This window comes from Hordeum vulgare, chromosome 6H (genome assembly GCF_904849725.1).
Source record: "Hordeum vulgare subsp. vulgare chromosome 6H, MorexV3_pseudomolecules_assembly, whole genome shotgun sequence".
Taxonomy (NCBI): Eukaryota; Viridiplantae; Streptophyta; class Magnoliopsida; order Poales; family Poaceae; genus Hordeum; species Hordeum vulgare.
Window position 1 is genome coordinate 359,679,589 of NC_058523.1, and position 288,358 is coordinate 359,967,946.

Here is a 288,358-nt window from a genome sequence, read left to right on the forward strand (position 1 = left end):
GCAACCGCCCTGTGCTCGTCCATCCCGACAACAGAGACTCTAAAAGATTTGTCGTGTGTAGTACCTGCTGAACATGCATGACACCACGTACACCTGTCGGTCAAACATGACTTGACATCTCATGCCTTTATCTTCTAGCGTTGCTCCAAATTGAAAAGGGAAACACTTACCTACAGACATCTGATGCAAAAGCATTCATCAGACCAATTATATGTCGTCTATTCCTATTTTGATCCCATGCTGAGGGGCTCGAGCCATGCACCAGAAGCCCACAAACCACCCGGTCTTTTGGTCCACACCTGTAATCTCGCCCATAATTAATCATCCCAAATCAGCTCTTTCCATCTCCCCTACCCGTCCGTGCTCAGGGCAGAGCTTGCCATGCATGTAGCCTCCCATGCTCTCTCCCACAACACAAGTTCCTGAACTGCCCATCTTCAGCATCTGCTCTACCTGCCAAGTGCGTCATGCCATCTAGCGGCAGCGTGGGGGTCTGGTAGGTACTATTTTTTACCGGCGAGGTTGTAACTTTTCCCACCATCGTGCTTAACTCCACCGGGATCGGCATGTCCGTCACCTATTGTTTTGGTCTCTGACCCACCTTGCCGAAGCACCGTCTCGGTTGGGGAATGAGGCCGACACGAGTGTAGTGCCACATGATTCCCCTGTTGGGGAACGTTGCATGGGAAACAAAAAATTTCCTACACACACAAAGACCTATCATGGTGATGTCCATCAATGAGAGGAGATTTGGATCTACGTACCCTTGTAGATCGCATAGCAGGAAGCATTAAGAAACGTGGTTGATGTAGTGGAATGTCTTCACGTCACTCGAACCGCCCCACGAACCGTCCCGCGATCCGTCCCACGAACCATCCCGTGATCCGTCTCATGATTCGTTCCGATCTAGTGCCGAACGGACGGCACCTCCGCGTTCAGCACACGTACAACTCGATGACGATCTCCACCTTCTTGATCCAGCAAGAGGGGACGGGGAGGTAGAAGATTTTTCCGGCAGCGTGACAGCGCTCCAGTGGTGGTGAAGATCTAATCTTGCAGGGCTCCGCCAGAGCTCCGCAGAAATATGATCTAGAGGAGGAACTGTGGTGTCTAGATCCGAGTTGCACGTGGAAAAAAGTTGTCTCAAATCAGCCCTAAATCACCACTATATATAGGAGGGAGGGAGGGGAGGAGGCAGCCTCAAAACCTCAAGGTTTGGCCGAAATTGGAGGTGGAGGAGTCATACTCCAATCCTACTTGGAGTAGGATTCCACCTTCCCACTTGGAAACTCTTTCCACCTTGTGTTTTTTCCTTCTCAAACCTTATGGGCCTTAGTGGGAACTTATTCCATCCCACTAGGGGCTGGTTTATATCTTCCCATAGCTCATGAGACCCCTTGGGGCGTGACACCCCTCCCGATGGTCCCCGACACCCCTCCCGCCACTCCCGGTACACTACCGATGAGCCCGAAAATTTTCTAATGACCAAAACAGGACTTCCTATATATTAATATTTACCTCCGGACCATTCCGGAGCTCCTCGTGACGTCCTAGATCTTATCCGGGACTCCGAACAATTTTCGGTTACCAACACCTATAACTCAACTATACCGAAACATCATCAAACCATAAGTGTGCAGACCCTGCGGGTTCGAGAACTATGTAGACATGCCCCGAGGTACTCCTCGGTCAATATCCAATAGCGGGACCTGGATGCCCATATTGGATCCTACATATTCTCCGAAGATCTTATCGGTTGAACCTTAGTGTCAAGGATTCATATAATCCCGTATGTCATTCCCTTTGTCCTTCGGTATGTTACTTGCCCGAGATTTGATCGTCGGTATCCACATACCTATTTCAATCTCGTTACCAACAAGTCTCTTTACTCGTTCTGTAATACAAGATGCCGTTACTTATACTTAGTCACATTGCTTGCAAGGCTTGTGTGTGATGTTGTATTATCGAGTGGGCCCCGAGATACCTCTCCGTCACATGGAGTGACAGATCCCAGTCTTGATCCATACTAACTCAACGGACACCTTCGGAGATACCTATAGAACACCTTTATAGTCACCCATTTTCGTTGTGACGTTTGATGCACACAAGGTATTCCTGTGGTGCTAGTGAGTTATATGATCTCATGGTCATAGGAACAAGTAATTGACACGCAGAAAACAATAGCAATAAAATGACACGATCAATATGCTACATATATAATTTGGGTCTTGTCCATCACATGATTCTCCTAATGATGTGATCCCGTTATCAAGTGACCACACTTGCCTATGGCCAGGAAACCTTGACCATCTTTGATCAACGAACTAGTCAACTATAGGCTCACTAGGGTCAGTGTGTTGTCTCTGTATCCACACATGTATTTGAGTTTCCAATCAATACAATTCTAGCATGGATAATAAACGATTATTATGAACAACAAAATATAATAATAAGTAATTTATTATTGCCTCTAGGGCATATTTCCAACAGTCTCCCACTTGCACTAGAGTCAATAATCTAGTTCACATCACCATGTGATTTTAACGAATCCAACACCCATATAGTTCTGGGGTCTGATAATGTCTTGGTCGTGAGAGAGGTTTTAGTCAACGGTTCTGAATCTTTCAGATCCGTGTGTGCTTTACAAATCTTTATGTCATCTTATAGATGCTACTACTACGTGCTATTCAGAAATACTCCAAATATTTACTCTACTATACGAATCCGTTTTACTACTCATAGTTATTCGGATTAGTGTCAAAGCTTGCATCAACGTAACCCTTTACAACAAACTCTTTAACCACCTCCATAATCGATAAAAATTCCTTAGTTCATTAGTTACTAATGATAACTTTGACCGTTGTTTAGTGATTCAATCCTGGATCACTCTCCGTACCTCTTAACAGACTTGTGGCAAGGCACACATCAGGTGCGGTACACAGCATGGCATACTGTGGAGTCTATGGCTAAGGCATAGGGGACGACCTTCGTCCTTTCTCTTTCTTCTGCCATGGTCGAGCTTTTGAGTCTTACTCAAATTCACACCTTACAACATAGCCAAGAACTCCTTCTTTGCTGATCTATTTTGAACTCCTTCAAAAACTTGTCAAGGCATGCATTTAATTTGAAAGTTCTGTTTAGCATTTTGATCTATCTCCATAGATCTTGATGCTCAATGTTCAAGTAGCTCTATCCAGATCTTCCTTTGAAAAACCCCTTTCAAACAACCTTTATGCTTTACAAAAATTCTACATTACTTCCGATCAACAATATGTCAACCACATATACTTATCAGAAATTCTATAGTGCTCCCACTCACATCTTTGGAAATACAAGTTTCTCATAAACCTTGCACAAACCCAAAAGATTTGATCATCTCATCAAAGCGTATATTCCAACTCCGAGATGCTTGCACCAGTCCCTAAAGGATCGCTGGTGCTTGTATACTTGTTAATATCTTTAGGATCTACAAAACCTTCTGATTGTATCACATACAATCTTTCCTCAAGGAAACCGTTGAGGAAACAATGTTTTGACTTCCTATGTGCAATATTTCACAAACAATGCAGCAACTACTAACATAATTCCAACAGACTTTTAGCATCGCTACAAGTGAGAAAGTCACATCATAGTCAACTCTTTGATCTTGTCGAAAATGTCTTTGCGACAAGTCGAGCTTTTCTTAATAGTGACTTATCACCATCATCGTCTGTCTTCCTTTTAAAGATCCATCTTTACTTAATAGTCTTACTACCATCAAGTAGTTCTTCCAAAGTCTACACTTTGTTTTATACATGGATCCTCTCTCGGATTTTATGGCCTCCAGCCATTTGTCGGAATCCGGGCCCACCAATTCTTCTCCATAACTCATAGGTTCATTGTTGTTCAACAACATGACCTCCAAGACAGGGTTACCGTACCACTCTGTAGTAGTACGCGACCTTTGTCGACCTACGAGGTTTGTAGTAACTTGATCGGAAGCTCTAATGATCACCATCATCAGCTTCCACTTCAATTGGTGTAGGCTCCACAGGAACATCTTCCTGTGCCCTGCTAGACACTGGTTGAAGTGACGGTTCACTAACCTCATCAAGTTCCACCACCCTCCCACTCAATTCTTTCAAGAGAAACCTTTCCTTGAGAAAGGACCTGTTTCTAGAAACAAACACTTTGCTTTCGGATCTGAGATAGGAGATGTATCCAATTGTTTTGGAGATCCTATGAAGATGCATTTATCCGCTTTGGGTTCGAGCTTCTCAGAATGAAACTTTTTCACATAAGCGCCGCTTCCCCAAACTTTCAAGAAACGACAGCTCAGGTTTCTCCAAACCATTGTCTATATTGTGTCATCTCAACGGAAATACGTGGTGCCCTATCTAAAGTGAATGCGGTTGTCTCTAATGCATAACCCATAAACGATAGTGGCAATTTGATAAGAGACATCATAGTATGCAACATATCAAAATAGGGCGTGACTATGACGTTCGAACACACCATCACACTATGGTGTTCTAGGTGGCATGTATTGCCAAACAATTTCCACATTGTCTTAACTGTGTACCAAAAATCGCAACTCTGATATTCATCTCTATCATCATATCGTAGACAATTTATCCTCTTGTCACGACGATCTTCACTCTCAAATAGCTTTGAACATTTCAATATTTCAGACTTGTGATTCATCAAGTAAATACTCATGTATCTACTCAAATCGTCAGTGAAGTAAGAACATAACGATATCCACTGCGTGCCTCAGCACTCATTGGACTGCACACATCAAAAATGTATTACTCCCAACAAGTTACTCTCTTCTTTCATGTGGCATGATTTGCATGTATCAAGTGATTCAAAATCAAGTGAGTCCAAACGATCCATCTCTATGGAGCTTCTTCATGCGTTTATACCAACATGACTCAAGTGGCAGTGCCACAAGTAAGTGGTACTATCATTATTACTTTGTATATTTTGGCACCAATATTATGAACATGTGTAGCACTACGATCGAGATTCAATAAACCATTGAAGGGTAATTATTCAAGCAAATAGAACAACTATTATTCTCTTTGAATGAATAATCGTATTGCAATAAACACGATCCTATCATGTTCATGCTCAACGCAAGCACCAAATAACAATTATTTAGGTTTTACCACCAATCCCGATGATAGAGGGAGCATGCGATGTTTGATCACATCAACCTTGGAAACACTTCCAACACTTATCGTCACCTCGCCTTTAGCTAGTCTCCGTTTATACCGTAGCTATCATTTCGAGATACTAATCACTTAGCAACCGAACCGTATCCAATACCCTCGTGCTACTAGGAGTACTAGTAAAGTACACATCAATATCATGTATATCAAATATACTTCTGTCGACTTTGTCAGCCTTCTTATCTACCAAGCATCTAGGGTAGCTCCGCCTCAGTGACCGTTCCCCTCATAACAGAAGCACTTAGTCTCGCGTTTGGGTTCAATCCTGGGTTTCTTCATTAGAGCAGCAACTGGTTTTCCGTTTCATGAAGTATCCCTTCTAGCCCTTGCCTTTCTTGAAACTAGTGGTTTTACTAACCATCAACAATTGATGCTCCTTCTTGATTTCTACTCTTGCAATGTCAAACATTGCGAATCGCTCAAGGATCATCATATCTATCCTTGATATGTTTATAGTTCATCACGAAGCTCTAGCAGCTTGGTGGCAGTGACTTTGAAGAACCATCACTATCTCATCTGGAAGATTAACTCCCACTTGATACTAGCGATTGTTGTACTCAGACAATCTGAGAACATGCTCAATAATTTGAGTTTTTCTCCTCTACTTTTTAGACAAAGAATCTTGTCGGAGGTCTCACACCTCTCAACAAGGGCACGAGCATGAAATCTCAATTTCATCTCCTAGAACATCTCTTATGTTCCCCGACGTTTCAAAACGTCTTCGGCGCCTTGCTTCTAAGCCATTAAGTATCACGCACTGAACTATCACGTAGTCATCAAAACGTGTATGTCAGATGTTCGCAACATCCATAGACGACGCTCGAGGTGCAGCACACCGAGTGGTGCATTAAGGACATAAGCCTTCTGCGCAGCAATGAGGACAATCCTTGGTTTTATGGACTTAGTCCGTAAAGTTGCTACTATCAACTTTCAACTAAATTTTCTCTAGGATCATATAAAAACAGTAGAGCTATAGCGCAAGCTACATCATAATTCGCAAAGACCTTTTGACTATGTTCGTGATAATTAGAGTTTAACTAATCAAATTACTTAATAAACTCCCACTCAAAAAGTTCATCTCTCTAGTCATTTGAGTGGTACATGATCCAAATCCACTAACTCAAGTCCGATCATCACGTGAGTTGAGAATAGTTTCAGTGGTAAGCATCTCTATGCTAATTATATCAACTATACGATTCATGCTCGACTTTTCGGTCTCTTGTGTTCCGAGGCCATGTCTGCACATGCTAGGCTCGTCAAGTTTAACCCGAGTGTTCCGCGTGTGCAACTGTTTTGCACCCGTTGTATGTGAACATTGAGTCTATCACACCCGATCATCACGTGGTGTCTCGAAATGAAGAACTGTCGCAACGGTGCACAGTCGGGGAGAACACAATTTCGTCTTAAAAATTTAGTGAGAGATCACCTCATAATGCTACCGTCGTTCTAAGCAAAATAAGGTGCATAAAAGGATTAACATCACATGCAATTCATAACTGACATGATATGGTCATCATCTTGTGCTTCTTGATCTCCATCACCAAAGCACTGGCACGATCTTCTTGTCACTGGCGCCACACCATGATCTCCATCATCATTATCTCCATCAACGTGTCGCCATCGAGGTTGTCGTGCTACTTACGCTATTACTACTAAAGCTACGTCCTAGCACTATAGTAAACACATCTGCAAACACAAACATTAGTTTAAAGACAACCCTATGGCTCATGCCGGTTGCTGTACCATCAACGTGCAAGTCGATATTAACTATTACAACATGATCATCTCATACATCCAATATATCACATCACGTCATTGGCCATATCATATCACAAGAATACCCAGCAAAAACAAGTTAGACGTCCTCTAATTTGTTCTTCCATGTTTTACGTGGCTGCTATGGGTATTTAGTATGATTGCATCTTACTTACGCAAAAACCACAACGGAGATGTGCAAATTGCTATTTAACCTCTCCAAGGACCGCCTCAGTCGAAACCAATTCAACTAAAGTTGAAGAAACCGACACCCGCCAGTCATCTTTATGCAACGAGGTTGCTGTTGGAAATATGCCCTAGAGGCAATAATAAAATGGTTATTATCATATTTCCTTGTTCATGATAATCGTCTATTATTCATGCTATAATTGTATTAACAGGAAACAGTAATACATATGTGAATAAATAGATCACAATGTGTCCCTAGCAAGCCTCTAGTTGGCTAGCTCGTTAATCAATAGATGATCATGGTTTCCTGATCATGGACATTAGATGTCATTGATGACGGGATCACATCATTGGGAGAATGATGTCATGGACAAGACCCAATCCTAAGCATAGCACTAGATCGTATTGTTCGTATGCTAAAGCTTTTCTAATGTCAAGTGTCTTTTCCTTCGACCGTGAGATTGTGCAACTCCCGGATACCGTAGGAGTGCTTTGGGTGTATCAAACGTCACAACGTAACTGGGTGACTATAAAGGTGCACTACGGGTATCTCCGAAAGTGTCTGTTGGGTTGGCACGAATCGAGATCGGGATTTGTCACTCAGTGTGACGGAGAGGTATCTCTAGGCCCACTCGGTAGAACATCATCATAATGAGCTCAGTGTGACTAAGGAGTTAGTCACGGGATGATTTTCTACGGAACGAGTAAAGAGACTTACCGGTTACGAGATTGAACAAGGTATAGATATACCGACGATCGAATCTCGAGCAAGTTCTATACCGACAGACAAAGGGAATTGTATACGGGATTGATTGAATCCTTGACATCGTGGTTCATCCGATGAGATCATCTTGGAACATGTGGGAGCCACCATGGGTATCCAGATCCCGCTGATGGTTATTGGCCGGAGAGTGTCTCAGTCATGTCTGCATGCCTCCCGAACCCGTAGGGTCTACACACTTAAGGTTTGATGACGCTAGGGTTATAGGGAATTGTGATACGAGGTTACCGAGGATGTTCGGAGTCCTGGATGAGGTCCCGGACGTCACGAGGAGCTCCGAAATGGTTCAGAGGTAAAGATTGATATATAGGATGGATGGATTTGGACGCCGGAAATGTTTCGGGCACCACCGGCAGAGTGCCGGGGACGACCGGAAGGGTTCCGGAGTCCCACCGGGAGGGGCCACAAGCCCCGGAAGGCTACATGGGCCAAGTGCGGGAGGGAACCAGCCCCTAGGTGGGCTGGTGCGCCCCCCACACAAATCCCAGGTGCGCCATATAGGGAGGGAGGGGAAACCCTAGGCACTGGTGGGCCTAAGGCCCACCTAGGGGTGCGCCACTCCCTCTCCTCCATGGCCGCCGCCCCCCCTCTCCCATCTAGGGTTGCCGCCCCCCTCAAGGGGGAACCCTAAAGGGGGCGCCACCCCTCCCTTCCCCCTATATATAGTGGGGTTTTTTGGCCTTTGGAGATACGATTTTCCATCTCTCTCTCGGTGCAGCCCTGCTCTTCTTCTTCCTCCTCACCCATGGTGCTTGGCGAAGCCCTGCCGGGAGACCTCGTCTCTCCATTGACAACACGCTGTCGTCCTGCCGGAGATCTTCCCCAACCTCTCCCTCCTCCTTGCTGGATCAAGGTGCGGGAGACGTCACCGGGCTGCACGTCTGTTGAACGCGGAGGTGTCGTGGTTCGGCACTAGATCAGAATCACACCGTGATCTGAATCGCTGCGAGTACGACTCCATCAACCGCGTTCTAGCAACGCGTCCGCTCAGAGATCTTCAAAGGTATGAAGATGCACTCTCCCCTCTCTCGTTGCTGGTCTCTCCATAGGAAGATCTGAATATGGCGTAGGAAATATTTGAATTTATGCTACGCTACCCAACAGTAGCATCCGAGCTAGGTTTTCTATGCGTAGATTCTATGCACGAGTAGAACATAAAAGGTTGTGGGCGCTGATTTTTCAATTGCTTGCCTCTACTAGTCTTATTCTTTTACGGCGGTATTATGGGATGAAGCGGCCCGGACCGACCTTACACGTACGCTTACGTGAGACAGGTTCCACCGGCAAACATGCACACCGTGCATAAAGGTGGCTATCGGGTGTCTGTCTCTTCCACTCTAGTCGGATTGGATTTGATGAAAAGGGTCCTTACGAAGGGTAAATAGCTTTGACATATCATCGTTGTGGCTGTCACATAGGTAAGAAGGCGTTCTCGCTAGAAACCCAAATCAGCAACGTAAAACTTGCAACAACATTTAGAGGACGTCTAACTTTTTTTTGCAGGGTTTGACATGTGATGTGATATGGCCTAAGTTGTGATGTTACATGTGTGATGTATGAGATAATCATGTTATTGTAATAGGATTCACGACTTGCATGTCGATGAGTATGAAAACCGGCAGGAGCCATAGGAGTTGTCTTAATTTATTGTATGAGATGCAATGCCATGTGTTTACTACTTTTACTTCATTGTTAACGGTTAGCTATAGTAGTAGTAGTAGTAGTTGGCGTGAAGACTTCACGGAGACACGATGATGGAGATCATGGTGTCACGCCGGTGACAATGATGATCATGCGATTCCCGAAGATGGAGATCGAAAGAGCAAAGATGATAATGGCCATATCATGTCACTATATGATTGCATGTGATGTTTATCATGTTTTTCATCTTATTGCTTAGAACGACGGTAGCATAATAAGATGATACCTCTTAAAATTTTTGAGAACGTATTCCCCTAAGTGTGCACCGTTGCGAAGGATCGTTGTCTCGAAGCACCACGTGATGATCGGGTGTGATAGATTCTAACGTTTGCATACAACGGGTGTAAGCCAAATTTACACACGCGAAACACTTAGGTTGACTCGACGAGCTTAGCATGTAAATACATGACCTCGAATACAAGAGACCGAAAGGTCAAACATGAGTCGTATGGTTGAATACGATCAACATGAAGTTGCTCACCATGACGACTAGTCCGTCTCACGTGATTATCGGACATGGGTTAGTCGACATGGATCATGTATCACTTAGATGAGTGGAGGGATGTCGATTTAAGTGGGAGTTCATACTTAATTTGATTAAATGAACTTAATTGTCATGAACTTAGTCTAAAAGTTGTCTTTATAAATATTGTAGATGGCCAACGTCAACCTCAATTTCCACGCATTCCTAGAGAAAAACAAGCTGAAAGATGATGGTAGCAACTATGCGGACTGGGTCCGCAACTTGAAGCTCATCCTCGAAGCAACTAAAAAGGCTTATGTCCTTGATGCCCCGCTAGGTGACCCTCTTGCTCCCGCAGCAGCCCAGGACATTTTGAACGTCTCGCAAACGCGAAGTGATGACTACTCTTTGGTTAGGTGTGGCATGTTATACAGTTTGGAAACGGGGCTCCAAAGGCGTTTTGAGAAACACGGTGCATATGAGATGTTCCAAGAGCTGAAACTAGTTTTTCAAGCTCATGCCCATGTCGAGAGATATGAAGTCTCCGACAAGTTCTTTAGCTGTAAGATGGAGGAGAACAGTTCTGTCAGTGAGCATATACTCAAAATGTCTGGGTTACACGGTCGTCTGACTTCACTTGGAGTCGAACTTCCGGATGACGCTATAATTGACAGAATCCTCCATTCTCTCCCACCAAGATACAAGGGTTTTGTGCTGAACTACAACATGCAAGGGATGGAAAAAACCATTCCCGAGTTGTACTCGATGCTGAAATCTGCAGAAGTAGAAATCAAGAAAGAGCATCAAGTGTTGATGGTCAATAGGACCACCAGTTTTAAGAAGGGCAAGGGTAAGAAGAACTTCAGGAAAGACGGCAAAGCCGTTGCCGCACCCGGTAAACCAGATACCGGTAAGAAGAAAAAGAATGGACCCAAGCCTGAGACTGAGTGCTTCTATTGCATGGGAAAAGGTCACTGGAAGCGGAACTGCCCCAAGTACTTAGCGGACAAGAAGGCCGACAACGTTAAAGGTATATATGATATACATGTTATTGATGTGTACCTTACCAGCGCTTGTAGTAGCTCCTGAGTATTTGATACATGTGATGTTGCTCACATTTGCAACTCAAAGCAGGAATTGCGGAATAAGCTGAGACTGGCAAGGACGAGGTGACGATGCGCGTCGGGAATGGCTCCAAGGTCGATGTGATCGCCGTTGGCACACTGCCTCTACATCTACCGCGGGATTAGTTTTAAACCTTAATAATTGATATTTAATACTAGCTTTGAGCATGAATATTGTATCAGGGTCTTGCTTAATGCGAGACGGCTACTCATTTAAGTCACAGAATAATGTTTGTTCTATTTATATGAGTGATATGTTTTATGGTCATGCTCCGCTGGTGAATGGTTTATTCTTGATGAATCTCGATCGTGATGTTACACACATTCATAGTGTGAGTACCAAAAGATGTAAAGTTTGTAATGATAGTCCCACATACTTGTGGCAATGCCGCCTTGGTCATATCGGTGTTAAGCGCATGCAGAAGCTCCATACTGATGGACTATTAGAGTCTCTTGACTTTGAATCATTTGACACATGCGAACCGTGCCTCATGGGCAAGATGACTAAGACACCATTCTCAGGAATGATGGAGAGAGCGACCGACTTATTGGAAATAATACATACTGATGTGTGTGGTCCAATGAACGTTGAAGCTCGCAGTGGCTACCGTTATGTTCTCACTCTCATCGATGTTTGAGTAGGTATGGGTATATCTACTTGATGAAGCACAAATCTAAGACGTTTGAAAATTTCAAGGAATTTCAGAGTGAGTTTGAGAATCAACGTGACAGAAAAATTAAGTGTCTACAATCTGATCGTGGAGGAGAATATTTGAGTCACGAGTTTGGCACACACCTAAGGAAGTGCGGAATTGTTTCACAACTGACGCCACCTGGCACACCGCAACGCAACAGAGTGTCTGAACATCGTAATCGCACTTTATTAGATATGGTACGATCTATGATGTCTCTTACCGACTTACCGCTATCATTTTGGGGATAGACATTAGAAAATGCAGCATTCACTTTAAATAGGGCACCATCTAAATCCGTTGAGACGACACCGTATGAACTATGGTTTGGCAAGAAACCTAAGCTGTCGTTTCTAAAAGTTTGGGGCTGCGATGCTTATGTGAAGAAACTTCAACCAGAAAAGCTTGAACCCAAAGCGGAGAAATGTGTATTCAAAGGATACCCTAAGGAAACTATTGGGTATACCTTCTATCTTAGATCCGATGGTAAAACCTTTGTTGCCAAGAACGGATCCTTTCTAGAGAAAGAGTTTCTCTCGAAAGAAGTAAGTGGGAGGAAAGTAGAACTTGAAGAGGTAATTAAACTCCCTCCCGAACCGGAGAGTAGCGCAGCGCGGGAAATTGTTCCTGTGGCGCCTACGCCAACTGAAGAGGAAGTTAATGATGATGATCATGAAGCTTCAGATCAAGTTGCTACTGAACCGCGAAGGTCCACAAGGGTACGCTCCGCTCCGGAGTGGTTCGACAACCCTGTAATGGAAATCATGTTGTTAGACAATGGTGAACCTTCGAACTATGAAGAAGCAATGGCGGGCTCGGATTCCAACAAATGGCTTGAGGCTATGAAATCCGAGATAGGATCCATGTATCAGAACAAAGTATGGGCTTTGGTGGACTTGCCCGATGATCGGCGAGCCATAGAAAATAAATGGATCTTCAAGAAGAAGACTGATGCAAACGGTAATGTGACCGTTTACAAAGCTCGACTTGTCGCAAAGGGTTTTCGACAAATTCAAGGAGTTGACTACGACGAGACTTTCTCTCCCGTAGCGAAGCTAAAGTCAGTCCGAATCATGTTAGCAATTGTCGCTTTTCATGATTAAGAAATTTGGCAAATGGACGTCAAAACAACATTCCTTAACGGGTATCTTAAGGAAGAGTTGTATATGATGCAACCAGAAGGTTTTGTCGATCCTAAGAGTGCTAACAAGGTATGCAAGCTCTAGCACTCCATCTATGGGCTGGTGCAAGCATCTCGGAGTTGGAACATTCGTTTTACTGAGGTGATTAAAGCATTTGGGTTCATACAGGTTTATGGAGAAGCCTGTCTGTACAAGAAAGTGAGTGGGAGCTCTGTAGGTTTACTCATACTATATGTGGATGACATATTATTGATGGGGAATAATATAGAGCTGTTGGAGAGCATAAAGACCTATTTGAACAAGAATTTTTTAATGAAGGACCTTGGAGAAGCTGCATACATATTAGGCATCAAGATCTATAGAGATAGATTGAGACGCCTCATAGGTCTTTGCAAAGTACATACCTTGACAAGATATTGAAGAAGTTCAATATGGAAAACTCAAAGAAGGGGTTCTTGCCAGTTTTGCAAGGTATGAGATTGAGTAAGACTCAGTCACCGATCACGGCAGCAGATAGAGAGAAGATGAGTACTGTCCCCTACGCTTCAGCTGTAGGCTCTCTAATGTATGCCATGCTGTGTACCAGACCTGATATAAACCTTGCCATAAGTTTGGTAAGGAGGTACCAAAGTGATCCCGGTATGGAACACTGGACAGCGGTCAAGAATATCCTTAAGTCCCTGAAGAGGACTAAGGAGATGTTTCTCGTTTATGGAGGTGACGAAGAGCTCATCGTAAACGGTTACGTCGATGCTAGCTTCGACACAGATCCGGATGACTCTAAGTCACAGACCGGATACATGTATGTTTTGAATGGCGGGGCAGTGAGCTGGTGCAGCAGCAAGCAATAAGTCGTGGCAGCATCTACATGTGAAGCGGAGTACATAGCTGCTTCAGAAGCGGGTCATGAAGGGATTTGGATGAAGGATCTCATCACCGACCTTGGAGTGGTCCCAAGCGCGTCGGGTCCGGTGACACTCTTCTGTGACAACACTGGGCCATTTCCATAGCCAAGGAGCCCAGGTTTCACCGGAAGACCAAGCACATCAAACGCCGCTACAACTCCATTCAGGACCATGTCCAGAGTGCAGTAATAGATATTTGTAAAGGACACACAGATCTGAATATTGCAGACCCGTTGACTAAACCTCTTCCTCAACCAAAACATGATCAACACCACAATGCTATGGGTGTTCGATACATCACAATGTAACTAGATTATTGACTCTAGTGCAAGTGGGAGACTGTTGGAAATAAGCCCAAGAGGCAATAATAAAATGGTTATTATCATATTTCCTTGTTCATGATAATCGTCTATTGTTCATGCTATAATTGTATTAACAGGAAACAGTAATACATGTGTGAATAAGTAGATCACAATGTGTCCCTAGCAAGCCTCTAGTTGGCTAGCTCGTTGATCAATAGATGATCATGGTTTCCTGATCATGGACATTAGATGTCATTGCGGATGGGATCACATCATTGGGAGAATGATGTGATGGACAAGACCCAATCCTAAGCATAGCACTAGATCGTATTGTTCGTATGCTAAAGCTTTTCTAATGTCAAGTGTCTTTTCCTTCGACCGTGAGATTGTGCAACTCCCAGATACCGTAGGAGTGCTTTGGGTGTATCAAACGTCACAATGTAACTAGATGACCATAAAGGTGCACTACGGGTATCTCTGAAAGTGTGTGTTGGGTTGGCACGAATCGAGATCGGGATTTGTCACTCCATGTGACGGAGTGGTATCTCTGGGCCCACTTGGTAGAACATCATCATAATGAGCTCAGTGTGACTAAGGAGTTAGTCACGGGATGATGAGCTACGAAACGAGTAAAGAGACTTACCGGTTACGAGATTCAACAAGGTATAGGTATACCGACGATCGAATCTCGGGCAAGTTCTATACCGACAGACAAAGGGAATTGTATACGGGATTGATTGAATCCTTGACATCGTGGTTCATCTCATGAGATCATCGTGGAACATGTGGGAGCCACCATGGGTATCTAGATCCCGCTGATGGTTATTGGCCGGAGAGTGTCTCGGTCATGTCTGCATGCCTCTCGAACCCGTAGGGTCTACACACTTAAGGTTCGATGATGCTAGGGTTATAGGGAATTGTTATACGAGGTTACCGAAGGATGTTCGGAGTCCCAGATGAGATCCTGGACGTCACGAGGAGCTCCGGAATGGTCCGGAGGTAAAGATTGATATATAGGATGGATGGGTTTGGACGCCGGAAATGTTTTAGGCACCACGGGCAAAGTGCCGGGACCACCGGAAGGGTTGCGGAGGCCCAGCGGGAGGGGCCATGTAACACCCCAAAAATTGGGTTATCGATTTTTGTGCTGTTATTCCTTCCTAGCTTTTCTCTCCTGGATTTTTCCTTTGGAATTTGGCAAATGACCAGGTGAACCTAGTCCATCCTCAACCTCTACGTGCCTTTCCCATGTCCTTGTGCCAGTTTGTTCTCTGAACCTCTTGGAAACGCTAGCTCCGAAATATTGGAACTAGGAATCCTGTCTTTGTGTTTCTAAAGGAACCATCATTTCCCTTGCTCTGTTGATCCTTCAAGTCTTCCCAGAGATCATCATTCCCTCATAGACCCCAGATGTGCAGAAATATTGCAAAGTCATATGCAATATTTCCCCTTTGGAATTAATTCCTGCTTCTGCTTGTGTGAGGAATTAAAGCCAAGAAAATAGTTATCGATCTACAATGCTCATTAAATCTTGCAGAGATGTTCTTTGTGATTCTATGGAGCTCTCATAAAATATTGGCCATCATAGAATAAAGGAAAATTGCATTTTACTATTTTATGCCAATATAGCATTTTGGGGCCTTTCCAAAGGAACTACCATTTTGGTAGCTAGGAAAAATACCAAATAATTGGTGGAGCTTCTCATATCCATATAATCATCATTTCCATCAAAATATCAAGTTCCCCAATTCAAAAATTGAGCACAATATCCCTTTGCAAATTCTGTCCAGATCTTCTGTTTGTAAAGGAAGTGCTTGATTCCTTGTTCCCCTTGAGTTGCAATTTTGTATAGTTGTTTATCTTGTTAAGTCATCTTTGCCCACCAAAATTTAGACCATTTCATCATTCCATTCTTCCCCAGCAAATTACTTAAGTTTCTGTCCAGAATGAAGCATTGTGAAGGAAGTACCATTTATATGTGTGCAAATGGTATGAATCCTTGGCAGCATCTTCATATGTCTAATTCATGAGTCTCCTCCAAATTTCAGCCATTTGCATCTAGCCATTTAACCCCAGCAACAACTTCTTCATTTCTGGTCAGTATGCCAAGTTACATAGGAAGTGCCCCATAGACTGGTTGGATTGAGCTGCATTTTGGCCAGCATAGTGACCTTAGTGAGTGGTCAGCCTCAGCCAAGTATGATGCCAAGAGGTGCACTGTGGAGGTGGCACCACATCACAAGCACCTTGCTGTTGCAAACTATTTGGTTGTGGTCTGGTCATCCCATTACTCCTCATGGTTATCCAAAGGCACCGTGAAGCTCAGTGTTCCTTGGTGAACACCCTAGACATGGCGTGACACCTCAAAGGATCTCCAGCTGGTTCCAAGCCGTCCAAGGATGTCTAGGAGGTTCCCCAAGTCCTCTTGTGCACTCTGGAACCCTCTCTCCCTTGTCCTATTGCCTCTGGAGGTGCCTGCCATTGGAGCTTCGCCATAGATCTTGGAGCTCTTCCCGACGTCGCTAAGACTCTCTCCCCGAGCCATTTAAGGCATCCCCGAGCCCCTCTCTGAGTCCCTCGAGCCCAGCAGGACCCCCTTGCCCCTTTTCCCCTAGTCTCCTCGCCCCCCAAGCCTCAAGCTCCTCGGCCGCCATGGCCGCAGCACGGCCGCCGCCGCCGCGCCTCGCTCCGACGGCCCCCAGTGGCTAGGCCCCTCCCTAGGGCGCAGTGGGGCACGGGCCCCCTGCCCGAGTCGCCGGTTCCACCTCCCGCGCAGAAGAGCAGCAGCAGCAACGCCAGCAGCAGCCGGCCGAGCTCGCCCCTGGCTCCTGTCGGGGTGGAGAGAGGAAGAAGAAGGACCGGGGTAGGAGAGAGAGAGAGAGGAGAGGAAAGATGGGGGAGGGCCCTGCCCGCAATGAGAGAGAGGAGAGAGAGAGGAGGAGTGGATAAGGTGGGCCAGCGCTGTCATTGAGAGTCCCCCTGGGCCCGCGCGCATAACTCGAGACGTAAATGGCAGAATACGCTTTCGGTTTACCAAAAGCGTATTCCCCGAAAGGCGCTTTCTGTTTCAGCTCAGCGGGCCGAACCGCTTAGGTTGTGAACGTTCACTCGCTAAGGACTGAAATGAACAGATTCTGTTTGTTTCGCCGCTTAACGAATGAACGGCCATAACTTTGCGACCGTAACTCCGATTAAGGTAAAACCAGTGCTCACGTCTTCGTCTCGTCGAGCCCGTCTTGATAATATCATTTTCATAATGCGTTTGCATAGTAGAAATGACCATTTTGCCCTTGCCTTTGTTCGAGCCTTCCGAGAGGGAAGCCCTCCCCGACAAATATTTCCGGTGTGTTATTGCGCTTCTCCTCGGAGTATTCGTCGACCCCCAGGCAAGCCAACCTCTTACTATGAGATCCGGACTTGCGTGATGACGTTGCTTGCACTTTGTGTGTTTATCTGTAACACCTGTTAGCCTGCATTTGCATATACCTAATAACAGTCTCTAGTAATGCTATTCATCGAACATACGCCCGAAGATGTTGCTCTTGCATATTTAATTTATAATGCTTATATCCTAGTACATAAGGAGGTACTGTGTGTGAGACTGACGAACCCTTACTCACATTTCTTTCAATACTGGCACCATGCCCGAGTCCGTGCTGTTTCTGGCCGTCCGGGGTGGATGCCAATTTTAAATTTCTTTTGTCAGTAGTTGTCCCGTGTTCTGTGCTGCTTTTCGGCCATCGGGGGCAACTGTTGAATTTCTTTCCATAGCAGTGACCCTATGCTCTGAGTTGTGCTTCGTCCGACTTAGGGAACTGCTACTTTCTTCTTATCAACACCGTCTCATGCTCTGAGCTGCTTCCCAACCGTCGTGAGCCGAGGTTGAGTTATTCCGGTAACGCCCCAGATCTGTGTTGTAAAGACCGTCCTGGTGGCTACCGATTTATTTGCTGATTTTATGCGAGGGTTCCGAAGGCCCCACTTACAGCTAGAATCAGTAAAGTAATAGTGTGCTAATTATATTATACTATTGAGATTACTGTCTATGATTACTTTGTGTTTTATCTGACAGTTTATGAATATAGCTTAAAAGTAGTGGCTTGATCTAATTATCGGATTGTGGTGACATCGGAGTGTCAGCTATGACAGATATATTCAGGATAAGATACCTAGCTGGTTGATCAGAGTCACCTGTCCGGGCATTATCGTGGAACCACATTCTGCCGGTATGGGACGGCCGTGACTTGAGGTGATCGCGTGATCGCTCTCACCGGTACCTCTAAAGAGGGAGGGTTATGCACGCGCGCTGACCCTGATCAGGTAGGCAGTGATAACCATGTGAGCCCAGTTAAGTTGAGTTGGGTACCCGTCCCCGTTTGGGACAGTTTAGTTTGGCCACGACGGTGGCAGGTGTCATGAGGACACAGGGCCACCCAGGGCAGGACTCTAGAGAGGGAGTGGTTGCCGGAGGTACGATGAGGGCTCACGGTTCAGGAAAGTCTCGTTGGAGAAATGTTGGTCCGCCCGAATGGGATCACGAGGTTAGTGCTCCAGAGTGTGGGTAAAGTGTGCAACCTCTGCAAACTGTCAAATCTATTCGAATAGCTGTGTCCACGGTAATGGACAGCCCGACCAGACCTCAGTAGATGGTCAACCGTATCTATGATAGTAATGATGGAAGAACTTGTCTCATATGAACATCAGAGGATGTTGATAACATGATGTATTAGCCAAGTGAAGGCTATTTGATGAGTGGTCAGATGACCGAGGGATGTGATCCATTCAGGTTGGATCACGAGTATGTCGAGGGTTGTGGTACAACCCAGAAGAGAGTAAGTTGATATTCGGTAACAGTAAACTAGTTAAGCACTTGTTGTGACCTTTGTCATGCTAGTGAGGTAGATTACATGTTTAGTCCATGACATGCTATGCTTGATTTATATTTTTCCTGTTGATTCCATGCCATGCTTAGAATAGCTATTATATAATCATAGTGTTTGCTTTGTTATCTGCTTGTTTGGACGCCATGTACTTGGTTGTCTTGCGAGTACATTCAAAGTACTCACCTGGCCTTGCACGTGGCCAGTTGCAGGAGAAGACTCGTCGTGCTAGATCGTAACCAAGCGAGTCCTGCTAGTTATGGAGCCCATCCAGGGACGTCGATGCCGCTGTTTCAAGACCTCTGTTGCCATTTAGCTAGCCTTGGAGTCATGTAGTATCGTTGTAAGCAACATATTGTAATACTCCATTATATTAATAAAGCCATATTTGCCTAGAATTCCTGTATCATGCTCTTGACGTGCGTTCGGTCTTATCCTGGGGACAGACGTGTGTCGGCCCTCTATCGGGGTGCCACAAGACTTGGTATCAGAGCTAGGATGGCTATAGGTTACCCTAGCACCCAGACCACCTCAGAATCGACCAGTGGTGAGTCCGATAGATTTTAACCGTCTCTGGCATCTGACATGGCCACTATTGACCAATAGATGGCGCAGTCGGAATGGATGTATCCGTACCCACTTGCCCACCCACCCAGCCACTCTAGATTGGACCGTATCCCTACCCAGTTGTCGCCCGTGCCATTGTATCTTCCACCCGGCACGAGAAGGATCTACACCATGTTGGTGTGATCCAGTCCGACTGCCTATTTAAACCCTTCCCACTTTTGAGCCGTAGCTCTCCCCACCCAGTAAGCCAGAGCCTTGCAAGAGAACCCAGACCAGCACCCCCAAACCAGCAGCCATGGCCAGTTCCTCCAAGACACCCACTTTCCACAGTCGAACCCTAGCTAAAGGTTATGCTGGCTTCCCGCCCATCCTATCTAGTACGCTCCCCCGAGCCTTTGGCCTTAGTAAGCCCCCAGTGTATTTGGTGTTCCAGTCAGAACCCGTCCCCCATCTTTGCCTGTTTTATGCAAAGGTGCATATCAACCTAGGGCCAACGGCAGATGGAAAACCCACGAATATTCGTGGCCATCTCATGCCCACTCTTGAGTTGGTTGTCCAGATAGCCGTTGCGGAAGCTATCACCCGTCTTCGGCTTCAGTTTCCGCAATTGGAGGAGATGCAGGAGCTCCGCTATTGTCCCCCTGCATCGGACACATGCTGCAATTCCTCTGGCACAGTCAAAGATGCAGACCCAGCAATAGCTTGGCTGATCCAGTTTGCTGCTGCCCAACGATTATTGCTCTTCGACATTCTCAAGGAGCTCAAGGCCGTGGATCAGGACGCCATGTGGGTTGTTGCAGAAGCATACCGTGCTGCCCGTCAAGTGGAGCCCCAGTCAACCCAGTCCCTATTGCCAGGATCAGTGCCACCTTCGCAACTCGTACTGCCCTCACAACCTGTGGACCCATATCAACCCGGAGACAGCCATCGTAACTCCATTCTGGGAGCTATCAGGCGACTTCGTCGTTGGGATGTGTTCCGTCAATCCCCCTTTGCAGCTCCAGCAGTTGAGTCCCAGCCCATAGCAGTGCCTGAAGACCTAGACAAGAGTTGGCTCAGCCTTCGTCCCCCAGGAGAGCCCCAGCAGGAGTAAGCCCATGTGTGGCTTCGCTAGTGAACGAAGCCAGGGGATGTCGCGCGTAGGTGTGCTGCAAGGACTGTTTCTGTGTCCGCACATAGGACTAGGACACTGTTGTTTGGAGTACGTTGTAGGTAGCTGCCCAGTAGGGCAATGGGTTGTTGTACTGTTCGCATTGCTTGTACCTGTGTGCTGTTGTAATATTATGTGTGCTTGTTTGCCCTGTGTGGTTGGAATGATTTGTCACCCTGTTAAGCAGAAATGTTTAACAGAGCTGACATTGGACTTCTTCACAAGATGGTGATCGGTAGAGCACCTACACCTAATAAACTTGGACTCGCCCAGAGTCCCTAATAAAATGCGAGTTGGTGCAGGTGTATGTATGCCAGGAGTACATACACCCATTAGCATTAAAACACCTTAGTGTGATCGGCTTTTTGTGATTCTTTCTTTGCCTGCATTTTGCCATCATGTGTATTCTGTATCTTTTTCTATATTAGTCTAAGTAGATTGCCTGCGCATCGTGTGAGAAGCGTTGCAATCTCCGAGAGATTCTGAGAGATTTTATTGCATCATAGACCGTTACAACCTTTCCAGACCTAGACCTAGACCGTAGTTCTACCGCTAGTACCCACTAGTTGTGGATGCTGTTCAGCCAGGAGCTACCAGCAGCATGGTGTCCACACTGATAGAGCTCCGCTGACTGCACCCGCTCCCCAGACCCAGCAGCGCCTCTGTCATCATCTCGTGCGGTTTTGACAGGTCGTCCTTGCCGCCCCGCCAGCGTTTATTTTCGCCTGCTTGAGACGACGTAGTTGTCCCTCAGCTATCGCTTTAGCCACAGCATCGCGACGATCACCAAGGATCATCGTGCACAGTAGCACCGAGCCGCCGACCAGCGCCGCCAGTAGACCAGCCAGGAGGATTGTGAGCAGCTCCGACCCCACGCTCGCCATTAGCGCCTCACCTCGTGCTCCAGCAATCAGGAAGAGTAGGAGAAGGGAAGAGGATGAAGCAGTGAGCCGGATGCGAAGTATAAGATAGAGAGACTAAGGCTGCTTTTATAGCCCCGGTCCGGCATACGGTGAGCGAGGTCCAGGAGGCCGCGCGCTGCTCGATCACCGGCGTCCAGGAGGGAATCCAAGAGCAGTGCTGACCGGCGTTGGCCCGCGATGGGAGTGCTCTCTGTGTCGGCCTCGTGCGCGCCGTGCACTACCGGCGTAGGGTGCTTTAGGAGCTAGGAGTGTGCAGTGCTTAGCCGCACTCCGAGCGGCGCAGGAGCGAGAGAGAGTGAGAGACGTTGGCCGGAGATAGAAGAAGGAGAAGGCTGCCAGTGGACCCTGGACCCACTCGTCAGCGAGAGGAGGCCACCGTTCATCAGAGTACCCCAAGCATTTTCGGAAAAAGAAAATTTTGCTTTTTCTAGAAATGATAAGGCTACCCAGTGACCGCCAAGTATAGAGTAGACCCCGCGATAGTTGTGTATCGCTCTGGGTGTACCAGCTTTGGTACTCTTAGCCCGGTTGTTTTCAGCCACAGGGTTAAGACAGATCCCCGAAGAGATCTAGGAGGCGTAGTAGTAATAATTGTAGTGCTAAGCTAACCCTGGGAATCTCGAGGACGAGATACTTCTAAGGGGGGAAGGTTTGTAACAGCCCAAAAATCGGGTTATCGATTTTTGTGTTGTTATTCCTTCCTAGCTTTTCTCTCCCGGATATTTCCTCTGGAATTTGGCAAATGACCAGGTGAACCTAGTCTATCCTCAACCTCTCCGTGCCTTTCCCATGTCCTTGTGCCAATTTGTTCTCCGAACCTCTTGGAAACCCTAGCTCCGAAATATTGGAACTAGGAATCCTATCTTTGTGTTTTCAAAGGAGCCATCATTTCCCTTGCTCTGTTGATCCTTCAAGTCTTCCCAGAGATCACCATTCTCTCATAGACCCCAGATGTGCAAAAATATTGCAAAGTCATATGCAATATTTCCCCTTTGGAATTAATTCCTGCTTCTGCTTGTCTCAGGAATTAAATCCAAGAAAATAGTTATCCATCTCCAATGCTCATGAAATCTTGCAGAGATGTTCTTTGTGATCCTATGGAACTCTCATAAAATGTTGGCCATCATAGAATAAAGGAAAATTGCATTTTCCTATTTTATGCCAATACAACATTTTGGGGCCTTTCCAAAGGAACTACCATTTTGGTATCTAGGAAAAATCCCAAATAATTTGTAGAGCTTCTCATATCCATATAATCATCATTTCGATCAAAAGATCAAGTTCCCCAATTCAACATATGAGCACAATATCCCTTTGCAAATTCTGTCGAGATCTTCTGTTTGCAAAGGAAGTGCTTGATTCCTTGTTCCCCTTGAGTTGCAATTTCGCATAGTTGTTTATCTTTTTAAATCAGCTTCGCCCACCAAAATTTAGCCCATTTCATCATTCCATTCTTCCCCAGCAAATTACTTAAGTTTCTGTCCATAATGAAGCATTGTGAAGGAAGTACCATTTATATGTGTGCAAATGGTATGAATCCTTGCCAGCATCTTCATATGTCTAATTCATGAGTCTCCTCCAAATTTCAGTCATTTGCATCTAGCCATTTAACCCCAGCATCAACTTCTTCATTTCTGGTCAGTATGCCAAGTTACAAAGGAAGTGCCCCATAGACTGGTTGGATTGGGCTGCATTTTGGCCAGCATAGTGATCTTAGTGAGTGGTCAGCCTCAACCAAGTATGATGCCAAGAGGTGCACTGTGGAGGTGACACCACAGCACAAGCACCTTGATGTTGCAAACTATTTGGTTGTGGTCTCGTCATCTCATTACTCCCCATGGTTATCCAAAGGCACGGTGAAGCTCAGTGTTCTTTGGTGAACACCCTAGACATGGCATGACACCTCAAAGGACATGTCAAGGCCATGGACACGTGGTGACCATGGGCAGAGAATGCTAAAACCGTGCTCTGTGTGTTTGAGGCGATGGGAGCTTGTCTCCAGCTGGTTCGAGGTCGTCCAAGGATATCTAGGAGGTCCCCAAGTCATCTTGTGCACTCTCGAACCCTCTCCCCCTTGTCCTATTGCTTCTGGAGGTGCCTGCCATTGGAGCTTTGCCATAGATCTTGGAGCTCTTCCCGACGTCACTAGAACTCTCTCCCCGAGCCATTTAAGGCATCCCCGAGCCCCTCTCTGAGTCCCTCGAGCCCCAGCAGGACCCCCTCACCCCTTTTCCCCTAGTCTCCTCGCCCCCGAGCCTCAAGCTCCTCGGCCGCCATGGCCGCAGCACGGCCGCCGCCGCCGCGCCTCACTCCGACCGCCCCCTAGTGGCTAGGCTCCTCCCTAGGGCGCGGTGGGGCACGGGGCCCCTGCCCCAGTCGCCGGTTCCACCTCCCGCACAGAAGAGCAGCAGCAGCAACGCCGACAGCGGCCGGCCGAGCTCGCCCCTGGCTCCTGTCGCGATGGAGAGAGGAAGAAGAAGGACTGGGGTAGGGGAGAGAGAGAGAGGAGAGGAAAGATGGGGGCGGGCCCCGCCCGCAGTGAGAGAGAGGAGAGAGAGAGGGGGAGTGGATAAGGTGGGCCAGTGCTGTCATTGAGAGCCCATGGGCCCGTGCGCATAAGTGGAGACGTAAACGGCAGAATACGCTTTCGTATTACCGAAAGCGTATTTCCCCAAAAGGCGCTTTCTGTTTCAGCTCAGCCGGCCGAACCGCTTAGGTTGTGAACGTTCACTCGCTAAGGACTGAAATGAACAGATTCTGTTTGTTTCACCGCTTAACGAATGAACGGCCATAACTTTGCGACCGTAACTCCGATTAAGATAAAACCAGCGCTCACGTCTTCGTCTCGTCGAGCCCGTCTTGATAGTATCATTTTCATAATGCGTTTGCACAGTAGAAATGACCATTTTGCCCTTGCCTTTGTGCGAGCCTTGTGAGAGGGAAGCCCTCCCCGACAAAGATTTCCGGTGTGTTATTGCGCTTCTCCTCGGAGTATTCGTCGACCCCCAGGCAAGCCAACCTCTTAAAATGAGCTCCGGACTCGCGTGATGACGTTGCTTGCACTCTGTGTGTTTATCTGTAACACCTGTTAGCCTGCATTTGCATATACCTAATAACAATCTCTAGTAATGCTATTCATCGAACATACGCCCGCAGATGTTGCTCTTGCATATTTAATTTGTAATGCTTATATCCTAGTACATAAGAAGGTGTTGTGTGTGACGCTGACGAGCCCTTACTCGCATTTCTTTCAATACTGGCACCATGCCTGAGTCCGTGTTGTTTCGGGCCGTCCGGGGTGGATGCCAATTTTATATTTCTTTTGTCAGAAGTTGTCCCGTGTTCTGTGCTGCTTTTCGTCCGTCGCGGGCAACTGTTGAATTTTTTTCCGTAGCAGTGACCCTATGCTTTGAGGCGTGATTCGGCCATCTTAGGGAACTGCTACATTCTTCTTATCAACACCGTCTCATGCTCTGAGCTGCTTCCCAACCGTCGTGAGCCGAGGTTGAGTTATTCCGGTAACGCCCCAGATCTGTGTTGTAAAGACCGTCCTGGTGGCTACCGATTTATTTGCTGATTTTATGCGAGGGTTCCGAAGGCCCCACTTACAGCTAGAATCAGTAAAGTAATAGTTTGCTAATTATATTATACTATTGAGATTACTGTCTATGATTACTTTGTGTTTTATCTGACAGTTTATGAATATAGCTTAAAAGTAGTGGCTTGATCTAATTATCGGATTGTGGTGACATCGGAGTGTCACCTATGACAGATATATTCAGGATAAGATACCTAGCTGGTTGATCAGAGTCACCTGTCCGGGCATTATCGTGCAACCACATTCTGCCGGTATGGGACGGCCGTGACTTGAGGTGATCGCGTGATCGCTCTCACCGGTACCTCTAAAGAGGGAGGGTTATGCACGCGCGCTGACCCTGATCAGGTAGGTAGTGATAACTGTGTGAGCCCAGTTAAGTTGAGTTGGGTACCCGTCCCCGTTTGGGACAATTTAGTTTGGCCACGACGGTGGTAGGTGTCATGAGGACACAGGGCCACCCAGGGCAGGACTCCAGAGAAGGAGTGGTTGTTGGAGGTACGATGAGGGGTCACGGTTCAGGAAAGTCTCGTTGGAGAAATGCTGGTCCACCCGAATGGGATCACGAGGTCAGTGCTCCAGAGTGTGGGTAAAGTGTGCAACCTCTGCAGAGTGTCAAATCTATTCGAATATCCGTGTCCACGGTAATGGACAGCTCGACCACACCTCAGTAGATGATCAACCGTATCTATGATAGTAATGATGGAAGAACTCGTCTCATATGAACATCAGAGGATGTTGATCACATGATGTATTAGCTAAGTGAAGGCTATTTGATGAGTGGTCAGATGACCGAGGGATGTGATCCATTCAGGTTGGATCACGAGTATGTCGAGGGTTGTGGTACAACCCAGAAGAGAGTAAGTTGATATTCGGTAAGAGTAAACTAGTTAAGCACTTGTTGTGACCTTTGTCATGCTAGTGAGGTCGATTACATGTTTAGTCCATGACATGCTATGCTTGATTTATATTTTTCCTGTTGATTCCATGCCATGCTTAGAATAGCTATTATATAATCACAATGCTTGCTTTATTATCTGCTTGTTTGGATGCCATGTACTTGGTTGTCTTGCGAGTACATTCAAAGTACTCACCTTGCCTTGCACGTGGCCAGTTGCAGGAGAACACTCGTCGTGGTAGATCGTAACCAAGCCAGTCCTGCGAGTTATGGAGCCCAGCCAGGGACATCGATGCCGCTGTTTCAAGACCTCTGCTTCCATTTAGCTAGCCTTGGAGTCATGTAATAACGTTGTAAGCAACATTATTGTAATACTCCATTATATTAATAAAGCCATATTTGCCTAGAATTCTTGTATCATGCTCTTGACGCGTTTCCGGTCTTATCCTGGGGACGGACGTGTGTCGGCCCTCTATCGGGGATCCACAGGATACAAGCCCCGGAAGGCTACATGGGCCAAGTGCGGGAGGGAACCAACCCCTAGGTGGGCTGGTGCGCCCCCCACACTCAGCCGAGGCGCACCAGATAGGGAGGGAGGGGAAACCCTAGGCACTGGTGGGCCTAAGGCCCACCTAGGGGTGCACCACCCCCTCTCCTCCCTGGCCGTCGGCCCCCTCTCCCATCTAGGGTTGTCGCCCCCATCAAGGGGAAACCATAAAGGGGGCGCCAGCCCTCCCTTCCCCCTATATATAGTGGGTTTTTTGGCCTTTGGAGATACAGTTTTCCATCTCTCTCTCGGTGCAGCCCTACTCGTCTTCTTTCTCATCTCCCACGGTGCTTGGCAAAGCCCTGCCGGGAGACCTCGTCTCGCCATCGACACCACGCCATCGTGCTGCCGGAGATCTTCCCCAACTTCTCCCTCCTCCTTGCTGGATCAAGGTGCGGGATACGTCACCGGGGTGCACGTGTGTTGAACGCGGAGGTGCCGTGGTTCGGCACTAGATCGGAATCACACCGTGATCAGAATCGCCGCGAGTACGACTCCATCAATCACGTTCTAGTAACGCTTTCGCTCAGCGATATTCAAAGGTATGAAGATGCAATCTCCCCTCTCTCGTTGCTAGTCTCTCCATAGGAAGATCTGAATATGGCATAGGAAAATTTTGAATTTATGCTATGCTACCCAACAGTTCCATGTCAATCGATGAAACCAGTCTTTCGTAAGCGTACGAATAATGTCGGTCGAGGCCGCTTCAATCCAACAATACCATCGAATCGAGAAAAGACTAAGGAGGGAAGCAAATCGAACATCATCGTCCACAAAACCCTTTGTGTTCTACTCGAGATAACATCTACGCATGAAACTAGCTCATGATGCCACTGTTGGGGAACGTTGCATGGGAAACAACAAATTTCCTACGCACACGAAGACCTATCATGGTGATGTCCATCTACGAGAGGAGATTTGGATCTACGTACCCTTGTAGATCGCACAGCGGGAAGCGTTAAGAAACGCAGTTGATGTAGTGGAACGTCTTCACGTCACTCGAACTGCCCCACGAACCGCCGCACGAACCGTCCCGTGATCCGTACCATGATCCGTACCGCGATCCGTTCCATGAACCGTCTTACGATCCATCTCATGATCATTTTCGATCTAGTGCCGAACGGACGGCACCTCCGCGTTCAGCACACGTACAGCTCGATGACGATCTCCACCTTCTTGATCCAGCAAGAGGGGGCGGAGAGGTAGAAGATTTTTCCGGCAGCGTGACGGCGCTCCAGTGGTGGTGACGATCTAATCCTGCAGGGCTCCGCCCGAGCTCCGCAGAAATATGATCTAGAGGAGGAACTGTGGTGTCTAGATCTGAGTTGCACGTGGCAAGAATTTGTCTCAAATCAGCCCTAAATCACCATTATATATAGGAGGGAGGGAGGGGAGGAGGCAGCCTCAAAACCTCAAGGTTTGGCCGAAATGGGAGGTGGAGGAGTCCTACTCCAATCCTACTTGGAGTAGGATTCCACCTTCCCACTTGGAAACTCTTTCCACCTTGTGTTTTTTCCTTCTCAAACCTTATGGGCCTTAGGGGGAACTTATTCCAGCCCACTAGGGGCTGGTTTATCTCTTCCCATAGCCCATGAGACCCCTTGGGGCGTGACACCCCTCTCGATGGTCCCCGGCAGCCCTCCCGGCACTCCCGGTACACTACCGATGAGCCCGAAACTTTTCCGATGACCAAAACAGGACTTCCTATATATTAATCTTTACCTCCAGACCATTCCGGAGCTCCTCGTGACGTCCTGGATCTCATTCGAGACTCCGAACAACTTTTTGTTACCAAGACCTATAACTCAACTATACCGAAACATCATCGAACCTTAAGTGTGCAGACCCTGCGGGTTCAAGAACTATGTAGACATGCCCCGAGGTACTCCTCGGTCAATATCCAATAGCGGGACCTGGATGCCCATATTGGATCCTACATATTCTCCGAAGATCTTATCGGTTGAACCTTAGTGTCAAGGATTCATATAATCCCGTATGTCATTCCCTTTGTCCTTCGGTATGTTACTTGCCCGAGATTTGATCGTCGGTATCCGCATACCTATTTCAATCTCATTACCAGCAAGTCGCTTTACTCGTTCCGTAATACAAGATCCCGTGGCTTAACTTAGTCACATTGCTTGCAAGGCTTGTGTGTGATGTTGTATTACCGAGTGGGCCCCGAGATACCTCTCCGTCACACGGAGTGACAAATCCCAGCCTTGATCCATACTAACTCAACGGACACCTTCGGAGATACCTGTAGAACACCTTTATAGTCACCCAGTTACGTTGTGACGTTTGATGCACACAAGGTATTTCCTCTGGTGCCAGTGAGTTATATGATCTCATGGTCATAGGAACAAATACTTGACACGCAGAAAACAATAGCAATAAAATGACACGATCAATATGCTACGTATATAATTTGGGTCATGTCCATCACATGATTCTCCTAATGATGTGATCCCGTTATCAAGTGACAACACTTGCCTATAGCCAGGAAACCTTGACCATCTTTGATAAACGAACTAGTCAACTAGAGGCTCACTAGGTACAGTGTGTTGTCTATGTAACAACACATGTATTTGAGTTTCCAATCAATGCAATTCTAGCATGGATATAAACGATTATTATGAACAAGGAAGTATAATAATAACTAATTTATTATTGCCTCTAGGGCATATTTCCAACATCCCCACCCCATCCTTGTTTGATTTAGGGTTTGGATCATCTCCTTTTGACGCCTTTTAGTTTCTATATTACTAGTTGATTCCTTGCATATTTTTTTCTGAGATTTGTGTTATATCTCCTCTATGTTATAACTTTAATTTTTTTAATCACTAAAACACTAGTCCAATTTCTTTAAAATTTGTATGTACATCCCTTAAATATGCCTCCCTAGGTGGCGTTTTTAGCTTGTTCCTTTTTTATTTTTTCAAGGTTCCAAGTAAGAGTAGTTATGAACTTATGATTCAAGTTTACTCTTTGTATGCTTCTTACCATAATGCACCCACATATAGATATTTTTGCTTCTTTTGTGATAGAAGATTGTTTTCACTCGGCAAAAGAAAATTGGTAATGTTTTTTTGCTTCAACCATTGTAAGTGTGTGCTACTTCTATTGTATAGACAATTTCTTTAGTCATCATCAGTGTATGATTCAATCACTACTAGTTTCTCGTTCAACCATTGCTAGTATTGTTTGTGTTTGTACATTTTATCATACAACTATTTTGCTTCTTCTAGTGACTTTTTGTATGAGTCACTGACTTGTGTGCTCCCTTCTTTCTCACAGAATGATTCAGTTATACAAATTCCCAATGATATGTAATGAGTTGAGTGCAAGAACAACAAGGCACTATTCTAAGTAGTCGGTTATACGTACAACTCATGGCACATGGATCTTGTCATGATCAGACTGTCCAACGCCTGTCATTATGTCGACTACGCCGAAATAAAAATAGTGTTGTAATAGTATTTTAATATTGTTGCAAAATACTCCCTTCGTTCCTAAATATAAGGTGTATTATTTTTTTAAAAGTCAAACTTCTCTAACTTTGACCAAGTTTATTGATAAAAATATCAATGTTTAGAATACCAAATCATTATCACTAGATTCACCATGAAATATATTTCTATATTTTGTATTTTTAGTATTGTAAATGTTTATATATTTTTCTATAAAGTTGGTCAATAGATATCCTTTGACTTTTTGAAAAACTAATACACCTTATATTAAGGAACGAAGCGAGTAGATTTGTTATTCTTTATTCAAAATGGATTAATATGTTTAATGCTTCATCATTCATGTTTTGCTTCCACATGTTTCTTTGCGAGGCAAAAAATTCATTGTACGAAAAGATCATTTCGTTTGCACCAAATATTATTATTTGGATGGAAGCAATTTTATAGTCGATGGAAGCAAGAGATTGCCACTTATGAAACAAGTGATTTTTTTTATTATGATGAAGACAAACCATAATTTGGTTGGATGCAATTCTAGTCAATGAAAAAATTGATAACAATGTTTTTGACGCAAAATATGTTGTTACTTCGAGTTAGTTTTATATGAAAGCAAATATTAAAAATGAAGCGGGAAGCAAATATTAGTGTAGAGGATACAAAATATCATGCATCATGCTTGCTCCTAAGTAAAAATATGTCATGCTACTAGGATCGGGAATGATTCTATTGACATAGGACAAACACGTGAGCACGGAAGACACGGTGCGAGGGTCCACTAGTAGAAAAAGGGCCTTTTGTCCCGATTCGTAAGGGCCTTTTGTCCCGGTTTTGGAACCGGGACTAAAAGGTCGTTACTAATGCCCTCGGCCTTTAGTCCCGGTTCTTACACCAACCGGGACAGATGGTCCTCCATGTGGCCACTGCGGCTAGGCTAGGAAGGGGGGCCTTTAGTCTCGGTTGGTGACACCAACCAGGACCAAAAGGCATCCACGCGTTAGCACCTGGCTGAAGCTGAGGTTTTTTTTGGAAGGGGCTGGTTTAGGGGTTAATTTAGGTTGTTATATACACCAACCAAGGAGCATCTATGAGCAAGCACAAAAAGAAATAATTTTATCTTTCTTCCATGAGCATGCACAAAATTTCATCACGCACACCACTATCATACTTAAAAGTGCAGTAGCAGTTCAACACTATCGTACTTAAAAGGTTTACACTATAAAGATTAAAGCTCTATCAGGTTCTGAAGATCTTCACTCCTGCTTCTTCACCTTCTCCTTCATCATCCTGATGCGCTTAGAGCGGCGAAGCCCCAGGCCAGGCTGTGGGATGTACTCCTCTACCACAATTGGCATGGCCCTATCGCCCAGCTGTGGGATCACCATCGCGAGGCCATCGTCACTGCTACTTTTGCTGTAGCCAGAGTCGCTGCTAGTTTTGCTGTAGCCAGAGTCGCTGCTGCCGTAGACATAGCACCTGTCACAGTACTCGCTGCTCCTGCTCCCATTGCCTTGCCAAATGCAATTTTTTTTAAAAAAGGGTGTGAGACATAGCCTAATGGAGAGGAAGAAGAGGCAGAGCGTACTGACATCGTCGTTGTCCTGGTAGCGCCTTCCACACATAGTCGTGTCGAACACCTTCACGGCGAACGTGGCGTTGTCATCGCACCTGAAGAAAAGGAAGTACCCGTGCCGCAGGTCGTAGGCACGGACGAACTGCTTCCAGCCACGATCTAGGTACATACTCCCATCGGTGTCGAACACCACCTCCACGTCCCACAGCTTGCGAAGCCCGTTGCCGGCCTGCCTCAGCTTCATGTTCTGTGGCCGATGGCCGTCCAACATCTTCACAAAATTGTCCGACACCACCCGCCTGCTGGAGGATTTCTCAAGTACAATCGTGAAGAACTACATCTCTGAAAAGCAGCACAAGAGACCAATTACTACCCTTTACAACATTGTCAGTACTCGCTGCTACTGCTCCCATTGCCTTGCCAAATGCAAAAAAGTGTTTTTTTAAAATGGGTGTGAGACATAGCCTAATGGAGAGGAAGAAGAGACAGAGCATACTGGCATCATTGTCGTCCTGGTAGCGCCTCCGACACATAGTCGTGTCAAACACCTTCACGGCGTTCGTGGCGTTGCAGTCATACCTGAAGACAAGGAAGTACCCGTGCCGCAGGTCGTAGGCACGGACGAACTGCTTCCAGCCACGATCTAGGTACATGCTTCCATCCATGTCGAACACCACCTCCACGTCCCACAGCTTGCGAAGCCCGTTGCCGGCCCGCCTCAGCTTCATGTTCTGTGGCCGATGGCCGTCCAACATCTTCACAAAATTGTCCGGCACCACCTGCGTGCTGGAGGATTTCTCAAGTATAATCGTGAAGAACTCCATCTCTGAAAAGCAGCTGAAGAGACCAATTACTACCCTTTATAACATTGTCATACAACATTTACAACAACATGATCATCAGTATTAGGTAGGACTTTTCTGCATAGTGCTCTCCAATTTTAGCATTAAAAGTAGGAGTACTTTTCAAATTTGAGCATTCAATAAGCAAAACCAAATCGTAAAATAAAGTAGTATTCAAATTAGCATGCATTCAATTATAAGCAAAACTACATCATCTCTTGTCATACATATAGCATCACTAATACAACTAGAACTGTAGCGCCCGACGGGTATCGTCGCACGCGGTGGACACCCAAAGAAATTGAACCATCACAGGATCATAGCTCCAGTGAGATCCCTGAAGAACCTGCCAGGTATTGTCGAATCTGCCCTCCAACGCAACCATGTAGCGACAGAAGTGCTCGTCCTCCTCGCTGACATGGTGATGTACCACCTCCGCGGTGTCCAGAAGCCTCGGCACCATCACTCGCCCACGAGACCGCCACCAAACAAGGATCGGGTCAACAACGGGCTGGCTCCTCACCAACCTACGCCCCCCGGAAGGTAGCACCTCCCAATACCAGCCGGGCGGAGCCCAGTCCCGGACAGGTCCACTCTGATCAAGCAGGTGTCCTTCGCCGAGTCGACGACGAGGATACGGGATAGGCATCGTAAAATGAACTAAAAAAATAAACTCGTTCTATCAATTTTCTTGCTAAACATAAACTACTTCTTATATCAGCGTGCTTCTAAAAATAAATAACAAATTACCACATCACCACATCATAGTATTTAGAAAGAGTGCGTGTTGAATATATGAGACAATTATGGTCCTATAGGCCATGGATTTTTCATGCTCTTTGCAAGTCAAGGATAAGACAATGATCTTGCTTATAGAAACAATAAAGTATAGGTATTGGTGAAGCTTCTAAAAACTGGACCATGGTCCTATAGGCCATGGATTTTTCATGCTCTTTGCAAGTCACTACATTCAGATGGACATCCGCATATTTAAGCATGGATTCAGTTTGCTTCTGAATGTGCACAAATGGTATTAATACCTACACAAAGCTGCATGTTACTAATGAGCGACACATTGCTTTTTCTTAATAAAACTGTTGTTTGTTGAATAAATAGCACATTATCTTGAAATTCTTCCACAAAATTGTATTGTGATGCATAAGTACAACAATATTTAGATTTATGTTATGTGGTTGTACTTGTAATAAATGGCTTGATAAATAAAGTATTTAAACCCAATTCTAATTATCTATATATTTTTTAGGTAAACCGTTTGAAACTATTAAAAGATATCTACCCTTCACTATGTTTATCCGTATCACAAGCATCTTTCTGCTCATATCCGTAGGAGGTGCTTTTCTTACTAGCAAGCTGAATGTAGAACACTTTTAATTCAGTACTTGTTTCTTTAATTGTGTTATTTTCCTCCAGGTCTCTTTTTTGTAGTAAGTAGGTTGGAAAATATCAAGTGCTATCATCCTTGGGATCCTTCTCATGTTTCAAAAATTCTGTAATATATATATGTATGTTTACAAGGAGTGTTATGGGTAAACAATCAACATGAGCTATGTGAAAACAATCAACATGTGAGTTAGATTCTCTTTAGTACTGGCCACCATTCCGCTGCGGAGAGGTGGATCAACACTCATGGTACTATTTTTGTTAATTGGAACATCATTTTTTTATTTGTACCGACAAACGAGTGCATATGCATTTTTCTAATTACTTATTTATTTTCTTTTATGATAATTCTTTTTGCTATTAAAGTTTGTAACAAAATTCTAATTACTTATTTATTTTCTTTTATGATAATTCTTTTTGCTATTAAAGTTTGTAACAAAATTCTAATTACTTATTTATTTTCTTTTATGATAATTCTTTTAGTCCGGACTTCTTGTTTTATTAAAGTTTATTTTATTTTATTTGGTTTCTACTTACATCATTAATTTTCATCCATTTCTGACTTAATATGTTATTTTTCATGCATTTACTGATTATTTTGAGCTATAAGACCCAGAAATTGAAAAGCATTTCAAATGAACTCTGAAAAGATTGGAATTTGGCATGGTATCATCATTTCATCCACATAGCATATGCAAGAAAGTTGGGAGGGTTACGGCAAAAACTAGATGCACTTCGTGTACAAAACTGACAATCTCTTTCGAAGTATCAGGATTTCATACGGAAACTTGTCTGTTACAACAGACATTTCAAATGAACTACGAAAAGGTTGAAAGTTGGCATGGTATCATCATAATAGTTGTGGAGAAAGTCTTCACTTTTTCTTCGCTTGTGTCCTTTCCTTATTGCGCCGTAACCATGGATAATCTTCATCATTTATCAGGATGCTTGGGTCAGCCTTGACTTTGAAGGGAGGAATTTCATGAAACTTTTCATAATCTTCGGACATGTCTGTCTTGCCCTCCACTCCCAAGATGTCCCTTTTTCCTGCAAGAACTATGTGGCGCTTTGGCTCATTGTATGATGTATTCGGTTCCTTATCTTTTCTTTTTCTCGGTTTGGTAGACATGTCCTTCACATGGATAACCTGTGCCACATCATTGGCTAGGACGAACGGTTCGTCAGTGTACCCAAGATTGTTCAGATCCACTGTTGTCATTCCGTACCGTGGGTCTACCTGTACCCCGCCTCCTGACAGATTGATCAATTTGCACTTAAACAAAGGGACCTTAAAATCATGTCCGTATTCCAGTTCCAATATGTCCACTATGTAACCATAATATGTGTCTATTCTCCTCTCGGTTGCTGCATCAAAGCGGACACCACTGTTTTGGTTGGTGCTCTTTTGATCTTGGGCGATCGTGTAAAATGTATTCCCATTTATCTCGTATCCTTTGTAAGTCAATACATTTGAAGATGGTCCCCTGGACAACGAGTATAGCTCAGCACAAACAGTGTTCTCGCCTCTGAGACGTGTTTCCAACCAACTGCTGAAAGTCCTGATGTGTTCACTTGTAATCGAGTCGTCGCACCGCTCCGGGTGTTTGGAGCGCAGTCTGTTCTTGTGTTCATCGACATACGTGGTCACCAAGGTAGAGTTCATTAGTACTGTGTAGTGTGCTTGAGACCAAGAATATCCGTCCCTGCATATTATTGAGTCCCCTCCAAGCGTGCCTTTTCCAGTCAGTCTCCCCTCATACCGCGATTCAGGAAGACCTATCTTCTTAAGGCCAGGAATGAAGTCAACACAAAACCCAATGACATCCTCTGTTTGATGGCCCATGGAGATGCTTCCTTCTGGCCTAGCGCGGTTACGGACATATTTCTTTAGGACTCCGATGAACCTCTCAACGGGGTACATATTGTGTAGAAATACGGGGCCCAGAATGACAATCTCGTCAACTAGATGAACTAGGACGTGCGTCATGATATTGAAGAAGGATGGTGGGAACACCAGCTCGAAACTGACAAGACATTGCACCACATCACTCCTTAGCCTTGGTATGATTTCTGGATCGATCACCTTCTGAGAGATTGCATTGAGGAATGCATATAGCTTCACAATAGCTAATCGGACGTTTTCCGGTAGAAGCCCCCTCAATGCAACCGGAAGCAGTTGCGTCATAATCACGTGGCAGTCATGAGACTTTAGGTTCTAGAAATTTTTCTCTCCCATATTTATAATTCCCTTTATATTCGACGAGAAGCCAGTTGGGACCTTCATACTAAGCAGGCATTCAAAGAATATTTCCTTCTCTTCTTTGGTAAGAGCGTAGCTGGCAGGACCTTCATACTGCTTTGGAGGCATGCCGTCTTTTTCAGGCAAACGTTGCAGGTCCTCCCATGCCTCAGCTGTATCTTTTGTCTTCCCATACACGCCCAAGAAGCCTAGCAGGTTCACGCAAAGGTTCTTCGGGACGTGCATCATGTTGATCGAAGAGCGGACTTCTAGGTCTTTCTAGTAGGGTAGGTCCTAAAATATAGATTTCTTCTTCCACATGGGTGCGTGTCCCACAACGTCACTCGGAATAGATAGTCCATCGGGACCCTTTCCAAAGATTACTTTTAAATCATTGACCATAGCAAGTACGTGATCACCGTTACGCATGGCGGGCTTCTTCCGGTGATATGACTCGCCTTTGAAATGCTTGCCTTTCTTTCGACATTGATGGTTGGTCGGAAGAAATCGACGATGGCCCAGGTACACATTTTTCCTGCATTTGTCCAGGTATATACTTTCGGTGTCATCTAAACAGTGCGTGCATGCGTGGTATCCCTTATTTGTTTGTCCTGGAAGGTTACTGAGAGCGGGCCAATCGTTGATGGTGACAAACAACAACGCGTGCTGGTCCAATTCCTCCTATATGTACTCATCCCACACACGTACACCGTTTCCATTCCACAGCTGTAAAAGTTCTTCAACTAATGGCCTTAGGTACACATCAATGTCGTTGCCGGGTTGCTTAGGGCCTTGGATGAGAACTAGCATCATAATGAACTTCCGCTTCATGCACACCCAAGGAGGAAGGTTATACATACATAGAGTCACGGGCCAGGTGATGTGATTGCTTCAGGATTAATGACATCCGCGCTTAAACCAAACCATATGTTCCTTGGGTCACGTGCAAACTCAGCCCAGTACTCTCTCTTGATTTTCTCCACCGCGACCCATCACCGGGTGCTCTCAACTTCCCGTGTTTCTTACGGTCCTCAATGTGCCATCGCATCAACTTGGCATGCTCTTTGTTTCTGAATAGTCATTTCAACTGTGGTATTATAGGAGCATACCAAATCACCTTCGCAGGAACCCTCTTCCCGCGGGGCTCGCCGTCAACATCACCAGGGTCATCTTGTATGATCTTATACCGCAATGCACCATATACCGAGCATGCGTTCATATCCTTGTACGCACCGCGATAGAGGATGCAGTCATTAGGGCATGAATGTATCTTCCGCACCTCCAATCCTAGAGGGCATACGACCTTCTTTGCTACGTACGTACTGTCGGGCAATTTGTTATCCTTTGTAAGCTTCTTCTTTAATATTTTTAGTAGCTTCTCAAATCCTTTGTCAGGCACAGCATTCTCTGCCTTCCACTGTAGAAATTCGAGTACGGTACCCAGCTTTGTGTTGCCATCTTCGCAATTGGGGTACAACCCTTTTTTGTGATCGTGTGACATGCGATCGAACTTAAGCTTCTCCTTTTGACTTTCGCATTGCGTCTTTGCATCAACAATGTGGCACCCCGATTCACAGAACAGGTTTACCAGTGTTTCCAACCCAGAGATCACGTCTTCTGGAAACACTCAACAACTTGATACAGAAACAAGCTGACTTTAATAATAGCGTCACATACATAGCTTACAATACTGGCGAGGCCAAAGGCACCCTCGGTGCTGCAACAATATCTACATTATTTATGGAACATCATCCTCGGCCTCGAAACTACTAAGTACTTCTACGGCGTAGCGGAATGTAGTGGCAACTCCGCACACAAGGACACTGCTGTGGACACTTCCTAGAACGAACCATCGGGACCTCCGTCCGCGGCTTCTCCTGCATCTGGCATGATACGCCAGGTGAGTACTTTGAATGTACTCGCAAGCTCACAATAACCAAGTAACGCAGCAAACAAAGCATAACAACTATGGCCATGTATCAAATGAACCAAAGATCAACTTACTTGGGACCGGGCTGTCACATGGCACCCAGTTTACTTACATTCATCCACATGAAGAGTTCTTCCATCACTACTAATATCAACAGAGTTGACCCACTATTGAGGTCTGTTCCGGCTGTCCATTACCGTGGACTCGACTATTTGAATAGATTTGACACTCTCCAGGGGTTGCACACTTTACCACACTCTGGAGCACTGACCTCGTGATCCCATTCAGGTGGACCAGCATTACTCCACTAGACTTTCCTGAACAGTGAATCCCTCATCGTACCTCCGGCAACCACTCCCTCTCTGGAGTCCTACCCTGGGTAGCCCTCTGTCCTCATGACACCTGCCACCGTCGTGGCCAAACTAAACGTGTCCCAATCGGGGACGGGCCCTATCATCTCAACTGGGCTCACAGGGTTATCACCGGCTACCTGATCAGTGTAGCACGCATGCATAACCCTCCCTCTTTGGAGATACCGGTGAGAGCGATCACGCGATCAACTCAAGTCACTGTCGTCCCATACCGGCAGAATGACTCTGATCAACGATCTAGGTGTTATCAACTTAAGAATCATGGTAGTACACATTTATCATCATTAACTTAATAAGAAAATTTTAATTGTCAAAGGCATAATCATCATCATTATCGTCATCATCATGAAAGTATATGCCATGCTATGCAATACTACACCACATGAATATAATGGCTTGCCTTGGTCAGTGGGGTTGTTCAAATACTCCTGGTCTCCAAAGTTTCCCTCTGATAATATATTTGAAATAGCAAAAGAAAAAGAAAAGTCATTCAATACCTTTTTATTAACCAGAAATTCTACGAGTGTGGGAAAAATACCAAAATTTACCAGGTTGTAAAGAATTTCAATACAAACCTAATGCAAAAAGAATCAAGTGATTTGGACTTGTAGATGAAAAGATATAAATAGTCAAAGTTTCTGTTAAAAATTGAAATAATAAAAAGAAAGAAAACCTAGGGGAGGGCCACGTCGAAGACGTAAAGTGGAGGGGCGCCTCCACTTAACGCTTCGGCCGCAGGCCACAGCCCCTTGCAGGTGGGGCCTACCCGATTTAAACAGGAGGGAGAGGAGGAAGACAGAGGCGAGGCGGCCGGCCGACGATGGTCGCCGGTGATAGAGACGGCAGCGATGCCAGGGAATGAGCGGGATGGAACAAGCAGTCCACGACGATCACGCACGTACCAGCAGCTCGGCTAGAGGTAGACAAACGGCGTCGTCCCCTTCTTCTCCGGCGGCTGCTACATCGGGAGATCGTCGGAGACGGCGTTCGAGGGGGAAATGAGCTCGGGCGAGAGGTCGAGGAGCACGAGAAGGACTCACTCAACCTGCCGGAGGAATCAATTTGGCTCTGGGGCTGGGGAGAAGGCTGTCGACGGTGACGTGGCGGCGGCAGAACTCTGGCGATGCTCTGAGGCCAGAGGGCCTCCGGGCCTTGGCTCACTCTTCGGGAGCTCGATCTGGATGAGCAGGAGGGGGATGGAGAGCTCGGAGAGGTCGGGCTCCTCCTTAAATAGGCCGACAACGAGCTCGGCCATGCTCCACTCAGCTGGTCAAATAAATCGTCGATACATGGGAGCGGGTACTTATTTTTGATCGTGACCTCATTAAGCTGGCGGTAGTCTATACACATCCACAAGCTTCCATCCTTTTTCTTGACGAACGGTACTGGTGATCCCCAGGGTGAGATACTTGGTCGGATGTATCCTTTCTGTAGTAACTCATCCAACTGCTTCTTTAATTCGGCCAACTCGGGCCCTGGCATACGATAGTACTTCTTGTAGATCGGGGTCGTGCCGGGAACCAACTCAATAGCGAATTCCAGTTCCCGATCGGGTGGCATTCCGGGTAATTCTTCTCGGAATACGTCCGGGAACTCACATACTACTGGAATTAAATCCATGTCGGTGGCTTCGGCATGATATGCTATCCCCTTCCTTGACTTCATATTGCTGACCACGAATTGGACAGTTCGTCCGACTGGATTGACCAGCGTGACGGTGCGGTTGGCACAGTTAATGCACACTCGATGGGGTGTCAGCTAGCTCATCCCTAGTATCACATCCAGTCTTGGAGACTCAATCGCAATGAGCTCAGCTGGGAATGAGGGTCCTTGAATCTGTATCTCCAGATCTCGATATACGAGATTTGTTCTGAGCCGTGAATTAGGGGATTGTATCACCATGGTCTTATCCAACAGCGAAGGGGAAAATTTGTGCAAGGCGGCAAAATTCCTCGAATAAAAGAGTGGGAAGCCCCCGAATCGAATAAACTACTGCAGGTATGTTATTAACAGGAAACATACCGATCACAACGTCCGGGGCTTCGCACGCTTCCTCGGCCGAGATGTGGAAGACACACCCTTGAGTGTACTTGGGGTTGGGGCGGCTTCCAATAGTGTTGACTTGTGGCTTGACGTCAGAGGATGTCTTTCCAATGTTAGTGGGGCACTGTTTTGCATAGTGCCTGCTCTGGCCGTAGGTGAAACAGGTGTTGTTGCGGCGGCAATCCTCTAAGACGGGTTGTTTGCCGAATGCCTTGCTCTGGCTCCCTGTCTTGTCGATGTTGTTGTTGGGGTTCCATGCGGGCTTGTATGCCGTGGTGTTGGGCTGCCAGGTACGCGGCTTCTGCACAACCTGCTCCTTGTAGTCCCTTTTTGGTTCGAACTTCCTCTTGCGATCCTCATACCTGTCTTAAGTTCTCGTTCGGCTATAAACGCCTTGTTCACAAGCGTCTGGAAATCTGGGAAGTCCAACATGCACAGCTGACAGCGGAGGGTATGATTGAGACCACCTAGGAAGCGGTCAATCTTCCTCTCCTCAGTGGCCACATCATGAGTGGAGTATCGTGCCAAATTGTTGAATTTGTTTAGGTACTCGGCCATAGTCAGGCCTACTTGAGTAAGAGCCATAAATTCTCTCTTCTTTACTTTCATTATGCCTGTAGGAATGTGGTACTTGCGAAATACTTCCTTGAATCTTTCCCAGGTGATTTCTTCTCCCCAGGGCCATGCTGCCTTCGCATTGTCCCACCAGATAGCTGCCGGCCCTTCAAGATAGTGGGTAAAAACCGGGACCTTATCTGCCTCATCACAACGGGCTATTTCCAGTTTCTTCTCCATAGTTCTGAGCCAGTCATCAGCCTCAATTGGATCTCCTGCTTGGTCAAAATTGGGAGGTTTGGTACACTGGAAGTCGGCCAATTTGGACCGTGCACCGTGGTTGTTATTCTGGCCTACCATGGCCTGCATACTTCTTAGAATTTCCATGACCTCCTGGTTTCTCTTCTCTTCAAACATTCTCATCATCTGTTCGGGGGTGGGTGCCTGAGGTGGGGGAGGTGGAAGATCCTCGGGAGGCTATCCTACTTGCCTGGCGGACCGACGGATGGGGGCTCCATCGTTGCCATGGCTACAGCTTCCCTTCATCCTAAATTATTGTTCCCATTGCAAAATACCGAATCGATGAGCAACATCCATAGGTAAAAGCAGGGTTGTAAAACTCCAAAGGAAATGTTTACACGATAAAGCGAACAAGCAACAACATAATTATACAATAAGATCCAACATTATTCATGACAAGCTAGTAGTGGTAATATCATGACTGGACTGCTCTTACGGCAGTTGTAATATGGGATGATGCATGCTCGGCAACTCCAACCTCGACTCTAGTGATGCGGATGGCACGGGCACTGGAAGATCGAAGACTCCTCATCGTCAGATCTTGAGTCAGAGTCGGAACTGATGATGTTGACCTCATCCTGCAGACCAAAGGAAACGCGGCGACGCTGACGGGACAGCCCTCCTTCCGAGGAAGGGGGAGCATGACGCTTCAGCATCGGAGCAGCAGGGGGGCAAGGAGTGAGGCCCACTCAACACGAGTCTCACGGCGGCTGCGAGACGAGGTGTCTGGCGGCACAAAGGAGCTAACTGGAATATCATGGCTGAGATTAGGTGGAACTGGTGGTGCATATGGGGGTGGAGCAGAAGACTGGGGTGGATGTGGCGCGGAAGTGGCAAGGACTAATGCATCCTGGAGACGGGACAACTCCTCAGCCAGGGCTACAATCGTGCGATACCTGGCGTTCACAAAGCGAGACAGCACAACAGTCGCACGGTCGCATGCCGGGTCTACGGGAGCAAATATGACTCGGCCTGTCGTAGGCGACAGGGTGGGTTAGTGGAAGAAACCTGGATGAGTCTGCATCTCGACCTCGTGGAAGCGCAAGTCAATGAGAGCCTCCACTGCAGCAAACTGGATTGCCAGCTCTGGATTAGAAGCCCTTCCGCCCTTGGTGGAGCGGGAGTAACTGCCAATCTCCGAGCTCGCAACCAGGAAAGCCTCTGCGTGGTACTCGAACACGGACTCCGCTAGCTGCTCCCGGAACACCTGCTACTCTGGTTCTTCTCCATGAGGGTACAACAGAAGCCAGACATTTCGGAGTAGTCCTCGAAATGTGTACGGTGCAGGCTCATACTGGAAATGGAACGGTACCGGTGCCATCTACACTCACAAGATCGAAGGTTAGCTAAACCATGAATCATGATGCATGCCATGCAACAATCAAGTGCAACAATCAATATGTAACAAGCAAATGCTTACTTAAGACTCTATACTACTCGTTGAACTAGCGCGGCTAACTACGGTGACCTACAGTCAGCGTGGCTCTGATACCAAGCGTTGTGGCACCCCGATTCACAGAACCGGTTTACCAGTGTTTCCAACCCCGAGATCATGTCTTCTAGAAACACTCAACAAGTTGATACAGAAACAAGCCGACTTTATTAATAGCGTCACATACACAGCTTACAATACTGGCGAGCCAAAGGCACCCTCGGTGCTGCAACAATATCTACATTATTTATGGAACATCATCCTGGGCCTCAAAACTACTAAGTACTTCTACGGCGTAGCGGAATGTAGCGGCAACTCCACACACAGGGACACTGTTGCGGACACTTCCTAGAACGAACCATCGGGACCTCCGTCCGCGACTTCTCCTGCATCTGGCATGATACGCCAGGTGAGTACTTTGAATGTACTCGCAAGCTCACAATAACCAAGTAACGCAGCAAATAAAGCACAACAACCATGGCCATGTATCAAATGAACCAAAGATCAACTTACTCGGGACCGGGCTGTCACATGACACCCAGTTTACTTACATTCATCCACATGAAGAGTTCTTCCATCACTACTAATATCAACAGACTTCACCCACTACTGAGGTCTGTTCCGGATGTCAATTACCGTGGACTTGGCTATTTGAATAGATTTGACACTCTATAGAGGTTGCACACTTTACCCACACTCTGGAGCACTGACCTCGTGATCCCATTCGGGTGGACCAGCGTTACTCCACTAGACTTTCCTGAACCGTGAACCCCTCATCGTACCTCCGGCAACCACTCCCTCTCTAGAGTCCTGCCCTGGGTGGCCCTGTGTCCTCATGGCACCTGGCACCGTCGTGGGGCCCTATCATCTCAACTGGGCTCACAAGGTTATCACCGCCTACCTGATCAGAGTAGCACGCGTGCATAACCCTCCCTCTTTGGAGGTACCAGTAAGAGCGATCACGCGATCAGCTCAAGTCACGACCGTCCCATACCAGGAGAATGTGGTTGCACGATAATGCCCGGACAGGTGACTCTGATCAACCAGCTAGGTGTTATCAACTTAAGAATCATGCTAGTAGACATTTCTCATCATTAACTTAATAAGCAAATTTTAATTGTCAAAGGAATAATCATCATCATTATCATCATCATCATGAAAGTATATGCCTTGCTATGCAATACTACACCACATGGATATAATGGCTTACCTTGGTCAGTGGAGTTGTTCAAATACTCCTGGTCTCCAAAGTTTCCCTCTCAAAATATATTTGAAATAGCAAAAGAAAAAGAAAAGTCATTCAATACCTTTTTATTAACCAGAAATTCTATGAGTGTGCGAAAAATACCAAAATTTACCAGGTTGTAAAGAATTTCAATACAAACCTAATGAAAAAGAATCAAGTGATTTGGACTTGTAGATAAAAATATATAAATTGTCAAAGTTTCTGTTAAAAACTGAAATAATAAAAAGAAAAGAAAACCTGGGGAAGGGCCACGTCGAAGACGTAAAGTGGAGGGGCGCCTCCACTTAACGCTTCGGTCGCAGGCCACAGCCCCCTGCAGGTGGGGCCTGCCCGATTTAAACAGGAGGGAGAGGAGGGAGACAGAGGCGAGGCGGCCGGCCGGCGATGGTCGCCGGTGATAAGAGACGGTGGCGACGCTAGGGAATGAGCGGGATGGAACGGGCAGTCCACGGCGATCACGCACGTACCAGCAACTCGACTAGAGGTAGACAAACGGCGTCGTCCCCTTATTCTCCGGCGGAGGCTACATCGGGAGATCATCGGAGACGGCGTTCCAGGGGGAAATGAGCTCGGGCGAGAGGTCGAGGAGCATGAGAAGAACTCACTCAACCTGTCGTAGGAATCAATTTGGCTCTAGGGCTGGGGAGAAGGCTGTCGACGATGAGGTGGCGGCGGCAGAACTCTGGCGATGCTCTGAGGCCAGAGGGCCTCCGGGCCTTGGCTCACTCTTCGGGAGCTCGATCTGGATGAGCAGGAGGGGGATGGAGAGCTTAAGAGGTCGGGCCCCTCCTTAAATAGGCCGGCAACGAGCTCGGCCGATTTCTCTCGAAGCGGCGAGGATAAGCTCGGGCACGGTCATCGGGGAGCTGAGCTGGCCGTCGCGGAGTGCACGGAGGTGATTGAGGAGGGCAGGGACGCGATGGGATGGGTCCTGGCCATAAATGGCTTGCGGACGGGAACAGCGGCCGGAGGCGATAACTCGGCCCTGTGCCGGAGCTTGGCCGGGAGCGACGGCGGTGCTCTCCGGTGGCCCAACACCTTCGAGGGTGCCACGCGTCTGCCAGGGGGCTCATCGGTGCTCAGGACAAGGAGGGGGCAGGGTGTGACCACTCGGGACGGCTCGGCTGTCACTGGAGCTGCACAGAGCGCGCTCTCTGGCAAGTCAGTGCCATGGTCACCATGGTTGTGGCCGCCCTGGTGCCACAGAAGCCTGGCCACCTTGTCTCTAGCATCGACAGACCCTTGATTAGTCACTCCCCATGGGTGGCTTGATCACTCAACATCACTATTGACTTGGAGCATCAAAAATAGTTTCTGCCACCAAGGTTTGGGTGGTTCTGGAGCTCAAATGGATAAGGATTGGAGCCAGAGATGTTGTCTGGTGGATTCAGCATAGAAAAGACTCTAAATTGGCAAAGTTTGGCAAGGTTTGAAGATCAAATGAATATAGTTCCTTTGTAAATCATCTTTCTGGTCCAGAATACAAATGAGCTCATAGCACTCACTTGAAAGCTTTGCTACCACTGAGACTTGGTAGGAAAATTTCATTTGGCAATGCACACATGCTCAAAATTTTGCAGCTCCAATGTGCACTCCTAGCTAGCATTTCCTTCACAAGAGTTCACTGTTAACAGAACTTAGCAGAGTGGTTTTTCTCAAAATTTCTATTGGACCATGGGATGTTTTTACATATTGGAACTATATATGATCTCTAGTAACTACAGGAATTTATTTGGAATTTTCCAGGATAGGAATCAAGGGGTTGCTTCACAAAGGGGAAGTTCTGGTCAGAAAGGAAATGATTATTCTGGCCAAAATTCTCCATTGGGCAAAGGAATATTTTTGCATATTTTGAAATCATATGGCAATGAGAAGATGCAGTAAAATTTTTGGGACTTAAAGCTCATCCAAGCTAGGGGTTGCTTCACAACCCATAGTGTTGCCATAATTCCCAAAATAGGAAAATGAATTATTTAGAAAAATAAAATATTGCAAATAAATCTCAGAAACATTCTGGCAAGGTGAAAAGGTTTTGGAGTTGTTGGTGGCAAGAAATCAAGTGCTGAGAATCCCTCTTAGTTGAAGTGGTTTGAAAACCCATCAACTTGCCACTGGAACTCCAAAATATTTTGAAAAGAAAAAGTTTGAAAAAATCAGGGTATTACAGACAATGACCCGGCGGAGATCATCATCATCGGGCACATCGTCTGGTTCCTCTTGATCTTCAGTAGCTTCCCCCGTTGCAGCATCATCGGGCACATCGTCTGGTTCCTCTTGATGTTCAGCAGCTCCCCCTGTTGCAGCATCACGGTATTCAGGGGGCACATAGGTGTCATCGTCCTCTTCTTCTTCGCCGTCTTCCATCATAACCCATATTTCTCCGTGCCTCGTCCAAACATTATAGTATGGCATGAAACCTTTGTAAAGCAGGTGGGTGTGAAGGATTTTCCGGTCAGAGTTAGACTTGTATTCCCACATTTAGGGCATGGACAACACATAAAACCATTCTCCTTGTTTGCCTCAGCCACTTCGAGAAAATTATGCACGCCCTTAATGTACTCGGAGGTGTGTGTGTCACAATACATCCATTGTCGGTTCATCTGCGTGCATTATATATATTTATGTGTGTCAAAGGTAAGAAAATCAGACAAGTATCTATCTAAAGTAAGAAAACCAGACAAGTCTCTATCTAAAGTAAGAAAATCAGAAAGAAGATAAGAACAAGAGGCTCACCACGGTGGTGCCGGCGACGAGATCGACGCGGGCGATCAACCGCGGTGAAAACGGGGACGGGACGTTACGGACCGCTAAATCTAGACAAATCTCACGAATAATGGAGCTCCGAGGTCGAGCTTCAAGAGGAGAAAGCTTAACTAGTGTGGCTCGGGCATTTCATCGAACACCTCATGTGCATAGGATGTGAGCTAGAGCACCCAAATGCCCTCCCCTCGCCGGCCAGAAAAAACAGAGTGCTCTGCCGCGGCGATGGGTATATATAGGCAAATTATTTGTCCCGGTTCGTGGCATAAACCGGGACTAACGCCCCCCTTCTATACCGGTTCAAGGCACGAACCGGTACCAATGAATGTGGGCCAGGAGCGCGGCTCATTGGTCCCGGTTCGTGCCTAGAACCGGGACAAATGGGTCCAGACGAACCGGGACCAATGCCCACGAGGCCCAGCCGCCCCCCTGGGCTCATGAACCGGGACTAATGCCCCCATGGGTCCTGGTTCGTGAAGAACCGGGACTAATGGGCTGGCCAGGCCCGAACCAAAGCCCTGTTTTCTACTAGTTTACCAGCGTCACGTAATTAGGGAAGACAAGTAACTACCCAACGCCCAGCCTCCTTTCTACTAGATTGCACGGTCAACGTGGTTTTAATCCTACGGCCATGTACTAGTTTGATAGGAAGCAACCTAGTAGTCTGGTTGTTAGTGCTTTGCAAATTCCAATAGAAAGACGTTGTGGCTGGGAAACGAATCCACAACCAACGACAGATCCACTCGCACTGCTAGCCATTGCGATTGGCTGGTACTATTGCACGACGTGCAGCGTGATACTAAAAGAAATAACAGCAACAGTAAAATTTAAAACATTTTTCACAAAGAATTGAAGCGAGTGAGCGTAAGAGGGGTCGGACACAAAATCACCAATGAGTGAACCAGGACACTAGGCATTGTAATTACAACGATTTCTCATCTAATATGACTGCACAGTTTATATAAACTATAAGCCACGTAAGATTCTTTTTTTTAATTCAAACATGATTTCCTTTTAGAAAAAAGAAATATTTTTTGAAACTCAACTTTGTCGAAATTGCTTGAAAAATTTATAAGAACTCAAACATTTTGTGAAAACGCGAACATTATTTGGGAATCTCAAACATTTTTTTAAGGAACAGAATTGAAGATGAGAACATTTTCTGAAAGTACAAACAATATTTTGGATGCGAATATTTATTCTTCAAAAATCAGGAACAAAATTGAAAAAGGTGAACATTTTTGAAATTCTGAACATTTTTTTCAAAGCATAAATATTTTCTGAAATCCCTGAACAATTTTCGAATTTGCAAAATAATTTGAAAACATGAATGTTTTTTGAAAAACGAGAGCCTTTTTCAAAATTATGTGCAGATGGTTTAGAATGCAAACATTTCACCAAATTCACTGAACATTTTTTGAATTGACGAACAAATCTTTAAAACAACAACATTTTTTAATTTGTGCACAAAATTTGAAAATATGAACATACATTGAATTTATGAACAAATTTTAAAAAGAGGAACGTTTTTGACACTCTTGAACATTTTTTTGAATTTGTGAACAAAATTTAGGAATGCGTTGTTTTGGAAATTTTGAAATTCTAACCTTTTCGTTTTTTGAATATATTTTGAAAAGAAGCGAACAAATTCTGAAATTCTAAACTTCCATGGAAATTTGAACAAAAATTGAATACAGGAACATTTTACGGGGAAATGAACAAATTTGAAAACTACAAGCATTTTTTTCATTCGTGAATATTTGTTCAAAAAATATGATCAAACTTGAAAAAAAACAGAAAAAAAGAAAATGGAAAAATGAAAGAAAAATAAAAAAAGAAACATAAAAAGAAAGATGGACATGAAAAGAAACAGAAAATGGTAAAAAGGGTAAAAACATTTCAGAAACCTTCTAGAAAGTTCCAAAAGCCGGAAAAAATGACCCTGAAATATCCAGAAGGTCTCCAAATCCGGAAACAGGAAAGTTTGCGTACTAGGCTGGCCCACTTGGCTCGATCTTGAGCGTTGCATGTGCGTTGCGACTCTTTGAAGTAAAAAGTAAAGAACGAGAGAGATGAATGAAAGATGATTCATTAGTCTTTATTGATGATAGCAATGGGGTATTTATACCCGGGCGGAAGTACACATGTTGCTTGGGAGTCAAGTAAACTTGAAGTTACTTAAGGGCCAAGTTATTACATAGTTTTCTTGAGAGTCAAGGAAGTGCATGGTTGCTTGAGGACTAAGTAACCTATCTAAGAATTAACTTAATCTATTCTTAACACTCCCCCTTGTACAACGCCTCTTCTTGAGTATATGCATCATCTTGATAAATTCTTTGAATATTCTTGAAAGTCTCCTCCAAAAACCCTGTGGGAAAAATATGAGAAGAATTGTGCTGATATGTTGCTAAAACTCCCTTAAACCCAGTGGGAAAAATAATAAGGAAAAAATGATGCAACATATAATGATTATTGTCTCTTGATAACTCATAGGAGAAAAACCTTTGAAGAAGGAGGAAACTCATTGGTGAGTTTAGAGAACAATTAATATGTCTTGAGTACTTCCTTTAAAAACCCGAGTAGGGAAAATATAAAGTATGACATATGATCATTGATAAGACATTGCCTCATTAAAAACCATTATGAGAAACTACGGGAGAAAACTCATAAGAGAAAAGAGTGCATCTGACATGCCATTGAAAACTCCTTTAAAACCCAGTGGGAAAAATATAAGGAGTAAATGATATGGCATACACAAACATTTGCGTTTGTATTGTCTCGTTAAAAATCTTTTACGAGAAACCATTAGGGAAAAACTCATCAAGGGGAAAAGAGTACAATATATGCAATCTGATGATTGTTAATAGGTTATAGTTTGGGAGATTACTCCCCCTGAACTTTGCACATATGGAGGATGTCTCGTACCAATTTCATTGATATGAACATAAGATTGTGTATAATCTGTTGGATTTTCACATGATTTTGTTTGCAAATTATTTTCTCACTTTTCTATAACCCATGAGGATAAGTAGTTTCCGAGCAATGTGATTTATGGTATTGCTCTTCATATAACCTGTAGGTATTGAGTAACACAAGTGGAAGTATCTTGATAAATCAAGTTACGTGATTCTGATGAATCTCAACCACATGATTTTGTGTGTGGTTAATCATTCTGCCAAGCCATGCATATTTTGCAATGCTTTTAGATAAAGCAATTATGTCAGCATGATAAGTGGGAATAACCATTAAAGTCCATTTAGATGACTTCCATACGGAGGCTATTCCAACAAATTCAGTCATTGATATGGCGTCATTGGGATCAAATAAAGAGCCAATATCATCATATCACATCATGGTCATATCTTGTATTTCCTGATGGAATTGTCCAATATTTATTGTGAGCTTAAGATATAAGATGATATTCCATATATCAAGCATGTAACTTTTGTTGGGGGTTGCACTCTGAACAAACATAGCAAATATGGTGTCAGGCCTGACATACTTTGCAATCATATGAGTGCTTTGACATTAGTGAGATATAGAACTTCAGGTCTTTATATCACTTTATTATGAACCCTAGGTATGTACCTTATCAAAGGTAGTATGACCATACATGTCTTATGTTGTTATGATATATCCACACTGAACTTCTCGTATATGTTTTGGATATATGTAGACTGATATGTATTCTTGAGAGAATGCTCAAGTAGTAAGCTTAAGCTAAATTTGGTTGAATCCAAAATTTCCGTGTTGAAATGATTTTGTGTATGCTTATGTCTTGCACAAACATTGATGATGAAATCATCGATATACACTGAGGTGATGTAAGGGAATCAAATTTTGGGATTCCTTTATTAACACATGAACAATAATCATCCTTTGAGTAAGCCTCTGAAGAAGGAACTCGTCTAGTCGGTAGTACCATATGATTCACGACTATTTCTAGTCATAGAGTGACTTAGGAAGTTTTACACAATACATGTTGCGATTTGTTCTTTCGATTCAAAAATGAAGCCCTTCAGAGACTTTAATATAGATTTCCGAAATGAGTGACTCATATGAGTATGTAGTCACTGCATCCATTAACTGCATGGATTATATTATTTGTACTGCCAACGGTATTTATTATCGAAACATAGTTACACTCATACCAAGAAGGTATGTTACATCGTAATGGATGTTGGGTCTCCGCGTGAACCCGTTTGCTACAAGCCTTGCTTTTTCACCACCTCATTGACTTTGTCTATGAATGAGAAGTTTTTAGTATTCCATATGAAAGATAATTATGAGGAGTAGGTATTATTGTGGTAAATACCACTCTTTGATTGGTGAGTGCTATTCTTCATTACTTGCTTCCTTTTACGTGAACCAATATGAGTACAAGAGGCACTCTACCATGGATTTTGGTTCAGGGCCCAAAAGGTTTTAGCAATCTTTAGAAGAAATATATGTCGACAAATGTAGACTTATGTTATATGATTCTAGAGGAATCGATGAAATTTGTGGAAATGTACTTATTCCTTTTAACTCCTTGTGATTTCCTACAACGATGGAGTCAAGGTGTTTCGATGTCCCTACACCAAAACATTTGTGCACATTTATGTCGGGATTTGGATGATGACCATCCAGTGAGGTGTCTTTCAACTTGATGTTGAATTACATTTACTGGTTAAGGATTTGATTTCCTCTGTTTCCGCGGAATTATGCGAGATTATATCTCGTGTGGTCATATTTCTCCCCCCATTGCTCTCATTTGGGGACAAGAGTGGTTTATCACGTACCTCCACTCTTTCTGACACTTTACTACAGGAATATAAAATTGAGTGACACCTTTGTCATCAGTAAATGTATGTGGCAGATTTGCAATGAGTTGCAAATATGTGATTCTAAACTTCTTGTTCAGATTCTTTAAGTACGTGGATATAAGGACTGAATGTCAATAACATGTCTAATTTATTTCTCTGCATTCTTTATGGTACTAATCTCCCCCTAATGCTGGAAATGTCCTTATTGCTGATGCAATCAGCATACGGGCTGTGAATAATTTTGATTGACGGATAAATTGTTATTCCTCACATAGTTCCCTAAATTTCTGTGAGAGCCCATTGATGTATGCTGGAGTGGTGATATCGGTATGTAACCGAATTATCGCAGATAGGAAATACTTTGTTGATTTCCACGTAATTACTACAAGGGGAAAGTAGTATGCTATGTAGTTGGTATGATTTAGATCATACTTACGGTGTGTAATGTTGTATTTGTCTAGCATGAGGCTAGTAAATTACGATTCTATAAGTTTGGTCATATTATTAATTTCACTATCTTTGATAAGATATTGAAGTAAACCATTATGTGTATGTACATAAAGTATTAGGTATAACCAGACATTGCTTGTGAAATGAGTTCAACGAAGTTGTCCATTCGAATGGATTTATCCCTTGTTTAGGATAACTAGCTTGCTCTTAATTTGAGAATATGAGCAATTAATTTAGTTATATCATTCATGATTTGTGTGACAAGAGACACACTGGAAATCATTTTATAAATGTTTCCATGAGTACCATGAAGTATCTATATAATACCACACAATGGTTGAGTAATGCACATATCTTCTGAATGTGTTAAAGGAAGAATGAGTTGGCTCATCTAGAATTGTAAGGTGAGAGTTCCTTAAATTTATTTCCCCTATGTCACATGTGGTGCACATAAAATTTGATGATTTGGGAAATTTTGCAACTTGTTAAGTTGTGACCAATAGAATTGTCAATAATTTTCTAATCATCCCCAAACTAGGATGGCTCAGGCTATTAAGCTTAATATTTAATTTATTAATACTTAGAAAATCATTGCGTACGCAACAATATTGAGTATGAATTGATTCATACATTCAAAATTTATCAAATATAATGTCCAATAAATATGATATTGGACATTACACTACATGTAGTAGCACAAGTATAGGCTAATGTTATTTTGGGAATAATTAGGATATTCCATGAGGTCACCCATATTACTGAAAAATTAATCATGCAAACTTATCATAGGCATAAAGGAATTGATCATTCTTTTATTACACTATATTTTTGGTTCTCCTTCTGATGAAGATTTCCTCGTTGTATGTTTGCAAATTTTCAACTATCGCAATGAACTTATTTGCCTTCTTAATAAATTTATGGTGTGGTTTGACCATATGTTTGACGGTTTGGTAATCATATGTATTATATTTATGTAACCACACATTTGACAAACTTGAGAGTTGTCTTTGTGATCATTCGAAAATGATCAATTACCAATTAAAAGGTAATTATGTCATTGGTTGTCTTTAGCCTCCACTTTACTTTGAATTCCTCATGGTTCTATTTTGTAACCATTGACTTGCATAGTATTCTCAATGCTAGAAAATATTTGAAGCACCCGTTGGCTGAATATGATAATTTTAAGAAATAACATGTTTCTTTACCATGAGAATGGTAATACCATCATAAGAGGATGTAAAGTGTATTATGGGCTTTTCAATCCGATTCAAATACGAAAAATATCTGATCATAAAATCTCAACTTAAAGTTGATTTTATAACTACCAAATTGTAAGTTGCAATAGACTTGAGGCCTTGAAAAAAATATTGGGTTATCATTCCAAATGTGCTCATGGCAGCATGTTTCTCTTAAGAGAAATATTCAAGGTGAATATATATTCATCCATTATGTACTTAGTTTGAGAACTAAGTGAATTTGTAGACACATGAAATACATATGAATATACTTAGTTATTAAGAGGATAGCCATGACACATATTCCGAAGGTGAAGTTATAGTGTCCACAAATGCCACATGTGGATATAATGACTGATGTAGTGAATCATCTTACGATAAATACTCCCACCTAACATGAATTTAAAGCATTCGGAAATGACAGCCATGTGTTACATGAAAATGCTATTGCATTCATTTTAATTTACTTCTATGAGTAAGAAATATATATTGATAAAATAATTTGTTTGAGAACAACCATGGCCAAGGTGATCATTGGTGAACCTAGGTGTATCCTTCAATATAACACATGCGATTAAATTATTGCTAATGTTTTGGACTACATTCTTAAGGAAGTGTGTGACTTTAGATTCTCTGTCGAAACGTATAGACTTGCATGCTTAACACTGGTTAGTCACTATGAAACTATAACCATGATGTCATGTGGAAGTTGCGAAATGTTGAGACACTTAATCATTGCCATAAATTATGGGATCCATCTTGATGGATGGCTGACACTATAATTAGAAATAGTGATGTAGGCTCCACTGTCATCTATTTTTTCAATGTAATAGAAGATAATCATACGTATATGCAAATATTTCTATAGTTTCCTATTACATATTCAAGCAAAGTGTGCAAGAACAATATTTACTATGAGAGTAAAATATATTAGTTAACAACAACAATAAATGCTTCACAGGAGCAAATTCTAGTACCGTTGATGCCTTATAGCCATATGTGTAGACCTTAATTTATATAGGATAACACTTTGAAGATAATCACCAATATGGTGTAGATCTCACAGTAATAGAAAACATAGTCTGACTTCTCTCAGTAGATGTTCATAATTCTATTACCTTATGTAATGCTAAATGTATGAAATCACTTTGAAGGTAATCATCTGTCAAAGTGACATGATGTAGACCTTGCAGTAATACTGGATAGTCTGCGAAATTTGCAGTAGATGCCAATATTATCTTATGATATCTTTAGGTAGTCACATCTAATATTTGGAAGAGCACATTGAAGGTAGTCATCTTATCAAAATGACAAGACGTAGACCTTATAGTGGTGATGGATAATCTGTAAAATTGTGCAGTAGATGCCATCAATACCTTGTGATTCACAAATAATTTTTGGGCAAGTCATATTAAGAATGATACTTATAATTCTTATTTGAATTACATCAAAATTTGCAAAGAAAATTAATTTCATTTTTGCAAATGTAATTGTTGTCATGAATCGCATGTAATGCGAGTGGTAGAGACACATGAGATGTCTCAAATTCCAAAGAATGTACGAAAAATATACTTTTACAACACTATTACTGCGGTAATACATATACGTGTAAAAGTTAATTTACATACTTACGTAAATATATGAAGACATGAGGTCTTGAAAATATAATTTTGCACATGGCAAAATGGTGTGTAATTATTTTATATGTGATTTAGGATGAACAGAGGTTCTCCCACATATATTTTCTGAAGCCAAGATCTAAAATACAAATAATAACCAGAGGGTTATAAATGTTAAAATAGTATAAGTCTCGAGCTGTGTGATAATTTACAGGGACTTATATACGTAGTGAAGATAAAGTTTCAGGACTTAATCAAACAATAGCCAAGAGGATAAGAATCCCCAATTTCTGCTCATATGCGGCTAGGGATTCACCCAGTCGTCGCTGCCAATTACATAACGACAGCACACCGCTTATGGCAAGCAAGACGCCGACGGCCTTCGCGACCTCGCCTGGAGGTATCGCCGGCCAGAGGGTGTCGCTCAGCCGGTGCAGGAGGGGAACCGCGTCATCATTGGTCGTTCCGTGGGAGCCGCCCATGGGGCGTGGAAGCGCATCCGTGTCGAGGCCGAAGGCCATGGCTGTTTGGACCGTCATCACCATTTGAACAAGCGCGCAGTTCCGTGTCCGAAGGAATTTAGATATATGAACGACGAATTGAAGAAATACCATGTGGGTAATTTCGTTTCTTGGTTTATTTTCAATCCATTGATCGCGGATATCAATTCCCATGTTCCTTCTTTCTTTTCGTTCGTCCTTTTCTCTGCCGATGTCTCGCTGATGGAAGGATGTTGTTGCACCTTTTATCGATTTGGGATGTGCGCTGCTTCATGAGGACGTCGTCCTTGGCCGAGCACCGCTGTTGAGGAGCATCACCGCGCCATGTACTGGGAGGTTGATTCCATCTTCATGTCTCGGTCCAATTCGATGAAGAGATTTGTGAAGGATATTCATGAAAACTCAATCATTAGAGTGCTGATCTTAATCAAAAGAAGACAATAAATGAGCGTTTGTTCGATTTTCCTTTATGACGCATGCATGCAGATGCATGGACGTCTTTGCTGTGGACGTCCTAACGGAGTGCATGAGCGATCAATTTTGAAGGTATGTGTACACGCAATCACGCCAAAAGAAGCCGCTCTGAGTCCAAGATCCGTTGCGTGGCTCGGCGCCCCTTTGCGCGAGCAGCGGGTCACACCAAGCAGCCACGTCGTGCGTCATCCAAGTTCATCGTCGCTGATGCATGTACGTCCGCGTCAAGGGGTGGAGCACTAAGACCGGTAAGAAGCAATGGATCAATTTGTATCCATCCATAATGACAACGATGCGCTAGATCCTATAGGCAAGCAATGCTGATGTTCCGCTGTCTTGGATGACCTTTTGGTCTCAACGTAGAGCGAAGTGCTGATAACGTGTTTGAAGTAAAAAGTAAAGAACGAGAGAGATGAATGAAAGATGATTCATTAGTCTTTATTGATGATAGCAATGGGGTATTTATACCCGGGCGGAAGTACACATGTTGCTTGGGAGTCAAGTAAACTTGAAGTTACTTAAGGGCCAAGTTATTACATAGTTTTCTTAAGAGTTAAGGAAGTGCATGGTTGCTTGAGGACTAAGTAACCTATCTAAGAATTAACTTAATCTATTCTTAACAACGACGTCTGTTTGCCGCAACGAAAAACGGGCTGTTCGATCCGAGAATCCGGCACACAGTTCTTCAAAACAACAAACGATTTTTTTTCTGTAAATATTAATGATGGATTAAGAGTGCAGATGCCCTTTAGTAATAGATATAGATATTACTATCATGTAAACCTACAAGTTTAGGGCTGATTATTTTTTATGTATCAGTCACTTTTTTGTTTACGAGTGAGATTTTAATCTAACGACATGTTTCTTCAACATATATTCATGAAATCAGATTACGTTCAAGTCATTTTTTTTCCAGTAAAACATGAATGCCAACCCCTTCTGCCAGCGTCCGCCACGAGCCATTGCTAATTAAAATGTTTGAGCAAGGGTTTCGGCACGTAAACCGAATTTTATGCAAATTAGAGTATTGCATGAAAATATGAAATTACAATACTGTACACATTTTTGTAACATAGTACAATTGAAGATGCTCATATACACACAGAAACAGTCGCCCTTATAAATGCACGCACACATACCTTATTCCTACAAACTCGTCCATGATACAGAGTCAACACAACATCTTGAGAATGATCAACTCATGATAGATATCTCGTAGTTGATGGAAATATCTTTTTTTACTAAACAAACATCGCCGAAAAATGTGAAATAAATTTTAAAAATGGATGCACTGTTGGAAATATGAGCAATTTACCATAGGATTTTATTAACAGAAAAGGTAGATAAAACATGACTATCATAATAGAGATGAAACAAGTCATGTAATATAAAGACGAGACAACAAATGGAATATGCACATATGAAGTTGGAGAGAACATATGTAGAACAGAGGCTAGAACCAGAAATGGTAGAGCAAGAATCTCAGGTAAGATATTAAACAGAGAGAACACGAATACATACGGAACAACAGCGGAATCACTAGTCTTGGGGTCGGTGTTCTCACGAGCCATGTCGTCGAAGAGGTTGTCGACGTCGGGGAAGAAGTTGTTGTCAGGGAAGTAGTCGTCGGAATCCATGGCGTCCGTGATGAAGAAGTCACTAGTCGCGCGGAGCGCTCCCCAAAAACCTTATCACCCTTCTCACATACAGGACTCAAAGAGATGGAGTTTTGGAGGCCTACTGTCCCAACCTGCGGTGCACGCCGCAAGCCGGGATGAGGAAGACAGCAACAACACATAGATTGGAACCGGTGACGAGAGGAAGAAGAACTTCTGATGCGTATCTTTGGAGAGGAGCGACCTCCCTTTTATAGGCACAAGAGAAGGAGTCGAGAGGCCAGCGAAGGGAGCTGAAGGGAACGAGGGAGACAAGACAAACATGCAGCAGTCGAAGGGTGCAGCGTTTGAAAGTATCGGCTCGGCTCATTTCCACAACCCGCGGCGCGTCGTGACGAGGCGAGGCGGACGACAGAGGAGGAGGAGCGCGCGTGTATGTCTCTCTTGTTCTCATGCTCATACATGTATGGAAACATCCTCCCTTATAAAGAGGTCCAACTCCCACCAAACTAGCAATGTGGGACTAAACTTTGGTTCCACCTATTGCCTTGCACGAATGGGCTGCGTGGGCCTCTAGGATTTATTAGGAATTGTTAAAATTGTTATTGGGCCGACCCAAAATAGAGAAAATTCCAGCAATCCCTCACCAGATCCGAGAGGCACATAAAATTTGCCTTTTGTTTCAAAACACTGTTTTATATACCGATACTGTAGTGGAGACTGTTAAGTTGAACTTCGACCTAGAACTCGATGCTACACTAGTAAGCAACTTGAACAGTGGACTAGGCCTTGAAATGCAAGTTTTCTGCGAATCTAGCTTCACACAAAGCCTTGACCAATACTTGGCTACCGTGGGTCTTCCCCGGGGGTGGAGCTTATGCGTCATACTCTGAGACCTTTCATCAGTTTACTAGAGAGCACCCTACTCTCATAGATTGCGACGTTAACAATCAAACTCATATAGGTGTGTTCTTCACAAGATGTTGTGCAGGACAACATATCTGCTTCAATAAGCTAGAACATATTAAGATGTATATCAACCTTCCATGAAGTTTAGGAAAGTATTGCATCTTCATGGAATGGTATTATCAGTGGTCAGGATACTTTCCTCTTAGTTGACCAACAACTTGTCTTCCACATCTAATTTACGGGATCTCCGATCACATGAAATAGGTTACCACTGTGAACAACTCATATTTTGGGTCTCATACCCACCTCCTTCAATGCATTATCTATCACATTACGTGATAGACCCTTAGTGAAAGGATTTGCTAGATTTTTAGATGTTTGGATATAATCCAATGCAATAACTCTAGAGTTTCTCATTTTTCTGACAGATTTTAACCTTCTCCGAACGTGTCTTGATGTCTTCATGTTATCCTTTGAACTGCTCACTTTCGTGATCACAGTTTGATTGTCGCAGTTCATAAGGATACCGGGTACAGGTTTGTCAACAACCGGCAAGTCATTCAAGAGCCGGTGAAGCCAATCTGCTTCGACCGTAGCTATATCTAGTGTTGTGAGTTCTGCTTCCATTATTGACCTCGTTAAGATGGTCAACTTGCAAGACTTCCAAGAAACAACGCCACCTCCATGAGTGAATACATATCCGATTGTGGCCTTTATCTGATCAGAATCAGAGATCCAGTTTGAGTCACTATACCCTTGAAGTACCTTTTGGTGTCGAGTGTAGTGAATTCCATAATTTGCAGTGCCTTTCAAATAACGCAAAACTCTCTCTAGAGCTTTCCAATGCACATCTCCTAGTTTTGAGACAAACCGACTCAGTTTGCTAACAGCAAAAGAGATGTCAGGTCTTGTAGCACTGGCTAAGTACAGAAGCGAGCCAATATCTGAGAATATTTCAATTGAGCTCTAGCAATTCTTCAATTCTTTCGGAGCAGCACGATGGCATCATATGGTGTTGGAGAGGGCTTGCAATCACTATAGCCAAAGCGACTCAAGATCTTTTCCACATAGTGAGATTGAAGCAATGTAATCCCACCATCATCGTCTCTCAACAACTTGATGTTCAGAATGACATCAGCCAGTCCTAAATCCTTCATCTCAAAATAGTGAGATAAGGTATCCTTGACCTCCTTAATAACATTCAGATTTGTTCCAAAAATCAGTATGTCATCAACATAAAAGCAAAGGATAAGTCTCTCCCCCACCATGGCGATAGTACACACATTTATCAGCTTCGTTTACAACAAAGACTGCAGCTGCCAAAGTTCTTTAAAACTTCTCATGCCACTGCTTGGATTCTTGCTTAAGTCCATACGAAGACTTCAGCAACTTGCACACTTTTCCTTCCTGACCATCTACTACGAACCCATCTGGTTGTTCCATGTTAATTTCCTCATCCAGATCTCCATTTAGGAAAGTAGTCTTAACATCCATTTTATGAACGAGTAGACCATGTGAGGCGGCTAGTGAAAGTAGTACTCGAATAGTAGTCAGTCAAGCCACATATCAGTAAGTATGAAAGAAATCTTCACCTTTCTTTTTGGGCATAACCCTTAGCCATGACTCGTGCCTTGTACTTCTCGATAGTACAATCAGGCCTAAGCTTCTTCTTGAACACCCATTTGCATCCTATATGTTTGCACCCATAAGGACGATCCGTGATCTCCCAAGTTTCATTTGCCAAGATGTAATCCATCTCACTACGGACCACTTCCTTCCAGTAGTCAGCATCTTCATATGCATAGGCCACTGAAATTGAACTGGGAGTGTCATCTATGAGATACACAAGAAAATCATCACCAAATGACTTTGCAGTCCTCTGTCTCTTGCTCCTGGTAGGAACTTCATTATTATCTTCCACTGAATTTTCAAAGTATTCCATCGAAATGGTAGGTTAAGTAATTGTAACTAATTCATGGTTCGATGAACTAGGCATCTCCTGATTAGATGAGGTAGCCATATCCTTCATGGGAAAGATATCTTCGAAAAAAGTCGCATCATTCGACTCCATGATTGTATCGACATGCATGTCAGATTCCTCAGATTTTACAACCAAGAATCTATAGCCAATGCTATGAAAAGCATATCCCAGAAAAACACAATCCACAATTTTTGGTCCCAGCTTGCGCTTCTTCGGAATTGGCATATTGACTTTCGCCAAACAACCCGAGGTTCGTAGATAAGAGAGTTTTAACCTTTTATTCTCCCATCCCTTGAATGGAGTTATTTCTTTGTTCTTTGTGGGAACTCGGTTTAGGACATGGCATGCAGTCAATATCACCCCCACCATGCCTTGGAGAGACCCGATGTGTCTAACATGGTGTTAACCAAATCAGTTAGAGTATGGTTCTTTCTTTTGGCTACCCCATTTGACTCAGGTGAATAGGGAGGCTTCCTCTCATGGATTATATCATGTTCTACACAGAAGGAATCAAATTCATTTGAGAAATACTCCCCACCATGATCGGACCTAAGCGTCTTGATCTTTCGATCAAGTTGATTTTCCGCTTCAGCTTTATAGATCTTGAAATAGTTTAAAGCATCATCCTTAGATTTGAGAAGATACACATGGCAGTATCTAGTGGAGTCATCAATTAACCTCATGAAATATGTTTTTCCATCTTTTGTCAAAATACCATTCATTTCACATAGATCTGAATTTATGAGCTCTACTGCTGCAAGATTTCTCGTTCCCGCAGTCGTGTGAGACTTACGAGGTTGCTTAGCTTGCACACAAACTTGACACTTAGATCCCTTGATAGTGGTAAAACAAGGGATTAAGCTCAATTTGGCTAGTCACGACATGCAACCAAAATTAACGTGACAGAGCTGCGAATGCCACACATTTGATTCACTATTGTTGCAAACATGATTAACAACTTTATTGCAAACATCTGACAAGGATAAACGGAACAGGCCTCCTGACTCATAGCCTTTACCAACAAAGTTTCATACTTGGATATCACAAATTTATTCGACTCAAAGACAAGCTTGTAGCCATCTCTACACAGAAGAGATCCGCTAACAAGATTTCTATTGACGGAGGGGACATAATGCATGTTCTTCAGCCGCACGATCTTCCCCGAAGTAAACTTCAGATCTACCGTGCCAACACCACGAACAGAAGCACTTGAACCATTGCCCATCAGCACGGTGGAAGTCTCCGCAGTCTGATAATACAAAACATGGAAATTTCACCGCATACATGCAATTTAGCACCCGTCCTGAAACAATAGTGGGAAATATACCATACCCAACATCCTTCATGTCAGTGTCACCGATGACAACATCAGCGGTATTGCCGCTTTTTCCAAGATGACGCTTGTCATAATGATTAGGGCAACTGGGAGCCCAATGGTGAGGATCTCCTCACACATGACAAACAACTTTCTTCTTGTCATTCTTCTTCTTGAAGTTGGTGTGCTCTACAACCTTGTTCTTCCCATCAAACTTTGCTTTACCATCAAACTTGCCCTTGTTCTTGAACTTGTGGGGCTGGAAGTTTTTCTTCTGTGCCAGATTGGCCCTAGATCCTCCCTCAATACCTCGAGCACGTGTGTCTTTTCCTCTCGCATTTTCTTCCACATCAAGAGTACCAATGAGATCCGAAACGGAAAACTCCTGCGTCTTATGCTTCAGTAAGGTAGCAAAGTTCTCCATGAAGGAGGAACTTAGTGATGATGCCTCCGGCAACAAACTTGTCCGGTAGCATACAATTGAAGTCCTCAAGTTCTCTAGCAAATGACTGTATCTCATGAGCTTGCTCAACCACAAAGCGCTCTTCAATCATCCTATAGTCATAGAATTTCTCCACGATGTACATCTCAGTGCCAGCATCCGAGACCCCAAGATTGGCCTCGAGTGCATCCCACATATATTTTCCATTATCAATTGACGCATAAGCATCAACTATGTTCTCACCAAGAACACTCAAGAGAGCAGCCTTAAACTGGGTATCCATTTTCTCAAAAGCTTGTTCCTGTTGAGCATCATAATCTCCTTCAGGTTTGCCAAGAGTGGTGTCATAGCAGCTCATGGTTTGAAACCATTCAATGGCTCTCACGCGCCACCTCTTATAGTGGATGCCCTCAAACATAGGAGGTCTCATGGAAGCAGCAAAACCACTCCGGGTAAATTGCCTATAGTAAGGTTTTTGGATTATTGGAAATATGAGCAATTTACCATAGGATTTTATTAACAGAAAAGGTAGATAAAACATGACTATCATAATAGAGATGAAACAAGTCATGTAATATAAATATGAGACAACAAATGGAATGTGCACGTATGAACTAGGAGAGAACATATGTAGAATAGAGGCTAGAACCAGAAATGGTATGGCAAGAACCTGATGTAAGATATTAAACAGAGAGAACACGAATACATATGGAATAGCGGGGGAAGCACTAGTCTTGGGGTCAGTGTTCTCGCCAGCCATGTCGTCGAAGAGGTTGTCAATGTCGGGGAAGAAGTTGTCATCGGGGAAGTAGTCGTCGGAATCCGTGGCGTTCGCGAGGAAGAAGTCAGTGGTCGCGCGGAGTGCTCCCCAGAAACCTTATCACCCTTCTCACATATAGGACTCGAAGAGGTGGAGTTTCGGAGGCCTACTATCCCGACCTGCAATGCACGCCGCAAGCCGGGATGAGGAAGACAACAGGAGCACAAAGATTGGAACCGGTGGCAAGAGGAAGAAGAACTTCTGATGCGTATCTCTGGAGAGGAGCGACCTCCCTTTTATAGGAGCAAGAGAAGGAGACAAGAGGCCATCTACGGGAGCTAAAGGGAACGAGGTAGACGAAACGAACAGGGAGCAGCCGAAGTGTGCAGCGTTCGAATTCAATGTCCAGTATAGCAAAAACTTTCAGCTTCCAAGTGACCTTTCGTATACCACTCGTGCGTGGCAAAAATTTAGTCATCGGCTCGGCACATTCCCGCGACGCGTCGTGACGAGGCGGGCGTCAGAGGAGGAGGAGCGCGCGTGTATCTCTCTCTTGTTCCCATGCTCATACATGTGTGGAAACATCCTCCCTTATAAGGAGGTCCAACTCCCACCAAACTAGCAATGTGGGACTAAACTTTGGTTCCACCTCTTGCCTTGCATAAATGGGCTGCGTGGGCCTCTAGGATTTATTAGGAATTTCTGAAATTGTTATTGGGTTGGCCCAAAATAGACAAAATTCTAGCATGCAGGAGTGTCAAAACCTAGGACTTATACCTTGGTGGGTTGGTTTCACCATATAATAAACCTAACCATCTCAAAGTTCACATATGAAATATATTTCTACAATGAAATTTGTATCCATCTAAAATACAGTATACACAAATTCTCACTCTTCCATATTGTGCAAGACCAAATTTAAAATCGGTGCACATATAATAATATTTATAATTTAGGTACATGAGTTGAAATTTTGATTTAAGTTGTTGACACTAACTAGGTAATGCATGGAAATACAAAGGAGAACCTGGATGCCACCGCACCCTATATGCAAAAAAGAAATTAGTAATTCAAAAAAAGTTCAAAAAATTCCAAATATTTTTTGGTATCAAACATGATCAAATATTGTAGTCGTATAAAAATATTCGTCAGAGAATGACTTCCGTTGCATCGTGGGTCAAAGATTCGACAAAAAACGCTATATACAACTACTATACACCCTATATTGTCATCATAAACTTGTATTTTTTGTCCCGCAGTCATTGGGAATCATTTCTTGTCCAAACTTTTTATACGAGTAGAATACTTGATCATGTTTGATTCCAAAAAAGATTTAGCATTTTTTGAACTTTTTTGAATTACTATTTTTTTGGGTGCATATAGGGTGTGCGGGTACCCGAGAGCACCGAACCCGTCCGGAGTGCATCTGCCTACATCATCAAACTACCATCGGACAGAAAAATATAGGAGAAAATCCAACAAGAATAAATCAACAAAGTAAACAATAATAAAAAAGAGCTATGAGAAGGGAGAGAGGGATTTGTGGAATAGTTGTATTGCTTGAGCCTCGTAGTCATATATACAGAAGTACATGATCATCTTGGAGTATAAGTCAAGGCATGAACAATTCCTAGTCGATCTATGTTTCCTAAACACCCACGATACTCACCCCCCCCCCCCCGTAGTCACAACGGTAGTGACGCAGACGGTGAGACTGGAGAAGAATCCGAAGGTAAGCCAACGGACATCCCCCACACTCGTAATGGTCCATGCATCACAAAAGTTGTGGCTGGAGTGAACACCGACGAGGTTTCTCAACAAAGGCAGTAGTCCTTTAGTGCCGTTGTTGAGGTAGCCAAGAGCGTAGGGTGTTGTAGCTGTGGTCGAGGCAGTCTTGTGTCGAGGTAGCCGTGCGAAGAACGTTGTGGTCGGTGTCGAGTCAGGGTAGCCGATGTCGAGGAAGTCGTCGTGAAGCCGCGGGCGCAAGGAGGTGCCCAATTAGTTATGGGAGTAGTGGTGTCGAAGTAGTGATGCACCGAGAAGGATACGTAGTTGACGATGCGTCGCGCCGGGTTTACCAAGCCCAGGACACTTCGTAGACGAAGGCACGCATAGGTGTTGCCAGCACCGGACATACGTAGACGGACGAGGACGATTTTGACGAGGCGTCGCTCCAGGTTTGCTAGTCCTGGGAACACACCGGGGAGAAAGACACACGTCGGTGTTGCCAGCACCAGGCATGCGTAGATGAGGGACCTACACAAGCTATATGCCATGTCGAGGAGTCACAGGGGCCAACAGAGAAGGAGACTCAACGACGGTTGCGGTGCAAATCGGCGGGGGACCGATGTCACCCACGGTGGTCGGGGTAGACGACAACGACGTTGGCGATGAGATGGTGCTGGACGGAGAGGTGGACGGGCTGCACGGCTCGGGTGGGCAGAGCTACAACGGTGCTGAAGAAGAGGTGCAACATGCCTCAAGGGGGCGAGCCACAGCGTCGCCGAAGAGGAGCGGCGGCCGTGGCCTGACGGCGGCATCAACGACTTGTTAGGAGTGTGGCGGCAATGCTCGAAGTAGGCAAGGAAGAACCCAATAGCGTGACAATGACCAACACAGACGGGGGCATTATTCCCGCGCCAAGGGAGGCAGCACGGCGCATACCACATAGAGTCGACGCACGAAGATGACGGAGTGGACCGCGAGCCGCTGAGCTACGCCTGAAGGGGCACCGCAACGGCGCCAAGTGGGTCGGGGCGATAGCGGGAAGACCTCGGGGCGGCGACATGGACCACATGCCGCGACGCTACGACCCGAAAGGGTGACTCAAGGACGGTGCGCGGGACGGTGTAGCCACGGGGACGGCCTCGGGCGGCGGCGGGGACCACACGTCATCGCACTACAACCCGAAAGGGCGGTGTAGTGGCAGCTCGGGGGTCGGGGCATCCATGGGAAGACCTCGGGGTGACGACGTGGACCGCGTGCCACGATGCTACGACCCGAAGGGGCAACATAGCGGCCGCGCGCGGGTCTATGCAGCCACGATGATGGCCTCGGGCGGCGGCAGGGACCGTGTGCCGCCTTCTACAACCCAAAGGGGCGGTGTAGCGGTATCTCACAGGTCGGGGTAACCGCGGGGAGAACCACTGGCGAAAGGCGATGACCCGATGGGCGGCAACATGGACCACGTGTCGTGCCACAAAAACCTTGAAGGGGAGACCTCGGGCGGTGATGCAGCAGACCGAAGGGATGACGCGACGGCATCCCGTCGCTTGATTGACAATATGTGCGTTCTCGGGGACGTGCTTGGCGAAGACTGGCGCGTGATCAGTTGATCAGATCGACAACAACGTTTTATGCGGCACGACTAGGATGGCGCGCAAGTCAGAGTCGATGGCGACATTGTTGGTGTTGTCCCGAGGATGACGACAAAGACGAGCCGACAATGGAGACCACGCGGGCCAGCGGCCAGAAGTGACACATTAAGGCGTCCCTAGGGCGACACATCCAGCCTTACCGCACGATAGATGACAATGTGGCCGGTGAAGCGCCGATGCATGTGTCCGAGTAGAGGCGCGCGGGTCGACGGTGACGGTGGACGATGGAAAACGATCTTAGATCGGAAAACCAAAAAGAAAACAACGATCAAAGGGATAGATGGAAGAGAGAAAAATCTTAATACAGAGATCGAGAAAAAGACTCTCTAGGGTAGTCGGTCAACAAGACCGACGGACGAACCCTAGGTACGGGTAGCGTGGCACCCGACGGCGGTCATGGAGGCCAACCGCCCCGGGGGCGGCAGCGGCTAGGTGTTGGAACTTACAACAGATACCATGCCCGAAGGGAGAGAGGGATTGGTGGAATTATTTCTTGAGCCTCATGGGCATATATATAGGAATTGAAAGCACAATATGCTCCCTTGGTGGTTTTGATAATTCATGACAACATACATTATTTCTTGGACGAACACTTTTACCTAGTATATTTCAGGAATACTGCATGGAGAGCATTGGCTAAAGGCTTATGTGGAGATGCCCCTTGATGCAAGAAAGGAATAGGATTTTCTCAAGCTTCAAGCTAGAAGACTCTTCATTTTACATTTATGAGAAATCAATTTTGAGTCCATAGGAAAGCTAATACTATTAAAAGGGGGCGAGGTATTAAAATGAACTGGTTGCTCAAGTGCTCAAAGTTAGCCACTAAAATACTCAGTCATTTTTCCCACTTAACCATTCTCTCCAATTCCACACACTAAAATGCGGTGCCATCAACTTTCCTATCTCGGACCCACCGAGTTTGACCTCATACAGAACCCTAGCCATTCCCACCAAATCGGTGCAGCCGAAACCATATCAGTGCTACCGAGTTCAAGGTGACCAACTTTCTATTGCCTCGGTACAGAAAATTGGAATTTTCGAGTTTTAGTATCGGTATCACCGAGTTGTGTCATCTTACCGTTACCCACCTTTGCAGTGCCACCGAGTTATGTATATCGGTCCCATCGAGATTCAAAAGTTGCTGCGTTTAGTGCAGGTCGGTACCACCGAGTTCATGACTTCGGTGTCATCGAGTTTGCCACTTTAGGTGTAACGGTTGGATTTTGTGTGCTGTCTATATATACCCCTTCACCCACCTCTCATTCGTGGGGTAAGCACACAGAACACACACTTCATTGCCAGATCCATTTTTCTGAGAGAGAACCACCTACTCATGTGTTAAGACCAAGATATCCCAATCCAATCATTTGAAACTTGATCTCTAGCCACCCCAAACTGCTTTCCACCAAATCAATCTCTCCTACTCATGCCTATTCTATGAGAGAGCGATTGTGTGTTGAGGAGACTATTTTTGGAAGCACAAGAACAAGGAGTTCATTGTTCTACCACATCTATTACCTTTTGGAGGGTGGTGCCTCCTAGATTGGTTAGGTGTCACTTGGGAGCCTGCTACTTCGCGTTGTGGAGTTGAACCAAGATGTTTGTAAGGCCAAGGAAATCGCCTACTTCGTGAAGATCTACCGTGAGTGAGGCTAGTCCTTCGTGGGCAGAAGCCATGGTGGAATAGACAAGGCCGCTTCTTCGTGGACCCCTTGTGGGTGGAGCACTCCGTTTACTCTCGCAGCCGTTACCCTCCGTGGGTTGAAGTCTGCACTACATGGACATACGATAGCGCCACCTATCGGAACCATGCCAAAAATTGTTGTGTGAAACTCTTTGTGTTTGATCTAGTAAACTCTACTCCTTTACATGTACAAAGTCTTTATTTTTCCGCTGCCATATATGTTGACTAGCATGTGTAGGTTGTACTAGACTTGTTAGAACTCCTAGAATCTGCCAACCATAATTTTGGGTAAAGGCTAGGATTTTAATCATGACAAGTAGTCTATTCACCCCGCCCCACACACACCTTCTTTCGATCCTACAATTGGTATCAGAGCAAGGTCTCGAAAACCTTGGTTTAATCACCGTTGGAGAAAGATGAATGTGACTAGTTCCAAGATTTTTAGTTGTAAAGTGCCTATTCTTGATGGCGAGTATTTTAGACAATGTAAAGATGAAATGCTTGATATATTTGATGGGTTCCATCTGCGCAAGTATGTTAAATATCCCTATGCGCCTCCCATCGATCCCATACATCCTTCTCATGATGATGAAATTGATATGCTTGGTAATCTTAACACTGTCAATCTAATCATTAGAGAACTACCAAGAAATGTGCTTAATCAGTTGCAAAACTTTGAATGTGCTCATACCTTGTGGAAAGACTTAGAGAAAAGATATCCAAATTATTCCTTGAAAAATCTTGATATCATTGTGCACAAATGCATTACTTTTCACGAAATGTAGCCAACCGATCCTAATTTTGGTAAAGGTCTATTTAAGCTTTGTGACCTCATGCGTGCTAAAGGAGATGTCAATAGTATTAACAATATCATTGTTTAAGCCATTCAAATGCATAAACATGAACATTGTCATAGTCAAAATTCTGATGAAACTCTTGTTTCTTATGAGGGAACTTCATCCGATGATGATTATGTGGAGCATGGATACTACGATGAAGATTAAGAGTTTGACATTGAGTATGAAAACACCATGATGAACCTTAGTCTAATGACGATCCTTAGAGACTACATGGTCGATGGAAAGGAGTGGGTTCTCGACAGTGGATACACCGATCACATGACCGGAGTGATGGGGATACTACCCTGGGGTATACCAAAGGCGGAGATTACCCTTCTCCAAGACATTGGGGGGCCGCCGGCCCCCCAGGCCGGCACGCGATAGCCGACCTATCTGGTGCGGCCGGCTAGGCGGTAGACGGCCCCAGGAGGCCATGAGCACGGCCCACTGGCGACAGCAGGCCCCTCCCTTCGGCGCACCTCGTCCGCGTGGCACGGTTCGGCCGGCCGGCTGGCCCGCCCCGTCCCATCAGGTTGTACATCATTACGAAGACAAGGCAAATGTCGAGCCCCCGGCATGGCAACAGTGTGCGCTGACACTAGCTAGGGTCATAGCGGGATGATGGCGCCGTAAGCATGGCTACAGCGAGCCTAAACGACACCGACGCCGACTAGATGGCGCAGCCCTGTAGCCATGACCATCCCCGCGCATGCGTCCTGATAGCTCGACGTGTCAGCCGCTGGTTGCATGGGCTGGTGGTCCCCACGATAAGACCCAACAGCCAGTGGGCCCCCCAGGCTGGCCGGAGGCTGGCAGCCGGGTCCCACCGGCGATCTTATCCCCAACAGCGTATCGATCTGGCTATACTATAAAGCCCCCGTGCAGTCCCCAAGAGAGGGGCTGGCTCCCTTCCTATTAGTACTCACACACACCGTTCCCATCCCACGTAGCACACCAGAGAGGCAACGAGGTAGTCGACTAGAGCCTGTCTCCGTCCTCCCATATAGCTCCAGGAGCACCATTGTATTGTGATCTCATATAGTCACACACGAAGGACTAGGGGTACTATCTCACTGGAGGGCCCTGAACTTGGGTACACCGGCGTCATGTGTATTACGCCTAAACCCATTCCCCGACGCTGCCGACGCCCATCGGCCCCAATCCATGAGTTAAGCCACCCCTTGGCATGTGTCCAGGAAATACCACGACAGTTGGCACCCACCATGGGGCCGGCAGCGACACCGGCCGGAGTGATGTTCCCGGCGGGACCCTTCACCGCTTCTGGCGAGTGCGTGGTGCACGGCCTGGTCATGCACGACGGCATGCTCGACTACGTCAACGACAACGCTCGCGGTCTGAAGGACAAGGAATTCCCCATCGACGGCTCCATCATCTCGTTTGGCTCACACCGCGTCTATGTCGCGGTGGTGGCAGAGTGCTACGTGATACGTCCATTTTGCATCATGTTTTCATGTTGATATTTATCGCTTCTTGGGCTGTTATTTCACTTCACGGTACAATACTTATGCCTTTTCTCTCTTATTTTGCAAGGTTTATATGAAGAGGGAGAATGCCGGCAACTGGAATTCTGGCCTGAAAGTGGAGCAAAGTTGAGATACCTATTCTGCGCAACTCCAAACGCCGTAAAAATCAACGAGGACTTTTTTCTGGATTTATAAAAAATACTGGGCCGAATAAGTGCCAGAGGGGCGCGTGTAGGTGACCACAAGCCTGCACGGCGCGACCACCCCCAGGCCGCGCCGTGAGGGCTTGTGGGCAGCCTGCTGGCCCACTGGCCCCCCTCTTCTTCTATATGAAGGGTTTCGTCCAGGAAAAAAAATCAGGGAGGAGCTTTTTCATGGATTCGCCGCCGCCACGAGGCGGAACTTGAGCAGAACCAATCTAGAGCTCCGACAGGATGATCCTGCCGGGGAAACTTCCCTTCCGGAGGGGGAAATCATCGCCATCGTCATCAACAACACTCCTCTCATCGGAGGGGACTCGTCACCATCAACATCTCCATCAGCACCATCTCATCTCCAAACCCTAGTTCATCACTTGTATCCAATCTCCGTCTCGGGACTCCGATTGGTACTTGTAAGGTTGCTAGTAGTGTTGATTACTCTTTGTAGTTGATGCTAGTTGGATTACTTGGTGGAAGAGTTTATGTTCAGATCCTTGATGCTACTCATTACCTCTGTGGTCATGAATATGATTATGCTTTGTGAGTAGTTACTTTTGTTCCTGAGGACATGCGATAAGTCATGCTAATAGTAGTCACGTGAATTTGGTATTCGTTAGGTAATTTGATATGTTTTATGTTGTTTTTCCTCTAGTGGTGTTATGTGAACATCGACTACATAACACTTCACCATTATTTGGTCCTAGAGGAAGGCATTGGGAAGTAGTTAGTAGATGATGGGTTGCTAGAGTGACAGAAGCTTCAACCCTAGTTTATGCGTTGCTTCGTAAGGGGCTGATTTGGATCCACTAGTTTAATGCTATGGTTAGACTTTGTCTTAATTCTTCTTTCGTAGTTGCAGATGCTTGCGGGAGGGGTTAATCATAAGTGGGATGCTTGTCCAAGTAATGGCAGTACCCAAGCGCTGGTCCACCCACATATCAAACTATCAAAGTAACGAACGCAAATAATATGAACATGATGAAACTAGCATGACAGAAATTCCCGTGTGTCCTCGGGAGCGTTTTTCCACCCATAAGACTTTGTCCAGGCTTGTCCCTTGCTACCAAAGGTATTGGGCCATGTTGCTGCACCGTTGCTACTTTTGTTACTTGTTGCTTGCTACGAATCATCTCACCACAAAACCACTTGTTATCGACAATCTCAGTGCGTGCAGATTTTACCTTCCTGAAAACCACTTGTCAGATCCTTCTGCTCCTCGTTCGGTTCGACACTCTTACTTATCGAAAGGATTACGGTTGATCCCCTATACTTGTGGGTCATCAAGACTCTTTTCTGGCGCCGTTGCCGGGGAGTGAAGCGCCTTTGGTAAGTGGAACTTGGTAAGGAAACATTCATATAGTGTGCTGAAATTTATTGTCACTTGTCACTATGGATACTAATCCTTTGAGGGGCTTGTTCGGGGTATCTTCACCTCAAACGGAAGCACAAAGAGTTGCTCCTCAACCTGCTGCACCTACTAAAAATATTTGCTTTGAATTTCCTTCGGGTATGCTTGAGAAACTGTTGGCTAATCCTTTTACACGAGATGGAACATCACATCCAGACTGGCATCTAATCTATGTAGATGAAGTTTGTGGTTTATTTAAGCTTGCAGGTTTGTCCGAGGATGAGGTCAAGAAGATGGTCTTTCCTTTATCTTTGAATTATAAGGCATTGACATGGTATAGGCTATGTGATGATACTGGATCATGGAACTACAATCGGTTGAAATTGGAATTTCATCAAAAGTTTTATCCTATGCATTTAGTACATCGTGATTGGAATTATATTTATAATTTTTGGCCTCGCGAAAGAGAAAGCATCGCTCAAGCTTGGGGGAGGCTTAAATCAATGCTATATTCATGCCCCAATCATGAGCTCTCAAGAGAAATTATCATTTAGAACTTCTATACTCGGCTTTCTCATGATGATCGCACCATGCTTGACACTTCTTGTACCGGTTCATTTATGAAGAGAGATATTGACTTCAAATGGAATTTATTGGAGAGAATTAAACGCAACTCTGAAGATTGGGAGCTTGAAGAAGGTAAGGAGTCAGGTATGAATTTAACGTTTGATTGCGTTAAATCCTTTGTTGAGACAAATACCTTTAGTGACTTTAGCGCTAAGTATGGACTTGACTCTGAAATAGTAGCTTCTTTGTGTGAATCATTTGCTGCTCATATTGATATCCCCAAAGAGAAGTGGTTTAAATATCATCCTCTTTTAGAAGTCAATGTAGTTAAACTCAATCCAGTTGAAGAGGAAGTCATTGCCTATAATGATCCTGTTGTTCCCAGTGCTTACATTGAGAAACCACCTTTCCCTGTTAGGATAAAGGATCATTCTAAAGCTTCAACTATGATACGTTGAGGCTATATTAGAACGCCTACACCCCCTGAGAAAATTAGAGTTGAACCTAGCATTGCTATTATCAAAGATCTTCTGTCCAACGATGTTGAGGGACATAATATTCACTTCTGTGAAGATGGTGCTAGAATTGCTAAACCTCACGTTAGAGACAAACGTAGGCCTGTTATTGGCATGCGTGTGGTTTCTGTTAAGATAGGAGATAATTGTTATCATGGTTTATGTGACGTGGGTGCTAGTGTTAGTGCAATACCTCAATCCTTATACGATGAAATCAAAGATGAGATTGCACCTGTTGAGATAGAGCCTATTGATGTCACTATTCAGCTTGCCAATAGAGATACTATCTGCCGTATGGGAATTTTTAGGGATGTTGAAGTCTTGTGTGGTAAAACAAAGTATCCTACTGATTTCCTCGTTCTTGCTACCGCACAAGATAGCTTTTGTCCCATCATTTTTGGTAGACCCTTTCTCAATACTGTCAATGCTCATATTGATTGTGAGAAGCAAACTGTCACTGTTGGCTTTGAAGGTGTGTCACATGAGTTCAATTTCTCTAAGTTTGGTAGACAACCTCATGAAAAGGAGTTACCTAGTAGGGATGAAACTATTGCCTTAGCCTCTATTGTCGTGCTTCCTACTAATCCCTTAGAGCAATACTTGCTTGAGCATGAGAATGATATGCATATGGATGAAAGGGTTGAGATAGATAGAGTTGTCTTAGCAAAATATCCTATCCTTAAGAATAATCTGCCTGTTGAACTGCTTGGGGATCCACCCCCACCAAAGGGTGATCCTGTGTTCGAGCTTAAACAGTTGCCTGATACTCTTAAGTACGCCTATCTTGATGAAAAAGAGATATATCCTGTTATAATTAGTGCTAGCCTCTCAGAGCATGAAGAAAAGAAGTTACTAAAAACTCCAAGGAAGCACCGTGCTGCTATTGGATATACTCTTGATGATCTTAAGGGCATTATTCCTACTCTATGCCAGTAGAAGATTAAAACTGATCCTGATTTCAAACCACTTGCTTATCATCAAAGGATATTAAATCCTAAGATGAAAGAAGTAGTAAGAAAGGAAATACTAAAGCTCCTGGAAGCGGGTATTATCTATCATGTTGCTCATAGTGATTGGGTGAGTCCGGTGCATTGCGTCCCTAAGAAGGGAGGCATTACCGTTGTCCCTAATGATAAGGATGAATTGATCCCAGAGAGGGTTATTACTGGCTATAGGATGGTGATCGATTTTAGGAAACTGAATAAAGCCACTAGGAAAGATCATTACCCTTTGCCCTTTGTCGACCAAATGCTAGAAAGGCTGTCCAAACACACACACTTCTGCTTTCTAGACGGTTATTCTGGTTTCTCCCAAATACCAGTTGCACAATCTGATCAGGAGAAGACCACTTTCACCTGCTCTTTCGGTACCTTTGCTTATAGACGTATGCCTTTGGCTTATGTAATGCACCTGCCACCTTTCAAAGATGTATGATGGCTATATTATCTGACTTTTGTGAAAAGATTGTTGAGGTTTTCATGGATGACTTCTCCGTTTACGGGTCTTCCTTTGATGATTGCCTCAACAACCTTGATCGAGTCTTGCAGAGATGTAAAGACACCAATCTTGCCTTGAATTGGGAGAAGTGCCACTTTATGGTTAATGAAGGCATCGTCTTTGGACATAAAATTTCTGAAAGAGGTATTGAACTCGATAAGGCTAAGGTTGGTGCAATCGAGAAAATGCCATACCCCACAGATATCAAAGGTATAAGAAGTTTCCTTGGTCATGCTGGTTTCTATAGAAGGTTCATCAAGGACTTATCTAAGATTTCTAGGCCTCTTACCAATCTCTTACAAAAGGATATTCCTTTTGTTTTTGACGATGATTGTGAGGAAGCCTTCGAAATACTTAAGAGGGCTTTGATAACTGCACCTATTGTTCAACCACCTGATTGGAACTTACCTTTTGAGATCATGTGTGACGCCAGTGATTATGCTGTTGGTGCTGTTCTAGGGCAACGAGTCTATAAGAAGTTGAATGTTATTCACTACGCTAGTAAAACTCTAGACAGTGCCCAGAGAAACTATGCTACTACGGAGAAGGAGTTTTTAGCAGTCGTGTTTGCATGTGAAAAGTTCAGGCCTTACATAGTTGATTCCAAAGTCACTATTCACATTGATCATGCTGTTATTAAGTACCTCATGGAGAAGAAGGACGCTAAACCTAGACTTATCAGATGGGTTCTCTTGCTACAACAATTTGATTTGCATGTTGTCGACAGAAAGGGTGCTGATAACCCAGTAGCAGATAACTTGTCTAGGTTGGAGAACGTTCTTGATGACCCACAACCTATTGATGATAGCTTTCCCGATGAGCAACAGAATGTCATCAATGCTTCACGTAGTGCACCATGGTATGCCGATTATGCAAACTATATCGTTGCCAAATACATACTACCTAGTTTCACGTACCAGCAAAAGAAGAAATTCTTCTTTGACTTGAGACATTACTTTTGGGATGATCCTCACCTTTATAAGGAAGGAGTAGATGGTGTTATTAGACGTTGTGTACCTAAACATGAACAGGGATAGATCCTATAGTAGTGTCACTCTGAGGCCTACGGAGGACACCATGCGGGAGATAGAACCGCACACAAGGTATTGCAATCTGGTTTCTATTGGCCCACTCTCTTCAAGGATGCCCGTAAGTTTGTCTTGTCTTGTGACGAATTTCAAAGAATAGGTAATAATAGCAAACGTTAGGAAATGCCTATGAACTATTCACTTGTCATTGAACCATTTGATGTCTGGGGGTTTGATTATATGGGACCTTTTCCAAAATCCAACGGGTATACTCATATCCTAGTTGTTGTTGATTATGTCACTTAGTGGGTAGAAGCTATCCCCACTAGTAGTGCTGATCACAACACCTCTATGAGGATGCTGAAAGAAGTTATCTTCCCTAGATTTGGAGTCCCGAGATATCTAATGACTGACGGTGGTTCACATTTCATTCATGGTGCTTTCCGTAAAACGCTTGCTAAGTACGATGTCAACCATAGAATTGCGTCTCCCTATCACCCTCAGTCCAGTCGTCAAGTAGAGCTAAGTAATAGAGAGATTAAACTAATTCTGCAAAAGACTGTCAATAGGTCTAGAAAGAATTGGTCTAAGAAGCTCGATGATGCACTGTGGGCTTATAGAACTGCCTATAAGAATCCCATGGGCATGTCTCCGTACAAAATGGTGTACGGTAAAGCATGTCATTTACCTCTTGAGCTAGAGCATAAAGCTTATTGGGCAATCAAAGAGCTCAACTTTGATTTCAAACTTGCCGGTGAGAAGAGGTTATTTGATATTAGCTCGCTTGGTGAGTGGAGAACTCGGGCATATGAGAATGCCAAGCTGTTCAAAGAGAAGGTTAAGAGGTGGCATGGTAAGTGGATACAAAAGCGTGAGTTCAATGTAGGTGATTATGTCTTGCTATATAACTCTCGTTTAAGATTCTTTGCAGGCAAGCTTGTCTCTAAATGGGAAGGTCCCTTTATTGTTGAGGAAGTATATCGTTCCGGTGCTATCAAGATCAACAACACGGAAGGTAATTGTCCGAGAGTGGTAAATGGGCAGAGAATCAAGCCTTATATCTCAGGTACTCCCATAAATGTTGAAAGCAATATTATCAATACCATAACTCCGGAAGAATACCTAAGGGATATTTATCAGCTTGTTTCAGACTCCGAAAACGAAGAGGTATGTGATTCGTAAGAAAACAGAGTCCAAAACTTTTCCAGTAGGAAATTTTCTCCGTTTTGGAATATTTGAAAAAATAAAAAAATTGGAAGTAGTCCGAAAAGTGCTCGAGGAGGCGACAAGCCTGCACGGCGCAGGCCCACCCCCTGGCCGCGCCGTGAGGGCTTGTGGCCACCTCGTGCGCCTCCCGGACTCCGTTTTCGTGTGGGGTAATCCTTCTGGTCTGGAAAAAATAATTATATACTCCCGGTTGGTCTAACCCCTGCATCACGCAGATTTCTTCTGTTTTTCGTTTCGAGCCTGTTTTCTGCCGCAGATCTAGGTCAAGATGTCTTCTCAGGATTCAGAGCGGGAGAGCTATGTGGCTGATTACCTTGCTAACCCCAAGGTCTATGGGGACTTGGATCCTTATGGCTGGACAACTGATGAGGAAGAAGATTATGATCCGAAGGGGAAGGAACAAACAAGTTCCAATGAAGAGGAGGCTCCTCTACCTCAACCTGGACACACTCATGTGGAGTTCAAGAAGTCGAGCCTCCCCGACTCAAGGAAGAAGTCTAAGACTTTGTTTATCCCTTCTCGTTTCTTGCAGGAGAGTAAGTAGGAATTATGCCAAAGGGTGTTGAAGCTTGAAGAGGAAAATTATGATGTGAGGGAGCAGAATTTTATGCTCAAGTGGAAATTAAACAAGCTCAAGACCTCTTCAACAACTCCACCACCGTCACTACCAAAGGAAGACAACTGAGCATTGGTATGGGCAATCCCGTTGGCTTGTGCCAAGCTTGGGGGGAGTTGCCCCGGTATCGTATCACCATCACATCTTTTGCCTTTACTTTTGTTTTAGTTTTCCTTTTCAGTTTTCTCTTTCTCTAGTAGATTAAAAGTCTTAGTGTTTTAGTCTTGAGTTTTTCTTTGTGTCACCCCCGATGTATTCGAGCTCGTGAGCCATATAATAAAGAGTGTCTTAGTTGAAGGGCTTTGCCTCTTGCCATGATCAAAAGAGCGAGAATAGAACAAAATCATGAAAGATCAAGTAATGATCTTATGGGAAGTGATGACTTCACATATAAAAAGAATGAGGATTGAAACTTGTTGAGGGTAGGCAAACGTAGACCTTGGTCATGGTTGCAATTAATAGGAAGTGATAAAGAAGGAGAGGTTCACATATAAATATATCATCTCTGACACCATCTATGATTGTGAACACTCACTAAACTATTACATGCCTAGAAGTAGATGTTGGACAAGGAAGACAACATAATGAATTGTGTTTGCTTGGTTCCGAACAATGTTATATGATTAGAGATCTCTTAGCATGTGACGATTGCTTCCACCTCATATTAGCCAAAACTCCCGCACCAAGTAGAGATACTACTTGTGCATCCATAAACCATCAACCCAGTTTTGCCATGAGTGTCCACCATACCTACCTATGGATTGAATAAGATCCCTCAAGTAAGTTGTCATCGGTGCAAGCAATAAAAATTTCTCTCTAATATGTATGATCTATTACTGTGTGGAAAATAATCTTTGTACGAACCTCTGATGAGGAAGACATAAAAGCGACAGACTGCATAATAAAGTTCTTTATCAGAGGAGGCAATATAAAGTGACGTTCCTCCGCACTAAGAGGACACGCATCCAAACCTCAAAAGCGCATGACAACCTCTGCTTCCCTCTGCGAAGGGCCTATCTTGTACCTTTACTTTGTTTGCCATTGAAAGAGTCATGGTGTGTAACGACTAAGATGCGGTCCTTTCCGATTTGGGGAACGAGGCCCCGAATTGGAAAGAAGCGCATCTAAGCGTTTCGCAAGCACGGTAACATAGCACATACATAATAATAGAAGAATTAATATAAGGGATTCAACTGCCATCTCATAAATATATCAGAGTTACATCATGTATCCAATCAAGGTAGTTCCGCTACGGACTACAAACAATGAGAAATGACTATGCTACCCTGCATGCTTGCCCACGATCACGACCACTCCTCAGTCTTCTGGATAGTTCACGTACAGGCGGTCGTTCTAGTCATCATACTGCCACGCCAGCTGCGTGCCGTCGGGATCACCTGTCTCGGGGGTACCTGAACCTGTTGGTGTTGTGAAGGAATCTGTGAGCCATGGGGACTCAGCAATCTATGACCTCGGTGCCAGAACTAGTAAAGTTATTAGGTGAGGAAGGTGGAGTATTTAGGTTGCAGCATCCTAAGCTTTAATATGGTGGCTAACTTACGTCGAACATGTATTGAAGGTGGTCTATACTAGCGGTCGATGATAGATGATCACTAAGTGATCCTGAACACCTACTTACGTCAATCATAACCCCACCGTGTTCCCGATCGAAGAGAGGTCTCCGAAGGGGACAATCACGGTTACGCACACAGTTGGCAATTTTATTAGAGTTATGTTTAAGTTGTCTATTACCAGATGTTAACAAATATTCCAAGTTGCCACTTAACCGCGGGCACGACTTTCCGAAAGATTAAACCCTGCAGGGGTGCTCCAACTAGTCCATCACAAACGTACACGGGCCGCAAAGTAATCCTCCATCACGAATCTCGTGATCTCGTCGGATTCCTTAGAGGAAAACCTCAACTCTGGGGAGAACCAAAGCTTCACCGGGATTCCTATACACAAGATATTGTTGGGGAACGTCGCATGGGAAACAAAAATTTTCCTACGCGCACGAAGACCTATCATGGTGATGTCCATCTACGAGAGGGGATGAGTGATCTACGTACCCTTGTAGATCGCACAGCAGAAGCGTTAGAGAACGCGGTTGATGTAGTGGAACGTCCTCACGTCCCTCGATCCGCCCCGCGAACAATCCCGCGATCAGTCCCACGATCTAGTACCGAACGGACGGCACCTCCGCGTTCAGCACACGTACAGCTCGACGATGATCTCGGCCTTCTTGATCCAGCAAGAGAGACGGAGAGGTAGAAGAGTTCTCCGGCAGCGTGACGGCGCTCCGGAGGTTGGTGATGATCTCGTCTCAGCAGGGCTCCGCCCGAGCTCCGCAGAAACGCGATCTAGAGGAAAAACTATGGAGGTATGTGGTCGGGCTGCCGTGGAAAAGTCGTCTCAAATCAGCCCTAATACCTCCGTATATATAGGTGGGAGGGAGGGGAGGAGGCAGCCTCAAAACCTAAAGGTTTGGCCGAAATTGGAGGTGGAGGAGTCCTACTCCAATCCTACTTGGAGTAGGATTCCACCTTCCCACTTGGAAACTCTTTCCACCTTGTGTTTTTTCCTTCTCAAACCTTATGGGCCTTAGTGGGAACTTATTCCAGCCCACTAGGGGCTGGTTTATCTCTTCCCATAGCCCATGAGACCCCTTGGGGCGTGACACCCCTCCCGATGGTCCCCGGCACCCCTCCCGACACTCCCGGTACACTACCGATGAGCCCGAAACTTTTCCGGTAATGCACGGAAACCTTCCGGTAACCAAATGAGGTCATCCTATATATCAATCTTCGTTTCCGGACCATTCCGGAAACCCTCGTGACGTCCGTGATCTCATCCGGGACTCCGAACAACATTCCGTAACCAACCATATAACTCAAATACGCATAAAACAACGTCGAACCTTAAGTGTGCAGACCCTGCGGGTTCGAGAACTATGTAGACATGACCCGAGAGACTCCTCGGTCAATATCCAATAGCGGGACCTGGATGCCCATATTGGATCCTACATATTCTACGAAGATCTTATCGTTTGAACCTCAGTGCCAAGGATTCATATAATCCCGTATGTCATTCCCTTTGTCCTTCGGTATGTTACTTGCCCGAGATTCGATCGTTAGTATCCGCATACCTATTTCAATCTCGTTTACCGGCAAGTCTCTTTACTCGTTCCGTAATACAAGATCCCGTAACTTACACTAAGTTACATTGCTTGCAAGGCTTGTGTGTGATGTTGTATTACGGAGTGGGCCCCGAGATACCTCTCCGTCACACGGAGTGACAAATCCCAGTCTTGATCCATACTAACTCAACTAACACCTTCGGAGATACCTGTAGAGCATCTTTATAGTCACCCAGTTACGTTGCGACGTTTGATACACACAAAGCATTCCTCCGGTGTTAGTGAGTTATATGATCTCATGGTCATAGGAATAAATACTTGGCACGCAGAAAACAGTAGCAACAAAATGACACGATCAACATGCTACGTCTATTAGTTTGGGTCTAGTCCATCACATGATTCTCCTAATGATGTGATCCCGTTATCAAGTGACAACACTTGCCTATGGCCAGGAAACCTTGACCATCTTTGATCAACGAGCTAGTCAACTAGAGGCTTACTAGGGACAGTGTTTTGTCTATGTATCCACACAAGTATTGTGTTTCCAATCAATACAATTATAGCATGGATAATAAACAATTATCATGAACAAAGAAATATAATAATAACTAATTTATTATTGCCTCTAGGGCATATTTCCAACAGTCTCCCACTTGCACTAGAGTCAATAATCTAGTTCACATCACCATGTGATTCCAACGAATCCAACACCCATATAGTTATGGGGTCTGATCACGTCTTGCTCGTGAGAGAGGTTTTAGTCAATGGTTCTGAAACTTTCAGATCCGTGTGTTCTTTACAAATCTTTATGCCATCTTATAGATGCTGCTACTACGTGCTATTCGGAAATGCTCCAAATATCTACTCTACTATACGAATCCGTTTCACTACTCATAGTTATTTGGATTAGTGTCAAAGCTTGCATCAACGTAACCCTTTACGACGAACTCTTTAACCACCTCCATAATCGAGTAAAAATTCCTTAGTCCATTAGTTACTAAGGATAAATTTTGACCGCTGCTAGTGATTCAATCATGGATCACTCTCTGTACCTCTCAACATACTTTGAGTCAAGGCACACATCAGGTGCGGTACACAGCATGGCATACTTTAGATTCTACGGCTAAGGCATAGAAGACGACCTTCGTCTATTCTCTTTATTCTGCCGGGGTCGGGTTTTGAGTCTTACTCAAATTCACACCTCACAACGCAACCAAGAACTCCTTCTTTGCTAACCTATTTTGAACTCCTTTCAAAAACTTGTCAAGGCATGCATCTTGTTGAAACTTCCGTTAAGTGCTTTTCGATCTATCTCCATAGATCTTTGATGCTCAACGTTCAAGTAGCGTAATCCAGGTACTCCTTTGAAAACTTCTTTCAAAACAACCTTGTATGCTTTACAGAAATTCTACATTACTTCTGATCCATAATATGTCAACCACATATACCTATCAGAAATTCTATAGTGCTCCCACTCACTTCTTTGGAAATACAAGTTTCTCATAAACCTTGTACAAACCCAAAATCTTTGATCATCTCATCAAAGTATATATATTCCAACTCCGAGATGTTTGCACCAGTCCATTGAAGGATCGCTGGAGCTTGCATACTTGCTAGTATCTTTAGGATCGACAAAACCTCCTGGTTGTATCACATACAATGTTTGCTCAAGGAAACCGTCGAGGAAACAATGTTTTGACATCCTACGTGCAATATTTCATAAATAATGCACCAACAACTAACATAATTCTAACAGACCTTTAGCATCGCTACGAGTGAGAAAGTCTCATCATAGTCAACTGTTTGATCTTGTCGAAAACATCTTTGCGACAAGTCGAGCTTTTCTTAATAGTGACTTATCACCATCATCGTCTGTCTTCTTTTAAAGATCCATCTTTACTCAATAGTCTTATGACTATCAAGTAGTTCTTTCAAAGTCTACACTTTGTTTTCATCCATGGATCCTCTCTCGGATTTCATGGCTTCCAGCCATTTGTCGGAATCTGGGCCCACCATCGCTTTCTCCATAACTCGTAGGTTCACTGTTGCTCAACAACATGACCTCCAAGACAGGGTTACCGTACTACTCTGCAGCAGTACGCGACCTTGTCGACCTACGAGGTTTGTAGTAACTTGATTCGAAGCTCAATGATCACCATCATCAGCTTCCACTTCAATTGGTGTAGGCGCCACAGGAACAACTTCCTGCGCCCTGCTACACACTGGTTGAAGTGATGGTTCAATAACCTCATCAAGTTCTACTACCCTCCCACTCAATTCTTTCGAGAGAAACCTTTCCTCGAGAAAGGATCCGTTTCTAGAAACAAACACTTTGCTTTCGGATCTGAGATAGGAGATGTACCCAACTGTTTTGGATACCCTATGAAGAAGCATTTATCCGCTTTGGGTTCGAGCTTATCAGACTGAAACTTTTTCACATAAGTGTCGAAACACCAAACTTTCAAGAAACGACAGTTTAGATTTCTCTAAACCTCAGTCTATATTGTGTCATCTCAACGGAAACACGCGGTGCCCTATTTAAAGTGAGTGCGGTTGTCTCTAATGCATAACCCATAAACGATAGTGGTAATTCGATAAGAGACATCATAGTATGCATCATACCAAATAGTGCGTGGCTATGATGTTCAGACACATCATCACACTATGATGTTCCAGGTGGCATGAACTGCGAAACAACTTCCACATTGTCTTAACTGCGTACCAAAACTCGTAACTCAGATATTCATTTCTATGATCATATCGTAGACAGTTTATCCTCTTGTTACGACGAACTTCACTCTGAAACAGAATTGAACCTTTCAATATTTCAGACTTGTGATTCATTAAGTAAATACTCTAGTATCTACTCAAATCGTCAGTGAAGTAAGAACATAATGATATCCACTGCGTGCCTCAGCACCCATTGGACTGCATACATCAAAATGTATCACTTCCAACAAGTTACTATCTTATTTCATCTCAATGAAAACAAGGCCTTGCTCACGTGGTATGATTTGCATGTCACTAGTGATTCGAAATCAGGTGAGTACAAAGATCCATCAGCATGGAGCCTCTTCATGCAATTTATACTAACATGACTCAAGCGGCAGTTCCACAAGTAAGTGGTACTATCATTATTAACTCGTATCTTTTGGCACCAATGTGTAACACTACAATCGAGATTCAATAAACCATTGAAGGTGATCATTCAAGCAAATAGAGTAACCATTATTCTCTTTGAATGAATAATCGTATTGCAATAAACACGATCCAATCATGTTCACGCTCAACGCAAACACAAAATAACAATTATTTAGGTTCAACACCAATCCCGATGGTAGAGGGAGCGTGCGACGTTTGATTATATCAACCTTGGAAACACTTCCAACACGTATCGTCACCTCGTCTTTCGCTAGTCTCCGTTTATGTCGTAGCTTTCATTTCGCGTTACTAATCACTTAGCAACCGAACCGGTATCCAATACCCTCGTGCTACTAGGAGTACTAGTAAAGTACACATCAACATTATGTATATCAAATATACTTCTCTCGACTTTTGCCAGCCTTCTTATCCACCAAGTATCTAGAGTTGCTCCGCCTCAGTGACTGTTCCCCTTATTATAGAAGCACTTAGTCTCGGGTTTTGGGTTTAATCTTGGGTCTCTTCATTAGTGCAGCAACTTTTTTGCCGTTTCACGAAGTATCCCTTCTAGCCCTTGCCTTTCTTGAAACTTAGTGGTTTTACTAACCATCAACTATTGATGCTCCTTCTTGATTTCTACTTTCGCAGTGTCAAACATCGCGAATCACTCAAAAGATCATAGTATCTATCCTTGATATGTTATAGTTCATCACGAAGCTCTCATAGCTTGGTGGCAGTGACTTTGGAGAACCATCACTATCTCATCTGGAAGATTAACTCCCACTTGATTCAAGCGATTGTCGTACTCAGACAATCTGAGCACATGCTCAACGATTGAGCTTTTCTCCTTTACTTTGTGGACAAAGAATCTTGCTTGGAGGTCTCGTACCTCTTAACAAGGGCACAAGCATGAAATCACAATTTCATCTCTTCGGAACATCACTTATGTTCCGTGATGTTTTACAACGTTTTCGGCGCCTTGCTTCTAAGCCATCAAGTATCTTGCACTGAACTATCGTGTAGTCATCAGTAACGTGTATGTCGGATGTTCATAGCATCCACAGACGACGCTCGAGGTGCAGCACACCGAGTGGTGCATTAAGGACATAAGCCTTCTGCGTAGCAACAAGGACAATCCTCGGTTTTACAGACTCAGTCTGCAAAGGTTGCTACTATCAATTTTCAACTAAATTTTCTCTAGGAACATATAAAAACAGTAGAGCTATAGCGCAAGCTACATCGTAATTCGCAAAGACCATTAGACTATGTTCATGACAATTAGTTCAATTAATCATATTACTTAAGAACTCCCACTCAAAAAGTACATCTCTCTAGTCATTTGAGTGGTACATGATCCAAATTCGCTATCTCAAGTCCGATCATCACGTGAGTCGAGAATAGTTTCAGTGGTAAGCATCCCTATGCTAATCATATCAACTATACGACTATGTTCAGTGGTAAGTAATTTAGTGAGAGATCACCTCATAATGCTACCGTCGTTCTAAGCAAAATAAGGTGCATAAAAGGATTAACATCACATGCAATTCATAAGTGACATGATATGGCCATCATCACGTGCTTCTTGATCTCCATCACCAAAGCACCGGCACGATCTTCTTGTCACCGGCGCCACACCATGATCATCCATCAACGTGTTGCCATCGGGGTTGTCGTGCTACTTATGCTATTACTACTAAAGCTACATCCTAGCAAAATAGTAAACGCATCTGCAAGCACATATGTTAGTATAAAGACAACCCTATGGCTCCTGCCGGTTGCCGTACCATCGACGTGCAAGTCGATATTTCTATTACAACATGATCATCTCATACATCCAATATATCAAATCACATCATTGGCCATATCACATCACAACCATACCCTGCAAAAACAAGTTAGACGTCCTCTAATTTTGTTGTTGCATGTTTTACGTGGTGACCAAGGGTATCTAGTAGGATCGCATCTTACTTACGCAAACACCACAACGGAGATATATGAATTGCTATTTAACCTCATCCAAGGACCTCCTCGGTCAAATCCGATTCAACTAAAGTTGGAGAAACCGTCACTTGCCAGTCATCTTTGAGCAAAGGGGGTTACTCGTAACGATGAAACCAGTCTCTCGTAAGCGTACGAGTAATGTCGGTCCAAGCCGCTTCAATCCAACAATACCGCGGAATCAAGAAAAGACTAAGGAGGGCAGCAAAACGCACATCACCGCCCACAAAACTTTTTGTGTTCTACTCGAGAAGACATCTACGCATGAACCTAGCTCATGATGCCACTGTTGGGGAACGTCGCATGGGAAACAAAAATTTTCCTACGCGCACGAAGACCTATCATGGTGATGTCCATCTACGAGAGGGGATGAGTGATCTACGTACCCTTGTAGATCGCACAGCAGAAGCGTTAGAGAACGCGGTTGATGTAGTGGAACGTCCTCACGTCCCTCGATCCGCCCCGCGAACAATCCCGCGATCAGTCCCACGATCTAGTACCGAACGGACGGCACCTCCGCGTTCAGCACACGTACAGCTCGACGATGATCTCGGCCTTCTTGATCCAGCAAGAGAGACGGAGAGGTAGAAGAGTTCTCCGGCAGCGTGACGGCGCTCCGGAGGTTGGTGATGATCTCGTCTCAGCAGGGCTCCGCCCGAGCTCCGCAGAAACGCGATCTAGAGGAAAAACTATGGAGGTATGTGGTCGGGCTGCCGTGGAAAAGTCGTCTCAAATCAGCCCTAATACCTCCGTATATATAGGTGGGAGGGAGGGGAGGAGGCAGCCTCAAAACCTAAAGGTTTGGCCGAAATTGGAGGTGGAGGAGTCCTACTCCAATCCTACTTGGAGTAGGATTCCACCTTCCCACTTGGAAACTCTTTCCACCTTGTGTTTTTTCCTTCTCAAACCTTATGGGCCTTAGTGGGAACTTATTCCAGCCCACTAGGGGCTGGTTTATCTCTTCCCATAGCACATGAGACCCCTTGGGGCGTGACACCCCTCCCGATGGTCCCCGGCACCCCTCCCGGCACTCCCGGTACACTACCGATGAGCCCGAAACTTTTCCGGTAATGCACGGAAACCTTCCGGTAACCAAATGAGGTCATCCTATATATCAATCTTCGTTTCCGGACCATTCCGGAAACCCTCGTGACGTCCGTGATCTCATCCGGGACTCCGAACAACATTCCGTAACCAACCATATAACTCAAATACGCATAAAACAACGTCGAACCTTAAGTGTGCAGACCCTGCGGGTTCGAGAACTATGTAGACATGACCCGAGAGACTCCTCGGTCAATATCCAATAGCGGGACCTGGATGCCCATATTGGATCCTACATATTCTACGGAGATCTTATCGTTTGAACCTCAGTGCCAAGGATTCATATAATCTCGTATGTCATTCCCTTTGTCCTTCTGTATGTTACTTGCCCGAGATTCGATCGTTAGTATTCGCATACCTATTTCAATCTCGTTTACCGGCAAGTCTCTTTACTCGTTCCGTAATACAAGATCCCGTAACTTACACTAAGTTACATTGCTTGCAAGGCTTGTGTGTGATGTTGTATTACCGAGTGGGCCCCGAGATACCTCTCCGTCACACGGAGTGACAAATCCCAGTCTTGATCCATACTAACTCAACTAACACCTTCGGAGATACCTGTAGAGCATCTTTATAGTCACCCAGTTACGTTGCGACGTTTGATACACACAAAGCATTCCTCCGGTGTTAGTGAGTTATATGATCTCATGGTCATAGGAATAAATACTTGGCACGCAGAAAACAGTAGCAACAAAATGACACGATCAACATGCTACGTCTATTAGTTTGGGTCTAGTCCATCACATGATTCTCCTAATGATGTGATCCCGTTATCAAGTGACAACACTTGCCTATGGCCAGGAAACCTTGACCATCTTTGATCAACGAGCTAGTCAACTAGAGGCTTACTAGGGACAGTGTTTTGTCTATGTATCCACACAAGTATTGTGTTTCCAATCAATACAATTATAGCATGGATAATAAACGATTATCATGAACAAAGAAATATAATAATAACTAATTTATTATTGCCTCTAGGGCATATTTCCAACAGATATATCCCTAAGGTAAGACAAGACTAGCAGGACCTCCTGTCGTGTCGACGACCCCGATAAGAGCCGCGTATCTCAGTCTCAGGACACGACGGATGAGCTACATGCACGATGGCCTGATAGAAATCACTCAAGTTGCCCTGAGTTGGCCCCGAACAGTGCTCAGTTTGGACCAACACTCATGAGGAGCACTGGCCCGGGTTGTTGATTAATTCCTCGGGGTATCTATTCCCTATGCAGATTATTATTAAGTGATTAGCAAATTAACACCAATGTTAGGTCCTGCCGGACAAGTCTTAAAACTACACGATTTATCAAGGGGGTCCCCATAACAACCCCGAACGTGTTAGGAGCGATCAGTTATGGAATCAAACATCGGTAGCCGGTAACTATGGCGGCAATAACAGAACAAAACACCCGGCAAAAGGCTAGGCCTTCTGTTATTTACCAAGTATATAGGTGCATTAATTAAATACCAGATTTAACATAATGATATCAAACTCATGTTATCACATGAGACAAAGCACCTGCAACTAGCAACATTAACATTAGTAGCTGAGCAAAGCCTACTTAGCCATTCAAGATTTGCTAGGGAGGGATAAGTGTTTGGGTTTCATGGCAATATCAGGAGGCAAATATTTTAGTGGTAGGCAGCGAGCATATGACAAGGAAGCTTAATCTAGCATAACAAGTCTAGATATGGAATCAAGGGCATATCATCTTGCCTGTGATATCCTCAGCTTGGAACTGCTCTTGTTCGTCCTGCACGTACTCTCCCGAATCCACGTACTCGTTCTCCGATCCCGGTGCTACCAACATAAAAATAGCATCCAATGAATAACAACACCACAAGATGCAACAAGCACATGATGCATGAGATGAATATGAGCATGCATCTCTATTCTACTCACTAGCACAAGCATGAGAAGTAAATACATGTTCCTGGACATAACTGCACCCTAAGCTATCCTGACATGCATGATAATTATATAATCAGATGTGTCACGTGAAAACGATGCAAAAGCATATAAAGAACATTACAAACGGAGCTACGGATCAACGGGAAACAACGAAACGAGAAATGAAGTGCTACGTGTCAAATACATCACAACACACTACAATGGCATAACACTGGTATTTCCAGGTTGCCAAGACATAAAACAAACCAACATGGATGGGGTGGTGCAAAGAATAACACCACACCATCATCTAAGCACTCACAATCATCAAAACACCAAAACTACACAATCTGCCATAAACAACAGCATAGCCTTTTGAGAGCTACATGCAAAGCACCTACAGCGACCCAAACATGCCAAATAAGATATGTGGCATAAGCTATCCAAAAGTACTACAAACACAAGCAAAAATATAATGCAAAGGAGTTTCACACAGAAAGTTACACAGCTGCTAACTTGGCCAAAAATATCAGTTTTCAGGGACTTTGTGAAAATTCCAAATTCTCACTAGTTGTTTATGCTGTGAAGCATTTTGACAGCACCCAAACCAATATCTATAGGACTCCAAATGGAATGAAAATTTAGAAGGAGCTAGAAAAACAGAAAAGCTACAACTTCCCAGTTGAAAGCTAAGGCTGACTCACAACACATGGACCTGCACAAGCTCATCAACGGAGAAGAAAATATAAACAGATTCTGAGACTTAGTGAAAATCACAGATTTTCAGTAAACTGGAATTTCAGCCACATGCCTCCTTTGATTGGGCACAACTTGCACCTATGGATTCCTAAGCATGAGATGAAACCAGCATGTGGTAGAGGGGGTCACCCTCTACTGCCACAACCAAGAATCAAACTCTTGGGCACACCACAACTCATGAGACCAAGCTCCAAACATAGAAAAAATCTGAAATAAGTCATCTCCAGAAAATGTTCCAAAGGAAAAAGTGACTTCACCAATGGATTCCTGGGATGATTCTACCCCAAAAACATATATAATACCTATGCACTTGTATAGAACAAATTGGCACAAACTAGAAAAGAAAAACTACATAGGATCACATATAATGAATAGTGCATCATCACATGTGCAAATCACTAGATCAACAACTACACAAGCTCTTGCACATGTCCACAACATAAATGGGGCACATGAGGGGTAGACCTCATGCCCATGTGCCTTGGCACACCACCACACCATCACAGGTATCAAACACAACATAATATAAGACACCTACACATGATATTGAGGACACACACACTAGTTGACTCCATATCATCTATGCCCTACACATATAAGCATGCTCATGAGATCAACAAGGCTCTCCATGCTTTGGTCATGTATGTGGACACACACACATCAACACCATAGCCTCTACATAGGACACACACAAGGCATGTGGGGGAACCCACACACAGACACTCTCATACATCACATCTAACATGCTCATGGGAAAAACACCCACATATGCTACTCACTTGCGCCACATGGATACCCCATCTACACACATGATCTAGCATCATATATCTTCATGCACCCAATCCTACACATATGCACTCCTACACATGATATTTCTACACATGCTCTCCTAGTGCAAACACACACACACACATGATACACAAGGTATGTGGGGAGGGGGGAACCCATCCACACACATACACACAATAACACAAGATCATCACTATGAGGAAGATCAGCACCTCACATAAGCACTAGCCTAAGAATAACACACATGTTATACACACACACATACATGACAACTATCCCACATACACACACTACACAACCTACACAAGCATAAAGGAACTACCAAGCTAGCACAATTTAGCAACACATGCTGTTAAGGGAAAAAACAAATGCCACATAAGCCATCCATGTAGCTACAGCAAAATACAAACATACATGATCAACCAAGACTGTAATACAAAAGAAAGAACACACAAAAAAGGTGGGGTGAGGGATCGAGCCCTGCACCCCTGGATCCACAACACTGCAACTACACCACTGGGCTACTGTCTTTGCTCGACAGAGATGGGGGGGGCTAAGTAGGTTAACCTGCTCTACTTCTACTGTAACTGCCATTGCCGAAATAATAGCAAAAAGGGGGTCGAGGGGGAATCAAACCCATGACCTGAACTACATCCACGCACTGCATCTACCACCACGTTACGGAGAGGGACTTGACAGAACAGGGATCTACAACAAGGTATACTACCACGAGCACCAGGTGCTCTGCTCTGCACGGAGAGACGTCGGCGACAATAGAGGCCGCCGAAGTTGCACTCGCTGCTGCTGCTGCGCCTCGGGAAGAACTACCCTACCAGATCTGCAACATGCTGCTACTACGAGGGGGAGGTAACCTCTGCGATGCTCTGCTCTGCCCGAGCACACCCACAAACAGACAACACACACCAGCATCTATTCCTCTCGGGATAGAGGTGTGCCGACGACCTCTACTCCGATCTACTCGAGGGGGAAGGAAGGAAGGAAACCAGCTCTCACCTAGGGAAGGAAGGAGAGGCGCCGATCGGAGGAGGAGCGCCTGTACACGAAGATGACCACGCCCTGATGAAGCCTGAACAGAACCGACGGGGAAGGAGGAAGAACGCCGGGTCCGAGCCGTTGGCGAGCTCCTGCCCTTCGATGAGGTCTCTCCTCGACCTCAGCGACAGCGGGAATGGAGCACGGGGTGCATCCCCGAGCCCTTGGACATGGTGGCGGCGCCGGACGACGACGGAGCAGGGGTAGACGCCGGCAGGGTCCTTCTCTCTCACTCTGCTAGATGCTGCAGAACCTACCTGAGGGGGAAAAAGAGAGATGGGGAAGGAGTGGCGGCGGCGGATGGGGAGAGGAGGAACCCTAGGGAAGAGGGGGCACGAACGCCAACGTTATAAGACGAGGCCTCGACGTCCGAGCCTTCACGGTGGCTCGCTCTTCTCTCTGAAGCCTGACGGAAAGCAGGCGTGGGGTGGAATGACGTCACGCAGGAGGAGGGAGGTCGCGCTGCTGGGCTACCGTGCGAGGAGAGAGGGAATGGGCCACACAGGAGGGAGAAAGCCCACCTGTTGCGCAAGATAGAAGCAAAAAATATCTCTGGGGCCTTTCCAATTACAGAAAACGACCAGAGAAGAAAGAAAGCACAGACAAAACTATAAAAGCTAAAAGTAAAACTAGCAAACCCCTGGTCATGATAAATTATGACCTACTTGAATAAATTGTAAAATGAATATTCGGAGCAACTAAATATTTACAAAACAGAATTATTGGAGTCTGTTTTGTATCTATTTGCACCATTTGCACACCTATTCAAAACAGCAATATCACATCTCAAATTCACCACTAAAATATGCTAACACATGGGCATTTTAAAAACAGAAAAGGATCAAGTGAAACTTGACCTTGAGATGAAATAGAGAGGGGGGAAAGTTTTCCAAACCCTAGTGCAACAAACATGTTTTCCTACTATCACATGCATACTCCACACAGCTAACACATCACATCACCAATCATCATGGATCACACCAACACATAAGATCACATCACTCAAGGACATGAAATGATATGGCATGCGTGCATGCAAAGGAAGAGTAAACAAAGTGACATCACATGAAATCATAAGCATAGGATAGCTCTCATATCATGACAAGGTGGACCCACATAGACACGGTTCTAAAAAGGGAAATATACACTCTTGGGGCATTACATGGTGATCTTCACCAATTCCCTATTTCGCCTTTGTCTTGGCTACCGTCACATGCTTGGGAAAGATCTATATTCATATGTCAACTCGGAGGTAAGTATTCATGAATTATTATTGTTGACATTACCCTTGAGGTAAGCAGTTGGGAGGCAAAACTGTAAGCCCTATCTTTCTTCGTGTCCAGCTGAAACTTTGATCTCATGAGTACCACGTGAGTTGTAGCAATTGTAGAGAACGAAATAATGATTGAGTTTGTGGATTTGCTTTACAAACTCTTATTTGACTCTTTCTGATGTTGTGATAAATTGAATTGCTTCAATGACTAAAGGCTATCGGTTGTTACTTCTCGGTAAGGTTCTTGATCCATGCTTTACTTTGTGAAGGAATTATAACTTTAGCATGAGAAATTATATGTTGGTATTGCTGTTCTGATCTTGATCATGATGCATGCATGTTCGTATCTTGTTTTGTCGACACCTCTCTCCCTAAACATGTGGACATATTTATTGCGCTAGGCTTTCACTTGAGGACAAGCGAGGTCTAAGCTTGGGGGAGTTGATACGTCCATTTTGCATCATGTTTTCATGTTGATATTTATCGCTTCTTGGGCTGTTATTTCACTTCACGGTACAATACTTATGCCTTTTCTCTCTTATTTTGCAAGGTTTACATGAAGAGGGAGAATGTCGGCAACTGGAATTTTGGCCTGAAAGTGGAGCAAAGTTGATATACCTATTCTGCGCAACTCCAAACGCCGTAAAAATCAACGAGGATTTTTTTCCGGATTTATAAAAAATAATGGGCCGAAGAAGTGACAGAGGGGCGCGTGGAGGTGGCCACAAGCGTGCACGGTGCGACCACCCCCCAGGCTGCGCCATGAGGGCTTGTGGGCAGCCTGCAGGCCCACTGGCCCCCCTCTTCTGCTATATGAAGGGTTTCATCCAGGAAAAATCAGGGAGGAGCTTTTTTGTGGATTCGCCGTCGCCACGAGGCAGAACTTGAGCAGAACCAATCTAGAGCTCCGGTAGGACGATCCTGCCGGGGAAACTTCCCTCCCGAAGGGGGAAATCATCGCCATCATCATCACCAACACTCCTCTCATCGGAGGGGACTTGTCACCATCAATATCTTCATCAGCACCATCTCATCTCCAAACCCTAGTTCATCACTTGTAACCAATCTCCGTCTCGCCACTCCGATTGGTACTTGTAAGGTTGCTAGTAGTGTTGATTACTCTTTGTAGTTGATGCTAGTTAGATTGCTTGGTGGAAGAGTTTATGTTCAGATCCTTGATGCTACTCATTACCTCTCTGGTCATGAATATGATTATGCTTTGTGAGTAGTTACTTTTGTTCCTCAGTACATGGGATAAGTCATGCTAATAGTAGTCATGTGAATTTGGTATTCGTTCGGTAATTTGATATGTTGTATGTTATTTTTCCTCTAGTGGTGTTATGTGAACGTCGACTACATAACACTTCACCATTATTTGGGCCTAGAGGAAGGCATTGGGAAGTAGTAAGTAGATGATGGGTTGTTAGAGTGACAGAAGCTTAAACCCTAGTTTATGCGTTGCTTTGTAAGGGGCTGATTTGGATCCACTAGTTTAATGCTATGGTTAGACTTTGTCTTAATTCTTCTTTCGTAGTTGCGGATGCTTGCGAGAGGGGTTAATCATAAGTGGGATGCTTGCCCAAGTAAGGGTAGTACCCTAGAGCTAGTCCACCCACATATCAAACTATCAAAGTAACGAACATGAATCATATGAACATGATGAAACTAGCATGACAGAAATTCCCGTGTGTCCTCGGGAGCGTTTTTCCTCCTGTAAAACTTTGTCCAAGCTTGTCCCTTGCTACAAAAGGGACCGGGCCACGTTGCTGCACCGTTGCTACTTTTGTTCCTTGTTGCTTGCTACAAATCATCTTACCACACAATCACTTGTTACCGACAATTTTAGTGCCTGCAGATTTTACCTTGTTGAAAACCACTTGTCAGATCGTTCTGCTCCTAGTTGGGTTCGACACTCTTACTTATCCAAAGGACCATGATTGACCCCCTATACTTGTGGGTCATCACCACCCTGCTGAGGTAGCTGGCGACGAAGCGCTACCGCCGGTGGGCAACAGCGACCCCTCCATCAACCACTACAAGAAATATGTCAACTAACGACCTTTTGTCAGTGACACTCACAGAATTGGTCGTAAATCTATGACCACTTGAGACCAATTGGTCGTAAGATGTCCGGAGGGGTCCTAACCCCAAAAAAAAAACGACCATTTTCATCAGAAAGGTCGTAACTTCCTTATTGGAAATGGTCGTAAAGCGGATAGCCCTGTTCCGCTGCCTAATTTGTTGCTAATTACGACCAATATAGATGCTCATAGCTACGACTAGTTGCCACATCATGAGTTTTGCCTACGTGTCATGTCCATGTGTGAATTTTTGCCTAGTTTGTGAAGCAACCTACTATTTTGTCATTCCAAAAATTCTCGAAAAATTATCATAAACACTTTGGATCATATATTCCTCAAATATGTGAAAACCCTTCCTTCCATAGTTCGAAAATAATTCACCAATATTCATTTTCCTATTGTGTTCAGAATAGCACTTTGTGAAGGAAGTGATATCTCTGTTTCTTTGATTACCCTTAATTTATTTGGGCAATCTTTCCTATCCAAATCATTGCCTCATGAAAACTTTCGTAACAATTTGCCTAATAAATCTTTCTCAGCAAATTTCCAAAGTTTGTGTTCAGCTAACACCTTTGTGAAGGAAGTACTAGATAGGAATATCCTGACGAGTTGAATTTTTTCCACATCTTCTATGTGCTCAAGACCTAGCTCTCCACAAAATTTTAGCCCCATCTAATAATCCATGTGAGCTCATCATCCAATCTTTGTTTCTGGTAATATTTTCAGTTTGTCAAGCAACTACATTTTCTATTGCTTTATAGTTGATGAAAATTTACCACGGAATGAAACTGACCATATAACCTCACTCCACCAAATTTTAGCTCATTTAATTCAGCCAGTTTCCCTCAATATTTTTCCCAATATTTTGTTCAGTAGAGAGCATTGTGAAGGAAGTACAATTTTTTTAATCCAAATTTTATGAAATTTTTACAATGCCTTAATGTGCCCAAATTATCATCCTCCTCCAAATATCAGCTCAATCCAATCATCTATGTGAGCCCAGTTTCAATTACCATTTTCTGTCCAGATTGGCACATTGTGAGGGAAGTGTTACTTTGGCATGTCCAAATGGTATAATTTTTTTATAGTGCCTTCATATGCCCAAATTAACATCATACATCAAATTTCAACTCAATCCATTCAATCATTTGATCCCAGTTTCAACATCCATATTTTTGCACAATTTGTTACTTTGCAAAGCAAGTGCCACCTAGGTTCGTCCATTTGAGCTAAAAATTTGCCAAGAGAGTCTCCTTAGTAGATGATCATCCTCAGATAAGATCTAGGCCCATTGTCTATGTGCATCCCCGCACTGCTAATCAAACACTTGGCTGGTAATTCATGTTTGAGCTTATTTCAGTCACCTCGTGAGATTATTCTATTGTATTCTTCTTCCTATAACCTACCGAGGAATTGTCCAACCCACTAGACATGCCTATTCCACCCAAAACGCATGGCAACGCAACGGTGAGGCAATGACCATGCGGCTAACATGCAAGTTCACGCGCTCTGGAGTTGGGGCCCTCGACCACCATCCAAACCTCGACGTCAAGCCACCACACCATGTATTTCTGATTAAATAGATAATTATGTACCTATAAATGATTTTTGGGAAAAATAAAGAGCAAACTATAATGCAACTGCAGTTCAAATTTAACCCGCTTCCAGCTGAATCGACATAAATTTGTCTTTTTCACGAGAGGTGGATAAAAGCTTTTAACACCCAACAATTTTGTCAATTGTAAATTAAATATGTCCTAGTATTTTAGAAAAAGTATTTGGTCCAATTTTGAAACAAATATATGGTAGGTCCTTCACAATTTTTATTTATTTTGGGCACTTGAAAAATGGAAAATGATTTTTACATACAAGGAAAAAGAAAACTTCCTTAATCAACATTGTTTGCCATTCCAATATGCACCCTTGTGCATAATATTATATCATTTTAACAAACTATGTCATGAATGTGGCCATAAGATTGATCATTTGGCTTGAAAGCCATGCATCTTCGCACATGATAGCCCATTTCTCAGAACACATTTTAAAATTAATTGTCGTATTACAAGTTTATTATTTTTCCTGGTAACTTAGTGTTGGAATTATGCCCTAGAGGCAATAATAAATATAGTTATTATTATAATTCCTGTATCAAGATAATCGTTCATTATCCATGCTATAATTGTATTGAATGAAGACTCATTTACATGTGTGGATACATAGACAAAACACTGTCCCTAGCAAGCCTCTAGTTGGCTAGCCAGGTGATCGAAGATAGTCAGTGTCTTCTGATTATGAACAAGGTGTTGTTGCTTGATAACTGGATCACGCCATTAGGAGAATCACGTTATGGACTAGACCCAAACTAATAGACGTAGCATGTTGATCGTGTCATTTTGTTGCTACTGTTTTCTGCGTGTCAAGTATTTGTTCCTATGACCATGAGATCATATAACTCACTAACACCGGAGGAATACTTTGTGTGTATCAAACGTCGCAACGTAACTGGGTGACTATAAAGATGCTCCACAGGTATCTCCGAAGGTGTTCGTTGAGTTAGTATGGATCAAGACTGGGATTTGTCACTCCGTGTGACGGAGAGGTATCTCGGGGCCCACTCGGTAATACAAAATCACACACAAGCCTTGCAAGCAATGTGACTTAGTGTAAGTTGCGGGATCTTGTATTACGGAACGAGTAAAGGGACTTGCCGGTAAACGAGATTGAAATAGGTATGTGGATATTGATGATCGAATCTCGGGCAAGTAACATACCGAAGGACAAAGGGAATGACATACGGGATTATATGAATCCTTGACACTGAGGTTCAAACGATAAGTTCTTCGTAGAATATGTAGGATCCAATATGGGCATCCAGGTCCCGCTATTGGATATTGACCGAGGAGTCTCTCGGGTCATGTCTACATAGTTCTCGAACCCGCAGGGTCTGCACAATTAAGGTTCGACGTTGTTTTATGCGTATTTGAGTTATATGGTTGGTTACCGAATGTTGTTCGGAGTCCCGGATGAGATCACGGACATCACGAGGGTTTCCGGAATGGTACAGAAACAAAGATTGGTATATAGGATGACCTCATTTGATTACCGGAAGGTTTTCGGAGTTACCGGGAATGTACCGGGAATGACGAATGGGTTCCGGGAGTTCACCGGGGGGGCACCCACCCCGGGGAAGCCCATAGGTGTTTGGGGTGCCGCACCAGCCCTTAGTGGGCTGGTGGGACAGCCCAAGAGAGGCCTATGCGCATTGGGAAGAAAATCAAAGAGGAAAGGAAAAAAAGGAGGAGGTGGGAAAGGGAAGAAGGACTCCACCTTCTAAACCAAGTAGGACTCGGTTTGGGAGGGGAATCCTTCCCCCCTTGGCTCGGCCGATCCCTTGGGGGTTCTTGGACCCCAAGTAAAGGCTCCCCCCTCCCTCTCCTATATATAGTGGGGCTTTAGGGCTGATTTGAGACAACTTTGCCATGGCAGCCCGACCACATATCTCCACGGTTTTACCTCTAGATCGCGTTTCTGCGGAGCTCGGGCGGAGCCCTGCTGAGACGAGATCATCACCAACCTCCGGAGCGCCGTCACGCTGCCGGAGAACTCTTCTACCTCTCCGTCTCTCTTGCTGGATCAAGAAGGCCGAGATCATCGTTGAGCTGTACGTGTGCTGAACGCGGAGGTGTGGTCCGTTCGGCACTAGATCGTGGGACTGCTCGCGGGACGGTTCGTGGGGCGGATCGAGGGACGTGAGGAAGTTCCACTACATCAACCGCGTTCACTAACGCTTCTGCTGTACGGTCTACAAGGGTACATAGATCACACATCCCCTCTCGTAGATGGACATCACCATGATAGGTCTTCGTGCGCGTAGGAAATTTTTTGTTTCCCATGCGACGTTCTCCAACAGTGGTATCAGAGCTAGGTTCATGCGTAGATGTCTTCTCGAGTAGAACAAAAAAGTTTTTGTGGGCGGAGATGTGCGTTTTGCTGCCCTCCTTAGTCTTTTCTTGATTCCGCGGTATTGTTGGATCGAAGCGGCTCGGACCGACATTACTCGTACGCTTATGAGAGACTGGTTTCATCGCTACGAGTAACTCCGTTGCTCAAACATGACTGGCGGGTGTCAGTTTCTCCAACTTTAGTTGAATCGGATTTGACCAAGGAGGTCCTTGGATGAGGTTAAATAGCAACTCATATATCTCCGTTGTGGTGTTTGCGTAAGTAAGATGCGATCCTACTAGATACCCATGGTCACCACGTAAAACATGCAACAACAAAATTAGAGGACGTCTAACTTGTTTTTGCAGGGTATGCTTGTGATGTGATATGGCCAACGATGTGATGTGATATATTGGATGTATGAGATGATCATGTTGTAATAGAAAATATCGACTTGCACGTCGATGGTACGGCAACCGGCAGGAGCCATAGGGTTGTCTTTATAACTAACGTTTGTGCGTGCAGATGCGTTTACTATTTTGCTACGATGTAGCTTTAGTAGTAATAGCATGAGTAGCATGACAACCCCGATAGCGACACGTTGATGGAGATCATGGTGTGGCGCCGGTGACAAGAAGATCGTACCGGTGCTTTGGTGATGGAGATCAAGAAGCACGTAATGATGGCCATATCATGTCACTTATGAATTGCATGTGATGTTAATCCTTTTATGCACATTATTTTGCTCAGAACGACGGTAGCATTATGAGGTGATCTCTCACTAAAATTTCAAGACGAAATTGTGTTCTCCCCGACTGTCCACCATTGCTACAGTTCGTCGTTTCGAGACACCACGTGATGATCGGGTGTGATAAACTCAACGTTCACATACAACGGGTGCAAAATAGTTGCGCACGCGGAACACTCGGGTTAAGCTTGACGAGCCTAGCATGTGCAGACATGGCCTCGGAACACATGAGACCGAAAGGTCGATCATGAATCGTATAGATGATATGATTAGCATAGGGATGCTTACCACTGAAACTATACTCAACTCGCGTGATGATCGGACTTGAGCTAGTGTAAGTGGATCATGAACCACTCAAATGACTAGAGAGATGTACTTTTTGAGTGGGAGTTTAGCGAATAATTTGATTAAGTTAAACTCTAATTATCTTGAACATAGTCTAAGTCCACTTTGAATATATTTGTGTTGTAGATCATGGCTCACGCGACAGTCATCCTGAATTTTAATACGTTCCTAGAGAAAGCTATGTTGAAAGATGATGGAAGCAACTTTGTAGACTGGGCTCGTAATCTTAAGCTAATCTTACAAGCTGGGAAGAAGGATTATGTCCTTAATGCTGCGCTAGGAGATGAACCACCCGCTACGGCTGATCAGGATGTTAAGAACGCTTGGTTAGCACGTAAGGAGGACTACTCAATAGTTCAATGTGCAGTCTTGTATGGCTTAGAACCGGGACTTCAATGTCGCTTTGAGCGTCATGGAGCATTTGAGATGTTCCAGGAGTTGAAGTTTATCTTTCAGAAGAACGCCCGAATCGAGAGGTATGAGACCTCCGATAAATTCTATGCTTGCAAGATGGAGGAGAACTCGTCTGTCAGTGAACATGTGCTCAAAATGTCTGGGTACTCAAACCGTCTAGCTGAGCTGGGGATTGAACTCCCGCAAGAAGCTATCACTGACAGAATCCTTCAATCACTACCGCCAAGCTATAAAGGCTTTGTGTTGAACTACAACGTGCAAGGGATGAACAAGTCTCCCGGCGAGTTGTTTGCGATGCTGAAAGTCGCAGAGTCTGAACTCCGTAAAGAGCATCAAGTGTTGATGGTGAATAAGACCACTAGTTTCAAGAGAAACGACAAAGGCAAGAAGGGTAATTCGAAGAAGAGCCGCAAGCCTGTTGCCAATCCGACGAAGAAACCCAAAGGTAGACCTAAGCCTGAAACAGAGTGTTACTATTGCAAGGGTATGGGTCACTGGGAGCGCAATTGCCCCAAGTATCTGGCTGATAAGAAGGCGGTCAAAGAAAAATCAGGTATATTTGATATACATGTTATTGATGTGTACTTAACCGGCTCTCGTAGTAGTGCCTGGGTATTCAATACCGGTTCTGTTGCTCATATTTGCAACTCGAAACAGGAACTGCGGAATAGACGAAGGCTGGCGAAAGATGAAGTGACGATGCGCGTGGGAAATGGTTCCAAGGTTGATGCAATCGCCGTCGGCACAGTCTCACTTCAGTTACCATCAGGATTAGTTATGAACTTAAATCATTGTTATTTAGTGCCTGCGTTGAGCATGAACATTATATCTGGATCTTGTTTATTGCGAGACGGTTACTCTTTTAAGTCAGAGAATAATGGTTGTTCTATTTCTATGAGTAACATCTTTTATGGTCATGCACCCAATGTGAGAGGATTGTTCATATTGAATCTTGATAGTGATACACACATACATAACATTGAGACCAAAAGAGTTAGAGTTAACAATGATAGCGCCATATTTTTGTGGCACTGCCGCTTAGGTCATATTGATGTAAAGCGCATGAAGAAACTCCATGCCGATTGGAGTCACTTGACTTTGATTCACTTGACACGTGCGAACCATGCCTCATGGGCAAGATGACTAAGACTCCGTTCTCCGGAACAATGGAGCGTGCAAGTGACTTGTTGGAAATCATACATACCGATGTGTGTGGTCCGATGAGCGTGGAGGCACGCAACGGATATCGTTATTTTCTCACCTTCACTGACGATTTGAGTAGATATGGTTATGTATACTTACTGAAGCACAAGTCTGAAACATTTGAAAAGTTCAAACAATTTCAGAGTGAAGTTGAAAATCATCGTAACAAGAAGATCAAGTTCCTACGGTCTGATCGTGGGGGTGAATATCTGAGTTTCGAGTTTGGTGCTCACTTAAGACAATGTGGAATTGTTTCACAGTTGACACCGCCTGGAACACCACAGCGTAATGGTGTGTCCAAACGTCGTAATCGTACTTTATTAGAGATGGTGCGGTCTATGATGTCTCTTACTGATTTGTCGTTATCGTTTTGGGGTTATGCATTAGAAACAGCTGCATTCACTTTAAATAGGGCACCATCAAAATCCGTTGAGACGACACCATACGAACTGTGGTATGGCAAAAGGCCAAAGTTGTCGTTTCTTAAAGTTTGGGGATGTGATGCTTATGTCAAAAAGCTTCAGCCTGAAAAGCTGGAACCCAAAGCGGAAAAGTGCGTCTTCATAGGTTACCCAAAAGAGACAGTTGGGTACACCTTCTATCTCAAATCCGAGGGCAAAGTGTTTGTTGCTAAAAACGGAGCTTTTCTCGAGAAGGAGTTTCTCTCGAGAGAATTGAGTGGGAGGAAGATAGAACTTGACGAGGTTGTCGAACCTCTCATCCCTCTGGATGGTGGCGCAGGGCAAGGGGAAACCTCTGTCGTTGCGACGCCGGTTGAGGAGGAAGTTAATGATGATGATCACGAAACTCCGGTTCAAGTTTCTGTCGAACCACGCAGGTCGACGAGACCACGTGCTGCTCCTGAGTGGTACGGTAATCCCGTCTTATCAATCATGTTGTTGGACAACAATGAACCTGCAAATTATGAAGAAGCAATGGTGGGCCCAGATTCCAACAAATGGCTAGAAGCCATGAAGTCCGAGATAGGATCCATGTATGAGAACAAAGTGTGGACTTTGGAGGTACTGCCTGAAGGCCGCAAGGCTATTCAGAACAAATGGATCTTTAAGAGGAAGACGGACGCTGACGGCAATGTGACCGTTTATAAAGCTCGACTTGTGGCAAAGGGTTTTTCACAAGTTCAAGGAGTTGACTACGATGAGACATTCTCACCCGTAGCGATGCTTAAGTCCGTCAGAATCATGTTAGTAATAGCTGAATTTTTCGATTATGAAATCTGGCAGATGGATGTCAAAACGGCATTCCTTAACGGTTTCCTTAAGGAAGAGTTGTATATGATGCAACCCGAAGGTTTTGTCGATCCTGAGAATGCTAACAAGGTGTGCAAACTCCAGCGATCCATTTATGGAATGGTGCAAGCATCTCGGAGTTGGAACAAACGCTTTGATGAAGTGATCAAAGCATTTGGGTTTATACAAGTGGTTGGAGAATCTTGTATTTACAAGAAAGTGAGTGGGAGCTCTGTGCGTTTCTAATATTATATGTGGATGACATATTGCTGATTGGAAACAATGTAGAGTTTTTGGAGAGCATAAAGGATTACTTGAATAAAAGTTTCTCTATGAAGGACGTAGGAGGAGCTGCTTACATTCTAGGCATTAAGATCTATAGGGATAGATCAAAACGCCTGATAGGACTTTCACAAAGCACATACCTTGATAAAGTTTTGAAGAGGTTCAAAATGGAACAGTCCAAGAAGGGGTTCTTGCCAGTTTTACAAGGTACGAGATTGAGTAAGACTCAGTGCCCAGCAAGTGATGAAGATAGAGAGCATATGCGCTCCGTCCCCTATGCTTCAGCCATAGGTTCTATCATGTATGCAATGCTGTGCACTAGACCGAACGTTAGCCTGGCCATAAGTATGGCAGGTAGGTTCCAGAGTAATCCAGGAGTGGATCACTGGACGGCGGTCAAAAATATCCTGAAGTACCTGAAAAGGACTAAGGAGATGTTTCTCGTATATGGACGTGATGAAGAGCTCACCGTAAAAGGTTACGTCGATGCAAGCTTTGACACAGATCCGGACGACTCTAAGTCGCAAACCGGATACGTATTTATTCTTAATGGGGGTGCGGTAAGCTGGTGCAGTTCCAAGCAAAGCGTCGTAGCAGATTCTACATGTGAAGCGGAGTACATGGCTGCCTCGGAGGCGGCTAAGGAGGGTGTCTGGATGAAGCAATTCATGACGGATCTTGGAGTGGTGCCAAGCGCACTGAATCCAATAACCTTGTTCTGTGACAACACGGGTGCCATTGCCTTAGCAAAGGAACCACAGTTTCACAAGAAGTCCAGACACATCAAACGATGCTTCAACCTCATCCGCGACTACGTCGAAGGAAAGGACGTAAATATATGCAAAGTGCACATGGATCTGAATGTAGCAGACCCGCTGACTAAACCTCTTCCACAGCCAAAGCATGATCAACACCAGAACTGTATGGGTGTTAGATTTATTACAATGTAATTCGCATGATGATGTGAGGGCTAGATTATTGACTCTAGTGCAAGTGGGAGACTGTTGGAATTATGCCCTAGAGGCAATAATAAATATAGTTATTATTGTAATTCCTGTATCAAGATAATCGTTTATTATCCATGCTATAATTGTATTGAATGAAGACTCATTTACATGTGTGGATACATAGACAAAACACTGTCCCTAGCAAGCCTCTAGTTGGCTAGCCAGTTGATCAAAGATAGTCAGTGTCTTCTGATTATGAACAAGGTGTTGTTGCTTGATAACTGGATCACGTCATTAGGAGAATCACGTGATGGACTAGACCCAAACTAATTGACGTAGCATGTTGATCGTGTCATTTTGTTGCTACTGTTTTCTGCGTGTCAAGTATTTGTTCCTATGACCATGAGATCATATAACTCACTAACACCGGAGGAATACTTTGTGTGTATCAAATGTCGCAACGTAACTGGGTGACTATAAAGATGCTCCACAGGTATCTCCGAAGGTGTTCGTTGAGTTAGTATGGATCAAGACTGGGATTTGTCACTCCGTGTGACGGAGAGGTATCTCGGGGCCCACTCGGTCAAACAACATCACACACAAGCCTTGCAAGCAATGTGACTTAGTGTAAGTTGCGGGATCTTGGATTACGGAACGAGTAAAGAGACTTGCCGATAAACGAGATTGAAATAGGTATGTGGATACTGACGATCGAATATCGGGCAAGTAACATACCGAAGGACAAAGGGAATGACATACGGGATTATATGAATCCTTGACACTGAGGTTCAAACGATAAGTTCTTCGTAGAATATGTAGGATCCAATATGGGCATCCAGGTCCCGATATTGGATATTGACCGAGGAGTCTCTCGGGTCATGTCTACATAGTTCTCGAACCCGCAGGTTCTGCACACTTAAGGTTCGACGTTGTTTTATGCGTATTTGAGTTATATGGTTGGTTACTGAATGTTGTTCGGAGTCCCGGATGAGATCACGGACATCACGAGGGTTTCCGGAATGATCCGGAAATGAAGATTGATATATAGGATGACCTCATTTGATTACCGGAAGGTTTTCGGAGTTACCGGGAATGACGAATGGGTTCCGGGAGTTCACCGGGGGGGGCACCCACCCCGGGGAAGCCCATAGGTATTTGGGGTGCCGCACCAGCCCTTAGTGGGCTGGTGGGACAGCCCAAGAGAGGCCTATGTGCAATGGGAAGAAAATCAAAGAGGAAAGGAAAAAAAAGGAGGAGGTGGGAAAGGGAAGAAGGACTCCACCTTCCAAACCAAGTAGGACTTGGTTTGGGAGGGGAATCCTTCCCCCCTTGGCTCGGCCGACCCCTTGGGGGTTCTTGGACCCCAAGGCAAGGCTCCCCCCTCCCTCTCCTATATATAGTGGGGTTTTAGGGCTGATTTGAGACAACTTTGCCACGGCAGCCCGACCACATATCTCCACGGTTTTACCTCTAGATCGCGTTTCTGCGGTAGTGTTAAGACACATATAGAAGTTGATATTCATTAATTTATTGCTCGTCTAAAGCACCTTGAAGCACACAGTGCTCTTTGAAATGTCCTCTAGCCAGGTGCACTTTTACTTGGCTGTTGTATTTTCAGAGCATTCTTGTCTCCGGATTACAACAAGGAATGTCGCAAGTTTCAACCTTATAATTTCCTCATAGTGATTCCTACTTCTTAAGTTTGTTGTTTGCGATGAACTTTCACTCTCAAAGCTATATATGGGTAGTCTTTCCTTCCCATATATTATTAGTCAAGTATTCTGCACCATTAGACGGGGTCATCTCATCCAGACAATAATCCATCCATCCCTTTTTATCTTGTCAACATGCTACCTTTCAAGTTGCTCAGTAATCTGAATCTCATGCGATACTATTATTTTACGTATAGATGCAAAGGATCTTGAAAGAAGGGTGTCTGTAGACTGAAAGAAGAAATGGGGGTGCGGTAGAGTAAGGTTGTCATGAAAATTAGGTGGATACCTTGTTTTATTATAGAAGCTGAAATTCAAGAACTATTTACTTTGTGAAACAAAATGCACAATCTCCAAATAAAAGGAATCTCTTTCTACCAGTTCCTTGTTTTATAGTAGTATATAGTTTCCTCTTGCTGCTGCTGCTTATATGATTATGTTGTGCATCTTTGTTTCAGGGATGTAGAGGTGACATCCGATGCAGTTGCTGTGTTGGATCAGTTTGGTTTGATGGCCGAGTCATGGAAAAATGGACTGATTTAAGAATTAGGGAGGTAGTAATATATTAATATATATGAGGAGGAACTCGATCTGCTTCTTGGTTTCCCCCTATATGGGGAACTCTGAGAATATACATTGTGTTCACTCCTTTCCAGTAGCTCGAGGCGTACTAAATAGAATGTAAAGATTGTAATATTGTAATGGTAGGCATATGTGGGTTGGATTAGATATGTACATTTTGTAGTAGGATTATTTACCATTTTTGTTCTATTTGAAATATTGATTATGTGATTTGGAAACATGTGAATTGGAACCTGGCTGATGGGACCTAGTTATGAAAATAATTTGAGCAATTTTGAAATTTCTATCATGTGGGCCCAATATGTGAGACAATGACAAGTGGGACCTATCTTATTGGTGGGACCAGATATAATGGACCAAACAATGTTAAAATCCCACAATCCTGAAAACAAAAAAATGCTGAAAAATTGGGCCAGGCCCATGTAGCTAACCAAAATCAATAGAAAAAATATATATTAAAAAGGCTGAATTAATGGGCTCGGACCATCTAAAACGTCTAACTGGACCGGGCTGATTCTAATCTACGACCAATTCATTTGGTCAAAATTTTGCCACGTCAGCTTCCCACGTTGGATCCGATGTGTCTTGGGCAAACAACCAACGACCAAAATAATTTAAATGCTTTCGTTTGGTCGTAAATGTCTTCGACCATTCCAGAAAAAGGTCGTTATAGTTCATTCGAGACCCTCAGCTTTTGACCGTATGTTTTTGGTCGTAAAAAGGTCGCAGATGGAAATCAACGACCATTTGGTGACCAATATTGAAGGTCGCAATTTAGCATATTTCTTGTAGTGAACGTCGACGACCTCTGCCACCACGTCGAGGTGCTCACCATCCCTTCGGCGGCCGAAGCGTCCGGCCACCGGACCCCGATCCGCACGGCGCTGGAGTCGCTCCGCACCCCTGTTCTATAGTTGGCTGACCTAGTGGTCGCCACCCAAGAGCTCGACAACCATCGTCAGCACCTACTCCGCGAGGCAGAAGCGTTGGAGGCGACCCAACGCGACTTCGAGGCCTCTCGGCATGAGTTCAACGCCACCTATTGCATCACGCCGGCTAACCCCGGGCCCAGCCGGATAGCCTGGGTGAGACGTCGCGGGGCCATCGTTGGCCAGGAGCTGGACGACGGCCGCCATCTCTACGACACTCCCGTCAAGAACATGCGGGCGGCACAGGCTGCAATCGCCGAGCTGGACAACCTTGAGGGTCCAGCTCGCGAAGCACAGGAAGACCGTATCCGCCTCCTCGTCGAGGCGGCCAACGCCCAACAAGTGGAGACCTCACGGATGCCGTCCGGATCCCGCTCGTGGACCCGCGACGACCCCGGCCAGCACACAGCCGGCCGGCGGGAGACTAAACAGGCATCTTCGCCTAGCAACACGAAGAACCACGCGGAAACCGTCAGGCTGGAAGTCGTAGCCGAGGGGATCGCAGCCCATCGGTTGTCGACAGTCGCTTGCGGGGGCCGGCTGATCAGGGAGACCGCCAGTCGGCTCGAACCGGCCGGCGCGAGGAGCGCGACCAGTCGACAGTGCCATGCGGCCCGGTGGGCGAGCGCATCGGCGCATGCCAGCTGGACGACCATGATGCACGCTTCAAGCTGGAGCGCATCGCCAAGTCCCGTGCCGCCGAGGGAGAAGGCACTGCTGGCCCGTCGCTCCAGGCCGCACATTCTTAAGGAGCCTTTTCCCAAGGGATTCACCTTGGCCCGCGACAACCCCATGTACAACAGATCCACCAAGCCCGAAGACTGGTTGACCGACTACACCACCGTAGTCGGCATCGCCGGTGGCAACAAGCGCGTAGCCGTATGCTATGCGCCCCTCATGCTGCTCGGCTCGGTCCGGGCCTGCCTTAACAGCCTGCCGGCTAGCAGCTGAATGGGTGGCTTGATTTCTAGGAGGCGTTCGTTCAGAACTTCACCGGCACGTACAAGCGCTCATGCCGGCCCCGACAGCTCGCCCTTTGCGTGCAGGGCCCGGCCGAGCCGCTCCACTACTACTAACTCTTGCGAGGGCGTCCATGAAGTGCAGGCCATCCAGTACTTCATCGACGGGTGCCGAGACGGCACCCTCCTCAAGCACAAGCTCATGCATCGGGAACCCTCCAGCCTCACACAGCTGATGGTCGTCGTTTGACAAGTATGCCGTGGCTGAGTCTTCCATGAAGCTCCCGGTTCTCGTCGACGCGACCGGTAAGCCAACAACGCCCAAGACGGTTGTCACCCCGGCAGCCGGCCGACCCCAGTCAGATCTAGGCAAGCACAAGGCCGACCAACCGGACACTCGCCGGGACACCGGTCAGGTCACGGCAGTTGAGGATGGCCAGCGGGCTGGCGGTCCAGGTCCTAGCCGGCGCCAGCGCACCAACGATGGCAAGCAGCCATGGCAGGCCAAGTACACCTTCGAGGCCATGCTCGACAGACCCTGCAAGTTCCAATGTGGGGCTAAGCCGGCTACGCACACCGCTCGGCAGTGCAGCTGGTTCACCAAGATCGCACGCGGTGAAGCCTTGCCGGCTGCGCCTCCGCCTCCTCTGCCGCCTCTCGGGCCGGGAGCCGGCGGGGACCACGACACGTTCCCTCAGCAGGACGCCATCTACGTAGTCTTCACCGGCGAGCCGGACAACAAGCACAACCAATGCCGGTGCGCGCACGAGGTCAATGCCATCGCCCCGCCGGTCCCCCAGTACATGCATTGGTCGGACAAGCCGGTCACCTGGGGCAGCGAAGACCATCCGGCCATGATCTCCACGCCAGTTGGCTATAAATGGTTCTGGATCCCACCTTCGTTTCCAAGCGGAGCACGTGCCACTTCACGTACGTGCTCATCAACGGCGGTAACAACATCAACATTCTCTACCACGACACCATGTAGAATCTCGGCATCCTTGAGTCCGAGCTCGATCCAACCCGGATGGTGTTGCACGTCATCGTCCCCGGCCACTCCTGCTGACCAATTGGCAGGGTTCGACTGGATGTGTTGTTTGGCACGCCGAAAAACTTCCGTCGTGAGCCGATCTGGTTTGAGGTCGTCGACCTCCCCAGCTCCTACCAAGCCATCCTCGACTGGCCGGCCCTGGCCAAGTTCATGGCGGTTCCCCATTATGCCTACTTGAAGATGAAGGTGCCAGACCCGCATAGGATCATCACCGTTACGGGCGACTACAAGAAGTCGACGGAGTGCACTTTGGACGTCTCCAAGCTGGCCGAGTCGCTCATCATCGCTGAGGAGCGGCGGCAGCTCGACCGACTTGTGGCCCTTGCCTGCGAGCCGGCTGCCGCGACCGAGCCCAAGCTGAAGCAGCCGGCTAGGATGGCCCTGTTCTAGTCGGCCACCGGCAAGAACACTAAGAGGATCCCTCTAGACCCGACCGACCCCATCGTCAAGTACGTCGTGGTGGGGGACGGCCTCAGCGGCAAATAGGAAAGCGATCTCGTCGACTTCCTCCGTGAGAATCGGGATATCTTCGCATGGTCCCCCAAAGACATGCTGGGTGTCCTCAGGAAGTTCGACGCACACTTCCTACACGTCCGGCCAGACGCTAAACAGGTCAGACAACCCCGACGCCGCTTCTCAAAGGCCAAGAGGAAAACCATCGGTGAAGAAGTCGCCCAGCTACTAGCAGCCAGCTTCATCATGGAAGTCTTCCACCCGGACTGGTTGTTGAACTCTGTCCTGGTGCTGAAGAAGAACAAGACCTAGCGCATGTGTACCGATTACGCTAGCCTGAACAAGGCATGCCCCAAGGATCCATTTGCTCTGCCGCGTATCGATCAAGTGATCGACTCGATGACCGACTGCGAGCTACCCTCCTTCCTGGACGCCTACTCAGGCTACCACCAGATCAAGCTAAACCCGGCCGACAGGCTAAAGACATCTTTCATTACACCCTTCGGTGCGTTTTGCTACATAACGATGACGTTCGGGTTAAAAACTGTTGGGGCCATGTTCCAGCGCTGCACGCATCGATGCCTCTACAGGCAGCTCGACCGCAATGTACACGTCTATGTGGACGATGTTGTGGTCAAGACAAAACAAACACGCACCCCCTGGACGATCTCAAGGAGACGTTCGCGAGCTTGCACGAGTTCGAGATCCGGCTGAACCCGGAGAAGTGCTTGTTCGGCATGCCAGCCGGCCAGCTCCTCTGTTTCCTTGTTTCCGAGCGAGGGATTGAGGCCAACCCGGAAAATATCAGAGCCATCGAGCGGATGGCAAAGCCAGCCAACCTGGCTGACGTCCAGAAGGTGACTGGTTGCCTCGCCTCCCTCAGCCATTTCATCAGCCGCCTGGGAGAGAAGGCCCTCCCACTCAACCGCCTACTCAAGAAGGCAGACGGCTTTGTCTGGAGCGACGAAGCCGTTGACGCCCTGCGCGACCTCAAGCGCTCTCTCAGCACCGTGCCGATGTTGGTCGTGCCGACTGATAGAGAGCCGATGCTGCTTTACATCGAGGTGACTAGACGCATCGTCAGCATCGCCATGGCCATCGAGCGCTCAAAGAAAGTCCGAGCGCATCCGGTCTTGCGACCGATCTACTACCTAAGCGAAGTGATGTCCGCCTCCAAGAAAAACTCCCCGCACTACCAAAAGATGTGCTACGATGTGTTCCTGGCGGCCCGGAAGCTCAAGCCCTACTTCCACTAGTACACTATCACCATGGTCAGCATCGCTCCCCTCGGTGAGATCATGTGCAACAATGATGCGACACGCTGCATAGCCAAGTGGACGCTCCATATGGCCGACCACGACATCTGGTACGAGTCCCGCACCGCCGTCAAATCGCAAGCCTTGGCGGACTTCCTCGTCGATTGGGCAGAGATACAGTACCTGCCGCCGCCTCCTGACTCCACCCATTAACGCATGCACTTTGACTGCTCGAAGATGGGCACCGGCCTCGGGGCCGGCATCGTCCTATCCTCCCCAAAGGGATACTAGTTGTAGTACATCCTCCAGATACACTTCGCCGCGTCTAACAATGTGGCGGAGTATGAGGCGGTCCTACATGGCCTCCGGCTAGCCAAGGAGGTCGGCGTCCAATGCATCCTCTGCTTCGACGACTCCGACCTGGTGGTGCAGCACATCACTGGCGAGTGGGACGCTAGAGACGCCAACATGGCCAGTTATCGTTTTCTCGTCCAGCAGGTCACCGGTGGCTTCGACGGCTGTGAGTTCCATCGCATCCTCCGAGCCGGCAATGAGGCTGCCGATACACTGGCAAAGATTGGCTCCACTCGGCCGCCCATTCCAGTAGGCGTCTCTTTGGATGTCGGGACCCCGATCCTAAGTCATAAGAACCCAACATGTAACACATCACATCACTTTGCGGCCTCACGCACGGTAAACTTCACGGCTGCTACCTTACCTTGGCCAGGACCATCTGCGTCTTTTGGCTCACGTATGTGAATGTGTTGCTAGCATTTGAATGACAAAGAACCTAGGTCGACATGACTAGTTATAAACTCAAATGGCACATCCATACATGGACAGGCATACATAACCCAACAAAGTAGGTGTCGGTCAACGTCATGTGTAGACGATTCATAGCAAGCTACAAGGACTCCATTACACCGCATGATATTTCCCTAAGGGGACAAACACATCAACAATGAAGGATACATGCCGGTCAATCGATGTTTCTGGAGCAGTAGCAAGCTACCAAGGCTTGGTGAAGCACAAAGAGGCATTTCCCTATAAAGAGTACTACTAAAGGCCCACAACTATGTGCCAAATCCTACACATACCAATGCATTTCAAAGCATACACACAATATGCACGATATGTGTAGATACAACATGGCATCACAACACAACTCTATGACTCAAGCATTTATTAAAGACTCATAAGAGTGAACATAGCATGATATGACAAACAGGGGTCACATGACCCGACACTCAAGTCATACAAGCACCAAGCGGAAGTATAGCAATGTCTGAGTACAAGCATCTACTAAAAGTGGCCGGAGGAGCCTGAAAAGCTACAACGACCCTACCAAATGAGCCAGACCTTTGTCTGGGATATATAAGGTATTTCGGTCAACATTGATCACATCACGTAGAATCAATAGTGAGACCAATGTCTCCTCTGCAAAACATAAATTAAGCAACCATGAGTACAAAGCAAGACTTACGTCAGAACTATCTACATATGCATTAGTATCAATGAAGGGGTTGTGGAGTTTAATTACAGCAAGCTAGCTTTGACTCTTGGCTATCCTATACTACGACTATGAGTACTTTTTTGAGGTGGGATGGCGCACACGAGTCCAGATATTCACCAAATCAATACACCACCATGGATCCACTCTCGTCTCCCTACGAGAAGACCATCCATAACACTCACACTTATCTTGCGTGTTTTAGAGTATCCACTTAAATTGTCTATGTACCATGTAATGTTTGCAAGTAGTCCATATCTGAGGACGCGGTTATTCGAACATATTAATTTACCCTGCAGGGGTATACTTATTCACACACGCTCTCACCACTTATCACCATATGCACGTGATGCATCTCGGCAACCTTAAAGCGATAACACTAGCGTGGGCGTCGACCACGACCGTTAACCACACAAGGCCCTAGTCCAGGTTTATTGCCTATTTGAGACTGAACCCGCAAGGAAGTCCGAATGAAGTTTCCTTTATGGCGCCAAACGATGTGCACTGGGTTCCACAAGCCCACCATCCGGGTGCCAGTTGGTACATCGTGCCACTATGTATCAACCGCACTAAAGCCTACACCGTCGGGCAGAGCTAAACACGGTTGCCAACACTTTTCCTACAAACACCAGAAACTAGTCGCAACTCCTAGAGAGAGATCAATGCGATTAATAAGCCGAGAGGGTCAATTAAGTATCCCAATGTGTGGTAGTATCTTGTCTTGGATAACTTACACATAACTCGGTTCTTAAGGACGGTCCCAATGAGACAACCCGCCATGTACTCCTACATGACCTCTCATCGCTATCTTTACCAAATCAGATTCACACACTTTACTCTCACACAGTAGGACATGAACACATCCATTCCGATTCATCGTCGAGATGGACCAGACCCGACACAACTCTAAGCATAGCAGGCACAGTAGGAAAGCATGGAGCACAACAAGGCTCAAGTAGTTGCTACTCATGCTAAGTGGTTTCAACTATTTACTATGGCAAAAACAGGTCATGCAGAAGAATGGGTTCACCTACCGAGAACATGTAACATTTGAGTCATGATTTTCCTAATACAATAAAAGAGAGCAGAAGCGAGAGAGTAGGATTGTTTGGGAATGCTCAAGGGGGATTGCTTGCCTGACACGTCTGAATATAGCAATGAGTCTTCATCAATATCAACGATCACATTTTCGGGACCATCGTCTACCGAGAGGTAACAACACTGGCAAAGAGAAAAAGAACAACATTTACTTCACCGAAATGAAACACAATGATGTATGATCATGGCATGGCAATATTCTGATGATTGAGCTAATGCATCTAGCAACAACATTAAATGAAGTTGGTTTGAACCAAGGTTCAAATTCAAACTTCATATGTGGTTCTTTAGATGGCATTTATTTGAATTGCCCAAAACAGAGGACATAAGTGGCTCTAACATGCATGAAAACGGTACCATCAGATTCCTTGTATTTTTCTCATAATTTTTCATATATAATTTATTTCATCCGAGTTATAGTTTATTTTCTATGCTTTTTAGAAGTTTTAAACATTTCCTCGAATTTCTTGGATTATTTTCAATCCAGAAAATAACCAATTGCGTCACCCTAACGTGAGAGTGACATCAGCAGGTCAATGGCCAGGTCAAATTCAAACTGACGTGGGGGGTCCACACATTAGTGTCACAGGATAAGCAAGGGGGTTAATTAACTAAAATGAGGTTAATTAGGCATGTGGGCCCACTTTCAGTTGCACATGGATTAACTTAACAAGTCATTAGAGCTTAATCTAATCACTAAACAACCGGGCCCACACGTCAGTGGTACATGCCGGTGAGGTCGTCGCCGGTGACTATAACCGACGACAAAGGTTCGCTACAAATGTTGCTCCGTCAGCGGTTGGACGCGCGGCTAGGCTCTCTAGATCGGGCGCGGTGCTGCGCGTCTAATGGTGGTGGTTTTTCAAGCTTGGAGTGGCCGGAATCTTCGACGGCAAGCTCATCCGTGGTGGCTGGATCTAGGCTGGAGCGGGTGCGGGGCTGCAGGGCACGGGACGACCGGTTTCAATGGACCTACAGGCTCTACAGAGCTCCAAGAGCTCATTCCCGAGATCGTATGAGTCGACCGCGGACCACAGCGACGACAACAACGGCAACGGCGGCGACGTGCTCTCGGCCATGGTGGGGTTGGAGCTAGGGGACGGGCGAGGCAACGAGGACAGGGCACAGATGAAGAGGAGTTCATAAGGAACTCGCAGAGAGGCTCAGCAGGCTCGGAGATGCGCTCGGGTGGCCGAATCGACGTCGGCAACCGCTGGTCGGAGATGGGGAAGACGATGGCGATGGCGCTGCTGGAGGACTCTGGACTCGATTATTTCGATGAGGAGATTCATAGCATCGAGGTGGAGCTTCTGATCAGGTTAGGAGGGCGAGGTGATGACGGGAGCTAGCTGACGACGGTGGCTTGCTCGAGCAGGGCTCGGCCATGGCGACGGGAGGGCGAGAGAGGAGCAGAGGGAAAGAATGGGGGGAAGAGGAGGAACCAGACGACTCCGGTGGAGCCTATCATCGGCGCCTCGCTGGCGGAGGCAAGTAGGAGGTGGCCGCGGTTGGTGCGCTGCTGCCACGCAGCTGCGTGACGAAGAATGCGACTAGGGAAGGCTATTGGTGGGCTGGGCCGGTGAGCGCCAGGTAAATGCAAGTTTGTTATTTCTTTTTTTGTTTTCTATTTTTTTGACATTTGTTTTGGATTTGAAAATAATATCAAATTATTTTATAAAATTCTAAAAATATTATTATGTGACACAATTTAAATATCCAATGCTAGATAATAGTTTCTGAATTTATGGAACTATATTTTATATATAGAAAATATAATTCCAGTTGAAATAATTGTTTGATTAATTCAAAAGTCCAATATAAAATGTTTGCGTGTTTTCATAATATTGGTTGGCAAATTTACCTCATCCCAGTATTTTCATAGAATATTTGGAACATTTTCTTGGATCATTTTGAAGCAATTTTTATATTTCCTTTTGACAAAAAAATGAATTTTTGAGGTTTGATCACTTCCTCACTTCAAGCTCAAAGAAAAAAAAATGCATGCATGAATGCAATGACAAACAAGTCTAGATCTGGGGATGTGACAACTCACCCCCACTAAATAAGAATCTCGTCCCGAGATTGACGCTTAGGGTATGAGGAAGAGGGGACATTAAACTATCACAATCTTCACGATCCAATTGCTCTTCTCGAAGATGTTGATTCATTGCATCATGTTGATCTTGACATCTTTGTCTTTGTGGTCTTCATCTAACACGGCGACAAAAGAAGAGGAAGACTCTACAAGATTCGATCTCCTCGAAGATAGAGCAATTCATGATCAACTCATATAATGAGACATAGGAACGTCCCTTGAGCTGAGACACAAAACACATAACAGGAACGAGGAAATGAGGCATATGACAGAGGTTCAATTGGTAGGCTACAATTCCATGCTTAAAATAGATGGTGACGAGGTTTCAAACTATCGAGGATTAAGTTGCCCCTCATACCATAGCGGGGCACCTTTGAGAGGTGACTCGTTGAGTTATTCCCTTAAGTGGCAAAAATAATTACTTTTGATCCAAAGATCATTGAAACTCTTCATACGAGGGTAAGGCAATTCACAAATGATCATTTTAAGGCATTCAAAAGAATGACATACTCAGTTTGGAAAGAAAAACTAGAGTTATAGAACAACTTGGCATACGGAATGCACATTCCAATTGATACCGAGGGTATAACCCAGTGTGTGAGTGTGCTCTCAAGAACTTGAGCAATTCCATATTCATCAAGGTTTACCAACATCCATGCCAAGGATCCTAGCAATACCTCATACTACCATGATGAATAATAATGGAGAATGAAGATGCAAAGGAAGACAACACTTTCTTAGATTTCACCTTAGCTATGCCAAGGAAACAAAATCTGGATGATCGACCGAGAGACATTTAGCACTCTGCTTCTAATGTTCTCCTTGATGTAATAGGGTAACTCAAGTTCTTGGTATCTAGAACATCAAGTAAAGGTCGGACTTTGGGGTTTCAAGGGTCTATGATGAACAACTTCCAAAGTAAGTCAAACAAAGTCCTCATGGGGGAATGGCTAAGGTTGTTGATACAAGATATGATAATAATAAGTCTTCCGGCTAGGTGCGTTAGCCACAGCATCACTTTACCGAGTTATAGGGAGACCAATATTATAATTATTGGGAATCGTTCCAACCAGCATATCTACCCAAGATTCAGATTTGATTGGGGACAAGATACTTCAGACTCAACATGTTTGAGAAGGAAAGTTTGCAACACAAGTCGATGAGATAACGTTGCGAGATTCTCGGGAAATGAACTACGGAAGACAACTCCATAACATGAGCTGGATTGCAAGGCACATGTGAACACATTGTCCAAGGCAATGATGACCACATGGAAAGTCTTACAACAAAACACTACCGAGTTCTTGTTAGGAACCATCATTGACGATGTTGAAGTCCTTGCATAAGTCTGGATTAGCTCTTATGAAGGAACCTATTACAAATCAATCAGTGGCTTGGTGTGCTAGGAAATACATATGGAATGAAGATGATCAGTCTATCAAACCATAGAATACTTCGCACGTGCGTGACCGACTTGGGATGATTCCAAAGAATACAAAATAACTTTTCTCGAATTCACGGCGGCAACTTGCATCAAATGAACATGAATTAAAGAAAGTCACTTCTTACACCTGATATATACTTCATGTACGGAACACGAAGATATTGCCTACAAAAATTTCCAACACTAGCTTGGTGTTCAACAAATCATGGAGAGGATAAATTATGTTATCGAAGGGCTCAACAACAGTTCCTCAAGGTTTCCATATATAAAGGAAAATCCACTACTATGTGAACAATGTGATAGCATTGGTCATATCAAAGAATATAATGGTGTATGCTCAAGGAAAACCACGAGTAAATCACCATTATGATAATCTTTGGTTCTGATTTTGATTTGACGATAGCCCATACTCAAATCAAAAATTGGACAGGATAATATATGCACCAATTGATCACACGAATCAAGCGATAAAATATCATCTTTCTTCAACACACACAATCACACACAAGATATCCCTTTAAAATGAACTAAGTTAGGCAAAGATTTTATCTTCCAACTCTCCAAGTTGTTGTTTAGCTTAACCAACTAGCTCAGGGGTATCTAACACAAATTCTTGGAGACGGGGTGGCTTATAGGAAAACTAACTTGATCATGAACTTAACATAACAGTCAGGAAACAACTCGGTAATACTTCTGAGAAGATATTCAGAAAATCACGAACCACCATATGTTTTTAAGTTCGAGAACAATCTCACTTTTCAGGGAAAGATGATATGATCAAAGAGCGAAGGATTGACGTTTGATCTGCGGAATACAACTGCTCTGACCCAATCCAATAAATAGATGAGGCACTGGAGTTTGCTTCTCCTAGTCATTCTGAATTAGAATGGCTCGGCAGACCACAATAATAATAGACATCAATGACACAAATGCACAACCACTCTTGACTATCCTCTAATAGATGAAGGTCAGAATTCAATTGAAGTGGGGCAACTCAAGAGCACATGATTTTTCCGAGTTGTGGATGCATATATTAGCATGTAGAACGAGTTCAACATAATTCTTCCGGTTAATCCATGCAGAAATGTTGGATTGGCAGAGTCACAACTATGGAATGGACAACTCATCAAGAACACTCTTGTTGTGATCATTTAGTTCGTGAAGAACTTCTGCCAAGATGGCTCATGGTAGTGGAAGAATGATATACCACAAGCATGGAAACCTCGAACAAGGTCACTAATCATCATAAAGGAACAAGCAACACTATCAAGAGGAGTGAGCAGAATGAATCATGGATTCAAAAACCCAGAAACAGAATACCCACTGACTAAATAACATCACGGGATGTTTTTCGAAAATGTTGGCCAGAATTATCACAGTAGGAACACAAAACACATCTAGACTATTGGGTGGTTTTCCGAGGTAACATGGTTTCCTAATACTTTGAACAATTACGTCGAGGTAATAGACTACCTCAACAAAATAATTAGTGTGCTTTGTCTAGCCAAAAAGACATCGGGAACAGGAGGAAGGAATTTGCAATTGCATTAGATTTTGAAATCCTTGGATAAATCAGACGACATAACGGCTACACGGGCATGAAATATGACGCAATCTGCATGAAAACTGCCAGCATAACAATGAATTCTTATGGAGACACTGATCCTTGAAGACAACAACTTTCGTATAGGTCTCCAGCATAGTAACTCGTCATCCTGATAGATAGATGACAAAGCGTGATTTTTAAACCTCGTAGAATAAAGAAGAGGGTGACTCGGAATAAGAATGACACAAGGAAAGGAGTAAAAAGAGCCTTCCGTTCCCTTCCACAAGCAATTCCCTTATATAACTAAAGAGTTGCTAGACTCAACATCAACCAGTTTGGCTCGGTTATCCTACAGGCAGTCAAGCTCTGATAACAAAGCTATCGGGACCCCTATCCTAAGTCCTAAGAACCCACAATATAACACATCACATCACTTTGCGGTCTCACGCACGGTAAACTCCACGGCTGCCACCTTACCTTGGCCAGGGTCGTTTGTGTCTTTTGGCTCACATATGTGAATGCGCTGCTAGCATTCAGACGACAAAGAACCCGGGTCGACATAACTAGTTATAAACGCAAGTGGCACATCCGTACAGGGACAGGCATACATAACCCAACAAAGCAGGTGTCGGTCAACATCATGTGTAGACGAGTCATAGCAAGCTACAAGGACTCCATTACACCGTGTGACATTTCCCGAGGGGACAGACACATCAGCAAAGAAGGATACCTGCCGGTCAATCGATGTGTCCGGAGAAGTAGCAAGCTACCAAGGCTCGATGAAGCACAAAGAGGCATTTCCCCATAAAGAGTACTACTAAAGGCACACAACTAGGTGTCGAATCCCACACATACCAATGCATTTCAAAGCATACACACAATATGCACGATATGTGTAGATACAACATGGCATCACAACATAGATCTATAACTCAAGCATTTATTAAAGACTCATAAGAGTCAACATAGTATGATATTACAAACAGGGGTCACATGACTCAGCACTCAAGTCATACAAGCATAAAGCGGAAGCATAACATGTTTGAGTATAGACATCTACTAAAAGTGGCTGGAGGAGCCTGAACAGCTATAACGACCCTACCAAAGGAGCCGGACCTTTGTCTGGGATCTCTAAGCTATTCCAGTCAACATTGATCACATCGCGTAGAATCAATGGTGAGACCTATGTCTCCTCTACAAAACATAAATTAAGCAACCGTGAGTACAAAGGTACTCAGCAAGACTTGCGTCAGAACTATCTACATATGCATCAGTATCAATGAAGGGGTTGTGGAGTTTAATTGCTGCAAGCCAGCTTTGACTCTTGGCTAACCTATACTACGACTATGAGTACTTTTTTGAGGTGGAATAGCGCACACGAGTCCACATATTCACCAAATCAATACACCACTATGGATACACTCTCGTCTCCCTATGAGAAGGCCATCCATAGCACTCACACTTATCTTGCGTGTTTTAGAGTATCCATTTAAATTGTCTATGTACCACGTCATGTTTCCAAGTAGTCCAGATCCGAGGACGCGGCTATTCGAACATATTTATTCACCCTCTAGGGATATACTTCTTCACACACGCTCTCACCACTTATTAGCATATGCACGTCATGCATCTCGGCAACCTTCAAGAGGAAACACTAGCATGGGCATCGTCCACGACCGTTAACAACACAAGACCCTAGTCCAGGTTTATCGCCTATTTGAGACTGAACCCACAAGGAATTCCGGACAAAGTTCCCTTTACGGCCCCAAACGATGTACGCAGGGTTCCACAAGCCCACCATCCGGGTGCCACTTGGTACACTGTGCCACTGTGTATCTACCGCACTGAAGCCTACCCCGTCGGGCAGAGCTAAACATGGCCGCCAAAACTTTTCCTACAAACACCAGAAACTAGTTGCAACTCCTGGACAAAGATCTATGCAATTAAATGTTGGAAATATGCCCTAGAGGCAATGATAAATAGTTATTATTATATTTCCTGTTTAAAGATAATCGTTTATTATGCATGCTATAATTGTATTGAATGAAAACATAGATACATGTGCGGATACATAGACACAACAATGTCCCTAGCAAGCCTCTAGTTGGCTAGCTAGTTGATCAAGGATAGTCAAGGTTTTCTGGCTATGTGCAAAGTGTTGTTGCTTGATAACTGGATCACATCATTAGGAGAATCATGTGATGGACTAGACCCAAACTATGAACGTAGCATATTGATCGTGTCGTTTTATTGCTATAGTTTTCTGCGTGTGAAGTATTTGTTCCTATGACCATGAGATCATATAAATCACTGGCACTGGAGGAATGCCTTGTGTGTATCAAATGTCACAACGTAACTGGGTGACTATATCGGTGCTCTACAGGTATCTCCGAAGGTGTCCGTTGAGTTAGTATGGATCAAGACCGGGATTTGTCACTCCGTGTGACGGAGAGGTATCTCGGGGCCCACTCGGTAATACAACATCACACACAAGCTTTGCAAGCAATGTGACTAAGTGTAAGTCACGGGATCTTGTATTACGGAACGAGTAAAGAGACTTGCCGGTTACGAGATTGAAATAGGTATGCGGATACCGACGATCGAATCTAGGACAAGTAACATACCGAAGGACAAAGGGAATGACATACGAGATTATATGAATCCTTGACACAGAGGTTCAACCGATAAGATCTTCGGATAATATGTAGGATCCAATATGGGCATCCAGGTCCCGCTATTGGATATTGACCGAGGAGTACCACGGGGTCTGTCTACATAGTTCTCGAACCCGCAGGGTCTGCACACTTAAGGTTCGGCGATGTTTTAGTATAGTTGAGTTACACACGTGGTTACCGAATGTTGTTCGGAATCCCGGATGAGATCACGGATGTCATCAGGGTTTCCAGAATGGTCCGGAGAGGAAGATTGATATATATAGGATGACTTCATTTGGTTACCGGAAAGTTTTCGGGCATTACCGGGAATGTACCAGGAGTGACGAATGGGTTTCGGAAGTTCACCGGGAGGGGGGCGACCCTCCCGGGGGAAGCCCAAGGGCTTATGGGTGGCGCACCAGCCCTTAGTGGGCTGGTGGAATAGCCCAATAAGGCCTATGCGCCATGTAAAGAAAACCAAAGAAAGAAAAAAAGAGAAGGTGGGAAGGAAGAGACGGACTCCACTTTCCAATCCTATTTTGAGTAGGATTGGAGTAGGAGTCCTACTCCTCCTCTTGGCCGGCGCACCTTGGGGGCTTGGCCCTCAAGGCAAGTCCCTCCCCCTCCCTCCTATATATACTAGTGATTTAGGGCTGATTTGAAACAACTTTTGCCACGTGCAACTCAAATCTAGACACCATAGTTTTACCTTTAGATCGTATTTCTGCGGAGCTCGGGCGGAGCCCTGCAGGAGTAGATCCTTCACCACCACCGGAGCGTCGTCACACTGCCGGAGAACTCATCTTCTTCTCCGTCTTGCTTGCTAGATCAAGAAGGCAGAGATCATCATCGAGCTGTACGTGTGCTGAACGTGGAGGTTCCGTGCGTTCGGCACTAGATCGGAGCGGATCGTGGGACGGATCGCGGGACTGTTCGTGGGACGGTTCATGGGGCGGATCAAGGGACGTGAGGACGTTCCACTACATCAACCATGTTTCTTAACGCTTCCTGCTGTGCGATCTACAAGGGCACGCAGATCCAAATATCCTCTCGTAGATGGACAACACCATGATAGGTCTACGTGCGCGTAGGAAATTATTTCTTTCCCATGCAATGTTCCCTAACATTAATAAGCCGAGAGGGTCAATTAAGTATCCCAATGTGTGGTAGTATCTTATCTTGGATAACATACACATAACTCAGTTCTTAAGGACGGTCCCAATGAGATAACCTGCCATGTACTCCTACATGACCTCTCATTGTTATCTTTACCAAATCAGATTCACACACTTTACTCTCACACAGTAGGACATGAACACATCCATTCTGATTCATCATCCAGATGGACCAGAACTGGCATGACTCTAAGCATAGAAGGCACAGTAGGAAAGCATGGATGAGTAAGCACAACAAGGCTCAAGTAGTTTCTACTCATGCTAAGTGGTTTCAACTATTTACTATGGCAAAAGCAGGTCATGCCGAGGAATGGGTTCAACTACTGAGAACATGTAACAGTCCAATCGTGATTGTCCTAATGCAATAAAAGAGAACAGAAGCGAAAGAGTAGGATTGTATCGGAATGCTCAAGGGGGGATTGCTTGCCTGACACGTCTGAATATAGCAATGAGTCTTCTTCAATATCAACGATCACATTGTCGGAACCATCGTCTACCGAGAGGGAACAACATCGGCAAACAGAAAAAGAACAACATTTACTACACTGAAATGCAACACAATGATGCATGATCATGGCATGGAAATATGCTGATGGTTGAGCTAATGCATCTTGGAACAACATTAAATGAAGTTAGTTTGAACCAAGGTTCAAATTAAAACTTCATATGTGGTTATTTAGATGGCATTTATTTGAATTGTCCAAAACAGAGAACATAAGTTGTTCTAACATGCATGAAAATGGTACCATCAAATTCCTTGCATTTTTCTGATAATTTTTCATACATAATTTATTTTCATCCGAGTTATAGTTTATTTTCTATGATTTTTAGAAGTTTTAAACATTTTTTGGAATTTCCTGGATTATTTTCAATTCATAAAATAACTAATTGCGTCAGCCTGACGTTAGAGTGACATCAGCAGGTCAATGGCCAGGTCAAAGTCAAACTGACGTGGGGGGGTCCACACGTCAGTGTCACATGATAAGCAAGGGGGGTTAATTAACTAAAATGAGGTTAATTAGGCGCGTGGGCCCACTGTCAGTTGCACATGGATTAACTTAACAAGTCATTAGAGCTTAATCTAATCCCTAAACAACCAGGCCCACACGTCAATGGCCCAGGCTGGCGAGGTCGTCGCAGGTGACCATAACCGACAGTGGAGGTTCGCCACCAACGCTACTCCGGCAGCGGTTGGACGCGTGGCTAGGCTCTCTAGATCGGGCGCGGTGCGACGCGTTCGATGGTGGTCGTTTCCGGGCCTCGAGTGGCCAGAATCTTTAGCAGCAAACTCATCCGCGGTGGTTGGAGCTCGGCTGGAGTGGGTGCGGGGCTGCAGGACACGGGACGACCGGTTTTGAGGGACATACGGGCTCAATTGAGCTCCAGGAGCTCATTCCCGAGCTCGTATGAGTCGACAGCGGACCACAGCGACGACAACAACGGCAATGGCGGAGAGGTGCTCTTTGCCATGGTGGGGTTGGAGCTAGGGGACGGGTGAGGCAACGAGGACATGGCATGGATGAAGAGGAGCTCACAGGGAACTCGCAGAGAGGCTCAACAGGCTCGGAGATGCGTTGGGGTGGCCGAATCGACGCCGGCATCCGCCAGCCAGAGATGGGGAAGACGGTGGTGATGTCGTAGTTGGAGGCCTCCGGACTCGTTTCTTTTGGTGAGGAGCTTCATAGCATCGAGGCGGAGCTTCTGGTCGGGTCAAGGGGGCGAGGCGATGGTGGGAGCTAGCTGACGAGGGCAGCTTGCTAGAGAAGGACTCGGCCATGGTGATGAGAGGGCGAGAGAGGAGCAGAGGGAAAGAATGGGGGGAGAGGAGAAACCAGACGGCTCTGGGGGAGCCTATCCTCAGCGCCTCGCTGGCGGAGGCAAGCAGGAGGTGGCCGCGGTCGCTGCGCTCCTTCCACGTAGCTGCGTGAGGAAGACGACGACCAGGGGAGGCTGATGGTGGGCTGGGCCGATGAGCGCCAGGTAAGTGCAGGTTTGTTATTTCTTTTTTTGTTTTCTATTTTTCTGACATTTGTTTTGGATTTGAAAATAATATCAAATCATTTTATAAAATCCTAAAAATATTATTATGTGACACAAATTTAAATATATAATGCCACATAATAGTTTCTTAATTTATGGAACTATATTTTATATATATCAAATATAATTCCATTTCAAATATTTGTTTGATTAATTCAAAAATCCAATATAAAATGTTTCTGTGTTTTCAAAATATTGGTTGGCAAATTTACCTCATCCCAATATTTTCATACAATATTCGGAACATTTTCTTGGATCATTTTGAAGCAAGTTTTATATTGCCTTCTGACGAAAAAATGAATTTTTGAGGTTTGATCACTTCCTCACTTCAAGTTCAAAGAAAAACAAAAATGCATGCATGAATGCAATGACAAACAAGTATAGATCTCGGGTTGTGACATTGGAGCACTTGCGTAAGTTCTCCATCACACCTTCTCCAGAATCTGAGTCGAGCTTCGTCCCGGCAGACCCAGGGGCTGCGCCGCCGGTCCCTAGGGCTGCCAAGGCCGACTCGTGGGCTGCCGGCTTCCAGCCGCCTGCCATACCCGACGGGCCGCCTACAGTCTCTTAGCCGCCTGCCGGAGCCGGCACGCCGCCTACAGCTCCCGAGCCGCCGCCTTCAGACGGCTCAGGGGCTGCCGGCCCCACCCAGGGGTCCCTCCCGCCTGACTCGGGGGCTGCGGTAGCCGGCTAGCCGTCTGCTGCCCCCACCCCAGAAGAGCCAACCATGGCGGCCATGCTCGCCGTGGCCACAACGCCGTCCTGGGGATAGCCCATCCTCGACTTCCTCGAAGGCGACGTTTTGCCAACTAACAAGGTCGAGGCCCGACTAATCCAAAGACGTGCCGACGCTTACACCATTATCAACAACGAGCTCGTCAAGCGTAGCGTGTCTGGAGTCTTCCAGCGCTGCGCTGAAGTAGATAAGGGCCACGAGATCCTCCTCGACATCCATTAGGGCGAGTGTGGTCACCACGTCACCTCCCATTCCCTAGTGGCCAAGGCGTTCCTCCATGGGTTCTATTGGCCAACTGCCCTCAAGGAGGCCAAGCAGTTGTTCGACAAGTGCAACGGCTGCTTGCGCTTCAAAGCGCACAGCCACCAGCCGGGTGCAGCCCTGCAGACCACCCCCCTCACTTGGCTGTTTGCCGTATGGGGCCTGGACACTTTGGGCCCATTCAAAACCACGTGAGGCGGCATGACGCATGTCTTGATGGCCGTCGAAAAATTCACAAAGTGGATTGAGGCAAGGCCGATCAATAAACTGGACAGCCCAACGGCCACCACATTCATCAAGGACATAGCCGTCCGTTACGGTCTCCCCAATAGCATGATCACCAACAATGGCACCAGCTTCGCCAAGGGAGCGCTCGCCCGCTACTGCAGTGCACAAGGAATCCGGACGGACCTCGCGTCTGTCGCCCACCCACAGTCGAGTGGGCAAACGACGTCATCCTGGCCGGCCTCAAGCCCAGGCTGGTCGAGCCGCTCGAGCGCTCGGCCGGCTCCTGGGCCGAGGAGCTGCCGGCCGTGCTATGGAGTCTGGGTACAACGCCGAAACGGTCAACGGGCTTCACACCATTCTTCTTGGTGTATGGGGCCGAGGCGATCATCCCCACCGACGTCGAGTTCGACTCGCCTCGGGTCACCCTGTACACCGAGGCTGACGCCAAGGAAGCCAGACAAGACGGCGTCGACCTCCTCGAGGAGGCACACGAGCTAGCGTTGTCTAGAACAACCATCTACCAACAGGCCCTACGCCGTTACCATAGCCGGCGGGTCAAAGCACTCTCATTCAGAGAGGGCGAACTGGTGCTCCAGCTGATCCAACACACAGCCGGCCAGCACAAGCTATCCGCATTAAGGGAGGGCCCTTTCATCATCAGCAAGGCCTTGAGCAACAACGCTTACTATCTGATCGACGCTCGGAAGGCCAGAAAGAACAAGAAGAACGCCTCCGGTTCCAAGACAGAGAGGCCATGGAACGCAGAGCTCCTCCGCCTGTTTTACAGCTGAAGTATGTATGTATGTATCTGTACTACTTTTAATAAATAAAGTAGCCGACACCCCAGAGTAGGACTCGGGACTGCCTTTTTATCTCAAACCATGGAGTATTATTTCCTTCGTGCCGGCTGCCCCCCGGGTCGGCTCGGCCGACTCGGGTACTGCCGGCTCACCCAAGCCCTGCCCCAACCCGACAAAGTACTATAGCTCCTCCTCCTGGACGGTCTAACCCTAGCCGGCTACAGACCACAACATGGCAGTCCGGTCGGTAGGCACACAAGCAAAGGGAGGCGGGGCATATGGGAGAAATCGACTAAGGACGGCGCGGAAACCGATCTCCTCCTCGCACCGCGCCAGCTCGGGCTGTGCATCCGCCCTCAGGGTGGCCAGCTTGCCCAGGTCGATGTCGCGGTACCAGGAAAGCGTGAATGTGAGGGTGAGCCGAGCACCGACCGGGCGGCCGAAGCTCTCCACACATCGAACCGCTCGACGGCATGCTCCAGCCACGTCGCGACTTGATCCTCTGCCACATCGTCCGCGCGGTCAACCCAAAGGGCCCAAACAACCTCGTGGCCTGCAGACTGCAGCCGGCCCGAGAGAGGTCAAAGATGGACGACTCGAGCCTCGCAGGCGTGCGCCACCTTTGCAGCCGACCAGTCCACCCCCTCGCCAATCTCGGCACCGACCCGGTCTTGGTCCTCCCGGAAGGCCATCACCGCGTGTTCGACTCGCGCATGCGTCTCAGAAAAGTGAGCTGCCCCACAGAAGAAAGTCAAGACAAGAAGATCAAATGAAGATGCAGCCAGCTGTAGGATGGCAAGATTTACCAGCGAAGACGGTGTCCACCCCCTTAATGAGGCCAACAGCACTGTCCACCCGCCTGTCCGCTGCTTGCTTGAGTTCGCCAAGACGAGCCACCTCGTCCCGAAGCGTTGTGTCCGCTCCCTCGTTCTCGGCTGCCGCGTGCAGCGCTGTCACCTTCTCCGCCTCCGCCGCCTGCAGGGTGCCGCCGAGCCGCTCCACCTCGACCGTCCGCCCCACCAGGGCCGACTGGATGGTGGCCAGCTCCTTGACCAGCCGGTCGCGCTCGCCGGCGATCTCATCACGCTTGCCCCGGACTGCGGCAAACGACTCGCGCAGCGACTCCAACTCAGTGGCAGAAGCAGTCGTTGCTGCATGACAAACAAGTACGCAACCGACTAAGCAATCAAAAATAAAAGAAGATCAAAGACTTGGCCCGGCCACCACGAAGCCGCGCAGCCGGCCCGAATCTCAGGCACTACACCTAGAGGGTGCGCTCGTGCGCACCCACCAGCAGGAAAAGAAAAGGTAATCACCTTTGTCCGCCTCTAGCTCGGTCTTGACCGTCGCAAGTACGGCCATCCGAGCTGCGAGCTCATCCCGAGCCTGGCGTTAGCTGGCCTTGCAAAGTGGTCGATGTCGATCGCATCATTAAAGATGGTGTCGCGTTGCATTCGGTCGAGCTGGAACAAAGCATAAAGGAAAGTACGATTTGGCCCAGCCGCCACGAAGCTACGCAGCCGGCCCGAATCTCGGGGACTACACCCAGTGGGTGCGCTCGCGTGCACCCACCAGCAAGCAAAGAAGAAAGCCCGGTCGGAAAAACTTACCTCGAGCGCCTGGTCCAGGGTTTTGAGGCCGGCCACCGTCATCTTGGCGAAGTGGACCACACCCTTCTCGCATTGAAGGAGCAAGCTTGTCATTTGCCCAGGCGCCGAAGGGCCCACCCCGACCACAGGAGAGGCGCGGTGCAGCTGCGCCCAGGAGGTCGTCACCGTCGACAATGACTACACCCGGCTGCCGCTAGTCGGCGTGCCCGATGTCATCATCGCCCCCGTCACGACGATGGCTCGGTCACCATCCCCTGGGGCTTCAGGGGTCCCCTCGGCCCGTTGCCCTTGGTCGGACGCCGCGAAAACAGCCTCGGGGGCGTCCGGATTGACAACTCCCCCACCTGATGCGACCGTCTTCACGCGGCGCTCCCTCTTGAGCTGCGCCGTCTCCGTATGCTCCATGGCCAGAGAAGCTACCCGCGCGGTCTCGAGAGTCGACTCCTCCACTTCGGGTAGCTCGAGAGCACGCCCGCGGAGTATAAGTGAAGGGGCACGAGCTCAGAGGCCAAGAGGCCACCAACAAGAAAAGGATGACGGCACGAGCCTCGAAGGAACACTTAAGTATAGGGGATAAATCATAGTCCTTTCAATGAGTAAGAGTGTCGAACCCAACGAGGAGCAGAAGGCTCTGATAAATGGATATCAGCAAGGTAATAATTGCAAGCACTGAAAGTAGCGGTAACAAGTGATTGTGTAGCAAGGTGAAACGTAGCGAGCAAAGAGTAACAAGTAACAAGTAGTAGCAACGGTGCAGCAAGTGGCCCAATCCATTTTGTAGCAAGGGACAAGCCTGAACAAAGTCTTATAGGAGGAAAAACGCTCCCGAGGACACACGAGAATTTCTGTCATGCTAGTTTCATCATGTTCATATGATTCGCGTTCGTTACTTTGATCGTTTGATATGTGGGTGGACCGGCGCTTGGGTACTGCTCTTACTTGGACAAGCATCCCAGTTATGATTAACCTCTCTTGCAAGCATCCGCAACTACAAAAGAAGAATGAAGACAAAGTCTAACCATAGCATTAAACTAGTGGATCCAAATCATCCCCTCACGAAGAAACACATAGACTGGGGTTTAAGCTTCTATCACTCCAGCAACCCATCATCTACTTACTACTTCCCAATGCTTTCCTCTAGGCCCAAATATGGTGAAGTGTTATGTAGTCGACGTTCACATAACACCACTAGAGGAAAAGACAACATACAACATATCAAAATACCGAACGAATATCAAATTCACATGACTATTATTAACATGACTTATCCCATGTCCTGAGGAACAAAAGTAACTACTCACAAAGCATAATCATAATCATGATCAGAGGTGTAATGAATAGCATCAAGGATCTGAATAGAAACTCTTCCACCAAGTAATCCAACTAGCATCAACTACAAAAAGTAATCAACACTACTAGCAACCTTACAAGTACCAATCGGAGTTGCGAGACAAAGATTGGTTACAAGAGATGAACTAGGGGATGGAGAGGAGATGGTGCTAATGAAGATGTTGATGAAGATGCCTCCCCTCCGACGAGAGGAGTGTTGGTGATGACGATGGTGACGATTCCCCCCTCCAGGAGGGAAGTTTCCCCGGTAGGATCGTCCTGCCGGAGCCCTAGATTGGATTTGCTCAAGTTCCGCCTCGTGGCGGCGGCGAAACCACGAAAAAGCTTCGTCTTGATTTTTTTTGGACCAGGACGCTTCATATAGCAAAAGAGGGGGGCTAGTGGGCCGTCAGGGAGTCCACAAGCCCCCACTCCGCCACCAGGGGGTGGCGGTGCCAGGGCTTGTGGCACCCTGGCAGCCCCCCTCCGGTAGTTCTTTCGCCCAGTATTTTTTATATAATCCAGAAAAAATCCACGTAACTTTTCAGGGCATTTGGAGATGTGCAGAATAGTGGACTAGGATTTGCTCCTTTTCCAGTCCATAATTCCGGCTGCCTGAATTCTCCCTCTTCAAATAAACCTTGTAAAATAAGAGAGAAAAGGCAAAAATATGGTACCACAAGTAATATAACAGGCCAAAAAGCAATAAATATCATAATGAAAGCATGATGCAAAATGGACGTATCAACTCCCCCAAGCTTAGACCTCGCTTGTCCTCAAGCGAAAACCAAGTTCCATAAACATGTCCACATGTTGAGGGACGAAGGTGTTGATAAAACATAATACGGACATGAGGGCATCATGATCACACATAGAACAGCAATACATCATAAAGATTCTTATGGGAAAGTAACAATTCCTTCACAAAGCAAAGCATGAAGCAAAAACCTTATCGAGAAGTAAACAACTATAAACCATAGTCATTGAAGCAATTGCAATTTATCACAACATCAGAAAGAGTCAAATAAGAGCTTGTAAGGCAAACCCACTTACTCAATCATCTCTTTTGTTTTCAACAATTGTTACAACTCACGTGGTACTCATGGTGTCAAAGTTTTAGCTGGACACAGAGGAAGATAGGGGCTTATAGTTTTGCCTCCCAACGGTTTACCTCAAGGGTAAAGTCAACAACAATAAATCATAAGTACTCAACTCCAAGTTGATATATGGATATAGATCTTTCCCAAACATGTGACGGTAGCCAAGACAAAGGCAAAAATAGGGAATTGGTGATGATCACCATGACTCTTACAATGGCAAAAAGTAAAGGTACAAGATAGGCCCTTCGCAGAGGGAAGCAAAGGTTGTCATGCGCTTTTTGAGGTTTGAATGCGTGTCCTCTTAGTGCGGAGGAACGTCACTTTATATTGCCTCGTGTGATAAAGAACTTTATTATGCAGTCTGTCGCTTTGATGTATTCCTCACCACAGGTTCGTACAAAGCTTATCTTCCACACACTAATAGATCATACATATTAGAGAGAAGTTTTTATTGCTTGCACCAATGACAACTTACTTGAAGGATCTTATTCAATCCATTGATAGGTATGGTGGACTCTCATGGCAAAACTGGGTTGGAGGTTTATGGATGCACAAGTAGTGTCTCTACTTGGTGCAAAGGGATCTCTAATCATATAACATTGTTTGGAACCAAGAAAACACAATTCATTATGTTGTCTTCCTTGTCCAACATCTACTCCTAAGCATGTAATAGTTTGGTGAGTGCTCACAATTGCAAAAAGTGGCTAAGATGATATATTTATATGTGAACCTCTTTTTTCCTTATTACTTCTTATTAATTGCAACAATGACTGAGGTCTATGTTGATTTATTCTCAACAAGTTCCAATCATCATACGTGTCATATGTGAAGTTATCACTTTCCATAAGATCATCTCATGATCTTTCATGCCATCGTTCTTTTCATACTCTTTGATCATGGCACAAAGCAAAGCCCTTGACTAAGACACTCTTTATTATATAGCTCGTAAGCTCGAATACATCGGGGGAGAGACAAAAGCAAAAGACTCAAACTAAAAACTAAAGACTTATTCCTCTAAATGAAGAAATAAAAACTGAAAAGGAAAGAACTAAAACAAAGGTAAAAGCAAACGATGTAAAGGTGATACGATACCAGGGAAACTCCCCCAAGCTTGGCAGAAGCCAAGGGGATTGCCCATACCAATGCTTAGCTGTCTTCCTTTGGTGGTGATGGTGGTGTTGTTGTCGCCTTTGATTCCAAGAGAGCTATCAATCTTTGATTTATACCTTTGACATCTGTGACATGGTTTTCCAGCAAAACAACATCACGAGAAAGAGAAATATTGCCAGCATGAGTTGTTCCGCAAAACCCCAAGAGTTCAATCAAGGATGGAGACAGCACGTGGAGGAAGGGTTGGAGAAAATCTACTCCTTCAACGTCTTCAATGTTGAACATAGGTTGAACCTCCTCCCTAGCTTGGGTTTTCTCCTTAGCTTGGTCCCTGGCTTCCGTGACTTTTACTCTTTTCAGATCAGCATCTACTTCCTCATGAACTTCGTGAAGATCATTCTCCCCAACAGATTCCTAAGACATCTTTGCTCTAAATCTGCGGCACACAACAAGCTCGAAACAAAAACAGAGGAAAACTATGCGATACGGAGATCAAAACCTTCGGGAGACTATATATTGATTTTTTTCTGGGCCAGAAGGAGTCCTGCTCAAGAAAACGGAGTCCGGGAGGCACACGAGGTGCCCACAAGCTTTCCCTCCGCCACCAGGGGGTAGGGGCGGTGGCAGGGCTTGTGGCTGCCTCGTTCGCTCCCCGGGCTGCTTTTTATTTTTCTAATTTTCCAAAAATACCAAAACGGAAGAAATTTCCAATTGGAAAAGTATCGGAGTCCAATTTCTTACCGAAATAGATACATCTTCGTTTTCAAGGTCTGAAACAGGCTGATAAACATCCCTTATGTACTCCTCTGGAGTTATGACATTGATGATATTGGTCTCAACATTTATTGGAGTACCAGAGATGTAATGCTTGATTCTTTGCCCATTTACCACTCTAGGAAAATTTCCTTCCGTGTTATTGACTTTGATGGCACCGGAACGATATACTTCCTCGATAACATAGGCACCTTCCCATTTAGAGAGAAGCTTGCCTGCAAAGAATCTCAAACGAGAATTGTATAGCAAGACATAATCACCTACATTGAACTCTCATTTCTGTATTCGTTTGTCGTGCAATCTCTTAACCTTTTCCTTGAACAACCTGGCATTCTCATATGCGTGGGCTCTCCATTCATCTAACGAGCTGATATCAAACAACCGCTTCTCACCGGTAAGTTTGAAATCAAAGTTGGGCTCTTTGATTGCCCAATAAGCTTTGTGTTCCAGCTCAAGAGGTAAATGACACGCCTTACCGTAAACCATTTTATACGGTGACATGCCCATGGGATTCTTATAAGCAGTCCTATAAGCCCATAGTGCATCGTCAAGTTTGCTAGACCAGTTCTTTCGAGATCTATTGACGGTCTTTTGTAGGATCAACTTGATCTCCCTATTACTCAACTCCACTTGACCACTAGACTGAGGATGATAAGGAGATGCAACTCTATGGTTGACATCATACTTAGCTAGCATCTTGCGGAAAACACCATGAATGAAGTGTGAACCGCCATCAGTCATCAAGTATCTAGGGACTCCAAATCTTGGGAATATGACTTCTTTAAGCATCTTAATAGAGGTGTGGTGATCAGCATTTTTAGTGGGGATAGCTTCTACCACTTAGTAACGTAATCCACAACAACTAAGATGTGAGTGTACCGATTGGAACTCGGGAAGGGTCCCATATAATCAAAGCCCCAGACATCAAATGGTTCAATGACAAGTGAATAGTTCATAGGCATCTCTTGACACTTACTGATGTTCCCTATCCTTTGGCATTCGTCACAAGACAAGACAAACTTACGGGCATCCTTGAAGAGAGTGGGCCAATAGAAACCTGATTGCAATACCTTATGGGCAGTTCTATCTCAGCATGGTGTCCTCCGTAGGCTTCGGAATGACACTTCTGTAGGATCTGTCCCTATTCATGTTCAGGCACACAACGTCTAATAACACCATCTACTCCTTCCTTATAAAGGTGAGGATCATCCCAAAAGTAGTGTCTCAAATCAAAGAAGAATTTCTTCTTTTGTTGATAGGTGAAACTGGGTGGTATGTATTTGGCTACGATATAGTTTGCATAATCGGCATACCACGGTGCACTATGTGAAGTGCGGATGACATTTAGTTGCTCATCCGGAAAGCTATCATCAATAGGTAGTGCGTCATCAAGGACATTCTCTAGCCTAGACAAGTTATCTGCTATAGGGTTATCAGCACCCTTTCGGTCAACGACGTGCAAATCAAATTCCTGTAGCAGGAGAACCCATCTGATCAGCCTAGGCTTAGCGTCCTTCTTCTCCATCAGGTACTTAATAGCAGCATGATCACAGCGAATAGTGACTTTGGAGTCAACTATGTAAGATCTGAACTTTTCACATGCAAACACGACTGCTAAAAATTCCTTCTTCGTAGTGTCATAGTTTCTTTGGGCACTGTCTACAGTTTTACTAGCGTAGTGAATGACATTCAACTTCTTGTCAACTCTTTGTCCTAGAACAGCACCAACAGCATAATCACTAGCGTCGCACATGATTTCAAAGGGAAAGTTCTAGTCAGGTGGTTGAACAATAGGTGCGGTTATCAAAGCCTTCTTAAGTATTTCAAAGGCTTGCTCACAATCGTCATCAAAAACAAAAGGAATATCCTTCTACAAGATGTTGGTAAGAGGCCTAGAAATATTAGAGAAGTATTTAATGAACCTTCTATAGAAACTAGCATGACCTAGGAAACTTCGTATACCTCTGATATCTGTGGGGCAAGGCATTTTCTCAATTGCATCAACCTTAGCCTTATCAACTTCAATGCCTCTTTTAGAGATTTTGTGTCCTAAGACGATACCTTCATTAACCATAAAGTGGCACTTCTCCCAATTCAAGACGAGCTTGGTTTCTTCGCATCTCTGTAAGACTCGATCAAGGTTGCTGAGGCAATCATCAAAGGAAGACCCGTAAACGGAGAAGTCATCCATGAAAACCTCGACGATCTTTTCTCAAAAGTCAGAGAATATAGCCATCATACATCTTTGGAAGGTGGCAGGTGGCAGGTCCATGATCACCCTTTGGTGGGGGAGGATCCCCAAGCAGTTCAACAGGCAGATTATTCTTGAGAATAGGATATTGTTCTAAGACAATTTTATCTATCTCATCTCTCTCCTCCATATGCATATCATTTTCATGCTCAAGCAGATATTGCTCTAAAGGATCCGTAGGAGGTACGGCAATAGAGGAAATAGCAATGATTTCATCCCTACCAGACGACTCTCTTTCATGGGATTGTCTTCCAAACTTGGAGAAGTTAAATTCATGAGACACACCCTCGAAACTTATTGTGACGTTCTGCTTAATGCAATCAATGTGAGCATTGATAGTGTTGAGAAAGGGTCTACCAAATATGATGGGACAAAAGCTATCTTGTGCAGTACCAAGGACGAGAAAATCAGTAGGATACTTCGTCTTACCACACAGGACTTCTACGTCTCTCACATTTCCCAGAGGGCAAATAGTGTCTTTATTAGCTAGCGTAATAGTGACATCAATGGGTTCTAACTCAGCAGGTGCAATCTCATCTTTGATTTCATCATATAGAGAACAGGGTATTGCACTAACACTAGCTCCCATATCACATAAACCATGGTAACAGTGATCTCCTATCTTAACAGAAACAACGGGCACGCCAACTACAGGTTCGTGTTTCTCTTTCGCATGAGGTTTAGCAATTCTAGTGGAGTCCTCACAGAATTTGATAACATGCCCATCTATGTATTCGGCTAAGAGATCTTTGATAATAGAAACACTAGGTTCAACTCTAATCTCCTCAGGGGGTGCAAGTGGTCTAATGTAACCCCTATGTATCACAGTTGGAGCTGTAGAATAATCCTTTATCCTAGCAGGGTATGGTGGTTTCTCAGTGTAAGCACAAGGAACAACAGGATCACTAAAAGCAATGACTTTCTCCTCAACTAGATTAGTTTTGGCTATGTTGCTTTCTATAGGAGGAGGATATTTAAACCACTTCTCTTTGGGAAGATCAACATGAGCGGCAAAAGATTCACATAGAGAAGCTACTATCTCAGAGTCAAGTCCATACTTAGCACTAAAATCTCTAGAAGTGTTTGTCTCAACAAAATATTTAACGCAATCAAACTGGAAATTCATACCTGACTCCTTACCTTCCTCCAGCTCCCAATCTTCAGAGTTGCGTTTGATTCTCTCCAATAAATTCCACTTGTGATCAATATGCTTCTTCACAAAAGAACCGGCAAAAGAAGTGTCAAGCATGGTACGATCTTCATGAGAAAGTCGAGCATAAAAGTTTTGAGTGATGTTTTCTCTCGAGAGTTCATGATTGGGCATGAATATAGCATTGATTTAAGCCTCCCCCAAGCTTGAGCTATGCTTTACCTATCATGAGGCCAAAACTTATAAATAAAGTTCCGATCACGATGTACTAAATGCATAGGATAGAACTTTTGATGAAATTCCAATTTCAACCGATTGTAGCCCCATGATCCAGTATCATCACATAGGCTATACCATGTCAACGCCTTATCCTTCAAAGATAAAGGAAAGACTTTCTTCTTTACCACATCCTCGGGCAAACCTGCAAGCTTAAATAAACCACAAACTTCATCTACATAGATTAGATGCATGTCTCGATGTGAAGATCCATCTCGTGTGAAAGGATTAGCCAGCAGTTTCTCAAGCATACCCGAAGGAATTTCATAAAAGATATTTTCAGTAGGTACCTCAGGTTGAGGAGCAACTCCTCGTGCTTCCGTTCATGGTGAAGATACCCCGAACAAACTCCTCAAAGGAACATTTTCCATAGTGACAAGAGACAATAAATTTCATCACAGTATAAAAATGCTTCCTTACCAATTTCCACTTACCAAAGGCGCTTCACTCCTCGGCAACGGCGCCAGAAAAGAGTCTGGATGACCCACAAGTATAGGGGATCAATCGTAGTCCTTTTGATAAGTAAGAGTGTCGAACCCAATTAGCAGCAGAAGGCTTTGATAAACGGATTTCGGCAATGTAATAACTGCAAGCACTGAAATTAGCGGTAACAAGTGATTGTGTAGCGAGGTGAAACGTAGGAAGCAAAGAGTAACAAGTAACAAGTAGTAGCAACGGTGCAGAAAGTGGCCCAATACCTTTTGTAGCAAGGGACAAGCCTGAACAAAGTCTTATAGGAGGAAAAACGCTCCCGAGGACACACGGGAATTTCTGTCATGCTAGTTTCATCATGTTCATATGATTCGCATTCGTTACTTTGATAGTTTGATAAGTGGGTGGACCGGTGCTTGGGTACTGCCCTTACTTGGACAAGCATCCCACTTATGATTAACCTCTCTCGCAAGCATCCGCAACTACAAAAGAAGAATTAAGACAATGTCTAACCATAGCATTAAACTAGTGGATCCAAATCAGCCCCTCACGAAGCAACGCATAGACTGGGGTTTAAGCTTATGTCACTACAGCAACCCATCTTCTACTTACTACTTCCCAATGCCTTCCTCTAGGCCAAAATATGGTGAAGTGTTATGTAGTCGACGTTAACATAACACCACTAGAGGAAAAGACAACATACAGCATATCAAAATACCGAACGAATATCAAATTCACATGACTATTATTAACATGAATTATCCCATGTCCTCAGGAACAAAAGTAACTACTCACAAAGCATAATCATAATCATGATCAGAGGTGTAATGAATAACATCAAGGATCTGAACATAAACTCTTCCACCAAGTAATCCAACTAGCATCAACTACAAAGAGTAATCAACACTACTAGCAACCTTACAAGTACCAATCGGAGTTGCGAGACGAAGATTGGTTACAAGAGATGAACTAGGGGTTTGAGAGGAGATGGTGCTGATGAAGATGCCTCCCCTCCGACGAGAGGAGTGTTGGTGATGACGATGGCGACGATTCCCCCCTCCGGGAAGGAAGTTTCCCCGACAGGATCGTCCTGCCGGAGCTCTAGATTGGATCTGCTCAAGTTCCGCCTCGTGGCGGCGGTGAAACCACGAAAAAGCTCCCACTTGATTTTTTTTCTAGACAAGGATGCTTCATATAGCAAAAGAGGGGGGCTAGTGGGTCGTCAGGGAGCCCACAAGCCCCCACCCCGCCACCAGGGGGTGGCGGTGTCAGGGCTTGTGGCACCCTGGCAGCCCCCCCTCCGGTAGTTCTTTCGCCCTATTTTTTATATAATCCAGAAAAAAATCCACGTAACTTTTCACGGCATTTGGAGACGTGCAGAATAGTGGACTAGGATTTACTCCTTTTCCAGTCCAGAATTCCAGCTGCCTGAATTCTCCCTCTTCAAATAAACCTTGTAAAATAAGAGAGAAAAGGCATAAGTATGGTACCACAAGTAATATAACTGCCCAAAAAGCAATAAATATCAGCATGAAAGCATGATGCAAAATGGACGTATCACCGACCGCTTGACCCGACGATGTTCCTCCGCCGTCTGGCGACGGGCTGGCTCGGTAATCGTCAGTGGGCTTCTAGCCGGCGCATCCCCAACCCTCGCATGGCGACGGCCCGGGGGCAACACCATGGAGGGCGGAGGCCCTTCTTGCATCAACACGTCATCATTATCATCGTCGTCGTCCGGCCAGTTCCTAAGCTCGCGGGGCAACGGTGTGCCGACTACGCCTTGTCGGTGGAATCGCCAGCCGTCTCCTCCTCCTCATCATCATCCTCGCATTCGCCGGACCCCGTGGCCGCTGGCGCTTCTGAGTAGTCGGGGACGACGGGCCTTCCACCATCCGACTCGTAGTGGGCAAAGTCAGATTCTGATCGATTCGGATGGAACGCCTGTGGGTGCGGGCCGTCTGGTGTGTTCTGCCGGGTGAACAGCTGAAGATAACCACGGCCACATGTTAGAAAATTGATTCTAGAAAGGAAAACAGCGGCCGACCGATGAGCTTACCTTTGGTACTGGGTTGTCGCGGCTGTACCGCTCCACTCCGAACCGCCAGGTGTCCTCATCCAGCTGGAAGTTGGTCACGCCATTCACCCAGGCGGCCACCTTTTGCAACGGCAACACCACCGTCGACAGCAGGCACGGGTCTTTGGGGCCACCCAAGTCACAGATCCGGTGCACCCGCGCCTTCAGTGGCGCCACCCGACACGCGATGAAGGCGGCCACCACGTGTGCGCCCGTCAGGTTGGCCGACAAGAAGCTCTTCAGCTGGCCAAGCATCACCCCCATCTCCTCGAAGGCGGGCTCAATCTTCCAGTTTGTCTCGACTGGTGGCCGCTTGACGAAGGGATGGAGGCCGACCCAGTCGCGCGTCTCGTCGAGGTTGCGGACGTAAAAGAACGTCCACTGCCACTTCTTGAAGGAGTCCTTGAAGGTCATCTGCGGGAACGGCGGACCATTTCGTCAGTAGATCACCACACCACCGCAGGAGTAGCGCAACCCATTGTGTTTCTGGGCGCAGAAGTAGAAGAAATGGCAGAAAAAAGAGGCCAAGGGGTGAAGGCCCAGATACGCCTCGCACAGCGAGATGAAGTATGAGATGTACAAGACGGTGTTAACCCCCAAATGATGCATCTGGAGGCCGTAGGACTCCAAGAAGTGTCAAAGTAAGGAACTCGCTAGCAGCCCGAAGCCGGAGATGAAGTGGGACCCAATGACCAAGCGCTCACCGTCGCGCGGCTACGACGAGATCTCGCCCTCAAGTGCGCGGGCCTCGACCAACTCCGCCATGGGAAGCCTCCGTGTCTGGCGGAAGTACTCGATGTGGCTCGGGGTAATCATCGAGCCCTCCCACGAGCCGGACGACACCTTTAGCATCGCCGACGGTGCCGGCGACGGGACGAAGGAGGAGAGGGAGGAGAGCGCTGCGGGCATGCGGAGGAAGGTCGAAGGCGGAGGGGTGCGCTGCGGGCGCGAGTAGGTAGGGTGGAGGCGGAGAGGCACCACAGGTGCAAGGAGGATGAAGGATGAGAGCTTGAGGGAGACTGGGGAGCGGGCGAGGCAATGGCCGCATCTTCCCCCTCACCCCCTTTTAAAGCCTGAGGAAAACCAGGGGGAGAGTGGGATTGGCTGTGCCACGATCTCCTCCACTCCCCCATGATATACATGCATTAACCGCACACAGGATCCCAACCGACGGTGGCGGCAGCAGTAAATCTGCGCATGGGCCGAGGCACACTAGGCTGGACCTGGGGCGTTGTCCCATCACGCGGATAGTGGAGGGCCCACCACTCACCTTGGCCTGCCACGTGGCTCGATTGGCCCGGCACTGGAATCAAGGCATCATGGCCGGCTGTGCCCCGACTGGCTATAACCTTGGCCGGCGACAACCTCCGCCGGCTGTAGCCTCGGCCGGCTACCCCACGGACGACCATCGCCTGGGGCCAAACAAAGGCTCTCGGCCACCTACTCGATGCAGCCGGCCGGCTTGAACACGTTCCTTTAGGTGCTGGGGGGTGAAACCGCTGGCCCCCTCGCCTGAACCCTCCGGATCCCAATGGTTTCGGGGGCTAGATACTACTGCGGGGTATACCAAAGGCGGAGATTACCCTTCTATAAGACGTTGGGGGGCTCCTGGCCCCCCAGGCCGGCTCTTGATAGCCGGCCTATCTCGTGCGGCCGGCTAGGTGATAGCGGGCCCCACCAAGCCATGAGCACGGCCGAGTGGCGATAGCCGACCCCTCCCTTCGGTGCACCCCATCGGGCCGTATAACAGTATGAAGACAAGACAAATGTCGAGTCCCCGACGTGGGATTAGAGCGCGTTGACACCAGCTAGGGCCATAGCGCGATGATGGCGCCGTCAACATGGCTACAAGGAGCCTAAACGACACCGACACCACCTAGATGACGCGGCCTTGTAGCCATGATCACCCCCGCGCATGCGCCATGACAACTCGGCGTGTCAGCCGCTGGTTGCGTGGGCCGGTGGGCCCCTTGATAAGATCCGACAGCTGGTGGCCCCCCAGGCCGGCTAGAGGCTGGCAGCCGGGTCCCACCGGCGATCTTATCCCCAGCACTGTATCGATCTGGCTATACTATAAAGCCCCCCTGCAGTCCCCAAAGAGAGGGGCTGACTCCCTTCCCATTAGCACTCACAGACACCGTTCCCATCCCACGTAGCATAACAGATAGGCAACAAGGCAACCGGCTAGAGCCCATCTCCTTCCTCTAATATAGCTCCAGGAGCACATTGTATTGTGATCTCATATAGTCACACATGCAGGACTAGGGGTATTACCTCACCGGAGGGCCCTGAACCTGGGTACACCGGCATCATGTGTATTACGCCTAAACCCGTTCCCCGACGCCAGTGGTGCCCATCGGCCCCAGTCCATGAGTTAAGCCACCCCTTGGCATCTATCCCGGAAATACCACGACGCGGAGATAAAGACATGTTCCATGAGATCACACCAAACCGTGGACTTCGAAGGTATGTGACTTTTGGATATAACTCCAAGGGTAAGGAACTTGGTCTTGGTAAGGTGGTCGTATCTCATGATAGTTCCACTCAAAATGTCATGCTTGTTGAATCCCTTGGTTACAATCTTCTTTTCGTATCTAGACTAGCAGAATTTGGTTTCGATGTGCTATTTACGGAAGTTGACTGCCAAGTGTTTCATGGCGACAACCATAACATTGTCTTTACTAGTTTCCGTAGAGGTGATCTATACATTATCGATTTCTCTAAGAAATCCAAACCCCACAGATATCTTATTGCTAAATCTTCTAAAGGTTGGTTATGGCATAGAAGGTTAGGACATGTTGGTATGCGTAATCTTGACAAACTTATCAAAGGTGATCATATTCTTGGTGTTACATATGTTATCTTTGACAAAGATAGACTTTGTAGTGCTTGTCAAGCAGGAAATCAAGTTGCTAGAATTCACCCCGTGAAGAACATCATGACTACTAGAAGACCACTCGAGCTACTTCACATGGATCTCTTAGGGCCCAATGCTTACAAGAGCCTCGGTGGAAATTCTTAAGCTTTAGTCATTCACTACAGGAATCTGAGAATTTGCCGTCTGCCATGGCTGACGGCAAAGGGGGGAACACCCGACGGCAAAGGCTTTGTCGTCTTCAGCTGACAGCAAACTAGACGGCAAAAAAATGTCCGGTGAAGAGGTTATCTGCCGTCTGCTTTTATAAGGCGGGTGACAAAGAATCTTTGCCATGAGGGGGAAGACGGCAAATAAAATGGGACGACACATCCACATACGCTCTCGTCAAGTGCTAACGGTAGGATTCTCCTCTTTGCCGTCTGGCCTACCTCTTTGCCCTCAACCATGTTTGAGGCCGACGGCAAAGGGGGGCACCCAGCCCCTCTCTCCCTCCCACCTTTGCCGTCAACCCTCCTCTCTTTGTCGTCTGCCCTCCTCTCTTTGCCGTCAACCATGTTTGAGGCCGACGACAAAAGGGGGCGCCCACCAACTCTCTCCCTCCACCTTTGCACCTAGCACCCCCACCTTTGTCGTCAGCCCTCCCCCCCTTTGCCGTCTGCCCTATGGCCTTTGCTGTCGGTGGGCGGACGGCAAAGGCTCAAAATAGCCCCTGTTTATTTTATTTTCTATTATATCCAGCATTTTTCACAATAATCAAGATATATATATACATATATATATATATATATATATATTTGACAGAAATAAATTTGTTTCCGTACTCATAACCATATTAAAATAACTTTCATCCATAGTACATACGTATTATGCAAGTTGCATCCGTATAGAAAGTTTCATCCATGTATATACAAAGTTTCATATATATCCATGTACTACAATAGTTTCAATACAAGCTTCCGTGAATCCATGGTACAAGAAACCATATTCAAGCATTCTATCAATATAATCCAAGCTTCCCGTGAAGTGAATGTAATCTGCAAAATGACAAATAAGGAAGTTAGAAGAAGAATACTAGATGAAGAAGAGAAGTATAGGTTATTTCGGAGAGAACTTAGCTAAGTATAGGCCATTTAATAGCTAAGTTAGGTGGAATAGGTCATCTTGGAGCTACATAGCATTATTATGTCATTTAGGAGAGAACATAGCTAAGTATAGGTCATTCTAGAGCTAACTTGGATAAAATATGTCATTTTGTAGCCAACTATGATTATTAATCCATTTTGACCTTATTATGTCAGTTTGGATCTAAATTAGTCATTTTAATGAGCTAACCAAGGTTCTTATGATGTTTTCACTTAACTAAGCTAATTATGTCATTTTGGAGGATAATTAGCTAAGTATGTCTTTGTTGGGGAAAATAAGCTACGTAGAAGAAGAAAGAGAAGAAGCAAGAAGAGAAGAAGCAAGAACAGAAGAAGAAGGAGAACAAAAAAGAAGAAGAAGAAGAAGAAGAAGAAGAAGAAGAAGAAGGAGGAGGAGGAGAAGGAGGGGGAGAAGGAGAAGGAAGAGGAGAAGAAGAAGAAAAGAAGAAGGACCAGAAGAAGGAGGAGAAGAAGGAGAAGGAGCTTCTCTCCTCCTTCTCCTTCTTCTCCTTCTTCTTCCTCCTTCTCCTTCTCCTTCTCCTTCTTCTTCTCTTCTTCTTCTCTTCTTCTCTTCTTCTTATTCTTCTTCTTCATTCTTTTCATTTTTCCTCTTTCTTCTCCTCTTGTCCTCTTCTTCGGGCTAAATTAGCTAATTATGCCTTTTTGGAGCTAATTATGTCATTTTGGAGGATAATTAGCTAAGTATAGGTCATTTTTTATTAAATGGGCCATTTTGGAGCTAACTAAGCTAATTATGTCAATTAGGTGGAAGCCAAGCTAAGTATAGGTAATTCTAGAGAAGAAGAAGGAAAAGAAGGAGGAGAGAAGAAGGAGGGCTAGCTCCTTGTCCTTCTTCTCCTTCTCCTTCTTCTCTCTTTCTTCTCTTCTTCTTCTTCTTCCTTCTTTTCATTTTTCCTCTTTCTTCTCCTCTTGTCCTCTTCTTCAAGCTAAATTAGCTAATTATGTCATTTTGGAGCTAATTATGTCATTTTGGAGGATAATTAGGTAAGTATAGGTCATTTTTTATTATATAGGCCATTATGAGCTTCTTATTTCACTTTGGACATAAATTAGTCATTTTAATGAGCTAACGAAGGTTCTTATGATGTTTTTACCTAACTAAGCTAATTATGTCATTTTGGAGGACAATTAGCTAAGTATGGCTATGTTGGGGGAAAATAAGCTACGTAGAAGAAGAAAGAGAAGAAGCAAGAAGAGAATAAGAAGGAGAAGAAGAAGAAGAAGGAGGAGGAGGAGGAGGAGGAGAAGGAGAAGGAGAAGGAAGAGGAGAAGAAGAAGAAAAGAAGAAGGAAAAGAAGGAGGAGAGAAGAAGAAGGAGGGCTAGCTCCTTCTCCTTCTTCTCCTTATCCTTCTTCTTCTCTTCTTCTTCTCTTCTTCTTCTTCTTCTTCTTCCTTCTTTTCATTTTTCCTCTTTCTTCTCCTCTTGTCCTCTTCTTCGAGCTAAATTAGCTAATTATGCCTTTTTGGAGCTAATTACGTCATTTTGGAGGATAATTAGGTAAGTATAGGTCATTTTTTTATTAAATAGGACATTATGAGCTTATTATGTCATTTTGGAGCTAAATTAGTCATTTTAATGAGCTAACCAAGGTTCTTATGATGTTTTTACCTAACTAAGCTAATCATGTCATTTTGGAGGACAATTAGGTAAGTATGTTTATGTTGGGGAAAATAAGCTACGTATAAGAAGAAAGAGAAGAAGCAAGAAGAGAAGAAGAAGGAGAATAAAAAGAAGAAGAAGGAGGAGCAGGAGGAGAAGGAGAAGGCAAAGGAAGAAGAGAAGAAGAAGAAAAGAAGAAGGAGAAGAAGAAGGAAAAGAAGGAGGAGAGAAGAAGAAGGAGGATAACATACCATTATCGTCATCACGGCGGTGAAGCACGGTGGCTCTGGCTTGTTTCACCTAGAGAAGGTTGTCCTGGAGAAGGCTCCACTGTAGAAGGGTCGTGTGATGCGCTTTGGGAGATATTCTGCACCAAACATCGTTTGCAATGTGTCGTTAGCATGATGACACTCTTAATATCACTTCATTGAAATGAAACTCACCGTCCCCGCCATGTTAATGACTGGCATCGCCGGAGGGACTTGGCCGGTCTTCTCGCACATAGACTGTACATTTGGTATCGACAAGTCAAACTTTTTAGTTATTAATTAAACATACATTAAAAATGCAAGATTTGAAATAATATGAAGAAGAAACTTACCACAAAGAGCTCGTATTTGGCCCTCTTCTTCTCCTCTTGTCCTTTTCTTGTTCTTCTTCTTGTTCCTTCCTTCCTTTTCTTCTTCTTATTCTTCTTCTTCTTCTTCTTCTTCTTCTTCTTATTTTTCTTATTCTTCTTCTTCCTTCTTTTCCATTTCCCTCTTCTTCTTCTTCTCCCTTCTTTCCTTTTTCGTCTTCTTTATTCTTCTCCTCTCTCCTCTTTTTCTTTTTCTTCTTCTTCTTTTTATCCTCCTCCTCCTCCTCCTCTTATTCTTATTATTCTTCCCTTATCTACTTATTCTTCTTTTATTCTTCATCTTTTTTCTACTTATTTCAATTATGACTATGTAACTAAACCTAGCTCCAAACCTAGCACTAAACCTATCGCTAAACCTATATAGCACTAAAAAGCAAAAAAATAATAAAAACAGAATCTACCAATCATTAACTAAAAAAGAATCTACCACTAATTAACAAAATAGAATCTACCTCTAAATTAACAAATAACAAATAACCTAGCACTAATTAACTAAACCTAGGACTAAATCTACTATTTAACTAAATCAAATAACTAAACTACCACTAAATCAAATAACTAAATCAACTAACTAAATGTAATCAAATAACAAAAAACAAACTCACCTATTAGCTTGAATTAGAGAGGAGGGCAGTGGGGCAGGCGGGGCGTTGGGCGGCCGGGGGTGGTGGTGGAGGGCGAGCTCCACGGCGCGGGAGGAGGGGAGGGCAGCTCCGGCGACGTGGGGAGGAGGGGCGCGGGGAGGAGGGGGAGGGGAGGAGGGGAGGCCAAGTTTTGGTCGTGGGCGGCGGTGGTGGGCCGGAGCGGCTCCGGTGGTGGTGGTGGCGACGCTGGGGTGGGCAGGGTACGGGGAGGAGGGGCGACGGTGCTCATAGAGAGAGGGGGCGAGGTGATGGCCGTTAGGGGGCGTGGGGTGGGGGAGACAGCCGTTATGAGATTGTTAGGTGGGGCCTCTCTTTGCCGTCCACCCCCTGACGGCAAAGAGGTGTAAGGTAGACGGCAAAGAGAGCGGCCGTTATGGGGTGGGAGGGGTGTGGTGGGCAGCCCCGTGCTCTTTGTCGTCTGCCCTCCTTCTCTTTGTCGTGCGCCAGCAGACGATAAAGACAAGACTGATGGCAAAGATATACTCTTTGCCATCAGTCTGCTCTTTGTCATCCGTTTTTTGGTGACTGAGGGCTAATAAGGTCTTTGCCATCAGCCAGCAGGCGACAAAGAAGTGGCTGACGACAAATAACTGAATTCCAGTAGTGATTGTTGATAATTTTTCCAGATTTACGCGGGTATTCTTCCTTGATGATAAGTCGTAGGTACAAAAGATCTTCAAGAACTTTGCTCGGAAATCTCAAAATTAGTTTGAAGTGAAGATCAAGAAGGTTCGGAGCGGCAACGGAATGAAGTTCAAGAACACGAATGTGGATACTTTTCTTTATGAATAAGTTATCTCACATGAGTTCTCAGTGACGTACACACCTCAACAAAATGGAGTTGTTGAGAGGAAGAACCGGACTCTCATAGAGATGGCAAGAACTATGCTTGACGAATACAAGAGTCCAAGACACTTTTGGACAGAAGCCGTGGAAACATCTTGCCATGCCATAAACTAACACTACCTACACAAGCTTCTCGGTAAAATGGCATACGAGCTACTCACCGGTAACAAACCACAAGTTGGATATTTTCGGGTATTCGGCTCTAAGTGCTATATTCTTTATAAGCAATTTCGCTCTAAATTTGCTCCTAAATCTTATGAAGGTTTCCTACTCGGTTACAGATGAAACTCTCATACTTACCGTGTCTACAACAACATCACTTCAAAAGTTGAAGAGACGGTAGATGTGAAGTTTGATGAGACTAATGGTTTGCAAGTCAAAAACTTGCCAAATGATGTAGGAGATAAGGATCCTTCCGAAGCCATCAAAGACTTGTCCATTGACAAGATTCATCCCTTGGAGATGAAGGAGAATACTTCATCAACTCAAGTGGAAGCTCCTACTTTGCGTCAAGGCGAACCACAAAACTACATGGAAGCATCCACGAGCGGTACACGACATGATGAAGGAGAGGAAGAAGTACATATTGATGATCAACCTCAACCTTCCTCTCCACCACCTCAAGGAGACGATAAAATCAATGACAACGTGCAAGATGATGATGATGAAGAAGACGCTGCACCATCCAACAAGAAGAAGCTGTCAAGAGTTAGAGCAAGAGTGGACAGAGATCATCCGTTGAATCAAATATACGGTGACATAAAACCTGAGAATCACTCGCTCTAAATCTCGTTTAGCTAACTTTTGTGAGCATTATTCTTTCATCTCTAGCATTGAACCTTTGAAGGTTGAAGAATCCCTTCAAGACCCGGATTGGGTGAATGCTATGCACGAAGAGCTACGCAACTTCGAGAGGAGCCAAGTATGGACACTTGTTGAAAAGCCCGAAGACGAGAAAAACATCATTGGTACAAGATAGGTGTTTTGGAACAAGCAAGATGAAGATGGACAAGTTGCACGCAACAAGGCGCGTCTCATAGCACAAGGATACACTCAAGTCGAAGGTATGGACTATGGTGAGACATATGCACCTCTCGCTAGACTTGAAGCCATTCACATTCTTCTAGCTTATGCCAATCACCATGATATTACTCTTTACCAAATGGTTATCAAAAGTGCTTTTCTCAATGGAGAAATCGAGGAGGAAGTTTAGGTTAAACAACCTCCCGGATTCGTCAACCCTAAGAAACCTAATCATGTTTACAAATTCGTAAAGCTTTATATGGTCTTAAACAAGGCCCCTAGAGCTTGGTACAAATGACTAACGAAGTTTATTATTAAAAAGGGTTTTGAGATTGGAAAATTGATGCAAACTTATTCACTAAAAGAGTTAACGGATAATTACTTGTTTGCCAAATATATGTGGATGATATTATTTCTACTAACCGACATTTTAGTGAAAAGTTTGGAAAATTGATGTGAGAGAAGTATGAGATGTCCATGATGTGTGAACTCAAATTCTTCCTTCGATTGAAAATCAAATAATCGGGAGAAGGTACATTTATATATCAAACTAGGTACACCAAGGACTTAATCAGAAAGTTCAACATGCAAGAATGCAAATGTATGAAAACCCCCATGCCTACTAGAGGACACCTTGACCTCACTAAGGAGGACAAACCAGTTGATTAAAAGGTTTATCGATCAATGACTTGTTTTATAACATCCCAAATTTTTAATTTGGAATGTTTTACAATTATAACTAAACATCTATGCATTTTGATTAAAATGAATGTGGCAATTAAATTTTCATTTGGTATATGATTTCACTTTTATTGACATGTGAATTTCATTCATAAATTCCTCACAAAATATCTTGTCCAACAAGTATGAGAAGAGGTAACTTGACACCCAAAAGTCAGAAGAAAAATAGTGCCAATTTATTTGAAGGTCAAATTTAATTTTATTTGGAATTAAATATATTTTTTATAAAGTTTCTATTATGCGTCTAAAAGATGTTTACGTTGTAGAAATTATTTTTTTGGTCATTTTGGTATATAATAGCCTATATTTTATTTTGTTTAGTGTATACGTTTTTATCCCTCTGTTTTTCTATAAAGAAAAAACAAATTAAGAAAAACGGCTGGCCAGGCGAGCGCATCGGCCGGCCCAGCCAGCGAGCGCACGCAGCTCCCAGCGCCAGCCCTAGCGCTCGTTCCTTCCAGCCGCCGCTAGGAGTCCCTAGCTCGCACGTGCGCTCTCTCTCGTATCTCTCTCCCTCATTTTTTTATCTTTTGTTTCTCTCGCACAGGGACCCACACCTCTTTCTTCATCTTCTCCCTGAAACAGAAAGAGATATGTAGGCGTACGTAAACGAACCGACTACGATTCAAATCCTTCTCAAATCCTATCCCGAGTCAACCCCTGCTCGAAGCATCATGTCATATAAATACGTGAGACTCCCCTCGACCGATTCTTCTAAAAATTCCATGCCAAAACCCTCTGTACGTGGAGCTTTTGTCGTTTGGATCTCGCGACAGAAGCTGCGGTTCATCGTCCGATTCTACCGCCCGTGAGCTATCCCGGTCCTCCACCTTCTACAGCTTGACTTCATTCGATCCCTACCTGCTTGTTGACAAGGTCTAACCTCGTCTTTCCATCTACAACGACCGCCTCGAGCTCGTAACGCTGTCGTAGTTCACGGAGTTCACTTTGACGCCCCGCTCGCTTCGGTCACCACCAACTTTCTTCTTCAGAAAAAATCGATCGCCCTCGACGTTCCGCATCTGTTGGTCAACTTTCCCAACACCGTTGATCGCCGGAGCCGCGACACCATCGTCATCTTCTTCTTTGCCTTGTCATGTTCGTTCGTTGTAAGTAATTTTTTTCATATTAGTTAGGTAGAGATCATCCACCTCATAGCCCTTGTAGCGAACACTTCCAGCGAATCAGTGATAGCCACGTGTCGCTTGTCCGCAATCTAACGTTTCAGAAAAATCCCTTTTTAGATTAGATCTTAGTTTGTTTTTGTATCTTTAGTTTTATAACTCCTATTTTGATGATTCTTTTTGCTCCTCATTCATAAAAATCACCTCTATCACGTGGAACCATCAAAAAAATATTTTAAAACTTTTAAATTTTGAGTTCAAACAGATTTATATTAAACACTATTTTAGGTATAACTTTTAATTAAAAAGTTGTTTTTGAGTTTTTCTTTTTGCTAATGATTTCTACATGTTATGTCTATCCAGAGGACAAATAAAAATATTTTTTTGTTTTGATAAATTTAAGATCTGGACAGATTCAAGATTTATTTTAGATAGACCATAACTTTTGTCTTATAAAACCTTTTTATTTGATTCTTTTTGTGTAGAAAAGTTTAGGTAAAATACTTGCTGTTAATTTCATTACTTGTACTTTATTTTTCTGTTAAGATGTTATTAGGTGCAGAAAACTATTTATAGTTTGTTTTGTTTTAGTAAATGCTTTGCCATGGAGTTTTCGATGAATTCTTTATTTGGTTTCTCTCTTGTCTTCGTTAGTAGTATTGATTGTTTAATATTATTAGTTATTACTTGCTGTTATGTTTATGTTGTGCTTATTGTGTGAACTGTTTGTCTCGTTAGATCATCTGGAGTGCGAGACTTGCTATTTAGAATCACTCGAGTTTGAAGATCGTCAGCAAGGCAAGTTCACGTTGATCATGTTTTTACCTATGATTTTATTGCATTAGTTCAACCTTCTCCATCCATTGCATGCAAAGTAGGTACTTGGAAATTTGGTTCATGATGTAGTATCATCTGGTAGGCACCCATGAACTCGTTACTTTGGCCCGTGACGTTATTTCATTTTTGTTACGGTTTTAGTAGACGGAGTTGGTTGAGTGTTTATCATGAGAGTTGCGAGACATAATTAATAACCAAAATCTCAAGACTTCAAGACTTTCAAGACTTTGAAGACCTCATGATGCAATATACCTCTGGGTGGAAATTGGTTGAACGACACCATGGAGTACCCAGTGGTAGCCTAGGTCTTGCTGGAGAAGTGATAGTATTCACGCGGAAAGTTCCACCCATGCACGAAGAGAAGGATGGATAATTCAGAACCCGAGGCTTATGTGACATCCTTGACTTTTGCTACAGTGATGATTGTAATTAAACGACAATGATCCCGCGTTAATGATGCCACGTCACCGTGGATTATATCAATGATCTCGTGTTAGTTGAAACCAAATCAAAATTCGAAGCTTTAAGATAAAGTCAAACGAGCAAATATTTTGGTTGAGAAAATAAAAACATCGCGGAGTTATAAAAATTCTCTAACGAATTATAAATGCGAATCGGGCACTTTTGGAATTATTGGTAATCCCAATATATTTAAAAGAGGAGCTTTAAATAAAATAAATAAAGAAAATATAATAAATGAAAATAAATAAATAAAAGAAAGTATTAAAACTATATATAATAAATTGTAAAAGAAAGTAAATAAAATTAAATAATAAAAATAATAATAATAAGAAAAAAAATAAAAAAAGGAAAATAACCCCCTAGCCGAATTGGGCCTATCAAGCCAAAACCCCCCCCATTCGGCCCACCCACCCCCCTAGGGTATTGTGATAGCCCGATGCTGACGTTCCAGAAGATTCCCCTTCTATCCCGTTTTCGTCCTATTTTTGTTTTTATTTGTCGCATCATCATCGCATCATGCGCATCATCAGCATTGCATTGACACCCCGTCGCCGCCAGTTTTCAAAACTTGCATCTGTTGATAGTTGCCGGTTCTCGTCGTTGTCCGTTCTGAACCCGACCGCACTCGCACGCGCCCGCGACATCGTCGAAACCCTGTATTTAAAGTGCATTTAGAACTTTCTCTGATCGAGGTGAAACTTGGCATCGGTCGTAATTTGTTTTAGTTAGGCCGCCTGTCGAATTTCGTCGCGATCGGAGTTCGTCTGGTACCCGAACGGTCGACCGTAGCAGCACCATATTCGGTCTACCGTCGGACATCTGTCGGTGTTTTAAAAATTGTTGCCGCGCCGCCCGTTTCCCCTCTCATCTCCGGATATCCCCTCTACACGGTCACGTACCCATTCCCGCCTGCGGAATCGTCCAAATCCGACCGCACGGTTGGATCCGGATCGAAATTTCGCTAAACCTAGCCCCCCCATTTGTCTATGAATAGACCCCGTGCATATTTTAGGTAGCCACCACCCTCTCCACCTCGAAATCCGTGCCCCCATCAAACCCTAGCAACTCCCTCTCTCTCCTCTCAGATCTGATCCCCTCTCCTTAGATCTCGACCGTCGGATCGAAGATCCAACGGCCGACGCCCCTCCTGCATCCTCCCACAGCTCTCCCCATGCACCCCGAGCCTCCCATGGCTGCCCTCGTTCCACGCGCCCTAGGCCGCCGCCGGAGCACCCCGCTTGGACCTCGCCCGCCGCCGTTGGCGCGAGATCCCGCGCCTCCCGTCGAGCTGGCCTGCAGCCGCGCCTTGCTGGCCGGATTTTGTCGGCTCCGCCACCCTACAGTTGCCGCCCGAGCCGCGCCCCGCAGCTCGCCCTTGCCGCGCCGCCGCCCTGCGTTTGCCGCTCCGCCGACCTGCGTTTGCCGCGCTGCCGCCCTGCGTTTGCCACGCCGCCGCCTGTTCCTGTGCCCCGTCGCCTGTCGTTGCCGCGCCGCCGGCCGATGGTGCGCCTCCGTCGTGGCTCGCCTCGGCCGTGGGATCGAGGAGACGAGGCCAGCGCTCGGTTCCCCCCACGCATTGACAGCGCCCCTGGGCCGCGGCCCAGCAGCTCCCGAGGAGTCGGCCCAGGCTTCTTCGCCAGCGAGGCCATTGCCTCCCAAGCCGGCCCAAGTCCCCTCCAGACCGCCTCCTCTCTTGGGCCACACCCCGTGGGTGAGACCCCTGCCGCCTATAATCCTCGCCCTAGGCATCTTTTGCTATGTTGCGCCTCTGCCCTATTCGGCCTGTTAGTAGTTTTGGCCCGTTAGTTTTATTTTTTTAGGAATTCGGTTTAGTTAATTTCAGGATTTAGACATATATTCAAACGCCCGTAGTTTAATAACCGTCTGTCGAATCGGAGCGAGTAGTATATGTATTTCGCGTAGTTTCTCGTGTAGAACACGTTGGCGCTACTTGCATTTTTGTTTGACGCCGTTTAGCGTGCCGAATGCATCGTTTGGCGTGCTGTCCCAATAGGTTTAGTCACGTATTTAATTTTCCGGGCATGTTCGAATTGCTCGAATGCCGTATTAGAAATGCCCATGTTTTAGGAACCATTTTTCCATGCATTTTAGAGCGGTCATTTGTATTTTTGCGTGTAGGGTTTGCCGCTAGTTTATTTTCCCGCATTTATGTGTGGCTTTATTTTTGTTGTGCAACCCCACATATTTTATATGTTTCTGTGCAATTAGTTTTAGCTTTTGAGTAAATTAGTTCGCGCGATATTTTGCCGTGATGCCCTTTTGTTTAATTCGTAGGATTTATTCCGTGCTTCGTTTGAAGGAGTTGTCAACTAGGGAGTTGTTCTTGGGTGTTTAGTCTAGCCCCTAGTATTTTTAGTTGCAATAGAAATGCATGTTTAGGTGTGGTTTGCTTGCTCTCACATTGCTAGAAATAGTGCTGATTTGGAGGTGCTGAAATATTTCTAAGTCTAGAATCTGTTATATTTTGTTGTTGTCTTCTCTTGTTTCTATATTTTGTTCTGTAGCTCTTTTGAGGTTGGTGCAATGGAGTAAGTTGTAGCCCTTGTGTTTCTCTAGCATTCTATGAGTTTTGATGCCATTTAGAGACCTGTAGCTTATGATTTTGCAGTTGTCAATATGGCTTCAGATCGAAAATTGCACTTTCATGAGGTGTAATTTTCACTAAGTCTGAAATAGTGTGTGAGATGCCATTTTGTGAATTCTTTCCCTAGTGATCCATGATGCCATGCTAGTTGTTGTTAGTTGTTTGTAGTAGTGCTTCTTGCCCTCTTTCGTGTCATGCCTTGGTTGAGTAGATTGGAGTTGTGTAGCTCGTAGTTGTGGGGCGTAGAAAATGCTATGTGGCTGAATTTGGCAGATTGTAGTGTTTTCTTGTTTTGCTCGTAGTTGTTGATCCGTAGCTCCGATTTGATCGTGTCCTATGTGAAACTTGCTTAGAATCTCGTGTAGTTTCATTTTCCCTTGCTGGCTGTATGTTTTGAAGTGCTCGTGACCGTCGTTGCACACATATCGCATTCATGCCATCATATCTTGCGGTGTCCGTATCTTTTGAACCGTATCTCCGTTGGAGATGTTCTTTATGTGGAGATTGCTTTAAAATACGCGTAGAATCACGTGAACCTATTTGTTTTGCTGTTTAACAACTAATTAAATGTGTTAGTTCAGATCTGGACAGAATTGTAAATTAACATGTGAGGTCGTTTCGGAGATGCTATATGTCATTTCCGACCTCATTTAAAATGCCTAGATAGGTAGTTTAATTACGCTTCACCTCTTGCCATGTGTAACCACATCTAATATTGTCGTGTACCTAATCGGGATAGAACTAAATAAATTAACATGGAGTTTCGTCAATAGGCAACTCGTTGCATATTGAACTTCACTTAATGTGTAGTGTTTGATTGTGTGAATTGTCATGCCGTGTCTTGCATGTATTCAGCTGCTCATGCATCATATGTGTTGTGCATCGTGTGGTGAATATCGTGTGTTGATTTGTGTTTTCGGTTTGCTTCATCTCGATAGAGTTCCGCAAGCGTGTCGGATGTGAGGACCCGTTCGACTACGTCAGTTCGTCTCCTTCACGGAGGCATTCTTCTTCCAAGTGGGATTTCACGCAAGATGACCATTTCCCCAGATACCATTACTATCATTGCCATGCTAGTTTTATCGTTTCTGTCGTTATGTCTCGTTGCCTACCACATGTTAAATATCAGCCTCTCAACAATGCCATGATAACCTTCAACCTGTTCAACCTAGCAAACCACTGATTGGCTATGTTACTGCTTGCTTAACCCTGTGTAGCGTTGCTAGTTGCAGGTGCAGACGCTTCCATGTGAAAGCATGGGTTCCTTGTTATATCACCATATTAATGCTATTTAATTTAATGCACATATATACTTGGTAAAAGGTGGAAGGCTCGGCCTTTCTAGCCTGGTGTTTTGTTCCACCTTTGCCCCCTTAGTTTTCGGCTACCGGTGTTATGTTCCATAAATGAGCGCTCCTAACACGATCGGGGTTGTTATTGGGACCCCCTTGATAATTCGTTTTAGATTAAGACTGGTCTCGCAAGGCCCAACTTTGGTACTACATTTTCCTAAACACCTAATATAATTGCATAGGGACTTTCCGGACCCCGAGGATAATTTAATCAACCCCCGAGCCAGTGCTCCTCATGAGTGTTGGTCCAAATTGGCAGACTAGGGGCCACCGCGGGGCAACCCGAGGTTTGGTTCTCCTAGTGTGACCCATCCGTCGTGTCCTCAGAACGAGGTACGCGACTCCTATCGGGATCGTCGACACGTCGGGCGGCCTTGCTGGATTAGTTTTACCTTTGACGAAATATCTTGTGCATCGGGATTCCGATGATGCTTTGGGTAATCTCAGAGTTGAGGTTTTCCACTAGGGAATACGACGAGATCGCGAGCTTCGTGTTTGAGGATTTCTATGCGGCTTGTGGTAAAGGACTAGTTGGAGCACCCCTGCAGGGTTAAATCTTTCGGAAAGCCGTGCCCACGGTTATGTGGCAACGTGGAAACTTTGTTTAACACTGGTTCTAGATAATTTGAAGTTAACTTAATTAAAATATGCCAACTGTGTGCGTAACTGTGACTGTCTCTTTCGTGAGTTCCTTCTCCGATCGAGGACACGGTTGGGTTATGTCTGACGTAGGTAGGTGTTCAGGATCATTCATTTGATCATGAGTAGTTCACGTCCGTTATGCGTAGATCTTCTCCCTCTTATTTCTTGTACTCGTAAGTTTAGCCACCAAATATATTGCTTAGCCGCTGCTGCAACCTCACCACTTAACCTCGCCTCACCTACTAAGCTTTGCTAGTCTTGATACCTTTGGAAATGAGATTGGTGAGTCCCCTGTGGCTCACAGATTACTACAACACCAGTTGCAGGTACAGGTAAAGGTTACTTGACACGAGCGCGTTGATTGTACATTTGGAGTTGCTTCTTCTTCTTCTTCTTCATCGATCTAGGATGGGTTCCAGGCCGACAGCCTGGGATAGCAAGGATGGACGTCGTTCTTCTTTTGTCGTTTGTTTTCGTCCGTAGTCGGACCCTGCTCTTACTCTTGATGATTATGTAATGTACTGATGTGACTCTGATGTAGCTTGTGGCGAGTGTAAGCCAACTCTATTTATACCTCTTCTTTTCAGTACATGTACTAGTAACGATATCCATTCTTGCGACACGACGAGATGCGCTTCTATCCCTGACGAGGCCTTCATGCCAAATTGAGGATAGGGTCGTATCTTGGGCGTGACAGGTATAAAGCCCCCAGGGGGCTAACCCTAGCCGAGTCGGCTCCCTCCGAGCTCCCTGGCCTCCACCACCCCACGTTCCCCGCTCTCCCCTGTTCCCTCCTCTCGAGCGGGGCCGAGAACCTCTCTCTCTCTCGGTACCCCCCACCAGCCCCATGCACTGACCCCCATCCCCACGAGGCCACTGCCTCTCGTGCCCCTCCCTCCCCGCTCGCAACCCTCTCCCAACCCGAGCACCTCTCCCCTCCTCTCGGCTTCCCCATCCACCTCGCCCATCCCCTGCTACTCCTCCCGTCGGCGACCGATCCCAGCGTCGGGTCGCCCCCACCTATCCCACGAGCCCCCTTCCCTCTCATCCCGTCGGCCGCCCTCCCCTGGAGACCGAATCCCTCCCCCTCGTCTCCCACGAGACCGAGGCCCCTGCCTCCCCTCGCAGCGCCAGGAACCCTTCCCGCTCACCCCTCTTGCCGATTCCTCCCCTGGGAATCGCCCCTGTCTCCCCCTCGCTACCCCGGTCCACCCTGACCCCCGCGTCGGCCCTCCCCTCCCGTCGGTCCCCACCATCCGGCTCGTCGCCCCTAGCCATCGCGACCCCCTCCCCTGGAAGCTCCCGTCATGGCGACCCCTCCATCCCGCCGACCGGAGCTCCCCACGGCGGCCTCGTCCCCGGGGCCCCTCCCCACCGAAGCTTCACCACCGGCCTCCTCGTCAACAAACTCACCGGAACCGCTCCACCCGCTGGATCGGCCCCGTCCCGGGCTCCGCCATGCCGGATTCGTCGGCATCCTCCTCCCCAACCTCCTCCCCGCCGGTCTACCTCTACACCGGGCCTCTGCTTCCCCGTCAACGGTGGTGAGGCACCACGGCTCCGGCCACCCTCTCCTTCCGTTTCTCGCCCCGGTTCCGTTCCGGAAATTAGTTCCTCGTTCCGGCACCAATGTTTTCCTGTAGGTGTAGTTGGAGGTTGCCTCCTTCCTCTATGTTGAGAGAGATAGCAGAGATGAGCACAAAGTTTGAGGGTTAGCACAAAGATGTGTTAGAGGGAGATAAAAATGAAAATGTTGTATTTGTGTATGTATGTAGGTATTAGATACATGTATGTAATTTGTATGTATGTTATATTATATATGTATACATGTTTGTAGAGGAAAGAAAAAGAAAAATATATATTTTTTAATTAATAAAATAATAAATAAATGATTATATATATTAATTGGTTAATTAATTAAATGGATAATTAAGTAATTAGAATAATTAGGGTATGACACGTGGGTCCCCCACTAAATTAATTTGATTAATTACTATTTAATCTTAATTAAAAACTTGTGTCTATGACGTTCGGGACCCACTGGTCAGTTGACCAGTCAACTGCTGATGTCAGCGTGACATCATGCTGATGTCATATTAGCTTTTAATTAAATTAATTAAATCTGTTTTTAATTCCTAATTATTGAATAAAACTTTAAAAATTAATATAAAATAAACCGCAAGTTAGATCAAAATATTTTCAACATGAAAATTGATAAGCACAACGTGACGAACCCGGATACACGGTCCATTCATCTGTCACGCGTCCCTAGCATAATAAACGTGGAACTTTTCCATCGTTTTCCGTCTGACCGGTAGTAGCCCGAGACCCGGAAAATATCGTCAGATATTCTTCCGACCCGTCTATGACGGATGTTCCTGCGTTAGCTCATGTCTAGCCTGCATCTTGCCATGTCATGCATTGTGTTGCACCGTTGCTATTATTTATTGTTTCTTCCCCCTCTTCTTACCGGTAGACCCCGAGACTGACGCTGCTGCCGGGTACATCTACGCCACTGCCGATCAGTCCTTTGGCGCAGAGCAGCAAGGCAAGCAAACCCCCCATGATCATTCCTATATTGCCTATGTCTTTCTTCCTACTGCTTGCATTAGTATTTTGGTAATGTTGTAGTTAGCTCCTATATCTGATGCATAGCCTGTTTTTGATGAACTGCTACTTTCAGCACTGCACTTTAAATCTGCTTAGTATAGGTGGAGCAGTCATCCCCTCTGACCCCGTAGTCCCCGATCGACGAGTCAGACCCGACACAGCACATACACCCCCTTATGTCACTCCCAAGATGCGACCCTATCCTCAATTTGGCACGAGGGCCTTCTCAGCGATAGAAGCGCATCTCGTCGTGTCGCAAGAATGGATTTCGTTACAAGTACATGTATTGAAAAGAAGATATATATATATATATATATATAAATTGGCTTACACTCGCCACAAGCTACATCAGAGTCACGTCAGTACAATACATAAACATCATGAAGAAGAGCAGGGTCCGGCTACGGACGAAAACAAACGAGAAAAGAAGAACGACGTCCATCCTTGCTACCCCAGGCTGTCGACCTGGAACCCATCCTAGATCGATGAAGAAGAAGAAGAAGAAGCAACTCCAAATGAACAATCAACGCGCTCGCGTCAAGTAACCTTTACCTGTACCTGCAACTGGTGTTGTAGTAATCTGTGAGCCACAGGGGACTCAACAATTTCATTTCCAAAGGTATCAAGACTAGCAAAGCTTAATAGGTAAGGTATGGTAAAGTGGTGAGGCTGCAGCAAGCAACTAAGCATAACATGAGGTGGCTAACTTATGAGTAAAAGATTAAAGAGGGGGATGATCTACGCATAGAAAACGTGAACTACTGATGATCAAATGAATGATCCTGAACACCTACCTACGTCAGTCATAACCCCACTGTGTCCTCGATCGGATAAGGAACTCACGAAAGAGACAGTCATAGTTACGCACAGAGTTGGCATATTTTTAATTAAGTTAACTTCAAGTTATCTAGAACTAGTGTTAAACAAAGTTTCCACGTTGCCACATAACCGCGGGCATGGCTTTCCGAAAAGATTTAACCCTGCACGGGTGCTCCAACTAGTCCATCACAAATTACCACAAGCCGCATAGAAATCCTCGATCACGACAATCGCGATCTCGTCGGACTCCTTAGTGGAAAACCTCAACTCTGAGAATACCCAAAGCATCACCGGAATCCCGATGCACCAGATATCTCGTCAAAGGTAAAACTAATCTAGCAAGGCCGCCCGACGTGTCGACGATCCCGATAGGAGATGCGTATCTCGTTCTCAGGAGACGACATATGAGCTAGACGTCGGGATCGCTAAACATCTGGGTGACCAGGGGGCACCGGACATCGTGCAGGTGGGACCAACACTCATGAAGAGCACTGGCCCGGGGGTTGATTAAATTCCTCGGGTTAATTACTCCCTATCCAGTTCATTAGTTATTAGGCAAATGTAGTACCAAATTTGGGCCTTGCCAGACCAGCTTTAATTTAAAACTAATTATCAAGGGGGTCCCCATAACAACCCCGATCGTGTTAGGAGCGCTCATTTATGGAACATAACACCGGTAGCCAAAACTAAGGGGGCAAAGGTGGAACAAAACACCAGGCTAGAAAGGCCGAGCCTTCCACCTTTTACCAAGTATATAGGTCCATTAAATTAAATAGCATTAATAGGGTGATATAACAAGGAACCCATGTTATCACATGGAAGCAACTGCACCTGCAACTAGCAACGCTCCCAACATGGTTAAGCAAGCGGTAACATAGCCAATCAGTGGTTGCTAGGTTGAACAGGTTGAATGTTTTCATGGCATTGTTGAGAGGCTGATATTTAACTTGTGGTAGGCAACGAGACATAGTCGATAGCATCGAAATAACTAGCATGGCAATGATAGTAATGGCATCTGGGTAAATGGTCATCTTGCCTGATATCCCGCTTGGAAGAAGAACAACTTCGTGAAGTCGGCGAACTAACTAGTCGAACGGGTCCTCACATTCCGACACGCTTGCGGAACTCTATCGAGATGGAGCAAACCGGAAACAAGCATCAACACAGATATTCACCACGCAAATGCACGACATGAAGCACAACCTAATATGATGCATGATCACATCAATTATGCAAGGGATGGCATGGCAATTCACCTCACGCAAACACTACACATTAAGTGAAGCTCGATATGCAACGAGTTGCATATCGACGAAACTCCACTTTTAATTATTTAGTTCACTCCCGTTTATTTACACAGCGATATAAAAATGTTGTTAACATGGCAAGGGTGAAACAGGCGATTCTACATGTCATCCTAGTCGCTTAACACACGGGACATTGAAAGTCGCTACGGTTTCAAGAGACATGCAACACAGGAAATTATGCCATGAATGGGTCATGCATGCAAGTTACAACAACACGGGCAAGAAGAGTAAGAAGCATGTGTCGCCATGGCGAACGAAAGGTACCATGGCGGCAAAACGGGAAAGATGCCACGGCAACGTTCCTATCCCGATAACTCGAGGAGATATCGGTGTCAACGATTACGGAGCGCGTGCGTGACAAGCCAAACAATGATGGGGTGATCCCGTTAACCGGGTTCCCATGTGTCGGGGGCACAACGTAAGAGGGATAACGTGCAACATATATGGTGCCAGCATATGGTTACATCTCATACATCACATGCACTCGGTTCACGACAATGTTCCAACGGTATACCTTCAAAGCGTGCGTATCGGAGCGGATCGGGTCGTTGCGGTGTGAACATAGGTCATCGTGGTCGTCGTGGAAGTAGTTGCACACGGGTCTTCGGCATCGGTAGCAGAGGCACATGGTCACCTTAGTACTTGCGTGAACCAAACATAAATGACACAAAACTCCCATACGATGCATCCAAAGGCAGCAAGGAGCATCGGCGGCAGCAAGCAGCAACAACAGCAAGGAGCATAACGGCATAGCTACAGCAGCAAGCAGCATCGGCGGCAAGCGGCAGCAACAACAGCGAGCAATAGCAAGCAACATCAGCTAGCATCAGCAGCAAGCAATAGCAGCGAGCTACAACAGCAAGCATCAGCAGCAAGCAATAGCAGCAAGCATCAGCAGCAACTAGCAGGCCACAACAAGCAACAGCGACAACATCAGCAAGCAGCCTAGCAGCAGCAAGCAGCAGGCAACAACAGCATCAGGCAACGCAAGCAAGCGGCATAGCAGCAATCGTTAGGACGCAGGCACAGTAGCACGCGGCAACAACGACAGCAAGCGGCATCATGGCGCGCAGGGCGGCGCGGGAGGCCAAGGGCGGCGGCGGTTACTGGTCCCAGGGGCGGCGGCTGACGGAGGGCCTCGGGCCGGCCTGGAACGAGACGGGCGGTGAGCTCCGGTCGGTCCTGGCACGGACACAAGGCGCTTGAGGCGGCGGGATCCGGCCGGAACGGGCATGGGTGACGGGGCAGTTGAGGCCGGCGGCGCGGGGTGGAGCAGCTCGGGGCAGAGCTCCAGCGAGCACGGCGGGGCGACGGACGGCTCGACAGGGATAGCTCCTCCCTGGCGGGCGAGGGGAACAGAGAGAGGGGAATCAGGACTGGAGGGTGAAGGAGATGGGGATGGAGCGGCGCTGCGGGAGGAGAGGGAGGAGGGATCGAGTTGTCGGGAGGACGACGGCGCAGGGGCCCGAGGAGGGAGATGGGGGAGGACGGCGGCGCACGCGGGAGGAGAGGGATCGAGCGAGGCTCTCCTCACTCCCTGTCGCTAGGGATAGGGGAGCCCGGTGGGCCTTGGGCCGGCTTGGCTTCTCTCTCTCCCTCTCTTTATTTTTAATTTTATTTCTTTTACATGAACTTGCAAAGAAATAAAACAAAGGGTGCAACTCGAATTCCAACAAGAGAGATATAATCCCGGAGCTAGGAAAAATATGGAGGAATTAATAAAATTGGTGTGGGGATTTTTACAGGTTTTAAATTCGGACAAGTTTTGAATTTATTTCAAGCTTGCCTAAATTTAAACCATAACCAAACAAACACCAAATGGACTGAGAATTTTGATGGAGACCCTATACAATAGATATTATTTATGGGCTCAACAGAAACATTTATTTGAGCACTGAAATCTGCAGCTGAAATAAATGAAACCAAAGGGAAAAGGAAAGGATCAAGGAGTGTCTAGGAGAAGAGGGAAAAAACAAACGAACACAACAAAGGAAGCAATCACAACAAAGATGATGGAGATGATGCATGATGCGTGATGAATGCAACAAACAAAATAAAATACACCCCGACAACGAATTAAAAGGGGAATCTTCTGGAGCGTTGGTGTCGGGCTGTCACAACTCTCCTACACTACAAGAGGATCTCGCCCCAAGATCCAAGAATGAAAGGGGGAGAGGATGAGAAAGAACAAGAGGTAAAAATTAGTCGCTTCTTTGACAAACGAGTGAAAACAACGATCCTTGAAGGTTGCAAAGCGATGAGGACTGATATATGAAACAAGCAAGAATTCACGGAAAATTTCGGTAGCACTTCGGTAGGAAAATGGGACAAAAAATTCGACAAGATGGAAGAAATAGAGAATATTCATAACAAACAACCAAATAGAACAAGGGAACACCATTATCTTGATAGAACAACATAATAGACCCAAAAGAGCAATATCACAATGCCTTTGGAACAAGAGAATATGAACTAGCTCAAGCGGAAGAAGAGAATGAAGAAAAGAATGACAACTATCATTGCAAATGAACTTGGCTATCATCCTAGCAAGAAGAATTGAACGGAGTTGTTCGAAAACAACAACGAAAAGAACAAGATAGTAGTGGGCTTATGGACACCTTTAGAAACTAATGACGTGACAACTAGCCACTAACAGAAACAAGGATTGATTGGGAGCAACAAGATATGAACACTTCTTTCACCAAGAGGATACATTGAGACCTTGGATAAATGATAATTACCAAAATAGCAACATCCTTAGACAAGCTTTAGGTGAAGTCTAAACCAAGATAGCGCAATCAAGAAATCATGGGTTGAAATAGCTCATGATCAAAGAATTGGTGGATTTAATTATCTCATTCTTGAAAGAAAAACTCTTCGAGGCTTCTACACTAACAAGAATGCTATAATACCACCCCAAAGGATAAAGGAAGAACAAATGCACTGGAGATGCAAGAGAAGAATACTTGAGGTACTCCAACTGGAATCTAGAAGAACACTTTGAGAAAAAATCACATCCTTGAAGAACCACCATGAAGGACCTCCGTATACAATGAATGATGCAAGATATGAAGGATGAAAGAATAAGATTGAAGCCTTACAAAGTCTTCGATGAAGCTTCATGAAGAGATACTTGAGAAAACTTGGAACTCCGGAAAAGAAAAGATAAGAACACTTGAGAAAAAGGAATTGATATCGTGAGCCACTCCGGAAGAAGAATTGAAACCATTTGTTGAAGTAAGTATAAGAATTATGTTATGCTTATCCTTCATCAAGTTTAACTGATGACAAGCAACGGATTAGCGTACCACTTATTCCTCTTGAAAGAATCTTGAAGAGAGAGAGAGATAAGCACCACTTGAGGCATAATTGAAGGAAGCACCGGTAAGAATTCACAATTGAATGGGAACACCATGAATTAATAGAGATACATGAGAATGAAGAGATCATAAGCCACCTGAGAGAAAGCAATGAACAAGGCGCCGGAAAAATTGAGAGACGAACAAAGAGACAATAATTGAGGATGAAAGCTGAAAGCTGAGAACGAAGAATCTTCTAAAATGATGGCCTTTGGAGGATCGAGAATGAAAACAACTCAGAGAAGCACCGGTTAGCAAGAGAGGGATTACTCATGACTGACAACAATTCAAGATGATAGCACCGAGCTAAAATGATGAACCTCAAGAGAATGAACCAAGATTCGAGAGAAACACCCCTTCGGTGTTCCAAGATGAAAAAGAGGAGGAGAATGATACGTCCATTTTGCATCATGCTTTCATGTTGATATTTGTTGCTTTTTTGGCCTGTTATATTACTTGTGGTACCATATTTATGCCTTTTCTCTCTTATTTTGCAAGGTTTATTTGAAGAGGGAGAATTCAGGCAACTGGAATTCTGTACTGGAAAAGGAGCAAATCCTAGTCCACTATTCTGCACATCTCCAAATGCTCTGAAAAGTTATGTGGATTTTTTCTGGATTATATAAAAAATACTGGGCGAAAGAACTACCGGAGGGGGGCTGCCAGGGCGCCACAAGCCCTGACACCGCCACCCCCTGGTGGCGGAGTGGGGGCTTGTGGGCTCCCTAACGGCCCATGAGCCCCCCTCTTTTGCAATATGAAGCGTCCTGGTCCAGAAAAAATCAAGAGGGAGCTTTTTCATGGTTTCGCCACCGCCACGAGGCGGAACTTGAGCATATCCAATCTAGAGCTCCGGCAGGACGATCCTGCCGGGGAAACTTCCCTCCCGGAGGGGGGGGGGAATCGTCGCCATCATCATCACCAACACTCCTCTCGTCGGAGGGGAGGCATCTTCATCAACATCTTCATCAGCACCATCTCCTCTCCAATCCCTAGTTCATCTCTTATAACCAATCTCCGTCTCACGACTCCGATTGGTACTTGTAAGGTTGCTAGTAGTGTTGATTACTCTTTGTAGTTGATGCTAGTTGGATTACTTGGTGGAAGAGTTTATGTTTAGATCCTTGATGCTATTCATTACACCTCTGATCATGATTATGATTATGCTTTGTGAGTAGTTACTTTTTTTCCTGAGGACATGGGATAAGTCATGTTAATAATAGTCATGTGAATTTGATATTCGTTCAGTATTTTGATATGTTGTATGTTGTCTTTTCCTCTAGTGGTGTTATGTGAACGTCAACTACATAACACTTCACCATATTTGGGCCTAGAGGAAAGCATTGGGAAGTAGTAAGTAGATGATGGGTTGCTGGAGTGATAGAAGCTTAAACCCCAGTCTATGTGTTTCTTCGTGAGGGGATGATTTGGATCCACTAGTTTAATGCTATGTTTAGACTTTGTCTTAATTCTTCTTTTGTAGTTGCGGATGCTTGCGAGAGAGGTTAATCATAAGTGGGATTCTTGTCCATGTAAGGGCAGTACCAAAGCGCCGGTCCACCCACATATCAAACTATCAAAGTAACGAACGCGAATCATATGAACATGATGAAACTAGCATGACAGAAATTCCCGTGTGTCCTCGGGAGCGTTTTTCCTCCTATAAGACTTTGTTCAGGCTTGTCCCTTGCTACAAAAGGGATTGGGCCACTTTCTGCACCGTTGCTACTACTTGTTATTTGTTACTCTTTGCTTGCTACGTTTCACCTCGCTACACAATCACTTGTTACCGCTACTTTCAGTGCTTGCAGTTATTACCTTGTTGAAATCCGTTTATCAGAGCCTTCTGCTCCTCGTTGGGTTCGACACTCTTACTTATCGAAAGGAGTACGATTGATACCCTATACTTGTGGCTCATCAAGACTATTTTCTGGCGTTGTTGCCGGGGAGTGCAGCGCCTTTGGTAAGCGGAAATTGGTAAGGAAACATTTATATACTGTGCTGAAATTTATTGTCACTTGTCACTATGGAAACTGTTCCTTTGAGGAGTTTGTTCGGGGTATCTTCACCACAAACGGAAGCACGAGGAGTTGCTCCTCAACCTAAGGTACCTACTGAAAATATCTTTTATGAAATTCCTTTGGGTATGCTTGAGAAACTGCTGACTAATCCTTTCATAGGAGATGGATCTTCACATCCAGACTTGCATCTAATCTATGTAGATGAAGTTTGTGGTTTATTTAAGCTTGGAGGTTTGCCCGAGGAAGAGGTAAAGAAGAAATTCCTTCCATTATCTTTGAAGGATAATGCGTTGACATGGTATAGGCTATGTGATGATACTGGATCATGGGGCTACAATCGGTTGAAATTGGAATTTCATCAAAAGTTCTATCCTATGCATTTAGTACATCGTGATCGGAACTTTATTTATAACTTTTGGCCTCGTGATAGGGAAAGCATAGCTCACGCTTGGGGGAGGCTTAAATCAATGCTATAATCATGCCCCAATCATGAGATCTCGAGAGAAATCATCACTCAAAACTTTTATGCTCGGCTTTCTCATGAAGATCGTACCATGCTTGACACTTCTTGTGCCGGTTCTTTTATGAAGAAGGATATTGATCACAAGTGGAATTTATTGGAGAGAATCAAACGCAATTATGAAGATTGGGAGCTGGAGGAAGGTAAGGAGTCAGGTATGAATTTCCAGTTTGATTGCGTTAAATGTTTTGTTGAGACAAACACTTCTAGAGATTTTAGCGCTAAGTATGGACTTGACTCTGAGATAGTAGCTTCTCTATGTGAATCTTTTGCTGCTCATGTTGATCTTCCAAAGAGAAGTGATTTAAATATCATCCTCCTGTAGAAAGCAACATAGCCAAAACCAATCTAGTTGAGGAGAAAGTCATTGCTTTTAGTGATCCTATTGTTCCTTGTGCTTACACTGAGAAACCACCATACCCTGTTAGGATAAAGGATTATTCTAAAGCTCCAACTGTGATACGTAGGAGTTACATTAGATCACTTGCACCCCTTGAGGAGATTAGAGTTGAACCTAGTGTTGCTATTATCAAAGATCTCTTAGCCGAAGATATAGATGGGCATGTCATCAAATTCTGTGAGGACTCCGCTAGAATTGCTAAACCTCACGCGAAAGACAAACACGGAGTTGTAGTTGGCCTGCCCGTTGTTTCTGTTAAGATAGGAGATCACTGTTACCATGGTTTATGTGATATGGGAGCTAGTGTTAGTGCAATACCCCGTTCCTTATATGATGAAATCAAAGATGAGATTGCACCTGCTGAGTTAGAACCCATTGATGTCACTATTACGCTAGCTAATAGAGACACTATCTGCCCTCTGGGAATTGTGAGAGACGTAGAAGTCCTGTGTGGTAAGACGAAGTATTCTACTGATTTCCTCATCCTTGGTACTGCACAAGATAGCTTTTGTACCATCATATTTGGTAGACCCTTTCTCAACACTGTCAATGCTCACATTGATTGCATTAAGCAGACTGTCACAGTAAGTTTTGAGGGTGTGTCTCATGAATTTAACTTCTCCAAGTTTGGAAGACAAACCCATGAAAGAGAGTCGTCTGGTAGCGATGAAATCATTGCTCTTGCCTCTATTTCGGTACCTCCTATGGATCCTTTAGAGCAATATCTGCTTGAGCATGAAAATGATATGCATATGGAGGAGAGAGACGAGATAGATAAAATTGTCTTAGAACAATATCCTATTCTCAAAAATAGTCTGCTTGTTGAACTGCTTGGGGATCCTCCCCCACCAAAGGGTGATCGTGTGTTCGAGCTTAAACAGTTGCCGGATACTCTTAAGTATGCCTATTTTGATGAGAAGGAGATATATCCTGTCATTATTAGTGCTCTCCTCTCAGAGCGCGAAGAGAAGAAGTTACTAAAAACTCTGAGGAAGCACCACGCTGCTATTGGATATACTCTTGATGATCTTAAGGGTATCAGTCCTACTCTATGTTAGCACAAGATTAAAACCGATCCTGACTTTAAACCAGTTGCTGATCATCAAAGGAGATTAAATCCTAAGATGAAAGAGGTCGTTAGAAAAGAAATATTAAAGCTTCTCGAAGCAGGAATCATTTATCATGTTGCTCATAGTGATTAGGTAAGTCCAGTACATTGCGTACCTAAGAAGGGAGGTATCACCGTCGTTCCTAGTGATAAGTATGAACTAATCCCACAAAGGATTATTACCGGCTATAGAATGGTGATAGACTTCCGGAAACTGAACAAGGCAACCAGGAAAGATCATTATCCTTTGTCGTTCATCGACCAAATGCTAGAAAGGCTATCAAAACACACACACTTCTGCTTTCTAGACGGTTATTCAGGTTTCTCGCAGATACCTGTTGCTCAATCTGATCAAGAGAAAACCACTTTCACCTGCCCTTTCGGTAGCTTTGCCTATAGACGTATGCCTTTTGGCTTATGTAATGCACCTACCACCTTCCAAAGATGTATGATGGCTATATTCCCTGACTTTTGTGAAAAGATCTTCGAGGTTTTCATGGATGACTTCTCCGTTTCCAGGTCTTCCTTTGATGATTGCCTCGACAACCTTGATCGAGTCTTACAGAGATGCAAAGAAACCAACCTCGTCTTGAATTGGGAGAAGTGCCACTTTATGGTTAATGAAGGTATCGTCTTAGGACACAAAATCTCTGAAAGAGGCATTGAAGTTGATAAGGCTAAGGTTGATGCAATTGAGAAAATGCCTTGCCCCACAGATATCAGAGGTATACGAAGTTTCCTAGGTCATGCTGGTTTCTATAGAAGGTTCATTAAAGACTTCTCTAAGATCTCTAGGCCTCTTACCAACCTCTTGCAGAAGGATGTACCTTTTGTTTTTGATGAGGATTGTGAGGAAGCTTTCGAAATACTTAAGAAGGCTTTGATAACTGCACCTATTGTTCAACCACCTGACTGGAACTTGCCCTTTGAAATCATGTGTGACGCTAGTGATTACGATGTTGGTGTTGTTCTAGGACAAAGAGTTGACAAGAAGTTGAATGTCATTCACTACGCTAGTAAAACTCTAGACAGTGCCCAAAGAAACTATGCCACTACGGAGAAAGAATTTTTAGCAGTCGTGTTTGCATGTGAAAAGTTCAGATCTTACATAGTTGACTCAAAGTCACTATTCACTTTGATCATGCTACTATTAAGTACCTCATGGAGAAGAAGGACGCTAAGCCTAGGCTGATCAGATGGGTTCTCCTGCTACAGGAATTTGATTTGCACGTCGTTGACCGAAAGGGTGCTGATAACCCTGTAGCAGATAACTTGTCTAGGCTAGAGAATGTCCTTGATGACCCACTACCTATTGATGACAGCTTTCCTGATGAGCAATTAAATGTCATCCGCACTTCACTTAGTGCACCGTGGTATGCCGATTATGCAAACTATATCGTAGCCAAATACATACCACCCAGTTTCACCTATCAGCAAAATAAGAAATTCTTCTTTGATTTGAGACACTATTTTTGGGATGATCCTCACCTTTATAAGGAAGGAGTATATGGTGTTATTAGACGTTGTGTGCCTGAACATGAACAGGGACAGATCCTACAGAAGTGTCATTCCGAAGCCTACTGAGGACGCCATGCTGGAGATAGAACTGCCCATAAGGTATTGCAATCGGTTTTCTATTGGCCCACTCTCTTCAAGGATGCCCGTAAGTTTGTCTTGTCGTGTGACGAATGCCAAAGGATAGGGAACATCAGTAAGCGTCAAGAGATGCCTATGATGTCTGGGGCTTTGATTATATGGGACCCTTCCCGAGTTCCAATGGGTACACTCACATCTTAGTTGCTGTGGATTACGTTACTAAGTGGGTAGAAGCTATCCCCACTAAAAATGCTGATCACCACACCTCTATTAAGATGCTTAAAGAAGTCATATTCCCAAGATTTGGAGTCCCTAGATTCTTGATGACTGATGGCGGTTCACACCTCATTCATGGTGTTTTCCGCAGGATGCTAGCTAAGTATGATGTCAACCATAGAGTTGCATCTCCTTATCATCCTCAGTCTAGTGGTCAAGTTGAGTTGAGTAATAGGGAGATCAAGTTGATCTTACAAAAGACCGTCAATAGATCTCGAAAGAACTGGTCTAGCAAACTTGACGATGCACTATGGGCTTATAGGACCGCTTATAAGAATTCCATGGGCATGTCACCGGATAAAATGGTTTACGGTATGGCCTGTCATTTACCTGTTGAGCTGGAACACAAAGCTTATTGGGCACTCAAAGAGCTCAACTTTGATTTCAAACATGCCGGTGAGAAGCGGTTGTTTGATATCAGCTCGTTAGATGAATGGAGATCCCAGGCATACGAGAATGCTAGGTTGTTCAAGGAAAAGGTTAAGAGATGACACGACAAATGAATACAGAAACGAGAGTTCAATGTAGGTGATTATGTCTTGCTATACAATTCTCGTTTGAGATTCTTTGTAGGCAAGCTTTTATCTAAATGGGAAGGTCCCTATGTTATCGAGGAAGTATATCGTTCCGGTGCCATCAAAATCAATTACACGGAAGGAAATTTTCCTAGAGTGGTAAATGGGCAAAGAATCAAGCATTACATCTTTGGTACTCCCATAAATGTTGACACCAATATCATCAATGTCATAACTCCATAGGAGTACATAAGGGATGTTTATCAGCCTGTTTCAGACCTTGAAAACGAAGATGCATCTGTTTCGGTAAGAAATTGGACTCCCATACTTTTCCAATAGGAAATTTCTTCCGTTTTGGAATTTTTGGAAAATTAGAAAAATAAAAAGAAGTCTGGAGAGCGAACGAGGCAGCCACAAGCCCTGCCACCACCCCCTACCCCCCTGGTGGCGGAGGGCAAGCTTGTGGGCACCTCGTGTGCCTCCCGGACTTCGTTTTCTTGCGGAGGACTCCTTCTAGCCCAGAAAAATCAATATATAGTCGCCCGAAGGTTTTGATCTCCGTATCGCGCAGTTTTCCTCTATTTTCGTTCCGAGCTTGTTGTCTGCCGCAGATTTAGAGCAAAGATGTCTCAGGAATCTGTTGGGGAGAATGATCTTCACCAAGTTCATGAGGAAGTAGATTCTGATCTGAAAAGAGTAGAAGTCACGGAAGTCAGGGACCAAGCTAGGGAGAAAACCCAAGTTAGGGAGGAAGTTCAACCTATGTTCAACATTGAAGACGTTGAAGGGGTAGACTTTCTCCAACCCTTCCTCCACGTGTTGTCTCCATCCTTGATTGAACTCTTGAGGTTTTGCGAAACAACTCGTGCTCGCAATATTTCCCTTTCTCATGAAGTTGTTTTGCGGGAAAACCATGTCACAGATCTCAAAGTTATAAATCAAAGATTGATAGCTCTTTTGGAATCAAAGGCGACAACAACACCACCATCACCACCAAAGGAAGACAACTAAGCATTGGTATGGGCAATCCCCTTGGCTTCTGCCAAGCTTGGGGGAGTTGCCCTGGAATCGTATCACCTTTATATCTTTTGTTTTTACCTTTGTTTTAGTTCTTTCCTTTTCAGTTTTTATTTCTTCTTTTTAGAGGAATAAGTCTTTAGTTTTTAGTTTGAGTCTTTCGCTTTTGTCTCTCCCTGATGTATTCGAGCTTACGAGCTATATAATAAAGAGTGTCTTAGTCAAGGGCTTTGCTTTGTGCCATGATCAAAAAGTATGAAAAGAACGATAGCATGAAAGATCATGAGACGATCTTATGGAAAGTGATAACTTCACTTATGACACGTATGATGATTGAAACTTGTTGAGAATAAATCAACATAGACATTAGTCATTGTTGCAATTAATAAGAAGTAATAAGGAAAGAGAGGTTCACATATAAATATATCATCTTAGACACTTTTTGCAATTGTGAGCACTCACCAAACTATTACATGCTTAGGAGTAGATGTTGGACAAGGAAGACAACATAATGAATTGTGTTTGCTTGGTTCCAAACAATGTTATATGATTAGAGATCCCTTAGCATGTGACGATTGCTTCCACCTCATATTAGCCAAAACTCCCGCACCAAGTAGAGATACTACTTGTGCATCCATAAACCTCCAACCAGTTTTGCCATGAGAGTCCACCATACCTACCCATGGATTGAATAAGATCCTTCAAGTAAGTTGTCATCGGTGCAAGCAATAAAAATTGCTCTCTAATATGTATGATCTATTAGTGTGTGGAAAATAAGCTTTGTACGAACCTGTGATGAGGAAGACATAAAAGCGACAGACTGCATAATAAAGTTCTTTATCACAGGAGGCAATATAAAGTGACGTTCCTCCGCACTAAGAGGACACACATTCAAACATCAAAAGCGCATGACAACCTCTGCTTCCCACTGCGAAGCGCCTATCTTGTACCTTTACTTTTTACCCTTGTAAGAGTCATGGTGATCTTCACCAATTTCCTTTTTGCCTTTGTCTTGGCTACCGTCACATTCTTTGGAAAGATCTATATTCATATATCAACTTGGAGTTGAGTACTCATGCTTTATTGTTGTTGACTTTATCCTTGAGGTAAACTGTTGGGAGGCAAAACTATAAGCCCCTATCTTCCTCTGTGTCCAGCTGAAACTTTGACACCATGAGTACCACGTGAGTTGTAACAATTGTGGAAAACGAAAGAGATGATTGAGTATGTGGGTTTGCCTTACAAGCTCTTATTTGACTCTTTCTGATGTTGTGATAAATTGCAATTGCTTCAATGACTATGGATTATTGTTGGTTACTTCTCGGTAAGGTTTTTGCTTCATGCTTTGCTTTGTGAAGGAATTGTTACTTTCCCATAACAATCTTTATGATATATTGCTGTCCTATGTGTGATCATGATGCCCTCATGTCCGTATTATGTTTTATCGACACCTTCGTCCCTCAACATGTGGACATGTTTATGGGACTTGGTTTTCGCTTGAAGACAAGCGAGGGATTGGGCTACTTGCTGCACCATTGCTACTACTTGTTACTTGTTACTCTTTGCTTGCTATGTTTCACCTGCTACACAATCACTTGGTACCGCTACTTTCAGTGCTTGCAGTTATTACCTTGCTGAAATCCATTTATCAGAGCCTTCTGCTCCTCGTTGGGTTCGACACTCTTACTTATCGAAAGGACTACGATTAATCCCCTATACTTGTGGGTCATCAGAGAACACCACCAAGAGTAACCGAGACACTCCGGAATAAAGAAGAATGAAAGGTTGAGCCAAATATGAGAACTAATTAGAATGGATCTTGAAGAAAGAATAAGACTGATGTAAATCATACTTACGTCATAGTGGAAAATATTTAGAGATCTCCGGAAAAGATTACAAGAGCCAGATAAGATCCTGGGAAAACCTGTGGGTTATGGGCCCACTCAAAGAAACCACCGTTAGAAAAAGATTGCTCAGAAAGAAAGATATTGCACCGGTACAAATGAAAACTAGATGAGGTTGAAAACCTCTCAATAATGAAAGATCTGAAAACAAGAAACTCTGAGATATCTTCAACACACTGGATAGAACATAGATGGAAAAATAACAAGAGAGGCTGACAAGAATCTTCAACACGGGAAAGAATTTACAAGGATGAAAAGGATATGATGAACACAGACAACTAAATTAAATTCACCATTAAGGATGACAAGAATGAACCAATATGACATGAATCTCCTGAGAATCTTCACAATGAATCACCGGGTAAGAGAGAAAGGAACAGACAGCGGAAGCACAATGAAAATAAAACTCTTGGATGAAACTTGAATCACTGAAGAAAAGGGTGGGAGGGCGGGTAAAAACAAAGACAACTTGAGACACATGAGACAAACTTCGGAAATAATTGAGAGAATGATCTACAAAAATTGGAGAGGATTGAATTCAGTTGAAGAGAAGCACACCGGATGAATGGAATTGATACCATGACTCCGGTTGAAAAGGAATTGACATGACAATCTGATTTGAGCAAAAGGATTAGTACTCTCATAAAAATATGGGAACACCACTTAGGAAAGATCTGAAATCACCACTTGACATCGAAGCAACTTGAATTACCATATTCCAACATAACAAGGGGTGAGGCTTATGAAACAAGCCAGAAAAAACTCATGAGAGAGATTTCCGTTCAATATTTTCGTGGACATGATCGCACGGGCTCGATCCTTACAGTAGCCATCCTGTGCAAGGCAGTGCACACGACATACGAAGCGTCCCCGAGTCGTAGCAAGCTACAAGGACTCTTTAAGACACAACGAGAACCGTTGTAAGACGACCATCAACAAACAAATCCACTAGATGTCGAACCCCAACCTAACATCATGCATTTGTTGGAAGATTGTACTATAAGTAACTACTTGAATTCCCACCTAAGAATTCCCGAAATTTCTGGTCATGCAATCTGGTACACGGATACAAGGAGTAATATTTCACACAACTCCTATACTAACCCGTCCAATGTATCACATCCGTCAACACATAACCAGAATCTCGGACCTTCATCTACTACAGACCCTCGTGATCACAACGATACAAAGTATGGCAGTACTCCCGAACAATCTGCACCAGTACTAGGGATATCGGGGTTATCTCGCCACTACTAGTATTGAAGCAATTACAAACATGCTTCGTTCTGAGATACTAAGAAATCTGAATGATAACGATGTGCTCGAGAATCCCCTGGAGCTCAACTCCAAGGAAGAAATCAAGTCAGACAGGAGGCACCAAGACAGACCTCTGTCACATCGACATCATATAGATTCCAAAATATCCGTGTGATCCTAATTTTTTTCGAGTGAGAAGAGGAGTAGAATTAAATGATTACGTCAAGATTCCTCACCACAGCATAGAAGAGGAGAAAAAAAACCCTACTCTCCGATATAACTAAGACTGAAAATGGTTTTCCACTAGACTCGACTCGGCTAGGTTCGATCAATCAAGGGGGCCCCTAGGTCGGTACTGCTCTGATACCAACTTGTCACTACCAAGATGCGACCCTATCCTCAATTTGGCACGAGGGCCTTGATGTCTGCTGTGTATCCCATCTAGTGCGCCAGAAATAGTCGTGTTGACGGCACCAGGAATCCTTCAGCTGCGGCTATGGCTTAAGGGACTTCCTAGGCAAGTATGCAAAGGATTTCCCCCATGGCCTTGGAGCCTTGCGTTGGTGTTCCCTCGAAGCGGAAAGGGTGATGTAGCACAGCGGTGGTAAGTATTTCCCTCAGTTTGAGAACCAAGGTATCAATCCAGCGGAGGAGTATCTCAAGATCTTGCACAAACACAGAAGCTTGCACCCAACGCTATAAAGGGGTTGTTAACCCCTTATAGATTGTTTGCCAAGTGAGAACTGAAAGCAACAAAGTAACAAAGCAAAGTAAAAGCGGAGGTGTAAACGATGGATGTGAATAGACCCGGGGGCCGTAGTGTTTACTAGTGGCTTCTCTCATGAAAGCAATTAGACGGTGGGTGAACAAATTAATGTCGAGCAATTGATAGAACTGTGCAGAGTCGTGACGATATCTATGCAATGATTATTTCTATAGGCATCACGTCCAAAACAAGTAGACCGATACTTTCTGCATCTACTACTATTAGTCCACACGTCGACCGCTATCCAGCATGCATCTAGTGTATTAAGTCCACAAGAACAGAGTAACGCCTTAAGCAAGATGACATGATGTAGAGGGATAATCTCAAACCAATGATAAAAACCCATCTTTGTACCCTTAATGGCAACTTCTTGATGTGTGCCTTGCTGCCCCTACCGTCACTGGGAAAGGTCACCACATGGCAGAACCCAAAACCAAGCACTTCTCCCATTGCAAGAATCATAGATCTAGTGGGCCAAACAAAACCCAAGACTCGGAGAGACTTACAAGGATATCAAATCATGCATTTAAGAAATCAGCAAAGACTAAAATATATATCATAGATAATCTGATCACAAGTCCACAATTCATCGGATCTCGACAAACACACCGCCAAAGAAGATTACATCGGATAGATCTCCATGAAGATCATGGAGAACTTTGTATTGAAGATTCAAGAGAGAGAAGAAGCCATCTAGCTACTAACTACGGACCCGTAGGTCTGAAGTGAACTACTCACGAGTCATTGGGCGCCGGGAAGGGTCTCCAGATGAGATCTCGCGGAAACGGAAGCTTGCGGCGGCGAAAAAGTATTTTCGAGGCTCCCCAGATTTTTTGCGGAATATTTGGGAATTTATAGGCCAAAGACCTAGGTCAGGGGGCGGCCAGGGCGGCCACAAGCCTGCCCACTGCCGCCTCCCCTGTTGGCGGAGTGGGGGCTTGTGGGCTCCGTGGAGCCCACCTGGCTTGGCCCAAAAGCCCCCTGGTCTTCTTCCGTTCGGGAAAAATCATTTCGGGGTTTTTCTTCCGTTCGGACTCCGTTCCAAAATCAGATCCGAAAAGAGTCAAAAACACGGAAAAAACAGGAACTGGCACGTTGGCACTGAATTAATAAGTTAGTCCCAAAAGAGATATAAAAGGTACATAAAACAACCGAAGAAGACAAGATAACAGCATGAAACCATAAAAAATTATAGATACGTTTGAGACGTATCAAGCATCCCCAAGCTTAACTCCTGCTCGTCCTCGAGTAGGGAAGTGATAAGAATGATTTTTTGATGCTTTCATGCTACCTAGCATATGTGTCCTTTGTAATTCCTCTTATGTGACGTGAATGTTGAGATCCATTAGATTCAAAACAATAGTTTGCTATTGACGTGGAAACAATAATAATTCAAGCAAACTAGCAAAGTAATCATGAACTTTCAAAATAACAAGGCCAAAAGAAAGTTATCCCTACAAAAGCATATAGTCTGGCTATGCTCTATCATCATTGCACAACGAATTTAAATCATGCACAACCCCGGTATTGGCCAAGTAATTGTTTCACACCTTTACTTTCTCAAACCTTTTCAACTCTCACGCAATACATGAGCGTGAGCCATGGTTATAGCACTACAGATGGTGTGGAATGTAGTGGAGGTTGCAAGACAAAAAGGAGAAGATAGTCACATTAACTAGGCATATCAATGAGCTGTGGAGATGCTCATCAATAGATATCAATGTTAATGAGTAGGGATTGCCATACAAATGATGCACTAGAGCTACGAGTATGTGAAAGCTCTTAAAGAGAACTAGTGGGTGTGCATCCAACTTGCTTGCTCACGAAGACCTAAGGCAATTTTGAGTAAACCTATCATTGGAATATACAAGCCAAGTTATATAATGAAAATTTCCCACTAGCTATATGGTGCTGACAAAACGAGAGACTCTCAATCATGAATATCATGGTGCTCAATATGCACAAGTGTGGAAAAAGTGGTAGCATTGTCCCTTCTCTCTTTTTCTCTCATTTTTCTATTTGGTGGGCTCTTTGGCCTCTTTTTTTGTGGGCTTCTTTGGCCTCTTTTATTTCCTCACATGGGACAATGCTCCATTAATGATGATCATCACACTTTCAACTCAAAACTTAGAGTAACGATGACTCTATATGGAATGCCTTCGGTAGTGTACCGTGGCAATGATCTAGCATGGCATAGACATCAATGGAAACATCATGCTAGCTATCTTACGATCATGCAATGGAAGTGTAGACGTGGTGGCACATATCATGGTGGTAGTTGCATGGCAATATATCTCGGAATGACTTTGAAAAAGCCATAATAGGTAGGTATGGTGGCTGTTTTGAGGGAGGCTAATGGTGGGTTTTGTGCACCGGCGAAAGTTGCACGACACTAAAGAAGATAGTGATGGTGGAAGGTGAAAGTGCATCTAAACCATGGACTCAACATTAGTCATGAAGAACTCATATACTTTTTGCAAAAATTTTATTAGTAATCGAAACAAAGCATTCAACGCATACTCCTAGGGGAAGGGTTGGTAGGTATAAACCATCGCGCGATCCCGACCGCCACACAAAGGATGACAATCAATATACTAATCATGCTCAAATTTCATCACATAGCAGTTCACCATACGTGCATGCTACGGGAATCACTAACTTCAACACAAGTATTTCTAGATCCACAACACCTTACTAGCATGACTTCAATATTACCATAACCACAACTCAAAACTAATTGAGATGAATCAAACTTCTCTAACTATTCAATGCACATGAAGGTGGAAGTTTTCTTATCCCTTTGGATAACTACCCCTTTTGAGACTACTTTCAAAGCATAGATCAACTACCAAGCCACGCACCGCTGCGCTCTAAAAGATATAAGTGACGCTCATAGAGCAAAAGTATCTAGCTCAAAAGATATAAGTGAAGCACATGTGAGCTGAATTGTCTACCAAAAGATATAAGTGAAGCTTGACAAAATCATGGTGTGTGCATGTCTCTCTCTCTAGGTGTGAAGCAAGGATGATTGTGACACAAAAAAAATAAAAGACTCCTACGATACAAGACGCTCCAAGCAAAAACACATAACATGTGGTGAATAAAAATATAGCCCCAAGTAACGTTACCGATGGATTGAAAACGAGAGAGGGGATGCCTTCCCGGGGCATCCCCAAGCTTAGGATTTTACGGCATCCTTGAATATCTTGGGGTGCCTTGGGCATCCCCAAGCTTGATCTCTTGCCACTCTTTATCTCTTTGTCCATAAGAACTTCACCCAAAACTTGAAAACTTCACAACACGAAACTTAAACAGAAACTCGTGATAACATTAGTACAAGAAAGCAAACCACCACTTCCTTAGGTACTGTAGTAAACTTAAATTCTACTTGTGCTGATGTTGCATTACTGTACTTTCAATCTTCCATGGCTAATACCCCCCGATACTATCCATAGTTTCATCAAAATAAGCAACCAACACAACAAAAAAACAGAATCTGTTAACAGCAGACCAGTCTGTAGAAATCTGTATGTTTCGTATACCTATGGTACTTCAAAAATTCTGAAAAATTACGACAGTATGAATAATTTTCGTAGCAATCAGCAGCAAAAATAATCAACTCAAAATCTCTTACAGAGAAAAAATGAAAATTCTTTTCGTAAGCAGAAAGTTTCTGTCTTTTCCAGCATGATCAAACGATCATCCCCAAGACTAATCATAACGGTTTTGCTTTCCACAAACGCAAAAAGAAAAACAAAAAAAAATCATAACAGAATTATGAAAGTGTGGAAAACACTAAACAGAAAGAAAAAAAGATAGATTCGTTGGGTTTCCTCCCAACAAGCGCTTTTGTTTAACGCCCTTAGCTAGGCATTCAATGATGCTCTCACAAAAGACAAGAATTGAAGCACAACGAGAGCATCCTAAAGCATGTGAAAATCACATCTAAGTCTAACATACTTCCTATGCATAGGCATTTTATAGGAAAACAGATTGTCAAGACAACCAATAGTTACCAAATGCAAGGAAGAAGAAAGAGACAAAAGCAATCTCAACATAACGAGAGGTAACTTGGTAACATGAGAGTTTCTACCACAATATTTTCCTCTCTCAAAGCAATTACATGTGGGATCATATTAAAATTCAACAATATAGCTATCCCATATGATATTCTTTTCATGATCCACATGCATGCAAAGTTGACGCTCTTCAAAAATAGTGGGATTATCATCTAAAGTCATGACTTCTCCAAACCCACTTTCAATCTTATTGCAAATATCATATTCATCATGAGGCTTAAACAAATTTTCAAGATCATAAGAAAGATCATCACCCCAATCATGATTATTGCAACAAGTAGTGGACATAGCAAAGCTAGCATCCCCAAGCTTAGGGTTTTGCATATTCTTAGCATGATTGTCACTAATAGAATTTATAGTGAAACCATTGCAATCATGCTTTTCATCCAAGGAACCCTTGTGAATCACTTCATGAATTTCTTCCTCACAATTTTCAGATTCACGCATCTTACGCAAAACTCCAAAGAAATAGTCAATTGCCCTCAACTCACTAGCAATTTGTTCCACACAAGTGGGTCTCTTAAAGAGACTAGCTAGTGGATGATGATCCATATCAATAGATTTTCAGCAAGCGAAGATGCAAGCATAATGAAGGCACATGGCACACAAGCGAGCAAGAAAACCGACAAAGGCAAAAGAAAACGACGAAGGCGAAAGGCGAACGAAAACGGCAAATGTGAAGTGGGGGAGAGGAAAACGAGAGGCAACTGGCAACAAAAGTAAATGCAAGAGAAGACTTTGTGAGACCTACTTGGATAGATCTTGATTTCTCCTCCTCGGCAACGGCGCCAGAAATACTTCTGATGTCTGCTGTGTATCCCTTGCAACGGCGCCAGAAATAGTTTTCACATCCCTGAAACCCTAATCAAGTTAGCATTGTGCTCATATCTTCTTTGCATTGCATCCAAGAAAATTTCAACAAGAACAAAGCAAGTGGTGAAGAAAAACTCAAAAACCCTAGCCACTTCTCAAATTCAAAGAAATTATAAACTTGTTCAAATCAATGAACCTAAAATGGCCTAAAGAAAAGTTCAACTTTTCTGATAATTCTTGAAAGCAAACAAGCAATGAAGAAAACCATTTTCTTAATACATTTGGCATTTTAAATAAATGCAAAAGCTACTGGTTTCAAGTTTAAAATTGGAATTCAAAAATATATAGTTTTCAAAAATGCTAAAAACTTTATGGGTGATTGGAAATATTCCAACTAACACCCGAGCATTTTTCAAACTATTTATAGTTTTCTTTTGAAGCCAAAACAAATAGAAATCAATGTCAGTAATTAAAACAGAAACAAAACAGAGAAAATAAGAGAGGAAAGACTTACCTGTCGCCCTGAGGAGGCCCAGCCCACCAGGGGCAGGGTCGCCTTCTTCCTCTGCCTTCTGGCAGAGGAGAAATCGACCACGGCGGCCTCCTCCACCTCCTACTTCGCCGTGGCGACCTCCGGTGCCCCCCAGGACAGCGCGGCAGAGGGGATAACCTCCCCGAGCGCGTCCCTATCCGTTCCGAGCGCCATTCCCCCCCCTCTCCTCTCAGGTTCTCTCCTCCCTCCTCCTGCTGCCATTGTCAGTAGCTTGAGCTCAAGGAGCCCGAGCTCTCTGGCCACAGGGAAGCCACCCCGAGTGTCCCATCCTCTCTGCAACGTCGAGCCCGACACGCACGTCGACGAAACCATCCTCCCCAAGCCCTGCAACGCCTCCATTGCCGTCGTCTTCAACCTTCGGCCGCCGGCAAATCGACGGTGGATCGCCGGTTACAGCCCCTCCCCGAGCAGTCTAAGCCCAACTTCACCTCCACGGTGAGCTTGCGATCATTTCCTCTATTCTTCCCCTCGGTTTCGTGCCCCCTAGCCACTGCACCGACGAGCCCGAGCACCGGCTGTCGCCTCCGCTTGTCGCCGGTGACCTCCGGTCCTCCCGAGCCCTCCCTAAGGCCAGTGCTGGATGAGGCCGAGCCAGGGGATCCTCCCAGTGCTCTCGGCACCCGATCCCGAGCACTACAGCCATCTCCGGCGACACTCCCGCACAGATCCGTCGCGGGTTTGGTCGCCGCCGGTCAGTCTCCGGCAGGGGATGACCTGGCCTCTCTAATCCGCCATTTAAATCCCTAAGCAGTCTTGACAGTGGGACCCAGGCCAAGTCAAACACAATCAGGGGCTGGTCAGCGCGGGGTTATCCCTGTGAGGCTAACCAGTGGGTCCCCCCTGTCGGGTTTGACCTGATCAGGTCAGTCGACGGCTGACGCCATGATGACGTGGGGCTGACGCAGTAAGTGGATTTCTGATTTAAAAGAATTATAGAAAAATGCCAAAATTCTAAAAATCATAGAAATTAATCTGTAACTCCAATGAAAATAATTTATATATGAAAAAGTATCAGAAAAATCCAAGGAATCTGAATATGTCATTTTCAAACATGTTTGAAAATGTTACTGGAGCCAAACATATAGAATAATGAATAAGTTAAATTTTATAAATACTTTGGAGATGGAATTTGGAAATCATTTGAATTCCACCTCAAATGATATGATCAAACATTGTTTAATCACAAACCAGAAACCTAACATGTCATTTCCATGCATGTTAAAAACAAGTTGATCTGAGCATGAGGTCGAATCAATTAAAATGGTATTCGAGAATACCTCGTTTGAAGTGATATTTGAGTTTGATTCAAATCAACTTCAAACCTACTAAATGTTAGCCATAATAGTATACCATCTTGCATCCTCATGCCATGCTCATGCATCATCTTGTTGCATATGATTGTTATTGATTGTTGTCATTCCTTTCGGTAGGCTCCGCTCCTCCGGATTCCACCGAATATCCGACTGACGGATATTGTCCCTCCTCTGAGCAACAAGGAAAGCAACCATTTTGATCATCCCGATAAATCCCATGTTCTCGCTCCTGCACTTACTTATTGCATTAGGATCAAATGCTTCATATGTTTTTGCCACGTTAGTTGAATCCACTTCCTTTGCATGACCTGTCCTTGTCACAGTCAATAGCTGAACCTTGCAACCTAGCATACTGGTAGTTGCTTGAGCCATGATGTGCCTTATCCTGCTATGCATGCTATGCTTAGAGTTGTGTATGGTCTGTCATCTGGGAGATGAACAGAATTGTGAGAATGTGTTTAGTAAGTAAAGGTGGTGTGTTGAATCTGATTTGGTAAAGGTACCGGTGAAAGGCTCTGTAGGAGTACATGGCGGGTTGTTTCATTGGAACCGTCCTTAGGAACTGAGTTCCGTGTATGTAATCCAAGATGAGATACTACCACATGCTGGGCCCTGAAATATGACCCCGCTCGACTTATTGATCGCTTAGTACTTGGTCTAGGAGCTGCAAGTAGTTTCTGGTGTTTATTGTCATGCTGGTGGCCGTGCATAGTGCTGACCTGAGAGGTGGGCTGTGATGCGGCAGGCAGTGGCACGGTGTACCAAGTGGCACCCGGATGGTGGGCTTGGGAACCCTGCGCACATCGTTTGGGGCCGTGCCGGAACCCTCGGCCAGACTTCCGTGCGGGTTACCCTTAGATAGGCGATAGACCTGGACTAAGTATTAGTGTGGTTAACGGTCGTGGCCGACACCCTCGCTGGGCTTTCGCTTGAAGGTTGCCGACGTGCATGACGTGCACATGGCGATAAGTGGCGAGAGCGTGTGTGAAGAAGTACACCCCTGCAGGGTTATGATCTATTCGAATAGCCGCGTCCGCGGATATGGACTACTTGGTGACATATGTTGTTCATAGATAACTTCAATGGCTACTCTTAAAATTGTCAAGATAAGCGTGAGTGTCGTGGACGGCATTTCCGGATGGAGACGGAATGATTCCGCGATGGAGTATTGTTGTGGTGTTAGTGGACTCGTGTGCGACAAATCAAGTTGTCAAAAATTATTTAAAAATGCAAGTTTTCTAGCCACGAGTCAAATGCTCGCTTTCCGCATGAAACCCCACAATACCTTATTGATACTTTGCATGAGTAGTTAGATATCCTAAAGTCTTGCTGAGTACCTCCGTACTCATGTTTGCTTAATAATTGTTGCAGAGGTTGCTAATGACCCTAATGGAGGGTTCTTCCTAGACATTGACGACGACGAGTAGCTGGTGTCCCAGCTACGATCTGGCCCTAGGGTGGGTCTGTAGTATAGTCAGGCCATGTGTCTTCTAGTTTCACGTGTCTGTACTCAGACAGTTTAATCACTTGCGCTGGCTTGTAACTGAATGACTGCTATGATGGGTCGTGAGACCCCTACTGTGTAACATTAGGTGTGTGGCCCTTCCGAGCCTTTTAAATAAAGTTTGTATGTTTATGGTTATGTCGTGATGCCATCGATGTATCTATACATATCGGTATGCCATGCGTACGTGTGTCATACTTGATATGTATGGGGTTCGATTACCTTGCCGTAGACTTTAGTAGCATTCTTTACAGGGAAATGCCCCTTTGTGATTCAACGAGCCATGGTAGCTCACTACTGCTACGGACACATTGGTTGACCGGCCTATGTCCTTCTTAGCTGTTGTGTCTGTCCCCTTTGGGGAAATGTCACGCGATGTAATGGAGTCCTTGTAGCTTGCTACGACTCGTCTACATTCGCTGGTGACCGACACCTGCTTTGCTGGGTCATGTATGTCTGTCCCTGTGCGGAACTGCCACTTTGGTTTATGACTAGACATGTCGATCCGGGTTCTTTGTCATTGGATTGCTAGCGAAGCAATTGCATACGCGAGTCAAAAGGCGCAAACGGTCCCGGCTAAGGTAAGGCTGCAGCCGTGGTGTTAACCGTGCGTGAGACTGCAAAGAGATGCGATGTGTTACAGGCTGGATTCCTATGGCTTCGGATCGGGGTCCCGACAGTGTTGGTATCAGAGCCTGACTGACTGTAGGATTACTAAGCCAAACTGGTCGAAGTTGAGTCTAGAATTGCTTAGTTATATATAAGGGAATTGTTTGTGGGAGGGAACGTAAGACTCTTGTTCTCTTCTCAAGTTATTCTATTCTGGTTATCCTCGTATTTTCCATGGGAATTAAGGACTAGGTTATTCATCTTCTTCTAGGCTCGTGTTTCTGATTGGTAGATTATAAGACTACGGGTCGAGAATTATTTGGGTTTCTTTCATCCCTAGGGAAAAGGAAGTAAGTTTGATGATCAGAGAATTGAACTTGATAGTTGAGTGGTTACACTATTCTATTTTTGGGTTGTCTCAAAATTGTTTTTGAGCATTTACAGCCATTATGCTGCCCAATTTTGCATTCAGAGCTCTAATGCTTTTTCATTACTCTCTATTTTCAGATGCCTGGCCGTCCTTCTCGTCAGGAGGTACGTCTGACCAGGTGCATTGATGTGCCGGGTCATACGGCCCCGCTGGTCAGCGTGATGTCGGTGTGCGGTTACCGCTGGTACCCGGAGTACACAGTGGAGGAACAGTACCGAGAATTCAACCAGAGCCAGTATATCTGCACTGTTAGAGTATTTCCAGACTACCCTGGAGCTGAGGAGCCAATCCATTGGTCCTATGGATTGGGAGTCACTGTTGACATGGAAGTACAAGATGCTGCCTATTCACTGCTGACCATTATGAGGGCGAGTCATGCACTGCTGCAGAATTCAGAGTTTTGCTATGTTCCTGCCTCTCAGCCTGGTGAAGAGGGATATCTCAGCGGGGCTTATTTTGATTCCTCTATGGAGGATCCGCTATTGTAGTCCATTCTGAGATGCTAGAGAACCGAGACAGGGATGCTCGTGCTCTCCGCATGGAGCTTTATGCCACACGTGACCGTCTGTGGACGGCTTTGACGCAGCTGGCATCGGTAGTCCAGACAGGGTACGGAGATTTGGAGATGCTGAACCCTGTTAGAACCCATCTTCCGGCCCATGTTGACTGGCCCGCTATAGGAGGAGTCACCCCTCTTCGGGGACCCCTACTACCACCAGTCAGGGGACCAAGGCCACATCCGTGTCCTTACGGATCCCACGGATCTAAGGCCAGAGTATTTCCTGATCCGCAGGTTGAGCTTCCAGGCCATGGAGGCAATCTTTATGAGATATTCTATGCGGATGCCTGAGCTGTGAGTGGAAGGATAGTATGGTAGTAGCTGTACGTTCACAGTCCTGTGTGACTTGTGAAGTATGCTTGTGAGGGGCAATGAATTCCGGAGGCCTACATAAATAATGTATAGGAAGCTTGTAAGCCTCTGACGAGTAGTTTCATAATTTTAGTAGTTGCTCTTTGGTTAAGGTTGTACTGAACTATATAAGGGTGTGTATGAACCATGGTGTATATATAGCAGTTGCTTGTTACCATGTTGTTCGGATATTCATTTCCGCATTCCATCTGTTCAGTGGATTCTTAATCCATAGCTAGTATTGATAATGATTTTGGTCTAAGCTGTGAGTTTGTTTGTCAGGATGGTGTTCACCAGGTTGAACCGTGCCCCTGCTCATGAGCAAGGCGAGGGTAGTCAAGCGTCGCAGGAAGACCTGCCTCACCCGCCCTCTCTGGCGGAAGTGATGCTTGAGGCAGAGAGGAACAAAAGGGAGACCAACCGACTGTTAGAGCGTATTGAGTAGAATACGGCTCGTCAGCCTAGGAATGCTGCAGTGTCCCTCAATGACTTTGTGAAGCTGAATCCTCCAAAGTTCCATCACTCCGTCGATCCCCTCGACGCTGATGATTGGCTGTGCAGTATCTCATGTAAGATCCGCTCTGCGAATGTTTCAGAGGCCGACAAGCTGACCTTTGCGGCGTATTTCCTGGAAGGACCCGCCAATCTGTGGTGGGAGAACTTTGAAGCTATGCGTCCTGCTGAACCAGCAACCACATGGGCATACTTTAGTGCGGCCTTCCGTCTGCACCATATTCCAGAGGGCCTGATGGACAGAAAGAGAGAGGAGTTCTGTGCATTCACCCAGGGCAAGTTGATCGTGGATGCCTATAGCCGCGAGTTCGGTAACCTCGCCCGCTATGCAACAGAGGAGGTGTCTACTGACGCCAAGAAGCAAGCAAGATTCTGTAAGGGTCTGAGCCCTGAGCTTCATCGTCATCTGCGCCTCCACGAGTGTGCAAGCTTCCAAGCCCTGGTCAACAAGGCGATTAGTGCCGAGACTGGTCATACCGACTTTGAAGCCACAAGGAAGCACTCCCGTGACTTTGGCTCGTCATCTGGTTCCGCGTTTCCAAAATGCAGGTTGTGGGTTCCAAACAGTTCTCTGCCACCAAGATACACTCTGAGGCCATCCTACGTGGCGCCTCAGACGAATCGGACCAACCCTCCAGCAAAAACCTATGGTGGTCCAGCTAGCAATGCTGCACCACGTGCCAACCAAGTGATATGCTACAAATGTGGAGAAACATGGCACTATTCCCATGAGTGTCCTCAGAATGTGGGTGCCAAGCAACCCGGAAAGTCCGTCTGGCAAGGCAAGTCGGGCAAAGCTTACTATGTGAAGCCAACTCATGCACGTGGCCGTGTGAACTATGTCTCAGCAGAAGAAGCTGTAGAGGATCCCGACGTCATACTGGGTACGCTTCTTGTTAATCATCACCCAGCGTCTGTTCTTTTTGACACTGGGTCTTCTCATTCCTTCATTTCAGAAAGTTATGCACAGTTGCATAACATGTCTTTTTGTGATATGACAATTCCATTGGTTGTCCAAACCCCTAGTAGCAAATGGCAAACCTCTAGGATAACCTATGACAATGAAATTCTAGTAGACAGGCTAGTTTTTCCAGCCTCATTGATAGCCCTGAAATCTTCGAGTATTCATATCATCTTGGGTATGGACTGGATGTCAGCTCACTATGCCAAGATTGATAATCATTCTAGAAATGTTCAGCTTACCGATCCCTCGGGTGAGATAGTCAATGTCTCTACTCGAGTTGCCAAATGCCAACTCTATTCCCTCAATGCCAACCCTCTTCCGGAACTTGAAGACATTCCGGTAGGCCGTGACTTCCCTTATGTTTTTCCAGAGGAACTGCCAGGAATTCCACCTGACAGAGATGTAGAGTTCGTAATAGATCTTGTTCCGGGAAGTGTTCCAATAGCCAGAAGACCATATAAGATGGCACCCCTGGAGCTAGCCGAACTTAAGAAGCAACTACATGATGCCTTGAATAAAGGTTTCATTCATCCTAGCTCTTCTCCCTGGGCTTGCCCCGTCCTCTTCTTCAAGAAGAAAGACGAAACGGATCGGATGGTTGTAGATTACCGACTAGTTAATCTGGTCACCATAAAGAACAAGTATCCGCTCCCCAGAATCAACGACCTGTACGATCAGCTCGCTGGATCCTCAGTCTTCTCCAAAATGGATTTGAGGTTGGGATACCATCAAATCAAGATCAAGAATGGGGACATTCCAAAAACGGCTTTTGTTACTTGTTATGGCCAATAGGAGTACACCGTCATGTCCTTCGAATTAACCAATGCCCCAGCCACCTTCTCTCGTCTGATGAATTCAATCTTCATGGAGTATTTGGATAAATTCGTCGTGGTATACCTCGATGATATTCTCATCTACTCGAAGAACGAACGAGAACATGCCGAGCATCTAAGGCTGGTATTGATGAAACTTCGAGAGCATCGCCTTTATGCCAAGTTTTCAAAATGTGAATTTTGGTTACCAGAAGTGACCTATCTTGGTCACGTAAGCTCTCGTAAGGGTATTGCTGTCAATCCCGAGAGAGTTCAAGCCGTCCTTGATTGGACTCAACCTGAATCGGTTAAGCAAGTTAGGAGTTTTCTTGGTCTAGCGAGCTATTGTCTCCGCTTTGTCGAGAATTTCTCCAAGGTTGCAAAACCTCTAACTGAACTCCTCAAGAAGGATAAAAAGTTCGAGTGGACACCACAGTGTGAGCATAGCTTTCAGGAACTGAAAAGACGCCTGACTTCCGCACCTGTGTTGCTACCACAAGATTTTTCTAAGGACTTTGTTATCTATTGCAACGCCTCGCGACAAGGATTAGGTTCCATTCTCATGCAAGATCGTCATGTGATTGCATACGCATCTCGACAGTTGCGTCCACATGAGGATAATTATCCCACACATGATCTTGAGCTTGCAGCTGTAGTCCATGCACTAAAAACCTGGCGACATTACCTTCTGGGTAATCGTTGCGAAATATTCACTAATCACCAAAGTCTGAAATATATCTTCACCCTGCCGGATTTGAATCTCAGGCAAAGACGGTGGGTTGAGTTGATCACGGATTACGACTTAGGGATAACTTACACCCCGGGGAAGCCCAATGTTATGGCTGATGCACTAAGTCGTAAATCTTATTGTAACAATTTGATGCTACAACAAGGTCAACCACATCTCTATGAGGAATTTCGGAAGTTGGATCTTCATATTGTTCCTCAAGGATTCCTTTCTACCTTGGTGGGGAAGCCTACCCTTAAGGATCAAATTATAGCTGGCCAGAAGCGTGACAAGTGTATTTCACGGATCAAGGAGAATATTATTAGCGGAAACGCTAATGAATTCTCCATGAATGATCAAGGTGTTGTGTTCTTCCAGAATCGTCTAGTGGTTCCTGAGAACCCACATCTAAGGCAGTTAATCCTTAAGGAGGCCCATGATTCTCCTCTCACCATTCATCCCGGAAGTACTAAGATGTATCAGGACCTACGCCAGAGGTTCTGGTGGACTAGGATGAAGAGAGAAATTGTCGAGTTCGTTGCCAACTGCGACGTTTGTCGTCGAGTTAAGGCAGAACATCAAAGGCCTGCTCGCACCATTCAACCTTTAGCTATTCCTGAATGGAAATGGGATAAAGTTAGTATGGATTTCATCACCAGATTTCCCAAGACCAAGAAAGGAAATAATGCTATCTTTGTGGTCATTGACCGTCTCTCCAAAGTAGCTCATTTTCTTCCAGTTCGTGAGAGTATATCAGCTAGCCAGTTAGCAGAGTTATATGTCTCTCGAATAGAGTCTCTTCATGGTGTTCCCCTGGAGATTAACTCAGACCGTGGGAGTATTTTTACTTCTCGCTTCTGGGAAAGCTTTCAGAATGCTATGGGGACTCACTTATCTTTTAGCACTGCTTTCCATCCTCAATCAAGTGGTCAAGTAGAAAGAGTGAATCAAATCCTAGAAGATATGCTCCGAGCTTGTGTTATATCATTCGGTATGAATTGGGAGAAGTGCCTTCCATTCGCCGAATTTGCTTACAACAATGGTTATCAATCAAGCCTGGGCAAAGCCCCTTTTGAAGTTCTCTATGGACGAAGATGTCGAACACCTCTTAATTGGTCAGAAACCGGAGAGAGGCAACTCTTTGGCCCGGATATGATCCAGGATGCAGAAGAGCAAGTTCACATTATTCGTGAAAAGTTGAAAACAGCCCAGTCTCGTCAAAAGAGCCAATATGATCGTCATCATAAGGCTGTGACCTTTGAAGTTGACGCGAAGGCTTACCTTCGGGTTACACCTTTGAAGGGTACCCATCGATTCGGTATCAAGGGCAAGTTGGCTCCTCGTTACGTTGGTCCTTTTCGCATTCTTGCCAAACGAGGAGAAGTTGCCTACCTGTTGGAACTTCCTCCGCATCTTTCAAGGATCATGATGTCTTCCACGTCTCCCAACTCAGGCGTTGCTTTTCGGATCCTATCCGTGAAGTGGACCACGAAACGCTTGATCTCCAAGATAACCTTTCATACCGAGAATACCCCGTGTGTATTCTTGATCAAGCTGAGCGTATCACTCGACGTCGAAACCTCAAGTTTCTTAAAGTTCAATGGTCAAATCATTCTGAGAAGGAGGCCACTTGGGAAAGAGAGGATCGTCTCCGACTTGAGTATCCTGCGTTATTCCCGACGATTTCTAAATCTCGGACGAGATTCTTTTGAGTGGGGGTCACATCCCTGAAACCCTAATCAAGTTAACATTGTGCTCATATCTTCTTTGCATTGCATCCAAGAAAATTTCAACAAGAACAAAGCAAGTGGTGAAGAAAAACTCAAAAACCCTAGCCACTTCTCAAATTCAAAGAAATTAAAAACTTGTTCAAAGCAATGAACCCAAAATGGCCTCAAGAAAAGTTCAACTTTTCTGATAATTCTTGAAATCAAACAAGCAATGAAGAAAACCATTTTCTTAATACATTTGGCATTTTAAATAAATGCGAAAAGCAACTGGTTTCAAGTTTAAATTTGGAATTCAAAAATATATAGTTTTCAAAAATGCTGAAAACTTTATGGGTGATTGGAAATATTCCAACTAACACCCCAACATTTTTCAAACTATTTTTAGTTTGCTTTTGAAGCCAAATACAATAAAAATCAATGTCAGTAATTAAAACAGAAACAAAACAGAGAAAAAAAGAGAGGAAAGACTTACCTGTCGCCTTGAGGAGGCCCAGCCCACCAGGGGCAGGGTCGTCTTCTTCCTCTGCCTTCTCGCAGAGGAGAGATCGACCACGTCGGCCTCCTCCACCCCCTGCTTCGCCATGGCGACCTCCGGTGCCCCCCAGGATAGCGCGGCAGAGGGGATAACCTCCCCGAGCGCGTCCCTATCCGTTCCGAGCGCCATCCCCCCCTCTCCTCTCAGGTTCTCTCCTCCCTCCTCCTGCCGCCATTGTCAGTAGCTTGAGCTTGAGGAGCCCGAGCTCTCTGGCCACAGGGAAGCCCCCCCGAGTTTCCCATCCTCTCCGCAACATCGAGCCCGACACGCACGTCGACGAAACCATCCTCCCCGAGCCCTGCAACGCCTCCATTGCCGTCGTCTTCAACCTTCGGCCGCCGGCAAATCGACGGTGGATCGCTGGCTACAGCCCCTCCCGGAGCAGTCTGAGCCCAGCTTCACTTCCACCGTGAGCTTGCGATCATTTATCCTCTTCTTCTCCTCGGTTTCGTGCCCCCTAGCCACTGCACCGACGAGCCCGAGCACCGGCCGTCGCCTCCGCTCATCGCCGGTGACCTCCGGTCCTCCCGAGCCCTCCCTGAGGCCAGTGCTGGATGAGGCCGAGCGTGGGGATCCTCCCAGTGCTCTCGGCTCCCGATCCCGAGCACTACAGCCATCTCCGGCGACACTCCGGTACAGATCTGCCGCGGATTTGGTCGCCGCCTGTCAGTCTCCGGCGGGGGATGACCTGATCTCTCTAATCCGCCATTTAAATCCCTAAGCAGTCGCTGACAGTGGGCCCCAGGCCAAGTCAAACACAATCAGGGGTTGGTCAGCGCGGGGTTATCCTTGTGAGGCTGACTAGTGGGTCCCCCCAATCGGGTTTGACCTGATCAGGTCAGCCGACGGCTGACGCCATGATGACGTGGGGCTGACACAATAAGTGGATTTCTGATTTAAAAGAATTCCAGAAAAATGCCAAAACTTCTAAAAATCATAGAAATTAATCTGTAACTCCAATGAAAATAATTTATATATGAAAAAGTATCAGAAAAATCCAAGGAATCTGAATATGTCATTTTCAAATGTTACAGGACCCAAACATATAGAATAATGAATGAGTTAAATTTTATAAATACTTTGGAGATGGAATTTGGAAATCATTTGAATTCCACCTCAAATGATATGATCAAACATTGTTTAATCACAAACCAGCAACCTAACATGTCATTTCCATGCATGTTAAAAACAAGTTGATCTGAGCATGAGGTCAAATCAATTAAAATGGTATATGAGAATACCTCGTTTGAAGTGATATTTGAGTTTGATTCAAATCAACTTCAAACCTACTAAATGTTAGCCATAATAGTATACCACCTTGCATCCTCATGCCATCCTCCTGCATCATCTTGTTGCATATGATTGTTATTGATTGTTGTCATTCCTTTCGATAGGCTCCGCTCCTCCGGATTGCACCGAATATCTGACTGACGGATATTGTCCCTTCTCTGAGCAACAAGGCAAGCAACCATTTTGATCATCCCAATAAATCCCATGTTCTCGCTCCTGCACTTACTTATTGCATTAGGATCAAATGCTTCATATGTTTTTGCCACGTTAGTTGAACCCACTTCCTTTGCATGACCTGTCCTCGTCACAGTAAATAGCTGAACCTTGCAACCTAGCATACCTGGTAGTTGCTCGAGCCATGATGTGACTTATCCTGCTATGCATGCTATGCTTAGAGTTGTGTATGGTCTGTCATCTGGGAGATGAACAGAATTGTGAGAATGTGTTCAGTAAGTAAGAGTGGTGTGCTGAACCTGATTTGGTAAAGGTACCGGTGAAAGGCTATGTAGGAGTACATGGCGGGTTGTTTCATTGGAACCGTCCTTAGGAACTGAGTTCCGTGTATGTAATCCAAGATGAGATACTACCACATGCTGGGCCCTGAAATATGACCCCGCTCGACTTATTAATCGCTTAGCACTCGGTCCAGGAGTTGCAAGTAGTTTCTGGTGTTTATAGTCATGCTGGAGGCCGTGCATAGTGCTGACCTGAGAGGTGGGCTGTGATGCGGCAGGCAGTGGCACGGTGTACCAAGTGGCACCCGGATGGTGGGCTTGGGAACCCTGCGCACATCGTTTGGGGCCGTGGCGGAAACCTCGGCCGGACTTCCGTGCGGGTTACCCTCAGATAGGCGATAGACCTGGACTAAGTATTAGTGTGGTTAACGGTCGTGGCGGACTCCCTCGCTGGGCCTCCGCTTGAAGGTTGCCGAGGTGCATGACGTGCACATGGCGATAAGTGGCGAGAGCGTGTGTGAAGAAGTACACCCCTGCAGGGTTATGATCTATTCGAATAGCCGCGTCCGCGGATATGGACTACTTGGTGACATATGTTGTTCATAGATAACTTCAATGGCTACTCTTAAAATTTTCAAGATAAGCGTGAGTGTCGTGGACGGCATTTCCGGATGGAGACGAAATGATTCCACGATGGAGTATTGTTGTGGTGTTAGTGGACTCGTGTGCGACAAATCAAGTTGTCAAAAATTATTTAAAAATGCAAGTTGTCTAGCCACGAGTCAAATGCTCGCTTTCCGCATGAAACCCCACAATACCTTATTGATACTTTGCATGAGTAGTTAGATATCCTAAAGTCTTGCTGAGTACCTCCGTACTCATGTTTGCTTAATAATTGTTGCAGAGGTTGCTAATGACCCTAATGGAGGGTTCTTCCTAGACATCGACGACGACGAGTAGCTGGTGTCCCAGCTACGATCTGGCCCTAGGGTGGGTGTGTAGTATAGTCAGGCCATGTGTCTTCTAGTTTCACGTGTCTGTACTCAGACAGTTTAATCACTTTCGCTGGCTTGTAACTGAATGACTGCTATGATGGGTCGTGAGACCCCTACTGTGTAACATTATGTGTGTGGCTCTTCCGAGCCTTTTAAATAAAGTTTGTATGTTTATGGTTATGTTGTGATGCCATCGTTGTATCTATACATATCGGTATGCCATGCGTAAGTGTGTCATACTTGATATGTATGGGGTTCGATTACCTATCCGTAGACTTTAGTAGCATTCTCTACAGGGAAATGCCGCTTTGTGATCCAACGAGCCATGGGACCTCACTACTGCTCCGGTCACATTGGTTGACCGGCATGTGTCCTTCTTAGCTGCTGTGTTTTTCCCCTTTGGGGAAATGTCACGCGATGTAATGGAGTCCTTGTAGCTTGCTACGACTCATCTACATTCGCTGGTGACCGACACCTGCTTTGTTGGGTCATGTATGCATGTCCCTGTGCGGAACTGCCACTTTGGTTTATGACTAGACATGTCGACCCGAGTTCTTTGTCATTGGATTGCTAGCGACGCAATTGCATACGCGAGTCAAAAGGCGCAAACGGTCCCGGCTAAGGTAAGGTTGCAGCCGTGGGGTTAACCGTGCGAGAGACCGCAAAGAGATGTGATGTGTTACAGGGTGGATTCCTATGGCTTAGGATCGGGGTCCCGACAATAGTCGTGTCGTCGGCACCAGGAATCCTTCAGCTGCGGCTATGCCTTAAAGGACTTCCTAGGCAAGTATGCAAAGGATTCCCCCCGTGGCCTTGGAGCCTTGCGTTGGTGTTCCCTCGAAGCGGAAAGGGTGATGTAGCACAGCGGTGGTAAGTATTTCCCTCAGTTTGAGAACCAAGGTATCAATCCGGCGGAGGAGTATCTCAAGATCCTACACAAACACAAAAGCTTGCACCCAACGCTATGAAGGGGTTGTCAATCCCTTATAGATTGTTTGCCAAGTGAGAACTGAAAGCAACAAAGTAACAAAGCAAAGTAAAAGCGGAGGTGTAAACGATGAATGTGAATAGACCCGGGGGCCGTAGTGTTTACTAGTGGCTTCTCTCATGAAAGCAAGTAGACGGTTTGTGAACAAATTACTGTCGAGCAATTGATAGAACTGTGCAGAGTCGTGACGATATCTATGCAATAATTATTTCTATAGGCATCACGTCCGAAACAAGTAGACCGATACTTTCTGCATCTACTACTATTACTCCACACGTCGATCGCTATCTAGCATGCATCTAGTGTATTAAGTCCATAAGAACAGAGTAACGCCTTAAGCAAGATGACATGATGTAGAGGGATAATCTCAAACCAATGCTAAAACCCCCATCTTTTTACCCTTGATGGCAACTGCTTGATGTGTGCCTTGCTGCCCCTACAGTCACTGGGAAAGGTCACCACATGGCAGAACCCAAAACCAAGCACTTCTCCCATTCCAAGAATCATAGATCTAGTTGGCCAAACAAAACCCAAGACTCGGAGAGACTTACAAGGATATCAAATCATGCATTTAAGAAATCAGCAAAGACTCAAATATATATCATAGATAATCTGATCACAAGTCCACAATTCATCGGATCTCGACAAACACACCGCCAAAGAAGATTACATCGGATAGATCTCTATGAAGATCATGGAGAACTTTGTATTGAAGATCCAAGAGAGAGAAGAAGCCATCTAGCTACTAACTACGGACCCGTAGGTCTGAAGTGAACTACTCACGAGTCATTGGAGGGGCGATGATGATGATGAAGAAGCCCTCCAACTCCAAAGTCCCCTCCGGTAGGGCGCCGGGAAGGGTCTCCAGATGAGATCTCACAGAAACGGAAGCTTGCGGCGGCGGAAAAGTATTTTCGAGGCTCCCCTGATTTTTCGCGGAATATTTGGGAATTTATAGGCCAAAGACCTAGTCAGGGGGCGGCCAGGGAGGCCACAAGCCTGCCCACCGCCGCCTCCCCCTGGTGGCAGAGTGGGGGCTTGTGGGCTCCCTGGAGGCCACCTGGCTTGGCCCAAAAGCCCCTGGTCTTCTTCCGTTCGGGAAAAAATCATTTCGGGGTTTTTCTTCCGTTTGGACTCCGTTCCAAAATCAGATGTCAAAAGAGTCAAAAACACGAAAAAATAGGAACTGGCACTTGGCACTGAATTAATAAGTTAGTCCCAAAAAAGATATAAAAGGTACATAAAATAACCAAAGAAGACAAGATAACAGCGTGAAACCATCAAAAATTATACATACGTTTGAGACGTATCAGGCCTTGTCAGGGATAGAAGTGCATCTCGTCGTGTCGCAAGAATGGATATCGTTACAAGTACATGTACTGATAAGAAGATATATATATATAGAGAGAGAGTTGGCTTACACTCGCCACAAGCTACGTCAGAGTCACGTCAGTACAATACATAAACATCATGAAGAAGAGCAGGGTCCGACTACGGACGATAACAAACGAGAAAAGAAGAACGACGTCCATCCTTGCTATCCCAGGCTGCCGACCTGGAACCCATCCTAGATCGATGAAGAAGAAGAAGAAGAAGCAAGTCCAAATGAACAATCAACGCGCTCGCGTCAAGTAACCTTTACCTGTACCTGCAACTGGTGTTGTAGTAATCTGTGAGCCATAGGGGACTCAACAATCTAATTTCCAAAGGTATCAAGACTAGCAAAGCTTAATAGGTAAGGTATGGTAAAGTGGTGAGGCTGCAGCAAGCAACTAAGCATAACATGAGGTGGCTAACTTACGAGTACAAGATTAAAGAGGGGGATGATCTACGCATAGCGAACGTGAACTACTGATGATCAAATGAATCATCCTGAACACCTACCTACGTTAGTCATAACCCCACCGTGTCCTCGATCAGAGAAGGAACTCACGAAAGAGACAGTCACGGTTACACACACAGTTGGCATATTTTTAATTAAGTTAACTTCAAGTTATCTAGAACCAGTGTTAAACAAAGTTTCCACGTTGCAACATAACCGCGGGCACGGCTTTCCGAAAAGATTTAACCCTGCAGGGGTGCTCCAACTAGTCCATCACAAATTACCACAAGCCGCATAGAAATCCTCGATCACGACACTCGCGATCTCGTCGGACTCCTTAGTGGAAAACCTCAACTCTCAGAATACCCAAAGCATCACCGGAATCCCGATGCACCATATATCTCGTCAAAGGTAAATCTAATCCAGCAAGGCCGCCCGACGTGTCGACGATCCTGATAGGAGCCGCGTATCTCGTTCTCAGGACACGACGGATGAGCTAGACGTCGGGATCGCTAAACCTTTGGGTGACCAGGGGGGCGCCGGACATCGCTCAGGTGGGAGCAACACTCATGAAGAGCACTGGCCCGGGGGTTGATTAAATTCCTCGGGTTAATTACTCGCTATACAGTTCATTAGTTATTAGGGAAATGTTGTACCGAAGTTGGGACTTGCCAGACCAGCTTTAATCTAAAATGAATTATCAAGGGGGTCCCCACAACAACCCCGACCGTGTTAGGAGCGCTCATTTATGGAACATAACACCGGTAGCCAAAACTAAGGGGGCAAAGGTGGAACAAAACACCATACTAGAAAGGCCGAGCCTGCCACCTTTTACCAAGTATATAGGTCCATTAAGTTAAATAGCATTAATAGAGTGATATAACAAGGAACCCATGTTATCACATGGAAGCAACTGCACCTGCAACTAGCAACGCTAACAACATGGTTAAGCAAGCGGTAACATAGCCAATCAGTGGTTTTCTAGGTTCAACAGGTTGAAGGTTTTCATGGCTTTGTTGAGAGGCTGATATTTAACATGTGGTAGGCAACAAGACATAGTCGATAGCATCGAAATAACTAGCATGACAATGATAGTAATGGTATCTGGGGAAATGGTCATCTTGCCTGAGATCCCGCTTGGAAGAAGAACAACTCCCTGGTTGGAAGAAGAACAACTCCGTGAAGTCGGCGAACCAACGTAGTCGAACGGGTCCTCACATTCCGACACGCTTGCGGAACTCTATCGAGACGGAGCAAACCGGAAACAAGCATCAACATAGATATTCACCAAGCAAATGCACGACATGAAGCACAACCTAATATGATGCATGATCAGATCAATAATGCAAGGGATGGCATGGTAATTCACCTCACGCAAACACGATACATTAAGTGAAGCTCGATATGCAACGAGTTGCATATTGATGAAACTCCACGTTTAATTATTTAGTTCACTCCCGTTTATTTACACGGCGATATAAAAATGTTGTTAACATGGCAAGGATGAAGCAGGCGATTCTACATGTCATCCTAGTCGCTTAACACACGGGACTTTCAAAGTCGCTACGGTTTCAAGAGACATGCAACACAGGAAATTATGCCATGAATGCGTCATGCATGCAAGTTACAACAACACGGGCAAGAAGAGTAAGAAGCATGTGTTGCCATGGCGAACGAAAGGGTACCTGATGTCCCACAAGCGTACGGGATCGCAACAGTTTTCGAGGGTAGAGTATTCAACCCAAATTTGTTGGTTCGCACGACGGGAAGTGAAAGAATATTCTCAAGTATTAGCAGCTGAATGTGTCAGATTCAACCACACCTGAAAGATTAGTGTCTGCAAGCAAAGTATCAGTATCAAGGTGGTATGATAGCAACAACACCAGAAAAAGCTTTGACAATCCCCAGCAACAGCGCCAGAAAAAGCCTTGTTGACGGGATGTTAGCGCCAACAAAGTCTTGCAACAAGTAAAAATGGAGTAACAAGGAATAGTAGTAGTAGCAGCAAAGTAACAAGTAACAGCAGTAGCAACAGCAGCAAAGCGACAGTAGCAGCAAAGTGGCCCAATCCCTCTTGTAGCAAGGGACAAGCCTAGGCAAAGTAACGTAGCGAGAACTAGCAGTAAAAGACTCATAGGCAGTGGATCGGTGATGGATGAGTGTGACGGATGTGATTCATCATGTAACAGCTATAACACGGAGAGATATGTGACTAGCTCCCATTCATCAATCTAATGTAGGCATGTATTCTGTATGTAGTCATACGTGCTTAGGGAAAAGAACTTGCATGACATCTATTGTCCATCCCTCCCGTGGCAGCGGGGTCCTAATGGAAACTACGGGATATTAAGGTTCTCCTATTAATAAAGAACCGGACCAAAGCATTACCACGTGGTGAATACATGAACTCCTCATACTATGGTCATCTCCGGGAGTGGTTCCGGCTATTCTCACTCCGGGGTTGCCGGGTCATAACACATAGTAGGTGACTACAACTTGCAAGATAGGATCTAAAACACACATATATTGGTGACAACATAATAATTTCAGATCTGAAATCATGGCACTCGGCCCTAGTGACAAGCATTAAGCTTGGCAAAGTAGTAGCAACATTAATCACACAACATAGTATATACTAGGGATCAATCCCCGTCAAAACTAACTCGATTACATGATAGATCTCATCCAACTCATCACCGTCCAGCAAGCCTACGATGAGATTACTCACGAACGATGAAGAGCATCATGAAATTGTCGATGGAGAAAGGTTGATGATGACGATGGCGACGATTTCCCCTCTCCGGAGCCCAAAACAGACTCCAGATCTGCCCTCCAGATGAACAACAGGATGTGGCGGCCCATCCGTATCGCAAAACGCCATGAAACCTTCTCTCTGATTTTTTTCCAGGCGAAACGGAAGATATAGAACTGAGATTGGGGGCGGTGGTGCCACGTGGGCTCCACAAGCGTGCACGGCGGGACCCTAGGGGGTGGCCGCAGCCTGTGGGCTTGTGGCCCACTGGCACGCTCCCTCATGTGGATCTTTGCGCAGGTATTTTTCTTTTATTCCAGAAAAAATCTCCGTAAATTTTTAGGACATTGCGAGAACTTTTATTTCTGCACAAAAACAACACCATGGCAATTCTGCTGAAAACAGCATCAGTCCGGGTTAGTTCCATTCAAATCATGCAAATTAGAGTCCAAAACAAGGGCAAAAGAGTTTGGAAAAGTAGATACGATGGAGACGTATCAGTACCATGGCGGCAAAACGGAAACGATGCCACGGGAACGTTCCTATCCCGATAACTCGAGGAGATACCGGTGTCAACGATTAGGGAGCGCGTGCATGACAAGCCAAACAATGATGGGGTGATCTCGTTAACCGGGTTCCCATGTGTCGGGGGCACAACGTAAGAGGGACAATGTGCAACGGGCAACATATATGGGGCCAGCATACGATTACATCTCATACACCACATGCACTCGGTTCAAGACAACGTTCCAACGGTATACCTTCGAAGCATGCGTATCGGAGCGGATCGGGTCGTTGCGGTGTGAACATAGGTCGTCGTGGTCGTCGTGGAAGCAGTTGCACATGGGTATTCGGCGTTGGTAGCAGAGGCACATGGTCACCTTAGCACTCGTGTGAACCAAATATGAATGACACAAAACTCCCATACGATGCATCCAAAGGCAGCAAGGAGCATCGGCGGCAGCAAGCAGCAACAACAGCAAGCAGCATAACGACATAGCTACAGCAGCAACCATCATCGGCGGCAAGCGGCATCAGCAGCAGCAAGCAATAGCAAGCAACAATAGCGGGCATCAGCAACAAGCAATAACAGCAAGCTACAACAGCAAGCATCAGCAGCAAGCAATAGCAGCAAGCATCAACAGCAACTAGCAGGCCACAACAAGCAATAGCGACAGCATCAGCAAGCAGCCTAGCAGCAGCAAGTAGCAGCCAGTAGCAGCAAGCAGCACGCAACAGCAGCATCAGACAACGCAAGCAAGCGGCATAGCAGCAAGCATCAGCAAGCAGGCACAGCAGCACGTGGCAACATCGACAGCAAGCAGCATCATGGCGCGCAGGGCGGCGCGGGAGGCCAAGGGCGGCGGCAGTTACTGGTCCCAGGGGCGGCGGCCGGCGGAGGGCCTTGGGCCGGCCGGGAACGAGACGGGCGGCTAGCTCTGGTCGGTCCTGGCACGGACACAGGGCGCTTGGGGCGGCGGGATCCGGCCGGAACGGGCACGGGCGGCCGGGCACCTGAGGCCGCTGGCGCGGGGTGGAGCAGCTCGGGGCAGAGCTCCAGCGAGCACGGCGGGGCGACGGACGGCTCGGCAGGGATAGCTCCTCCCTGGCGGGCGAGGGGAACAGAGAGAGGGGAATCGGGACTGGAGGGTGAAGGAGACGGGGATGGAGCGGTGCCGCGGGAGGAGAGGGAGGAGGGATCGAGCTGTCGGGAGGATGACGACGCAGGGGCCCGAGGAGGGAGATGGGGGAGGACGACGGCGCACGGTCCCGAGGAGGGAGATGGGGGAGGACGACGGCGCAGACGGGAAGAGAGGGATCGAGCGAGGCTTTTCTGACTCCCTGTCGCTAGGGTTAGGGGAGCCCGGTGGGCCTTGAGCCGGCTTGGCTTCTCTCTCTCCCTCTCTTTATTTTTAATTTTATTTCTTTTACAGCAACTTGCAAAGAAATAAAACAAAGGGTGCAGTTGGAATTCCAACAAGAGAGATATTATCCCGGAGCCAGAAAAAATATGGAGAAATTAATAAAATTGGTGTGGGGATTTTTATAGGTTTTAAATTCAGACAAGTTTTGAATTTATTTCAAGCTTGCCTAAATTTAAACCATAACCAAACCAACACCAAATGGACTGAGAATTTTGATGGAGACCCTATACAATAGATATTATTTATGGGCTCAACCGAAACATTTATTTGAGCACTTAAATCTGTAGCTCAAATAAATGAAAGCAAAGGGAAAAGGAAAGGATCAAGGAGTGGCTAGGAGAAGAGGGAAAAAACAAATGAACACAACAAAGGAAGCAATCACAACAAAGATGATGGAGATGATGCATGATGCGTGATGAATGCAACAAACAAAATAAAACACACTGCGACAACGAATTAAAAGGGGAATCTTCTGGAGTGTCGGTGTCGGGCTGTCACACCTTAGTTGTACGACACTACAGAGATACTATCAGGTACCGAGGGTGACACCTCGCTAAGTACTCCTGATGATATCTCTGTAGTATAGCTAGTCGGTCGTGGTTATCGAGGGTGATTCCTCTTTCACCATTCCCGACAGTTCCTATGTCGTGCAACCCTTCAAGTGTGGGACCCCCGAGGGTGATTCCTCTAAGCCCACCTTGATGGATACATCGTTCGGAATCCAACGAGGGTGATACCTCAGATTCCGCCCGATGTTACAACCAAACAGTTACTCTACCATGTTACTGGGATCATTGGTGATTAGTTGGTAAGACGGGTGGATTCCCATGAGATTGTGTCGATGGCCTAATTAAAATGATAATGGATTTGGGTATTTGATCTGGGTTGGTCGGAGACCTTTTCGCACTAACCGTCTGCGTGGGAAGAATTATGGGTACTCGACGTCGCGGTATCAGCCAAAGCTCTTCTGACGTCAGCGATGTAGCGGCGCGCGCCCGAGTGGTCCCGAGATGCATCGCGCTTGTGATTAAGGGATGCTAGGACTGACATCAGCCGCCCTCGCATCGTGCAGGAGCGTGGAGGGGAACTGGGCCCATGAACCCTTTGCGCTTAGGATTTAGATCAGCGGGCTGTCCTCTCTGCTGAGCTTAGGTGGGTCTACGACGTGTCGATATTCTGAGGCCGGGCAGGACCCAGAAAAGTGTGTCCGGCCAGAGTGTTATCGAGCACGTCGGGACATGTGGTGCACCCCTACTGGGATGAAAATTAACTATTCGAATAGCCGTGTCCACGGTTACAGGACGACTTGGAGTTGTGCCCTGATCTTATACAACTACAATTGTTACTTAACTGGAATTAGTTGCCTCGGGATTGCTTCCCCGCAGGGAGTCGAGGGAGGATCTCTGGGCGTGACCTCACTTTAATACTGCTGCAACAATATGACTTTTAATTGTGTTACCTTGCTCTATTCTTGTCTATTGCTGCAAGACCCTGAAGATGTTAGTCTTCGATAGGACTAGACCTTCTCTATATTCTTGCATTGCTGCAGTCAGTCCACATATAAAACCCCTCCTTTGATACTGGTGCATACTTAATATAGTTCTGATGTAAGTCTCGCGAGTACTTTGGATGAGTACTCACCACTGCTTTGCTCTCCCTTTGTCCCCTTGATCCGTTGCTGCGACCAGATGATGGAGCCCAGGAGATGGAGGTACCCGCCGACGACGACTGCTCCCCCAACGGTGCCTACTACTACGTGGAGGCCGCTGATGACCAGGAGTAGTTAGGAGGTTCCCAGGCAGGAGGCCTCGCCTCGTTCGATCGTTGTATCTTTTGTGCTAGCCTTCTCTAAGGCACCCCCATGTTTTATGTCTATACTGAGTTATTGTTGCTTCCGCTGACTTGTGTGTTTATCGAGCTTATGTGTTCTAGCCCTCGAGGCCCCTGGCTTGTAATATGAAGCTGATATTATTTTATTTGTGTCTAGAGTTGTGTTGTGATATCTTCCCGTGAGTCCTTGGGTTTGATCGTACGCATTTGCGTGTATGATTAGCGTACGATTAAACCGAGAGCGTCACAAGTTGGTATCAGAGCCGACTGCCTGTAGGTAGCCCCCTTTCCAACTCCTTGGCCGAAGTTGAGTCTAGTGTTTGAAAAACTTTACGAACACTGATGTTGTGGCTTACGGGCCCACATCTCAATTGGGTGGTATTAGTATCTTTTACTCCTTTCCTATACTCTGGGTTCTACTCTCTTTTCTCTTTCGGGTTAAAGATTTTCTAACTCTAACATTAGGTTCTCGTAAATACCTTCTCCTGAAGAATTCTGCAATTCCAGACGATGTCTTGATCCGTTAGAAGAATCCGGGGATAATCTCTAATGTTCACTCGAGAACTTGTGATCATCGCTTTTGCATTTTCCCTTCGTCCTTCAACCCCTATGGATGACGACATACAAATTTCGTTCATACTTTCTTCTCCAATTGATCTTGTTTTACGAGATGCAACGAATTATCTTATCGGGGATTCGTGCATCATCAGTTGTCATGGGTTTTGAAAGTTCTTCGAATTACTCTTCGGTCTTCCGAAATCCTCCATAGCCTAATGTTCATGACCTTTCTCACCTGCTTGCATTATGGTTAAACCCATATGCCTAGCAGCATTCATTAAAATCCTTTGTGATTTTCCTGAGATCTTATTGATTTTACCTTTGTGTGAATGCACACAATCATCTGCAGATACTCATGAATTATCTTCCGGCTCAGACGTCCTTCCAGACAGAGCCGGTTCTCGACAAATCAACTATGGTGGTTGTCCATCTAAATCCTTTTAGCTTACTTGTATTTGATCGGAGTATCTGATTATGATACACCAACCTGGAAATACTAATTTCTTTGGTAACTAAGTATCAATATTTTTAGATGTTCTCTAATCTGATGCCTTGCGTTTTGCCCCCTCTGATTGAGTACCGATACTCACATCAGATCATTTGTGGATTGCCAGATTCATTCTGGGTTATTATCCGACGGCATCCTTTATATTCAAAAATTCTTGTGATATTGTTCCCCTGATACATAATGCCATTGGTAAATTGTGTCTTCTCCCTCTGATAAGTTGTAACCTACGCTTTTGTCAGCCGTGCCCTTCAAGCATGTGTTGATTACTCTTGAAGTTTGTGGTATATGTTCCTAAGATTCCCCGATGGGTTGAACCTATGCCTTCCTGAATCAATATGACTCGTAATGTTTTCACGAGTCCTGCTCTTTTGGTGTTTTGCCGAATATCCTTTCAAAGCTACAACCTGATCAAAGGCGAGGAGTAAATGGAAGGTGATGAATTAATGAAGTGGGAGTCGACCTTGAACTTTGTGTTCATGCCCATGGAAACGACGTTGATCCTACCATAGAAACTTCTCGTATCTATAATCATTCATTATGTGGTTTAAATCTGGTATATGTGATCTTGTCCTTTAAAATCGTGGTTCCGACCATGTTGTCCTTCCTTGATTTCATTTTTGGATGAGTTAACATACTTGTCTTCTTCAGATCAATACATCGGTGTAGGCATTAATGTTGATCTACTTCCAAGTATTATTCCTTGTAGCTCGAGAATATCACGGAGCTATATAACTTCTTGTGAGCTCCTCATCAACTATGGATTTTCACTGGTTCCAGTTTCCTCGTGTTTTGAGTTGTTGGACATGCGAGTACATCGATAACTGAATCAAGTACGCATTGTGATTCAACAATTTTTAGTAATCTTCCTTGTTTACGAGTTTGTAATCAATCATGTCATTCCAAGTTGTTAAGCTACATCATCATCGTCATGTTGGAGCTTGACCATGCCATCTGTGTCCTCCATCTCTGGAGCACATTTCCAACGGTGCGTTAAGCTCACATCGAGCTTTCCACATCATATTGGTTGTTTTGAAAAGCACTTTTGATTCTGAGCTGGCAGTCTTAACTGTGTTTCCGGCAACGTTTAGCATCACCATTCCTTTGCTTGATGTTGTTGCTGATCGATTACATCTTCGTGAAGCTTCTCGACAAATGTTTCGTGATCATCATCAACATTCTGAGCTCTTGCTGGGTATCAATCGAATACATGATGAGAAATACCATCCTTGCCCCTCAATGATTTGTGTTTTCATCAACAACCTTTTTTGCCCTCCCTCCAACACAAACGTGTTCATGTTTTGTGTTGTCCCTTGAGTTCATTGCTAATTCAACTTATGTTATCTTCTACCTTGGAGTATTACCATCTTTGTGTCAAGAATGTTGTGAGCATCATTGCACCTCTTAAGAATTCTTGATATAGTAATACTTCTCGCCTTAACCACCCATTTCTTGGTCCCGTGTTGTTTAAAATCGGAATACCAACAAGTGAACTCTGATGTGTGATTCCAATACTTCTGTTAACCCTATTGCCTTGAGGTTAACAACTGATTGTTTCCTCCTTGGTGTGTTGGGTGTTGACTTACCATTTTAGCATTGTTGTGCTACTCAATCCGTATTTCCGAGTTCACCCTTCGACCAATGTTTAATTGTTGTTGTTCCCTCGAGCATACAACATTATACTATTTGTTTTGACAAATGCTATCTCCATGATATTATAAGTTTGGAAATTCATCCCTGTCAAAATCCCGAGGGATTGTTGCTGAGCCCGTCGGCTGCACCCTCAAACTCTTCATGGTTCGTGATGAAGCTTTTGAAAGCACTATCTTTGTGCCTAACTCATGAAGGATATGTTGGGTAGAAGAAGTGCATTTCCCAAAGTTCACGTGCACTCTTTCCGCCGTGAATATGTGAAAGTTTTGTTCTGCTTTCTTTGGGATCATACCAAATCATTCACGCATGCGCGAATTGTTATATGTTTGGAAGATTTGTTATCTTCACTTCAAATAACTTGTCTTAGCACGCAAATCCACTGACTGGTTTGATCAAGGAAAAGAAGTTTCTTCATAAGAGCTAATCGAGTCTTACACAAGGGCCTTGATATCCTCGATGAGGGTTCTCAAATTAGAACTCATTTGCATTTTGGTGTAAGAATAGTTTGTGGGCACGAATGTCTTGACATTGTGTTCGTATGTCTTACAATCGAACTCATGATTCAAGAATTGCTTGTGTAGCTCATATCATGAGAATCTTGTATCTTCATCTTTTCTTCTTAGGTATCTTGAGCCTGAGGTATCCTAACACCAATCAGATCTGAATCTCGGGCAGATATGATGGTTGGAACATTTCTCAATAATTATAGCTTTGGTCTTTAGGTAAATCAGTACGGTGCTGTCTTTCCAACGCACCGGGCCGAAGGACCTATTGATATAAATTCTTCCATGCATAAGGTTAGCCATTCTACCCTGTGGAAAACTATATGACTTATTTCATAAGTTGTTCCTCATAGATCCTCTTTGTGTACCCATTGGTCCGACTTTAATCTGGTGACCATGTCGATGCTACCCCGAAGCACGGATGTGGTACTTCAAATTTCAGCACGAACATTGGAAGCGCAATGCTAAATTATTGCTGATCAATTATCCAGACCGTGTGGTATGCGTAAACATCTTGATTCTTCTTACCTCTTTATCAAAATGGTTATGTACTGGATGACCTATTATGTATACCATACTCTATGTTTTCCTCAGGAATGGTAAACTTTAATACCTGTGTGTGTGTGAACACATTTTCCTTCCTATTGGTCTGTTTAACCTTTCTTGTGGCATAACTTATCTAAGCAGTGACAATTCCCTGCTTAGGTAAAATTCTTGGTATACAACTGTGTCAGTAAGACCGTGTTACTATTGTGGATAACATTCCGGTAGCCACCGGTGGATGAGAACCTTGCCTATTGGTGTGCCTCGTTTCAATGAGCAGGAAAATGGTTCTAGTCGTCCCCCGCCCTTGGTACCGACGTGGTTGCCAACATAACTAACAGGTTATCCTCTCACATGTCTTGCTACCAAGACCGTATAATATGTCACCCGTCTGCCTACTCTCGGCCCCCATGGTGGACCCATAACCCAAAGTTCCAGAGGATTGAAACCTGACTCTCCTGTACATCTTTGACTCTATAGTATCCTTACACTTGGCTTCGTATGGAATTCCAGAGCCACCGTTCAATGGACCAATCACTCTTCGGTCCGGATATTATCCGACATACTAAATATCAAGTCCGCATTATTCATGCGAATCTGAAGGCTGCTCAGTCTCGTTAGAAGAGTCAGTATGACCGTCATCATCAAGATATGGTCTATCAACCTGGTGAAAAGGCTTATCTTCGCGTCACACCAATGAGAGGTGCACATCGTTTTGGGATCAAGGGAAAGTTAGCTCCTCGCTATATTGGCCTTTTCACTGTTCTCGAAAGGCGTGGGAGGGTGGCTTATCAATTGGAACTGTCGGCGAACCTTTCTCAGGTTCACGATGTCTTCCATGTTTCTCAGCTCCGCCGCTGCTTCAAGGATCCTATTCGAGCAGTGGATCACGGTATGCTTGAGCTTCAACAAGACCTCTCTTATAAGGAGCATCCGGTCTGCATTCTCGACCAAGCTAAACGTAAGACTCGTCGCAAAGTCACCAAGTTCCTTAAAGTGCAGTGGTCAAATCATTCTGAAGCTGAAGCCACTTGGGAACGCGAGGATCATCTTCGTGATGAATACCCCGAGCTCTTTCCTTCTACCTCTTAATTCTCGGGACGAGAATTCTTGTTAGTAGGGGAGAATTGTGACATCCTCGACTTTTTCTACAGTGATGATTGTAATTAAGCAACAATGATCCCGCGCTAATGATGCCATGTCACCGTGGATTATATCAATGATCTCGTGTTAGTTGAAACCAAATCAAAATTCGAAGCTTTAAGATAAAGTCAAACGAGAAAAGAAATCGGTTGAGAAAATAAAAACGTCGGGGAGTTATAAAAATTCTCTAACGAATTATAAATGCGAATCGGGCACTTTTGGAATTATTGGTAATCCCAATATATTTAAAAGAGGAGCTTTAAATAAAATAAATAAAGGAAATATAGTAAATGAAAATAAATAAATAAACGAAAGTATTAAAACTATATATAATAAATTGTAAAAGAAAGTAAATAAAATTAAATAATAAAAAGAATAATAATAATTAGAAAATAATAATAATAATAAAGGAAAATAACCCCCTAGCCGAGTTGGGCCTATCACGCCAAAACCCCCCATTCGGCCCACCCACCCCCCTAGGGTATAAAGCCCCCCACGGGGCTAACCCTAACTAAGCCGGCGCCCTCCCAGCTCCCTGGCCGCCGCCACCCGACGTCCCCCGCTCGCCCCTGTTCCCTCCTCTCGAGCGGGGCCGAGAACCTCTCTCTCTCTTTGTACCCCCCACCAACCCCACGCACCGACCCCCATCCCCACGAGGCCCCTGCCTCTCGTGCCCCTCCCTCCCCGCTCGCAACCCTCTCCCAGCCCGAGCACCTCTCCCCTCCTCTCGGCTTCCCCATCCACCTTGCCCATCCCCTGCTACTCCTCCCGTCGGTGACTGATCCCAGCGCCGGCTCGCCCCCACCTATCCCACGAGCCCCCTTCCCTCTCATCCCGTCGGCCTCCCTCCCCTGGAGACCGAATCCCTCCCCCTCGTCTCTCACGAGACCGAGGCCCCTGCCTCCCATCGCAGCGCCAAGAACCCTTCCCGCTCGCCCCTCCCGCCGATTCCTCCCTTGGGAATCGCCCTGTCTCCCCCCTCGCTACCCCCGGTCCACCCTGAACCCCGCGCCGGCCCTCCCTTCCTGTCGGTCCCCGCCATCCGGCTCGTCGCCCCTAGCCACCGCGACCCCCTCCCCTGGAAGCTCTTGTCGCGGCGACCCCTCCATCCCGCCAGCCGGAGCTCCCCACGGCGGCCCTGTCCCCGGGGCCCCTCCCCGTCAAAGCTTCACCATCGGCCTCCTCGTCAACAAACTCACCGGAACCGCTCCACCGCGACGGATCGGCCCCGTCCCGGGCTCCGCCACGCCGGATTCGCCGGCATCCTCCTCCCCAACCTCCTCCCCGCCGGTCTACCTCTACACCGGGCCTCTGCTTCCCCGTCAACGATGGTGAGGCACCGCGGCTCCGGCCACCGTCTCCTTTCGTTTCCCGCCCCGGTTCCGTTTCGGAAATTAGTTACTCGTTCCGGCACCGATGGTTTCCTGTAGGTGTAGTTGGCTGTTGCCTCCTTCCTCTCTGTTGAGAGAGATGGGAGAGATGAGCACAGAGTGTGAGGGTTAGCAGAGAAATGTGTTAGAGGGAGATAAAAATGAAAATGTTGTATTTGTGTATGTATGTAGGTATTAGATACATGTATGTAATTTGTATGTATGTTATATTATGTATGTATACATGTTTGTAGAGGAAAGAAAAAGAAATATATATATATATATATATATGTTTTTTTAATAAAATAATAAATAAATGATTAGATATATTAATTGGTTAATTAATTAAATGGATAATTAAGTAATTAGAATAATTAGGGTATGACATGTGGGTCCCCCACTAAATTAATTTGATTAATTACTATTTAATCTTAATTAAAAACTTGTGTCTATGACATTCGGGACCCACTGGTCAGTTGACCAGTCATCTGCTGATGTCAGCGTAACATCATGCTGATGTCATATTAGCTTTTAATTAAATTAATTAAATCTGTTTTTAATTCCTAATTATTGAAAAAAACTTTAAAAATTAATATAAAATAAACCGTAAGTCAGATCAAAATATTTTCAACATGAAAGTTGATCACAAGAACGGGACGAATCCGGATACACGGTCCATTCGTCTGTCACGCGTCCCTAGCATAACAAACGTGGAACTTTTCCATCGTTTTCTGTCTGACCGGTAGTAGCCCGAGACCCGGAAAATATCGTCAGATATTCTTCCGACCCATCTATGACGGATGTTGCTGCGTTAGCTCATGTCTAGCCGGCATCTTGATATGTCATGCATTATGTTGCACCGTTGCTATTATTTATTGTTTCTTCCCCCTCTTCTTACCGGTAGACCCCGAGACTGACGCTGCTGCCGGGTACATCTACGCCCCTGCTGATCAGTCCTTTGCCGCAGAGCAACAAGGCAAGCAAACCCCCCTTGATCATTCCTATATCGCCTTTGTCTTTCTTCCTACTGCTTGCATTAGTATTTTGCTACTGTTGTAGTTAGCTCCTATATTTGATGCATAGCCTGTTTTTGATGAACTGCTACTTTCAGCATTGTACTTTAAATCTGCTTAGTATAGGTGGAGCAGTCATCCCCTCTGACCCCGTAGTCCAGTTGCCCCGCTTGTTTTCAAATCTCGATCCCTGATCGACGAGTCAGACCCGACACAGCACATACACCCCCCTTAGTTGTACGACGCTACAGAGATACTATCGGGTACCGAGGGTGACACCTCGCTAAGTACTCCTGATGATATCTCTGTAGTATAGCTAGTCGATCGTCGTTATCAAGGGTGATTCCTCTTTCACCATTCCAAACGGTGCCTCTGTCGTGCAACCCTTCAAGTATGGGACCCCCGAGGGTGATTCCTCTAAGCCCACCTGGATGGATACATCGTTCAGAATCCAACGAGGGTCATACCTCAGATTCCCCCCGATGTTACAACCACACAGTTACTCGACCATGTTACTGGGATCATTGGTGATTAGTTGGTAAGACGGGTGGATTCGGTGAGATTGTGTCGAGGGCCTAATTAAAATGATAATGGATTTGGGTATTTGATCTGGGTTGGTCGGAGACCTTTTCGCACTAACCGTCTGCGTGGGAAGAATTATGGGTACTCGACGTCGCGGTATCAGCCGAAGCTCTTCAGACGTTAGCGATGTTGCGGCGCACGCCCGAGTGGTCCCGAGATGCATCGCGCTTGTGATTAAGGGATGCTAGGACTGACGTCGGCCGCCCTCGCATCGTGTAGGAGCACGGAGGGAAACTGGGCCCATGAACCCTTTGCGCTTAGGATTTAGACCGGCGGACTATCCTCTGTGCTGAGCTTAGGTGGCGCTGCGACGTGTCGATATTCCGAGGCCATGCAGGACCCAGAAAAGTGTGTCCGGCCAGAGTGTTATCGAGCGCGTCGGGACATGTGGTGCACCCCTGCAGGGATGAAAATTAACTATTCGAATAGTCGTGTCCACGGTTACAGGACGACTTGGAGTTGTGCCCTGATCTTATACAACTACAATTGTTACTTAACTGGAATTAGTTGCCTCGGGATTGCTTCCTCGCAGGGAGTTGAGGGAGGATATGTGGGTGTGACCTCACTTTAATACTGCTGCAACAATATGACTTTTAATTGTGTTACCTTTCCCTATTCTCATCTATTGCTGCAAGACCCTAAGATGCGAGTCTTCGATAGGACTAGACCTTCTCTCTATTCTTGCATTGCTGCAGTCAGTCCACATATAAAACCCCTACTTTGATACTGGTGCATACTTAGCATAGTTCTGATGTAAGTCTTGCGAGTACTTTGGATGAGTACTCACCGCTGCTTTGATCCCCCTTTGTCCCCTTGATCCGTTGCAGCGAATAGATGATGGAGCCTAGGAGATGGAGGTCCCCGTCGACGACGACTGCTCCCCCGACGGTGCCTACTACTACGTGGAGGCCGCTGATGACCAGGAGTAGTTAGGAGGTTCCCAGGCAGGAGGCCTCGCCTCGTTCGATCGTTGTCTCTTTTGTGCTAGCCTTCTCTAAGGCACCCCATGTTTTATGTGTGTACTCAGATATTGTTGCTTACGCTGACTCGTGTGTTTATCGAGCTTCTGTATTCTAGCCCTCGAGGCCCCTAGCTTGTAATATGAAGCTGATATTATTTTATTTGTGTCTAGAGTTGTGTTTTATATCTTCCCGTGAGTCCTTGGGTTTGATCGTACACATTTGTGTGTATGATTAGCATACGATTAAATCGAGGGCGTCATAGCTTACCTGCACAGTGACAAGCCATTATGGGCTCTGGCTTGGTTGGACATCATGGCGACTCTAGATGGGCGGTGCTACGAGATGTAGAAGAACGGTTGGAATGGATGGGCACCAACAGTGGCTCAGAGGAACCCGTTGGAAGACCATGTTTTGATCATCCGGTTCTCAAACACCCTGTAGTGCGAGGACTTCAACGGAGGCGATCAAATCTTGTGGGGAACGTGTGCAAAACTCTGCAGAGTACCAAACCTAATCGGTTATCCGTGTCCACGGTTACGGACAACTTGAGCCAGAGGAACTGAAACTATCAGGAATTCTCGACACAAATAAATTTAATGGTGTGGGAATTATTATTTGGGTATGAGAAATGCTTGGTGGAACCTTCTCTTTAAACAACCAACATGTAGTAATTAGTTTCCCTTTTTCCCCCTCTCTTGTTGTAGGAAAAATTTGCTTTCCGCTAAAACTTAGAAGCCCCACCTGCCATATATGCATATAGTATAGATGATATTTTCACCCCTCTCTTTTGTGACTTGCCGGCATATTCAATATGCTGACCTACACGGCTACAACTTGTCATGATGCAGAGTACTTTTCCGACCAGGAGTGAGGACACGATCTACGTTTGGTGATACGCCCTTGGAGTCAGATGGACTCAACCACCTTTGAAGCTTCCGCTAGTTTTTGATTATTTTTATCTCATGAGTTGGCCTTCAGCCACTTTATTGTAATCTTTATTGTAATAAAGGACTCGATATGAGATTTCGGTTAATAAAGAAGTGTGATTGAACTCTCGATATATACATTGATGTACTGCGTGTGTACCTACATGATCTTGGGATGGTACAGAAACACCAGAGAGTTGACCGTTTCAGGTCGGGTCACTACATGTTCATTGCTATATTTTTGTGCCTCCCATCCCGACATCATGTTGAGTGTTTGCATGTGTGCCCGATATCAAATGGCACCAAAAGAGTGTCATCTATTGGTTGTGAAAACGATAGTGAGATACCTCATACATACACCAAACTTTGGCATATGGTATCCCAAGGGATCTTTTTTAAATATTGTTGGCTATTCCGACTCAAACTATGCCGGAGACAAGGTTGAGAGAAAATCCACCTCGGGCACATGTGAATCTCTTGGGAGATCTCTTGTGTCTTGGTCATCCAAGAAACAAAACTCGGTATCCTTATCTACCGCCGAAGCTGAATACATTGCCACTGGATCATGTTGTGCCCAGTTACTTTGGATGACTCAAAATCTTAAGAATTATAGCATTCACGTTGGAAAAATTCCATTGTTATGTGACAATGAAAGTGCTATTAATATTGCCTATAATAATGTGCAACATTCTATAACAAAACACATCCAAGTGCAACATCATTTCATTCATGATCATGTTGGTAAAGGAGATATAGTTCTCAAGCATGTTCATACTGACAAACAATTAGCTGATATCTTTACGAAACCACTTGATGAGAAAGTGTTCTGTCATTTGAGGAGTGACTTGAACATCATTGATGCTTCAAACCTAAGCTAGACTCACTCGGATGCATGCAAGGGCATGAGTTTGATTGCCCATTCCATGATACCATTGATATGACTATCTTATATCTTGGAAACTATGCTCGCTTGTATTGTATCTAACCTTCTGTAGGTACTTGGAAGAAATACACCTCACAAGATTGCCATCAACTCTCATCAAAAGCAATCTTGACATGGCCAAGTATCAACAACCCCTTCTTCGGAGTTGGAGGAAGAAGACACCAAAATCATATCCTTGACTATCATTTGATGCAGTTATTCACTCTTGTCATTTGGATATATTATGTTCTTCCTTGCATGACTAACCATTGTAGGTGAAAAGTGAACCAAAATGACATGGATTGCTCCCAACTCAAGATGATCTACATCAACTTGGAACATCCACAACAAGTTCACCTACATGCCACGTCATCAACATCATTCGAAGGTATGTACTCATATCCTTGATAAAGCTTTACACCAATTCATGAGGTAAAGCAACTCAAGTGATATAAAGACATTGAAATGCTTAATCAAAAAATAGTAACCCCATTTTGCGCTTAACGATGAGTATGACCTATGATCAAGCATTCTTGCTTGACTCCTCAAGTCAAATATTCTAATATAGGTGACCTAGTCACCGCCCACATCTAGATGGAGATTCTTGTATGGTTCACATTTGTCATTTCATATTTTCTTGGAACCATTCAACTCTCATCTAAATGTATGTATCTATTTTGAAAAACACAAAAAATAATAAAAAAAATTGCTACTATTTTATGTTTTCTTTCACATTTTTATCTTAAAACAATCTTTCGATTCTTATATGCCTAAATTCAGTTAAGGAGTTGATATTCATTGCAACTCGGTCTCAGCGATCTGGGAAACTCGGTCCAACCGATTTCTCCGAGAGGCCTCATTTTCATTCTCGGTTCTACCGAACCAATTTGCCTCGATGGCTCCGATATTATCACTGCCTTAGTTTTTCTAATATTTTCTGGATTTTTGACTTAGGGGGAGAAAGATTATCAATGATCCCATGTTTCATTGCCTCCTAAGATCTTATTGAAAATTTTGATTAAAAAAAATTAGCATTACTTTCTAGGAGGATAAAACTTCTCTAAGGGGGAGAAAACCTCAATGATCCCACACTATAAGAGGGAGAATCATCCAGGATCCCTAACATAGGTGGATAGTTCACGGAACTCTTATCCATATTAAAGGGGGAAAACATTCAATGAACCCTTACCTACTATACAAGGGGGGAGAAGTCATTTCCAGGAACCCTCATAAAAGAGAGAAGTATCTAGGATGCCTTTCTCTCAATGAGCCCATACCCTGTGACCTTTTTGGCAATTAGTGCCAAAGGGGGAGAAATATCAAAGCTTCCAATGAACCTATTAATAGGGGAGAAATATCACCAATCATTTTACATAAATAGGGAGAAATATCAATAAGGGGAGATATTTCTTCCTAAAGGAAGGTTTACCTTACCTAAGGGGAGATGTATCAAACCTTACATATTAAAGGGGAGAGAGATAAAATTGTTTTATTGGTTTGAACTTGTCTTACCGAACCTACTCCTAATATCTACATGCTATGATTCACGGGGAGAGGAAATTATTACATTTTCATCCTTAAGGGAGAAAGTTCTTATTTCTCTTGGAGAAAAATCTATCATTAAATATTATCTTCAAGATGTCTTCAATGTCTTGGTACTTTTGAAGCTCTTTGCATCTTTACAATAGAGTACTATTGTGTTATCTAACATTTGTTTCCCTAGTGTACTCCTATCTTAAGACGCTCAAGGTCCTCAAGGTAAGTATATGCGTCATATCCTTGTTCATGATGATTTCTTGTTTCTTGCAAATATTGTTTGCAAGAGGGAGTCTTGAACATGGAAGCTCTTCACTCACTTGTGTTTGATGCATACAACCAAGATTTTTATGACTTGTCTTGTCCTTCTACCATGTGTGTCCCCATGCAGTCCAAAGCAACTATCCTTTAAAACGGGATTGCAAACACTTAGGGGGAGCTTGTACTAGTCATGTTCCCTTCAAAGTTGTCATGTTCTAATATTTTATCCTTACTTGAAGCTTTGATTGTATTTTGTCATGAATTACAAAAAAGGGGGCGATTAAAATCACAATATGCTCCCTTGGTGGTTTTGACAATTCATGACAACATACATTGTCTCTTGGATTAACACTTTTACCTAGTATATTTCAGGAATAGTCCACGTAAAGCATTGGCTAAACGCTTATGTGCAGATGCCCCTTGATGCAAGTAAGGAATAGGATTGGCTCAAGCTTCAAGCTAGAAGACTCTTCATTTTATATTTGTGAGAAATCACTTTTGAGTCTATTGGAAAGCCAATACTATAAAAAGGGGGTGAGGTATTAAAATGAACTGGTTGCTCAAGTGCTCAAAGTCAGCCACCAAAATACTTAGTCAATTTTCCTACATAACCATTCTCTCTAATTCCACACACTCAAATTCGGTGCCACCAACATTCCTATTTCGGCCCCACCGAGTTTGACCTCATACAGAACCCTAGCCAATCCCACCAAATCGGTGCAACCGAAATCATATCGGTGCTACCGAGTTCGGTGACCAACTTTTTGTTGCCTCGGTACACAAAATCGGAATTTCTGAGTTTGAGTATCGGTGTCACTGAGTTGTGTCATCTGACCGTTAGCCCCCTTTTCGGTGCTACCGAGTTGTGTATATCGGTCCCACCGAGGATCAAAAGTTGTTGCATTTAGTGAAGTCAGTACCACCAAGTTCATGACTTCTGTGTCACCGAGTTTTCCACTTTAGGTGTAACGGTTGAATTTTGTGTGCTGCCTATATATACCCCTTCACCCACCTCTCATTCGTGGGGGAAGCACTCAGAACACACACTTCATTGCGAGATCCATTTTTCTAAGAGAGAGCCACCTACTCATGTGTTGAGACCAAGACATTCCAATCCAGTCATTTGAAACTTGATCTCTAGCTTCCCCAAGCTTCTTTCCACCAAATCAATCTCTCCTACCCATGCCATTTCTACGAGAGAGTGATTCTATGTTGAGGGAGACTCCTTTTAGAAGCACAAGAGCAAGGAGTTCATCGTTCTACCACATCTATTACCTTTTGGAGGGTGGTGCGTCCTAGATTGGTTAGGTGTCGCTTGGGAGCCTCCTTCTCCGTGTTGTGGAGTTGAACCAAGATGTTTGTAAGGGCAAGGAGATTGCCTACTTCATGAAGATCTACCATGAGTGAGGCTAGTGCTTCATCGGTGGAAGTCGTGATGGAATAGACAAGGCTTCTTCTTCATGGACCCCTTGTGGGTGGAGCCCTTCATGGACTCTCGTAGCCGTTGCCCTTCGTGGGTTGAAGTCTCCACTAACATGAACGTACAATAGAGCCACCTATCGGAACCATGCCAAAAATTACGGTGCCAACCTGTTTGCGTTTGATGTCCTAAACTCTTCTGCTTTACATGTGCAAAGTATTTACTTTTCCGCTGCCATATATGTTGACTAGCATGTGTATGGTGTACTAGACTTGTTAGAACTGCTAGAATCTGCCAACCATAATTTTGGGTAAAGGCTAGGATTTTAATCTTAACAAGTAGTTTATTCACCCCCTCTAGACATACCTTTTTTCGATCCTACAGGATTAAGGCTAATATGAAATTAGATTTTCGTAAGTAAGAATGAATTAAGGGCATTAGTATTATCTAAAAGAAGAGAGAAAAGAAAAATAGAAGTTGTAGAAAACTCAAAGAAAAAACAAATTGGTCCAAATTTGAAAAAGAAGTTTAATTGAACATGAGAAAAATGTATCGTCAAGTGTTGGAGTACTAGGTATGCGTTCAAACGTGCATGCATAATTTTTGAGCATACTAGTAACCCGTTGCACCAAATAGCACACAGCATGCTAAATTCATGTACGTGATGAAAAATGTATCCATGGTTTAATCCCCTTTAATAGGACGTGAATTTTTCTAATAAGATGTATGTACACATGTTAATTTGATAGCACATAGTCCCATTTAAAGCAAAATGTATGTTATAGTTAGCTTAGCTGTTGAGAAGTACATGTGATAAATAATGACATCTTCTTGTGTACAATGATATATATATATATATGCACACATTTGTCATGTTGAGAATATGTGTATCTTTTTTGACCGGGCAAATATGCACGCGAAGAATTTAGATGCTTATGTATAAAAAGAAACACATATTCTTGTATGTGCTAAAAAGTTTGTTACAGAAATACATAGCTGGTGCTAAAAAATATATGCATAGCTAATACCATGTGGGAACTATTTAAGGAGGCCTTTTATTTTGAAAAGAAGTATTTTTATTAACCCATTACGTGAAACGGCGCATAGTACCATTTGAAACCATGTGCGTGTTGAAAATATTTGCATTTTTCAGTAATTTTATGTTTAAGCAAATGCAGAGACCACGTCAAACCTGAAGTGTTTTGAAAATATTTGACTTAGTAGAAGTAGGTTTTAGCAACTACTTCAAGTAATAATTAAAACCCTTTAACATGTAAATGAAGGATAATTTATCTTTGAAAATATATACTTGAGATTGCATATTTTGTTATCTTATTCACGTAACATAGAGCCATGTTAGCTGTGACTTCTTCTCCACCACTTTGTCTCCTTCCTTGGTAGACATAGTTGTAAACTAAGGTGGTTGTGAAAGAAAAGTTATTCTCAAAACAAAAGGTGGTGCTGCATGGAGAAAGTTATCAATAATGATGAACACACAATACAAAGGGTTGCGCCACTCCAAAATCTACTTGAATCCATCATAGTACACTTCCCAGAAGCTACAACCTAATCATCGTAAGAACTTCATCTAAGTTGAAACCAATCAAACATCCTAAGATCTGTTCAACAACACACAAAGACAAAATAAATCATAGTGAGGCACATGGCATCTATACACATGCCTTTAAAAAGATTTCTTGGAACACCTCTTCTCACATGATTTTGCAATGGTATAGCCTAGGAGTCTTCAATCAAATTGTTGAGGAACAAACAATACAACTGCTCCAGATGACCGCATACGTCAACCAGGCCCTCCCAATGACATCTGCATATACGAACACATGTGTATATTCACATAATGAAGAGGTTGGAAAATGATAGATGGAAAAGAAAAGGGGTGTAACCAAATTAATTATTTACTTAGATAGGCAAAACAAGTAGTAGCCTCTAACACGAGTACATAGAGCAATGGAAAACCAGCTTGGCAAATTGCTTGAAACAGATGGAAGTCTATAACACTCGTACATAGAGCAACATAACATCAATTTGTCTTACATAAGCTCACTCTCAAAAGGGACATTCCTAAGAACACCGACCTTCCATAAAAGGAATGGGCGACAAAAGCAATAGCCCCGATATTGTAAGAGCATACTTCTTGCTCGATGATCTAACTAAAGTTGGTATAATCGACGTGTTATATTTTGTAACTTAGCAAGTGATACATAGAACTTGGCAGAACACTAGGACATAAGCATCAAAATATAGGAGAAAGCACATAAACCCCACTCAAGAAATTTCTTCCCATGCTAACACGTATGAACCAATCTTCTCTACCGCACCATTGAGAATTGATCCAAACCGGCACCAAAATCACATATGCTTTAGAAGCAAACATGTATGTGCTTTGGAACTAAAAAAATTCAATACCTTCATCCAAAATACCTCCATGCGAGAAATAAAGTCCCCAACTTGTATGCAAATACAATCAGTTTGAAATGAACTAAAGCAAGAAACAAAAAATAAATCGAGAGAAGTTAAGAAGTGAGCAAGAGACCATGCTGCTACTTTGTAGATGCGGTGGGGTATTCCTCGAAAAGGGACGGTGTAGTAAAGTAGCAACAAATATTTTTCTCAGTTAAGAATGAAGGTTATCGAACTAATAGGAAGTTATCCAAACAGATGACCAATGGTTCCTACACACACAAGAGCAAATACTTGCACCCAACGCAAACAAAAGGGTTGTAAATCCCCTTTAACTCGTTAATTACAAGGATTAAATCTTATAGTGGAGGATAGATAATTATGAATACAATTTTAAAAAATAAAAACAAAAAATTATATGTTTTTGATATATAAAATATAAAGATGGACCAGGGGACATAGAATTCACTAAAGGCTCATCTGTCTCATGAGCATAGTAGCGGTGGGTGCACAAATTACTGTTGGGCAATTGATAGAAAAGCAAATAAATATGTCGTTATTCATTTCATGATCAATATATATGCATTTTTTCCATGACAAGTAGGACGACTCATGCGTGCATCTACAATTATTACTCCACCTATCGACCGACTCCTGCCTGCATCTATGGTATTAAGTTCATGACAAACAGAGTAACGCCTTAAGCAAGATCACATAATATAGAAACAGTAAGACCAAATAATATGTCCATACCCCATTGTTGATAGCAACAATACAAATACGTGCCTTGCTACTTGATAAGTCCATTATGCATCATGAATTATTATTGATATTTATGTTATTCTTGTCCATTATTCCTAAGTATGATACAATTGTTATGTCTTTTCTCTCTGAATATGCAAGGTACAACACGAAGAGGGAAACTCCTAGAAACTTGAATTCTTGACGCGAAAACCAAGAAAAAGGGTGAAAAATCACCGGACTCCAAATGACCCGAGGTTTCATGGAGAATTGTTATGGAACATTTAAGAATTATTAGGCCAAAAATATACCAGAGGGGGCATGTGTGGACCACGAGCCAACAAGGCGCGACCACCCTCCCTAGGCGCACCTTGCTGCCTCGTGGTGGCTTAGCAGGTCTCCCGACCCTTCTCTTCCTCTATATGGTATGTTTTGACCTAAAAGTCGTAAATATACTATTGGGACGAAGCATCACCGTCTCGAGGTGGAAACCTCGACAGATGCCCGTTTGCTCTCGGTAGAGAGATTCTGCGAGTGGAATTCTTCTCCGGGAGGGTAATCGAAGCCATCATCATCACCAACACTTCCTCCTTCATGGGAGGACCAATATTCATCAACATATTCACCAGCACCATCTCATCTCCAACCCTAGTTCATCTCTTATATTCAATTTTGTCTCAAAACCTCAGATTGATACGTATGGGTTACTAGTAGTGTTGATTACATCTCATAGTTGATGCTTGTTGGATTACTTGGTGGAAGATATTATGTTCAAATCATTGATAACTATTATTACACCTTTGATTGTGAACATGTTGACAATGTGTGAGTAGTTAATATTGTTCCTGAGGACATGGGACAAGTCTTGTTATAAATAATCATGTGGTGTTGGTATTTGTTTGATATTTTCATGACGTGTATGTTTTTCTTCTCTTAGTGGTGTCGGGTGAACATCGACTACACGACACTTCACCATGTTATGGGCCTAAGGGAAGGCATTGTGGAGTAGCAAGTAGATGATGGGTTGCTAGAGTGACAGAAGCTTCCCCTAGTTTATGTGTTGCTTCATAAGGGGATGATTTGGATCCACACATTTCATTCTATGGTTAGATTTGTCTTAATTCTTCTTTTGTAGTTGTGGATGCTTGCGAGAGGGGATAAGCATAAGTGGGTTGATTGTTCAAGTAATAACATCACCTTAGCACCGATCCATCCACATATCAAATTATCAAAGTAACTAATGCGAATCAACTCAACATGATGAACATGACTAGACAGTAATTTCCATGTGTCCTAGGGAGCATTTGCCTCATATAAGAATACTTTCCGGTGTATCCATTGCTATAAAAAGAATTGGGCTACCTTGCTGAACACCTGATACTATTATTACTTGTCAGTTGTTATGAATTATCTTGCTACAAAACTATCTATCATTGTTATTCATAGCACTTGCAGAGAATACCTTGCTAAAACTGCTTATCAGTTCCTTCTGCTCCTTGTTGGGTTTGACACTCTTACTTATCGAAAGGACTACAATTGAAACCCTATACTTGTGGGTCATCAAGACTCTTTTTTGGAAATTGTTACCTAGGAGTGAAGCGCCATTGGTAAGTGAAAATTGGCAAGGAAGCATTTTTGGTATGTGCTTAAATGTACTGTTGCTTGTTACTATGGATGGTCACCCTTTGAATGGCTTGTTAGGGGCATCTTCGCCTTGAATAGAAGTTAAAAAAGTTACTCCTACACCTACTGAACCTACTTGAAATATTTATTATGAGATTCCTTTGGGTATGCTAGAGAAACTAATAGCTACCACTTATGATGGTACAACTCATCCTGATTATCACATGATATATGTCGATGAAGTTTGTGGATTATTTAATCTTGCTAGTTTCATGGAGAAAAAGTTAAGAAGCAAGTTTTCCCTTTATCTTTGGAGGGAAATGCATTGACGTGGTACATGCTATTGGATGATATCGGATCATGGGACAGGAATTGCTTGAAGCTAGAATTTCATCAGAAGTTTTATCCTATGCATCATGTTCATCGTGATCGGAATTTTATTTATAATTGCTGGCCTCGTGAAGGATCAAGAATCGCCCTATCTTGGGGGAGTCTTAAATATATGATACACACCTTCCCCCTCTCACGATCTCTCAAGAGAAATGATTACACAAAATTTTTATGCTCGACTTTCTCATGACGATCAAGTACATCTCAGTTCTTCTTCTACTCGATATTATATGAAGAAGACTACTGAACTCAAATGGGATCTTCTGGAAAGAATTAAACACAACTATGAAGACTGGGAATTCAACAAAGTTGAAGATCCTGGTACGAATATTAAGTTTGATTGTGTTAAATCTTTTACGAAAACCGATAATTTTTATAAGTTAGCAATAAATACGGGCATGACTCCGAGATAGTAGCTACTTTCTATGAATCATTTGCTACTCATGTTGATATCCCTAGGGAGAAGTGGTTTAAATATCATCCACTTATTGAAAAATTATTAGAGGAACCCATTAAAGTTAAGGAGGAAGCAATTGTTTATCATGTTGATCCATTTGTACCTACTCCTTATATCGAGAAACCGCCTTATCCTATTAGGATTAGGGAACATGCTAAAGCTATAGTTGTGGTCAATAAAATTTATGTTTGAACTCTCAAACCTTCTAAACAAATAAATGTGGAACCTAATATTGCTGTATTCAAATATCTCTTAGTTGATAATATTCATGGGCATGTTATTTACTTCTGTTGTGAAGCTACTAGAATTGCAAAGCGTGTTAGAAACGAGCAGGACAAGCTATATAGCAAACATGTTGTTGGCATTCCTATTGTTTCTGTTAAGATTGGAGATCATTGCTATCATGGTTTATGTGACATAGGTGCTAGTGTTAGTACCATACCTTTTCCCTTGTGCAAAGAAATTATGAATGATGTAGCACCCTGTGAGATTGAAGATATTGATGTCACTATTAAACTTGCAAACTGAGATACTATCTCGCTGCTTGGGATTGTTAGAGATGTTGAAGTCTTGTGTGGAAAAGTCAAATACCCCACTGAGTTCTTAGTACTTGGTCGTTAACAAGATAACTTTTTCCCATTATATTTTTAGAGCTTTCTTGAACACTGCTAATGCTGAAATCAATTGTGTAACAAAAAAAGTCAGAGTGACCTTTGGTAATGAATCTCATGAATTTAATTTCTCTAAATTTTCTAGACAGCCACACGAGAAAGAGTTATCTACTAAAGATGAAATTATTGGTCTTGCTTCTATTGTTGTGCCTCCTACAGATCCTTTAGAACAATATTTGCTAGAACATAAGAATTATATACATAAGAATGAAAGAAATGAGATAGATGTTATATTCCTTAGACAAACACCTATCCTCAAACACAACTTGCGTGTGATATCTTAGGAGATCCTCCTCCACCAAATGGAGATCCCTTGTTTGAGTTAAAGACATTACCTCATACTTTGAAATATGCTTATCTTGATGAAAATAAGATATATCTAGTTATTATTAGTGCTAACCTTTCAGAGCATGAAGGAAAGAGGTCACTCAATACTCTAAAGAAGCACACGACTGATACTGGATATACTCTTGACGATCTTAAGGGAATAAGCCCCACTCTATGCCAGCACAAGATTAATATGGAACCGGATGCTAAACTTGTTGTTGATCATCAACACTGCTTAAATCCTAAGATGAAGGAAGTGGTAAGAACTAAAATACTAAAGCTTCTTGAAACATGTATAATTTATCCTATTGTTCACAGTAGATGGGTAAGTACTGTTCATTGTATTCCTAAGAATGGAGGTATAAATGTTATTCCTAATGATAAAAATGAACTTGTCCACAAAGAATAGTAACTGGTTATAGGATGGTAATTGATTTCAGAAAGTTGAACAAAGCTATGAGTAAATATCATTACCCCTTCCCTTTTGTTGATCAAATGTTGGAAAGATTATCTAAGCATACACACTTTTTTTTCTTGATGGATATTTTGGTTTCTCTCAAATACCTGTGTCAAAACAAGACCAAGATAAAACTACTTTCACTTTCCCTTTTGGAACCTATGCTTATAGGCGTGTGCCTTTTAGTTTATGTAATGCACGTGCTACCTTCGAAAGATGCATGTCTGTTATATTCTCTGACTTTTGTGAAAAGATTGTTGAGGTTTTCATGGATGAATTTTTTGTTTACGGGACTTCTTTTGATGATTGTTTGAGAAACCTTGATCGAGTTTTGCAGAGCTGTGAAGAAACTATTGTCTTGAATTGGGAGAAGTGCCACTTTTTGGTGAATGAAGGTATAGTACGCGGGCATAAAATTTCTGAACGAGGCATTGAGGTAGACAAAGCTAAAGTTGACACAATAGAGAAAATGCCATGTCCAAAAGATATCAAATACGCTGTGTGCGAGAGCATGAATAGGGACAGATCCTATAGAAGTGCCACTCCGAAGCTTACGGAGGACACCATACCGGTGAACGAACTACACACAAGGTATTACAATCTAGTTTTTATTAGCCTACTCGTTTTAAGGATGCTCGTAAGTATGTCCTTTCCTGCGATGAATGTCAAAGAATAGGTAACATTGGTAGACGTGGGGAAATGCCTATGAATTATTCACTTCCATTGAACCATTTGATGTTCGGGGCTTTGATTATATGGGACCTTTACCTTCCTTTAATGAGTATACTCTTGATTACATCACAAAGTGGGTACAAGCTATTCCAACTAGAATTGGTGATCATAACACCTCTATTAAAATGCTTGAAGACATTATGTTTATGAGATTTGAAGTCCCTAGATATTTAATGGTTTATGGTGGCTCACATTTTATTCATGGTGCTTTTCGTAAATTGCTAGCTAAATATGATGTTGACCATATGATTACATCACCTTATCATGCTCAGTCTAGCGGCCAAGTTGAATTGAGCAATCGAGAAACAAAATTGATTCTACAAAAGACTGTTAATAGATCTAGAATGAACCGGCCTAAGAAAGTGGATGATGCTCTATGAGCTTATAGAACTGCTTATAAAAATCCCATGGGAATGTCCTCCTATAAAATGGTCTATGGGAAATCTTGTCATTCTTGAGTTACAACATAAACGTTATTGTACCATTAAAGAACTCAACTATGATTTTAAACTTGTTGGTGAAAAAAGGCTATTTGATATTAGTTCATTAGACGAATGGAGGACACAAGCTTATGAAACTTCCAAGTTTTTTAAATAAAAAGTTAAAATATGGCATGACAAGAGAATCAAAAGATGGGAATTCAATGTACGAGACCTATTTCTTATGTACAATTCTTGTTTTAGATTTTTTTGCAGGTAAGCTTCTCTCCAAATGGAAAGGCCCTTATGTTGTTGAGGAGTTCTATCTCTCTGGTGCTATAAAGATTGACAACTTTAAAGGCAAAAACCCGAGAGTGGTAAATGTGCAAAGAATTAAACACTATATCTTAGGTATGCCACTTAATGTTGAAACTAACATTATTCAAGTTATGACTCGGTAAGAACACATAAGAGAGATCTTCTGGAACACCCCAGAATGTTGAAAAAGGGTAGGTATGTGATATGGTAAGTAAACTGACTTCCAAAAATATATATTTTCTGTTCGTTTTGGTATTTTAGAAAAAACCCAAAAATAAAAAGGAGTCAAGAGGACCCATGAGGGAAACACAAGCCAAGAGGGCATGGCCACCCCCTGGACGTGAACTGTTGCCTCGTGGGGCTCTCGTGTGCCTCCCGGACTATGTTTTCTTCCTGGACACGTATTCTAACTTGGAAAAATCATTATATATACTCATGTTTGTTTTGACCACCGCATCGCGAGTTTCTCCTCTGCAAAACCAAAACTCTGAGTATGAATCTCGTTTCAAGAGGATGAGTATAGATACAAATTTTAGTATTCCAGAGACGATCTCTTACTTCTTCAATGGGGAACCTATGCCATGGAAGATGGAGAACAAGCCTACAACCTCAACATCGACATCACCCACGAAGGACACGTGAGAACATGGGTATGTGCACCACCCTTAGCTTGTTCCAAGCTTGGTGGAGGTGCCCCAGTATTGCATCACCATCACTTTATCATTACCATCTATCTTAGTTCGATCCTTAGTTATATCATGATTTCAGAAATAAATTTCAGATTTTCTTTGCTTATAATTTTTTGCTTTGAGATCTATCTATCCTTGTAATCATGTGTGAGAGTTATACAATAAAGATTATTTGAGTTTGTGTGCTTTACTCTCATGTATCTATCATCATATCGTTGAAATAAAATAAAATAAATCTCATATGCTATTTCCATGGGGAGTAATGACTTCACATAGAGAAGGTATAAGTGAAAAAAATTATTGGGAATAAACAAACATAGAATTAGTCATACATACAATCTAAGCAAGATTATGATAGAGGAGAGGAGATTTACATACAAATACACTATCTTGGACATATTTTATGATTGTAAGCCCCATCAAATATTATTTAATAATGAAGTGTTGATGTTGGACATGGAAGATAACATAATGATCATGATAGTTTACATTCACTAGAAGTTATATGGCCTTGTATCCCTTAACATATGGTGCTTGCTTTAGATCTCTTGCTAGCCGAAGTTTTCCACACCAAGTATAGATACTACTTGTGCATCCATAACCCTGAAACTTAGTTTCTTGCCATGAGAGTCCACCATACCTACCTATGGATTGAGTAAGATCCTCAAGTAAGTTGTCATTGGTTTGTCAAGCAAAAAAATTCTCTTAAATATGCATGATCTTTTATTGCAAGGGAAAATAAGATTTGTACGATCTTGTGATGGCAAAGAAATAAAAGCGAGGGAGTTCATATTAAAGTTTGCTATCATAAGGGGCAATATAAAGTGATGTTCCTTTGCATTAAGAGTTTGCACACCCAAAAACCTAAAAGCGCATGCCAACCTTTGATTCCCTCTGTGAAGGGCCTATTTTTTTATTTTCATGGGTGCACTTTTGTGCAAGAGTCAATAAAGTTTATCCTCTTTCCATCCTATTAACCCTCTAGTTGGCAAACATCATGTGTTGAGGATAGATCCAGATAAATATATCCAATTGAATGTAGGTGATCATGAAACATTATTGGTGACATTATCCTCGAGGTAAATAAGTTGGGAGGCAAAAACTATTAAGCCACCATCTTCCAATGTGCTCCACGGAACCACTAGCTCCAAAAATATGCAATGATCGTCATAATCATGGAAGAGTAAATTATAGTTGACTATGTGAACTTGCTACAATGAAAAGCACTTACATAGGCTCTTCTATGGAATATGATGTATTATGATTGTCTCAATAACTAAGAACATAGTTTTGTTGATTGTCAATAGTGAATATGCCTTATACTTCAAATATTGTGGATGGATTGTTGCTTGCTTATGAGGAGCTATATGATGAAAACCTTGCTGCTATGTCAATATTCATGATGCCCTTATGTGTGTATTCTACTTTTATCTACACCTCTCTCTCAAATCATGTGGTCATTATTATCGAGTTTGGCTTTCGCCTGAGGACAAGCGAAGTCTAAGCTTGGGGGATTTGATATGTCCATTATGCATCATGAATTCTTATCGATATTTATGTTATTCTTGTCCATTATTCCACATTATGATACAATTCTTATGCCTTTCTCTTTGAATACGCAAGGTACACCACGAATCGGGAAATTGCGAGAAACTAGAATTCTCGACCTAAAAACCAAGAAAAAGGGTGAAAAATCACTAGACTCCAAATGACCTGAAATTTGACGGTGAATTTTTATGGAATATTTAAGAGTTACTGGGACTAAAATATATCAGAGGGGGGCACCTATGGACCATGAGCTAACATGGTGTGGGCACCCCCGCTGGGCGTGCCCTCTTGCCTCGTGGTGGCCCAGCAGGTTTGCCGACCCCCTCTTCTCCTATATGGTGTGTTTTGACCTAGAAAAAATAATAAAGATACTTTCGGAATAAAGAGCCACCGTCTTGAGGAAAAAACCAAGGGAAAGTCCCTTTTGCTCTCCAGGAGAGAGATTCTGCCGGGGATTTCCTCTCTAGGAGGGGCAAATCGAAGCCATCGTCATCACCAACGCTTCCTATTTTGTGGAGGACCAATCTTAATCAACATATTCACCAGCGCCATGTCATTTCCAACTCTAGTTCATCTCTTGTATTCTATCTTTGTCTCAAAACCTTAGATTGGTACATGTGGGTTACTAGTAGTGTTCATTATATCTCGTAGTTGACAGCTGTTGGATTACTTCGTGGAAGATATTATGTTCGGTTCCTTGATCACCATGATTACACCTATGATTATGAACATGTTGATGAGGTGTGAGGATTTAATATTGTTCCCGTAGACATGGGAGAAGTCTTGTTATAGGTAATCATGTGAAGTTGGTATTCGTTCTATTTTGATGATGTGTATGTCGTTGCTTCTCTTAGTGGTGTCATGTGAATGCCGACTACATGACACTTGACCATGTTATGGGAATAAGGGAAGGCATTGTGGATTAGAAAGTAGATGATGGGTTGCTAGAGTGGGATAATCTTAAACCCGAGTTTATCCGTTGCTTCAGAAGGGGCTGATTTGGATCCACACGTGTCATACTGTGGTTAGTTTTACCTTAATTCTTCTTTCGAAGTTGCGGATGCTTACGATAGGGGGTAATCATAAGTGGGTTAAATTTTCAAGAAAGAACAACACCTTAGCACCGGTCCACCCACATATCAAATTATCAAAGTAACGAACGTGAATCAACTCAACCTGATGAACATGACTAGACAACAATTCCCATGTGTCCTAGGGAGCGTTTGTCTCATATAAGAATACTTTTCGGCTATCCTTTGCTATAGAAAGGATAGGTATACCTTTCTTCATACTTTTTACTATTGTTACTTGTCACTTGTTATGAATTGTCTTGGTACAAAACTATCTATCACAGTTATTCATGGGACTTGCAGAGAATACCTTGGTGAAAACTGCTTATCATTTCCTTCTGCTCCTCGTTGGGTTCGACACTCTTAGTTATTGAAAGGACTACGATTGATCCCCTATACTTGTGGGTCATCACTACTCCTCATGTCAAAGAGTGAGGACACCACAAAACCTACTACTATGCACCACTCCCTCTCAAGATCTACTCATTTACTTGGCGAAAGCAAACTTATAGATCGAAAAGCATATAGAGTTATATGAAATCACACGTAATAAATCTCAGATTGGACCAATTACTTTCCATGAATAATCTCAACATATACTCACAATTCATCGCATCCCAACAAAGCATCTCAAATATTACATCGAATAGGTCTCCGAAGAGATCATTGTATTGAAGATCAAGATAGATAGATAGATAGATAGAGATAGAGATAGAGAGAGAGAGAGATCTAGCTAGTGCTATGGACCCATAGGTCACGTAGAACTACTCACACATAATGTGGGAGGCATGAAGGTTGATGAAGATGACATCCGTGATCAATTACCCCTCCGGAAGAGTATCGACACATGCCTCCAAATGGGATTTTCGAAAAATAGAGACTTGCAGCAGTGGATTTTTTCCAGGTCCCTCCTCATGGTTTTTAGGATATTTGAGAATTTAGAGGACGAAGAGGTGGTGTAGGGGACCCACAGAGGTGGCACAAGGTCATAGGTTGTGCCCCTTCCCTTATCGCTATTGGGGAACGTCGCATGGGAAACAAAAAATCATACACTCACCAAGATCAATCTATGGAGACTAACATCTACGAGAGGAGGAGTGCATCTACATACCCTTGTAGATCGCTAAGCGGAACCGTATATAACGTGGTTGATGTAGTCAAACATCTTCGCAATCCAATCACGATCTGTCCCGCGATCCCATCACGATCCATCCCGATCTAGTGCCGAACGGACGGCACTTCCGTGTTCAGCACATGTACATCTCGATAACGATCTCCACCTCCTTGATCCAGCAAGCGAGCGTGGAGAGGTAGATGAGTTCTCCGTCAGCACGACAAAATGGCAGTGGTGGTGGTGGATCTTCATAGGTATCCGTTGTATCTATAATTTTTGATTGTTTCATGCCAATATTCTACAACTTTCATATATACTTTTGGCAACTTTTTATACTATTTTTTGGGACTAACATATTGATCCATTGCCGAGTGCCAGTTCCCGTTTGTTGCATGTTTTATTATTGGTGTTGTCCTATGGTGCTCTCCGTGTCGCGCAAGATGAGGGATCCCCACTGTAGGGTGTTGCAATGTGTTCATGGTTTGCCTATGGTGGGTTGCTTGAGTGATAGAAGAATAAACCCGAGTAGGTGGGTTGTTGCATATGGGAGTAAAGAGGACTTGATACCTTATAATGATATGGTTGGGTTTTACCTTAATAATGTTTGGTAGCTGTGCATGCTTCCTAGACTTCCAATCATAAGTGCAAACGATCCAAGTAGAGAAAGTATGTTAGCTTATGCCTCTCCCTCATATAAAATTGCAACAATGATTACCGGTCTAGTTATCGATTTCCTAGGGACAGATAACCTTCTTGTGACAAAAAGTTCTCTACTAAGACTAACTTAATTGTTTCTTTATCTTAGCAGCCCCTAGTTTTTATTTATGTCTTCTTTATTTTCTTGCAAACCTATCCTATCACGCCTACAAAGTACTTCTAGTTTCATACTTGTTCTAGGTAAAGCGAATGTTAAGCGAGCGTACAGTTGTATCGTTGGTCGATAGAACTTGAGGGAATATTTGTTCTACCGTTAGGTCCTCATTGTGTTCGACACTTACTTATCGAGAAAGGCTACAATTGATCCCCTATACTTGCGGGTTATAAAGACCTTTTTCTGGCGCCGTTGCCGGGGAGAAATAGCGTGGGGTGAATCTTGTGTGTGCTTGTTTGCTTTATCACCAAGTAGATTTAATTTATTGTTTAAGTTGTTCTCTATCTTTAGTTATGGGTAGGAAATGCAAAATACCAAAACAATTAGATGTACCTGCTGCTCCAAAATTTGAGGAACTACTAGTGTTTCATACCACCGAAGAATATTACTTTGGTCATCTTCGATCCACTTGTGCTCGTGCTGAAACCCCAACTCGCTTAGTTGAGAGCAAATCATTAAACGAGCATGCTTATTATGTGTGACACCGCTTATCTCATAAAGGGAAACTTTTTTGGCATCATATTAATACTTTTCATTGCTATGCTTGAAATATATGCGAAATTTATGATTTTACTTGTTGTTCTAAAGACCTTAAATAACACCTTCCCTATCAATGTAAGTTTAAGGATAATGGAATAGTATCTTCTTATGCCAAGGGTATTTATAATGACTATGATATTTAGCAAATTTAAGAATTTGATGGTTTTAAGGGTGCCTATGAAATTGCTTATTTGATTGAAAAGTATGATGCTACTCTTTAAAAATATGAAAGTTTTGCCATACTTAAATATTTCTATGAAAACTATGCTTCTAATGCTTATGTTAAGCCATATATTGAGGACTCCTCCGATGTCCAAGAGGAGACTAATATTTTGCAGGAATCTATGGAAGAAGAAATTGATGACTCTTTTAGCTCATTGGATGAAAAAGATTGGGAGGAGAGCGGAGAACAAAAGGAGGAAGAGCGGATGAACTACCCGTGCCCACCTTCTAGTGAGAGTAACTCTTCAACTCATATATTGTTTAATTTGTCTTCCTGGTTACCGAAGGATGAATGCTATGATAATTGCTATGATCCCTTGGATTCGTTTGAAATATCCCTTTTTGATGAACTTGATGCTTGCTATGGTTGTGTCCATGATGCCAACATGAATGATGATTATGGAGATGAACTTGCTATAGTTCCTTATGTTAATAATGAAATTGTTGTTATTGCACCCACACATGATAGTCCTATTATCTTTCCGAATTCTCCCAACCACACTATATTGGACCAGTTTGCACTTATTAAGGATTATATAGATGGGTTGTCTTTTACTATTACACGTGATGATTTTGATAGATATAATATGTATGTGCTTGCTGCTCCTACTTGCAATTATTATGAGACAGGAACTACATCTCCGCCTCTCTATGTTTCTAATACGATAAAATTGCAAGAAATTGTTTATACTATTGATTGACCTTTACTCGGTGTGCATGAATTGTTCTTTTATGACATGCCGATGCATAGGAAGATAGTTAGACATTGTTGCTGTGTGATATATGTTACTCTGTGATCACTACTAAATTACAAATCATTGTTAATTAAAATTGTCTTTGATATACCTTGGGATCCGGGTGAATCAATTACTTGAGCACTTTATGCCTAGCTTAATGGCTTTAATGAAATCGCTGCCAGGGAGACAACCTAGAAGGTTTAGAGAGTCAGTTTATTCTTTTGTGGGCTTTTATTTAGTTTAAAAAATAAAAAAATAAAGAGGGAAACCTAAATTTTTTTCAAAAAGAAGAGTGGAAGTGAGAGAGATGAGAGTTGTTAAAATGGGACCATGCCTTGAACTTTGCTCATGGCCACGGAAACCTTGTGAATCTTAATTACAGAAACTTTTCAACAAAAATAATTATACCCTTGTATAAATCCATTGTATTACAAAATAATGTGCAAAGATTTGCCTTTAGGATGATTAGATTGCTTGTTTGGTGTGTGCAGTGCAAAAACAGAAACTTTGGCTGTAGTGCATGAATTCACGTTTTTTCCTTGAATGTCAAAACATTCTGAAACTTTTAAGCAATACTTCTACGCAAATTGTTTATTTCGTCCTAATCTGTCAGAATTTTGAGAGTTACAGAAGTATGGTGAACGTACAGATTCCAACAGTCGGTCCTATTTTTGACAGATTCTCTTTTTGATGCATTATTTTGCTCGTTTTGATGAAACTATCGATTGTATCGGTTGTATATGTCATGGAAAAGTTATATTAAAGTAGATACAATGCAAAAAATATGAATTGGTTGGAAATAGTACTTAAAGTTGTAATTTTCATTATTATTACTAACGGATCTCACGAGGGTTTTGATAAGTTTTGTGTGATTGAAGTTTTCAAGTTTTGGGCGAGATTACGATGGATGAAGGATTAAGTACTGGAAAAAGACTAAGATTGGGGATGACCGAGGCACCCCAAGATAATATTTAAGGACTCCCAAGCAACTAAGCTTAGGGATGCCCCGGGAGGCATCCCCTCTTTATTCTAACAACCATCGGTAATTTTACTTGGAGCTATAATTTTATTCGTCACATGATGTGCGTAAATCTTGGAGCGTCGTGTGCTTTTTATTATTCTTTTAATAATGTACCATGGTGGTATGAGAAAGTCCTTGGTTGATTTATAGAAGGATCTTTGCACCTCACTTATATCTTTTGACTATAGCTTTATAGAATGCTTCATGTGCTTCACTTATATCATTTGAAGTTTGGATTGCCTGTTTCTCTACACATAGAAAACCGCCATTTGTAGAATGCTCTTTCGCTTCACTTATATTTGTTAGAGTGTGGGCATATCTTTTGTAGAAATAATTAAACTCTCAGACTTCACTTATATCTATTTAGAGAGTTAACAGGAGTTGCTCATTCACATGGTTAGTCATAAAATCCTACATAAAACTTATAGATCACTGGATATGATATGTTTGATTCCTTACAATAGTTTTGCGAAATAAAGATGGTGATATTAGAGTCATGCTAGTGAGTAATTGTGGATTTGTATAAATATTTGTGTTAAAGTTTGTGATTCCCGTAGCATGCATGTATGGTGAACCGTTATGTGAAGAAGTCGGAGCATGATTTATTTATTGATTGTCATCCTTTGTGTGGAGGTCGGGGTCGCGTGATGGTTAACTCCTACCAACTTTTCCCCTAGGATAATGCGTGTAGTACCTTGTTCCGATGACTAATAAATTTTTGCAATAAGTATGTGAGTTCTTTATGACTAATGTTGAGTCCATGGATTATACCATTCTCACCCTTCCACATTTGCTATTCTCTCTAGTACCGCGCAACTTTTGCCGGTGCATTAAACCCACCTTCCTCAAAATAGCCACCATATACCTTCCTCAAAAAAACCACCGTACCTACCTATTATGGCATTTCCATAGCCATTCTGAGATATATTGCCATGCAACTTCCACCGTTTAGTTCATTACGACACGCACCATCATTGCATATTGCTTTGCATGATCGTAAGATAACTAGCATGATGTTTTCATGGCTTGTACGTTTTTGATGTCATTGATACGGTAGATCATTGCACATCCCGGTACACTGCCAGAGGCATTCATATAGAGTCATCTTTTGTTCTAGTATCGAGTTGTAATTCTTGAGTTGTAAGTAAATAAAAGTGTGATGATCATCATTATTAGAGAAATGTCCCATGTGAGGAAAGGATGATGGAAGCTATGATTCCCTCAAAAGTTGGGATGAGTCTCCGGACCTTATGAAAAATAAAAGAGCCCAAAGAAGCCCAAATAAAAAAAATGAGAGAAAAGAGAGAAGGGGCAATGCTACTATTCCCTTTTCCACACTTGTGCTTCAAAGTAGCACCATGATCTTCATGATAGAGAGTCTCCTATATTGTCACTTTTATATACTAGTGAGCATTTTTCATTATAGACCTTGTCTTATATATTCCAATGATGGGCTTCCTCAAATTGCCCTAGGTCTTCGTGAGCAAGCGAGTTGGATGCACACCACTTAGTTTCTTTTTGAGCTTTCATAAACTTATAGCTCCAGTGCATCCATTGCATGGCAATCCCTACTCACTCACATTGATATCTATTGATGGGAATCTCCATAGCTCGTTGATATGCCTAGTTGATGTGAGACTGTCTCCTTCTTTTTGTCTTCTCCACAACCTCCACCATATTCTATTCCACCTATAGTGCTATACCCATGGCTCACGCTCATGTATTGCGTGAAAGTTGAAAAGGTTTGAGAATACTATAGTATGAAACTATTGCTTGGCTAAAAGCGTGGTTGTGCATGATTTAATACCTTGTGTGATGAAGATGGAGCATAGCGAGACTAAGTGGGTGTGCATGATTTAATATTTTGTAGGGATAACTTTCCTTTAGCCATGATATTTTGAGAAGACATGATTGCTTTATTAGTATGCTTGAAGTATTATTGTCTTAATATCAAATGCTAGGCTATTGATTTGAATCACTCGTGTCTTAATATTCATGCCATGATTAGATTATATGATCAAGATTATGCTAGGTAGCATTCCACATAAAAAATTATCTTTTTTATCATTACCTACTCGAGGACGAGTAGGAATTAATCTTGGGGGTGCTCATACGTCTCCGTCGTATCTATAGTTTTTCATTGTTTCATGCCAATATTCTACAACTTTCATATACTTCTGGCAACTTTTCATACTATTTTTTGGTACTAACATATCAATCCAGTGCCCACTGCCAGTTCCTATTTGTTGCATGTTTTATTATTGCTGTTTCCCTATGGTGTTCTCCATGTCGCGCAAGCGTGAGGGATCCCCGTTGTAGGGTGTTGCAATGTCTTCATGATTTGCCTATGGTGGGTTGCTTGAGTGACAGAAGCATAAACCCAAGTAGGTGGGTTGTTGCATATGGGAGTAAAGAGGACTTGATACCTTATAATCCTATGGTTGGGTTTTACCTTAATGATCTTTAGTAGTTGCAGATGCTTTCTAGAGTTCCAACGATAAGTGCATATCATCCAAGTAGAGAAATTGTGTTAACTTATGCCTCTCCCTCATGTAAAATTGCAATAATGTGAACTTCTACCTTTAGCTCCTCATTGGTTTCGACACTCTTAATTATCGAGAAAGGCTACAATTGATCCCCTATATTTGTATGTTATCACGTCTATTCCAACAGGACTTCACCAAGCAATACCGAAGCCGATCTAGTGCAGAAAACTGATCTATGGGAGAGACAGGACTGCACCATGGCATAGGTGTATTTTACCCCTCTCTCCCCATATGTATATATAGGGGGAAGGGAGAGGAGGTAGTATCACTTCTACTTTGAATCTTTTGGCATCAATATTGTGAACACGTGTATCACCATGATCGAGATTCAATAAACCATTCATATTAGGTGCACGACCATTGAAGGTATTATTCAAGTAAACAGTGTAATGATTATTCTCCTTAAATGAATAACCGTATCGCGATAATCATGATGCAATCATGTTCATGCTCAATGCAAACACCAAACAACATTCAGGTCTAACACTAACTTGAAGGTAGAGGGAGCGTGCGATGGTGATCACATCAACCTTGGAAGCACTTCCAACACACATTGTCACCTTGCCTTTAGCTAGTCTCCGTCTATTCCGTAGCTTTTATTTCGAGTTACTAACGTTTAGCAACTGAACCGGTATCTAATACGCATGTGCTACTAGGAGTACCAGTAAAGTACACATGTATATCTATTATACTTCTGTTGATGTTGCCGGCTTTCTTATCTACCAAGTGTCTAGGGCATTTCTAACTGAGTGATCATTCACCTCATCATAGAAGCACATAGTCTTGGGTTTGGGTTCAAACTTGGGTTTCTTCATTGGAGTGATAACTGACTTGTCATTCTTGAAGCTACCCTTCTTTCCCTTGCCCTTCTTGAAACTAGTGGTTTTACTAACCATCAACACTTGATGCTCCTTCTTGATTTCTACCCGTGCAGTGTCAAACATTGCGAATAGCTCAGCGATCATCTTTTCAATCCCTGGTATTCTATAATCCATCACAAAGCTTAGTAGCTTGGTGGCAGTGAATTTGGAGAACTATGTCAATCACTATCTCATCTGGAAGATCAACTCCCACTTGATTCAAGTAATTGTAGTACCCAAACAATCTGAGCACATGCTCAACGATTGAGCTTTTCTCCTATACTTTTAAGGCAAAGAATCTTGTCGGAGGTCTCATACCTCTCAACGCTGGCACGAGCCTGAAATCCAAATTTCAGCTCTTGGAACATCTCATAGGTTCTGTGACGTTCAAAATGTCTTGAGCGCCTCAATTCTAAGTCAAAAAGCGTCACACACTTAACTATCACGTAGTCATCATAACGTGTATGTCAGATGTTCGTAACATCAACAGATGATGCTTGGGGCAGCACACAGAGCCGTGTATTAAGGACATAAGCCGTGCGCAACAATGAGGACAATCCTCAGTTTATGGACCCAATCCGCATAAATGCTGCTATCATCTTTCAACTTAGTTTTCTCTTGGAACATATCAAAATATAGGGTATCTACAACGCAAGCTAATCATCTACAACATAATTTGCAAAGACATTTTGACTATGTTCATGATAATGAGTTAAATTAATTATACTACTAAAAACACCCACTCAAACCGACATCCCTCTAGTCATTCGAGTGAGACATGATACAAACCCACCAACCCAAGTCCGATCATCACATGAGATGAGCTGGTTTCAATGGTGAACATCTTCATATTGATCATATCATCCATATGATTCATGTTCGACCTTTCAGTCTGTCGTGTTCCGAGGCCATGTCTGTACATGCTAGGCTCGTCAAGTTTAAACCGAGTGTTCCACGTGTGCAAAAGTGCCTTGCACCCGTTGTATGTGAACGTAGAGTCTACCAGACCCGATCATCACTTGGTGTCTCGAAACGATGAACTCCTGCAATAGTGCACACTCAGGGAGAACACGATTTTATCTTGAAATTCAGTGAGGGATCACCTTATAATGTTACCATCGTCCTAAGCTCAAAAAGGTGCATAAAAAGTATTAACATCACATGCAAATCATAAGTTACATGATATGGCCATGAACTTGTGCCTTTTGATTTCCATCTTCAAAGCACCGACATGATCTCCATCATCACCGGCACCACACCATGATCTCCATCATTGTGTTGCCATCGAGGTTGTCGCACCAACCATGCTTGTACTACCATTGCTACCATTTGGAGATAAAGTAAAGCGTTACATAGCGTTTAACGAGCGACACGAATGTCATACAATAATTGAAGACAACCCTATGGCTCCTGGCGGTTGCCATAGCATCGACATGCAAGTCGATATTAACTATTACAACATGATCATCTCATACATAAAATATATATCATCGTGTATTTGGCCATATCATATCACAACGTACCCTGCAAAAACAAGTTAGACATCCTCTAATTTTTTGCTGCATGTTTTACGTGGCTGCTATGGGTATCTAGTAAGAACGCTTCTTACCTATGCAAAAACCACAATGGTGATATTCAAGTTGCTATTTAACCTTCTACAAGGACTGCGTGTGTCGAATTCGATTCAACTAAAGTAGGAGAGATAGACACCCGCCAACCATCATTATGCAACAAGTTGCATGTCTATCGATGGAACTGGTCTCTCATATGCGGACGAGTAAAGTTGGTCTGGGCCGCTTCATCCCACAATACCGTTGAACCAAGAAAAGACTAATGAGGGAACCAATCTGAATATCAACGTCCACAAACTCCTGTGTTCTAATCATGATGTCATCTATGCATAGACCTAGCTCTGATACCATTGTTGGGGAACGTCGCATGGGAAACAAAAAAATTCCTACGCTCACTAAGATGAATCTATGGAGACTAACATCTATGAGAGGGGGAGTGCATCTACAAACCCTTGTAGATCACTAAGTGGAAGTTTATATAATGCAGTTGATGTATTCGAACGTCTTCACAATCCAATCACGATCCATCCCGCGATCTCATCTTGATCCGTCCCGCGATCCCATCACGATCCATCCTGATCTGGTGCTGAACGGATGGCATCTCCGCGTTCAGCACACGTACACCTCGATGACGATCTCCCCCTCCTTGATCCAGCAAGCAAGGGTGGAGAGGTAGATGAGTTTTCCGTCAGCACAAAGGCATGGCGGCTGTGGTGGTGGTGTTGTTCCGACAGGGCTTCGCCAAGCAATACCGAAACAGATCTAGTGGAGAAAACCGATCTATGGGAGAGATAGGGCTGCACCGTGGCATAGGTGTGTTGGAGCCCTCTCTCCCCATCCGTATATATAGGGGTAAGAAAGAGGGCTGCGCCCTAGGGTTCCCCCTAGGAGGGGCGACGACCAAGAGAGGGAGGGGCAGCTGCCCTAGGGGTGGCTTGCCACCCAAGTTAGGGTGGCGCCCCCTCTAGGGTTGGCCCTCTACCAGCCGAGCTGAGGGATCGATATAAGATGTGTCTAGAGGGGGTGGGGTGAATATACTACTTGTAAAGATAAAATTTATCGCCTAACCCAATTTCAAGGAGGGTAGAAACTCGGCGGTTCTAACATGTATAGTGCACCCTATACATGCTAGTCAACAAATATGGCAGCGGAAAACTAAAGACTTTGCATATGTAAAGGAGTAGAGTTTAGGAGATCAAACGCAAAGAGGTTGACATAGCGATTTTTGCATGGTTACAATAGGTGGCACTATCGGACGTCCATGTTAGTGGAGACTTCAACCCACAAAAGGTAATGGCTGCGAGAGTCCACGAGGGCTCCACCCATGAAGGGTCCACGAAGAAGCGCCCTTGTCTATTCCACCATGGCTTCTATCCACGGTGGACTAGCCTTACTCACGGTAGATCTTCATGAAGTAGGCGATCTCCTTGCCCTTACAAACATCTTGGTTCAACTCCACAACACAAAGTAGGAGGCTCCCAAGCGACACCTAACCAATCTAGGTGGTACCACCATCCAAATGGTAATATATGTGGTAGATCAATGAACTCCTTGCTCTTGTGCTTCTAAAGATAGTCTCCTCAACACAAAATCACTCTCTTATAGAATATGCATGGGTAGGAGAGGTTGATTTGGTGGAAACTAGTTTGGGGAGGCTAGAGATCAAGTTTCAATTGGTTGGATTGGAATATCTTGGTCTCAACACATGAGTAGGTGGTTCTCCCTCAGAAAATGGATCCGGCTATGAAGTGTGTGTTCCGAGTGATTCTCCCACGAATGAGAAGTCGGTGAAGGGCTATATATAGGCAGCACACAAAATCCAACTATTACACACAACGTGGCAAACTTGGTGACACCGAAGTTAGAAACTCGGTGGTACCGATTAGCACAAAGGTAGCAACTTTTGTATCTCGGTGAGACCAATATATGAAACTCGGTGGCACCGAAAAAGTGACTAACAGTCAGATGGACAAACTCGGTGAAACCGATACTCAAACTCAGAAATTCCGATTTTGTGTACCAAGGAACCCTAAAGTTGGTCACCCAAACTCGGTAGCACCCACTTGGTTTCGGTTGAACCCATTTGGTGGGAATGGCAAGGGTTTTTGTCTGAGGTCAAACTCGGTGTGTCCGATATGTGAAAGTTGGTGACACCGAATTTGTGTATTTGGAATTTTAGAGAGTGGACATGTGGGAAAATGAATGAGTATTTTGGTGGCTAATTTTGAGCATTTTAAGCAATCAGTTCATTTAAGTACCTCACCCCCTTCTAATAGTATTGGCTTTACTATGAACTCTAAAGTGATTTCTCACAAATATAAAATGAAGAGTCTTCTAGCTCGAAGATTGAGCCAATACTATTCCTTTATTGCATCAAGAGGCATCTCCACATAATCCTTTCGCCATAGTTCTCCATGAACTAAACCTGAAATATCTAGGTAAAAGTATTAGTCCAAGAGACAATGTATGTTGTCATGAATTATCAAAATCACCAAGGGAGCATATGTGCTTGCACCAGCCGAATGGGGCCTCAGGTGGGGAAGTGTGCCCAGCCCACCAGGGGCTAGTGCACATCCCTCACTGTCCATGTGGCCCCTCCGGCACTGGTGGCCCCTTCCGGTGAACCCCCAGAACCCTTCCGAGGCACCCCCGTTACGCTACTGGTGACACCCGAACTTTTTTCGGTGACCAACACAGAACTTACCATATTTCAATATTTATCTACGGACCATTCCGGAGCTCCTCGTGACGTACATGATCTTATCCGGGACTCCAAACAACCTTCAGTCACCAACACACCTAACTCAACTATACCAAAACGTCATTGAACCTTAAGTGTGCAGACCCTGCGGGTTCGAGAACTATGTAGACATGACCTGAGACACTATCCGGTCAATAACAAATAGCAGACCTAGATGCCCATATATTCTCCTACATATTCTACAAAGATCTTTACCGATCAAACCATGATGTCATGGATTCAATCAATCCCGTATACAGTTCCCTTTGTCCATCGGTATGTTACTTGCCCGAGATTCGATTGTCGGTATCTCCATACCTAGTTCAATATCGTTATCGGCAAGTCTCTTTAATCGTTCTGTAATACAAGATCATGTGACTAACTCCTTAGTCACGTTGCTTGCAAGCTGATTGTGATGTAGTATTATCAAGTGGCCCACAAATACCTCTCCGTCATACAGAGTGACAAATCCCCGTCTCGATTCACGCCAACCCAACAGACACCTTCGTAGATACCTTTAGAGCATATTTATAGATACCTAGTTATGTTGTGATGTTTGCTACACACAAGGCATTCCTCCGGTGCCCGGGAGTTGCATGATCTCATGGTCATAGAAACAGATACTTGACATGTAGAAAACAGTAGCAATAAACTGACACGATCACATGCTACATTTATAGTTTAGCTGTTTGGGTCTTGTCCATCACATCATTCTCCTAATGATTGGATCCTGTTATCAAATGACAAATCATGTCTATGGCCAGGAAACCTTGACCATCTTTGATCAACGAGCTAATCCTTTAAGGCTCACTAGGGACAGTGTGTTGTTTATTTACCCACACATGTATTTGAGTTTCCAATCAATACAATTATAGCATGGATAATAAACGATGATCATAAACAAGGAAATATAATAATAACTTATTTATTATTGCCTCTAGGGCATATTTCCAACAGTCTCGCACTTGCACTAAAGTCAATATATAGTTCGTATCACTATGTGATTCACACCCAAAGAGTTCTGGGGTTTATCTTGTTTTGCTTGTGAGAGAGGTCTTAGTCAACGGGTCTAAACCTTTCAGGTCCCTGTGTACTTTACAAATATCTATGTTATACTGTAGATGCTTGTACCATGCTCCATTTGGAACTATTCCAAAGGACTGATCCATTATACGAATCCGGTTTGCTAATCACAGTCATCCGGATTGGTGCCAAAGCTTGCATCGACTTAACCCTTTACGATGAACTCTTTTATCACCTCCATAATCGAGAAACATTTCCTTAGTCCTCAAGTTACTAAGGATAATTTTGACCGTTGTCTAGTAATCCATTCCTAGATCACTCTTGTACCCCTTGACAGAGTCATGGAAAGGCACACATCAGGTGCGGTACACAACATAGCATACTATACATCCTACGACTAAGGCATAGGGGATGACCATCATCCTTTCTCTTTCTTCTGCCGTGGTCAATCTTTGAGTCTTACTCAAATTCACACCTTACAACACAACCAAGAACTCCTTTCTTTGACCCATCTATTTTGAACTCCTTCAAAATCTTATCACGTTATGTATTCATTGAAAGTTTTATCAAGCGTTTTGATCTATCTCTAAAGATCTTGATGCTTCAAGTAGCTTAATCTAGGTTTTACTTTGAAAAACTCATTTCAAACAACCCTATATGCTTTACAGAAATCTATATCATTTCCAATCAAAAATATGTCAACTACATATACTTATCAGATGTTCTATAGTGCTCCCACTCACTTTCTTGGAAATAAAAATTCTCTTAAACTTTCTACAAACCCAAAATCTTTGATCATCTCATCAAAGCGTATATTCCAACTCTGAGATGCTTGCTCTAGTCCATAGAAGGGTCGCTGGAGCTTGCATACTCGTCAACATCCTTAGGATTGACAAAACCTTCTGATTGTATCACATACAACCTTTCCTCAAGGAAACCGTCAAGGAAACAATATTTTGACATCCATTTGCAAGATTTCATAATCGAAAAAAGCAGAAACTGCTAACATAATTACAACAGACTTTAGTATCGCTACGAGTGAGAAAGTCTCATCGTAGTCAATTCCTTGAACTTGTCGGAAACCTCTTCACGACAAGTTGGTCTTTCTAAATGGTGACATTTACCATCATCGTTTGTATTCCTTTTAAAGATCCATTTGTACTTAATATCCTCACGACCATCAAGTAGTTCTTCCAAAGTCAACAATTCATTTCCATACATGGATCCTATCTCAGATTTCATGGCCTCCAACCATTTGTCAGAATACGAGCCCACCATCGCTTCTCCATAGCTCGTAGGTTCATTGTTGTCCAACGTCATGACCGCCAAGACATTATTACTTTACCACTCTGGAGCAGTATGTGTACTTGTCGACCTACGAGGTTTGGTAGTAAATTGTTCTGAAGATTCATGGTCACCATCATTAGCTTCCACTTCAATTAGTGTAGGCACCACAGGAACATCTTCCTGTGCCCTGCTACACTCTGTTTGAAGTGACAGTTCAATAACTTCATCTAGTTCCACCATCCTCCCACTCAATTCTTTCGAGAGAATCTCTTTCTTGAGAAAGGACCCATTTTCGAGAAACAAACACTTTGCTTCCGGATCTGAGACAGGAGGTGTACCCAACTATTTTGGGTATCCTATAAACATGCATTTATCCGCTTTGGGTTCGAGCTTATCAGGCTAAAGCCTTTTCACATGAACATCATAGCCCCAAACTTTAAGAAACGATTGCTTAGGTTTCTCCAAACCATAGTTCTTACGATGTCATCTCAAAAATATTAAATGGTGCCCTATTTAAAGCATATGTGGTTGTCTCTAATGCATAACCCAAAAATGATAGTGTTAATTTGATAAGAGTCATCATAGTATGCACCATATCCAATAGGGCGCGTCTATGACGTTCGGACACACCATCACACTATGGTGTTCTGGGCGGCATGAGTTGTGAAACAATTTCCACATTGTCTCAAATGCATCAAAACTCGCAACCCAGACATTCACCTCTACGATCACATCGTAGACATAACATCCTCTTGTCATGACGATCTTCAACTTCACTCTGAAATTGCTTGAACTTTTAAATAATTTAGACTCATGATTCATCAAGTAAATACACATGTGTCTACTCAAATCATATGTGAATTAATAATATAACGATATCCACTACGTGCTTCAGCACTTATTGGACTGCATACATCAAAATGTCTTATTTCCAATAAGTCTCTTGCTCGCTCCATCTTACTGAAAACGTGGCCTTCTTTCATCTTGCCCATGTGGATTATTTGCATCTCTCAAGTGATTCAAAATCAAGTGAGTCCAAAAGATCCATCGGCATGGAGATTCTTCGTGTGCTTACACCAATAGACAAGGTTCACATGTCTCAAACAATTCAAAAACAAGTGAGTCCAAAGATCCATTAGCATGGAGCTTCTTCATGTGTTTCATACCAATATGACTTAAGAGGCGGTATCACTACTGCTTTGTATCTTTCGGCAACAATATTGTGAACACATGTATCACCACAATCGAGATTCAGTAAACCATTCATATTAGGTGCATGACCATTGAAGGTATTATATTCAAGTAAACAGAGTAAGTACTATTCTCCTTAAATGCTTAAATGTATCACAATAAACATAATCCAATCATGTTGATGCTCAACAGAAACACCAAACAACATTCAGGTTTAACACTAATCCTGAAGGTAGAGGGAGCGTGCGATGGTGATCACATCAACCTTGGAAACACTTCCAACACACATCATCACCTCGCCTTTAGCTAGTCTTTGTCTATTCCATAGCTTTTATTTCGGGTTACTAAAATTTAGCAACTGAACCGTTATCTAATACCCATGTGCTACTAGGAGTACTAGTAAAGTATATATGTATATATAATATACTTCTGTTGACGTTGTCAGTCTTCTTATCTACCAAGTGTCTAGGGCATTTCTGACTCAGTGATCATTCACCTCATCATAGAAGCACATAGTCTTGGGTTTGGGTTCAACCTTGGGTTTCTTCATTGGAGTGACAACTGACTTGTCATTCTCGAAGTTTCCCTTCTTTCCCTTGCCCTTCTTGAAACTATTGGTTTACTAACCATCAACACTTGATGCTCCTTCTTGATTTCTACCTTCACGGTGTCAAACATCGCGAATAGCTTAGGGATCATCTTCTCCATCCCTGGTATGCTATAGTTCATCATGAAACTCGATATCTTGGTGGTGGTGACTTTGGAGAACTATGTCAATCACTATCCTATCACGAAGATCAACTCCCACTCGATTCAAGTAATTGTAGTACCCAGACAATCTGAGCACATGCTCAACGATTGAGCTTTTCTCCTTTACATTGTAGGCAAAGAATCTTGTCAGAGGTCTCATACCTCTCAACACGGGCACGAGCCTGAAATCCTAATTTCAGCTCTTGGAACATCTCATATGTTTTGCGATGTTCAAAACGTCTTGAGCGCCTCAATTCTAAGTCACAAGGCATCACACACTGAACTATCACGTAGTCATCAAAACATGTGTGTCAGATGTTCGTAACATCCACAAACAATGCTTCGGGTAGCACTCCAAGCATTGCATTAAGGACATAAGCCTTCTGCGCAGCATTGAGGACAATCCTCAGTTTATGGACCCAGTCCGCATAATTGCAGCTACCATCTTTCAACTTAGTTTTCTCTAGGAAGATATCAAAATATAGGGGAGCTACAGCGCAAGCTAATCATCTACAACATAATTTGCAAAGACATTTTGAATATGTTCATGATAATGAGTTCAATTAATAATATTACAAAAAACTACCACTCAAATCGACATCCCTCTAGTCATTCGAGTGACACATGATCCAAATCCACCAACCCAAGTCCGGTCATCACGTGACATGAGCTTCTTTCAATGGTGAACATCTTCATGTTGATCATATCAACTATATGACTCATATTCAACCTTTCGGTCTCTCATGTTCCGAGGCCATGTCTATACATGCTAGGATCATCAAGTTTAACCCGAGTGTTACACGTGTGCAAAACTGTCTTGCACCCATTGTATGTGAACGTAGAGTCTACCACACCCGATCATCACGTGGTGCCTCGAAACGACAAACTCCCACAATGGTGCACACTCGAGAAGAACAAAATTTTATCTTGAAATTCAGTGATGGATCACCTTATAATGCTACCGTCATCCTAAGAAAAACAAGGTGCATCAAAAGGATTAACATCACATGCAAATCATAAGTGACATGATATGGCCATGAACTTGTGCCTTTTGATCTCCATCTTCAAAGCACTGGCATGATCTCCATCGTCACCGGCACCACACCGTGATGTCCATCATCATGATCTCCATCATTGTGTTGCCACCGAGGCTGTCACGCCAAACATGCTTGTACTAGTATTGCTACCGTTTAGAGATAAAGTAAAGCATTACATAGCTCTTAATGAGTGACACGAAGGTCATACAATAATTAAAGACAACCCTATGCCTCCTGTCGGTTGCAGTACCATCCACATGCAAGTCGATATTAACTATTACAACATGATCATCTCATATATCAAATATATATCATCATGTCTTTGGCCATATATATCATATCACAACATACCCTACAAAAACAAGTTAGACTTCCTCTAATTTGTTGTTGCATGTTTTACGTGGCCGCTATGGGTATCTAGTAAGAACGCTTCCTACCTATGCAAAAACAACAACGGAGATATGTAAGTCGATATTTAACCTTCTACAAGGACCGCCTCTGTCGAATCCGATTCAACTAACGTAGGAGAGACACAAACCCGCCAGCAATCTTTATGCAACAAGTTGCATGTGTGTCGATGAAACCGGTCTCTCGTACGTGGACGAGTAAAGTTGGTACGGGCCGCTTCATCCCACAATACCGCTAAACCAAGAAAATACTAAGGTGGGAAGCAATTCGAATATCAACATCCACAAACTCCTTTGTGTTCTACTCGTGATGTCATCTATGCCTAGACCTAGCTCCGATACCACTCTTGGGGAACGTCGCATGGGAAACAGAAAAAATTCCTACGCTCACAAAGATCAATCTATGGAGACTAACATCTACGAGGGGGGTGCATCTACATACCCTTGTAGATCGCTAAGTGGAATCATATATAACGCGGTTGATGTAGTCGAACATCTTCGTGATCCAATTGACGCATCCCAAACGTATCTATAATTTATGTTTGTTCCATGCTCTTTTGGGTGACATTGCTATGTGTTATGCTACACTTTCATACCTTTTTACACATATTTGGACTAACCTACTAACATAGTGCACCCAATGCCAGTTTTTGTCTGTTGATGTCTTTTAATTGCATGTACTTCGCCCCAATTTTCAGAGCCCAAAAAATCCCAAGAAAAATATATAAAAATCAGCTTGACGGAAGCTTCAAGAAGCCCCAAGGTGGGCCAGAGGGGAGCCAGGCCTCGTCCAAGCGGCCACCTGGCGGGGGCCCCGTCCTGGCCGCACCACCAGCTCGCCTGAGTGGCGGGTCCACCCCCTGGCGCCCTCCTTTGGCCTATACTTACTTCCCGAAGCTAAAACCCTAAATATATATCCCGCATTGCGAATTTCACCACCGTTCCACCGCCGTAGCGCTTCCGAGATCGGGAGCGCTAGGAGACCTCTTCCCGGGACCCTGCCGGAGGGAGGATTGACCTCCGGGATCTTCTCCACCACCATGGACGCTTTTCGGACGTGTCGTGAGTAGTCCTCCTTGGACCATGGGTCCATGATCAGTAGCTATGCGATGTCTTCTCTCCAATCTTGTGCTTCAATGCTTAGCCCTTGTGAGCTGCCCTACATGATCAAGGCATCTATGTAATTTACCTGTTGTTGCTATGTTGAGTTTGCTAGGATCCATATTTTGATGATTTATATATTTGGTTTTCCGTTATATTTTGTTCTTGAGTAATTCATGCATGTTCTCCGTTGGTTTTTATTGCTTTGGCCAAGTAGTAGATTGTAAGTCCAAGAGGGAACGTTAGACGTGATTGTGGGTTCATGCCCCTGATGCCTAGCTTGAGTGACAGAAACATGAGACTAGGGGATGTGATGTTGCCACCAGGGAGAAAACAACGGTGCTTGTAAGTTGTAACCACTGTTGCAAGGATTGTTTACCTTCGGCAAAGCTTGTTAATGCAATTGTCCGTTGCTTTGAGTTTACACTTTGGGTGGGGCTCGCAACATAATACCAGCGAGATGTTCTGGATAGATATCTCAAGGTGGATGATTAGTGAGTATATGCTGATGGATAAACGGTCTACTTGTCTTGGCGGATTGCCCATACTTTTGAGCATCTAACTTTCTTGTAGCATGATTAGCATTGCGGTGCATTTCTAATTCTGTCAATTGCCCGGCTATAATTTGTTTACCTAGCATAGTTGTTTATCGTATTTTGGGAGAGAGACATCACTTGTGAACATCATGGGACTCTGGTCCATATGACCACCATTGTTTACACCTCTACCATTTACTTCTTTTATTTCCTTTTCCGTTGCAATCGCCATCGCTATTCCTGCTTGTGTTTGATCCTTTGCAAACGACAAGGCCAAATAGATTGACAACCTCTCTGAACTCGTTGGGAGCTAAGTTATGTGTTGTGTGTGCAGGTTCACGTCTTCTACTAGTGCCAGAGCAGTAGACACCTACTTGTCGGTCCTTGGAGTCCCCCTGGTTCGATAAACCTTACAATCCCCGTGTAAGGGAAATCTACTGCTCACTACATCTCAACCTTCCACTTGCGGTAACCAACGAGGGGCGAGGATCATAGTTCCATCAACTCATCATCAATCAAATTTCTGGCGCCGTTGCCGGGGACTCCAGTCTTCAAGATAGGGGAGTTGCACACTATATTTTACCTTTTCTTTTTAGTCTTGTTAGTTTGCTTTCTACTTTTTTTCTTTAGAGTCTTATACCAAAAACCACAAAAAAGGGGTAGTTACTTTGGTTTGTTTAGTCAGTATGTCTAAGTCCTTTGCCTTTGGTGTTGCACCCGAAGGATAGATTCTCACCTTCAAACAAAGGGGTGGAGAAAGTTTGAAAGATGCTTGGTATAGAATTAATGATTCTCGAGATAGAGCCACCAAGAAGAAATCCACCACTATTTTGCTTAGAAATTTTTATGTTGGTATTACTTCTTGGAATAGCTTTGTTCTAGACACAGCAATAGGTGGGAATTTCTTGGAAGCTCCCGTTTGGGAGGCTCTTAACGTTATGGAAAATCTTGTCGGAATCCCACCAATTGTTGACATAAAGGATGATATCACTTTAGCTCACATTATGAGTAAACTTGAGAATATAGAACTAGAGATGCCAAGCCTGGGAAAAATAAATGAAGTAGACTGTAGGATTCAATGGAACTTAAATAGACTTGATAGCTCCATGCACAAAATTTACAAAACTTTGGAGACCCTTAAATCACATCATATGGATCCTTCTAGGATTGATAAGATCGAGGATATTATTGAAACTTTAGGAACTACTCTATCCTCCATCAAGACTAAAAAGTTAGAAAACCCCGCAAGGAAGGAACCTAAATTTGTTTACGTACCCAAGGTTCCTCAACCCAAAACGAGTATACCTATTGCTAAGGGTGTTGAAACTGTCAAGACCTTGGAAGAGATACCTCTCTTAAATAGAATTAGAAATGAAATTCCAATTGGTCTTACTACCTTTTCTTTTGTTCCTAGAAGTCTTGCCACTAGGCCTTTCTTTGAGAGTCCTCTTAAAACTAGTTGTACTATTCAAGAGCTTTTTGATGATCTTTATGATGGTTCAATTGATAGAACTTGATCTTTTTGCATTATGCCTAGCTCAAAGGCATAAAAGAAAGTGCTTGTTGGGAGGCAACCCAGTTTGTTTTTACTTTCAGTTTTAGTGGTGTTAATGCTTGTTACTGCTTGTTACTATTGTAGCAACATCATTGTATCTTTATTTTCAAGCTTTGTGCCAAGTGTTAGCCTCCGATTGGAAGAAAGTTCAAAAGTTGTGACATGTTGTCCAGAAACAGATTATGTCTGCTTGACAGAAAAATTAGCCAAAAATCACCAGATCATCTTATTGATCTGAATTGTTTTGACAGTATGCTCTATATAATTGAATTTCTGGCGTTTGTTGTGAGATTTTTGATTGGAGTAGCAGAAGTGCCCCAAAAAACTATTTACTACGTGTTGGTATGTTTTTCCCAGATTCTGCCATGTTTTGCGTTTTCATTATTTTGCAAATCTTAAGCTTGCTTTTTCTTTGCAAAAACCTTTTGGAAATCTGGAGAAACACTAGCTCTTCTTGGAAATCTTTATTTCCAGTAGAGAAAAATTATTTTATTATGGGCACTAACCACTCTAATCAGCTTATGATGAGTTTCGTATGAAGGGAGTTTTCAAGTATGCGATGGAAGATGATGAAAGATGATCCAGGAGTGTCCAGCGCTCGAGCTTGGGGATTCCCCCATGCACCCCCAAGAAATATTCAAGGAGACTCAAGCATCTAAGCTTGAGGATGCCCCGTGCATCCCCTTCTCCATCAACAATCATCAGTTTGTCCTTCTCCATGCTATATTTTTATCACTTCATATGTTATGTGCTATGCTTGGAGCGTCCCGCTCTTTACTTTTTTAGTTTGTTTTAGTTTTGCTTGCTGTTCATAACAAGTTGGACCCTAGCCTTCTTTGTTTGGGAGAAAAACATGCTCCATTCCACCCTAGAACACAACATAGGTTTTCATGCCTATCTTTTTGTGTGTTCTTTATCTTTTCATAGTTGATGTCATGCTTAGTTGTTAGTTTTCATGCTTTATCTTTTTAAGAGCTTTTATTTAGGTTGCTCTTGGAACTCTCTTGAGTTATCATGCTTATCTTGTTTAGAGAGTTGGCTTGTTGCACTGAGTTGTGTGTCTTGCATGAGTAGGTAATTGAGGTTGCTATTTAAGTATAGTAGTAACTTGCAATAGTTTTGAGGTATTGATTTGAGTGATGTTTGGACTTTTGGTGTCAAGAGCTTGAGCCTATTAGTCATAGGTGTCGTATTTTGGGCAATCCGTGTGTATTTTCAAAACTAAAAAAATTAGTTGAGAACTCTAGCTACTAGATGGATCGCTAACCTCTGGAGGGGTTGGAATATATATGTTACCCTCACGTTATCATGGGTCGAGGATGCGCAAGGATAACCAAACCCCCAAACACTCATCCTTGGGGTACTTGTCTCTTTGTGAATCTCCTGACAAGATGGAGAGTTACCGATAATAAGTGCATGACTTGTTTGGACTAATGCGAGTACTCGATTGTTGGCACTTCCACCATCAAAATTTTGCTAGCCTCTTCGGTACCGTGCATTGTCCTTTCTCATCTTGAGAGTTGGCGCATACTTCGTCGGTGCATCCAAACCCTTGGCATGATGCGCTCTGTCATCATAAGCGTCATTATAACCTTCCTCAAAATAGCCACCATACCTACCTATTAAGGCATTTCCATAACCTTTCCGAGATACATTGCCATGCAACATCCACCATCTCATGACTTGATCTTCATGTCATACATGTTTTTGCTTGATCGAGGAGCCGCTTGCTAGTTGGGCCTTGCCCTTATTATTGCTACATGACGCGCTAGTATCATTGCTTATCTTGCTACACTAGCAGAGGCATACATTTGCATACATCAAGATAGTTTTCATTTATATTTATGTTGAGTACTTCTTATAAAGTGTGAAGATCTTCTTTTTATTTCTTGTAAAATAAAGGGTGTTTCCCTTAAGTGAGGAAAAGATCCCAAAGAGGACAAATTAAAAGATCCCAAAAGAGGACACATGAAAAGATCCCAAAGAGAACAAATGAGAGATAAATAGAAAGAGCCGAAGAGGCCACAAAAATAAAAAAGAAGAAGAAAGAAATAAAAGAAATAAAAAGAGAGAAGGGGGCAACACTACTATTCCTTTTGAAAGATCCACACTCATACTCCATTGTTATATTTGTACTCCATAGAGATTATCATTCATGCATAACTATGTGGGGACCCTTACACTATAGAACTTGGCTTGTATATTCCAATGATGATCCTCCTCAAATGAGCTCTAGGTCTTCATGAGCAAGCAAGTTGGATGCACCCCACTAGTTCCATTGGAGAGCTTACCTTAGCTCATATATGCATCCTTTGCATGGCAATCCCTACTCCTCACATCATATCTATCATTTGGCTTTCTCTCGCCTATGATTGTCCTCATTGAGGTGAGCATTTCACACCTTTTTTGTCTTCCTTCCCCATCATTATTCTGTTTGCCATCCTAAGTGCCAATATATATTTCTTGCGTTCATCCATTGCATGAGTGCTCAAAGTAGAAAGGGAGAGGATCATTTTTACTTGTGTCTGACTAGTGGTGTGGGGATGAGTCAAAATAAGATTACAAAGGAGACCAAGTGTGAAGTTTTAGTAGATTGAGTTCTCAATTAAACTACATAGTATTTTTATGCTCTAAACCCATCTCCCACTTCTTGCCCGCAAACACCATTTGGAGACATTCGAGTCACGAACATTCAAGTCTTGTACCTATATGTTCTTAGTTTGCTAATTTCAATACTAGATATAGACTCTTGCTTGTTACTGTCTTTACTTGAATTTCATATCTTACTTGCTTTACTTTGAAGTTCTTATATCTGTGTTAGCATGTCACCACAAAAATTATTTGTGTTATCATTTACCTACTCGAGGACGAGCAGGAATTAAGCTTGGGGATGTTGATACGTCCGAGACGTATCTATAATTTTTGTTTGTTACATGCTCTTTTGGGTGACATTGCTATGTGTTTTGCTACACTTTCATACCTTTTTACACATATTTGGACTAACCTACTAACTCAGTGCACCCAGTGCCAGTTTGTGTGTGCTGATGTCTTTTAATTGCAGGGACTTTACCCCAATTTTCACAGCCTGAAAAATCCCAAGCAAAAAATATAAAAATCAGCGTGACGGAAGCTTCAGGAAGCACCATGGTGGACCAGAGGGGAGCCAGGCCTCGCCCAGGCGGCCACCTGGCGCGGGCCCCCTCCTGGTCGCGCCACTAGGTCGCATGGGTGGCGGGTCCACCCCTTTGCGCCCTCCTTTGGCGTATATTTAATTCCTGAAGTGAAAACCCTAAAGATATATCCTGCATTGCGAATTTCACCACCGTTCCGCTGCCGCAGCGCTTCCAAGATCGGGAGCGCCAGGAGACCTCTTCCCGGCACCCTGCGGGAGGGAGGATTGACCTCCGGGAGCTTCTCCACCACCATGGACGCTTCCCGGACGTGCCGTGAGTAGTCCTCCTTGGAGCATGGGTCCATGACCAGTAGCTATCTGATGTCTTCTCTCCAATCTTGTGCTTCAATGCTTAGCCCTTGTAAGTTTCCCTACATGATCAAGGCATCTATGTAATTTACCTGTTGTTGCTATGCTGAGTTTGCTGGGACCGGATGGATTATGAGATTATGTTAAGATTGTGATGAGTTATATATTTGGTTCTCCTTTTATATTTTGTTCTTTAGTAATTCATGCATGTTCCTCGTTGCTCTTTATTGCTTTGGCCAAGTAGTAGATTCTAACTCCAAGAGGGAGCGTTACGCATAATTGTGGGTTCATGCCCCCTGATGTCTAGCTTGAGTGACGGAAACATGAGACTAGGGGATGTGTTGTTGCCACCAGGGAGAAAACAACGGTGCTTGTAACCACGGTTTCAAGGATTGTTTACCCTAGGCAAAGTTTGTTAATGCAGTTGTCCGTTGCTTTGAGTTTACACTTCGGGTGGTGCTCACAACTTAATACCAGCGAGATGTTCTGGATAGATATCTCAAGGTGGATGATTAGTGAGTAGATGCTAATAGATAAACGGTCTACATGTCTTGGCGTACTGCCCATACTTATGATCCTCTAACTTTCTTGTAGCATGATTAGCACTGCGGTGCGTTTATAATTCTGTCAATTGCCCAACTATAATTTGTTTACCCAGCATAGTTGTTTATCGTCTTTTGGGAGAGACATCACTAGTGAACATCATGGGACTCTGGTCCATATTTCCACCATTGTTTACACCTCTACCATTTAGTGCTTTTATTTACCGCTATTCCCGCTTGTGATTGATCCTTTGCAAGCGACAAGCCCGGAGAGATTGACAACCTCTCAGAACTCGTTGGGAGCAAAGTTATTTGTTGTGTGTGCATGTCCACGTCTTTTGCTAGCGCCAGAGCAGTAGACACCTACTTGTCGGTCCTTGGAGTCCACCTTGTTTGATAAACCTTACAGTCCCCGTGTAAGGGAAATCTGTTGCTGACTACATCTCAACCTTCCACTTGGAGTATCCAATGAGGGGCGAGGAGTATAGTTCCATCAACTTGTCATCACCAATCACAATCCATCCTGCGATCTTATCACGATCCGTCCCGCGATCCCATCACGATCCATCCCGATCTAGTGCCGAACAAACAACACCTTCGCTTAGCACACGTACACATCGATGACGATCTCCACCTCCTTGATCCAGCAAGCAAGGGTGGAGAGGTAGATGAGTTCTCTTTCAGCACAACGGCATGGCGGTGGTGGTGGTGGAGCTGTTCTGGCACGACTTCGCCAAGCAATACCGAAACCGATCTAGTGGAGAAAACTGATCTATGGGAGAGACAGGGCTGCGTCGTGGCATAGGTGCGTTGCAGCCCTCTCTCCCCATCCGTATATATAGGTGGAGGGAGAGGAGGCTGCGCCCTAGGGTTCCTGCCCTAAGAGGGGCGGCGGCCAAGAGAGGGAGGGGCGACTACCCTAGGTGCGGCTTGCCACCCAAGTTAGGATGACACCCCTCTAGGGTTGGACCTCCACCATCCCAGCCGCATGAGCCTTAGGTGGGGAGGTGTGCCCAGCCCACCAGGGGCTGATGCGCATCCCCCACAGCTCATGTGGCCCCTCCGGGGCTGGTGGCCCTTTCGGTGGACCCCCGGAACCCTTCCGGCACCCCTGGTACGCTACCGGTGACGCCCAAACTTTTTTCCAGTGACCAACACGGAACTTCCCATATATCAATCTTTATCTCTAGACAATTCCGGAGCTCCTCGTACTGTGTGGGATCTTATCCGGGACTCTAAACAACCTTCGGTCACCAACACACATAACTCAACTATACTGAAACGTCACCGAACCTGAAGTGTGAAGACCATGCAAGTTCGAGAACTATGTAGACATGATCTGAGACACTCTTTTGTCAATAACCAATAGTGGGACCTGGATGCCCATATTGGCTCCTACATATTGAATGAAGACCTTTATCGGTCGAAGCACGATGTCAAGGATTCAATCAATCCTCTATAGTGTTCCCTTTGTCCATCAGTATGTTACTAGCCTGAGATTCGTCGTTGGTATCTCCATACCTAGATCAATATCGTTACCGGCAAGTCTCTTTACTCGTTCCATAATACAAGATCCCATGACTAACTCCTTAGTCACATTGCTTGCAAGCTCATTGTGATGTTTTATTGCCGAGTGGGCCCAGAGATGCCTCTCCGTCATATGGAGTGACAAATCCTAGTCTCGGTTCATGCCAACCCAACAGACACCTTCGTAGATACGTGTAGAGCAACTTTATAGTTACCTAGTTATGTTGTGACGTTTAATAGACACAAGGAATTCCTCCGGTGCTCGGGAGTTGCATGATCTCATGGTCATAGAAATAGATACTTGACATGCAGAAAATAGTAGCAATAAACTGACATGATCACATGCTATGTTTATAGTTTGGGTCTTGTCCATCTCATCATTCTAATAATGATGCCATCTGGTTATCAACTGACAACTCATGTCTATGGCCAGGAAACCTTGACCATCTTTGATCAATGAGCTAGTCCTTAGAGGCCCACTAGGGACAGTGTGTTGTTTATGTACATACACATGTATTTGAGTTTCCAATCAATACAATTATAGCATGGATAATAAAATATTATCATGAACAAGGAAATATAATAATAACCTATTGATTATTTCCTCTAGGGAAAATATCCAACAGTCGCTACCTCGTGCAACATGTTATCTCCCTCCGAAGATCCCAGGTCTTCTTTTGGTCTAGAAGATAATCAAAAATCTTCGTCACATTTGGACTCCACATGGTACCGAATTTCTTTAAACCAAAAACACACAGAAAACAACAACTGTCATTAGGCAGTGAATTAATAGGTCAGTTCCCAAAAATGATATGAAATGGCATATGGAGTATACAAGTTTGATAAAATAATTGATACGTTGGATATGTATCAGCATCCCCAAGCTTAATTCCTGCTCGTCCTTGATACTTCATTTTTATTGATCCGATATTAGAACATACAGGAGTATTCCACACCTATTTCTCGAGAGGTGACCTTGAGTTATCAAACCCATGAGAGGAAGATTCCGTTGAAGCGATGGTCTCTAGAAATATTTTCTCAAAGTGTGAAGTCCAACATTTGATCGGATCAACAAGCAAATAGTGATTCAAACACTTCTAATAAAAATAGGTACGAGTATGAGTTCTTAATGCTTACAACCTTATATTTGCATTGGGATCAAATAACATATTAATTTCTGTGATGGAAGTCACCCATCAAGATGTGCTTATTTCAAATCAGAGTGGGGGACATGTAGAAGTAACATCTTGACCCGCACGAGTCCCGCATCAAGAATGATTTGTCCTACCACAGGCCCCATACATCGCGTGGTTTCCTCTATAATTAAGATAATAAAATCATACAATAGCTATGGGTGGTTAATGACTACACCTCATCTATCCCCAAGGATAAGATCCATGTTACCTTACTAAACCTTACTATCACCATTGTTTGATATAACACTTCATGGTACCCTGGCTCCTAGCCTCACCAGTGCTTGATCTCCATGATCCTGGGTACGTGCAAGAATGAAGATAGCGGACAAGACAAGAGACATCTTCATGAAACAATTTTATTTCACACATACGAGAAGTTGTGTCAAAGTTTCCATTGATCCCCTCGACAAATACCTTGGGTTGTAAGGCTCATGTCGCAACCCATACCTCATCGAACTACTCACACATGGAAATCAGACCACGAGAAGAAATCATTGCAGAACACATCTTGAGATTGATTGATTGCAATATGTCTTACAATGTATGCCTTGTGCGATGCACGATTACAAGTATGAACTAGTTGCAAAAGCACTATTGTAGTGGAGATGGCTATGGAGATGAAAATCGCGGCGGCTAGGGTTTGTGGATGATGATGATGAAGAAGAGGTTATGGCTTCTGTGCTCATCGTTTTGTTGACATTTCAACGGGGCCCCTTTATAAAAGTTGTTCAAGTAGACGACCTGCCTTGAAATTCATGCCAAATGGACACTCATATGGGCGCATGCGCCCATATGGAACACCGTGTTTTGGTTTGTCTTCGCAGAAAGCTTCACCTATTGACTTTATTCCTCCATTTTCCTTCAAAATATGTCTCCAACGTATCCTCTTTTCCAAACACTTTTGCTCTTGTTTTGGACTCTAATTTGCATGACTTGTATAGAACTAACCCGGACTGACGCTATTTTTAACAGTACTACCATGATGTTATTTTTGCATAGAAATAAAATTTCTTGGATTGGGATGAAAATTTATGAAGAATACTTTCAAAATATACAATAAGTATTGGTGAAGAGACCTACTAGAGGGTCCCCATGAGGGAGCCACGAGCTCACGGGGAATGCCTCCCAAGGGCACGCCCTTTGAGATCTTGGGTCCCACGATCCTCCGTTAGCCCTAATTCCACCCGCATAAGTTCCGTCTCATCTAGAAAATGACCAGATGAAGTTTCATCGCATTTTACAATACAGAGCCACCACCACCTCTTGTTATTATTTGGAGGGATAATCTGGAGTCCTTCCAGGGATCTGGAGAGGGGGATTCGTCGCCATCGTCATCATCAACCCTTCTCCATCAACAATTCCATGATGCTCATCACAGGGAGTGAGTAATTACTTCGTAGGCTTGTTGGTCGGTGATGGGATTGAATGAGATTTTTCATGTAGTTGAGTCAATTTGTTGGGGATTGATCTCTAGTATCCACTATGTTCGAAGATTGATGTTGTTGTGACTTTGCTATGCTTAATGCTTGTCACTAGGGCCCGAGTTCCATGATTTCAGATCTGAACCTATTATGTTTTCGTGACCATGAGTGTGTTTTAGATCCTATCTTGCAAGTTGTATGTACCTATTATGTGTTATGCTCAGTACAACCCGAATTGACACAAACTGAGGTCATCTCTAGTGATGATCATAGTATGAGGAGTTCACGTGTTCACTATGTGTTAATGCTTTGTTCTGGTTCTCTATTAAAAGGATACCTTAATTTCCCCTAGATTTCCATTAGGACCCCGCTGCCAAGGTAGGGTTGGAAAAAATATTTTATACATGTTCTTATGATAAGCACGTATAACTATGTACGGAATACATGCCTACATTGAATTGACGAATTCGAGCTAGTTTTGTGTCGCTCTAGGTTGTGACTGTTACATGATATATGCCATCCGTTCAATTATCCATCACCAATCCAATTCCTACATTTCGCTATTATTGGCTTTGCTAAGTTACTACCATTTCTACCACTTTTACAATCGCTACAAACTACTATGTCTACTACTATTACTGTTACCACTAACTACTTTGTTGCAGGGAGATATATTTCCATGTGTGGTTGAATTGACAACTCAACTGCTAAGGCTCATCAATATCCTTTGTCTCCCCTTGTGTCGAATCAATAAATTTGGGTGAATGCTACCCTCGAAGAATTTTGCAGTCCCCTATACTTGTGGGTTATCACTTCCTTTCCATTTCCACGCGTGATATCTTCCCCTTTTAGCCCAGTTCCTATGGAAACACATCAAAGAGAGGATTTGTGGAATCCTTTGCATTCATTAGTCATTAGTAGCAATATCTGAGCAAATGTTTCTTTTAAATGAAACATTTCAGTTTAAACAAAGGTGAAATCAGTGTAAAAATATCACCCATCAACTCCACAAGCTTAAAATTGATCGTCCTCGAGCAACATAAAGATAAATTCAAATCATAACAAACTCACTTGTTCAAATTGAAATAATGAGAAGGTTTTGGTTCATTTAGGATTGGCACGCCTAGATAGCCCTCCACTGCTTGACCTGAAAACTTAGCAGAGTTGTAGCGGTGGCATGGTTATAGTGCAAGTGTTAGTTAAGCAAACATAATCAACACGAGGTTCTTGATCAACTAGATAAAATACTTTTCAACACTCTATTATATTTATTCTAGACAACACTTGCTTGTTGGGAATGCACTGGAGAATCTTGTTTTGATAGAGCCATAAATCATAAGTTATGGAGTAAAAAAACATGTAGTAAATTATGATGCTTAAGTGCTCATAAGCACACCCACAATTATATCCTCCTCTGGGCTCTCAAGCACTTAACTTAAAGCATTGTTTGTTGAAATTTTGATTATCACGTGAAGGAATTGTGCCAAGTAAGTGATCATGCATAGGTTTTTGATGTGGCTTAATATTTGGTAACTATGTACCTTCAAAATATGTCTCTTTCAAGATCTTTTTATCCGTCGCCTTTATTTACCACATACACACCAATTCAAGAGAAACCGAATAATATTCATTTGTTGAGTTTCCACTATGTACGTTAACAAACTCATAGTGGAGTCCTCATTATAACATTAAGAAAGGTGAAGAAGCCACATTTACACACGTACACATTCATAGAGTAGTAGAGCAATGACATGAGCAAAGACCTGAAGCACCATGTAAGAGATACAACAGAAGAAGAAACCATTATTTATAATGCTGATCTTGTTATTCCTACTGCTTATATTGAGAAACCACCCTTTCCTGTTAGAATAAAGGAACATGCTAAAGCTTCAACTGTGGTTTGTAAGAGTTGTACTAGAACACTTATACCCCCTAAACAAATTAAAGTTGAACCTAGTATTGCTATGGTTAAAGATCTCTTGGTTGATAATATTGATGGGCATGTTATTCATTTTTGGGATGAAGCTGCTAGAATTGCTACACCTGATACTAAAGGTAAACATAGACCTATTGTTGGCGTGCCTATTGTTTCTGTTAAAATAGGAGATCATTGTTATCATGGTTTATGTGATGTGGGTGCTAGTGTGAGTGCAATTCCCTTTACCTTATACCAAGAAATTATGAATGATATTGCACCAGCTGAATTAGAAGAAATTGATGTTGCCATCAAGGTTGCTAATAGAGATACTATTGCACCAATGGGCAATGTTAGAGATGTTGAAGTCTTATGTGGGAAAATAAAGTAAACTACTGATTTTCTTGTTCTTGGTTCCCCACAAGACGATTTTTGTCCCATTATATTCGGTACACCCTTCTTGAATATTGTTAATGCTAGGATAGATTGTGAGAAAGAAACGATTACTGTAAGTTTTGGGGATGTGTCTCATGAGTTTGATTTCTCTAAATTTTGTAGACAACCCCATGACAAAGAATTGCCTAGTAAAGATGAAATTATTGGTCTAGCTTCTATCGTTGTTCCTCCTACTCATCCCTTAGAACAATATTTTCTAGACCATGAAAATGATATGCATATGAATGAAAGGAATGAAATAGATAAGATTTTCTTTGATCAACAGCCTATTTTGAAACACAACCTGCCTGTTGAAATACTTGGGGATCCTCCTCCACCCAAGGGTGATCCCATGTTTGAAATCAAACAATTACCTCCTACTCTGAAGTATGCTTATCTTGATGAAAAGGAGATATATCTTGTTATTATTAGTGCTAACTATTCAGAACATGAAGAAAAGAGATTATTGAAAACTTTGAGGAAGCATCATGTTGCTATTGGATATACTCTTGATGATCTTAAGGGCATTAGTACCATTCTATGTCAACACAAAATCACTATGGAGCTTGATGCTAAACCAGTTGTTGATCACCAACAACGATTAAATCCTAAAATGAAGGAAGTGGTAAGAAATGAAATACTAAAGCTTCATGAGGCAGGTATAATTTATCCTATTGCTGATAGTAGATGGGTTAGTCCCGTTCATTGTGTCCCTAAAAAGGGAGGTATTACCGTTGTTCCTAATGATAAAAATGAATTGATCCCGCAAAGAATTGTCTTAGGATATAGAATGGTAATTGATTTTAGGAAATTAAATAAAGCTACTAGGAAAGATCATTACCCTCTCCCTTTTATTGATAATGTGCTAGAAAGAGTATCCAAACATACACGTTTTTGCTTTCTAGACGGTTATTCTGGTTTCTCTCAAATACCTGTGTCAAAAGAGGATCAAGAGAAGACCACCTTTGCTTGCCCTTTCAGTACATTTGCTTATATGCGTATGCCTTTTGGTTTATGCAATGCACCTGCTACCTTTCAAAGATGTATGATGGCTATATTCTCTAACTTTTGTGAAAAGATTGTTGAGGTTTTCATGGATGTTTTTTTTCTGTTTATGGAACTTCTTTTGATGATTGCTTGAGCAACCTTGATCGAGTTCAGAGAGGTGAAGAAACTAATCTTGTCTTGAGTTGGGAGAAGTGCCACTTTATGATTAATGAAGGCATTGTCTTGGGACACAAAATCTCCCAAAGAAGTATTGAAGTTGATAAAGCTAAAGTTGATTCTATTGAAAAAATGTTGTGTCCAACAGATATCAAAGGTATAATAAGTTTCCTTGGTCATGATGGTTTCTATACGAGGTTTATTAAAGACTTCTCTAAGATTTCTAAGCCTCTCACTAATCTTTTGCAAAAAGATGTTCCATTTGTTTTTATGATGATTGTGTAGAAGCTTTTGAAATTCTTAAGAGAGCCTTGATCACTCACCTGTTGCTCAACCACCGAATTGGAGCCTACCCTTTGAAATTATGTGTGATGCCAGTGATTATGATGTTGGTGTTGTTCTAGGCCAAAGAGTTGATAAGAAATTAAATGTTATCCATTTTTCTAGTAAAACTCTAAACAGGGCTCAAACAAACTATGCTACTACTGAAAATCAATTTTTAGCAGTCGTGTTTGCTTGTGATAAGTTTAGACCTTATATTGTTGATTCCAAAGTAACTGTTCACACTGATCAAGCTGCTATTAAATACCTTATGGAAAATAAAGATGGTCAACCTAGACTTATTAGATGGGTTCTTCTGCTACAAGAATTTTGTCTGCATATTATTGATAGAAAGGGTGTTGATAACCCCGTAGAAGATAAATTGTCTAGACTAGAGAATGTTCTTGACGACCCACTACCTAAGTACCTATTGATGATAGCTTTCCTCATGAACAATTAGCTATCATAAATGCTTCGCGCAATGCTCCTTGGTATGTTGATTATGCTAACTACATTGTTGCTAAATTTATACCACCTAGTTTCACATACAAACAAAATAAAAAGTTCTTCTATGATTTAAGACATGAATTTTGGGATGATCCACACCTTTATAAAGAACGATTAGACCGGATTATTAGAAGTTGTGTACCAAAGCATGAACAGGGACAGATCCTACACAAGTGTCACTCTGAGGCCTACGGAGGACACCACACTAGAGATAGAATTGCACACAAGGTATTACAATCTGGTTTTTATTGGACTACTCTCTTCAAGGATGCTCGTAACTTTGTCTTGTCTTGTGACGAATGTCAAAGAACTGGTAATATTTGTAGACATCAGGAAATTCCTATGAATTACTCTTTTGTTATCGAACCATTTGATGTTTGGGGTTTTGATTATATGGGACCTTTTCCAAAGTCTAACGGGTATACTCACATTCTAGTTGATGTTTATTATGCTACTAAGTGGGTAGAAGCTATTCCAACTAGTAATGCCGATCATAGCACTTCTATTAATATGTTGAAAGAAGTTATTTTCCCTAGGTTTGGAGTCCCTAGATATTTAATGACTGATAGTGGTTCACACTTTATTCATGGTGCTTTCCGTAAATTGCTTGTTAGGTATGATGTTAATCATTGAATTGCATCTCCTTATCATCCTCTGTCTAGTGTTCAAGTAGAATTGAGAAATAGAGAAATTAAATTGATCTTCCAAAAGACTGTTAATAGATCTACAAAGAATTGGTCTAAGAAACTTGACGATGCATTATGGGCTTATAGAACCGCTTACAAAAACCCTATGGGTATGTCTCCGTATAATATGGTTTATGGTAAAGCATGTCACTTACCTCTAGAGCTAGAACATAAAGATTATTGGACAATTAAAGAGCTTAATTATGATTTCAAACTTGCTAGTGAGATGAAGTTATTTGACATTAGTTCACTTGATGAATGGAGAACCCAGATCTATGAGAATGCCAACTTGTTTAAACAAAAGGTTAAGAGATGGCATGATAGAAGGATACAAAAGCATGAATTCAATGTAGGTGATCATGTCTTGCTATACAACTCTCGTTTAAGATTTTTTGCAAGAAAAAATCTCTCTAAATGGGAAGGGCCTTACATTATCGAGGAAGTATATCGTTCCGGTGCCATCAGGATCAACAACGTCGAAGAGACAAATCCGAAGGTGGTAAATGGGAAAAGAATCAAACATTATATTTCACGTACTCCCATAAATGTTGAAACCAATATTATCAATACCATAACTCCGGAGGAGTACATTAGGGAGACCTATCAGCACATTTCAGACTCCGAAAAGGAATAAGTATGTGTTACGGTAAGAAAACCAATTTCAAAACTTTCCCAATGGAAATTTTTATCAGTTTTGGAATACATAATAAATTAGGAAAATTTAAAGCAGTCCGAAGAGTGCACGAGGAGGCGACAAGCCAGGAGGGCATGACCTACCCCCCTGGGCGCGCCTTTTAGGCTTGTGGCCACCCCGTTCACCGTCCGGACTCCGTTTTCTTGTGGAATACTCCTTTGGGTCGGTAAAAATTCATTATATAATCTCCCGAAGGTTTTGACCTTCGTATCTCGACAATATCTCGTGTTTTGTTTTGAGCTGTTTCTGCAGCAGATTTCGAGTATGATGTCTTCGCAAGAGTCGATCAGGGAGAGTCGTGTCTCTCACCTGACACCGGGGCCCGGTGAATTCATCAATTCCAACCACTTCGGGCAGTCCATGGAGGAAGAGGTGGAGACCGACTTGAAAAGGATAGATTTCATGGAGGAAGACCAAGAAGTTACCCCTCGTCTACAATGTGCAGCCATGTTGGAAGAACTTCGGAGCTCAGCAATTCCGAACTCGGTTATCCCTCCCAATGCTAAATTTCTTACTTATGAAAATATGAAAAAGAGTGTTGCTTCTTCCCCCGCAGCAACGAAACATCCATGGGTTATGGGAGCTTTAACAGTCGCTGGAAAACATCGCAAGGAAATAATGGATCTCACGCGGAAAAATAATAAGCTTGATGAGGAGAATCGCATTCTGAGGGGCATCACCGCCAAGAATATAACATCACCACCTCCGAAGAAATACAACTAAACACATGGGCATAGGGCACTCCCCTTGGCTTGAGCCAAACTTGGGGGAGGTGCCCCGGTATCGTATCACCATCACATCTTTTACTTTTCTTTTTGTTTTTCTTTTGATCCTTTTGGTTATATCTTGATCTAGTAGAATAAAGTTTTAGTGTGATCTTGTTTTGAGTTTTGCTTTATGTTCCCCCTATGTAAGCAAGTCCCAGAGTTATATAATAAAGAGTAGTTTTGAGTTGAGGGCTTTGCTTGCTTGTTAAGATCTTGAGAAAAATAAATATAGAATAAAAGAAAAATAATATATTAAATGATCTTATGGGGAGTGATGACTTCACATATAAAAAGTATGTCAATTGAAATTTGTTGTGAGTTGACAAACAAAGCTATTTATCATTGTTGCAATTAAAAGGAAGTAATAAAGAAAGAGACTTTCACATCTAAATATATTATCTTAGACATCTTTTATGATTGTGAGCACTCATTAAATTATTATATGTTAAGAAGTTATTGTTGGACAAGCAAGACAACATAATGAGTTATGTTTGCTTATTTCCGAATAGAAGTTATATGGTTATAGATCCTCCAACATGCGTGGCTTTCTTCCACTCCATATCATCCAAAAACTTCCGCACCAAGTAGAGATAATACTTGTGCATCCAAACACCTTTAAACCATTTTTGCCTTGAGAGTCCACTACACCTACCTATGGATTGAGTAATATCCTTCAAGTAAGTTGTCATTGGTGCAAGCAATAAAAATTGATCTCTAAATATGTGTGATCAATTAGTGTGACGAATAAACTTTATACGAACTTGTGATATGGATGAAAAAAGGGACAGACTGCATAATAAAGTTCTTTATCACAAGGGACAATATAAAGTGACGCTCTTTTTATTAAGGGGTTGTGCATCCAACTATAAAAGTGCATGGCAACCTGTGCTTCCCTCTACGAAGAGCCTATCTATAACTTTTACTTTCTAGTACTTACCCTTAATCAAGAGTCATGGTGATCTTCACCATTTACTTTATTTTGCCTTTTTATTTTGGCAAGCGTAATATGTTGGGGAATGTTCTAGAAAAATATATCCACTCGGATGTGGGTGATCATGAGTTATTATTGTTGACATTACCCTTGAGGTAAAAAGTTGGGAGGCAAAACTATAAGCCCCTATCTTCTTGTGTATCTGATTGAAGCTTTGACCTCATAGGTACCTCGTGAGTGTTAGCAATTATGAAAGATTATAATATGGTTGAGTCTGTGGATTTTCTTTACAAGCTCTTATATTGACTCTTTCCTACATTGCGATAAATTGGAATTGGTTCAATGACTGAAATCATAGTTTGTTACTTCTCAATAGAGTTCTTGATTCATATTTTACCTTGTGAACGAATTGTTACTCTGGCATAAGAAAATATATGTCAATATGTGTTTTTGTTCTAAAGATAACCATGATGCCTTCATGACCGTGTTTTATTTTTACCGACACCTCTATCTCTAAACATGTGGGCATATTTATCGATCTCGGCTTTCGCTTGAGGACAAGCAAGGTCTAAGCTTGGGTGAGTTGATACGTCCATTTTGCATCATGCTTTTATATCAATATTTATTGCATTATGGGATGTTATTACACATTATGGTACAATATGTATTTCTTTTCTCTCTTATTTTACAAGGTTTACATGAAGAGGGAGAATGCCGGCAGGTGGAATTCTAGACCGGAAAAGGAGCAAATCTGAGAGACCTATTCTGCACAGCTCCAAAAGTCCTAAAAACTTACGGAGAATTATTTTGGAATATATAAAAAATATTGGGCGAGAGATACCTTAGGGGACCCACCAGGTAAGCACAAGCCAGGGGCGCGACCTAACCCCCTGGCCGCGCCCTGCAGGCTTGTGAGCCACCTGGCAGCCTCTGGTGCCCATCTTCTCCTATATGAAGGGTTTTGACCTGGAAAAATCATATTAGAGCTTTCAGGCCGAAGCGCCGCCTTCTCAAGGTGGAACTTGGGCAGAACCAATCTAGAGCTCCGGCGGAGCTATTCCGCTGGGAAACTTCCCTCCCGGAGGGGGAAATCAAAGCCATCATCATCACCAACGATCCTCTCATCGAGAGGGGGTCAATCTCCATCAACATCTTCATCATCACCATCTCCTCTCCAAACCCTAGTTCATCTCTTGTATCTGATCTTTGTCTCAAACCTCAGATTGGTGCCTAGGGGTTGCTAGTAGTGTTGATTACTCCGTGTAGTTGATGCTAGTTGGTTTACTTGGTGGCAGATAATATGTTCAGATCCTTAATGATTATTAATACTCCTCTGATTATGAACATGAATATGCTTTGTGAGTAATTATATTTGTTCCTGAGGACATGGGATAAGTCTTTGTATAAGTAATCATGTGAATTTGGTATTCGTTCGATATTTTGATGAGATCTATGTTGTCTCTCCTCTAGTGGTGCCATGTGAACGTCGACTACATGACATGTCACCATTACTTTGGCCTAGGGGGAGGCATTGGGAAGTGATAAGTAGATGATGGGTTGCTAGAGTGACAGAAGCTTAAACCCTAGTTTATGCGTTGCTTCGTAAGTGGCTGGTTTGAATCCATATGTTTCATGCTATGGTTAGGTTTATCTTAATTCTTCTTTCGTAGTTGCGGATGCTTGCAAGAGAGGTCAATCATAAGTGGGAGGTTTGTACAAGTAAGGGAAGCACCCAAGCACCGGTCCACCCACATATCAAATTATCAAAGTAACGAACGCGAATCCTATGAGCATGATGAAAACTAGCTTGATAGAAATTCCCATGTGTCCTCGGGGGCGCTTTACTTTATATCAGAGTTTGTCCAGGCTTGTCCTTTGCTACAAAAAGGATTGGGCCACCTTGCTGCACCTTTGTTACATTTTTTAAATGCTACCCGTTACGAATTACCCTATCACAAAACTATCTGCTACCGATAATTTCACTGCTTGCAAAGAATACCTTACTGAAAACCGATTGTCATTTCCTTCTGCTCCTTGTTTGGTTCGACACTCTTACTTATCGAAAGGACTACGATAGATACCCTCCACTTGTGGGACATCAAGCATCACCCATTACTATTGTCATCATTACCATCTATCCCACCACATATCCACCACCAATCCGAGTCCTTTACATATTAGGTGTCGTTTCGAGATTCCTTTGTTTTCGGTTTTGTGTTTCCTTGCCTCTGCCTGGCATAGTTTTCAGAGCAGTCTTTAGGCCAAAATTTTAGCTGGTGAAAAAATATTTTTACTATCCTGTTTTTAGGCTGTCGAGAGCATTTTGAGACACTTGCCAACATAGCAATTTTTTGTCGTAATTTGTGGTCGTTGTAGCCCCAAATCACTCCCAAAAAAATAGTCGACTTTTTTTCGTGCCTATCCTCTTTTTAGTCCTTCGAAAGAGTTTTGAAAAAAAGAGCGCAAAAAATAAAAAATGAAAATCAGAGTGGTTCTTCCCTTGATTACGTGTAGCGTCGTGATTTTATTGGTATTGTAGGCTCGCGTCTCTAGTACGGCCTAGCCTAGGACTAGCACGGTACCATCATTGAGCGTCCTTTGAACTTTGCATCTCTGAAGTGATTATTGCTACCATATTATAAGCCTTCCTAGCTCCACATAGATCTACATCGGGTGTTTGACACCACGTGGCAATTGCTCTATCCATGCTTTGAGAGTTTTGACCACACCGGTTGCCGATCACCTCCTGCTGCTTGGTAAGAACTGGTAAGAATTTGAGATTTGTCACACACCACCACCACCACTTCCTAGAAGTGTGTAGGTTCATATTCTTCTCTGTTCCTATTTCTACTAACCATGTCAGGATCACAAGGCGACGAGATCGACTGGGAGAGCCTGACCAACCGGGAGCTCCATGATAAATTTAAGCAAATGATGGATGACCACGTACAATACTTCATGACCAGCCTTGGAGAGGCCATGGAGAAGCTAGACGGTTTGAAGAAGACATTCGACACCAAGGTGGATGTCAAGTTCAATGAGGTACTTGCCCGTCTACCACCACCAACTGTAGCTTTCGTTCCTCTCCAACAACAACGAGGACGACAACAACGAGTCCCGAACTTTGTGGGACGAGCGCGACGTGTGCCTTCCGACCATGCAAATAATTTTGGTGTTGTTGTGCCTCCTACTACTGAGGTTTCTGTGGCTGAGCAAAATGAGGATTATGATCGTGTTAATGATGATAAGGGAGAGGTTTCTCCAAATCAGCACTAGGGACAACAACCACCACCACAAGCACCGGGTCGTACACATGGATACAATCGCAATGGTAGGGCTGCAACACCCCCTCAGGTACGGGATCATGACCATCTCCCTAAACTTGAATTGAATATTCCTACATTTGATGCCAGATATGTTCCTGATATATATCTTACTTGGGAGTTAGAAACAGAGCAATGTTTTACATGCTTACAATTTCCTGAGGATAGATGTGTTGCTACTGCTATTTGTTCCTTCACTAGTTTTGCTTGTGTTTGATGGTCTCAACATTGTAGAATGCATGATGCTAATATTCCAACTACTTGGGTTGCTTTGAAACCAGTTGTGCATACTCGTTGGGTTCCACCATATTATCAACATGAATTACGTCCAAAATTGCAGCGTTTACAACAAGAAAAATATTATGTAGAAGAATATTATCAGGAATTACAAACTAACATGATTAGATGTGGTATTGTTGTGCACAATGAAGCTATGCTTGCATGTTTTATGGGTGGATTAATAGAGATATTCAGACTATTTTAGAGTGTAAGGAGTATAAGACTATCACTCCTTTATTCCATCTTTCTTGCAAAGCTGAACATGAAGTGCATGGTTGATAGGCATGGGCCAGAACTATTTTTTATGCAGGTCGCACTTCATCATGGACGCCACGAACCTCATTTTCTTCCACACGTCCTGTTGCAGCACCACCTATTTCAGCCACTAACTCCATCCGAGATAGCACGATACAGGCACCTGCCCCACCTTCCGCCAAGAGCACACCTTCCGGGCCAGCACAAAGTGTGTCTTCATCTATTGCGTCCATAGGGCAAACACATGAGGTTATATGTCATCGCTGGTAGGGTAGAGGTCACTATGAGAGTGTCGGGGGGATAACCCCGGGGTAGGCTCATCGAGCCTACCCCTTTATCTTCGGCCCAAAAGGAATGACCAACAACAATTCTACAAGGCCCAAGTCCCGTGGCCGGCTAGGCGACAACTACCAGCTGGGGGGCGAGACGACAAACTCTCTAGCCGGCCAGGCAGCACCGGTCGGCTAGAGGCAAGACGGCTGCTCTCCCTGGCCACCTAGGCCAAGCCAGCCGGCTAGGGACGAGGCGGCCGTGCCCAGGCCGACTAGTCAAACAGGCTAGCCGGCCGGGGATCTCAAGTCACATCAGATCGTAGGTCATGACGAGACCCTACGATTAAAGGTGGCTATGCGTCAGCAAAGGTACTGGATCGGAGTGCAAGGCGGGTACCAGCGTCGACGGCCACGCCGCTGACCTCCCCCGGCTCTGATCCATCACCCAGCACAATGTCGGTCGTCAAACTCCCACTCCATTACCGCACTCAGCGTGGGAACATTGGAGGTGGTCGTATTGTCTGCCCATGACAAATCTCGCTGGACGACGTCGAACGTACCACACGTAACCTGCGTCAACCTTATGCGAGAGCCTCATTGGCTAGCCGGCGGGTCCCACAGCCAGACAGGACCTGGCAGCCGGAGGGCCCCTCAAGCGACAAGACAAGACCCCCGTGGGCCCCCTGGCCAGCCGGCGAGGCTGCCAGCCGGGTCCCACTCTTGTACCCTTTATCCATATTGTAGGCCGGTGGGTTCGTCTATAAAACCCCCCCGGACCCCCTCCATGCAGAGGGTCGATCGGTCAACTAATCACATACACACACACCAACCACATAGGAGAGGCAGAGACGAGCCGGCTGCTCCTTCTTCCTCCTCCGCAATACAGCTCCAGGAGCAACTTGTAAACCCATCCATACATATCATACACTCCGGTAGGACTAGGGGTATTATCTCTTCGGAGAGCCCTGAACCTGGGTACATCATGCGTTCCATGCTTGTACCAACCTCGCCCCCAGCGCCCTCCGGTGCCACTTGGGTTCCTACCATCTTTAGCCTGCCTATGGCTTATGTTGTGAGTATTCACCGACATTTGGTGCCCACCGTGAGGCTGATCGCGGCATCGGCTGGCTTTACACGCTGGGCGGCGCCCCACACCTACACCATCGGATGCATCGCGTCCGGACCGATCTGCATGCCCGTGGAGCCTGCCTTCGATGAGGCAACACCGATGATGATCGACGTCCCTGTCTGCCATGCGGATTCGGACGAGGATTCTGATGACGAGGCACCTCCCAGCGTCGTCGTTGCTGCTATGGAGAACCTCAGCGTTCTCTTTAGCGACCTGCACCTCAACAATGGTCCTCGCTACTTTCGCGAGGACTTCGATGTCGAGGCATTATGCGCCAGCTTCAGCAGGCTCTCCATCACTGAGACGCCTACACACGACGTGTACCCCGAGAACGTACTCGTCTTCGATGGCCCTCCGCCGTTTGTGGGGTTCTTCACCCCATACCATGTCGCCACCGTCTCCAATGTCGTGGAGGTGATGGTCATCGGCGCCGGCACCAGCACGGCTCAGGGCAAAGCGTCAGCAGACGCTGCTGAGCCTATTGTTGCAGCCGCTGACACTCTTCAGGCTGTGCTTACCGGCCTGAAGACGCCCATTGCCGCCTCCACAAACCCTAACGACGCGCGAGCCTCGCTGCAGGAGGCTCGCAGGCAGATCTTGGAGGAGGGCATCGCCATCGGTTCGGCGAAACGCTGGATGGAGTCCACGCAGCGCGAGTATAACTCCTCATACGGGCTCACTCCGGTTTCCGAGGCCCCTAGCCGGCTTGGCTCGGTCCGCGGTCGCGGTCGGGTCATCGTCGAGATTCTAGGCAGCAAGCAGCCCATCTACAAGACTCCTGCAGCCAACTTGCAGGCGGCCCAGGCGGCCATGGCAGAAATGCTGAGTTTGGAGGGCGAGGAGCGCGCCTTCCAGGAGAAGCGGGTCAAGGATCTCCTTGACGCCGCCAACGAGTAGCAGACATGGCTTGATCCCGGTCAAGCCCAATCAGAGTCTCCAGGACCCAACCCCGGAGCGTGCCGCAACCCTAGCGGTCATCAGCAAGCTGCAGGATCTTCCTCGCATCGCACTTCCGGCCGGAAGGGCAAGGGAAGCCATGACAGGCGCTCCCAGCACCAGAGCGAGCATACTTCAAGTCGGCGTCATGGAGATGACGAGAGCGACTTGGTGTATGAGGTTCCGCGTCCAGGGAGGACCCATGCCACCGGTTTGCAAGGTGCCCTTCCAATTGCGGCTCGGAGCGGCGCTCGCGTTCCCCAGGGCGACCATGACGCATGTAGGCGTCTCAACGCCCTGGCACAGTCAGCTCTTTTGGAGGAGGACGGTCCCATCGGTCCGGCCTGCTTCGGCCCCTGGATCCGTGGGGAGCCGTTTCCCCGAGGCTTCACCTTGCCTCGGGATACTCCCAAGTACAACGGCACCGCCAAGCCAGAGGACTGGCTGATCGACTACACCACCGCCGTTGGCATTGCCAGAGGCAACAAATGCATAGCAGTCTGCTACGTGCCAGTCATGTTGGCCGGCTCAGCTCGAACATGGCTTAACAGCCTTCCAGCGGGCAGCGTCAACTCATGGGTGGACTTCGAGGAGGCGTTCGTCCGCAACTTCACTGGCACTTACAAGCGTCCTAGCCGGCCCCGCGAGCTGGCCATGTGCCTCAAGAGGCCCGACGAACCCCTTCGCGACTACATCACGCGTTGGACGGAGCTTCGCTACTCCTGCGAGGGAGTGCATGAGGTACAGGCCATCCAGTACTTCATCGATGGTTGCCGAGATCGCACTCTCCTCAAGCACAAGCTCATCTGCTCCGAGCCCACCTCTCTAGCGGTGCTCATGGCCAAGGCGGACAAGTACGCCACGGCCGACTCCGCGGTGCGAGTCAAGGTGACCGCCTCGGACAAGGTTGTTCCCACACCGGCTACTCCTAAGCCGGCTGGAGACAATCGAGGCAGCCAGAACAACAACAAGAACAAGGCGGATCAGCTAGATTCGCGCTCCAACAAGAAGTTGGTAGCCAGCGTGGAGGGTGAAGCGTCGACTACTCAAGCCGGCTCCCAACGGAAGCAGCCCAACAAGGGCAACTGGTTGTCCAGGAAGACCTTTGAGCAGATGCTTGACGCACCCTGCAAAATACATTCTGGGGCACAACCCTCTACTCACACCCTTCGGCAGTGCAACTTTGCATGACGGCTGTCGCAAGGGGAGGGCTTGTCGGCTGCCCCACGTGCACAGGCTGCGCCTCAAGCTCTGGCTCCTGGTCCTGCTCCGGCTCCACCGCCACTGCCTCGCAACAACGGTCGTCTCCACGACGACTACCCCCATAAAGACAGAGCATTCGAGGTGAATGCCACAGTCCCACCGGTTCCTCAATACATGCCACGGTCCCCCCGATTCCTCAATACATGCACTAGTCTGAAAAGCCCATCACATGGAGCCGGGTCGACCATCCTGTGGTGATGCCCAACCCGGGCTTATACGCGCTCGTCCTCGTCCCCACCTTCGCCTCCTAGAGGCTCACCTGCCGGTTCTCCCGGGTGTTGGTCGACGGCAGCAGCATCATCATCATCCTCTACCTCGACACCCTCCTCAAGCTCGGGCTCAAGGAGATGAACGTCTTGCCGACCAACACTGTTTTCCACAGCATCGTGTCGGGGCAGTCCTGCTCGCCCATCAGCAAAATCCAGCTGGACGTCCTCTTCGGTGACAAGGCTCACTTCTGCCGCGAGTCCATATGGTTTGAGGTGCTGGACCTCAGCAGCCTGTATCACGCGCTGCCGGGCAGACCGGCTCTGGCCAAGTTCATGGCTATCCCCCACTATGCCTACCTGAAGATGAAGCTGCCGGGTCCAAAGGGCATCCTCATCATTGCTGGCGACTACAAGAAGTCACTCAAGTGTGCACAGGACAGCAGCCGCCTGGCCGACGCCATGGTGATTGTTGAGGAGAGGAGACAGATCGACCGGCTTGTGGCTCAGGCTACCGAGCAGCGGGTGATCCCTTCTCCTCCATCCCAGTCGGCCGGCGAGGGCTCCTTGAAGCCGTCTAAAGAAACCAAGCAGGTGCCACTCGACCCTGCAAACACCAAGCAGTGCGTCACCATCGGGGCTGGCCTCAGCCCCAAATAAGAAGGCAAGCTCTTTGACTTCCTCCCTGAGAATTGGGACATCTTTGCATGGTCCCCCAAAGACATGTCGGGTGTTTCAAGGAAGTACGCCGAGCACAAACTTCACGTGTGATCGAATGCAAAGCCAGTAAAACAACCTTTGCGCCGCTTCGCCGAGGGAAAGCGGCGCACAATCGGAGAAGAGATTACCCGGCTCCTTGCAGCCGGCTTCATCATGGAGGTTTTCCACCCGGACTGGTTAGCCAATCCAGTCCTGGTGCTCAAGAAAAACAACACATGGCGAATGTGTATCGACTACATAAGCCTGAATAAGGCATGCCCGAAAGACCCTTTCGCGTTGCCTCGGATAGATCAAGTGATCGACTCCAGTGCTGGCTGCAAAATGATGTCATTTATGGATGCTTATTCAGGCTACCATCAAATCAACTTGGATCTAGTTGATCGTGTGAAGACCTCCTTCATCACTCCCTTTGGGGCTTACTGCTATACCACCATGACGTTCGGTCTGAAGAACGTTGGTGCGACATTCCAACGCTGCACTTCAGCCTCCTTGAGAACCTGCGGGAGAAACATCCACGTCTATGTGAATGACATCGTCGTCAAGACCAAGCAGCACTTTAGCCTCCTCGAGGACCTGCGGGAGACGTTCACCAACCTGCGCGAGTACAAGATCCGGCTCAACCCGGAGAAGTGCGTCTTTGGGGTTCCAGGCGGCAAGCTCTCGGGGTTCTTCGTGTCCGCTCGTGGCATCAAGGCGACCCTGAGAAGATCGGCACCATCGAGTGGATGGTGAAGCCAGCTCGAATCCTACACGTTCGGAAGTTCGCCGGCTGCCTGGCGTCCCTTAGCCGGTTCGTCAGCCGGCTCGGCAAGAAGGCCCTTCCACTCTACGAGCTCATGAAGAAGACGACGAAGTTCGAGTGGAACGACCAGGCGGACGAAGCCTTCCACGACCTCAAGCGGGTCATCTCGAGCCTGCCAATCTTGGCAGCACTGGCTGAAAGGGAACCCATAATCATATACATTGCAGCGACCACTCGCGTGGTTAGTGTAGTGTTGGTAGTTGAACGCAAGGAGGAGGGAAAGGTACTGTTAGTGCAATGCCCTATCTACTACCTCAGCAAGGTCTTGTCCGCCTCCAAGCAAAACTATCCCCACTACCAAAAAATGTGTTATGGTGTTTACCTTGCGGCAAAGAAGTTCAAGCAATACTTCCCAGAGCATGCCATCACTGTGGTGAGCACCGCTCCACTTTCAGAAATCATGGGCAACCGTGATGCGACTGGCAGGATCGCCAAGTGGTCCATCGCCATGGCGGATCATGACATCCGCTACGAGCCTCGCACTGCCATCAAGTCTCAGGTGGTGGTCGACTGGGCTGAAACCCAGTTTGAGCCGCCACCTCCAGATTCCACTCATTGGCGGATGCACTTCGTCGGCTCGAAGATGTGAACTGGTCTAGGCTCCGGCATCGTCTTGACGTCTCCAAAAGGAGACCAGCTCAAGTATGCTCTCCAGATTCACTTCGCCGCCTCCAACAACTTCGCCGAGTACGAAGCACTCGCTCACGGCCTCCGGCTCGCCAAGGAGATTGGCATCCGGTGGCTCATCTGCTTTGGCGACCCAGACCTTGTGGTGCAGCAAGTTTATGGCGAATGGGACGCCAGGGACGCCAACATGGCAAGCTACCGCTTCCGCATCCAGCAGCTCAGCGGCCCTTTCGAGGGTTGCGAGTTCCACCATGTTCCCAGGGCTGACTGGCTCCATGAGACAGGCCATCCCAGCCGGCTTCTCTCTCGAGCAGCTGCACAAGCTGTCTATCAGGCTGTCTACAGAGTCGGCGTCAATTTTCGTGTCGGTTGATTCTTCGGTGCGAGCGTCGTCGGCTACGCCAGCTGCACCGGCTACATCTCCTGTGTCGGCTGCACTGGCTCTGCTGACTCCAATTGCGGCACCGGCTACAACCACTTCGCCGGCTACAACAACAAATCCGGCTCTACCAAGCCTCGAATCCTGTCGTCTCGACACCTAGTGGGTGGACGTCATGGAGGTAGACGGCGAGCCGGCCGCCACGACGGCATCAGAGACACAATGTCTCGACCCCGCGACTGCTTCACCAAGCGCGAAGGCCGCAACAATCAGGTCGAGACGGAGCCATCCCTTGTTTCGGCTCCATCATGGCCTCAACCCATTCTGGCTTTCCTCCTTCGCGGCAAACTTCCTCAAGAGGAGGCGGAGGCGAGGCAGATCCGGCGCAGATCTGCAGCCTACGCCATCATCAATCGCGAGCTGGTTCAGCGTATCGTGACTGGCATGTTCCAGCGCTGCGTCGAATCAGAAAAGGGACATGACATCCTCAAAGACATTCACCACGGGGAGTGCGGGCATCATGCCGCCTCTAGAAACCTGGTGGCCAAGGCATTCCGCCATGGATTCTATTGGCCCAAGGCCCTCGAGGAGGCCGTGGACATGGTCAACAAATGCAAAGGCTGCCAACGCTTTGGCGCGCAGAGCCACATGCCACCTTCGGCCCTCAAAACCATCCCCTTGTCATGTACTTTCGCCATCTGGGGGCTGGACATGGTGGGGCCTTTCAAGACGGCTCGCGGTGGCATGACCCACCTCTTGGTGACCATCGACAAATTTACCAAGTGGATCGAGGCTAGGCCCATAAAGAAGCTTGATGGCCCCACGGCTGCCAAGTTCATCACGGACATCTCTATACGATACGGTGTCCCCCACAGCATCATCACCGACAACGGCACTAACTTTGCCAAGGGCGCTTTGGTGCTTTACTGCTTCAAGGTAGGCATCCGGCTCGACTTGGCGTTAGTGGCACATCCCCAGTCCAATGGCCAGGTGGAGAGGGCCAACGGCCTAATCCTGGCCGGCATCAAGCCAAGACTGGTGGCACCACTGGTCAGGTCAGCTGGCTACTGGACCGAAGAGTTGTCGGCAGTACTGTGGAGTCTCCGCACCACGCCCAACCGGTCAACCGGCTTCACCCCGTTCTTTCTGGTATACGTGTCCGAGGCTATCATCCCTACGTATATCGAGTCGACTCACCTCGGGTCACCCTGTACACAGAAACGGAGGCGAAGGAGGCAAGAAAAGATGGTGTTGGTCTCCTCGAGGAGGCATGGGACCTAGCCTTGAGCCGGACGGCGATCTATCAACAGAAGCTGAGGTACTACCACAGCAAGAAGATCAAGCCTCTCTCTTTTAGAGAGGGAGACTTGGTGCTCAGAAGAATTCAGCGCATAGGCGGCCAGCACAAGCTCTCATACCCATGGGAGGGATCCTTCATCATCAGTAGGGCATTGCACAACAACGCATACTACTTGATCGATGCCCAGAAGCCAAGGAAGCACAAGAGGGACGACTCCGGCCAGGAGACGGAACGTCCATGGAACGCGGCGTTGCTTCGCCCGTTCTATTGCTAGAAGGCAAGTATCAAACATGGAAAGAGCATGCGCATATGTATATTTCTCCCTCTTCAGGGATTTCCAATGAATGCAATGAAAAGAGCATGCACATATGCCTCTTTTTAGATTCATATCTAGAGTTTTCACTCATTCTGTGAGTCCCTTGTCGGCTCTAATAAGCTCGGGGGCTCTCTAGCCGCCCGGACGACTTCCCTATGTTGTAGAAAAGCACATAGTGTATGCCAGACCGATCCCTAGTCACCTCGTAACAGCTACAGACCGGCTCCCGGCTGTCCGGCTAGCGAGGCGATGCCAGGTAAGGCCGGATGCATGGAAAGTTTGACTACAAAAAGTTTGTCGGCTTGGGTTGGTTTGATCTTTTACGATCCCATTCTAGCCGGCCTCTGCTGGTTTATGTTTGAGTCTTTATGTCCTGATGGCTTCGAAAAATATAAGTCATATATTCCCAAAGTCAGAAACCTCGACCCAGTCACAAACCGGCTCCCGGCTGTCGGGCTGGCGGGGTGGAAGCTAGGGGAGTAGAGGGGTTGGAGAAAAAGAAGTCAAGAAGGAATCAAAAGATGAAGATATAAAACAGCACGCATGGCATCACGAATATAATGCAAAATCCATACGTTCAAAAGCATTGGCCCACAACCGAAGTTCATTACACCCCCCAAGTGGGTGGAACAGTTGGACTGACAAAATGTTGCAGACAACGAAAACAGGACCGGCTAAGGGGCAGCGGCCTCGTCTGTTGCCCCGGCTGCTGCTCCTCAAGTGGTGGCTTCACCATCGTCGGCTGCTCCTGAGGCGGTGGCGCCGTCTCCTCCGCGAGGGCTTTCGGCTCAGTCCGCGGCGGAGTCGGCATATGCCTCGTCGCTGGAGGCAGCGTCTTCCATCTCACGGGCCGCCTCGTCGGAGTTGCCATCGGCATCATAGGGCTGAAGGCCGTGTAGATCCTCAGGAATCACACTGCCGTCTTCACCCCACTCCAAGTTGAGCTCATCCCAGGCAGCATACGAGGCGATGTCGCTAGCCCCACGCGCAGCTCCTCCTCCACGGCCTGCAGCTCCCCCTCTGACCCGTCGTGCTGAGCGACGAGCTTGCCCAAGTCCAGGTTTCGGTACCAGGACTTGGCCAACCGCAGGGCCATGTAGGTTCCAGCACGCAGGGCCGACGCACGCCTGGCGTCAAGGCGGTCGTCACCAGCCGCAAGCCAGCGGGAGAGCCGGCTCATTTACGCCGGCTCCATGCCATCAGGCCACAGAGCCTTCACCATCGACGACCCTGCAACCTGGAGCCGAGCCATGGACTCGCCCAGGGCACGCAGGCGGGCTTTGAGGCCCACCCCGATCTCCTCCATGCTCCAGCCGGAGGCAACGTCTACCTCCTCCCCAGCCACGCGACGCTCCTCGCGGCTCACCTCGACGGCCGTTTCGGTTGCGTCCCATGCCTCAGGGAAGAGACCAGAGATAGGGGAAGGGGCGCAAAGAAGAATAAGAAGAGGAGGCGACAAAGAAGAAAATTCAATACAAAACAAAGAGGACTCACGGTCGAAGTGGTTGTCAGTCTCGTGAGCACTCTCAAGGGCCTCGAGCTCCCGCACCTTGCTCGCTTGGGTGATGCGGGTGACTTCTTCCTGGAGAGCCGCGGCTGTGTCCAGCGCCTTGGCCAGCTGCGCCTGCCTTTGGATCAGGGATTCCTCCTTCCCTTTCTAGGAAGAGTCCTTGAGCTTCATCTCGTCGAGATGAACCGTCTCAAGACGCTCCATGTCGGCAGCATGGGAGGTGTCCTTCTCCTGCAGGGAGGCGCACAGCTGCTCCTGCTCAGCCTGGCGGACCGCCTCGAGCTCCTTCTTCTCCATCTGGAGAAGAGCCAGCTGCTGCTAGAGCCGGCCGTCCGCCTTGCGCATGGCATCCCGCTCCACGATGACCTCGCCCAGTCGGGCCTGAAGTTCGGCGACCTGGCCATCAGCCGCCTGGTTCTGAGCCCGCAGCATGTTGTATGCTTGCACCTGGGCATCATAAATATCCTACAAGCAAAGAAGAAGCAAAAATAAGATTCGGCCTGGTTAATTCATAACCAGCCCGATTCTCAAGGGCTACACCGAGTGGGTGCGCTAGCGCGCCCCCACTAAAAAAGCAAAACAAGAAATGAGCTCGAAGAGAATCGGCCCGGCCAATGCTTGCCCGGTCCGATTCTCGGTGGCTACACCCACTGTGTGCCATTGCACGCCCCCACTAACTCAAGAAGAAGAAGAAAAAATGGAAATCCAAGACAAAGACGAGGCTCTTACCCTGGTGCGCTCCTCCAAGCGCTCCAGATCGCTGCCCGCCATGCGGGTCGCCTGCTCCACCTTGTATCGGCTGCTGGCAAACAGCAATACCAGCTCCGGGACGCCCTGGAGTAGGGTGCCAGCGGGCAGCGTCTGGCGCTCAAGATTGGCCGCTCGCCAAGCCTTCATGGGCCAGCTCCCGGCTCTAGGGCCGGCTCCTGGAGCAGTCGGGCCACGATTGGAGACGACGATGGTGTCGTCTCCAAGTGTGGGTGTGGCGACCGGCTCCGCCGACGTACTAGCCGGCGCCGTCTCCACAGTAGGAGGCGGATTGGCCACGTCCGGCGCGTCCATGATCACCTCTGGCGAGTCCAGGGCCACATCTGGCGCGTCCAGGTTTAGTCCTGGCGCGTTGGCCGCCACCTCGGCCTCCGGCGACTCAGGGATCCCCTCGAGATCCACTAACACAGAGGCATCTGACTCGGACGGCTTGGCCGCCTCGGTCCTCCGAGCTCGCCTCGGGGCCGCCTCGCTAGCTGGCTCCTCCACGCGAGCACGCGTGGAGGGGTCATGTCTAGCCTTCGTAAGACTCCCCACAGACTTCTCAGCCCGTCTGGGCCAAGACTGGCCCTCGGCCATCTTCTCCGCGGCCGCATCCCAGCGACGGGCGGACTGTTCCTCAAGTTTTTTCTGGGCAGCGTCAGCCGCTGCCCAGCTGGCTCGCTCAGCGGCGGAGGCGGTGTCTTTCTCTACATCCTCCACCTCCCTGCCAAGTAGCGCTTTGAGGAACAAATCTTCACGCAAGACAAAGTAAAAAAGAATGAAAGGGAACCCTTACCCCGCGACGATGGGCATCCACCTCCTGCCGGCACTAGCACGGCATTTCTTAGCGCCGCCTGCTCGTGCTCCGGCTGGAGGACCTGTCGCGACTCGCTTGGGAGCCGGCCTAGAAGCTGTGGCACCCTTGCCCTTCCTCCGGGCCGCCTCGGCCTTATGGCGCCGCCCGTGCGTCAGAGGCAAGCTGGTGACTTCCTCCACCCCATCGGAGTCTTCCTCGAAGGCTGCATCGGATAGGGAGGATGGAGTCTCATCATCATCCGTCCAATCAACAATGGAGGGCTTTAGATGCTCACCAGACGGCTCCGTCCCCTCCGACTCCAGCGCATCCTCTGAACCTTCGAAGGCGGCAGAGCAAGGCTCAATTATGCCCTCGTCCTCGATCTCCTAGGCGTCACACGTCACCACTTCGGGGGCATGCGGGTTGAGTTCCTGCAGCTTCTCAAACATCTGCGCGATGGAGTCGACGGCCGCCTCAAAAAGTCGATCGACTACAAGAAAAACAACAAGAACAGACTCAATGAGAGTGCTTGCCATCGGAGGCAGACAGGACCTGTTGTAAGGGGCCAGCCCCCACACCCAGTTCCCACTATCATCCATGTGGGCGGTGGAGATTTGGTTCACCCCCCGCGCCACCGCGCTGGCTGTGAAGCTCTTGGTGGAGGTCCGGCAGGGATCATACCGGCCGCTCATCTGGCAAACTAGATGGGGCCGCCTCTGCAGAGGCAGGATCCTGTGGGAGACCATGGTGGTAAGCAGGTCACGGCCAAGGAGGCCGCGATCCATCAAGCTATCGAGGTAAGGCGCCGATCTGTACCACCTCGGGAATCGGCTTCAGATACTTTGCTCCCCAATTCAACTTCTTCATCGGAGGATCGATGTTGAAGGGGGGCATGTTGAGGGCGTTGTGTGCATGGCTGGTGTTCTTCACATAGAAAAAGCCTTTCTGCCACTGCTCGATGGACTCTTGCAGTAGCATCTGGGGGAAGCCGGACTTCGATCGGTGATGCACCAGCGCGGCTCCACATGGCGTCATCGGGTGAGGACCGTCGAGCCTCTCCAGCTCGGCCTTGTCCATCTTCCTGGACTGCTGCTTGAAGAAGAACAAGCTCTACCAGAGGTCGAGGTGAGGCTTGATCCTCAGAAAGCCCTCGCACAGGACAATGAAGGCAGACAGTTGGAGAATGGCGTTTGGAGCTAGGTGGTGCGGCTGCAGGACAAAGAAGATGAGCCAGTTGGAGAAGAAGGTGCTCGCCGGGAGCCCGAAGCCCCTGTAGAAGTGCTCGTCGAATACGACGATCTCTCCATCCCGCGGCTTCGGGACCGTCTCGGCGTCGGGAATCTGCACCATCACGAGAGAGGCCTGGGACAACATCTAGCGGTGGCGGAGCACCTCGATGTGGCCGTCGCAAATCTCACTGCCGAGCTAAGCTCCGTGGGACGAGGTCTTCTTCGAAGAGGAGCCGCTCGCCATGACTATGGGCGACGGATGCTCGGGAAGATTGGTGGCGCGACGGTGACGGAGAGGGTGAAGACGAAGGCAGACGGACTCTTTCTCTCTGGGCTCAAGGAGGAAGAGGGTGTCGATGCGGGGCGAGAAGGGGGCGAATGGCCTCCTCGCTACCCCCGCACCCCATTTAAACCCCATGAAGGATCGTGGGGAGGGGATCCGGTGCGTGCGGAGCCCCACTAATCCCGTGTATTACGGGCGGTAGCGTTTCCCAAAACCCAACCGTCACGGACTAAATCCGCAGAGGATCCTCCACACGGCGGTCGAGGGGGCGTCGTGGCGGGACCCACGGCTGAGGCCCGGTCCCGTCACCTGCATAAACCATCATCACGGCAGGTCGGGCCTAGCACGTGGCGCGATTTGCACAGCCTACGATGAAGCCGAGGCATCGCTAGGAAGCCAGCCGGCTTTCGAGCCGGCGTCCCCTGCCACAGGCGGCGGCAGGAATACAACGACAAACAATCAAGCCCGTGAGGCCACCCGCAACTAGGCGGCGGGCCTCTCCAGCTTCGGGGACTACTGACGAGGGGATAACCCCAGGGTAGGCTCATCGAGCCTACCCCTTTATCTTTGGCCCAAAAGGAATGACCAACAACAATTCTACAAGGCCCAAGTCCCTTGGCCAGCTAGGCGACACCTACCGGCTGGGGTGCGAGACGGCCAACTCTCTGGCCGTCCAGGTAGCACCGGCCGGCTAGAGGCAAGACGGCTACCTCTCCCTAGCCGCATAGGCCAAGCCAGCCAGCTAGGGACGAGGCGGTCGTGCCCAGGCCGACTGCTGGCTACTCAAAAAGGCTAGCCGGCCGGGGATCTCAAGTCACATCAGATCGTAGGTCATGTTGAGACCCTACAATTAAAGGTTGCTACGCGCCAGCAAAGGTACTGGATCGGAGTGCACGGCGGGTACCAGCGTCGGCGGCCACGCCACTGACCTCCCCCGGCTCTGATCCATCACCCAGCACAGTGTCGGCCGTCAAACTCCCACTCCATTACTGCACTCGGCGTGGGAACAGTGGAGGCGGCCGTATTGTCTGCCCATGACGAATCTCACTGGACGGCGCCAGACGTACCACATGTGTCGTGTGTCAACCTTATGAGAGAGCCTCATTGGCTAGCCGGCGGGTCCCACAGCCAGACGGGACCTCGCAGCCGGTGGGCCCCTCAAATGACAAGACAAGACCCCCGTGGGCCCCTGGCCAACCGACGAGGCTGCCAGCCGGGTCCCACTCTTGTACCCTTTATCCATATTGTAGGCCGGTGGGTTCATCTATAAAGCCCCCCGGCCCCCCTCCATGTAGAGGGTCGGTCAGTCAACTGATCACACACACACACACACCAACCACATAGGAGAGGCAGAGACGAGTCGGCTGCTCCTTCTTCCTCCTCCGCAATACATCTCGAGGAGCAACTTGTAATCCCATCCATACATATCATACACTCCGGCAGGACTAGGGGTATTATCTCTTCAAAGAGCCCTGAACCTGGGTACATCGTGCGTTCCATGCTTGTACCAACCTCGCCCCCAGCGCCCTCCGGTGCCACTTCGGTTCCTACCTTCTTTAGCCTACCCATGGCTTATGTTGTGAGTATTCACCGACAGCGAGAGACTGTCCATCCAAGCGTGTGATGATTGTTACCGAGGATGGTGAATATGACTCTGCTAGTGATTATGATTCGGAGACTTCGGCTCTTCTTGCCAGTGACAAACAAGGTGCCGACGATAGTGAACAAGAAACACAATACATGGCCGCTGACTATGCTGACATGTATGAAAGTTTAGTTTCTCAACGTGTTTTGAGTGTGCAGGTAACACAAGTTGAGAAAAATCAGCGGCACAATTTGTTCCATACAAAGAGAGTTGTGAAGGAACGTTTTGTTCGCGTCATCATTGATGGAGGGAGTTGCAACAACTTGTCCAACATGGAGATGGTGGAAAAGTTGTCTCTCACCACCAAACCACATCCTCATCCTAATTACATCCAATGGTTCAACAACAGTGGCAAGGTTAAGGTAACACATATTGTTCGTGTGCATTTTCGCATTAGTATATATTCTCATTATGTTGATTGTGATGTGGTACCCATGCAAGCATGCTTTGTTTTACTTGGTATACCATGGCAATTTGATAAAAATTATGTACACCATCGTAGGACAAATCAGTATACTCTTGTTCATAAGGATCACAATATAACCTTGCTTCCTATGTCTCTTGAACATATTATGAAAGATGAAGTTGCTAGAGCTAGTAAACTAAAAGAGGAGCTAAATAAGAGTGAAAATCAGATTGTGGCAAAGGAATTTGAACAACACAATAAGCCTAATAAACCATCATCTAGAGTTGCATCTGAAATAATATTAAAGATTGGATGTTTACTTTCTACTAAATATGATATTACTGATCTGGATTTTACAACATATGTTTGCTACGCTTTTCTGTGCAAAGAGGTATTATTTTCTTTCGTAGATGTGCCTCCCTCTTTGCCTCCTATTGTCACTAACATTTTGCAGGATTTTGCTAACGTCTTTCCACAAGACGCTCCACCAGGATTACCACCTATTGGCGGGATTGAGCATCAGATTGACTTAATTCCCGGTGCATTGCTACCCAACCGCGCTCCATACTATACCTATCCAGAGGACGAAGGAGATTATGTGTCAAGTACATGAGCTACTCGACAAAGGTTATATACGTGAATCCCTTAGTCCTTGTGTTGTTCCTATTATTCTAGTGCCAAAAAAGGATGGTACATCGCCATTGTGTGTTGATTGTAGAGGCATCAATAATATTACTATTTGTTATCATCATCCTATTCCTAGGTTAGATGATATGCTTGATGAATTAAGTGGCTCTACCATTTTCTCCAAAGTTAATTTGCATAGTGGATACCATCAAATTCATATGAAATTGGGAGATGAATGGAAAACAACATTTAAAACTAAGTTTGGATTATATTAGTGGTTAGTCATGCCTCTTGGGTTAACTAATGCACCTAGAAATTTCATGAGATTAATGAACGAGGTTTTACGTGCTTTCATTGGACGATTTCTGGTGGTCTATTTTGATGATATACTGATTTATAGTAGATCTTTAGAGGAACATATGGAAATTTTGTGTGCTATTGTTCTTGCTCTACGTGATGCACATTTGTTTGGTAACCTTGGGAATTGCACCTTTTGTACCAACCAAGTATCTTTTCTTGGCTATGTTGTTACTCCATAGGGAATTGAAGTTGACAAAGCCAAGAATGAAGCTATTGGGAGTTGGCCGCAGCCCAAAACGGTCACACAAGTGAGGAGTTTTCTTGGCCTCGCTGGTTTCTATAGGCGTTTTGTGAGAGATTTCAGCACCATTGCCGCACCTCTCAATGAGCTTACAAAGAAGGATATCCTTTTTGCTTGGGATACCGCACAGGAAGAAGCCTTCACGATATTGAAGTTAACACATGCTCCTTTACTCCAACTTCTTGATTTTGATAAGATTTTCGAGCTTGAATGTGATGCTACTGGAATTGGATCAGGAGGTGTATTATTGCAAGAGGGTAAACCTGTTGCATACTTTTCTGAAAAATTGAATGGGTCTAGTTTGAATTGTTCTACTTGTGATAAGGAATTATATGCTCTTGTTCGAACTTTGGAAACATGACAACATTATTTATGGCCCAAAGAGTTTGTTATACATTCTAATCATGAATCTTTGAAACATATTAAAAGTCAAGGAAAACTGAATTGTCGACATGCTAAATGGGTTGAATTCATTGAAACTTTCCGTTATGTCATTAAACACAAGAAGGGTAAAGAAAATGTTATTGCCGATGCATTGTCTCATCATTATACTATGCTTTCACAACTTTAGTTTCAAATATTTGGTTTGGAGACCATCAAAGATCAATATGTGCATGATGCTGAATTTAAAGATGTGTTGCATAGTTGTAGAGAAGGGAGAACATGGAACAAGTTTATCATTAGTGATGAATTTGTGTTCCGTGCTAACAAGCTATGCATTCCAGCTAGCTTCGTTTGTCTTTTGTTGTTGCAGGAGATGCATGGAGGATGATTAATGGGAAACTTTGGCGTGAAAAATACAGAGGACGTACTTGCTACACATTTCTTTCGGCCAAAGTGAGATGGTATGTTGAGCGTTTTCTTACTCGCTGCACTACATGCCAAAAAGCTAAGTTACGACTCAATCCTTATGGTTTATATATGCCTCTGCCTATAACTAGTGTTACTTGGGAGGATATATCTATGGACTCTGTTTTAGATTTACCTCTAACAAAGAAGCGGAGGGATAGCATATTTGTTGTCGTGGATAGATTTTCAAAAATGGCACACTTCATACCATGTCATAAAAGTTATGATGCTTCTAATGTTGCTGATTTGTTCTTTCTTGAAATTATTTGCTTGCATGGTGTGCCAAATCCAATTGTTTCAGATTGTGATGTTAAATTTCTTAGCCACTTTTGGAGATGTTTATGGGCTAACTTGGGGACTAAATTACTTTTTAGTACTACATGTCACCCCCAAACTAATGGGCAAACTAAAGTAGTCAATAGATCATTGTCTACTATGCTTAGGGCTGTTTTGAAGAACAACTTGAACATGTGGGAAGAATTCTTACCTCATATTGAATTTGTTTATAATCGTTCATTGCACTCTACTACTAAGATGTGACCTTTAAAAATTGTGTATGCTTTCATATCTCGTGCACCTATTGATTTGTTGCCTCTTCCATCTTCAGAGAAGGTTATTTTCTATGCTAAACAACATGCTGAATTGATATTAAAAATGCATGAGGTAACTAAGAAAAACATTGAGTGTATGAATGCTAAATACAAACTTGCTGGGGATAAGGGTAGAAAACATGTTGTCTTTGCACCTGGAGATCTTGTTTGGTTGCATTTGCATAAGGATAGATTTCCTGATTTGCGCAAGTCAAAGCTAATGTCACGTGTTGATGTTACTTTTAAGGTGTTAGATAAAATAAATGATAATGCATATAAACTTGAGCTGCCTGCAGAGTTTGGGGTTAGTCCCACTTTTAAAGTTGCAGATTTGAAGCCTTATTTGGGTGACGAAGATGAGCTTCCGTCGAGGACGACTTCAATTCAAGAAGGTGAGGACGATGAGGACATCGATACCATTGTAACACGCGTTATACCTATTGGAATAGTTACTAGAGCTCACGCATGCCAATTGTATTATGAGATACTTTCTAATGTTCATGAACATATGATGCTTCCTAAATTAGATACTTTTGTTTTGCTTATGAATTAAGGACCTAGCATGGACAAGGAGGATGGCCATTGGAGCTAGATCAAGCATGGAGGGGAAGGTGTACACATGGGAAAGAACAAGGGAGCTTCCAGTGGTGATTTTCGGACTTTGAAGCCACCATAAGGAAAGCATGAAGGCTTGGACAAAATATACAAGATGTCACTTCATAAATTTCATCAATAGGCTATTATAGGTGTCGCGTCACCTTATTTTTGGGCCAGGCCCATGTAATTTCGAAATACTACAACATAGGCTATTTTTAGAACTCGTATGTGTGGGGAAACCGAGTTTAGGGTCGTTTTAGGACCCCCTCCTCCAAGGGTCACAAAAATGCCTCTCTACTCCCACATATATACACCTGTTAGGGCACTGTTTAGACTTGGGTTTTATTTAGATTACAAGTTCACCATAGCTGCAACTTCACGTTCTTCGTTTGTGTTCAACAACCAGACCAAGACGTCATAGAACCCCACTTTCATCAATAAAGCTTTCCTCTTATATTCGCGATATCCAAATTGCAATTTCAGTTTCTTGCTTGTTCTTTGTTAGCGTGCAAAAAACAAACCCTCGTGGCCTGGTGGATCGTGCTTCGGCGTGGTCAATAACCTCTCGGAGTTGGTTTAGCGATTGTTAAGGTGTGACGTCTTCGCACCGTAGTCGCATCGTCAAAGTCTACTCCACCAAAAACGATAGCTACCTTCTCATCGAAAGACAGGGACAACTTCGGCTCTATCAAGGTTTGTTTGCTCACATCTCTGCAATACTCGATCAAGGTTGCTTAAGGAATCATCAAAATAAGTTCCATAAACGGAGAAATCATCCACAAAAACTTCAACAATCTTTTCACAAAAATCAGAGAATATAGGAATCATACATCTTTGAAAGGTAGTAAGTGCATTGCATAATCAAAAAGGCATGCGTCTATAAGCGTAGGTTCCAAAAGGACAAGTAAAGGTGGTTTTCTCTTGATCAGGTTGTTTCACGGGTATTTGTGAGAAACTAGAATAACCATCTAGAAAGCAAAAAATGTGTGTGTTTCGATAATCTTTCTAGCATTTGGCCTATGAAAGGTAAAGGATAATGATCTTTTCTAGTAACTTTGTTTAATTTTCAGAACTCGGTTACCATTCGATAGACTATCACAATTCTTTATGGAATGAGTTCATTTTTATCATTAGGAACAATAGTAATACCTCCTTTCTTAGGAACACAATGAACGTGACTTACCCATCTACTATCAGCTATGGGATAAATTATACCTGCCTCGAGAAGCTTTAATATTTCATTTCTTACCACTTCTTTCATTTTGGGATTGAGTCTTTGTTGGTGATCAACAACATGTTTAGCATATGGTTCCATATTAATGTTGTGCTGACAAAGAATGGGACTAATGCCCTTAAGATTATAAAGAGTATACACAACAATAGCTTGGTGCTTCCTTAAAGTTTTTAACAATCATTACTCTTCACGTTGTGTGAGGTTAGCACTGATAATAATAGGATATGTATTATTTTCATCAAGATAAGCATATTTCAATGCGTCAGGTAATTACTTTAATTCAAACACAGGATGACCCTTGGGTGGAGGGAGACCTCCTAGAGTTTCCACATGCAAGTTGTGTTTGACGATAGGATTTTTCTCAAAGAACATATTGTCTAATTCATTTCTTTCACGCATATGCATATCATTTTCATGGTCGAGAAAATATTGTTGTAATGGATCGGTAGGAGGAATGGCAATAGAAGAAGTACCAATTACTTCATCTCTACTAGGCAATTCTTTATCATGGGGTTGCTTACTAAATTTGGTGAAATGAAACTCATGAGACATAGCACAAAAATTAACACTGATAGTTTCCTTTTTGCAATCTATTTGAGCATTGACAGTGTTCAAGAAGGGTATACCAAGTATTATGGGACAAAAATCATCTTGTGGTGAGCCAAGTACTAGAAAATCAGTAGGGTATTTTAATTTTCCACACAAGACTTCAACATCTTTAACAATCCCAAGTTGTGTGATGGTGTCTCTGTTAACAAGTTTAATAGTAACATCTATGTCTTCTATTTCAGCGGGTGCTATCTTATGCATAATTTCTAGATATAAGTTAAAAGGAATAGCACTAACACCAGCACTCATATCACATAAACCATGGTAGTAGTGATCTCCTATTTTGACTGAGACAACAAACATGCCAAGAACATGTTTATTCTTAT